Raw genomic sequence first — 263,909 nt, forward strand, 5'->3', positions numbered from 1 at the left:
TTTTTGAGTCAGTCTTAAGCTCGGCTGGTCCCTCCACCCTACCCACCTCTCCCCTTCCCTGGCTGACCTAGCATAAGGAAGCAGACACATGCCTTTAGCCGTTACACCACTAAGAGCTTGGGACTAACGCTATAAATATCCAGTATCCCAAACACTAGTGCTGAGCCGCTGGAAAATAAACTACCTTGACTGAAGAATGGGCTCATTAAGGTAACAAAGTGACAGTTTTGAGCAAGCTCCCTTTGCAGTTTCTAAATGCATCTGCTCTGATGGGATTAAAGATGCATTCCAACTGAGAGGAAAGAATGGCCTTAATGTCAGATCTGCCTCTGGCTACGTCATTAAGCAATAAGACATGACAGGCAGTACACTTCGAGGAGGTTTTTTTTTTTCCTTGTTTAGGTATGTAGTGAGGTATAATGGTCAAAGCCAAGCAGTCTTAGCCCCCAAGAGCTGTAATCATTGCACAGGTACTTATTATACACGTCTCCCAGCTGGCAAAACCCCTACGCATATCCAGTGCAATAAAGCTGGCAACCATTCAGAGAGCACCAGTTTTTACATCCTTAACCATTTGGGGTGAAATTCATCCCCAATGCTCCTAACCCAAGTAATCAGGCTTTAGATTAAACATGCGCAACTCTATTAAAAAGGATTTGCTAGAGATCAGCAGTTTAGAACTGCTAACAGACCAAATCCTGAAGAAGTTCCTGAACAAGTGCCACACCAAAACACTCGCAGAAGGACACAGAGCTAGCATTGATCCCACAGCTCTTCATGTTATAGAGAGTAACTGCAGCAAGGCAAGATGTATCCCCCTGTGCATTTAAAGAGCTGGAATGGTGGTATATGCATCAACTGCTGGCTCTACATCATCTACAGCCACCCTGGTGCTGTTTTGCTCACAGCTAACTCCTCTTCTTCATGGAAGGGTCCCACCCATCATGACTGAAGCAGATAAGGTGATACTAGGGCTGTTCACCTTCCTTCTACTGTCTGGTTAGATGGGAGAAACAGATTTTTTTATTTTTGACCATGCAGGAGGTAAAGGTGCAAGTCCCCCACCTAGTCACTCCCTAGGACAGTAAGCAATCCGCTATGGCCAGGGGAGATCTATGTCTGACAAAGTTGTGGTTGCCAAATAGTCTAAGATAGATCCTGACGGAAGATCCATCCCATCTTAAAAGAGTGTGGGGAGGTCTTGCCTCTCAGATCCTGAACAATGGTGGAAGCCTTAACGTAGCAGACTCCAACTATTATTGTTTCCAGTGCGTCTGTCCTTCTCCACATGCTCCATCTTGTGGCTCTCCTTACCTCTGGCCTCAAATTTCCCAAATTCACTACTGATTTCAGTTACCCAAGTTTACTTATCTCCTGTTGCCCAAATACATATTTTTAGAGCAGAAGTTCTTCAAAGAGCTCTAAAGTTGGACACTTAAAACAGAAGCTGAAAATGCCTTTGAGAGTATGATGCTTTTGGAAACTGACTGTCAGGAATGAAGAATACAGGCTGCCTATTTCATATCTCCTCCAACCAAAATGCAAATCTGTTACATATGCAGTTTGGATGTGCGATTTACACACAGTATGCAAGCAATTTAGGAAAGGAAGGCTACACAAAGAACAGTCAACTTGGAAAGTATTCCTTAGCTCACAAAAGGCTAATCGACTAAAGACATGGAAAGAGCCAGGTGCTCACAACTACTACTATAATCTATCCACAGTGAGCATTTTGCGTCTAGCAAGCATCCTCGCCTCAAGCTGTAAGGGTCTAAATCATCTCAAAGATGACAGGAGCTAAGTCAGGCAGATATTCACACTTACCAGAGTCAAAGACTTCATTCTGAAGTACTTGCACAGGATTTCTGACACAACAATATTAAAATGCTTTAATTCATCTATAAAATCATCCCTCCCCCCCACCCCACCCTTGTATAGTGTTCCTCAACCTACTGTGCTTCTCTGGTAAGGGTGAAACTCAAAAGATTAAATTCTGTTGTAGTCACCAAGGATCTACTCTGTAAAGCCAATGATATTTGTATTCACGCTTAGTCCAGCCATGTTCAGGACAATAGGAAGCAAAGTACTCCAGTGCTTTCCCAAATGGAAACCTTAACCAATACGTAGGACTACTTAAAGATCCACAAATAAACACTGAAATGCTAGTGGTGAGCTCTAAATTTGCACATCAGGGCCATGGAATGAAACAAAACTTCATTTAGTCTGGATACAGCATCGTTTAACCAATATAATAGACAGGGGAGAAGGATTTCAGAAAGCAATTATTTCTCCATCAGAACAGCAGCCTCAGCTTTGGGGAACAGCCTCCTCCTGAATCCTCCCGACTCCTGGGCTCTTGCTAACATCCTACAGAGACAACTCACTCCGAGAGCCACTCTGCAGGGAAATAAGAGGAAAGCCATGGACTATGTGGGGTTTTGCAGTTCTTACAAGTTAATGTCTCAGCAGGAATTTGACTGTATAAGTTGCTTAAATGAACTGTGCAGAGCGTGCATCATGCCTGGTTACTGGGAGCTTCACTGAAGTGTACTTATTTTGTCCCAGCAGGTTGATCTCCACATTTCCTCTGAGCACAGAGAGGGTCCCCCAGGTCTGGCGGCAGTGTTCAGCTTTAACCATCGAGCAGGCTGGGTCACCACATCTGCCTCTCCAGCTGCGACCCAGCAGTTCCCAGCATCCCAACCCAGGAGCATGGCCCTTCCCGAGCAACACAGCAGAGGCAGGACGGCAGCAGGGGCCATGGCTGGGGGTACAACACCAGGCCACTGCTCTTTCTGCAGCTCCTCTCTTGCCCTGGGAGTCCTGCGTGCTGGGCTCAGCCAGGCAGCACATCCAACCGCTGCATTCGGCACCAGGAGGCTGAGGAAACCTGCCAGTGATACCCAGGCTGCCGACTCTGTGGTGGGGACACAGGAGAGATTAGCGCAAAAGGAAGGGCGATTGAAACTGCCCTGAGGGGGTGGAGGAGCAATAGGCGGGAGGCCAGGAAAGAGGACAGGGGGAATAGTCAGTTATTGGGCTGGGACCAAAATCATCAGGAAACCTCAGAGTGCTCCTGCAGAAAGTGCCCAAAAAGACACTTTCCTCAGTAAATTCAGTAGCCCTTACAGTGGCAGGCACTGATTCCCTGTCAGTAAGGTATCACATAAAAGGGGAAAGAAAAAACGAATACATTTCATTAGTCCTTTTTTTTGAATGAAGCAAGAAAAAGGGGCTCGGATCTTTACCATCATCTCACTCCCATGTTTTGGGCAAGAGGTTTCTGTTTCTATCTTCTCACCTTGAAGGGACACTTCTAGCCATGCACTTCCAGCACATTATACACCTAGCAAGTCACCTCCCCTATCCCATTCTGCATGTTTTTATGAATTACCAGCATTGGTTTTCAAGCTCCTATCCAGCCTACTCCTCTGTAGTGCAGCCACAGCCTTGAGTTACAGCACGAAAATTTAAAGTCATTATGTTCTGCAATATTTACAAATCAATAAAAGTAATGCAACCAAATGGCAGTTGTCTAGGGCTGAGAAGGGTGGCCGAGCTAGAATGCTTTCCACTAGTAACTCCATTTGCATCTTTTATTTACAGGAATTTAAGAGTTCATTAATCATAGAACAATTCATATTTTAAGGCAGGTAAGAGCCAAACAACTGAACTGTACTATCTCCCCAGAAAACAGTATATGCTCACATGTTTTTGTGGGAAACGTGCCTGATGGAACATTTCAGACTAGAAACCCCCAGTGAATTAATTCACCAGCTCTACTGCAGATTGTCCCATCCAAGCTGTGGTACACCAGCCTCTGCAGATTGGAAAGTGACCTGCTATAGAGCCAGGAAATGGCCCTGCATAGAAATCTGCCCATCATCATCCTCCACTAAAAGGTCTGAGAATCCCTGTTCCACTACATATTTCCTGCTGGCCTGTTCCCAGCATGAGTACAGCCTGGAAAGGGAACCACCTTGCTAACTTTGTATCTGTCCAACATTTTCAAGCCAACGCAAGCATTGGATGATTTTACAACTTTAAATTGAGTTGGATTTAAAAAAAAGCTGTTTAAATTCTGTGCCACACAAACCCTTGTTGCACGTTTGCAGCAATGTTCCCAGAATTAGAAGGGCCACATTAAAATAATACTTCAATTTCTTTTATTCAGAGGTGGTTTGCTGTTATGGGTTCCTTCAGCAAGAAGTACCAGTAATATGCTGTGAGAGATTCTCTACCAAATGGACAGGGGCTTTCCATGGTAGCAAGCGCAACCTCTCGCATCATCATCCTTTCTGTAAATATGTACCCCTTAAGGAACCGGGTAATGGAGACAACCTGGCTCTTCCAACAAGCAGACAGCCTTCATGCAAGTTGCCTTAGTCTTCTGGACTTCAGTACCCTGTTACATAGGATAAAGTACTCTTTCAGGGAAGATGAAGAGGCTGATGAAGAGAGTTACCAAAAAAATCTAGATAAGTATGTTTGTCAATAGTATATGATTATTCTTAGATGAGGAACCTATTGTCCAAGGGTGTTCAGAAATAGGAAGCTGAGAAACATTCAGAGCTCTCCAAAGATGGGAAACAAGGGGATTCTTACCATTTGAAATGGATTGTTTTTAGCAGAGCATTTGTAAATGAAGCACATATAGACAAGGAAAACAATAGGAACTGAGGAAACCCCCACTTTGATTAACTTTCCTTATAGAGCCCCCAATGCCACTCTTTCACTTGTCTCTACATCCTTTCTTCCCCTGTGTTTGTCCCCCTTTTCTGAGCTGGGAGCTCTTCAGAACCATCTACCAGACACTGACATGTCTATGCAGCACGTAACACAATAGGGTCTTATTCTTCCTTGGTCCATAGAGTTACTGGAAGAAAACAAAAATACAGCATCCTCGTCAACCATATGAGTTATTCTTGCAGTTCTCAAAGATTTTCCCACTCTCGCATAAAACCATCAAGTTGGAATTGTTTTGTTTTAAAGGCTTCAGAAACATTTGTCTGCCAGCCTCAATCATAACTTCTTAAATGAGACTAAGTTTACTTTAATGACAGTTCCTTCCCCTCATCATCATCTTACAGGGTTTCAGAAGGATCATAAATTTGCTTTATTTCTATTCAAAGGCTTAATGAAGTTCTTTCTTTTCCTGGAGTCAGAAGTCCAGGTAAGCACAGTTAGCCTTCTGGAAACAGTCTCCTGAGATGGGCAAAATTCTCTTGGGTCACCTAAAGTCTGCAGAGAGGGGTGCAGGCACACTGTCCAACAAAATAAGAAATATTCTCCATCTATAGCCACTGGCATTTTAACCTGAACAGACGCCAAGCACTGTCCTCTGGCCGGAGCCCATAGCTGTTCTCTCCTCTTTCTGAAAAGATCTCCTAGCTTCCCAGGGAGTTGCCTTGAAGGCCCTGTAGATATGGCACAGAGCTGGCTGAAAACCCCTAAAAATAATAAATAATCACAGTACTGCAACAGTGTGTATAATCAGTCCTGCAACAAGGTTTATTCAGATAGGCCATAGATCCACACTAGGTTTAGGGAAAGAGTATTTTATAGGAGGAAATGCTGGAGTTATTCTAAGGATATTTGGCAGTGGTGATTAGAGCAGCAGTTCTGCAGGTCTCAAAGTTTTGTTATCATTGCCCATCCTGGACAGTGCTCTTAAAGACTTCCTGCCAGACTGCAATCTAGTTGTTGCATCTGATTTGAGTGGACACCCAAGCACACAGCTGCTTGTGACTGTCACTACCATTACATCAGGGAGGCATCAGTCTCCAGATCAAGCTGGAAGTTTCACAAGATCAGACTATTGAGAACCTTGCAATCTGTCTGGACTGTGCTAGAAGACAGCCTTCTCCCTTCACTCCCACATGTGCTGGTGGACTTCCACGTCCCTCTCTGGATTTTCTGCGGTCAGGAAAATTCAGGTTTTCTGCAGCTGGAGCTCAGTTGGCTACAGCCAAACCTGGTAGATGGAGACCACACAAAGAAAAGTTTGGGCCAGTGCCACTGTGCTTGAACTTGCCACCTCCAGAAAGAAAGCCAAATTCTGTCTGAAAGTCAGTACTCATGGGCACTCATATAAGCTTGCAATATGGAAGACTAGCAAATCTGGACTTGAAAACAGCTATGCTTAGTTAAAAATGGAGACATAATCCCGAGCCAAACAGAAGTGAAGGAGACATTTTTGTTGGATGTTTTATCCCTTTCTCCATGCTATCAATTGTAAAAAAAAATATCATCCTCTTTCCCTCATTTTACAATGAATTCTTCAATTCATTTACAAGACAGCAAATGAATGACTTTCTGTGAGGAGCTAAAATGTTTGCAGATCACTGTGAGTTCAAAGGATGCATCATGCAAATACTTTGGGGACAATCTCTATTTCTCATCAGCACAGTAATAACAAACCATCTGAAGGTTAGAAAATAATATTTGGAAGAAATTATTGCTTTTACATTTCTTTATAGTCTGACATGAAAGATCTGAAACTACTTCTGCACCTGACACAAACATGAAAAAATTTCATACTAACCACAACAAAAGAAAATGAAAAATTCTTGCCTTATCAAGAGGCAAATGCTTTGTGGCTAAATTACATTTTTGTTTTCAGCTCATTTGGCAAGCCACTATCCAGAGGAATGAGCATGTCTTAGGTGACCTTGACTTTGTCCCCATGACCTTATTGACTGTTACTCATGCATCAGAGATCTTAAGTAGTCAGGCAGTGCTAAGGGCTAATGATGAAAAACAGAAGATACAGGCATCTACAAAGACCTGTGGATACATGTGGGTATTCCCTATCCACAACACAGGTAATTCATCAGCAGACCTTTCACTGCTTAATCCAAGGGTCATGAAAATGGTCCTAGTTTGCCAGAAATTCTCACTATTTTGTCAATATGGGTGCTCCCATGGCAACTGAACCACCAATAAGATGAACAGCTTTTGTTTTGCCACCTGCATTATAACAGAGTGCCAAGAAATGAACTTACCTGGGAAGAGGAGTGAAAAAATTTCCCTCATATCAAGAATCTTGCACACAGTTCAGGTCCAAAATTCCATAATCACACACACATTAACTAGAATCCATCAAAAACTATTCTGGCACTCGCCTGAGCTTTGTACGCTTCCCATTTTAAGCACATGTAAGAGAGCCCTTCATTTTAAGATCAGGCCAGTCTCTTTGATCAGATAAACTCTCTGAGCACAGAAGTCCTCTTGGTGTTCAGTGTGTCTAGGAATTGAAACTCAGGCAACACAGAAAGACCTTGAAAAGCTCTATTTCACTGCCCAATCTCATGCTAAGCCTGGGGCCGCAAAGATGGGACAATTATCTGAGATGCTGAGCTGGAATCCAGGGACCTAAAGGACTGCATATCCAGCAAAATTGTTTTAGAATAGATTTAAGCCATGAGCCAGTATTTTCCCCAATCCTTACTCTTCAGCACATATTGCTTGCAACTGGTGCAGATTCCTCCCATTAGCAACTTCTCAGCCAAATGATGTAACTAAAGATACTAACTCCCACCACATTATGGGAGTGCAGCACAGTCTTGGGTACTAAGAGCTTTGAAGAAAATCCCCTAGGAGACGCCATAAAGTGAGTGAACCATGGATGAGAAAGGGAACTCCAAAGACATGCAGTGATAACAGACACACTTAAAAGCAGATATTTGTGTCCTCACAATCCATTTCCATACAGCTCTCCACTTTTCTCCCCATAGTATTAAGGACTGGATCATCTTTAATGAACAGAAGCTCCCAAGCTTCTGAGATGGGGAGGAGGAAAGGAAGAATAAACTGCATTTCCTGATTTTGCAGAGAAATCACTGAGACACCAAGGGCCTATCACCAACAGTATTACTGCATGATGTGAGAGGAACAGAGCTAGATTCAGAACAGCATATAGATACACCAGCACTATGTTATATTATTAGCAACAAATAAATGCCCTAGCTGACTTTTGCTGTTTGCAGGACCTCAATTACTTCCTTATCTGGCTCTGCTCTGCCACACAATTGTACCAGCTGGCTCCGAATTCACTGGGCTCTGCACACAGTGCTGCACCAAAGGATGAGACACCTCAAGTAACAGTCATAAAGCACATCTCAAGTACAAGGTCACAAAGCAGAATCACAGCTGTGAAAGTACAAAAGTTTCTTAGGCCCAGAAAAACAACAGCTGGACCATATCAACCAACCTAGTCATAGCAATAGATATTTGCTGCCCCTTTTCTCTAATCCACCTTCGCAAACCTCTTGTGCACATGGGCCCACAGAGGTCTAGGACAAGGTATGCAAGTCCCCCACTGGACAGCAGAGCAGTGCCTTCAAGGGCTCCACAGCTCCGCCCATCTTGACAAACTGCACAGCACAAGCACACATCAGGTTACAGCACAACATGTCTTGTCAGATGTGACAAAGCAGGGGGCAATCTAGTGCAAAACAACATAGCTCTCAGGATGAGCAGAAAGAGCAATTCTCATGTTAGGTTATCACACCAGCTTGTTGAAACAAGTCTTTAAGGAGGCTTTTGTTCTAATCAAGTGCTTAAGAGCCCCAACACCAGTAACCCATCTGGAGCGAGACCTGGATAAATGGAGGGGAGGAAAAAACAAAACAAACCAAAAAAACCACACCACTAACATGCTAACATTAAAAACGATACGCTGCGGTGAGTCACTCATTTTGCAACCTCTGTACAATGTTTAGTAGACAGGGAAGGGCTGCCCTATCTGGCCAGGGACTAACAGAAAAGAGCATAATATAGTAGCAATCAATCACAGAGGTGAATAAGCAGCAGCAGTTTTGTCCAGAGCTTGAGTAACATACATAGATAGCAGATAGCAACTACACATCAATATGATCCATGCTCCTGCTTCTTTCCACTTACTTAAATGAATACTACAGAGTCTAAGCCAATTGTATCATGCAGTGCCTTATCTAAAGGTTGGAGGTCACAGAGCAGAGAGCACATTTCAGTTGCTCCAGACACCTTTATTATTGCCAAATACCTATTGCATCTATTGTCTGGCTCCAGACAGCTCTTTAGAAGGTCGTGTGAAAGGAATCATACAAATTCTGCCTGAGCAGAGACCTGGACCTACTATGGGAAAGTCAGTACAATTTAATTTTAATCCAGGGGAGTAATCCCTATCATCTTCTGCAGAGACAGAACCTGTCCTTTCTCCTGCCCTTGGGTGTTTTTTCCCATCTCCATCCCAAAGTTCATCATTCCCTCACTTGTGAGGGAGCATGATGTTCACTGTGCAGAGACTTTTTCGGTTCAGGGATCCAGTTAGCACAGCTTGGGAGGGGAGGGAGGGAAGCTGGGCTCTACTAGGTTAACTGTGCAGCTGACAGCAGGGGCGAACAGGAGTTAGCTGCTAAAGATAAGAACTCCTAAAGCCAATCTTGCCACCACAGAAAAATCTATGTACCCTCCGCTGGGGAGGGACTCTGCTTTCACCTATTAAAGGCTGTTGCAAAGTGGATTTGAAAGATGCAATCAAAGGAGAAATTAGAGAGGTAGAATCCAGTAATTGTGGTTATTAGCAAGCATGGCAGGTGAAGCATAGTCAAGAAGTCAACACTGATGAACTCCCTGCAAAGGAAGCTGTTGTTCAGTCAAGGACGATAATAACACTAATTGTGTGTACTGAAGTAGCACACAGATATCAAGCATTATTGAAGGCTGGAAAAGTTAAAGCCATCATGCCTATCTGCATGCAAAGAGTTTGACTGGGGCCTTCTCCATCACACCTCCAGAGTCCCATTCCACCTTCCCTCTTTGACTGAAAGAGCTTGGAATGCCCAGAAGTTGTGCTCCTGGCTGCCCTGGTACCTGCTCTGCAGACAGCCTCCCCACCTTCCCGAGTCCTGTGGATGAGAAGCAGCAGGCAAGGAAGGCAGAATACAAGGGCAGAAGGTCCATTTCTCATATTGGTCTCATGTTCCCCCCCACACACACACATCTTCCAGGAACCACCACTCATTTCACCCACAGCACCCAGGTGATCTCCCAGAGGCAAGTCCTGAAGATGGCAGGAATTTCTTCCAGGCAAGGAGCAAGCCCTGCAGTTCTGAAAAGTACTAAAAAGAAATAGGCTTGATTCTAACATACAATGAATTTTCACTGCAGCAGTGCAAGAGGCATTCAAGGACATGAGACAGCCTGCTTCAGCTAACATCTGCTTACAGAGACTGCCTTCTGAGCAAGGGCCAAGCTCCTTTTCCTCAGCTACGCTGGCCTCAACCCCAGAAGCTCAAGAGAACAGAGGAGGAACACTGATAGACATGATAACCAGTGATCACCTGGCTAATCTGCATGTAGAATAGAGCCCACTAGTGTTTTTTCCATTCCTGCTAGCAGCTTCCTCAGATTTCATCAAGTCATTATGGACTCTAAGGACAGAGTGCCATGTCTCTGCATGTCCATATGTTAAGCATGTTTGAATTTCCAAATTTGGCAATGTTTTTAGTGTTCCTGGAATGGGTTTTCATGACTCTTCACTTAAACCTGCAACATGCCCAATAGATTTAATCCCAAATTACCAATTTGCATTTTTAGGCTGAACTTCATTTAAATACATTTTTCATTCCTGATTAAAGAAATAGTCTGTCATGTTTTTACCCAGTTTACTCATTCAAAAAAAAGAAAAAGGAGGAAGAACAGTGCAATACTTAAGGTTACTTTTTTCAAGGAAACTATTGCAATTACACAAACAATCTGCCTTGGTAGCTTAAGGCCCTGCACCCCAGGGCTCATTACGGTCCCCACACTGTAGCATACTGTCCAGTCACTTGGACAATCGGTACAACAGTTTGCAGGACTGTGCATTACTGACCCCACTAATCCTAAAGGCTGGAAATTACCTCAGAGGCAAACAGGTATAGTTTGTGCTTGAAGACGAGTGTGAGATCAACCAAGCCTGTTCAAAGACAGGCCAGACCAACAGCAGAGACCACAATGAGCCTGGGCAACCTGTTCCAGCATTTCAATACACTTACACACTGGGACAAGCTCTCCAGTGCTAATCCTCCCTTGCCATGGTTCAAATTTTAAGTTTTTCTTTTATGCACGAAGGCAAAAAAGAAAAAAAGCTGATTATTCCCCTCCCCTTTGCAGGCCTTCTCTTAAAAAGAATCCCAATTTGTTCCATCTTTCTTTGCAAACTATGCTTTCCAGGCCTCCAGTCATGCACAGTGCTTTCTGTTAGACCTCAGTCAACCCACACCTTTTTTAAACTGCAGTCCACACTTTACCAATGCCAGCTGAAGTGGAAGATTGCCCAGCATCTCAAAACAAGACACTGAAATCACTGCTTATAGTAACATTTCCAGGCATTGATTGCTAGAGTTTAAGTTTTATCTGCCAGGTGTCTGCTTTGGGCTTTGTTTTTTGTGGGAGAAGGGTAACTTTCAGACCTTTGCAAAAACAAGTCTGGAGGTGAAACATTATAAATGGCAAAACAATAATATATTTAGATAGATTTGTATCTGAAATCTCACAGCTTGTGCATGTATCAGCCCTGTTCAGACAATTAAGTGTATTTTAGTTCATGATCATCCAAGTAAGGGCCAGATTCTGCATGGTTATTACTTAATATTTTTGGCAGGGGAAAATAGAAGTTTAAGAACTGAGGGCAAGGAGGCCACCTCTTTGTGGATCTGCTGCTCATGCCCAAGCAGAAACCCTGCAGCTTTAACCCTCCCACTCATCAGACCAGGGGTAGGGGAGTAAAGATTCAGACAAAGAGCCCAAATAGACCAGGTCTGGACAGAAAAGTGGATGTCAAAACTTAAGGGGAAGGAAAAAGGCAAGCGTGAAGACACTTGTTAGGCAAATTGTAGACAATCGATTTGCACAGAGAGCAAAGCAAATGGGTCACACAGAGCCAGTTTTGGGAGCGTGCAGGCCAGGAAACATACTGAGAGGGCAAACAAGCAAAAAAAATAGGGTGGCCACACAACATGGGGAGATATCAAAAGGACACCAGCTTAGAGGGGATGCACAGAAGGGCTTGGGACCTCTTCCAAAACTCCCCTCCGTTGCCTGGAACACAGTCCTGAATTTCAGTCTCTCCTGTCCACAGTATTAGTGAGTATGAGGAAGCAGCTGACAAAGTGCAGCTCATCTCCCTCCAGCCCTTGCCCACAGCGAGAACTTGCTTCTGTTACCAGTTACTGCAACTCAAGAGCTGAGCAGCAACATAAACTTCAAAATAGCATGATCATGTGAGCAGGGAAGATAGAATTTTCTCACTAAGAGAGAGCACACCATCACACACGCTCCCCTTTTGCGGTGTTCTCAGCAGTCCTGAGCTGAGGAAGGCTGGTGGCTACTTGGGAAGAGCTTGGTTTGCTCAGCATTACACAGGAACTTACTGCACAAGCCAAGAGCCCGTGTCACCAAGGCACCCTCCAGCAGTGTCAAGCCATGAAATCATCCTCTTTCTCTTTTTGTCAAGAGCAGAAAGATACTGAGGCATATACCACATAACTGGAAAGGAGAGAGATGGCTGGGCAGGTGGACACTGCTTTGAGTAGATACAAGTTCCTTTTATAGTGCTTGCATACTCACATACTACCAGTGAGTAATGGCTCCATGCAATACAGGAAATCTCATCCAAGAAAGAGATATGGAGTCAGTGTAACACTACCCAATCTCTTTGTTCTGCTCTTACAGGAAAAGTCCGCATTCCATACCACAGGCTAGCAATATCTGAACAAAAAAATAAAGAAATAGAACTCGCAGCCAGCTTCTTTAGTTTTGAAAGTTTGACTGTACAGCCTTAGCAGCTTCCTTCTCCCTTTAAGACATGCAAATAAGGATAAAAATACCCTAATGATGCTTATAAAACCTTTACGATTCTTGTGTCTAGTGTGATCGCATTATTCATAGGTTAGGAAGCCTTAAGTGAATAGTGCAGCTCATTCTGTTGATTTCTTATTCAACTTTTATACAGCAGTACATAATGGCACAGTGTGTCATAAACCCTCTAGAATACTATTTTAACGTTCTCACAAAATATTTCTAACTTAGCATTACAACAGTCGCTTACAACTCGAGCCAAATTCATTGGAATGCATCAATCCAAACAGGCAGAACTCAAACAGCCACAAGATAGCCTAAGAAGCAAGAAAAAGTCTTTTTCACACTTAAAGACTTTATATTCATTCATAATTTCCAAGGATAATGATATTTTTCCCCCTTCAATAGAATACCAGGGCCAGATGCAGCTGCAGTGGTGGTGTAAACCAAAACTGCTTATGTTGGTATGGGATGTTCTGGTGAATACAGCTTGAGGTATCTTTTCCAGGTCCCCCTCCCCACCTCCTCAATCCATTCTGGAGACACAAGATAAGGGCTTATTAAGCTTTCTACCAATACTAGAGGCAAGGGAGAGTCTGTAAATCCCATTGCCATTAATTCAGAAGTATTGCTACATATAGCAGTGCATTAGCTTGGAAGTTAGCCCAAGCTCTTCCATTCCACATCAGTGCCTTCAATCTGTTGATTAGACAGGAAAATACCCTGACTACTCTCCTTTACCCAGGGAAGTTCTCACTTTGATAGATTCCTGAGCTAACTTTAAAGAGTTACACAAAAGGCTTCTCCAAATGAGCCTTTCTATATATCTCAAGAGCAATCCCCAGTATGTGCTCCAGACAATATCACACACAAAGAGGTAGACAAAAGGTTGAATTAATTCTGAGAGCTGCCATAACAACCTTCATGGTCCTACCTTTAACCTTCAAGAAACCCCACCGTGTGCATTACTTCTGCATTTTGACTCAAATCAGAAACCCAGCAGTTCCTTTCCAACCCAAACCTTAGACCTCCTGTCAGGGCAGTTTTGGGTTACAGCCTCACCCCCAAGGGTGCTATGGTCTACCTAGCAATGAGCTCACTTCAAGAGGCACTGGCTCAAGGGCAGCTTTCCTTCAACTGAATACAGAGGGAATTATGACTATAATACTACAACCTCTCCTGGGCCAGTTGTGCTGTAACCCAGATTATATCCAGTCTTTGAAGCAATGAAGTTATCTTCTGACTTTTGTCAACATAATGGAATCAAGCCCCAGAGATTTGCAGCAAAACAAAGTCTGAGGAACACCAGTCTTAAACTATTCAAACTGCATTGTGTCAGTTCTCACACAGTAGCAACACGCCAGCTTTTCTCCATTATAAAACACAAGAGTACTATTCAGTCAATTCTCTTTCAGGACGCTGAAGCAGGTAAAAACAAAAACAATACTCTGCAGAGATGTAAAGCACCCCCCTCCAATTCTTTCAGCTGGAAGCAAGAGTATTTGGATGCTGTATATCATTAATCTTGGTAGCAACAATCCCAAATGAAGTCAAAGGGAATATAATAATACTTAAAGTATTAGTCAGACCCATGAGATATCAGCTACTCATCCAGCATGAGGCTAAAGGTAAGTCTTTGTATCTTTAATGCTTTGGTTGTGTCAATTCTGCCTCCAAACAATCATTAAGTTACAAGCAAGAGCACAGGATACTCAGGCATAATGTTGCAGCCGGAATCTTTTCATCTCTTGCTGAACAGAGGCAACATAATCACCAAAATGCAGTGCCACTTCAAAAATTAGAAAAACCTTTCCAGAAAAACATTTTTGACCTCAGGACAAACATATACTATTTCTGAGAAAAGTTTTGATTCTTTTTTTTTTTTTTTTTTTTTTGCATAGCCAGTACCAAAGCTTTATAGCCACACCCACCAACTCTTCACCAGTCATTTAGGTTCAGATGTAACAGTGTACTTTTGTAATTCCTTTTTAAAGAAATGAGTAGAGAAAATAAAGTTCAAAGTATGAAAACTAGTCTATATATATTTTAGCAGTTAAGCACATTCTAAACCATGATCAAGTACCAAGAGAGGCCTATGAGTTCGCACATCTCAAAAATAACCTGGCCATTTACAGGCCATCCTTACCTTAGCCACAGACTTCAGGGGGCTTTTTGCATTCTCACCATATTCTGAGTTGTTGCTCTTTGCCCTTATTCATCAGTTTGGACAAGGTCTCTGGGTCACCTAATACAGAAAGAAAGGAAAATGTGAGTTTTAGCTGTCTGCAAATCTTACAGACATTTTCAGCTGGTTGTATTACCTCATAGCCTAAGCCACCTAATTGCTTTGACTCAATTGAACAATAATTGGATTGTTCCCTATAACCGTGGATCAACGCCACACCATTGTGCTATTGATAATACTGTAAAAGCCTATTAAATCCATGGCCTTGTTGTAAAGAACAGTACTTTTAAAACAGATATTTCCTTACAGTATGAGTATTAATGCTGGTTTTCTTCTTACATCATTGTAAAGGCATTAAAAATATTCAGCAAGCTGCAGCAGAGTGAAAGAAGAGAAACTGAGCAATTGTTTCTTTCCATTAGCAATTTTAGGAAGATGCTTTTCCAAAGTCTATCCACTGAACAGTTTCAAGGACATGTTTTAGATACCTTTCCCTCAAAACTACTATTTAAGGAATTCCAAACACTTCTTACCCAGCTCACTCATGGCAATTGACTTTGTACTCCCTGGTGCCAGTCAAGCATGGTCTGAGCATGCACCTCTAGAGCTGACCTTTGGAAAAGCCGGCCAGTTAAGCAGTGACCTACTAATGAAACTTCATCATATCACACTTACGCTTTACACCTGTTACAAGAACACAGCCTGAAGATCTCAAAACCCCCTGCCTGAGGTGATTAATTAGGTGATTATTCACACATGGAGCTTAATCCCAAACCCATGGAGACCTGTGGGACTTTACTTCTTAACAACCTACAAATTGCACCCATGGGCCTTCCCAAAGATTATTTATGTACCAGCTTCTTTGAAGATCTGCTCAAATTATAGGCCTGACTAACAATCCTGCTCAGTATTAAGCCCATCCAACAACTTCTATTCTCTAGTTTAATGTTAAGCATTTGTGCCAAAGTGTTTACATAGCTGCCTCAGGGTGCATTTTTTGAGAACATTTAAAGCCAGACAGGTTAGTGGCTTCCAAGAAGAAAAAAAAAACCAAAAAACAAAAAACATATGAGCTTGTTCTTTGGTGCTAGGTTTGGGAGAGAGGGACTTTTAATCTTTTCTTTGGAAGCCTCTAGCACATGCATGTCATCTCCCGCCACTTTACTCTTCAGTATGATACATAGGTGTGCAAAAGAGTTTGCTTCAACATTTGCCTTGTAGTCCCTTCTTTCAAGCTTTCTACTCAGAAAAGGGACACCAAGTTAAGCATGAGGCAGCAATGTGCCCTTGTGGCCAAGAAGGCCAATGGTATGCTGGGGTGCATCTGGAAGAGTGTTGCCAGCAGGTCGAGGGAGGTGATCCTCCCCCTCTACTCAGCCCTGGTGAGGCCACATCTGGAGTACTGCGTCCAGTTCTGGGCTCCCCAGTCCAAGAGGGATGTGGCACTACTGGAGCAAGTCCAGCAAAGGGCCACAAAGATGATTAGGGGACTGGAGCATCTCTCTTATGAGGAAAGGCTGAGAGAGCTGGGCCTGTTTAGCTTGGAGAAGAGAAGGCTGAGAGGAGATCTTATCAACGTGTACAAGTATCTGAAGGGAGGGTGTCGAGAGGATGGGACCAGACTCTTTTCAGTGGTGCCGAGCGACAGGACGCGAGGCAATGGGCACAAACTGAAACACAGACACTTCCATCTGAACATGAGGAAAAACTTTTTCACTGTGAGGGTGACAGAGCACTGGAACAGGTTGCCCCGAGAGGTGGTGGAGTCTCCTTCTCTGGAGATATTCAAAACGCGCCTGGATGCAATCCTGTGCAATGTGCTCTAGGTGACCCTGCTTGAGCAGGGGGGTTGGACTAGATGATCTCCAGAGGTCCCTTCCAACCTCAGCGATTCTGTGATTCTGTGATTCTGTGATCTACTGTCCCTTTCACCTGCAGAAGAACACGGAGGATCTTCAACAGAAGACAGACAAGCAATCCTTGTATCAGTATCCATGCACGACATAAGTAATGTCCTTCTGTCTGTATGGCTTGGCAAGAAAGGAAGGAAAATTACCTGTGGAGGCCAAGGTAACCCATTAGATCAATGTCGCCCTATGACCCCCAGCCATGGAAGGAAAGAAAGCCAGGGAGAAGGTCTGGAGTAATGAGCCTCTACTATACAAGTTAGCTTCTGGGTGCATAAGCCACTATCTGAGCCTTCACTAGAGAGCCTTTAAGGGAGTATAACTCTAGGCCCAGCTGCATCAATACACCAGGAACAGGACCAACACATTTGCTGGGTTGGGCAGTGCAGAATGGGTGCATGCTGCCCAGTGTGTTCTGCTTCAGGCTCTACTTGGCTTATGTCCGCACGTTGGTGCATTAAATACTTGCAGAGAGAGAACATTCCAAGCTATTGCAGCCATCCATTATACTGAAACTTGTAACCGAGTGTTGCCATGAGACTATTTGGAAAGGTATGATAGCATATCTAGAACAGAGCCTGTTTCAATGATAACGTGGATTACAGACTGTGTTGCAGTCATCTGTCACTTAGAAGTTATGAGTCTGCAGTAGGGAGCAGTCTGAAAAGCCAGACATATACGTCAGGGATTTCCCCAATAATAGGGTTACTCATCAAAACAGCACAAAGGAACTGAGCTGAATATCTTCTCACATACAGGAAAAAAGAAAAAGAGACAGAGAAGTAGTGAGCGTGCATAGGTGCAAAACTGTGGCTTCATCAAAGCTGCTCTTTCCAGTTTCAGTGGGATCTGGATTTAATCTGGCCTCTGCCACACTCTTTAACCACAGCCCTGACCTCTGAAGAGCTCCGGGAGGTGGGGGAGAAAATCCAGGAGAAAGACCAATGTCTCATTCCTGAATAAGCCATCATCCATCTATTGTGCAAGGCAGAGATAAAGCTTTCCTTATGGAAGGCCATTTATTCTGTGAACAGAATTTCTTAAGCAAATAAGCTGTATAGGACAGCCATATTGCCTCGTCTATGTCCCTTTTCTGCTGAACAGAGCCAACATCTTGCCAACGGCCCCAAAAGGCACAAGACAAAGTACTCACACGAATAAACAGACAATGTTATGTCTGTACAGAGCTGTGGTTATTCCTACCACTCACATCAGACGGAGCAGACAAATAAATATAAGGGCCCTAAAGCCTTCTGAACTTCTGCCTAGGTTGATCACTAGCTCCTTGGGTCAGGGAGGACTGTTTCCTAGGAGCACACTGCAGTGCAAGTCACTCAAGTGCTTTACATTTTCTGACATCTGTTTTTGACCTCTGTCAAGGGCAGGTTATGGGACTGGGCAGGCTGTCCTTCTGATCCAGTAACGCGATTCCTACACAGGCATCAAGTCAACAAATTAGAAACTGGTTCGGGGGTAAACTGGTTCTGTTGGATTGTCTTGCTGATAATTTCCCTGACTTCAAAGCTCACATCTGTCTTGTGAGGTGGGGGACAGTTTCTAACTTTAGTTGACCCAAATTACTTCCAGCCTTCCTCTGCAGCACACAGCAACACTGGATCTTTGTATCATGCCTTTGATCATTGAATCACTGAAATAAACTGGCCTGCATGTCTGTGCAAAGAGAGCTTTACAGGCAAACACGTTTAGATGAAGCCTGTTGTTGATTCAACTATTCTTAATGCAATTATTCCCTGATTTGGAGTGGCAGCAGGAGGGAGCTGAATACAAAACAGGCTTTATCTGCTAGGTGCTGAGCTTTTGTACACTCCTACCACATCTAAAAGCAATTCCTCACATAAGGGAAGACTCATGTACTGGTTACCCATAAGACGGTCATACAGCAGAAACAAGCTTGCCTAAAGTCTTAGTTAAGAAAAAAAAGATTCATGCAAATAACAAAAACTTCCCAGCACACTGTACAGCTAAACTTGCATTCTGTCCTCACACCATTGCGATTTAGAAACCCACTAAGCTTAATATGCCAGACTAAGACAAGAGGCTGGTCCGTATCAAAAGACAGTCTGCCCTAGCCCTCGACTAAGCAACCTTTAATTTCATCAGGGACGGGAGATTGGGCCATTCTTCCCTTCTATCCCCCAAATTCTTTCCCATCTCTGTTTCTCACGCCCAAAACACACATACACATTCCATAAATGTCAAATTAACATTAACTTATATGTGAAAAAGATGCTTAGAATTAGAACATTTATGTTTGGAGTTAGGATTTTAGTGACCGACATTGTTCTCTGAAATTAACTTCCAGTGTGTGCTGCGGATGTACTCCCATTGGGCAGAGCGAATGTAGTTTTTTGGCCTTCAGTACTGGGATGATTTTTGGTCATCTTCAATATGCAGAACTTCGCTGACTTAGCTGCAATGGTAGGAAAATAACTGCAAAATTCTCAGGGAGGTTTGGGACTTTCACTTCTGACATGTCAATAAAAAGTGAAACTCAAGCAAAAAAGTACAGCATCCCAGAAAAGAGTAGGCCATTTTTAACCACCACAAATTAGCAGAATATAGCAAAACTCAGGACTTTTTCTATTCAAAGATGTGATCCTTCTAAAAAGCAAGAAAAGGGAGAAGAGGTGGGGATTTTTTGTTAAAAAAAAACAAAACCCTTAAACAGCAGGATATTATGTACCTGCTATTAAACTCCATCTGGCACTAAGCCTGCAGGCAAGTAACAAGCCAAGACAACCATTTTTGGGAAAGGAAAAAAAAAGACTGATTTTAGCAGAAGCTTTAGAAGCAAAATTTGTTTGAACTGTTTCTGCCCATCTTTTCATCATTCACTTGCAATTTTAAAACTATTTTAAAACAGGGTGGTGAATGTGTTAAATAGGTCACCCTCTGTGTCCAGCACAAAGATAAGAGGCTGTTTATAACTCCAACTGCAGAACTTTGGCTCTTGAGCTCAACTGGTAACTGCTTACACGGCAGGTCCCCAGTGCTTGCCCAGAAGGCAAACGTTGCAGTCAGAGAAAGCAAATAAATCTGACTGCTCTCACGTTTAGCATTGCTCCGGCACACCAGTACTTCTATATATGGCAGCCCTGGAGCTCTGGTACACAGAGACCGCAGAGGAGTACATGATGAGTTGGAGAAGCAGTCCAAAAAAGTTAAAACAGAAGACTAGGAGGCAAACTGGGTGCTTTTGCAAGACTAACCTGGGAGGAAGTAAAAGAGTAGGTGGCATTTCTGCTGAAGAGGACTTCAGTCCTGCAGCCACTCACAGAAGTGCCACAGAGTGATATTATTTGACTCAGTTGACTTTTGCTGGACAGATGCTCCGCGGCTCTGTGAGGGATGGAGGGAAGTTCATGATGGGAGCTGCAGGGAGAAAGCCCAAAGCAGAGGGTCTGCACTTTTACTTGAAGTGCAGCTGTACAAATACATGGCCACCAGCACTTGGTGTGTCATGGTATGGGCAGAAGCCCTGGGGTGCAGAAAGTGGGTCCAGCTCTTCCCTAGATGTAGGTAGCAAGGGACTATTCACTGGTGGATCAGCCCCACCAGGTTCCAGAGAGCTAGAAGATAAAATGCAGGTCCCTTGACAAGCAGGCAGTGTGTCCAGTCTGATCTGTCCAGGCACCAGTACATCCCTACCAGCGTCCCTACAAGCAGCAGTGCCACCACAGAAGAGGCGACCAGAGCTTTAGGACCCTGCAGAGATACCAAAAAGTAGTGCTGGAGCTTCTCCAATGCAAGCAGCAATTCAATCCAACTAAGAGTAAATAAATGCCATTTAGCCTGTATTTTCCCCAGAGCAGGGGCTCTGTGTGAGCCAGAGAGAGCAAAAGAGGCCTTTCCAAGATCAGTGGCCAGCCTGCTTTGAAAAAGATTTTACAATTCCAGTTTCTGCAGTCTAGACAGGATAAGAAAAGATTGGGGGTGGGGACACCCTTCCAACATGTAAAAGATAATACACAAATAAAAGTAATAAAACTCTTCCTTTATATCTACTGAGAATAGACCAGTGCACTTAAAATGCAGTAAGGCCTAATTCAAATGTCTCTTAGGAACAGCTTTCAAATGCTGCAGGTAATGGAAGCACAGTAATAGACCACCTGGAGAAGGTTGTGGAGTCTCCATCTTCTGAAGAGCAGCATAGGCAATGAGTCAAATGTCATGGATCCCAAGGTAAGGAATTAGATTAGATACACAGAGTGCCACACAGCCCTTTCTTCTGCAAATTTCAGGCTCCATCCAACAGCCATATTCCACAACAACCAAGAGCCACATTTCAGCAGTGTTTATGATCCTGCATAAGTGCCTTTACATCTGATTGGGACCTCTCCTGTCACTAAGTTGTACTAAAGGTTCAGGAAGACTGTGACCCAGACCAAAAAAATTCTAAGTCCTGTAAAGATAGAGGATTACAAAACAAAGTCTCCACTTTCTCTTCCCTTGTGCCTCCCAGAGGCACTATTGAAAACCAGAGCCCTAAGCCAAAGTCTGGCCATGAAGAAGCCATGACTTGTGAAGCTTTGCAAATCTTTAGGACTATATCCACGTTTCTATCATTTTATAGTAGACCAGTATTGCATCAGCTGTTCTGCAAACTACATTGCGTCTTGTTGCCATTGAAGAGGTAATTCTTTGATAGGGAGTGTTGCAGAAGTAGTTTAAACATCTCTTTGATTGTACATGAAATGGTTAAGCTCCTACTGCCTTTGTGGGCTAGTTATTCTCAGTGAAAGGAAGAAGTCTGGAAATTTGTGTTGCATCAAAACTCTGAAAGCAACTAGGTGTCTGGTATAGAGAATTCTCTTTTTATGAATATAGGGCTCCAATGCTGTTAGGGATGTTGGAGTTGTCAGGGAGCATATGGAAACTGAAAAGTTGCAGCTGATGGCTAAAATGAATTTGCAAGACATTTTTTGGAGAAGCAGGGGACCAAGTGATAAAGTGACTAAGCAGGACCAAGGAATTAGATCAATAAATCCTCTTATCGCATACAGCCCTCCCCAGAATAAACATGTCACAAAAAATAAAACCAGGGCCTGTGGGTGGTGAATACTGTTCTTGGTCTTAACATTTCCTCTGTTCTTATGCCCTTTTGTTCCTGCTTTTGGGCACAGCAAGGGAAGCGCGGAAATAAAACAAGAATCAGTAGTATGCAGGAGGAGCAAAATCTCAGACAGCAGCTAACAGAAAGCAGAACATATGTTTACTGTCATCTTCCTCCCAACATTTGAAAAGCCACCTTATTTTCAAGGGAGAGCGAGAGAGAGAAAAAGCCTTTGCAAGGCTCTTGGAAGAGAGGAGAGCACCTAATCAGCTGGGCGCAGCCCTGATCTAGTTCAGCACTCAGCAGCTGCTCATTTTCTTTCAGCTGGGCGATACTTCCCAGTGCACTGATGGAGCCTGTGATTAATTCAGCTCTTTACTTGAGTTGAATGGTGTCCCACAGCCATTTTGTGGAAGTCGTTCTTCTCCAGTGGCAGAAAGTGTCGCATCTGCTCTGGTGGGCCCTGTGTATCGTTTCAGATTGATCGTTCGCATTGCCATCACACACGGGTACCTCCCTAAGCGGGTGCGAGGGACCCGCTGTCCTGGGGACGGGGCAGCTTCCCAAGGCCCAATCCACACCCCGCTGCCAAGCAAAGGTTATTCTGGTCCCCATCGTCTAGAATGGCCCCGGCTGGTGCAGGGAACGTGGGGGCAGCACAGGGCACCAAACCCAGACCCTGCGGACCAGAGCGCAGCTCAGAAATACAGAAGACAACCTGTACACAGCGGCATGGGGATAGAAAGGGGAGAGAAAAGAGGAATGAGGAAGAGAAGTAATGAATTTGGCATCTGACACCCTTATTTAAACACAAAAACAGACATATGATCTCATTATTCTAAGGTCAAATGTTCATCAGTATTTTTGGATTTAGTTCTCAAAAGACACTTTTCCTACCCAAATGTAGCTTGTACATCTAGTTCGTTCTCATAACCAGCTTGCTGGGAGACGGTAGGATTGTTCACATCTGCAGCTGGACCCTACTGGAATTCACTGCAGACGGCAGGGAAAGGAGGATTAAAACCGGAGCATGCATAAACTACAAGTAAATGACAAATTATAATTCTAGAGCTCCTGTGTACAGCACAGCATTAGGCACACATCCCAAAGCTAGGAGTACTTTTACGTACTTAATTCCTTCACCAAAAATATAATAAACAGACCCTGTAGGTTTCTACCACTTAATTCTCTGTTTTGTTTTGCTGCTTTTTTTCCAAAAAGCTCATTGTACTTGGCTCCAAGCCAAAGATATCTGTGGAATTTATTACCATAGTGGTTCCTCAGATCAGACAGCAGAGCTAAGAAACAGAACTGTAGAACCATAAAGTTCCCAAAATAGGTAAGTAGTAAACCAATAAAATAAATAAGGCTTGTAAAATTGCATGTTATGATGATGGTCACCCTATTTACTGTCACACACCAGACACCTTGGAGAGGAATTTACTCTTATGAATGACAGGAGAAGATCTTTTGCAAATATAACACACCTACATTTTCTCCAGTCTAGTCCAAACAGGATGAAGGTTTCACTTTTCACACAGACGTTTTCTATATAGTGTCCTGGATGTTGCTGGCTCCTGGACGGTCCCACCTAGCAGCTCCACAGCACGTGTACTGCCTCAGTCATGTGCATGTGTGATGATAGGAGAAAGTACCAGGAGCATTCGGCATCGTAAGGATGAAGTAAACTTTCACACCTGGAAATGTGCCACTGGTGATGATTTTGGTGGGAGCTGAGCAACCAGGCCATCCTTTCGCTGTCAGAGGAGGATTTCATGGGGCAACTTTCTGACACAGTTTTTTCTACAGGCTGAGACTGGACAGGTAGTAAAAAGATTCTCATAGACAGAGAGAATATAAAAATAAAAGAAAAAAAAAATCCTTGACCTGACAAACTAATGAGAATGTATGAGTGAGAAAGGAAAACAAACCTTAATGAGCTGTTAAGGGACGCTTTGTTTTGCCAAATAGGCATGGCCACATGCTGACTGTGACATGCCACAGCCAACACATTTGCTAGTTATGAATGTTTGACTTCGGTTGCTCACCAGGAAGATGTAAGACACTTTCATTAGAAGTGCAATTGCTAGGAAAGCAAAGCTTGCTAATTAATATAATTCACCAAAACAGATGATGGGTTAGTCGTGTAGGCAGTGATTTTTATACTTCTGTTTCTGAAGTGCCCTCTTTTGTGTTTATTTTTATGGTTTCCAGAAGAAACCTTTCTATTTTACTATCCATTTCAGAGAGATGAAGCATGCCTGACTTTATACTACTAAATTTACAAAGATATACTCTTCCTTACCCTTCTAAAAGTAATCACAGCAGCCAGATCTGCAGCTCTACTCTTGGCTTCATTTGTGGTGTTCATATTTCTGGGTCTTGTACTTCAGTCCTAGACTTCTCCTTAATTTGGACCTAAAAAAATAATTTGGCAACCTCAGATTTTGGCTGATGTTTTTTATCTCCCTCACCAGGAAAATTTAAGAGATTATCTTTTCTTTTTTTCAGTGGAAGGCAGGGGAGTTATGAGAAAAAAAGAGGATTTACCTGTTATATTCTTGCTGTAGTTGGTAAAAATCTTGTTTCTTTATTCTTACCTGCAGTATGTTTGATAAAAGATAAGCAGGAATATAAACCAATAACTAAATGGGATGGGAAATAAACTGCTGGTAATAACAGGGTATGTGACGTGGTTGCTTGCACTGTTTGATGTTGTCAGAGAGTATAACTAGACATAGAGCATGTAGCACTACTATTCTTACTGTACAGGCAATACTTTGGTTTTGCTTCCTCTCTGCATTTCTCCTTCAGCCCCAGAAATGAGTTGGCTAATAGCAAAGCTGTTTGCACAAACTCACTTGTGGAAGAATATCACCGTTAAACCAGTCTCTAGTCTTAACATATTCCTCCATTCCTGCCCTCCCAATCCCCATCCCCATCACTCTGCACACACTTTCAAAGCTGCATTGCAAGAGTGGAAACTTGCTTCAAAAGAAGGAGCCAAAAATGCCTTAATGGCCACTTGAAGTCATCTGAGTTTTACATGCAGGAGCTTCACAACGTGGGGATTTTCTAAGCCTGGTATGTTCTGGACAGTGTTAGCATAAACCAGGACACGGGGGCGTGCAGATCCAGCTCCTGTAACCAGGATCACACTAGATTTGACATATCAGCGTGAAGGCAGATTGTCTCCTCATCAGTTATATCACTATAAATATTAATCTAATGTTGATTTGCTTCTCCTGTTCTTGCTCTGCAGTAGCAGTTTCTGGCACTGAAGACAGAAACGCTTAGCATTTCTGAAGTTCCTATTACCCATATGGGGTAAGGTTTCCCTGGCTCAGGACTTCCTGATTAACATTGATCCTTAACGCTTTGGCTGCCTTGGGTGGAGGCAGCCTGTTTTCCCTTTTTTTTCTTTTTCTTTTTCTTTCTTTTTTTCTTTTTCTTTTAATACATAGTATTTTTTCATATTCTTGGGACAGGGGGAGAAACAGATGTCTTGCCTGTGGGGATTTCATGTCACTAACGCTGAAGAGTTCAGGATACTGTTTTCTTAGTACAGGTAAGGCAATGAGAAACTGCTATTATCCCCAGCAGAAAACCAATATAACCTTCTGTCTAATATCTTCTGCCCTATAGCTATCATATTGGCATGGGAAAGCATTAGGCTTTCCTGAGTTCAAAGCCAAACTCGCCGTCTTCCTGGCCCCTGCCAGCAGGCAAGTCTGTTTTCATTTTCCTCCCCCAATGTGACTTGAAATTAAAGGGAACCGTTAATATTCTGGTCTTGATGAAGAGCTCTGTGCCCCCAGCCCACACCCCTGTCTCCTGGCGTTGCAGGGCATTTCATCCAGAATCAAGCTTGCATTTTAGTAGCTAAGGCGCTGAAGCAAACACAAAAAGGCGAGAGGTAAGAGGTGGGATAAAAAAGACTTCACTCCACATTGGCCCAGAAATCCTTAATGCTCCATGCCATGCTTTAGAAAATCACTTTAGCCTAAGACTTACTTAGTGATTACAGTCCCATTTCAGAGCCAGGTACCCAAGCGAAGCTCTGATGGAAGGTTTAGAAAAGGCCTTTTAGCCGCAGACAGGGGGATCAGTCTGTTTAGTCTTGAAGGGGAGAGACTGGGAGGCAACTTGATTACACTGTCTTCGCATGGCGAAGATAACAGGCACTTAAAAGGGCTTCTTAATCCAGGAGAAAGGCTTAATGAAACGCTGGAGGATAGCAGCTGAATCCAGACCTGCTCCCATTAGAACTGAGGCACTTAGGAAAGTGAATTAAAGAAAAGCCACCCATCTGCATGGCTGTGACCACTAGGACAGACCACAAAGAAAGTGGCAGTCTGCATGCCAAGAACGGGTGCTTTCTGTGAGACGCCCTGCAGTCGGTCCTAACTGGGCCCAGGAGAGGGAAACCCAGCTGGAATTTACTAATCTTTCATCTCACAGTCCCTTCTGACTTAAGCTGAGCACCCAAAATAATTGCATTAAAAAAAATGAAATATCCCTCCTCAGCAATGATGTCTCAGTGTCATCATCTTGGTCCAGCTCCACCTGGGCTTTAGTAGAGTTTTTGCATTGAACCACCCTGGTAAAATCATCTTTGAGGGAGGAGGCCACCCAAAACAGGGTAATAGGGCAATAGAAGCTCTCATAAGCATAAGCCCAAAGTTGTTCAGCAGGAACCAATAGGGTTGTACAGCTTCACATCTCCACAAGCGTAATTGCAACCAAGACACAAGATATGTAATGCAATCAATTCCCTTTCTGCAAGGGGTTTCAAAGGTAACACTCTGCTTCAGGTCCCTTTAGTGATTCTGAGATATGACCCTGTTTGATTTATTTATCAAAGCTGATATTTTCAAAGGAGTTTAAAGGAAACGTGGTCATTTAAGCAGAGAGGAGGGCAGATGGAGAAGTGCAGCACAAAAGCTATGATTCTGAATGGCCATTTCAAAAATTTCAAGTTCCATGAAAGATTTCTTTAAGAAGTCCCCAAAACAATTACACACTCCCCTGCCCAATGCCTACCGAGGAACTCCGAATGCACAAGCACAGAGGGGTTTGAACACACATCCCACCCACTGCTAGTAATGCAGAAGAGCTTATGCATGGAGCGGCTGCCTGTGGTTTCGAGCTGGCAGTTGTCCCCTGCTCAGCACCTCTGTCTTTACAGAAGAGAGCACATACCCATGTGGGGAAAAAAAAAATCACTTTAAACATCACACCCTAGGCACATCTAGCCCGGAAAGAGATAAAGCACAATTTTCCATCCCAAGCAGTTTCTAACTGGCACATGAGTTAGCAAACATGCTTCTGTAGGAGTCTGCAGAGAAGAGCAGCTTGGGGCTAAACCAGCCACCAGAAATGAACCGTGCGGACCTGCCGGGTCTGCCCGCGCAGGCTGCCGCTCGCTTCTCGCACTGTAACACTATTCCTCGTCTCAGCCGCAGTGGACTTCTCCAGCGTAACTGCAGCTGCTAAAATTAGTGCTGGATAAGGTGCACTTTATTCTGAACGATTTGCTGCCCTCTGTAGTCCAAGCAGAACTCTCATTATTCAGTCTGTTGCAAGACAAGTGTTACTGTTTTTAGGCAAATCTCTCCATGGACCCTTATAAGTGTGAGCCCAAGAAGGCAGGAGAAAAAGGCAGTGATGACAGGCCCAACGGGGCAAGCGGCAAAGCCACCAGGCAAGCGCTTGTCATCACTGCCGAAGTCATCCTGCTGGTTTCCCATTACTGACGAAGTGCTTCCCGAGAGTCAATCAAAAAGATTCACAGGAAGCAAACTGCAGTTCAAAAGGGGACAAATATGGCCTGGGGCAATTTCCATAAGGTTGGCTTGGTTCTCATGCTGGTAGCAGATCTGCTATCTCTGCAGGCAGTAGAAATTCAAAGCTGGAACAGAAATTTGCAAAGTCTGCGCAAAGCGAAAACAACAACGGCCTGAATGAAGCCCCCCAGAGAGGCCCAACTCTTTAGCATACGTTAAAGCATCAGCAGATATGACATTTGCTTTGCCAAGCTTGATTTTCTCACCTGCCATTTCCCCCCCGCCCCGAGTTAACCAGAAAACAGGGCTCAGGCCACGGGACAGGCTCTGCGGGAACATCCAGGACCTGCGAGGGGCTGGGAGGGCTGGGGCACTTGTGCGAGAGGGGCTGAGCTGCAGCATCCCACCGTCAGCGTGGGCACGGGACGTAGACATGGGTCTGGCTGTCTGCTCAGGAGGTCCAGGAGCTGTTAGTCTCTGGTGGCACATGGCCCCAGTACTTTGGTTATTTGCGATAGCGGGAACACACCCCAAAATAAACTAAAGCTCCTGCTTTCATAGGCACAGTGTTACTGTGCTACAGCAATACCCCCCCCCCCATCCACCACTTTTATTAAACCTAGTTGGAAAGCTGCCAATTGGGAAAACTCTTTTACTGAGAAAAGACAACATTTACAGCCATTTTTTTCCTCCAAAGAAAACAGTTTCTGCTTTTGAAACCCTCCCCGATTACACTTGCACACACTTTCTCAAGGGCTCAGGTGCTCTGGGTTTAATGTAGCTTGTTTAAAGAGTCGGCAGTGGGATGCAGCCCTCCAGTGGTGAAAAAAAACACTAACAACCATGTATTTTTTGTGTACATAGCTAGAAGACAGAACCATCATAGTATGGGGCTATTCCCTCTGCATCGCTCTGTTGATGGCATCTGGGGACGCAAATGCTCAGAGGTCATTAAATCCATCCCATGCTCTGAGCGGGCACACGGCTCCGTCCCATGAGGACTACGGCTCGTAGATGCAGAGGACAGGCAGCAGTAAGCACAAGGATGAGCCACAGTAAATGTCTCTCTTTTGTGATCAGATGGCCAAGGTTTCTCCATGTACAGCCTCATTTGACCCAGCAGGATGTTCTTGCAAGGTGCCCCTCCAGCAAGAAGTCAGGTGCACCAAAACCTGGCAATTAGGGCACCTTCCCATCCTAATTCAGGCCAAATTCTGCCTGCTCAGCCTCTTGCAACCCAGCTAAACACGCAAACCACCAAGCTCTGGTTGGGTACTACCACTAAGCTGCTTCACGCCCAATCCCAATCCCCATCATTGCCATTTTGCACATCATAATTTTAGTCAGGCTCCCAACACCACTGCATTGACTTTTTCAGAGTCAGTATTGATACTCAAAATGTACATCAGCTGGGACCCAGCAGATCTTGGCCAGCCAGGAAATTTTCCCCAGTGCACAGACAAATTCACAGGCCCAGGAGAGAAAACTTCATTCACTCCCTTGTGGCTCTTGCCACCACCATTTTACACCGTGCTGGCAACCAGACAGAGCCTCAAAGCACAGCTGGGATATGTCCCCTCCACTCTCTTGCCACCAGAACATAGAGGGGTCTCAGTGGGAATAAGTCGGAGCATTTCCTTGCATTTTGTTGTGCTTGTGTCAGAGCCCCGCAGCATTCAACAACCAACACACACTGCACTACTTCTTAAGAGAGCAGAGGAGAAAGAGTGCACACCAGACTAGCTAGATTTGGACACTGTTTGGGGAAGCAAAAAAGTTTGAGTTTTTGCCAAGCAAAGGCTCGAAGTGAGGTTGCAAGACAGATCAGGAAGGAGCTTTCATCCAGAGCTTTGAGCTCTCATCTAGAGAGCACCTACCGCTCCACCAAGAAATAAGCCCTTCTCAAGACACCTCCAGACCTAGTTTTAAGCATAGCTCTCTTAGCAGCAATTTTCTAGCAGTCTTTTAATATAGCAGTGCCATCTTCAGGCAAAAAGCCTGCCCTGCACTCACGCCACTAAGGATAAGTACTTGCCTGGGAGCGTACGTCAAGGTGGATTGCAAGTGGACTCAAGTCCCCATAGGCAACAGTATTTACCTTAATATTTTCCTGCTTTAGCCACAACTTGCCTTCAGTTTTCAATTGATCTGCAGTCTTGCGAACTCCAAATGCCAGGTCGATGTAAGCTTTTTTTAGCCTCATGGAAAGGCTCCCTCCCAACACTCACAGCCTTGATTTCTTAGCCTAAATGGAAACAGAGCGGACACCGCTGAGCCAGTCTATCAGCCCCAGGTCACTGCTTTACTCGAGCCTGTTTCAGGCCCATGCCTCAAGACACAAGTTATCAGGTAAAACAATCACTTATTTAGAATAACTCCTCTGCTATGCATAGGGCTCAGCTCGCAGGGGCTTTGCTTTCAGCTCTTCGAGCCCAGGTCTTTTTCCTAATTCAGGCACTCTCACAAAAGCCTTTCCATTCCCTGTAGATTTTATTCAGCAGGCCACATGTCTGAGTGGTGGCCAGGGGCCAGACTCGGGCTCTCCTCCAGAGCTGACCTCTCTTCAGCTCACCTGTCTGCGTATGGACCTGTGTCCCGAAAGGGCACTGAAACACCCCCCAGCCTTAGTCCCACAATTTCCACAGTAAAGCAACCATTTACACTAATTCTGTAAATAATGGGCCATCTCATTGTGATTATTAATAATGGGCCTCTGATTTCATGATGCAAAAGCTGCAGATGTGGCTGAGTATCACCCTCTACAACTGGCCGTGCAGCACTTGTATTAATATATGGCAAAGCAATGCAGGACTCGTAAGTCCTTGTGGCACTGTCACGGTGGACATATTCTCACAAAGTCACACCCTGTTTTTCCATGCACTTACCAAGTCCTGAGGTTTTCCTGGATAACACCATCTCACACTTCCCATCTTCCTCCAAGCCACTCTTGCCTGCCGCAGCTCCCCAGGCAGCTCCCATGAGCAAAAACAAACCTGCAGGCCAAGAAAGCACTAGGACCACAGCAGATGAGGACTTGGAAGAATGGGAGTGAGAACATCCCTAAGCACAGTGCCACAAGGAAGGCCACCCCACCTCTGTGGGTTCTGGACGTTTTGCTGTCCCCATGCTGCCTCCACACTCGCACTCGGTGCCTGTGGCCCTCTGCCTGTCACGGGGTGATGCGTGGCCTTCCATTCGGCCACCCCCATGAACAGACAGATGCCACCCAGGCCAAGGACCTCCCTGAACACTTTAAACCTAAAAGCATGTGTTTCCCTCACCTCTTTTTGAGCAGGAGTCCACAGTCTGGCTGCAGCTGGGCCATCTCCCTCAGCGATCTCTGCGGCAGCATGACTGGGGCATGGATCTCACCCCAAACTGTTTCCACACATTTTCCACCTATACAGGGGTGTGCAGAGGCTTCCTGGGTGAAGCCTGTGGTGGTGAGGCTGTGACAGCACCCCGTTATCACCGAGTGACCTGCAAACCCTGCCTGCACTGCAGAGGTTTGGAAGAGCCACTGTCTACATGGGGCACAGCACACAGGACGGTTGTGCAAACCATGGTGCCCAGCCTCTGGGAATATACTCCAAGCCTCGCAGAATGGTACCTGTGGTCCCAGCGGTGCATAAGAACCTGCTGCAAAGCTCCTGTGGCTTCCCTCAGCATCCCAGCAAGTGCTGCTGGATCTCTGGATGGCCAGAGCACGCTGCAAGCATGAGGCATTTGGGTTGGAGGGCACCACACAGGACATTGTAGCAGGGCAGTTTCATCACGGTCTAAATGCTCCTGAAGGTCTTGGCTCCGAAGGATAACTGGGGAGAGCCAAAGCAGCTTCCCTGCTACAAGTAAGAGATCCTGGCATCTTACAGGGAGAAAGACTTTTATCTTCCAAGCCATTCTTCCTCTTCACTGCCATCATGTGTTAGACACAACCCTCCTTGCTGCAAAATGACAACAATTTCCACTAAGCAGTTTGTTTCAGAAAAAGTCACCTTCCCCTAGTAAGAGCTACAATTTGGCATCATTCAGCCCAGCTGGGGATAATTCACCATCACTGGCACATCAGCCTCCAGGCTCCCAGGCAGTGTAGACTGTCCCGCTGTGCTGTAGAAGATGGGAGGATGCAGCGCTCTGCAGCGTGCTTCAGCCAGAAGCTCAATGCACAGCCTCGCCTGGCAAATGGTGCTGCTTATCTTAGGGCCTGAATTAATTAAGCCCTGAAATGCACAGAGTGTGGGATGTAATGGTGAATTACAGCTTTCATCTGGATTCCCCTGATCCTGCAACAGCTGCTCCGCAAGTCTAGTCTCTCAATGCCAAGGCAGGGCAGCCCAGCAGCTGCTTTGATTCAAACTGGCTGTAAATGGCCATAAAGAGCAAAAAAAAAAAAAAATTACGGCCTAGAGCAATGTAAGCCCATGCTAGCTTGGCCATGATGTTTAACCTCTTCTTTCAGCAGCGGGGGAATTAGCATAGAGAAGGTCTGCATGGAGTCCGTAGCAGACCTCGCCTCGTGGTGAGACCTTCCTCGTGGCTTTGGAAGTATCCATGGCAGGAAAGTACTTGCATGGACTGGACAACTCAATGCAGTTGCACTCTTGGTGGGAAGCTACTTGACTTCAAGGTTTCTGATTCAGGAGGGTGAAATTTAGGTCTGAAATCCTGAGAGTGAAATCCTGAGGTCCTTGGCCCAGGCCGTTCACATGTCACACGGCAAGGGATGTAAATAGGACACTTCTGCAGCCAAGCAACCTACCTTTTCCAAGCAGCGCATTCGTCTAAGGAACTCGTGTACACACAGATGCCAAGATCCAGATATTGCTTTTTGGTTAAAAAGAGAAGTGGTTTAGCCATGGGTAAAGAAAAAGATGGTCTCAGGATTTGAGTGGGATTGAGTAAGCGGCTCTGCAATAACAGACTAAAAGGCGCCCGTCCTGTTGCTGCTTCATCCTGGCAGCATCTACCGTCTCTACACAGTTCAAACATGATATGTGGGGGACTCAGCATCAGTGTTTCCAGCGCCTCCCCCCAGATGGACAACACGTAGCTGTAGCTGTTGTCTCCTAATGCAGTGCCCGATTCACCGATGTGCCCTGGAAACAGGTGGATGGTGAACTGGGATGGATTCGCTCTGGGGTCCCTGCAGCGGTTTCAAGAGGCTCCGGCTCAGGGTGTGACTTCTGCCTGGCTTCTCTGGGCACCCATCAGCAATGCGACGGGGCCTTCGCATCCCAACCCTACATCACCTCGTGTTTGTCCCCCCCCCCCCCACAGCTTTTCTTTTTTCTTAAATCAGCCTTGAAACATTTGTTGGGGGGGGAAAGAATAAGTCCATGCTTTGTAAATATTTTACCTTTTCGATATTGCTAAAATGTTTCCAAGGTTTTGGCTACAGTTTCTTTAAGAAAAAAAAAAAATCTCAAAAGTCCTGAGCATGGGAAAGGGTTTCTTTCAATTCTTATCAGGAGTTTTGGTAGAAAAATCCCATTTTCCTGAGGTGCTCCAATAGCTACCTATTTTATCTTTGACCCTTCCGCAGTATCTGGAAGGTGCCCTGCAGAGCTTGCACCATCAGGAAAATGGCTCCTTGCACAGTTTTAAATACGATGACATAAATGAAGAAAAGAGAAGGGTTTCCCAAGCCCACAGGCAAGCTGGGATGCAAATGAGGGGACTGGGGAAGGTGAAGCAAATGCCAGGGTTGGCGCCGCACTGCAGAGGGGCGGCCCCAGCTCTGTGTCAGGTGGATCCAGGCTCACCCCTGGGATCCAGGTTCCTCACAGAATCTATGGTTTTTAAATTTTTCTGAGGACTGAGGGTGTTAGGAACCTCTCTTTAGTAACCTGACACGACAACTTGTAAACCAAGCAGTATATTTTCAATGAGAGGCCATTTGATTCAATAGAAATAGATCTTTATTAATAACATGCACATTATATATATATTTAAAATACATATACATTTTTCTACTATTCACTTTAGAAAACAATATCATAAAAACCTTTAATCAGGTCCCAAGTAATTTTAAACATTAAAAAGCCATTTTTTATTATAGAACCAGTAAGCATTATTCCAATTAAAAGTGGTGTATAATCACCATGTATTTAACATAACGCAGGCTCATGCATTTCAACAGAAATAGGTGTTCCCTCTTCTGCTTTGTTAATCACGTCAAATATATGATGATATACTTGACAACACCTGCCGCAGTTATTATACGCAATTGTGATTCCCTGCTGATAGCGCTGTACAGATGGGATCTGAAAGCTAGAGACAACTTTTTTACAACTTTCCAACCAAGTTCATGTGAGGGGCGTCTGACGTTGTAGGTGACGCAGCACCCACTGATGACAGGAACTGGAAAAAAAGCTTTTTCACGAACTGCGAAGAGAAAGCAAAGAAAAAAAAGAGCAGAGGGAATTGCCAACCCCCTCGGCGCTCGCTGCAGCCTGGGGGCAGGGTCCCGTTTCCCAAGGCCCGCTCGAGTATCGAGCTGGCTCCGTATGGAGTGCACAGAAGGATCAGCTGTATGCGGTTTGCGGTTTTCACAGAACATACACAAAGGCTCATATGATGATGGGACTTTAAGGCACAAGAGTCCATATATACTCAACACATTCATCGAAAACAAAAGTTCCATTGACAGTGCAATATAGACGTATTCAAGAACTCAAGCAGTAGCTCTATAGTCACTTCCACTGATAACTGGGCAATTTGGGAGTCCCCCTGCAGGACAGAGCAGCCCCAGGCCTGCGTACACCTGTGCACATGCTGAACACCGAGCACGGGAGGAGCCTCTCCGACTGCAGGGTACGTGGGAATAAACCTAGGCATAACTGAAGGGTTTGCAGGATCAGGACCCTAACATTTTTGCGATGTCTGCACCAAGTAATATAGGCAAAGATGATTGCCTGCTGAACGAGGCATGACGCTTATGGGTTGTCTCCCTGCCTGTCCGATGGTCGGGAATTGGGCGCCTGCGGAAGGTGACCGCTCCACGGAGCAGCGGTCCCACACTTGCAGCCCGTTAGGAAAAGTGGTGAAAAGAAATCTTAAATCATTTGAGCACTCATTACAGTCAAGTGTGCTGCTGTTCCAGGATGAAAATTAATTGTCTTAAGCCAGACGTTTTTCAAAATTATCAGCTATCATTACCAAGTCTGTTCTTGTTGCACATCTTGGCTATCTATATTTTCTCTGATGAATATACTATCTCCAAGGCAACTGGTTCTGAAGGGAAGCAAGGACTTTTCTTTACATCCAGTGCAAACATAGCCCATGTGTGGGAGTGCCTACTGCAGTCATAATAGAATATATATAAATATATATATATTTATCACTGAAATGTGACCACCTACAGATAGGTTCACACATTAGAAGCTAGAAGAACTGAATTGTCGCTACAAACCTGCAAAAGAAAAATCACTGTATGTAGCTGTGTCAAAATGCTGGTACCTGGTAACTCGATAACTAAATGTTAAAATCAGTACATAATTCAAAAAGTGTCAAATTAAATATTTTGGGACTAACTTGCAATGTTATTGCATCTTACTGATTATTTATCACTCTGCAAAACACATTTTTTTAAGCACTAAAGCAGAATGTTTCAGTCCCACTTTTCAACAGCACAAATCACTGTGCAAAGTGGAAGGCAGAAGAAACTTGAGCAGACTTAAAATACTTAGACTTCTGGGCCTTTGATTCAATTTCATATCAAAAAGTCAGCCATAAAAACAATCTATTTTCTAGAAAGAAATAATCATTTTTAACAGCTCCCAGAGCAAGCAGAAAAAAAAAACTGACAATTTTTTTTTTCATTCAAGAAAAAAACACATGAGAAGAACATTAGTAAAATATTGTCCTCTTTCTCAGGTAGCCCAAGGATACTCATACCTCCTGTCTTCAGAAATTTCAAACAGTTGTGTTACCTGAGGCCTCACCCAGATGTTTCTCTGTTATATCATCTGCTCAGTAAGGTGCACGGAGATGTAACACGTTATCGGAGAGGCTTTTAATGGGTGAGAAAGCATCTGCCTCCTTCACCAGGCAAAGAAGTTATTGTTCAAAGGTGATTCCAACAGGGGAATGGGGTTTTTTAGGAGAGGTTAAAGGCTTTAATCCTACCAGGCTTTTTCATTCCCAGTTATGGCAAAATAGAGGAAAGAACATTACTAATTTCATGTAAAAAGCTTTGCTTTTCAGTCCAGAGCTATCATATGAACAAAATAAAGTAGGTCAGTGAGTGAGAAAAAAAAAAGGGTTTTAGCACTTCGCGTCGTTGCCTGATCATTATGAATTCAGCCGAAAACGGACACAAAGAAAAAAAGTGCAAAAATCAGATCAATTTAGAGGAGAAAAAATTACATATTTTGAAAACTCAGAAGACAGAAGTAATTTTCCTTTAACACCTAGCTGTCTTCTAATGTCCCTGCCCGAGCCTCTCTGCGCGCAGTCAGCATGCAGCGTGCCGTCCGAGGTAAGAGCGCGCTTTTGGGGATAACGGCACCTCTCCCAACAGCGATCATACAATCAGCGCCCAGCCCGTACAGCGCACGTCTTCCACGACCAGTTTTACTTGCCGTATTAGGGCTGCAAGTTCGCCTTGCCCTTCCCAGCCTGCCCCGTTGCGATGGGCACGGTCACTTTTAGCCGCTGACTTTCCGAACTGCTCCAGCTTACCCCGTGCGAGCTAATCCTCAACTCGGCTTTTGGCTGGGGCAGCTGCAGCGGCAGTGGGACGAAACCCACAGCCAGACACTGGCGCTGAACCGCGCTGCCCGCGGGTGTAAAGGCCCCCTTGCCTGAGAGACAAGAAATATGCTTTGTCTCAAAATAAAAACGAAAACGGCTTCTCGCAGCCTGAGCATTCACAATGACTAATGGCACTTCCCAAACAGCGCTGCCCTGTTTTTCCAGCCTTCCCACAATATCTGTGCTGTTTATGTTCTCAGATTTGCAGGTTATCCCTTTTTTTGAACTAGACTGTTGCCTTTTTTTTTTTTTTAATTAAAACGTTACTGGATCTCACTCCGTTTCCTTCTGTCTCCTAAACTGGCTTCTAACTACTAACATATCAGTTAGCTTTGCTCTTTGCACTTCCCGCTCTTGCCTTTCTAGTTTTTTTCCCACACTGTCGGAAGGTGCCTGACAGCTGCGCTTATATGTGCAATACACAGGACTAAGACACTGCAAGCAGGGTTACGGGAGGAATCCTAGATTAAGCACATCCAGGTCAAGCAGGGGTATTTGTTCGTACTGTATAATGCTTCAGAAATAGCATCAGCCACTTCGGCACGAGAAAAGCCTTTCAAAACAAAAATTAGGTTCTTAGATACGTATCTGCCTCCAGCTGAGAGTGCATTATCATTTACTTCGCTTTAAAGTTGCGGTGGTGATAGCCAGCAATGCAAAGCCAATTCCTTCACCATAAGCCGACAGACCCGTAGGATTTTGGCCGGCTTTGGATCGGTTCGTGCATTTGTTCAGCAGTTCTGCGTTGCGAGTCACCCTCAAGTGAACAGCAGATGTATCGGTAGCTGATAGTTTACGGGCTCGTTAATCACATTTCCCCAGGTTCTAGTGCAATCTTTGCTTTTGACCCCATTGTTGGAGCGTCATCTTTTCCCTTATATTACTCTTTGGTATTTTCGTGACATAGCTTTGGCAGCTATAAAAAACTTGCCCGTTCTAGTCATCAATTTGCTGAACATCTCTCATGTCATAGTACGCACTCGTGAAATATATATTTACATAATCTAAGGGTAATTCCCAGATTGAAATGAGACATTTCACTTAACCTGAAACACTATTACTAACGCTGAGTATTGTCATCAAGAAAACCTCTGAGATTTTACTAGCATCTGTCAGATACATTCATTCTCTATCAATATGAGTTTTTGTTGTTTTTCTGCCTTTTTTATTCCACATAAAAAGAAATGACTGTCTATTCCCTAGCACCAATATGAACCTCTGGCCAAACAGTAAATTAGCATGCAAAAAGTATCAGGGAAACAACTAGGGAAAGAATCAAATGAAGCTAAGGAAACACTGGTGACTGGTTGCAGACACAGTCTTTCCTGTGAGTCATTCTGTTTTGCTCTAAAATAGCGAAGTAGATACCAGCTAAGAGATAAGTAAAAGGTGAATGCAATTACTTAAAAAAAAAACCCTACAAATCTCAGTAGAGTGTGTTTTGCAAGTAGCAAGTGAGCTAGTCTCTGAAAATCCTAAGCAAAAGGCTATTTCCTTTGGCACTGACTTCTTCATCTTCAAAGAAACTTTCTCCCTACACCTTTACAGCAAATAACGTGCTTTTTACTCCTCGTTGTTAGACTGCTCTGCTACTTTGGGGCTCCCCTTCCACCGGGGACGGCATAATTTAACTGCAAAGTGGCTTTGAATGTCTGTATCTACACACAGATAGCTTAAATGCAGCTTTGTTTCTACAAAACACATTGCACACAGTCTCTGCGTATGAGAACCTTTGTATTGCACCAGCTCTGTGTGTACGGCAACGCGCTTCATAACCAAGGGGTTAACACCGGTGACTGCAGAGCATTATTCAAAGTACCTTCCACTCATCTCTGTATGCATCCCAGCTTTGATCACAAGTATATCTGCAATTAGTGCCTCATCTTAACATCTCCATAAGCAGTTCAAGCATTCAGAAACAAACATCAGTGGGTCTAACAGCTACTTTTAATTCATTTTATAAATAAGCAATTGAGAATTTTGCTCCAAGTGGCTGCTTGTGTAGCCCATTCCATAAATGGCGTTCTCTGCAGAATAAGGCACAATATGATACGAATGCAGCTCTTCATAATAGAGTGACTGAGAACAGCATTCTTGTACCATAAACTTCAGCCGTTTTCGTGCATCAGAGTAAGTAGTCCTATAACATGGAGCCTCCTTAAAGTATTCATAGCTCTCCCTCTCTGTCTCTAGGTGAATCTTCCTCAACAGATTGTTAATTAATACAGACCTACGGAGATAGGCTTCAGGGTCTTCCAGGAATCGGAGTTTCTGGAGAGAAAGTTTTAGGATACAAGTCCGGTCCTCGGGTAGTATCAGGTGCTAAGGAGCAAAGAACAATCAAATAGGTCTTTAGTACTGAGGAATAAAACCAATGGAGGATGGAATCTGGAATGAGAAACCTACTCACTTTTGGACAATACTCATGGTAATCTTGATGTAAATGTTCTTCTTCTGCATATTTTCTCTTAAAGTAGGCTACTTTCGACGTCGTTGATGTATTTAGTAGGCCCCCGATCAGATCAGCTCTGCATAAAACAATAAGAAAAAAAGACTCGGTGATGCTTGCTGCCATGGTCACTGCAACGTCCCTGTCTTGGGCGCATAAAGGAAGGAGGCATCCCGATGTGGGATCCAGCCTGCAGTACGGCAGGCAGGACTGCTGCTGCGGGCACTGAGCCTGCGCTCACTGTCTGCGGTTCTCGTCCCCCCCACCCCAGAAAAGATTTGAGGTGCCTGCACAGGTGAAGATGTTACCAACCCACTGCCCCGAGGCTCATGAGCGCAGCAAGTCCTGCTCTGGAGAGGTGGCCACCAGCAGCAGAAACGTGCTGCTGGCAGGCAGCGCTGGGCTGGAGGGGTCCCAGGACTTGGGTCCTACAGAAGGAGCTGGGCCCCGGCGAGCCTCAGCTGCACTGACCAGGGCGAGGAAGCACTGGAGCTGGGAAGTCTCCATGTGACTGCAGGAGGGATCGGGAAGGGGCAGCCCCAGAACAAGAACAGAGGGATCCTCAGCCACGTCGAAGTGCATGTAGGTGAACTGGGGCAACAGATGGGTTTTTAATTTCTGCACACCCTCCACACACATATAGACACACAAGCGCACGCACGCACACGCGCGCACTTCTGTGGCTTCGCTGGCAAGCAAATACAGAGTATATTCACTAGATGGTAGTGTTGGCCCAGAGAAGCAGGAGCACTCTAGCTAGGTGTCAGCAGTGAAGGAGCTGGTTTGATCTCTGGTTGCTTCAGCTTTTAAGCAAGGGCACAGAAGATGGAGGCTCAGTTTTTGGAACGGAGAAGGGACTTCACTTCTGTCCTGTGATAAGACTTCAGCAGGGATTATAGATAGGAGGCGAAATGAAGCATTCCAGAGGAGCTGGGTTTGGGTGTTTGCTCACCCGGAGAGGAGCCCCGTAGAGGATCAGGACCCTCTGCACATCACCAGCTGGGAATGGCTTTCTCCTCTGAGCTCTTTCATCTCTACGGAGAGGTGATTCTGTGCTAATGCAGCATCTTAACAACATCCATAACTTTGGTAATATTCAGTCTCAAGAATGCCAGGCCCCTGTGAGAGCCCTGAGATGCTTGTACAGATGTGCCTTTGAGTTCTGACTCAAAAGACAGCAGGCAACGATACCAGCTGGGTCCCAGCAGCCGGTCTGCGCTGCATGATGCCCAGGGCCCAATCCAATATTGACTGCATGGGAGTGGAAGTCATGCTGTCAACATCAATGGGAACTGGAGGGACTAATCATACTGACCTAGACTACCCCTACCCCATGCTTGCCCAGAGTAAAGGAGAAACAGAAAGGGGGAAAGGTGGGTTTATGTTATCTTCATGTCTCCTCCATGCCAGAAGAATGAGGAACAGTCATAACTCGACCCCAGGAGTGGCTGCAGCTGCCAACATTATAAGCATAGGATTGTCACAGTCATACTCCAGGATGGCTTTTATGCAAGGGGTTCCCAGAAAGAGTGGGTCAGAGGCCTCTCCTATGGTAGGAGGGAGGAGGTTCAAAATTAAAAAAAATATATAGGACACACCCAGAATAGGATCACACTCTGTTTTTGCTTTACTACTCATTAGACATTACTGGGAGGTATGTGCATTCGCATGTGGCACAGTCATCTCCTAAACCCTCTCTGTTATAAGAATTTTATGTGGTTTGCTTTTAAATGTGCTATTTTTTAAAGCATACTACACTGACTTTTAAAGTGCAGCAAAAGTGCGTGCCTGGAGTCACTTTTTAGAACACCTCAAAGTCAGGTCTTACGAGATAAATTTTCTTCCCCAAAACTCAGGTCTCTGGACTGGGGCATTTAAAACTTAGACTTTCTGAGGAAACAAAGGAGTTGGCTCTTGACTGGTTCTCTACCACAATAGCAAAGCCAAAAAGCATTGCATAAGTAAAACACTAATTTCGTGCTACTGGAAGGATCCTGCCATGGGGTTAGGGGAGCTTCTTGAGTCTTAGCTGCAGGCTGGAGTGAAAAGATATTCGCACTGCTATTGCAAGGGCTGGTAGCAGCTCTCCTTCACTGAAAGGAAGGAATAAGGTGCTCCATTTTCCTTCCTCTGAATCAAAAACGTACAAGAAGTGGTCAAAGACGACCTTCAAAAGGGATTTTTCTTGTATTTTCTCCCTGAATTTTGAGTCGGTGAGGATGGAAAGTTCCCATAAAGGAAGTTACAAGCCTGACCAGAAAAGCCTTGACTGATGGACTAACAATGTATTTGGAGTGAAGTCCCACAGCTCTGCTCTGGGACCTGGCCCTTCAGTGATCATACAAAACAAGCACCATTTACCTGAGAGGGTCAGAGAGGAACCGTCACTCCTGCAAAGAGTCAACAAGGCATTTTAGTCAACCTGGACCACTGCACTCACCAGAGAGGCTCCCACCACCAACCTCAGCTCTCAGTGCAAATGGTATGGCTGTGGACTTCATGGCACCGTCAGTGCTGAATAGCTGCAAACACTGCTAAAAATTCATACAGAGCAACCTTCACTGCAAGCAGATTTTATCCTAATATTTAAATTAGAAGGGAGAATGGACAGCCTGAACATTTACCTATTCCTATGTTAGGTTCTCCTATGTTAAACTCCACTGCTGTGTCATCTGAGCACAATCACAAATGCATTTATCCTCCCAGTGCCTTGGGACAGGAGGAGAATGCTACAATTTTTCTCATACAGCTCTGAGGAGGGCAGAGGTACAGAAAGATGAAGTGACTTTCCCACAGCCGCACAAGCTGTCAGTGACGGGAAGGGAACCAAACCAAGTCTACAGGCTGATAAGCCAACCCTGGGACCATCCTTCCTCTTCAAACCAAGCCTTGAAATGCTAAAACTTGCTCACTGATAGTTTTCAGTGAAAAGGCTGGAAGCACAGAGCCAGCACTGCATGTGCGCATTTCAAGCAGAGAATTAGCCCCAGTACAAGGACAAGACAGAAAACCACAGCGTGCAGAGCACCGAGAGTCAGTTCATCGGCTCAACTGAGACAGCTCTGTGCAAACCTTTCCTTTGCTGCTCAGGGAGGCAGGAATTCCTCTCCCTGACCCAGAGGGTGACAGCTGGACATTCAGCGCCCCTCAAGCATGGGCGGTATTTTCCATATGTTTCTTGCCTTAGAATGAAGGTGCTGGAGAAATACCAGCAAACGTCTTGAAGGGGCCATGCCAACATGCAGACGGTCATATGAAGCTCCCTGGGACACAAACTCCTCCAAGCAGTATTGCCCTGCATCATTACAGCAGAGAATAACCTGTGGGTCTCCTGCCTAAGGATTTGGCTGCCAGGGGATCCAGAGAGCTCTGCTTCTCTGTGCCTGGATGCCCGGTGTAACTGGTGAGAAGAGATGGCAGCTGCCTTTAGAGACTCCAGACAGGGAAAGCAGCCGCTGGAGGGCTGACGCCTGGCTCCTGGAAGGGAGGGGTGAATTTTAGCACATGCCACAGGATGGAGGCTGCTTCTTGCCACCAGAAGCAGGTGGAAAGAACTGTATTTTGCAGATGGACATGTATGACCATCCTGGCAGTGGCTTCATTTAGCATCCAACTGGCACTGGCTCTCTGCCAGCTGAGTCTGTGGGGACACCACAGTCATTCTCACACAACAGCACCACCAGTCTGGGACATAACCCTCGGGTACTAAGTGGTCTGCTGTATTTCAAGTCCTAAAGAACCTCCCAGCATCAAAGTGGCAGTAATTTGATTCAATAATGAAGGGAAACAATCTGCAACTGAACACCTGAAGCACCTCTGGACTGTAAGGCTAATTTAAAAGTATGTGTGTTTCCACTTGTAGGTGGAAGGCTACATGCAAAGACTAACGTGAAGCAGCCACGAGCTGCTCCGCACCACACTAACTGTTTGCAAGTTCCCGCAATTCCAAATCTGCACGGCCTGGCACACCCACTTCCCAGCCCATCAACTTCCACCGCCTTGCTCCTGGGAGGGATGGGATGCTGGCTGCATGCCCAGAGGAATAGGACAAGAAAATGGACCTAAAGCAAACAAGTCCCTTTGCAGGACTGTTTCGTGGTAGTTCAAGGTTTGCTCTTGTGCTCAGTGCATCTGCCACAGCACCACCATCAGCATCACGGTCATCGTCATCTTTTGTGGCTACAGGTGATGTCCACACATCCCTCTGCAGGTGCAAGGGAATGAGTGCATGAACTGCATTCCTGCACTGTGTCCTGGACACCAGCACTGGTGAGAAAAGGGGGATGAATACCAGGGGACACCTGCACCTCCCAGAAATGAGACTGTAGCTGCCTTTGCCCAATGCTGGTGGAATATCAGCCCATGGGATGAGGTGGGTTGGGAACTGGCAATAGGGAATAACACAGAGTGAGCCTGCAGAAAGGATCACTGACTTATAGGAAAGGAAGTCCGGCTCAGAACGAAAGCGCCGTGGCCTGTTTCGGGGTGTGGGAGGTCTATGGCTCTTCTTGTTGTTTCCCTGCTTCAAAGTCAAGTAAAGGCAGAAGCAACCGAGGGTCACCGCCTGCCCTCCCATGGCCAGGTATCTGCCCAAAAAGAGCTGGTGTGCGCTTTTCCTAATGGGCAAGGATCCCGCTCCCCGAAACGATGACAATGTTAGCTAGGGATGACTTCTTGGGGGTGCCAAGACCACTCAGCGCCAAGACAGAAAGAAAACAGACACGAGGGGGCATGATCCCGCAGTGCCACCATGCTCAGGGGCATCAGCGCAGACAAAACACAGAGAGGGCACACTGGCGCTGCTACACCTGCCGGCATCCCTCATCCCTCGTCCCATCACGCAGCCTCTGCACTTACAAAGCCGAAGGGGACCACTTCTTCCTGCTGGAGGCTCGCAATATCCAAGCCTTTCTCTAATACTTACCTTGAATATCTGAGCTGGCTGGCTCTGTACTTGCCTCAGGGCTGCTTGGACGAGGTTACATGCATACAAAGCTGTAGTAATGCCACAGTGAATCAGACCCTCGGTGTTTTGTTTAAATATAAACATATTGAATCAGTGCTTTCTGTGTAGAGGCTATTCTTGCAAGCCAAGTGTTTTGACAGTTGCATCAAGGTGGTATGAGTCACTGCCTCTGCCTCAGTCAAGCGAAGAGACAGATATATCTTAATCACGTTACATTTCTTCAGCACTACACCATAATTCAAGGCACAGGGCCAAATTTCCCCCTGGGTCTAACAGGTGCAGGTCTGGGACCCGGAGTGCCGAGGTTTGCCGAGGACGAACCTCAGCAAAGTGCATGCAGCAAGCTGCCAGCCTTCAGTTTAAAGTCTCCTGCTATTCACCCAGGACTCGGGAGTTTGCAGCGGCACTGCCAGGTCTCGGGAGCAAAAGCTCAGCTGGCGGCGGCTCGCGCCGGCGCTGAGTTTACACCCAGCTGTGCATGCCTGCTCTGAATGCGCGGCACATAGGAGACCGCTGTCTCCAGCTGCCATTAACACTAATGGAAGTTTGCAACATAAATCCCTCAAATGTCAGCGAGAGACCGGGCGCCTCTGTCTCAAGCCTGGATCTTTCAAACGCAGCTTCGCAGGGTCTTTAATTGCATCTTCAGAAACGAAAAACGTGCCTCTTTCTATTCACTGCTCCAGTAACAATAATAGCATTATGTGGGGCGGTATCCACAGAGTTATTAGGCATGTTTGGTCAGAGGGTTATCTTATCTAAATTGGTTTGGAAATAGATTCATAACACGGCAACTTCGCGGTCTAATTGCAAGAAGTTCTCTTCATCTGGCCCCTGCGTGCCCAGCGTCACCCCAGCAACGGGGCACGCTCCTCGGCACGAATTAGTGCCGGGCAATGTCAACAGGGCTGCGAGTTAGATCAGACAGGAGGCAAGACGGGGTTTAATAAATGATTGAACCGCCCAGGAAAAAACAAAGCTTGTGCTTTTCCACGGAGGGCTCCGGAGAGGGCTCTGCAAGCCCCGGGGCTTTCTGCCGGCTCTGCCCCCCGACTTTGTACGTGAGACCGTGGGAGAGTTACTGCACCCGCCTGTCCCTCCAGCTCTCCCGCCCGGGTCCCTGCGCCGTGCTGCAGCAAGAGGGCTTGCACGAGCCGGGACTATCGGCTCGGGTCGTTGATGCGGGCATCTGCAGGTGGTAAACACAGAGGCTCGCGGAGCAAGTCAGCCCACCCGCCGCCGCGCGCGGAGGGCGCTCAGCGAAACGCGCCTCTGCCCTGCAGGGATTCCTATCGCAGGGCAAGGGAGGATGATCGGCATGCGTGCGAGTTAAAGATGGCTGAGACGGGGACCGCTTCTGAGCCTCTCTTGCATGCACAAATAGAAAACCTTCAGCTTCTAAACACACAGAAATTGGCATTTATTATCAGCCAGAGACGTGACTTTGTCATGGCAGAAAATATCATAACGTCCTTGTGACCGCTGTCAAACTGCAGTGATAAATTCCTCGGTCTGTAACCTTAGCAGCACTAGCAATTAAGGAGTGCCTGGCTGAAATCTTCCTCTGATCTCACACGCTATTCTGCCAAGTTTCCCTTCTTCCAGGGGCAGGAGAAGCAGCTGGTCCCCCTGTGGGATTCCCGTTGGATAATGCAAAGCTACCAAACCACAGGCAGACGAACATGTGGATCGGAAACACATGCCAACCCCAGCATTTCCCACCGCCTGGCCGTCGATTGCAGTCAGCATATACGGACAGACTTCCCATTCCTCGCTCGGGCAGGGAAAGCTCCCTTGACTTTGCCTGAGCAAAGGGAGGGAGCCCTAGCCATGCTGGCAGAGCTGGCTTTGCACTTGCAATCTGCCTTTCCTTCCATTTGCTAATTGCTTTGGAGACCTCCCTAACTCATCTCTGGGTACGTGTGTGTGCAAAAGCACCTGAATACCTCTCATGAGTGCACAAAGACACGGGGCACAACAACAAAATGACTTATTTCTGTCTTACTCCTTGCAGTCCCACTGCCTTCATTTTTCTGACTAACAGGATGGCTAGAGCTTGGACCACATACAGCAAAGAAATGGAAAAATATCCAGCTTCATCCCCTTTCAGCATTAATCCAAGTAATTTCCCTTACCCTGAAGGAGAGCCAATCAGCTGTAGTCTGCGAACGTGTTAGTTACCTGTGGAGGTTGAGTCAGTCTGCAAAGGGTCTTTCTGGGATAATTTCAGCAATTCCGGTAAGATTTCCTCCTTGCACGGGCTCAGCTCGCATTTCTGGCAGCACAGCACTGCTGAAGTGTTACCTGCCGTTGTGGATCAAGGAGAAACACACGTGGTTCAGGTGGGAAAGTCAGCACATGCACGGCAAGTAGTTAAGACTGCAGGAGAGGAGACTGATATTTCGGTAGACCCACAAAGCTTAATAATGGGAAAAAACAGACTTCTGAAGTCACATCCAGGTCTCTAACTTTGACCTGACTTCCTGGGCTCCCTTTCAAACATCAGAAAAGTAAAATACAGCATTAAGAAAAATCGTGTCAGTCTCTCAGTGGTATATCTGTAATCCCCTCAGAGCAAATGCTGCAAAAATACTGCTTGCTCCTCTAAATATCCAGAAGTTTCCTGAGCTAAAACACGATTACTGCACTGAACACCACCTTTTAAAACTGCACACTATTTTATCCATTAGTTCCTGTCAGCCTCTGAGGGAAGCTAAAGGGGTACAATTCAGATCACAGCGTTACTTCGAGTAGCAGCAATAATTTCCTGCGACGTGCGCACACAGACACCCACACTGCCTGCAGAGTAACACAGGTCTGGGGGGAGCCAGATTACCAATTCTGTTTAGTAGAATTATTGCCGCGTGCACATTCAATGTTTGCCTTATACACGGTACAGTTTCCAGGCTGCAAATAGATGCGGCGGTATCCAGCTCACGCCGGGCATGCTGCGGGGAGCGCGAGGGGAGTGTTTCGCGTGCTGTAGTAGGAATGCTTCTCACTCCGGGGGAAAAACCATAACAGATGCATGCGTGCATACCCAAACTCTGCGCTTGCATAGGGGCACACACAGACCCTCACACTTCTAATGTATATGAATGAAAAAAGCCAGGTCTAAAGCCTGCAAGAGAGAGAGGAAGAAGGAGACAGAGCGTGTGTGTGCGCGTGTGTGTCTCTCAGCTATAAGACATCTATATTTAGATAGTTGTCTCATCCCGGAGGATGATGCTTAGCTAACAGGCAGGAACCCATCGCAAGAGTAGCTACGGTGACTTTTCAGAGTTCGGCTTTGACCGTAAAAAAGCTGGCTCTGACTAAAGCGACCTTTCCGGGAGCATGATCCGGCCAGGCAGAGCAGCAGGCAGCCCTGTGCACAGCCCCCGTCGCCACGGGACGAGTTGCAAGCCTTCCCCTCGGCTCTTCGCCCTCGCTCGTGATGCAGCAAAGCCGCGGAGGCTGCCGCGGGGCTGCAAACGGCCGCGAAAAACTTCCTCCGCGCAAGCACGCGCCTGCCCAGGGAGACGCCCGCGAGCAGAGCCCCACGGCAGCTCGGCGCCGGGGAGATCCCCCGGCTCGCCGGCACGGCCCCGCCGGCTGCCGCTCCCCGCCGCGCGCCGCAGGGCACTCACCGAGCGAGGCGCCGCCGGGAGCGCCGGGGCCGCCGCCGGGAGTGCTCGGGTCGCCGCCGGGAGCGCTCGGGTCGCCGCCGGGAGTGCTCGGGTCGCCGCCGGGAGCGCCGGGGCCGCCGCCGGGAGCGCGGGCCGCCCGCTCCGCTCCCCTCCGCTGGCGCCGGCGTGCCGAGGCCGCCGTCCGCGGGCGCCGAAGCCGCCTGGAGCTCGTCGTCGCGGGCGGCGCGCGGGTGGCGGCTGCAGCTCCGGCAGGTGCCTGCGGCCACTGAGGATCTCATCACCTCGCGGCCGAGGAGAAGCCGGAGGAGGTGGGTGGCCAGATGTTCGCCGCCCCGATTGGTCCAGCGGGAGCAGATGTTGGCCGGTTGCTAGGCGGGTTGCTAGGAGGCGGTGACGCTCTCCCCGTCTCGGGAGCGGCTCGAGGGGAGGCTCCTTCCTGCCGGGAGGCTGCTGCGGAGGGCGGCGAAGCGGGGCCGGGCCGGGTGCTGCGGAGCCGCCCGGGCGCGGGGCCGGGCCGCGTCCCCTGCGCCGGCGACAGGGTCGCACGTCCTGGGGACAAGGCCACCAGGCAGGAGCATGGGCTGGACGGTGGAGAAGGTTTCAGAGCTGAGAAGGTGGCGAGGAGATGCCCGGGACATCCCGGCAGGGACGTGACGCGCCAAGAGCCGGGAGGGGACAGGACTGCCCTGAGCCCTGGAGAGGGGACAGAGGTCAGAAGGGGGATGGGGAAGAAGAGGGACGTAAAACCAGCCGTCGCCTTGGCGCGTTTAAGGAGGCACCGTGCCGCGGGCACAGGGGAAGAGCTGAGGGGTGCAGCCTGCTTGCTGAAGCACTGGGGAGATGGCGAGTTTCAGGGTTAGACCAGGAGAAACATAACCCGGTGTCCGGAAGGACCTGGGGGAGCTGCGGGTTGGATTTGGGACTACTGGCATTAAGAGCTGGAGTGAGGATCTTTTGCTGTCTCTCTGGGACATGCTTTTCTCATGCTTTTCTCCTTCCTCCCCTCCCAATTTACCTCACTCCCTCCTTCCCCAAACGCCCACCTGAACACACTGGCCATCCTCAGAGCCTCTGGGATGCTCCACCATGATGCCCTGGGTCTCTCCAGCTGTAGCACATACCCCTGTGACCCCTAAGAGGCACCACAGTGCTCTCAAATCCCACCAGGATGGGAGCAGATGGACAGCTAGGCTGGAGTCTCCATTGGAAAGTGAGTGGAAATAGGGGTTGCTGCAGAAATAGATGTCATCCAGCAAAACAGCCCAAAACTCCCCTTCTCCCAAACAGCAGCTCAGCATGGGGTGGGATGACCTGGTCATCTCAGCCTGGCGGAGGGATCCTACTGCTGAGCGCCTTTTGGCTATAGGTAGGATATCAAGCTCAGACCGCCCTCATCACCACAGGTCGAGCCAGCAAAGCTCAGAAAAAGTTTAAAAGGAGTAAGTAAAATCTTGCCTGCGTAAGGCAGCATGCACCAGGAAGGTGATTCCTTTCCCAAAGATCCTAACTCTGTAGGTAGATGGTGGCAGAGAGGAGATCACAAAAAAAGCAGAATGTTTTTAAACCAGCTTCTCTAGCCAGCCGTGTGTAGGGCTCTTCCCTGGAAGAAGTGTTCAACTCCCAGACTTTTAAAAAGGGGCCATACCAGATGCATCTTTCTGGCACGCCAGGGTCCGTGCCGTTGGCGACACTGGAGCTAATGGAGCAATACCGGTTAACCTCACCCCAGCACCGGCCTGGGCTCAGCTCAGCGCCTTTCTCTCAGAGAAAACCTGCTTAGACAACAATTTTTCTCCTGTGCCTCCCAGCTATGCCTATGTCCACACACACGCAGCAGCCATGGATGCCACAGATGCTCCCCACAGCTCCATGCTCACGCCATGGCCACCCTTGTCCCAGCAGCAGGTCACTCCATCCCATGCCCCATCCTACTACTGGAGGTGACTCAAAGGCTCAGCCAGTGCCAAAAATGAGGCAAGGTGCTAGGGGTTACATTCATTTCATCCACCAGCAAGCTGAAGCTCCTGGGCTCTCCCCTCTCTCCAGTGATCTGGATGATGGGTGCTCGGGGCATGTTGTATCTGGGCATGTCACTGCTGTCCCAGGAGGACACACAAATTTCTCCTCCCTCAGGTGGCTCCATGGTCTCCATGAGGGTCCTGCATAGCAGGGCACACCAGGCTTTTTTCTCCACTCTCTTACACAGTGGAAGCAGAGGCATACTTCATTAGACACTCACCTGATTGACACCTCATCCAAATATTAACAAATTGAGTCCAGCTCAAGCTGATAAAAATCAGCACAGCAGTCTCAAACCAGTCACTCTATTGACTCCAAGCATCTGGTTGTAGCTGGTACTAAGTATACACTGACATGCATGTGTGTACACACGTCTCCGCTGGTCTTTTTGGTTTGAGAAAAGATCAGACATGACCATATTCTTATTTTAAATTATTTCTGAAGCGCTGCTTCTTTTATTGAAAAGTCAAACTATCTCAAACTAATTTCAAATTTGAATTTTCTAGGACAATAGGAAGGCACTGGAATTTAATTGATTCTGATTACCTGCCTTATTATTATGCTGCTAGTAGCAATAGTTTAGGTTGGTGTAATTTTAAATTTACTGTGAGATGTATCTGACATTTCTCTGCTACTGAATAGAAGACTTCAGTGATTCTTCAGCTCTTCACAAAGATGACATAATTAATTCAGTAATATCACTTCTGCATTAGGAGATAGAAAAGGGAGACACAGAAGAACCTACTCTGCATCTGAGAGCTGAATGAACAACAGACTGAGTTATTCTAGTGTTCCTGAAATTGATTGTATTTTTTTTAAACATTCGATGTAATTTCTGCTGCAAAGACACATCTTCCCCTCTCGTGTCAGCACAGAAGCAAGACTTATTACCTGGCAGTAATTTACAGCCAAAAGGTCAGCTAATCTTTCCCCAGCTGGCTCCAAGAAGCATTTCCATCCCCTGCTCAGCCTGGAGCACATTTGACTGAAATCCAGGTCTAGCTGCTTCTCTTTGTCCCCTGTCTGAGGGGGCAGAGAAGGCAGCGAAACAGATCCCCTGCTATTATAAATCAGCATTACTTCGTTGGCTTAAAGGAACTCCACCAATTCGCATTAGCCACGCACGTGCCTATAGGAACCTGCAGCTTTTTGCCGCAGCCCGCTCGGACGGGCTGCAGCGGCAGGCAACGAGGGCCCGCTGCAATTGCTGGTGCCCGCGGGTCGGGCTCAACCCGGGCAGCCTTGGGCCACATTAACCTCTCTCTCTGCTCCATCGCGAAGGACCGTGCGCCCTACGGAGGGTGCCTTCGATGTCGAGGGCCGCCCAGGAGGAAAGGCACGGCACAGCGTGCCTCGGCAGGCACTTAAGCACATGGGAGCTGCTGGTGTGAACCCAGGCATCTCGCTTCCTACCCACCGGGTTAGAGTATAACCCTCAGCAGCGCTATGGCTTGTGTCGAATTCAGTGCTATCCAAACGCCTGAGATCACCTACCGGCTCGAGCTCCAGCTTCAGAGAAGCCGAGATGCTCCTTGCCCCCCTGCCAGCTTAGGGGAGCCCCAGCAGGAGCGGGATGCCTGAGCGGTGGCAGTGACGTGCATCTCGGAAGCTCATGGTCCAACACGGAGGCACCAGCAGGCTCTTAAAGCATTTGAATATTTTGTTCAGACCAGCACTATTTCCGTCTCTGGCAGTAAGTGATCTGAATACCTGGTCATGCTAACTCAGACTCAAGAAAGACACACGGCAGATGCCCCATCCCATCCCATCCCATCCCAATGCCATTATAACACATGCCCTGCTTCTCCCTCTTGCCATGGCAGCATGAGAGATCACCTCCCCTCCCGTCCCTGTGCGAAGAGGAGCTTCCCCCTCCGCCAGGGACCTCGGCGCTGGCAATCGCTGCCCAGCTGACGAGCACGTTGTTCCAGTGCGATGGAAATTAAACAGAACCCAGAACTGGGACCAAAGTCTCTATTGACAGTGATATTATTTGAAAAGATAAGACTTTAAAATGTATACTGCACAAGATAAAACCTAGATGGGCAGACAATAGAAGAGGAGCTATTTTTTTTTCAGTCTTTTGAAAGTAAGATTGCCTAGCGTAGTAAATGCAATAATAAATATATGTTTTTAAATGGTTTGGAGCTACTAGGATTATATAAAACCAGAAGATTAGCATTTACTTTAACTGCTTCACAGACTTAGAGAAAATCAGTTCCTTCATCTCTAAGCAGTTACGTCTCCTCAAACCAACTGTTAAAGAAAAATGAACTAAATTAATGTGCCCTTTTGAATGTAAGCACCAAACATGCAAAAGGTATATATATAAAAGCACCAGTACTCCCAGGCAACCGGCGTATGTGCAGTATTTCTAAACACAGCCGATGAAACCAATTGACATAAAGGCATAACCACCTGCAAAAAGTATTTTTGAAAGACAAAACATACCTGAAATGTTTAGCATTTGTACCTGAAATGCTGAGCAGTTTCAGGTATAGGGAGTTACATCCTGGACCAGTCTTTATCCCCGTTGCCGGCCAGCCCCGTTCAGGAGCCTCTGGCAGGCAGAAACCCTCGGAGGCTTTCCCAGGTGTCGGCTTGTCAACAGCAAATCGATCCGGTAACTCCAGTCTCGGCGCTCCTGTGCATGGCTCCTAACAGCTGGCCAAAACCCCAGAGGCACCAGGTTATTTGGGAGGCTAATCCTGCCTACATCTAAAATCCGGCATTTCATATCATGAAGGAGTAGACAGCGTAACGCACACCCTGAAAGACCAGCTCTGTCTCTTTTTGCTTCTTCTGTACTAGAACTCCCTTTTTCTGCAGAATTTCCCACTTCCTTGTGCAAGGAGATTTTGTATTCTTAAATTTTCATTAGTCTTTTTTGATCTGTTTACATTAAAAAAAAATCAGTAGTTAGACTTTAGAAGCAAACTGTTTTGGGAACAGCAAAATTAACGAACCCCTTTTTCCTATACATTTGTGCTGTTTTCACCCTATGCCCTTCCCACCACCAACCAAACTCCACCACATCCCTTTTGACATCTCCAGCTCAACAAGAGACAGCCCAAGAGCTCTATGCCATCATGATGGACTAGTTGACCTACCAGTAGTGGTCAAACATAGCTCTTTCTGCTTCTCCCTCACTGTAAATGTTCCTCTATGAGGTAACAAAATATATAAAAATATAATTGTCTTTGAGACATTTACCCTTCTTTCAAATGTGATTGAAATTGGCCAAACTGTTCAGAAATGATGAGGGTGGGGGAGAGACTGGCAAGGAGACAGATGGTAGACAGCTCAGTTTCTTCAGCCTAAACTGAACTGATTGAGAAGCGGGAACGCTTTCATCCTTTCACCCTCTCATGAAAAATTCTATCACTCCTTTGATGAAATCCAAAACTTAGCTTCCCGTTTGCAGAGGCATTAAAAGTGTGACTTTTCCAACAGCTCAAAATTAGGATGACATCAGGGATAATGTGGAAACAAAATACTGGTTGTTTTGCTTGGATTTCTAACTCTTTGAGGAAACAGTTTTGAACGAGGAATTAAAATGCAGCTGGAGAAAGGGCAGAATAATGGGAACAATAAAACAAAACACAGCGGAGCGCCCCCGGGGAGCCCGGCGAGACCCATGCTCGCACGCACTCAGCCGCAGGGAACGCAGCAGGAACAGCAGCGAGCGGGCTGCTGAGCCCCCTTCGCCGGCGCTATTGTATTTGGGAGGCAGCGCAGCCCACCGCCTGCCTACGGAGCCCAAGCGTTTCACCGCTGACTTACTTCATGGGTGGCCTTAGCCAAGGCACTTGGGCCCGGCTGCACAAATCCTGGTGCCAAGATACACGGCCCGCGCTCTGCTCCCGCAGGGTTCAATGCCAGCAGCTCCGCTTTGCCCCGTACCAAGCGGCCCCAGCGACGCACCCAGGTCTGCCCGGAGTAACGAAGCTGCGGCTAGCGCGACGCTGGCCATGCGGCCTTAGAAAATCCAGCCCACTGTGATAGTACCGCCAGCTCGCCTGTCACCGCGAGGAGGCTGAGGACATCCCCGCAAGGACACGGCGAGGGCTTTGGAACAGCGAAGCGAGCGCGGCGTTCCCAGCGGTGCCCCAGTCTCTTAAGTAACTGCTGCTATCCCTCAGCGTTTGATTTACACGGGAGAAATGACTTGCAGTTGAGTGGGGAATCGAGGAGGACGGGAGATGGGCTCTGGCACACGCTGCGGGCCGAGCAACTTTTAAATGGACTTCAGAAAAATGCACAGGGAATGACGACGTTATCAACAAGCTGGTCACATGCTGGCCTGTATTTCAGCTCTCTGGAATAAAAGGCCAGAGTGCAAGAGGGAAAAGTGTTCCTTGTTATTGACTCTGGACCCCGCCACCGCAGCACCCTGCCGTGGTCCCAAATCCAGGAACAACCCACAACCAGCGGCTGGTTTTGCACGTTTCCCCTTTGCTCTGTTGGTGCCAACATCCAGAGGAGCTTTCAGCTAGGGCTGGCTGCAACCTCGAGAAAATACGCAAGTTTTTCCTCTGCAGAAATCATTGCTGTTGATGTCTCATTTCATGCAAAATTTTGCCAGCGCTTTCTTTACCCCCTTCCCCTCTCATCCTGGGCCTGGAGCAAGTCATCTCACCCAACATTAGCCCCTAGCAAACACATTTTTCATCACAAATTTGCGCCAAGTAGGATAAGTTTTTCTGAACTCCCTCCTCCTTCGAGCCTCCCTGCGGTCTTTGCGACGAAGAGCTCAGAGCTGGATTGTGTTTAAATCCGTGCCTTGGGCTCATACTGACTGCTGTTGCTGAGGCTTCCAGAGCCTGAAACTACCAACTGCTGCCAGAAAAAGAAACTCTATTTCTAGGCTGGTCTTGGAAAGCCAGCCCTGCAGATTCAAGCAGGAATTCAGAAATCGTGATTTCTCATGGCTGTAAATCACCGACCTCTCAGATATGGTAGTGCTGTTCTGCAGGGAATAAATTACCCACAGTTCAAAATCTTGGTGAATTTGAATGTTTTAGCTTTTGTCTTTCACTATCTTAATGCTGGCATAGATTACACCGCCTACCTGACAGAAGTATGCTACACACATGTAAATATATCAAGATCAAAGGTACATGCAAGCATTAATGGCCCACGGGATAAAGTCAGGCTACTCAACAGTGCGATGTGAGCAGCATCGTGTCAGTCTAACTTCAGCTTTCCAGCCCAAACGACCAGGTATTCACTGACAGCCCAGGTAACTGGGAACAGCCCTCCTCGGAAAGCCAACAACGTTTCAGCTCCTACCTCTGTTTCCCAAGCAGGACACGTCAGCCGCAAAGCCCCACGGCCGCGCTGGTGGGTATCTGGGCACCTCTCAGCACCACACACGCATGTCCAGGACATGAACACCTACGCACGGAGCTGGTGTCTACCCACAGGAGATATAGCAGTGACAATTACACCCACACATAGCTGGTTGAAATGTGGTATCTTGTGGGGAGGAGGAACCTCTTCCTTCCCGTGGCGCACGGCCAGCAGCCTCTGCTGGGTTCAGCAGCGCGGACGGACAGGAGGACAAGGGGGGGAGGTGATGTTTCCCACTCCTCGCAGTTATGTATTATGCACCGGACACCTGCACCTTTGTTCTGAACAAAACACATCCGTATCTCCTAGATGCATATTCACTCGATTCTGCCACAATGGGAACAAAAATGAAGATACACTGTTTTTGCATGTCTGCATGAGCCACCTGCTTCCATTTTATTGATAAAAACCAGTAACAACATCATTCACCATAACAAAATAAGACTATTCTAAGGTGTGGATGGTTGTATGCACGTATGGATAATTTCTGCACAGAACTCTGCAGAAGCTGAGTTTAATGCTTTTTTTCCAGTCAGATATCATCTAGACATTAGTATTCCTAACACAGCCTATAATTAGCAAGAGGCAATATATTGTATGATCATGCACGTTAGCACTTAAGTAGAATAAAAATATTTCATTGTCAAGTACATGAAAGGCTAAGAATAAACCCATATCACTCTTCTTGTTGAATATCCAAACATCTTTTCATCGTATTTTTTATCACAGTTTTGCACTTCAGATATCTCTTTCAATCATGCACACAGCAAGTAAAATGATGGTCATACCATTCTAGTAGCCTTACCAGTCAATACCAGTCATTTATTAACTAGATAGAAGGTACAATTTTCAGTGCAATCTTTGAACTTTATAAAAGTGAAAAGGGTATCTGAATTTATTTCTTATAATATCCACAGTATGAACAATTTTCCTTTTGTAGACATGTTTATTGTAAAAATAATTCAGCAATAAATTCAAGCTCTACAAGACTTGTTTTTATATAGACAGAAGTTAGAGACCTGACGTTTATTAAGTTGTTTGCATTGTTATTATTTAAAGCAATCAATTTAAAGACATATTGTGTGCTTGTATAGCTCAGCTTGGGAAAGGAGTACCAAGATCTGTATTACTCTTGATGCATCCTTAGCCAAAGGTAGGTCTCCGAATTACTCAGAATGCCAATCAGCTTGCTACCTGCTTGCGGTCTGTGTTAAGGATATGATGGCAATGAAAGAAAACAAACTCTAAAGGCTCATTATTCTTCTAAACACCAGGACATGCCCGAAGAGGGCTTACAATGCTGTCCTGTAGAAACGCACACCACCAGCTAGGCGTGTTCGCCCACAAGCCGGTGGAGGTGAAGCCCTGTAACACACCCCAGAACGAGCCAAGCACTGCACAGAAGAAACACAGAGTGTACACACACACACACACACACATACACACACACACACACACCAGCCAGTGCATCTCCAGTGTCCAGCTGTAAATGCAACAGTGAGACAGTAAAAACCTACACCTGTCAAAAACAGTATATTGTACCAATATAGAAATAGGCCAATATGCCCTAAAAATAACTTACTATACACAGTATATTCAAACCAACAGTCAAATATACATTGAAATGTGCTTCATGCAAATGCCTGGGGGCACTCTACCATAAAAAAGATTTTCATATATACATATATAAATGCAACACAGTATTTAAATGCTAAGTCTACCAAATGATTACTTCTTCATGAGTTCTCTTCACGATGAATAGGAGACAAAATTTTCTACTGGGATGATTCCTCTAAGTCAATGAAGTTACAGTAGAGATTGCAGCCCAGCAAAAGAGACAGCAGTGACAGCAGAGGCTTACAGGAAGGATGTGGTACTGGTCTAATTGGAAAACTTGTGCTTGAGATGCCACATAGTGACAGCAAGAGATTGAAAAACAGGTTTTATCCTGAGCACCATGAACATAAAATATTGCTGCCAGGCACGGACCTGACTTGGAGCAGATCTCTACAGATATTAATGAAAGGATACGGGAGATGTGATGGTGGAGATAGTGTGAAGGAAAAGCACCTGGAAAGTGTTAACAAGACACAACTGGGATGAGGATAACTGGCAAAATTAAGTAATTTTTCCCTGCTGCTAATGAGGAGAGAAATTTGCAATATTCTCAGGAGCCTGAGAAATGGAATTATTTGGCACAATAAAACATCTTCACTGGAGTTCAAGGCTCATGCTAGTGGGATTCAGCAAAGATTCAGCTTTCTTTTTTTAGTTCATGGAAGCCAAGGGAGTAGGAAGTTTGGGTCTGTGTTGGTAACAACATAAAGTATTATATTTGTTCTAAGTTACGCGTAATGTTCCTCCACAAGCTCTTTTCAGGACATTAGAGTTCCCTTCTCTTTTGTTCTTTTTTGCCTCTGGATCTCCTCATGCGCTTAAGTACCAGGTCAAATTTGTCAGATTCAGGTCTTGGTAAAGTGTTCCAGGGGTGCCACGGTCTACTGCAAACTGCTGAAGAAAATCCCCAAAGAACTGTCTGGAGCAAGATCTTGACCACAATAGCAATTTGAAGCCAAATCTGTCCCTGGAGTCAGAGTCAAACCTCAGGGAAGACGGTGGAGTTGTACCTAATTTGCCATCCACCGCCAGGTCTGGTTTGGTAGCACTGAGAGGTGGTGTTTTTGTGTCTGAGTGGAGCCGCGCTCACACACCTCCATCCCAGGAGTCACGGACCCACAGGCCTGGCCTTTCAGTTATGGTCCGCAGAGGGCACTGTCCAGCTTTGAACACTGTCATGCAAAACCTACGGCCAAGAACAGGTCTTCATCTCTCATTACTCCACTAGATCAGCCCACATTGGATATGATGTGCCTCCAGAGTATCTGGTATCTGTTTGATGCTCATCTGCTACAAATGGGAGGAAATTCATGAGCCAGAATGCTACATCCTCACTTCTTAGCACCCTGCAGGTTCTCCAGGAGCTGTGATTTTTGTTAAACCGCACTTTTGTTAAGTAAGACCCAAGGCACTACTTACCAATTTTCCAAAGCAATGAGCAATTGGTAAGTTTGAATTGATCTTGTTTCTCTCTGGCTTTTGGCTCTCTGTCGCATTAAACTCAGCCGTCTGATCACTTACCGGATGCAATGGGGCAACTATTCAGTTCTTTGCTGTGCAAGATCATACTGGTTACCATAGCCTACCTGTCTCACTGCCATTTGGCACAATCATCTTCCTTCTTTTTTGTCAGTGGCAAACTGTAGGATTCAGGTTTTGCATGTCCTTGTTACAAGGCAAGTACCCAAATCTCCATGCAGGTTCCCAAATGAGGATCGAAAATATCTGAACACTGGGCTTTTATCTGCCCTATGCAAGCATTGGGTTTCCCCTGCTCGGTGTGCAAAAACCTCTCTAGTGACAGAGCGTTATTTAAGATGTTTGGCTCTGCAGCCAGATCTCAAAATTTATCCTCACATGAGAAACGTGGGGTGGGGGGTGGGGGGACAAATCACACCTTCAACCTTCTATTTTGGGGGGACCAGTAGACAGAGCACAGCCTGCAGCTCTCCTGTTTCACCCTCTTTTGTACTGTGTGGAGAAGAGAGGGATTGTAATACTAGAAGAGATGAATGGTATCTACGAACTTCTTTATCCAGGCTACAGTATTGACCTGTATCTGCTTCATAAAGGTGAAAAAACATGGATAACTGCGTGGGTTGAGCAGGAACATCTTCCTGCTGCCAGCTGGCAAACAGCTTGGGGATTACAGCATGAGGATTAATAGCCTTTGTCATTTGTAACTGCAGATGCTAACCTTACTCACATGACGGACCGATCTTCTTTGGATTCTGTGCCTGTTTGCTGTTCCAGAAAGATGACCTTGGGCTGCTGTGAGAGACAAAATATTTACACATTCATTTCTTCAGGCCTACAGCGTAGGCTGCAGAAAGACACAAGCTCACTCTGCATTGAAGAAGAAAAAAAGAAAAAAAGCTGTATGACTTCAGCGGATCTGGAGCTAGGAAATCATGCTGAGAAGCTGGATTTCAGCTCAGGCCCAATGCCACTGAAACCAGCTGTGCTCTTTTCTGGGGCACAGATAGAGCAAACTCGCAACTCCACAGCATCACAAATGCACCGAGCCAGCCCGGCCATCGCTTGTTGTTTTCATTTCTTGCACAAAAGCTTGTTAAATCTGCAGTAAATTCCAAATAAACACCCAAATCAGCTCTATTGAATTACCCTGTATGTCCTTCCAAGCTTTAAGATCTCTCAGCTTCTGGCTGCTTTTATCACTAAAGATCAGCCTGAAGACAGCATCACTGTCCGGGGTATGAGGAAGTACTTGCTGGGTAGTGCACGCTGAAAGGGAAAACCTGCCTCGTTCAAAGTGTGAGCTCTTCTACAAACCCCAACTTCTTTTTTTTTCTTTCTTTTCCCCTCAAACCATAGTTGTAAACATCACACTTAGCAAACTGGAAAGGAAATGCTCCTGCATATTAATTCCTGTTAATTCCTTTAGGCTCTGCAGTCCTTTTATAGAACATGGGACTTATGAAAAAGGAGCAAATACACAGCAGGATGTTTCCTCCATCGTAACTCTGTCCATATTGAGTTGAACGGGTGTCACTATTTTGTAAACAATCAAGTCTTACAGCCCACCACCAACACTCAAACTCTACAAGCAGACTAGAGAGCATGAAGGCAAGGTCTTGAAAGTGAGTATCAGACCTTTAAAATGACTCCACGAGGAGCCAGCTACGCTTGAGCACTGGGATAATGCAATATGGAAGGTCCTTGCCCAGCCTTTCTGTCCATCTTTTCTGCTGAAGAGCAGGAGGTAGCTGAGAGGCAGAGGGATGAAGTGCAGCAATCATACAGATTAAAGGTGATGATAAATATGGGAGTGGAAAGAAAACTCTGCAGGCACGCGAGCTCCAAGGTCATCACCGGCTTTAAATGAAGGAGAAAATGAATTGCCACCAGAGGAAACGCCTGCTCCTCTGCCAAGTGACACCTTAGGCTTTATGCTGGGGAAGCGATCGATAGCAGCTGGCAGCATTTGGTTCTTTGAGTTCAAGAACATCTGAAAACACTCCTGACTGAAGATCGGTCGATTATGTAAAGCACCAAGTTACTTCTCAGGATCTGCCGCTGCTGAAAACACCCGTGAGCATCGTGTGCCCACCCCGGAACCGCACAGCACGCCCACCACCAGGGAAGTGCCGACAACCCCCAACAAGAGGGGTGAGGCAGGCCACAGCAGGGTCCATGTAATTAAAGACACTAGTAGAAAGGAAACCCAAACAAATCAGACCATGATATCAGGCAGCCCAGAGGAAGCCTCTTCAAATGGATGGTTCAGTTAGCTATAGCTGTAGCTCAGTGGGCTAAAAGAGGTACTCGCTTCTGCGGGCATCACTTGAAAGTCAGCATCATTACGGAGAAAATAAATGTCATGAGATCATTCTGTTCTGTTGTCAATACACATTAAAAACAAAAAATAAAGCAACAGCAGAGTACTTAGCAGGACAGGGGTGTGTGGGCTGGAGAGAGACCATGGAAGGAACAGACTGCAACTAGCTAAAAGATGCTGTTCAAGATAGGGAGAAGTTTCCAGAGCACTTGCCCACAATATTCCGGCTGAGAAGACTGGGCCAGTGCAATTAGTTCCTTCCCACACAATAGTTTTCTGGGTTTGGGGGTTTTTCTTTTCCCCTCAAGAGAAGAAGATTCAAATAAGCCAAAAGGGGATCCCAGGCAGGGGTGTGAAAGGGGGATGAATTATCTTTGAGAACACGAGCGCATTAAGAAATCTGCACTTGCACGTGGCCGAGCACTCCCAGCCTTTGCCTTGTGGCTCACGGAGCATCCCACGCCTCTGCCCACGGCTCTTCCCCCACCTGGAGCACTGCAAAAGCGGGGATTGGTCATTGGCGTCCCCATGGATGGAGGCCAGCACAGCACAGGGACACGCGCCTACTGACTGCTCAAGAGCTAAGTGCTGGGTGGGAGTCACGATTCCCAAGGAATATTTCTGGAAATTCAGTCTTCTCGGCCCCTCCAAAAGAAACGAAGGGTTAAAGCAGTGACTGAAAGGGCAGTGGTATTTACATAATAAAGACCATAAGCACAAGCCCAGCCTGAATCAATGTTAGCAATGACTAATTCAATCCATCAATGGGAAGAATTATGGGAACTCTGGAATATGGGAGAGCCGCTGGAAAACCGTCTTCATTTCACAAATAGTCCAAACTGTGAAGAAAAATAAATCACAAAAGCAACAAAAATCCCAAAATACAGCCAGCAGGCACAAGCACCCCAATACTGTGTTCATGCCAGTACTCCTAAATTCCTCTGTGCTTCAGTAGGAACTTAATGAACCTCACAAACACATTGCTCAAGGCTCGGATGAGCTAACAGGTTTAACAGCAGCTCTGAAAGACCAACGCTTCTCTTGCCTCATCCCCTTTCCCTCCAAATTTCTCTCATAAAACACCAGGCCAAAATGTTGCTGCAATGATGCAGTAACCTGCTTCCATCTGGGAGCAAAGTTATAACATGTGCTCAGATACAAACTTAGTCTAAGTGAGCTATTTTCTCTTGCTTTCCTTTGACCTCCTATATTGTACACTGAAAATATATTTTAAAATTCAATTCCCTTTATCTTCAGAACAGATCTTGATATGAAAATGGTATGGAAGTTAAAAAACAGTTTACTTCATTGCTTTTTAAAATGATCTTTTCCAGGAATTTTTTTTTAAACCACACTATTATAAATTTGGGTTATCTCCAGCTCATTTCGGAAACACCCTATCAACTTATACTTCTCCTTTACAAAATCACAGAATCACAGTTAATCATTATATTAAGCACAAGCAACACTTTGCAGATGCAAGAAGTTATGAAGAGAATTTCAATTAGTTTATTATACATAGACATCTCATATAATAAAAATTACTTATAAACACTTGTATATACATTTTGTGAGGTTCAGGGAAATAGGATGCAGAGATTTGAAAACACAACTGAAATCAGCCAATGAACCTTTTGAATGTGGCAGTTTCTTCTGTTTTTTTTTCCTAGAAGAAAAGTACATGGTAAAGAAACACATAATCAGACCTATTCTGCTAGTTATGACCCAAGTGCTCATTTTCTCTCCTGTTGGTAATTCAGCAGCTTTAACAGTGCAGTCAAAAATGTATTTGTTTGCGCAGTTATATTTGGGTTAGATACTGCTTTGTGGTGCAAAGCTCCAGTAGTGCAAAGCAGATATTTTGCCAGCTTATCCAGGCAGTGGAGGACAACCCTCCTGCATAGGATCCCACCAGTCTCACTGCAACAAAAGATGCTGGATTCAGACAGGTAAGTGAAAAGAACAGCACTGTAGAAGGGAATGAGGATGTTGTGGTACAGTGGGAAGCAAAAATTGGTGCCTGATTTCAGTAAACAACAAAAATAAACCAAGAAACGGTCCAGTACGGAGAGAGCTTTTCAGCAAGATATTTCCTGTGCCTCGCTATCGTCGGTATGAATGAAGAAATGCCAGTCCACTCCTAGAGAACGTGGGGAATGGAAAACTGGGCAGCTAATAGTATTTGCAAATCTTGGCACCTTACTGCCTACATACAATCACTGCACTAGAAGATTCATGTCCTCTGCTGTGTCACATGCAGCTTCACAACAGCTAACAACTGCTATACTTCCAATAGTCAACCAGCAGACCACTTCTCCCCCTGTCCCTTGACTCCATGACTTCAATTCGCACAGACAGGAACAAAGATTAAAATGGAAAAAGGCATCATAGTCTGAAAAGTAACTATATAAAAATGTCATCACCTCATCCAGCAAGCTTGCTCCTTGCATTGTGTCCAGTTAAAGGCAGGAAGGGCACTACCCTTCTCTCATGTTAGCTCAACAGAGCCAGCCCCTCTAGGAGATGGTCCCCTGGATCCTACTCCTTGCCTGTAGAAGAGCTCGCCCCAAAGATACGGTAACACAGCCTGGCACTCTTTACTGCTCAGTGCCAAAAATGCTCTCTTTTCAGATCCTCAAAAGATTTTACAGGATAGGACATTCAAAGAAAAGCCCTCAGCAAACTGAGGTGTGCTTAACTGAATCACTGAGAAACAATATTTAAAACCTCTCTGTGTCAAACTCGCAGAAATGCTTTTCTGAATGAACTTAACTTTTACTAAACAAGATAATGCATGGTCAGAACAATGATGCAGAAAAGAGCGATTTAGGCACAAAGGTGGATGTGCAGCTTGTTCTGGTCTTTTTTTGGTATTCATGACGACAGAAGCCATGAACTTCAAGTAAGCAACTAAACATGCACTGTATAATCACAATACAAAATTAATACTAGCTATCTCTCATGCAAACCTATGGCAATACAGGCTAACAAGTGCACAGGATACCTAACTAAAAATACTGGTAGTGTTTAGTCCTAATGAATAATATCAATTGCTAGTATAGGAGAACAGTAGCAATGTCTAGGCACTTAAAAGTTGACAGAGAATTCTGTAGTGCTTTCCCATGCTGCCTGAAAAATATATTATCCGGTCTGCAGTGGTATCAAATGTTTATTTCTAGGACTTAGAAACACAATAGTAAAGGAGAAGTGTGATCTGCATGCAGGCTAGACTAATGAGCTATCTGCGTGTCAAGAATATTTGCAAACATCATTAATAAGAATATGAGGAGAGAGGCAAGAGGAGAATTTATTCCAGAAGAAAATAGCATCAGTCTGTGATGACTGAGCCTATGACAAAATGAGCGAGACAATGACCAGAGAGAGGATTTTGTAGATTTTTCCATTGCTTTTCCCAATGGTTAATTATTGGGATGTGGAAAATGCAGGACAACCTGGAAAGACAAGAACTAAACATGCCTCCCAGGCCTTGCCACCTATAATCACCATGACAGCTGAGGCTGAAAAGTCAGGTTAAAGCATACATGACCTGTTGGAGCTCAGCGGTTGCCACAGGGTAACTGTTTCCAGCTGGCTGAGAAGGAGGGAAGAGCAGCCCACAGTCCCAGGACCTATGGGGTGCCCTGGTAATCATTAGGATTCTAGTAGCATGTGCCACCTGCAGACCTGCATCCCCTTTGTTTCCTTCATTTCTTGCCAATGACTTTGTTCTTCTTCTCCACTGCTGTTCTGACCCATAGAAATCCAGCCAATCATCTCTTTGCGCTTCATGCTGCGTCTGTTGTATATGGAAATCATGAGAGTGACATCGGAGAGCTGGAAGAGGGCAACCTGGAAAATGAAAGTTTCCTTGTAGACAGGGTTGGGCTGCCCTCGACGGATGGAGGTCTTGCAACGAGACATCTCCTGGCCCACTGAGTTGAGCAGACAGAGCTTTCCGTAGGTGTCTAGGACAAAACATGGACAAAACAGAGGAAGTAAAATTTCTGGCATTGGTGATGGACTAAATGAAAGCACCAAGCAGTCAAAAAACAACCCAAAAAACTCCAAGCAGAACAGCTTTGTCTGCATAAGCACTAAACGACGGATGAGAACAGGACTGGACTGTTCTCCTTGGTAAAATCCATGGGATGAGGAGCAGCAGGTGAAACACCTCTTGGATTTCCTCTTATTGTGAGGAAGAAGAAAGGAAGGAAACTGAGATACGTGATTTGCCCCTACTCTCTTGTAAAAAAAAAAAAAAAAAAGCTGGAAATCTGGCTCCCAAACCCAGCAAATCTGTTGAAGACTGGTCGAAACTATGAGCATCTCTGTGGATTCTGCACATCAAATGGCATATCTGCACCTTCTCCTCCTCTTCCTCACAACATAGCTTCATGGGAGCTGTCTTACAAGGGCTTCCCTTGGCTGCACTTACCTCTCATCACTTTCCTTTGGAAGGAAGCCTTTCTGACCTACTGTTTGGAACAGCAAACAAAAAGGGGCCTGAAAAAGACGGAGAGGAAACCCGCATACACAGCAAAATGATTTTATCTCACACTAAGGTTTCAGGGCCTACTCCAAATTCTCATCTTACTTTTTTGTTGGACTCAAGGTCAATTATATTCACAATTCAAGCCAATGCAAGGAGTAGCAGTGATTAGGCTACACAAGGGAGGGATGGTCCATTTCAGACTTCCAGTAAATCCAGCCTTGAAACTCTTGCTGCTTCCTGTATTAACTACCTACCTTCACCACTAATAGAGCATTTGCAGGCAAAGCCTTGTGGTACCACTGCTCCACAGGCTCAGCTCAGTGCAAGTTTTCAGCCTCGCTCTGTGCACGGTGGTGGCAGATGACTTGGTTCGAGAAGTCCCATTCTAACCCTTCGTAAATCTGCACCCGAGTTTCTGAGAGTGATTACTATTTCAGAGCGTGCTGAAGATAGGAAATAAATAACAAGCCACCGCCTCTTGTCTACAGCATGTCTATCCTTTTCTGTTCCCGATTGATGTGCTATTTTACGCACTTATCTGCTGAGCAACACAAGGTGTGAAATTACACTTCAGGTGTGAAAACACTTCTGTGTCTCAAAAGCAGGGCTCTCCGCTCCTCAAACTGTTCCACTGAAAAAGCTGTCAGGAGACTGACAATCGAGGAGCAAATTGTGAGTCTGCACAGCTGTACAGCTATCGAGTTACTGCGGAGAAAGTTCAGTCCAATCATTAGCTAGTGGTGCCAATTTGGCACCCAACGTAACATTGGAGATGAAGTAAATCTTGCCAACAAAGACCTACTCGTTAGACGGAAAAGCAGAGCAATTTCAGGCTTCACTCTGACACGAAATAGTTTGCTGACTATAGCTGAGAAGGAAAGAACCACTTTGAACCCAGACAAAGCAGAGTTCAGGCTCTAGGTACTTTACCAAGAGGTGGACCTAGCTCCCACAGTAATATTCAATTTTGGTGACACTGAGGGATTGAATTCTATTACAACTTCAGACCCATCAGAAATGAAAAACTCAAAAGATGACTCTCCTAGCTCAACTGAATGTCAAACCAAGCAAGATAACTAACAGATGCAATTTCCTGCAATACTTGTAGAGATGATACTTTGCACTGACAAACCATAAGGTGCATTAGAAGTATTCCTCATGCGGTGGTTTTGGTCAGAGGCCACTGGGAACTCCCTGGAATTAAAATTAAGTGAGGAATAGGAAGTTTGTGGATTTTTAATGTATTCAGCCTTTTTGTGAGGATGGGACTTCAAATTACTGAAAAATTTCAGCCAGGTTGATTTTGAAACACAATCAGCTAAATTAGGACAATTCCCCATTTAAATTTCACAGCTTGTTTCTTTCAAATTGAAATCTCACATTTTCTACATAATTTGAATACATTTTCCAAACCATTTGCAGGCAGAAAGCTGAAAGGGTTTGTTTCTGCTGGCACGCAAAAGAGCCAGGTTCTGGGACACGGGAATTCATGGAGAGGAGATCCTCTCTATTTGCTTCTGGCCCAATACCTCAGCTATTCTCTAGATACATTCTTGGTCTCTTTTCTCTTTCCCCACCACCCTCCGAGAACTGCTTTGCCGAGTGTGAGGCCTGAATGGGTATTTTGTTGGGATCAGAGGAGGAAATGGTGCTGGGAAGAGTTAATAAGGGCAGAGCTGGGCACGGAGCAGCGGTGGTAAGGCTCTGCCCTGGGCAGGAAGGGGCAGAGGGAAGCCACAGGTACCAGGAGCCCTGAACCCCTCCGCAGCTCCGAGCAGGGCATCCCCAGCTTTGCCAGGGCAGCGGATGGGCAGAGCAAAGAACTGGCATGCAGCCAGGAACTGCTAGCATACGCTCTCACTGCCATCCCATCTGAGCACGGGAATTAGCAACTTGACTAACAGCAGATGAAGTACTTCTTTAGCTCATCTTCCCATCCCACTTGAGGGATCGGTCACCCACGCACGCCTCTATCTGTTTTTCTGAGAAGATGTGGAGAACACTGAAGTCTAAACTTTCCTCTCAGTAAACCCTGCTATCATCCCTCCCTCCTACTGCTGCCAACATTGAGAGCTCTGGTGGGGTTCATCACACCTAACCGCAGGCGCATACATTTGAGCAGTCCCCCTATAGAGTGAACCAAAACACAGCCAATACCACCAATGAAGTATATGGCATAATTCAGCAGTGATCTAGTAAACCAGGCTACCATTTCAGATGGTTTAGGTTTTAACATTAAAGCAAGCACCACAGCTCAAACCTCATAGGATACTACTTCAGGATGGCCCCATCAACTTTCCAGGTGATGAACAGACTGGTTTCTTGCAGTCATAAAGTCTAGAATGTCACATCCCTGACTGAGGCTTCAACTTTAGCAAGTGAGGAGTAGCATAGCTAGCTTTAAAGAAATCCAAGGATTGCACAGATGATGATTTAAACCAATAGAGATTAAAATCAGAAATTATGTTTTTTTCTTTAACATACAACAGAATCTGTTACGTAATTCTGTGTCAAGGCCCTGTTTGCAAAGCACCAAGGTCAGTAGGAGTTATGCAACTATCATCTGGATAAGGTGAGAACATGCATGCTGGAAGGAGACTAAGCTCAGCACAGAGCCGGTACCAGGAGACTTGGTCACCCCTGTGTAAACACAGACACAAAGCTGGTGGAGGTTACAACAGAATCAGGCTCCTATTCTTCTCAAATATATTCCACTGGGTGTATTTTACCAGCCAAAAGAATCAAGCTTGCCTGAACAGAAATAAAAGAGTAGGTGTGGGTAATATATTTAGCAGCTGAAATTTACTTTGCAGAGCTGGTGCGTATGAGGCAGAGCTGTTTTTCTGCTTCACTAACTGCATTTTAAGATTGTGGCTCACCCATTGCACTCCTGCAGCATCTTTTGAGGTGTCTCACTGGAAAATGCTTCCTAGCTCACCTTGTGGTCCACCTTGGTCCTCTGAGACAGAACATTCTCCCCTCTGGTTGGCTTTGCCAAACAAAACCCATCCTTGGATACGTGGTAAGATTGGTGGAACGACAGCAGGGATGAACTTGCCTATCTGCTGAGGAATGTATGTGTAAGAGCATCTACTCATTATGAAAGCAAACATTTTCCATTTAATTACATGCTCAGATTCAGTAATGGCCTCATTACTGTGGCATCTCAGCACTTTACACTCTTCAGAGTATTTACTTTCATGCCACCTCCGTCAAGTACAAAAGAAGTGAGACTAAGGCTTATATTTTTTAAAGTAAGTGCTCACCCTCCAGTTAGGCACCTATCTTGCTGACACAAAAAAGAGTCAGACCTCTAAATATCTGGGAGTGTTTGAGACTATGAAACTTGCCCACGGTTACACAAAAGTTTGCAAAGCAGCAGGAACAAAATCTAATTTTGCCAAGACCAATTTTAGCACCACTTCCTCTGAGTTCTCCCTTTCTAGACAGACTTTGGAACAGAAGTTCTTGTTACAGATCATTTTTGCTTTAAACCCATCTTTCATCTCTGGGACAAGTGGCCAGATGAAAGTTCATGTATACATAAAATATCAACACCTCTGCATTTAATACCAGAGCGAAAAGTAGTAAATCAAGGAACGTTGCAAGAAGCCAGACACATTTTGGGCTGGCGCTGCATAATCTTACTCCAGAGGTTTGGCCAAACATCTTCTCAGGCAGACTGCTTTGTCTCCATCAACACTGCCCCAACCATAAAACATCTCTTGAGAGCTCATCTGCAAAGGCAATCAGTTTATCTGCGATTCTTCTAATGACCCATTTCAGTTTTCATCCTTCTAAGGGAACTAACTCATAATGACAACTCAGGGGAATAATCAACTATAATTTATGTGTTCCTGTTTTTGGAGCAAGGAGCAAAGTGTGAGTTCTGCTTTCATTTACCCTGAGCTCCACAGTTATCAATAAAGCTGACCTGTGAATAAAAACATTGTAATACAAAAGTGTCCAATCCTATGCTTGATTTTATATTTAGAAAGGAAATAAACAACCAAAGACTCTTGACCTCTTGGTGTGTGGACTGCAGGGTATAATGCAGTGCTGTATGGACTTCCCTGCTCTCGCTCTAGGCAAGCTAGCTCATTTCCAAAAGCAGTATAACCATGTCAGCATGTTGCAATCCAGACTAATAAGACCTGCAATAAAACACAGCCTTGGGCCTACAGCTTAATTTCACCCAGCTGGCAAGCCCACATTCGTAGCCTATATAATAAATAGCAGCATGGTTTGGCAAACCAGGCCCAGATCTAGACTCTGTTTTATTCTATATGGCACAATTCAATGTCAGGTAGAGAGATACCTTAGCTACTCTGACCTGAGACCCAGAAGACTGTTGCTCCATTCATGCATGGCTTTACTTGCCCAGTTAAACCTGCAGTGGGGCAAAACTACTTTGAACTTGATTAACTGCAGCCATAGACGTGCATCAAGAAAAAAGTGCAAAGGAAAATTAGACTCAAAATTTTGTCTTCAACCCCACATTGTGAAAATTTGGATTAAGCCAGAGGCAGCTTGTGGCCTACTCTATTTACTATTTAAGAGCTGGGAGCTGCCTACCACCTCCCTGCAGAGCCAACTTTTTTCCCCCATTCCACCGAGTCTCTTCCACCCAGGTCTCCTCTCCATTGGCTGGCAGCTCTCGTGGAAGGGAGAGGCTGGGATCTGGCAGTCTTCACAATGTGTGAGCTACAGGAGAACAGATCAGCAGTGCCTTTACTTTCAAATGCAGCAGAAAGGAGCACATTGCTCCCTGGAAGCACCGTTTGGACTCAGGGGAGTAAACTGCCAGCATACGTGATCCGTTTTATGCAAGGTAACAGCCTGCAGGACTGTCCGGGAGGAAGGCCTAGGTCTGGCGGCCAAGTGAGGTAGCTTCTGGAGAGCCTCCCAGTTCAGCTCTTCAATGATCCTCCTACTGCTACAATGCCTTGTGTCCACTAAATTTTATAGCAACAACCCTCATCTGACTTCACCTGGGACGTGCATCAGGCTGCGGAGCCAGCTGTCCACAGCATGCTTCCCTCGCCACACTCTCCAGCCCCGAGGACACGTAACACTATTTTCAGTCTGCACTTATGCAGCTAAAGCATAATACAGATACCTCTCCAAATGTACAAGGTGTCTGTCCTCTAACGAGGGCAAACCATTTGCAGCACTTCATACAAAGCATAGTGAGCTTTTTGCTTAGCTGCTGGCCTCAGAGATGGGTGGGAACAATAACTGAGAGCATATCAAAAAGCATTAATGCACGGCTTCTCAGCAACAGGAACAGAAACACCGCTGCACATAATGTAAAGGGTGCTCAAGCCTAGCCCTCCTCACCTACAGCAATGGTGCCCACAGGCATGGCTTTATTACACAGCCTGTCATCAGGTCTCCTGCAAACGCCGCTCTTCAGAGCCATTGCAGATTTGCATTAAACATTCAGCTCTGACTGAAATTTGGAATTAGCAGAGTTCTACCCTGGGAGCATTTGCTTTGTTTTCGACTTATTTGGCGGGGGAGATTCTTGTTTACTGCTACGGGAGTGGGGGAGGCATCACCGTACACTCTGCTTCAAATGCACTCCTTTGATTCAGGAATATTTTCACTTTATACACTGCAAATATACACTTTTCATAGACTTCCAGAAACACAATACTATTGCAAAATTTACTGGAAAATTGCAAGCTATCGTTGGATGTACAATTACCACAGAACATCCCCCACAAAAATCTCACAATTGCTTCCTAAAAGCCCATTGTTCTGTGGCTTGGTTTTCTGAGCCTAATCAATCTCAGGTCTTGCATACGATGGGAAGAGCTGGAGCAAGTCAGTCCAGCCAGCCCAACAGCAGCCAACACCAGATGCCTTAGTAAGTCTGCACAAATAAGGCATATACCGATTCTCTCCAAAAATACTCTCCCAGTGACCTAACTCACGAACTTCCTCAGCCAGAGGCAGTGTCTCTGTATTTAATAGCCCTCAATGGATTTTTCTTCACAAATTGTCCAGTGCTGTACTGAACTCAAGTAGACTTTTAACATCCCCCGTGTTCTGCAGCGAGGACCTTGACAGCTTAAGTATGTGCTGTGTGAAGAGCTGTCTCCTTCTCTTCCAAACCTGCTACCTCCTAGTTTCATTTTATGCCCCTTTGTTTTTGTATCAGGGAGACAATGAATAATCGTTCCTGATTCACTTTCTCAATGACACTTAGGATTTCACAGACCTCTGTGAAATCCTCCCCCACCTCTCTTTGTCATAGCATTGTAGGAGGCACAATCTATTCAGTTGTTGCTTGCATGGAAGCTGATCCCATGCCCCCGATTGTCACTCTTCACTGTATTTTTCCAGTTCTGCCATATTTCTTTTGAATGGAGGAAGCCAGAACTGTATACAGTATTCATTATGCAGGTGCATAGACATTTATAGTGACACAATGGTATTTTTCATTTTGTTCTCTGTCCATCCCTAACATTTGATTTGCTTTTTTCACTATTGCTGCTGATCCTTGGGTGGACATTTTCCTGAAGGTATCTACTATAAGCCCAGTATCTCACTCCTGACAGGCTCAGAGTCCATCCACATTAAGGTTTAATTCCATCCTCGCCTCCACACAATACCTTACATTTATCCACACTTCATCTTCCATTTCATTGCCCAGCTGCTCATTACTGTGACATCCCTTGCAGCTGGCCTCATCTTTACTATCCTGAACAAAACCTTTTCAGCTTATCTTATTGTAAGTTTATTCAAGGCATACTCAAGGATGGGGAATAAAAAGATACAGAAGGAGAAGTGGTCCTGTACAAGCTCACTGTGACACACTGGTAATTACTCAGCAGTGAGTAATTGCCCCAGCATCTCCACTGCTCTGTCAACCAAGCTCTCTCAACTGAATCCATCCCAGCTCATCCTGGTACTGGTCCCCCTTTTATAACTGATGAGATGAGAGCATAAATTAAAAAGCTTTAGGAGCTCAAGCAAGCTCCCTGTTCAGTGCCAGCTATGCTGGTTAAAAGTTATTTTTTTATTCAGCTTCCTGGTCTGAGTGCGGGCAATTACAGAAATTAACCTGTGCCTTAATTCTCCGGGTATGAAACAAGAATAATAAAACTTTCCTTCCCCCACAAACATGTTGACAAGATAAAATCCACTAATGACTTTCAAGCACTCTGATACCAGAAGAACGAATACCACATAAGTACCCCAATTTTTCTATATGAGCATCTTCTGTGCTTCTTGGCCTTGCTATCGGTGGCTCAGGTAGTTGTTTGTTTTCAGATAAGTCTTTACTTCAAGAATTTCTCCTGTTCCCAACAGCAATTCTGATAGCTTGTTCTCTCCCTCCTGTCTTTTCCAGCGTTAATGCTATTGTATTTGTTTAATGGGGTTAATATGCTGCTGGTATAATAATGATCATGTACGGATGTAATTATTATGTGCGATTAATTCTGCAACTGCTGAAAAGCTTGGAGGATTTTTCTTAGATGAGGGAATATCTTTACAATAGTCCTTCTCAAATTGCATTACACACAGACATAACCCCCAAAAGAAATGTGAAAGGGGAAAGAATGAAGACTGTGAATCAGAGGACAGAGCGCTGCACCCAGCAGAGCAGCAGATGAAGGTTAAACACCCTCAGGGCAGAGACCATCTCTCTGTTGTGTGTTTATACACTGACTAGCACAAATGATTCCTGGTCCATAACTACAGTCCCAAGGTACTACCAACATGCAAATAGTACGTAATTGGTTATAAATTTTTAAAGATATATCTGCCAGTGTTGTAGGCTTCTCTTGTTACCTTCTTTAAAGTAAACATCTTTTAAATGAACACACTGGCTTTTGTTCTTCTAAGAAGATACAATATCACACACCAGAATATGAACCCTTATGAAATCTGAACACAGGTTCATGATTTTTACAAGAACTGAAGAGAATTAAGTGCACAGAATGCAAGTCATTAGCACCAAAATAACTACGGTGTCCTCATTTAACAAAACTGTAGATGTTTTTCTGCATGAAGCTTTTTGGCATATACTGATAATTTACGGTCTGATGCTGCAGCCATACTTTTGAGTGCTCTTAAGTACTTTGAGTGATAATGGATCTATTTGTGTGATCAGGGATTGCAGACTCAGGCCTATAATGCAGCATTTTCCCCAGACAACTCCTGGACACCTGTCTTTGACCAAACTATCCTTAAATCCCACATACATGACCTGAAGAGAAGACACTGCCTGAAAGACTCAAGTCTCTGCAAACTGCCCGGTTGTTTCCTAACCCTCCTGTTAAACAAGTAATCATTGATAACCTTGATATTTCACTGACTCAGTTCAACACTCTGCATCCCATTTAAAAGCTGAAGTGAAGTATGTGTCCAGGGAAGACTGAGACACATGCACAATCCCCCCACCTCCAATCTTTCTTCTCCAGAAAAGCATGTGTTTAACCTCTGCGGTCTCTACCACATTAAATCACCAATGTCCAAGTCCGGCTCCTGCTTCTGCACACAATACAATCCCTGTGCAATGATGCAGGGGCTGAGGAGGGAGCCTGCACGGTGCAGGAGATGTTGAGCTCTCCTGCCCGGGACCCCATGGGGCAGGGAATGGGGCAAGGTAGGAACAACACCACGGGGCTGCAATAGGACCACAGAAAGGTACCCTGCAGGCTGTGTGTGAGTGTAGGGTGGGAAGGGGACAAATTCTGCCCATTGCTCTCCCTCAAGTGTCTGCCCAGTGCCACTTCACCAAAAATACTGCACTCTCCGGTCAATGGGGACAGAGCTGAATGGGCCCTGGACAAGGCAAAGAGTGTAAAGCAAAAATCCCAGTCTTCTGCCACCTGACTCCTCTCAGTCTTTCCATAAATGACTGCTCTGAGTAGCAGTTTGGGCTTGGCATTTAAGTGTCCCAAAGCACTATTATGCCTGAAATTCCCATGATACTTTTAAAGAAATAAATCATTCCCCTCAGAGCCTCAAACAACAGAACCTGAGGTAGGAAGTATTAGCGGAAACACAAGAGCTATTTTCTCGCCCTCCAGAAAGGGAGATAGCAGTTTTAGTTTTCACCTAGCGACAGACTCTTATTGAACATCTCATTCAGCCACCAGCATGTTTCAGACAGTAACAGCCGGACCTCACAGCACCCCTCCGCAGTGCCTGCAGGACTTACCAGCGAAATTGTCCCCCAGCATCTGAGACAAGTGCTGTTTGTTTGTTTTTTTTCTTCTTTTTAACTTCTTTCAGTTTCTGCTTCACTGGGTTTTCTTCTGCTCACTACACTACTGGGAATTTTACAGGTTCATAAGAATAATGTAGAAAGCAGGAAAAAACAAGGTGACTGAGTAAGAGAAGCAGGTTGTGACAGATTGAGAACTTCCCTGTAATAATTTATGAATTCCCGTGTTTCACCTAATAATTGGTCTAACACAGACATACTGGTTTAGCAGCACAGAAGTTGGTCTGGATACAGAAGGATAGGAAGGAATAACTCAAAATAGCCTTAGCAGTGGAGAACTGTTATGAAGCAATGTCAGGACTACTAGTTTGGGTGGCCGACACAGACTTTGTCTCGCCTACCGAACTGATTTAACTAGGTTTATCTGAAACCCCACAAACACAGAAAACAGAAAATTCAGGCAGGATTTAAAATGGAAACTCTCTCAAATGCCTCCTTTTCTCATATATTGTTTCTCCTCTCTTCTCATCAATAAACATACAAAATGCTCAGCAGGTTGAAAGATGCTTTCAACCAAGCTACTGCACCTCCTGTGCACCCATCAGCTATAAAAGTTGAATGAGACGTATAATCAAGGCAGCTAAACCTTCCCATGTTGAAAGCTAACCTGTGCGCACGAGGTTGATCTGCCAAACCCTATCGTCACCACAGGCCCAGGACAGATACAATTCTCCACGATTCACTGATGAAGACTTACAGGGTTGCTCATCTTACTGCAACACACAGAACTAAACAACATGCCCCCGGAAGGTCTTAAGAGACACTCATCAGGAGAACACCAATAAATTCCAGTAATTCGATCGTGACATTGAAGGCACTGTTTGCATCCTGGATGGGGCTAAGCAGGAGGTCAACTATTTGAGTTCTCTGCAATGAAGCCATTTCGTTTCTGGGGTAAGAGTGGCAACGCTACTGATGCTGGACCCAGTCAGTTACCAGAAGAGTTGTGCAGGGCCTGATTTAAGAATGAAAGAGCTGCATAATCTTGACCTTTAGGCAGAAGAAAGACAAAACTCCAAGACCACAGGTAGATATGTGAAAATACACCAGAAAAACTTCAGCAAATTACCTAGGATGTATATCCCGCCTATTTTCATTTAATTTCTGAGAATAAAACCTTAGAATATGTCTACTCTGCAGTATATATAAACATATTAAGCTTGCTTGTTAGAGCGTGCGGTAAGACCCTAGACTTGGCCTACCTTTACTTTAAATTGACCAATAAGGTCTCAGCTTGAAACCTTTTAACAGAATACATAAATGCAAGGAAGAACAAGTCTTTAAGTAACCCACATGGAGACCTAAGTTGCTATGGCTAATACCAGACTAGCTACGGCTACACTGACTTTGGTCCTGTCTTTGACTGTTATGCAGACTTGCCCTTAATTCTTGAGGGACTGGCTGACTACACAGATTATTTCTGTAGTACACTGAAGTAATTCAACATAAATTTAAGTTTTCATATCCATATACTGAAATATTGTTATATCTAGGCCAAAGAGCACAGCATCTGGCAAAAGCCATTATACCGCTTGGCAAGCTGTAGATATGAGGTCAAATCTAGCAAATGCAAGGAGCTGTCAAAGGCTGTTACCTCTGACAGACAGCAACAACATCACAAAAAATAAACACACCAACAGGCAAAAAAATGTTATTTCACATTTCCATGTGCTGCTGATTTCAGCCAGCAGGCAAAAAGACAAGACAACATGAATACAGAGCTGCCATTCCACCCTGAATGAGGCACCCCAGCAACAAAGCACTACGGGTGCATGACTCCATCTATACCCATGGTCATTAGGACCATCCATCCACCACCCTTCCCAAGGATTAACTGCAACTCAAACATTAAATGCACCTACTGCATGGCAATTCCTTTTTTCTTTTTTTTCTTTTTTTTTAATTCAACTTTTGGAGGAAGAGGACTCAACTACTAGGACCCAGGAGAACTACTTTCAAACCTTTTTTCTCCAAAAGTTCTTCCCGTGTGACTCTGGGGAACTCACAGCTGCAAGATCCCCAAAGGGCCCAAAGCACTAGGTCAATGCTCAGCAGGAGAGCAAGTGGGAATAAAGCAAGTATAGCCCAGGGAAACATTTATGGCACTAGGCAGGGCCTCTGCAGGTCACATGGTAACATACAAGCATTTGAAAAGTGTTTCTTTCTTCTTATGAATCTGCTGTGAATTTCTCTTGTGCTTTGGGTATACACCTATAAAAGGGAAGTGTACTAGCACTCTTCCCCCTCATCAGATGTTTTAGAGGTAAATGCAATAAAGAAGGCATTCAGATATTACTGTCCTGTTGGATGTCCTTGCATGATTTCCTCCATTTACACTGTAAGATTTACCAACACACATGTTTGAAATAATGCTTTTAATTTTCAACCAGATACTCTGCAAGGAAACCAAAATCAGAAATGTTGTTATTAGATGTCTCGAGGAAGAAAATAAAAAAAACAAATTTTGACTCAATGGTATTATTTAATAGCAGTGGAAGTACTTACCAGGTGGCCTATTAATTGCAAGGTTTCGGAAATGGCTGCCTTTGATCATCTCCACTGACAGCCGCCCTGTAGTGGCATTGTACGACAATCCCACGAGCAGCTCTGGCACCCCTCCATGCGACAGGGACTGTGTTGAAGAAGCGCTATCACTGTGAGAAATTGCTGACAGACTAAGCTGAGAGTCTCCACTCTGCAGGGAAAGAGCACTGAAAGTCTCATCAGGACATTCACTACCACCCTCCCTTTAATTTATATCTTGTAGCCTAGTTTAGTAAAGATCTCCCTTAAGAGATGACAATGACTAAAAATCATCTGCATGAATTATGATGGGGCACAAAAAAAATCGGAGCATCACTTTACAAAAACACATCTCTGAACTCTCTCTTTAAAGATGAGGAACTCTGCCTAATGTGTTATTACTAGTGTAAATCAAAGCCTCCGAGATAAGCATATATCCCAGTATGTTAAATGCAGAGTAAATCTCCTTGAAAATGATTTTTGGGTGGAATGCATTTAGCACAATTTTTTTTTCTCGGTCACACACTGTGTATTTTTTTTTTTTGCTTTCTTTTCTTGCTACCATGATGTTCTCTTCACCCCCTACTCACCCAGAGTATGATGTTTTATTCATTTTGCATGCAAAAACTCACACTGAGATTCTTATAGACAGTGAATAATCTCAGAGCTTGTCTACACAAATTGATTGGCATAGCCAGAGCTGGATGCAACTGTGATGTGGATGGAAGGCTATGAGGCAGCACAGTCACTTCCTCATCACATGATCAACCTCTCCACTTCAATCTTCCATGAAAAGTAACATCACTGAATATCTCTGGTAAGATGGAAACTGAGCCCTGAAGATACTCCACTGCACGAAGCAGAGATCCACAAGCTGGTGCCAAACAAGACAGCTCTTGAACTGGAAGTAGTACAGCTCCACCAACATAATGGTGCACAGGAACTACTGTCCTTGTCGAAATGAAGAACTAATTGAAGGTTCTGGGATCCAAGCTACTAATTCTGCCTGCCACAGCATGAGCTGTGTAGATTTACAAGCTTACTAGCTAAGCCACCATTAACAAGGCACAGCTTTGCGTAGGGTAGATACAATCTGTGCTTCCTCTTACTTCAGCTAACTTTTGTGATAGCAGGTGAGATACATGAGTTGCAGCCTAACAGCCCCAAATGAAACATTATCAGACACAGTTGGTCCCCGTTCACCAAGCACACAACTTTAAGGACTCCAAATTTCTTTCAGTAGACTTACACTCAGATTACTCCTTGGCTCCAAGACCAATGTCACCTTCACTTCCCCTTCCTGGCTGATGTTGCTCAGGTAGAACAACTGCTCTCCCATCATCTTCTCGCCAATCATCTTGTGCACCGCATAGAGGCGGAAACGGATAGCATGGCCGCTTAGCTCCTCTGGCTCCAGCTTACTAAAGGTAATTTTATCCTTGAACATGGGGATGGGTCCTCTCTGAACACTTGTCTTTCCCCTCTGTTTCTTGCTGGGCATCAGTACTGTGTGCACTTGCCAGGTGTTCACACCACTGCGGTCTTTGTCTGGGATATCCCTGGCCTCCAGGATAGTAACTACCAGCTTTTGACTTGAGGCCTTATAATCGAAGATGACATCTAAATCACCACATTTACAGATGGGCTCATGAGCGCTGTGACGAACCGGTATGCTGTTCATTTCATCATGTTCCTGTGAGGAGAAGGAAGAAATAAAACCTCCACTGGAGTTCAGCTGCCCTTTGTGATCCCAGCTCTGTTAAAAAAACATTGTTCTCACTTGTACTTGCAAGCGTAGGTAGCTGCTCTGCAAAACAAGGATTCCACTGTTTCTTGAAAGGCTAATGCTAGGTAATTGCCTGATTTTGTGTAATGTTTCCTATACAATCTACTAAGCAACAGCACTTGTTGAAATGTTTCTAACAAAAAGTTTCACCAACCTTTAAATGTTTTGCAGGAGATTGCTAATTTGGCAAAAATTCTACATAGGGAAAAACTGAAACAAAATTATCTTATTTTTTACTTAACTTCATTAATGTCAGTTTTGAGGGATTAATAAAAACTTTTTTCATCTTGTTACAAAAACTGACTTATGCTATTACTGGAATTTTTTCAAAACTGAACTATTTACATTATTGAAACCAAACTATTTAGTCAAACCTAGTAACTCTTTGGATATCTTGTTTCGTAGGGCACTGGAAAATTTCTGCACTATGTTCAGTTTGATGAGGGGCGGAAATCACAATGTCAGAATTTCTTGCAGAATGGAAATTCCATTTCTAAATGCTGCCCTACAATTCAATATTTTTCCCACAGTTAAAGCAATAATAATAGAGAAAAACAGTCTGATCAAATACATATTGATTCCTTTTTCCCTTTGTAAATCTCCCAAGAGAAGCATCTGTTCCTTCTGCTTAGTTTGGATACTAATAGATTCAGAATAAAAATTCAAAATATACAATCAAAACATATGCAAACCTATTCACACACAATCTTTTATCTACTTTTTAAAAAAAATCTTGATAAAACAAAATAAAAACCATGGATGCTCACCTTACCTTTTGATGAGTGGGCGTGTGCATTTCTGCTCAAAAGTGCTTTTTATCTCAGAGCAAGAATGTGCTTCATGTGATAAAGAGGTTGCTATAGTGATCAATGATTTGTATTTAAACATGAGTATACACTGTACTAGGGAAAGATTTTCGGTTAATAGCCAGAAGGTGAATTAAGGCCTGTCACTAGCAGTCTGAGTCACCCTCCTCCTCAAACATTTATCTTCTTTTGCATTTCAAGTAACACATCTTTTCAACATAGGAATCTTATTGTTCAGAGCATAGATGATGGGACATAATAAGGATTCTGATATAGTTCCCCTGAGAAGTATCTAGGGTGGTCTATGTCTCAAAGACGTTGGACAAGCCTTAAAATCTGTATCTACCTCCTGTTGATCTATTTTTCAATTGTTCATATTCATCTACCTTAAGTGCAAAGCTCCAGCTTTTCACATTTACATGAGTATTTATGGGATTTGTGCATGCGAATACAAAAGTCAGCGTGCACACATTATGCAGAACTTCTGTCGTACATCTTGCAGAAGTAATGTCAAAGAGAGAAGAATCACCTCTATCGGACAGCACACAAAATGACTTGGTTGCCCATAAAAATGTCTTTCTGTATGAACACCAGGCTTCAAAGACAAAAATGCAAGGCAGGCCAGGCTGCCTGGAGAGAGCGTGAAGTTATGCAAATGTAAGTGATGCTGTGTAGCTGTCAAGTTATTTTTGTCTGGTTGCTGAAATAATATTTAAGAAGGAAATGTAATGGGATTACACTTGATTCATGTTTCCCTCCACATGTTCATCCCTCCCCACTTTCATCTGTGCATTTGCTCTTGAGGAGATGGAATCAAGGCACGTTGGAGAATTGCTACTGAAGCATGGAGAAAACTGCTCACAGCATAACTTTGCTTTCATCTACACGCCTGAGCTGGAGAACGAGAACTCTTGTGCGTCATCATAAACCCACAGGTAAAAAATGGCCGAGAGGCATTTTCGTGTCCCAACGAAGCTGAGTGTCTCCTCTTCTAGCAGAGTGTAGAGCAGACTGAAGGCGCCAGGTCTTTGACGTGACAGCTAGAAAGGATCTGGATTTCAGGAAATCTCAAGTTGTACTACTATAGCTATGGACATATCCACTGCAGAGAAAACTGCACATACTGGAAAAAGGGAGCAAAAGAGAAATGCTGAACTCCATGGCAGTGACCTTTCCTTGGGCAGTCAGATGCCCTGGGTTGGCCCTTTCAGAGAGAACTGTGCTATCTGGGATTCACCGCTGCACAGGTTTGCAGCACACGACACTTACAGACGCTCAATCTTCTCTCTATTGAAATCATCGCCAGAATTCCCATTGTCTTTCCGAGCTCAGCTGGGGCTGTAAATGCTTTGTGAATGTACTAGCTATACAAACAAACTCGTATGCAAGCGAAGTGTGGGGTTTAGATACTTCCATTTGATTTTATTTCCTTCCCTCTTCCCAGCAGTGTTGTTGTTATGTCAAGCCAAATATACTGATTGATACTGTACGTCTAACCCAGTCATTCAGGACAGAGCCAATATCCATTTCACAAGGTAAAATGAGTCCATTTCTGCCAGAGAAACCTGAGAAAGCAGCTAATTATGGACTAGGCTTGAAATGGTACTTGCAGTTCCACTGCAGGGGCATAAAATTACCATTTTTGTCTCTAAAGAGAGGCCCTTTGAATGGAGCATAATAGCGCATGGACATTTCTGGCATGTCAGAACATTTAGTTCCCGCAATAAAAAGTCTTTCATTAATCCACACAATACCTTTGGATGAGAAGCTACTTGTAGTAGATAAACTGGGACTTGGGCATATCTGCCCCCTTACGCAATAACCATTGTTCGCATTTTTAAAATGCACATACCAGGAGCAAAATGAGGGACATATTCCAAAGACGTACAAGGGGAGGACACCTGAGATTTTGCAGCAGACGTGTACCATGGCAATGTCCATCGAATGCAGAGAAGGAGAAAGGAGCCTCAAGTAGGTCAACAAATAGCGTGTCAGAGGCACACAGCAAAGAGGGGTGAGGACTGCCACCGCACAGCGTTTCAATGTGTTATGGAGTATCTTTTGGGATTGGTTTGTACAGCAAGCCAAAATGCTGCTCAAAACACCCCTTAGGGCTGGCGCATACACACTAAGGAGTTGCTTTCCATCTCTTTACTCAGCTCAGGGCAACATGCTCTGAGGAAAGGAGCATTTCCATCAAAGCCTTGTTGCTCAGAGAATGGAGGTATTCATTTCTACAGCAGATGAGCGGTCTCTTGTGACTCAGGAAGATGCGACCTTTGTGCTGTTCTTTTAATATATCTGATGCAGGCTGGTATTTTTTTCAGAAATTAAATCTTGTGGTAAAATAATAATGAAATTGAACATATCACACAGAAAGAATATGACGGAAAAGGGGGATGCTAAGTCATCAGATGCTTACGGTATCTTAAAATCTGTAATGGTTTCCTGAGGCTTTGAAACGAAAGCACAGCACTAACTAATGGAGGGCAGAGGTGCTTCAACCTCAGACCCCATCTATCTTTAAAAAATGCCTCATGTCAAAGGAGACCAGAGTGATGGCCACTTGGCTAAGTCATAGACACCCCCGCCAGTTGCCTCCAGCTTTCCAGATGCTTCTCGGTGTCTGAGCCATAGAAACCACCTGGAAAACGAGGCACGGATCTGACCCAGTGATCCCACACCACCTCCCTAGACACACAGTGTGCACATGCAGCCCTGTTGCCACTGCAGCGCATCCCAGGACGTTTGTTGTTAATTGACAGCGAATGCTGTCAGGCATTCAGATCAAAGACTGCCGTCAGAAATCAGAGGATAAAACAGCTTCTCTGAATGAGTCTCAGTAATAAGAGGTAAAACATAAGGAAAAGAGGAAACAGAGGTGTGTGCACTCATGCACACAGAAGTACCATTATCTTGCGCTGCGCAGATCATTTTTTCACTTCATTTCTCCCCTAACATTTTGAGCATCAGTGTTGCCTTCCCCCTTACTCTTCCCCCAAAATCCTTCAAGAACAGAGCTACTGTGTGCAATAAAGAACAATTCACTGTACCTCAGGACTCCAAGCTGATGAGCTGTCAGTAGCATCATTTCCTTCAAATCCTTGGTTGGTAAATGCCGTCTCGGTTTCCAAGCGTGCTTCCGCAGCTTGCTGGCTAACGTTATCAGCAATGCTGGACTCCATCCTAAGCCCTCTATGCTGCCTAGAACCCCTATGCTCAGTCGCTGTTCTTGAATCAGCAGATGTATGGTCATCTTCGCGATATGACAGGTTGTCTTGGTAACTCAGTTGGCTTAGTCCATCCAGATCTAATAATTTGCAGCAAGAAAATAATTTCAGAAGGATTAGAAGTAATTCTTTCTCTCCTCCCTCCCCAAATGTGTCTTTTTCTCTTCCTTTTCTTCTTTTTACCCTCATATACAGCATATGGCTGGCAGAGAGTTTCTACTTATGAGCGCTCCAGCACTGGACTTGTGAAATAACACATCTTGTATTAACCAACATTTGAATGGAGTGGACTTGGCTGTTCCTCACTCTCCACATCCTGAACAGTGAAACTGGCTGCCTTTGCTTGAAAAAGTTACCCACCAAATGCAATTATCAAAGGAGTGTTTGGGATGTTCAAAGTGCCTTGGAGCTACTTTGTGGTCCCAAATCAATCACTTCCATGAAAGCACAGATCAGAAAAATTAATGAAAAGCATAGCATATATAAGCCTGATGTCTTCCTTTTATCCAGGAGGAGGAGGAAAGGACAGGAGTATTCTGCAAACACTTTAGGAATAAAACGAGAGACCTCCTGACATCTAATGATTTTGATGACAGGTGTTGCTTTAGGTACAGAAAGAACCAGATTCTGCCTCCAGCACTTTCAAGCAAGCAAGGAGCGGTTACAGTGAAATAAAACAAGTTGTGCTTCCAGACAGCTGGCGAAAGTAATGAAATCAGAATGGTTTCCTTCATTTGGGGGTTGAAAAGTTTGCTCTCAAGAAGGACATTATTATAAAACAATCAATTCTTAAAGTTTGGCTTCCAGTTCAAAATTAAAAAAAATAAAAAGCTGGGTTTAATAGAAAACAATTAGTTTGTTAAGCAAACACGCTGTTTCTGATTCATATCTGCTCAATAAAAATAATGCAAGGGGAAAGGGGGTTATACTTGGGCACCATTTCACAAAGGTAGGCAGAAGTCTCTGCCTCTCTCCCTGGCTGCTTTTTTTTTTTAAAAAAAAAAAAAAAACAACAACAACAAAAAAAACAAAAACAGTTCAGTGATTAGGAGAACCACCAGCAGTCTGTCTCCTTCCTCCTCCCAAGAAGGGTCTCACCTCCCAGTAAAATGCCTCAAGCACAGGCACGTCAACATAAAAATCTGAGACACCTCATAGCATTGTAATTCTGGCACTCTTCTGAGACATGGGAGATGGTCCTTCAAGAAAAGAGGGATCCGAACTCAGATCTCTCAAATTCTAGGTGAGTGCTCTTCTCAGTTCTAAAATGCAAAAAAACACCTCTTCTCCTCTTCTGCCTCCCACTTGGTAGACCTAGCTCTGAAACTAAGAGCCCTCATTCCCCCCCTCTGCCCTGAGCTGAAACTCTTGAGTGAGGGTAGAAAGTCATTTGATTTTTGCTGTTGCTCCCTATTGAGCAACTCTACAGAGTCAGAAAACAGAAACAAGTAAACATAAGAATGCAAGCAAGAAATAAAATAACAGAATATCCACATATACAAATTTACTGAGACTGAATGGGTACAGGCTCTCCTTAAGGCATTTAATTAGCAAGGCAATGTCTAATACACATTTTAAACAGTGGGTCATCCATCAAAGCACACACCACACAGCAGGCTTTCAGAATAAAAAGCTACTGTAGTAAGAAATTATCCTCACACAATTGTCTTGTGGTTTTGACTCCTGCTGGGATAATATCTAGATCAATAAGAGAGGAATTTTCAAAAACTACATTAAAGCCATAAAGGGCTATTCATAACGGGAAAACTCCAGAAATATATTAACAGAGCAAGCCATTTCCCTAAGACTGAAACACAAAATGAATGTGTTAGGAAAGCAAATATGATATATAGGGAAAGGAAAGGAAAAGGTGATTCACCAAAACCATTTAGTGAAACAGTCTGGCTTTTTCTTTAAATTTAAGGTAGTTTGGTAAGTGATAATCACTTAAAAATGCACATATAAGAGGATCATTGCAGGTAATGGCCCAACTATAAAGACAAGGACAACTATACCTCTCCAATTATATCCATTCTAACACTACATTCACAAAAAACAGTCAAAACAGAAGTGTTTCATGTAAGGGAAAAGGTCATAGCAGTAAAAAGCCTATAATTTACCTGAGAGAACTTTAAGGAAGAAAATGTCAACTGTCTTATGAATAACTGATGTGAATAAACAGCACAGTATCAGGCATATGTTGAAACAGCATTATCTAAATATCTGAACTGTAATTAGCCAAGAGCCCCCACAGAGCAATAGCAGCCAATTCTAGACTTAAGGACAGAGAGCATCGCAGACTAAAAGAGTGTTTTTTCAATCCTGCCCCTCAAATTTTTTTTGTTAAGTCCCATGCGTATACAAGCCAGGAAGCAGGCAATGGGAATACTGGGGAATGTAAATCATCAATAAATCAGGAAAGCCTGTTTTCAAGATTGAAGAATTGCTATGAAGAAACTAGGAATTCTGTAAGATGAAAGGATGAACCCCACCTGCAACATCAGGGAACAGAATTCTTGCAGGTACTGGGCTATGGAAGCATTTCTCCAAAGATACGGGGAAAGTTTCAGCACATCAAATATTGAAAATTAGGCTGGAAAATACTGTGAAGACCCCTCTCACATTGGCAGGTAAATGGCCTGGTTAACCCAAAGTATCTTGCTTCCTCTTTTTCAGTGGTAAACAATCTCTGACTTCTTTAAAGCATTACTATGTGCTAAAGAAACAAATACTGAGAGGCCTCATCAATTCTTACGAGGCATCACCCAAGTTCAAAGATGAAGCCTGGTAGATCTAGCTACATTAACACCGCACAGTCCACTGAGTAGCAAGAAACACTCAGATGAAGAGTTTAATGTGTGCCTGTTCCCTGCACTGACCAGGGGGATGTTTGCTCTGAGGACTGCAGCGAATCACCGTGCTTTTGCAAGAAAAAGAATGTCTTGTCTTTGTGATTTTCCAAAATGAAAGAAATCTGATCCTGGCTTCCAGGCTGTACATAAACATGCTGAAAGTTAAGAGCTTGTTTAAATACCGTCCAGAGGAGGAAAGGATTTCAGTATGGATGTGGGTACTTCTTGACTTGAAATCCTACTAGCTTCTAGCAGTGATTTTCAAGCCCCTCTTCCTCAAAGCCAGGAACAGCAGTAGAGACATGGGTTAGTGGAACTGAGGGATGTTAGCCCTCATATAGCGGTAATTCTCTTTCCTTGCCCATGCTACAGCTCCAGTTTCAAATCACTCCTCAGTACCCTGGCACCAGGTGCTCATTGACACATAATCAAACAAGTCAACCACAGGGAAGTTGAGCAGTGTTCCTGATCCTGGTTATTTTGAGATTAGCCAACAAAAAGTGCTAAAAAACTTCCCAGAAGAGCCTTTTAGGAGCAGAATCATTATCTAATTACAATAAATCTAAACAAAAATGGCTTGTAAATTTTAGGGGTTAAAGAGAAAAAGGATCTTAAATTTTAAGTGACATTATGCAATCAGGCCAAGATTGTTTAATTTACCACATGCTGTGTAATAGCATGAGAAGACTCCATGTTTCCAGAACTAAAATAGGCTCTTTATTAACAGGGTGATTTGCAGATAGGCTGTGGGTAGCTGGCATCCTAGCCATACAGCTCCCTGGAGCATCCTCCAAACACTTCCTTCCTGCGATGTGCACTCCTCTTTCCAACATCTATTCAGGTTACTACAAAGATTTTTTCATGGGTGAAAAGTTAAAGCTGAATGAATCCAAAGTGCAGAGTGCCATGACATTGATACCAGAAACAGAGGGTCAAGAAAAATCTTGTGTAGGATGATGATGTGAGGAGACTTCGCAGTATGTCAGGGCTGAATGAGAAAGAAGCTATTAAGGGCCCTCTGAGATGCTCAGTTTGATGTATCCCTAAGTTTGTTGTAGATCTCTTATTCTGTAAAAGAAAAAAACCTACCAGCTATATGAGTAAAATGTCTGTTAAGAGAGGACAAGTCCTTAAGAGCTCAGGCAGAGTCTAAAGTTGGTTTGAAAGTGCCATGAGCTCAGTCTGGACTCAGTACTTTCAAAAGATCCTTTAACCTCCCACCCAGAAGTCCAGAGGGATCTGCTCAGGTGAAACAGTGTTTGATACACTCTCAGGGGATCAGTGACAGCTTTACACCCACAAACCTTTCTCCTTTGCTGATCATTGCACCAGCTAGGGAGTGGAATGAATTCTCACATACATGAAGTTCTCTGACCAGCATCTGGGGGTTAGCAAGATGTGGGGGTTATTTGGGAATTACCCCGACCACTCAGCTTTTTGTACAAACACACATCTCGTACCAGGAGTTGTGAGTGGGTGTAACTATCATGGTACACCTGGTAATGGTGGCTCTACACCCTTCAGAGATCCCTCTGAGTTTGAAGGACACCTGACATACCTATGGATATTGCTTTTATAGACATGTTTGCAATGAAGGGTCTAATCTTGAGCCCAATGAGGAATGGTGCAGAGAATCAAGTGTCTTCAATGAAACGAGGCTTCAGCTTCTGGTTTCATCTAGTTCCTGAATAGCTATTGAAATAATATCAGTTACCTCTGAAATGAAAAGTAAGAGCAACTCTGTGCCACGCTGAGACAGAAGAACAGTTCAACAGAGAGCCATAACTCAAAATGATCACATTAATAAAAGGATGCATTAAAATCAAACAACTGTATTTCAAAATTAAAACATTTTATGGAACTAAAAACAGAGGGCACTTTCATGATTCTTCTCTCCAATGAATTTCTCCAGATTTTAGAATCTGTTCAGGCCAATTTTCTAAGTAGCTACATTTTTAAAAGCATTTCGTCTTTGTTTGTATAAAAGAGTCATTACATTAGTCTATAGAAGATCATAAAATTCTTCCCTTCTGTGCCATAAATTTTTAGTTTCTGTCATTGCCTGACATTTGGCATATGTGCTGGTAAATGATACAGCATAATTCATTCACTGTTCACCTTGTGTTTGCAAAGCTGCTATAAAAGGAGACATTCAGCTTCTGCTAAAAGGCTTGCTAAAGAAATGAATTAAGTAATACAGTTTAAAATTATCAGAACCAAGTCCTGCAGTCTTTACTCTGGCAAAATTGTCAATAAAATCCATGAAAATCCCTGTGGATTAGAAGCCAAAATTTGAAATCAATGTACAGTTAATGGAAAGATCTCCATAGACTTCAGCAGAGCTTGGATCTAGACTCTCCCTCCATAAGTATTTTAGAAATTAGCTGCAGGTAATGACTTAGGAAACCAAATTTAGCAAGAGATAAAACAAGATTCAGGACTTGTTCTCCACAACAGAAGAATCCTTTCCAAGTTGAGGGCTACCAAACTTAATGAAGCAAACTTCTTTAATCTTATTATATGTAAGCAATACCTTCGCATTCAGATGCCTCTGTACTGTACTCCTCATGGCTGGAGAGCAAGCGGCTGAATTTGGGTCTATGTTCCAAACCCGCTTGTGTTGCTTTTTCAGATACTCCCGATCGAAAACTTTGTGAGCGTGACACAGAGATCTCAAACTGCTTAATCACCTCATCACCGCTGTCTGAAGATGTTGTCAATTCTTCATCCTCCCCGTAACTGTTTACTGGGAGAAAAACACAACTCAGGCTTTAGACAGTCTGTGGGCCTTGGTCCAGAAACCAGGTAACATGACACCCTTCCAAGCTCTCAGAGGGACCTTCTGGGGAGAAAAAGGGGAGTACGTGTTCGGGGCGGACTGGAGAATGAAGCTGAGCAGCACCTGCTTCTTCAAACCTCTGGAAGGCCTGTGCATGTCATATTGTACCAGCAACAGCTACTTATGATCAAACCTTGCCCGATTCTGCACATCACCTTTTTTTTTTTTTAAAAGCAGATTTTCAGAAAGCAGAAAACCACGGAATGAGACAAAACATACATAGAGAACCACTTATAAAATGATTACCATATGCAAAGACCAAGCAAAGCAAAGGACTTAAAAACTTTCTCATACTTCCTTTCCCCTTCAGCTCCTGCTAAGGCAGAGAGGAAACTTTCTTCCGTACAGAAAAAACAACAGAAATGTAACCTGCTCTGAGCAATGCCACCAACACATAGTTACAACAGCACACGGCTAACAGGCACCGCTGCCTCCATCTGCCAGTCAGCAGGGGCACTCAGGAGAAAAATGTAAACTTTAACCTTTAAAAGTGAAGATGCACACTGGAGCACTTCACCGTGAGTGCCCTTCCCCTCCTGCCACCAATGCATGCTTTGAACAGGAGATCATTGCACCCTCATGACTGCGTGAACATCCATCAGATGGGGCAAGAAGGATTCAAGACATACAACATATACTTGGCCGTGCTTTGTCAAGATGCAAACGCAGTGCCATTTTGCTCGTTGCCCAGCCATTGGCACCAAGGAGGTGGAACGGCAGGACATTTTAATTCACAAATGTGCCCAGAGGAAGGGGCAGTGGGGCAACGGGCAGTTGGCGTGCGTGTGCACATCTGTGTATGCGCAAACCAGCCAGCTGCCCAGCGTGGCCCATTTGCTGCTGGCTCTTGAGCATGAAGCCTACGGGAACGGTTGCCAAGACTTGCTCTGATAATTGCCATGGCAAACCCCAGCAGCTGAACAAATCAACGATGCAGGTGAAGGCGAGGAAGACAGTTTTCTCGGTGACACTCACTGATTTTGGAGGGAAAACACCTTCTTTTCCGCCCCAAATCTCACTTATACCAACCACATGGCTACGGGTAGGGAAACAGGATCCTGTTTCACACATGGCGTTAGGTCTATTAAAAATCTGCAGTATAAACCTAGTGGCAGCTGCTGTCACTGCTCCATGAATTTAGCTGCTGCCCCAGGGGCTGCTGCGCAGAGGACGGCGCTCGTTTCCTCGGGCAGAAGGAACAGAGCAAGGAGGTTGTCAGGACCTAAGGAAATTGTTCCCACCAACAGCTCAGCAGAAGGTGACCTCTTCTGTGTAGCCATGCTGGCGGACCTGACCCTCTGGTCTGGTTTGGCACAATTTGACAATAAGCCTGCTGTTCCTTCTCGAAAAATGATCTCAGCTGGAGGAAAAAGATAAATGCCTCTACACTGATAAAAAAGACAAAGATTTTTAGACATCAGTTTGTAATGGTCAGTGACCAGCTACCATAAAAATTGATTATTTTTATACAAGCTATTAAAAAAAAGGTTTAAAATTATTTTAAATAAAAATTATTTCAGGCTATAACAACCCAATGGCCTAAATGTGCTCCAATCTATTCAAATAATCAAAACACATAAAACTAAACAGTCCTTTTCAGCCAACTGTGTTGTCAATTCACTACCTGCAGCTCCTGCAACATCTACAGAATTAATTTGAACAGTCAGCAAATGCTGATCAGGTTTATTTATATGTATATATATTCTGGGTATGTAAGATCAAAAATAAGAATTATTCCAGTTTATACAAAAGTCCACTTTTCACTCCAACAGCTTGCCAAAAATCCTGAGTAAAACATCATCTTTAGTAAATAAGACATGTCTTTCACCATTTTCTAAAAAACCCTGTAACATTAATATCCTGCATCCAGGTACATGAGGCTGTATATTTAAATAAATGTGCATTAACACAGTGTGGAAATCTGGTTATGAAAAGAAATATCACAAGGGCCCTGTGGATCCAGCCTTGCGGGAATGCTTGTGGATGAACGCTCCCTGGGGTGACCCGCACGAAATTCACTGCAAAACAGAGCGGAGCCCTTTTTCTGGGACAGTCAATATGGCAGGCCTATTTCAGAAATGCTAAAAATTCAGACCAAAATTAAAAGTTAGAGGAGCTGTTTGGAAAAATTCCAGCCAATTCGCTATCTTCTGGGAAGCAGGGGTTCATTTGGAGCTTTTTTAGCTTTGCAGCCATGTGGAAAGCAGACACTAGAGCAACTTTGGAGCTGTACAGCTGCTCCTGAGATGCACCAAGTTGAACATACACCAAGAATGAATCAAGGATCTCCTTGGATAAGAGTGTGAGGAAAAAGGCCAAGCACTGCAGTTCCTAAGGTAACGCTATACCAAACCCACATGCTCTGCAGCACATGGATGGAGCAGGACATGCAACCTGTACTCCCCAAGCATTAGCCTCCCTTTGAATCTCTGAGCGTATTTGAAAATCTCAACAGTTTTTTGGATACCTCACTGAGAAATACTTCATTAGACTCATTTAAAAGTAAGTGGTGCAGGAGAGAAGACAGATACCAATGCTAGTTTTGTTTGCAACACTACTGTGGGGATTCTTTTGTAAATTAAACGTAGCAAAAATCTAAAATTAGTAACTCAATTACAGCCTTTAACCGTGATGGGGTTACTGCTGCTTTGTTGTCCGTTTCCGAGGCACTTGGAAACATTTTCATATGCAAGATTACATTGAATCAAACTGTAAGTCAAGTTACATCTCTGTCCCATCTGTTGAATTCATCTACTGAATCCTGCTCGGGTGAAGGGGAAGAGCATGGCCCAGTTTGATATATAACTGGCCTCTTGACTTTGACTCCAACTTTACAAATCCCCAAAGCATGACCACATCACTTGTTATGACACTGGATGCTACTTCCTACTTGCATTTGGAAACACACAGGCTAATTAAACAGCGGCACTGGGGAATCTGCAGCAAATGCTTGATAGGCCTGCTGCCGAATCTCTGTCTAAGGAGCAGACAGCTCCGTGTCAAGTTAATATCTCTGTATTAATACAACTAACTTTACCCAGGGGAGAGAAAAACATTCACCATTCAAATATACAAGTGTCCTGATTAGAAAAGGACAAGAGGGAAACATTTTCTACATCACCATGGAAACTTAAATAAAGGACCCATAATTACAATCTAAATTCTGGAAAGATAATGAATACATCTTGAGATCTGCAGATGTTGTGTAGAATATACATATTTCTAGCAACTTCAACTCAATTACTTATACGCAGCATCTGTTTTACAAATCAACTTCCTACCAATCATAGAGGCACACGGGATTTTTTTTTCTTCCCCCAGGGAAAAAAGAAGGATGACCTCGTTTTTTGGCAAGGTATTTCAAACTACCACTATTTATAAGGAAGTTTCAAACACCAGATCAGTGGGTTAGTTTGCAGGCATCCAAATACACTGAGCTAAAACATATGAAATAAATAATTCAAAAATTCGTTTCAGCATTACTAACTATATGGAATAAATTATTATTTACTCAAAGCTTATCCAAAAAAAAATTATCTAATACAATACATAGTGTGCAGTGTAATATACAGAGATGTATTGCATGCATCCTGTCTGCCGCATGTTAAAAAAATGGTCATTTTGGCTCAGCAACGAAAAGCTAGCAAATGGCAAACTTCTGCTTTCCTATATAACTAATTCTGCCCTTGTGTGCCCACTTTCTTGCTAAAGATTTTGATTCTGCTCTACTTAAGTCAGTGAGAGGTTCCTCATCGGTTTCAATGGGAGCAGGATCAAGCTCTGAAGGAAGCAGAAGTATTACACACACACAAAAAACTGTATTTGATGATATAACTAAAGACAATATCAGTACATCTATGCATAATGCACGTACTTGGAGGATCCCAGGAGCTCTCCGTGCAGTGCTCTTTGCTATTACGGAAGGAGCTGCGGAGGCCTGGCCTGAACATTTTTGTGTTCAGAACGACAGGAGAGAAGCAGTGATCTGCAACGGCTTCCAGCTCAGCAAAACCCAGAACTGTGCATGCACCAAAGAAGGGGGCTTTTCTTTTGGAAAATTGGAAAGGCCTGCTGCAAACAATGGAAGTGTTAAAGCGTCTCAGAAAGAAGGAACGTTTTACAAAGGGAACATAAGGCGACACATGTGGAGTTGCTGCTATCAATTCCTATGTAACTACAGCTCTGATTTGCACAGGGTCTTCAATCTGGAGTCGTCTTCTCACACTTGCTATCAATCATCTGAACCAGGAGTTCAAACGAAAGCACAAAGTAACCCAGCTACCTGATTTATGGGTTCGACTAGGGAAGAGAGCGCCCTGTGCCTTTATGCTCAAAACTATTTGGAGATACAAACTGATCACCAAAAAGCCTTCTTTTTATAACAAAGAAACAAAATCCAAACCATCCACCTAGATCTCAAGCGTACTGAATATGCATGGAGAATGCCTTGCGATATAGTAAACCTATGATGTTTCTGCATATGTCGTTATGGCTAAAGAGATCGTGCAAAGTGAGTGACTAACCACGGACTACGTTGACTGGTCACTTACTACCTAACAGAAGGCAGTCCTCTTTTTGCAACACACTGTTCTCTACCTTTTTGTCTGTCCTTGCCCTTTGCCCTGTCATGAGCCAAACCCGACTGGAAGGACATTTGCATGGGATGCAGGCAGAGAGATCACAGCTTGGCAGTTTTCATTTCAGGGGAAATTTCCAACAAAAAAGAAAAAAAAGCAAACAAAAGAAGTCAAAGAGGAATCAGAAACAAGACTGACTGCATTATTTGGCTCTAACTATCAAGAACCTCCGTAGCTGAATAATACAGTGGTCAGAGAAATAAACTCCAATTCTGCAGGCTGCTGTGCAAAGAAATAGGGAACTGCGCACAGAAAACAGCATGAAAATTAACATCTTTTCCTGTTGCTCTTTTCCTACTCCTGAATTTGGATTTTAAAAATAGGAACATAGGATTCAGGTTCAAATTGACTTTCACTTTCCTACCAGTGGTTCTTCCGTAGCTAAAGGAGATGGCAGCCAATAAGTTTTGCAGAAGCAAAATCCTCTCTGATTTTCCCCATCATGTACATTTTGCCTGTGGATTAAGCATGAGTCAGGCATCATTTATGCTATTGGGTTATATTAGCAGAGGTTCAAGGCAGGCAGGGAAGGGGAAGAAAAAGAGATTACACTGTAGGAGACACTGTTAAGCCAGGAAAATCCCTGGTGTGGATGCAGTTACATTTGTGAGTCAGACTACAGCCCTTCGTCAGCCTAGGTTAGGTTGCTTGAAGAAACTATGCAGCTGCACAGGCAGAAAAGCACCTTCTGGCAGCAGATACCGTGTCTAAACTGGGGGGTCTGCAGGGCACAGGCATCGCTGTACATGCTCGGGGGTGCAGGAGTGCAAATGCTCACGGACCAGGAGACTGCATAGATTGCCGGATCCCCATGGCCACTTCTTGCAACCCTGTCTTTCCCCCTAACGAAAAATAACTTTCACTTTATAAGCATTATTTTCATCACATTTTTTCTGGTAGACTTTATACCATGATGGGTTGAATTCCTTCAGGTTCCCCATCAGTCACCTCTTTTACTTGTTTGCTTGGTTTAGATACTCATCTCTCCTCCTAACGCAACAGTCGCTTTGTAAACTCTCTTTCCCAAAGTTCATCCAGCCCCACTGCCTAACTGCACCCCTGCTCTCTCCAACACACGTAAGGAAGTTTCTCTGAACTGGCATCAGCTTCTCCCAGAAAATGACTTCCCTCCCAGCAGCATTCAGGCTGGCAAAGGAAGCGCCCAGGAAACCCAGGACATTCGCTCCTGCGCCTCCTTAAAGCGCAGTTCCCCTATGAGCAGCCAGCTCCAGCATATGCATGCTGATTACATACCACTGGTAACACTCAATCCTGTAACCATTAGCTTCACACCCACAAGTCTTTGTTTGCTGATTAACAGGGTGGGAATCAACTCCCTCGCAAAGATATTTGTTTGGGGTTGCTACGGATAACTACTGCACTGCAACAAGACATATTTATATTCCCACTGATTTTTCCAATTGAAACTTTCTGTTTGCTGCCATGGGATTGATTCACCGCAGCCTCCCTTTACCAATGCACTGCTGTAACACCGCTGTTTTCATGGCACACTTGGGAAAATCATAGACTTCAGCAGTGGCAAGCGAGGCTGTGGTGCAGCAAGGTTCACACACATCCAGAACCATGCTGCCACGAAAAGGGGCAGTCCTGCCCTCCTTTCCCTCCTTGCTTCCCCTTGTCCCAGTTTTAGCAATCATGTGGCCAACTCAGGTGATCAAAAAGTAATAGGGAAGGGGCTGGTAACACCCAGCCAAAGAAATGAGTGGATGCATTTCTCCACGTGGTTGCACACTTGTTAGGCCTGGCAGGGAAAGGAGCCCAACTCTGTCACTGGGGCAGGACAACCTATTTCAGCTGCAAGGCAGTTTTAGATCAGCTACTGACAACTGCAAAACTGCACCCTCAGGCCCAATAGTTTTATGGCTACATTATTTATGATAATAGGTCCAGACCCCAAAGCTGACCATGTGACACAGACCTTGAGCAAACCTCTGCTCTCTCATTAATCCAAATGCAGGGCTTTCCTTCCAGCACCACAGCTCTCACACTATTTGCTGGGAAATGCTCCCACACAGATTATGCTGCCACAGTCTTCTAGAATGGAAGATATGGGCTTGCACCTCTTTCAACACGAGGAACGAACTGAATTCAAGCTCCCAGCTTTCGTTGCACTCACGGTCAGTGCAGCGGGGACCTCCAGGGACACTTCAGCTCACATCTCAGTGCCGAGCTCTCTAGACATGGGCGCACTTGTCTGAATGTCAGGAACCTTTTAGCTCATGAGAGCATGAGCCATTTGCACAATCATAAAACAGGATCTACAGATTTTGCTGTGGACTGGTTTGAGATTCAACCTTTCTAAATCATCCATCGTTAGACTACAAATGGCCATTAATGATGTCTCTCTAACTCGATCCAAGGGAACTGCTTCAGAATCATGCAAACAGCATCTGCAGAGGTACAGCCCAAACACACCTTCCTCATTACCTAAAAAATCCACGCAGCACAACACTGCCAATCTCCATGCATAAAACTGCACATTTTTTCCTCCTTGAGTGTAAGTTTCCTCTCCTCTTTCATCTCAGTCTTTCCCCTTAGTTTCTACAACTGTGTTTCATGAGTCTATGAGGCAACTCAAAATGAAGGCAGCTACCAAAAGGTCATTATAATAGCCAGAAATGATCTGGGCACAAGAAAGCCATATCCACACCCCTATTCTGGCAAGAGGTGAGGACCAACATCAGCTCACCTTTTGGCACGGTGATCTCACCTCATATAAACACACACTAGCGCTTTTTGTGCATTTGTGCATTAAGCAATGCAAGGAGGCTAGGAAGAAACAAAGGACTGTCCACACCTCCAACAGTCCTAAGGATCATTCCCTCCTGCAAGCATTTGCCTGCTCTCATGGGTTTGCATGAGTGGTCTGCTACAAAGTGGGCCGAGCTAGCAACGACTGCAACTGCAAAAATAAGGAGACAAAAAGGACTGTAGTTTGTATCAGCACACAAATACTATGACCCAGCTCTGCAGCGAGTGCTGCTAGTATGTGTGCATGTAAGCTCCACCACGACGCAATGAGATCATTCACACCTGCCTCGCCTGTAGTAGGAGATGGAGGGTGAGGGGGCAGGGTTTCTAGGAGAGATGCAGCACTTCCCAGATGCTGCCAAGATACTGTTTATTGGTAAATGAAGCCTCTCGAGTCCTAAACAATCTTCCCAGAGGAAGACAAGAGTCGCAACTGCCATATGGGGAGTGGGAAGAGGATGCCACTTAGCAAAAGTGGATCAGAAAATACATGCACAAACACACACACGCTCACACACACAATTTGTTCTGTAACTGTGCTGAATAGTAACATCCATTTCTTCCTCTTAAATAAATCTTCCTCTAGATTTTCTCCATATAGCTTATGCAACCTTCTAGATAGCAAGCACAGATGACAAACGCTCCCAAACAGAATATCCTTCCTCACGCCCCTTAGAGAGCTGGGCAAGGAGCTTGATGATAACCCAGGCCGCTCTGATCCACTGGGGGCTTACAAAGACACCGTGTCTAAAATCACAGACTTTCCTAGTGGCAGTGAGGATGAACAGCAACGCTCTTAGTCAGGCCTAAGGTGAAGCTACCTTAATGGTAGCACCTTTGAAAACTTTTGTCCTGACCCACTGCTTGCCTTCATTCCCCTAGCTGTGAAGGTGACATACTGCAACTCACCCTCCTCCCAGGGCCATCGCATACTCTCACCACTGCTTAATTTTGGCATTCTGGATGACAATACCTTGTAACATGAAACTCTGAAAAGACAGAAGTGCAAAGGAGAATTTTAAATGTAAAAAGTAAAAAGAAATACGGTGCCACACTCACAAGGCCAAAAGTGTACGCACAAACACATGCTGGGTGGCTCTGAAATTTCCCAGAAAGAGAGCAAGTGTTCAGTGCAGACTCACGTCTGTGCTTCGTGTCAGGAAGCTGTGGGCTCTTACCGCATTCTTCAGAGACCAGATGCATATCCCCAGTCACGTCAGTGCTTTCTCCCACTTGAGCAGCCAGGAATGTATTCTGTGAGGTTGCTTTTGTCCATGTCTTTCTTTGCTTTCCTTCACTCAGTCCTAGTGGTGCTACTGATTCAGTGTAGCCTCTTTAAATGTCCTGAGTAACGAGTACAGGCACTGGTCCTTATCGGGCTCCCGAACATACATTCTAGCTAGAGCACTGGCTGACTCCTTAACCAGACAGGTGATAAAAGTCACCAACACTTAGGATCTTTAAGTGGAAACTGGCCATCCATTTATTTTAGTCTCAAGTTCAAGCAGAAATTTGATTTATCACGCATGCAATGTCTTTTCATTATACGTGCATTTTGCTATAAAGGTTTGCAGGACTTAATGAAAACTCACTTCTCACCTAAGGATTCCTGGCTGTATGAATGATTATTTCCTGAGGTCAGCAGTGCTCACATAGAGCAGAAAGAATAATTCCCTCTACTACAGCAATTATTGGCAAAATTCAGTGACCCCTGTTAAGCTGGAGGCCAAAGTAAGTAAATGCAATAGTGCTTTCTCGTTTTAAACACTCCCAGAGCCTCCATGTGCCTCCCCTTGCACATGTATTGAGGATAACTATCTAACCATCCAGAGAAGATTCCTATTAGGAATCTTCAAATTCCTATTAGTCAAACTTACTGGTATTCCAAGGTCTAAAAAATTATTTTAGTGTGATCAAAATGCAATCTTTAGCTAGCACTGAGATTGTCTAACTGAAAAATCTCCAAAGACTTTGTGCAATTGAAGTACAGGGCTCACCTATATACTACACCAGTGCTATGAGCATGGTGTCAGACAGCTCGGGAGACTCTTCAATCACAGAACATGCTGTGCAAAAATACTTCAGTTCTGATCTAAAAGATTCAGCTCTGCTGGTGTTTCTGTCTCCACACCTTTTCTGTGTTTGCTGAAACTGCTAACTCAATGGTCACTTTGACTTTTTATTTTCAAAGGACATGGGCCTTGAGGAAGAAGTGGGCTAAGACTGCTGCATTCTTTATACAATTATTGCTGCTCTTCACCTTTTTGTTATTACTTATTTTCTCAATGGAGTCATGGGGGGAAACAGACGGACTGGCCAGCTCTTCTCCTCTGCTGACAGTGCACTATTTTTAGAAGTGGCTTATTGCTCCACTGCTTTTTTTCAACTTTTAAGCCAAATGTACAATGATAGGTTTGGCAGCCACACTCTCAGCAGCCACCACCAGTCAGCTGATCAGCAGCATCTCAGCCGCTGAGGGAGGCAAAGGCTCCTCTCTACCCATTCCTGCTAAGGCAGGAGACTTGCTCTTTCAGAAACATTGAGATGAGACGATGAAGGAGGGTCTCAAGGAAGCTGCAGGAGCAAGTTCATCTGCATTTGCAAAATTTACAATTACACGATTTGCAAATGGTGGCAAGGAGCTGCATGTAAGAAGAGGTTTGCATTCCTGTCACTAATCTCTCAAACCAATCAGCCAGCATTGCAATATTTGCTGCTGAACTACCTCCTCGCTTTTAAACTGTGGATCAGAAGCATCTGAGGTGAAGAACTTTTCCCTGCATTTGTTTGAAAACTTGGCACTATATTACTAGCATCTTTTAAGTACAGACTAGGTCTCAGCAGCAGCCAAACCTGCACCCTGCTGATTAGCATGCCTTGGACTACCTAACAGACATTTGACTTAGGAACCCAAGAATTTCATTGCTCAAACACTTTATTAGATCCTTACGCCTAAAAATGGTTTTCAGTAACACGTGTGCTGCTTTAGCGCCTCAGAAAAGGTACTCTGGGAGCTACGAAACATTTCCTAAGAGGCAAAAATATGATCAAAAATATATTTGATAAAAAGGAGAAGGAGTAATGATGGTTCTTAACTTCAATTCTATTTTCTTTCATTACAGACACTTGCTGTAAGTTTAAGAATGGGGGATGACAACCGGATTTTGTGCCTTTAAAAAAAAAAAGCTTCTCATCTGTTTTTTTTTTTTTTTTGCCTAAACCCAATAAACTGTATATTGGAATGACCTTGTAACAGGTTTCTGTGGCTCTTTAATCACCAGTGGCTGCTAAATGAAGCATGTCTATTTTCTCTGTTACATTACTATTGGCAACCAGGTCTTCAGTAAGTGCCCAGAAATATTTCCATGGCAACAAAAAGCATTCAGCATTGCTACTGTTTTGTGCCAATTTAGCTTTAAAACATTCTATTGTGAAGAGAAATACAGTACATTAAGTGAAATAAAGTCAAGATGCAATGTTCTGAAAAGAATATAAGGATAAACAGGAAACATGTATTTTGCAGAAATGGGAAAAGAATGCCAAATGCAAGGAAAAAAATTTTTTTCAAAGCTAATATTGATGCTACTGAACGCCTTTGCTGAATGTCAGCAAGTCCATATGCTCTTTTATATTGTCACTTTGGGTTAGGTAACAAAGCTAACAGAAATAAGGATACCTCAAACATCTTCTCTTGATCATTTTAATCCACGACTGAAATTTTAAGTTGTCAGGGTATTACAACCTCTCTGCGTCTAGGTTATCATCAGAACAGTTCATACTCTTGATGTTAGAGAATGAATCTAAAGGAGTCAGAGGAAATAGAGAGTTGAAAAATGAAAGAGAGAGAGCATGCATGTGTTTTGGAAGTGAAGGAGCACTTGTAAGAGCAAAACGTGTTCTTCCACATCAAAGTTCTCATGGAAGACGTTTTCAAACCATAGTTCAGTGCTTTCCTCTGTTTTATATAACTCAGTTCCGAGAAAAAAGGAATCAGGTCTCAGCCCTCTGTCCCTCAAGCAGGCAACTTCGTGACTATCAAGTCTCGAGAGCACTGGATGGCCCTTTCTGCAGTGCGTTGCAGAGAGAAAAAAATAAAAGACCATTTGAAAGCATTTGGAATGACATTCCCTCTGGTGTAAAAAATGGCACGATGCCTCTAAAGCTCCTCGTGCGGAAGCAGAAAGCTCCCAGCACAAGTGATGTAGGTGCGGGGAAGCTCCGCAAGGGCAGCCTTTCAGTCCTTGGTGCCTCCAGACAGGCTAGCGCGAAGGAAACCTAATAATAAGAGGGAGCCCAGCAGCAACATCGACAGATGCTCAGCTCTGCCGTGTCCACGTGCATTCTGGACACTTGATCCATGCACACATGGCAAATCCAACCCTTCAGCTTTGTCTCAGTGCCTGTGAACAGATCCTGGGGTCAGGATACCGCACAGGCAGGGCATAGGGAAGGGGCCTGCGGGTACCAAAAGGTAGAGGAGCCATGCAGACAAAAGGTTGGGCTTTCTGCTCTAACAGATACAGCTCTGGGGTGCTTAACCAGAGAATCAGCACTTGTTCATTTGGGATATGACATGAGCAGCCCCAATTTGGAAGACAGAACAGCTAGACCAAAAGCTCTCCCTAATTATTTATTCCCTGGCCATAATGATGTGAGGAACAGTAATAAAGAAAGGAGCTAATTTTAACATTCATCATAGAATGCCATCAAGGTTTATATCACCTCAGTCTGGTATTCCTATTAAATACAAAAACAAATAGGCTGATTTTCTGCTGGCTGCACAGCAAGGCAAGGTACACAAAACTTCCCCAGAAGTCAAAAGCGATGAAAAACTCCTTGTCATTTTAAGGCAAACATTTTCAAGAGCACCTACCTCCTATTTCAAAAAATAATGTAGATATTTGAAACCAAGCTCTGAAGATCTTTAGTGAGTCTCAAGGTTTTTATCAGCTTCATATCTAGACCCCCTCCCCTTCCTCCTTTATTCCCCTCCTTTCTCAGAAAGGAAGTTGTTCCTAAAGAGTGGCTTTAGTCCACCACAACCCAAAGATGGGGTCAGCAGGGGATTCCAGCTTTCCTGCATGCTATTGAGACATGCACCTTCATCAGTCCTCTGTGACCTGGGGAACCTCAAGCCACACTTACAGCGATATCTGGTGAGTAGGAGTCAGGTGGCTGAGATTCAGTCCTGAACACAATTGCCTGAGAAGCCGTTCATGTCACTTAATGATCCTAAGTTGTAGTTAGGTTATTTAAAACTAAAAATATCAAATTTGGTTCTCCTTCCCATAGTCTCCTGCCTACTGTCCTCTTCAGACTTATTTGAAAAGCTGTGGGGGAGGTGGGAGGGGAGGAAAGCAATTTGGGAACCTTTTATCCACAAAATCATGAGATACGGCTAGCTTTTTAGTACAGCATTTCACAGCACATGGCACAGTAACATCTTGAGATTCCTGGCACAAAGAAACAAGGTTTGAGATTATATATATCTTTAATAGCAATGACGCAAAGGCAGATGGTTCTCAAAGCAAAGGCTTAAGGCTAAACACTCCCTTTGAAGGGTCCTGATACCTGAAGCAAAACATGGGGGGAACAGACTACTCTCTGCTGCAGCAATAGTGCCTGATTGCCTTTTAAACACATGGAGTTTCACCCTGGAGATTTCCATTTATTTCACTGAGATTAGTTTCAGAAAAGAGAGGAAATCAGAAACACAACAGGGAAGAGTTGGATTTTTCTTTGGGGTTTTTGTTGGTGTTTTACTTTAGCTGTGAGAAACAGAGATGACAGAGAACAAAATAAGCAGATTAGCAACCAAATCAAATTAATGCCAGAGAAGAGAGGCCTGGATAATACTGTCAGGACGCTTGCTAGCTGCTTACCTGCTAAGCTTGCCTTGCCATTATTACTTTTTAAGGAGTCACCCAAGCTGATGTTGTGCTCATGGTCTCTCATCTTCGTGCAGGCCTCGCCTTCTTCCTCAGCAATGGCAGGAAGCCGATCAAGCGGCTGAAGATCTTCATTAGTCCAGTAGGATCCGTTGGCTGCCAAAGACCTGGTGCTTTCAGCACACTGCTCTGGTAAGCTGGTGGCATTTTTAACCTGTTTTTGCCTCTGCAGACCCACGTCAGAGCCACAAGGGAGGGCTTGCGAAGCAAGACCAGGACCTGTTAGTGGAACATGACCATCTACTCTAGGATGCAAGTATTCCTCATCCCACAGGTCCAGGTGCCTTTCATCTTCTGATTCCTCAGAATAATGCTCATAAACTCCTCCATTATCCTCCAAGTCCCGGTTTCTCTCTTCCTCTGACTTACGACCTGCTCCACTCAAGCTCAGCAGCGATGCAGATATAGAGTCTCCTGCTTGTTGGATAGCTTCATATATTTGAGACATCCAAGACGACAGTGGCTGAAGGAAATTTTGAGCAGCCTCAGAAGCCATGTTTAACACTACGCCAGTATCTGATGATCAGTTGTTCAGTTTTGCCAGCATGTCACTTATAATTCAGGGAGCTATAGAATAAGCATCATAAGAGATTACTGTAAATTGCTTGTCCATCAACACTATGTCGACACACTATGTACTTAAGATGTCTAGATCAGAGAGGAGAAATGGAAAAAAAAGACTTCTACCCATTTCAGAATTTCACTAGAAATCCAGAAATGATGGACAAATTACATATATATTCTAGCAGAGCTCTGGAAGGCTCTCATTCACTTGCTACCACCTTATGTAAAAATGTAAACATAGAGCATCTGAGCAAAAGTACGTCTCCTAAGCACATGCATACTGGCTACAGCTGTCAACAGAGCTGGTACAAAAATACAAAACAACCTGCAGCCAAAAATCAAAAGAATTTCCTGGCCCTGACTTCCACCACACCCTTATCATTATCACATCCAGATGGGGAGCGTGGAGAATTTGGAGAGAATTAGGTTTAGCTTGATCAAAGTGACAGGCCTAAAGCTTGCAGAATGAGCCCATGGCAGACAACTATCTCAAATGCCACACTCCAGAAAGGATCTAAAGAAGCCCTCTCTGTCTACAGAGTAAAACAACCCAAATTTCTTTTCCCCTTCACAGAAGTCAACAAAACACAGGAGCTGGAATATTATAGATATGAAATTACTGGGAACAGAAGAGTTAACGAAAGCCTTGATATGATGTCCATATACTCATTATACACCCATTATAACCCTCAGTGGCTGGAATAAGCTATATCTTCACTATGGAAGTGGACATAGCCCAGATCTTTATAGCACTTCTTAAGTGCAGAGCAATTGTAAGGCAATTATAAAAGGTGGTATATTTTAATTGTTATTAAAGTAGTGTTATATCTGGAATAATCACATATTTGTAGAATTGTAAGTATTAACCTTTTGGACTGAGATAAACCGTGAGATATGACTTTTCTGAAGTTGGGGATGGAGACAGACTGATCATATCTTGTTTTCTTAAAACTCATCTGATCCTAAATAAGAATACAGGTATTTTTGTTTTCATAACTTGCAGAAAATTAATTTTTATCTAATATATACCTTCCCACATGAGATCCCTCACAATGATATCAGAACTTCTTTGATGAACTTACAGAAGGAGGAAAAACCTAGAAATAGGATGATGGGTTTAGGAGGAAGGAATTAAATAGCAGGAGATTTGGGGCTAAGAGGCAACTTAAAAGAAAAAAATATAAGCTTTAAATAGTTAATACCAGCATTAATCTGCGTCTTGCTGAATTTAGAGGTTTCTACAACGTCAGTGTTTCACTCCCCAAGAAACGACTATTTAGCATGATGGCAAAAGCTTAGCTAGGAATAATCAAAGTATAAAAGGGAAAATACAGTATAAGCAGCAAGAAAATAATCTCAGCAGCAATGTATATTACCTTGTGAAATGGTTTCCAGAGAAAGGTAGCGGAAACCTCACTGTTTTGGATATTTAAATGAGCACGGACTAAGGAGATCCCACCTTCTGGAGGGAGCAGCTTTTTAGAGATGAGATCAGTGACTTAGAAGGTCTCTTCCTTTTGAACCACCTGCACTGAATAATTTTGCTCGGTGATGTTGATCTTGTTACGCTCTATTCTGTAGGCACTTTCAAGAAGGTTATTATCAGTTCCAACACATATTTAAAATTACAGTCCTAACAAAGGCAATAAATAAATTTAGGTGATTAAAGCCATTTTAAAAGCTGATGACTGTTACAAACTTCTGGCTCAGGGCACATGTTGTTCCAGTCTCCATCCGTCAACCACTGGCTGCTGGCTCAGCCCTAGGACCTGGGTAATGTCCCCTGCTATGCATTAAATCTTTGGCAAAGAACAATGTCATGACATAACCTCCCAGGTGAGCTGTTCCCTTCATTGGCCTGCCTCTTTCCAGTCCTGCCCTTGTCCAAGCCTCTCTGCTTTGCGTAATATGGTTATTTTCTCACAGACCTAAACTCATTACACACTCCAAATGATACATTTTCAGGACAGTGCAGATTTGCTATTCATAAGTCACCAGCACCGTAGAAGTTACTGGGAGGAGATGATACTTTGAACAGTGAGATTCCCCCAGGCATGGAAGGAGGTAACTTTGGGTGAGTAAGTACTGGATACAGGATGCATTTTTAACTTCTCACTTATATACAGGCAACAGCAAAGGGATCTTGGAGCTCTGATGAAGAGAGGACTTCTTAACCTTCTGCCTCTATCTCAGCAGCAAGGTATATGACAGCAGTAACCCTTGGAGGGATGCAAGCATGCAGGAGCGATAGCTAACCAATGTAGATATAACATAAGGGTGCTAAAATGAAGCACTGATCTTTTTAAAAAACAAAAAACAAAAACAGAACATAGGCTTGTGATCTTTTTCACAGGGAATAATTAGCTCACCTTGTTATTAGATTTCAGAGTAACACTCATCTGGTTCAACAGAACCATGCCCACTTCCTTCAGGTGCTGTGGCTGGCTGCCTGAAGGCTCAGGCAAATATCACAGTGCTGCACAATAGACTCCATGATCGGGAGGTTGTTGTCCCAACCACAAAGACTGAGAGAGTTTTTCAAAGTGAGATTTCAGTTTAGTCACAGAATTAATGCAGTGATTTAATATCACCTGTAGGGCTGGGATGTGGTCACCCAGTCATCTCAATAAGATGAGAGTTGAACTTGCATCTTTCATGTATCAGGTGAATGTCCTGAATATCTTGCTATCAGTAGGTTGGGGGCAAAAATGACACATACACACATCCATAATTCTAACCAAGACCTGAGAAACTTGTCTGGATTAAAGCCGGACATCCAAAACAAATGTTTGATTTCAATGGATAGGTAACGGGCAGACATTGAAGTGTATATCATCGGAAGAATCTGAATCTTTTCATCATTATACCTGCACAACACGCAACCCAGCCGCTGACTACACAACCCTTACCAGCAGAAGTAACACAGTTTCCAGGATGCCTGACTCTGCTGAGTCTTTGCTTTGTTTTTCCTCCTGTAATCTCTCTCTTACTAAGGATGCTGTACTCAGTGATATGCTGAACAACTGGAGTTCAATCAAACTATAAATTGCTTATTTCTGGTCTTGCAGCAGATGGATAAAATGTGTAACAAGCTGCAGACAAGTTTAGGGGGGCAACGGTTTTACAAACTCTACAGAGGATCAAAGGGGGTTGATCTGTGTTATAGGCTTGCTGTTTCCCAGGAGCTCTCTCCCTTAATTAGCAGGCACTGTTTTAACGGGGTGTGTATGATACACTTCACAACACAGCCTTTTCAACATTACAGATTTTTAGTTTTAAATACTCTACAATTTCAGCTTGCATTAGGGGGGAAAAAAAAAAGAACTGAGAAAAGCATTTGAAATGTGTGGGGAAAAAAAATCCATTTCTTTTTAAAAGCATTCATCTAAAAAGAGAGCGAAAAAAAAACAATTTAGTGGATTCACTTCAAATTCCATCTTCTAAAACTAACCACAAGAATTTTCTCACAGAATAGCCTGCTTAACTCAGAGTTGTTTTTTCTCCTCTTGGAAAATCAGATAGCTAAAAGGATCAATGTTAGGCCTCTCACAGAAACCATCACAACCTTTCCTATAGGCCATCTACAATCTATACTCCCTTGTCTTGATAGAATCATTATTCCTCGAGTAGCATTCCCATTGAGAGGTGCAATTACAGCATAGCTAAAAAAGACGACTATGAGCAGAATTTCAAGAACTACCAGAAGGCACAGGTTTCTAATATTAGCAAAATGTTTCAATCTTCTTGATATGCAGGCCCCTAAAAAATGCCATTAAATGTGCAGTCCCTACAGAGATTTCCCTTATTCAGCCTACTGTATGGTATAGGCATGAAATTCCGCTTTTTAAGTACCCTTATGTGTGCCATACTTGTCCCAGGCCCTCTAAGACTTGTAGACCACAGGTTGAAAACAGTGTCCAAGTATATAGTAACTGAAAATTTTTCAAGTAAAATCTTTTTTTCCTGAAACACTAAATGAGGAAGAATTCCACAGCCTCACCTCCCTGCCTGGAAACGTACTGTCCAGCATAGAAATACAAGGAGCTCCCAGCTTCTGAAGATCAGAAGACATCTTTGTCATATCACCATTTTAGAAAGACACACCCCCTTTGCCACTGCCAAAAAAATTGTACCAAAAAGACCAAAAAGCTTTAACAGTTTGGGAATTTTGCTGAATCCAGCTTCCCACAACTGAAACTCAACTGGTGCTGGGTCACCAGTTTAGACACAACATACAACCAGGAGAATGATTCCTGCCTTCCACACTTCTCAAATTTTAATTAAGCCACTGATAATTATTTACCTTTATTTCCTGATTTCATAAAGAGAGCACCCAGCCCTCCATACCCACCTGGAATGCCACTGATCCATGCACAGGAGCTTTATTTGCGGGGGCACCTAGGAAATGCTGTATTACAGACACGCCATAAAGCCTGGCTCTAAGCCTAGGAGTAAAGACCTAAAATGAAGCCTGAGTCCAAGCTGTTGCCTAGAACATCAAGGGTCAGTGCACACGTAAGCCCATGAAAGGAGGAAGAGGAGAGGACTTGGAAGGGTATGATGATTAAGAGCTCTTTTTAAGCTACTGAAAATCACCATGAGCTTGATTCTCCTTTCAGACTGGAGTCCAATTAGCACACGTGCAAAATAGACAGATTTGAAACAGCCTCCACTGAAGGCGGGCAGTGGGGGCATTGGGCTGAGGAATCCTCTATCCTGATTCTGGGAAGACTCTCAACTCTGCTCCTCCTGCGGCTGCCAGAGTCATGTTTAACAAGATGCTAATAAAGCTCTTCATTTCGCACAGCGAAGGATAAGCATGGATTGCTATGCTGAAACTGTATTTCCAGTTAAAATTGTCACAGTGCCAAATCCAGCCTGTGCACTCGAAGCTGTTCTGTTAATCTGAGGCTCTTACAGAGGTGTTATCAGGAAAGTTCACCGAGGGTGCTCCAGGTTCACGTCAGCTACGAGCTTCGCTGCTGACCCAGTTTCCCTAAGGTAAAACAAAACAAAAATACAGAACATCTTGGTACTTTTCTGGCCTACATGCTATAAAAATACTACTTATGCAGCCTAATTAAAAACAAAAAAGAGAACAGAGAGGCACTTTCCAAGCGATCATGTGTTTTGTCATAATAGTTTGCAGCTGGTGATCCAAAAACTCCAGGGGATTCGAGGAAGACCTAATGGTTTATGTCAATAAATTATACACATCTCATTGGAAAATGTTCATGGGTTACAAATCGAAGGGTTATAAACCCACTGCTGCAAAGCACTGGTCCTGCATCCCCTGAAAGGGTGAAGTAAAAACAAAGATCAGATCAGACAGCAATGCACCCTGCTTAACAGGGTTTAGCCTAAGCAGGGGAAGCCTGCAGACTTACTCCTTATTCCCTAATCACCTCATGTCTTTGCAGGCAGCTCACTATTACTGATGCTGTGCCAAATTAGTTGTAAAAACTGATTTCCAAATGAAAGTGGTTTTGGTCAGGATATTTAACCCCATGCTGTTTTCTCTGTTCTTCCCAGTCCTTTGTTGCACGCTCTCCTTTTGCTACAAAAATAGCAACAATTAATTACTGACCCCCACAATTTTAGGGGAGTGGGGAGAAGCGGAAAGGGACGGCAGCAAAATTTATTATGCACATTTGACACTAACTGTTCAAAACTGCTGAGCCTGTTTCAAAAAATCCAGGTCTGTCCACAATGTAGAGGAACGGTGAAAAATTTAGGCGGGAAAAAAAAGTGCTCCCAGAAGTCCAGCATCCAAATATGTTTTATGCTCAGAAATAGCACCAGCAATAGGGCTGACGCACCGATGGTGATTTCTCATTCTGATCACTGGGCACCTTCCCCTTTATTTGGATTGTAAGAACTCTTGAATTTGGAAGTGTGTTTCCTTCACACTCATCTAGAGCTTACAAAACCGGGAACCTGCGACTGCATGCAGAGATGCTGTTGCCGCTCTCAGTTCCCACCTTGAGTGAATCTTCAGGAAGGAGAAAATGGAAACTCCTTCCTTGAGCATAATATTTAGCCTAGATATATCAGAGAGCTAGATTCTGTCTTGACACTGGTGAACTCCAGAGTCACTCAACTGAAGCCAGTTAAGTCCTCCAAATCAAAATAAGGTCTTTCGCATTTAAATAGGCACATGTCACAATAGGCTCACAAAAACACAGTTCTGGGCTGAGTGGTGGCACAATGAACCACCAATGAATAACTTTTATTATTTGTATTTGCATTTCTCAAACTGAGGATTACAAAGAGGGCATAAAGAAACTCACAGACCGTTGGAGTATTAGAAAAGTGGTGTTAGTAGTGGCAACTGAGTTCTCTGAAGGCAGAGGAGTGAAAAACATCTGTAATTATTGGATTAGGGGAATGAATGTATAAACCTGCAGTCAGAAATTACAGCACATTCTGTAATTGAGCTGCTGTCATTCACTGGCTTGCATGAAGACAAAGGAGCCAAAAGGAAATCACAAGTTCAAAAGGCTGGAGAAACACCAATTTACACCACCACTCAAACCCACCCACCGGTGCTGTCAAGCTGTTCTCATAGAGCAGACCCAATAGACTGAGGCCCCACTCCTCCTGCAATCACGCTACCTCGTTTGCAGTAACTAAGCAAGCCAGGGTCAATCGGAGCAATTACTTGCATGGAAATTAACAGTGGGGGAGCACATCTAGCTGCTTAACGCAATGAAGTTATTTTAGAAACATTTTGAGGAGTCACCCAGTTACTGCTACTCCTTCTTCCCACACACACTCCACCCCTATGGAGTCTGCACAAATTGCTCTGCATGGACCCCCAGTAAGCGGTGCAGTGTGCGCTGTTTGGGAACCACAGTCCTGAGTGGCAAATGCAAGAAAACCATCCCCTCCTTTTTACCCTCTGTGGTAATGGCAATAATGTGGTAATGATGCAGTAGTGATATCTACATTGTGGCCAGGCCTGGATACCCTTGTTATCTTTGCGTACATGCATGGGTAAGTCCATACTTCCCATCTCCTTTCACTTCTGCAAGGTCAATCACCAGTTCAGCTGGTCGTGCTGAGAGACTGAGGGGTCACTGGTAAAGCTAGACCTAGTTTCAAATGGTTTAAAAGAATTCAGAGCCATAGAACAGGTCCAGCAGTTCTTCTTACCAACTTAGCAACTGTTCCCACAGCTCCTCTTAACTTTCATTTAATTCATTCTACCTCGTTTCAAACTAGACTCTCTGATGTCTAGGGCAGGCATCAACGGCAACATTCACATGGTCCCATATCCATGACCCACTCTTCCTAAGAGCCTCCATAAAAGCAATAGAGAGAGAAGGCAATTTAGAAGAGCAGCTTCATTTGGCACTTGGAAACTTCCATTTCAAGAGCTCATCTCCCTCCCTCCATGGACTGCTCAGGGAGTCTAACACCCTGGCTAAGCTACCTGCCCCAGCTAGGTGACATGAATAACCCAGACTCATTTTCAATCTGCACCTTGGCAAGGACAACAAAGCCCAATACTACAGGATACTCGGTGTCAGTGTTAGAAAGATCAACTACAACTGTATGCCTTTGGAAGAGCACATTCTTGTCTTTCTGACTTACCATGCTGTTGGAGGAAGCCAGTTTACCATACATACCAGATTGTTACTGTCACACTGCACCCCCATTACTTGTCTTTTCTCTACCTTGTGCCTGAACAAACATCAAACTAAGCCTACTGCTAACATATGATGGTCTCAGACTCTGCATATGACAGGTTCCCAGTGCCTGGCTTGGCCCAGAAGGCTATACTGCAAAGAAAGGGCAACATCCAGGCAGTGCTGCTAGCATTCTTGGCTTTGTTGAATTTTATAGGTGTTGATGCTTTCCCTACAGCCTCAGCTACAAGAGATGAGTGCTTTATGTAAGAAGTGCATCTCCATTTATTTATTTTAAGTACACTGCTAGCCCTGGAGGCTAGAACAGTGGTTGTGTAGAACAGCTTGAGAACATGAACTAAAAGAATTCTCAAGGTTGATAAGACAGAAGAGAAAAATGGAAAAATGTTTCTTCAAATCTCATGATGTTTAAGCTGATTTCACGTATCGTCATGGCAAATGTTCAAGGCAAGGTACAACTGGAATCTTTTTGTATGAAGCAGAGTCAGAAACCATTTTTTTTTCTTTATAATGATATGACCTAAGGCCCAGGGGAAAAAAGATTAAGGTATAGAACAAAGTGTGTGGTTTTCTTTTCTGAATCACAGCACTGAAGCGCAGCTCCTTAAACAAGGGTTTGCCCAGTGTTGTCACATGTTTCTGTAAACAAGTTCATTTCAGACATGAACTTTTGAAACAAAGGGCTCAGCAAAACTACAAATACCATAAGTAAGAACACTATCACCACCTCTTGATCATGAAATTCACACTTCAGGAAGGGACGCCAAACCATCACAGCATCCAAAGAGGTCTCACATGAGACTCCAGTGACATCTGTCAGGCCTTTGAGGGAAGCCCCCCTTCCTTGCACTGGGAGATGATCCAAGGGGAAATTCCCCTCCCTGTCCACCTGAAAGATCACCAACTCTGTGAGGAACCACTCCAGTGGACTCTAATATGACCAAGAGAAAAATGTGGTGTTTAATCTTTCTCTTACTAAGGAATTGTGCACATGAACTACATTGAGGCTCTAGGTTGCTCCAGTCATCTCAGGACTCCTCCATGCTGCTGTCACTTCTCTTCTGCACATGCTGCAAGCATGACCAAGCAAGCTTGATATGTATGAAGTTAACTCTGTGCTACCCTACTCTTGGCAAAGTATTTACCAGCTTCTTTGTCAAGCTTTGCAGCCTGCTCTAAGCTCTCTCTAGCAGTGCTAAATCTATCCCAAATAGACTAAGACTGACTATGTCCAGATGAGCTCCAGCTCTTGCAGTGAATGGATTCCTGCAGCTGAGTGAGAAGCAATCAGTAGCAGCACATCCAAGCTCAAGACATGGGCTCATCCCTAAGGTCAATGAGGCAGTCAAGAATACAAACCACAGAAACCTCAAGTATCAGAAACATTAGCCATTGCGTCCCAGTAATTAAGAGGCTTTGTCCTGGAGTCTCCTGAAAGCTTCTCAATTAATTCTTCATTTTCACAAAGATCTTTCCCTTATCATGTTCCTTTCATAAGGACACAAACTATGCAACTATAATCAAATTCGGAACCAGACGACCAGGTGTATCCTAGAGCCATGATGATAGAAACATCTATTTTGTTCTGTCACACCGTCCATTCCAAAGTCAGACTGTATATAGTAAGGCAAAGACAACAAAAAAGACTTTGCACAGATACCTGACACTTTACAGCACACTTACTGAATGCCACCCTGTGCACCTGCAAAGTGCAAAGCAGACAGGATTACTTATGTTCCTATAATAGCTCTCTCTCTATTGATATGTAAGTCAATGCTCAACTAGATCCAAGGATAGGAGAAAAACAGTTCATGCATCAAATCCAGATGCACCTTCTCAGGCTATAGTCTTAATTTGTATTTGCTGTTGCAAATTCAGGTTTATCCTACTGTAGAATCAGGACCTCCTTGCAATAAACACCGCTCATCAGAACAAAGAAGCTGAGACCAAAAAAGTGAACCTTATCAAATACGTTACATGCTATAAACACTCTCCCATCCTGCTCTTTTCTACCCAGCAAAAGCCAGATTCTGGATTATGAGACAAAATTCTTGCTTGTCAACATTGCCCTTGGGAGGACAACCTCATTAGGCAATTATGGCAATCAAACAGGCTGCCACTATCACAAACTGCAACTGCTAGCCTGGAAACAGGCTTTCCTGACTTCCCAGCCACAGTTCAGGTTCCAGGTTTCTATATTTGCCAGATGACATGCTGTCTTCGCCCTGAGTTTCATCTACTCTCTCATGCTGCTGTCCTCTGCAAGCATTAGCATTTCCTACACACATATTCTATATTGGCCTTACAAGCATTGAAAAGCTATGGCAAAATTTAGCCTAAATATAGAGACTTGATATTTTTAAATAGCTCTTAGCTCCAACTCACCAATCTGATTTTGTTTGAACGGAAAAAACAGTCTCCAGTTTTAAGTCTCCGTTTTAATTAATGATTACAGCACATTCCTCTACCGTATCAGATTTAGCACCTCATTAATGTGTTTGGTATTTTGCTTGTACGGCACAGCTGTAGTTAAAGTTGAATTAGTGTTTCCATTATAAACCCATGTTTTCAAAGGTTTATTACTCAGACACATAAAATTTACTCTGAAATGAAAATTGCCATCGAGTATATCAGCTGGGAAGCAGTTTTTTGTCCTTCAAAATTTGGAAGGAACAAAATAACAAAAAAAGCAAGCCACTCTGTTTATTAATAATTCACATTTTAAAAGGCACTGCAAATGCATGTTTACATGATAGCCTGTGACAGCTCCATAGAATGTCAACACCCACACATTCCTGGGAGATGTGTCATCTTAAAAACTGAAATAAAAGCCACAGTCTTATACTACTTCATGGGAGGGACAGAGAAGGGAAGGAAGACTTAAAAAATAATAATGATGAAGGAAATTTAGTGAAAAAACAATAATCTTTGCTTAGAAACATTTAATTTAGGACTTTTAAAAGGGAGGGGAAAATCTTTAGTGCCATCCGCATTTTCAACTTCTTAGTGCCATCAGCCTGGTCGTGGCTTACTAAAGCATTTAGCAAGAAGTTCAGTCTGACTGACCTCCTATGGCACGCAGCATCCAAGCCTTCGCTCGTTCCCAAGTCCTGGACTGCTGGGGTATGGCCAGATTGTGAACTTTCCAATAGCCATGCTGAACTCGGTGAACAAGGCAAAATGTGCATCAAAAAGCCTCCAGGAGGTCCAGGCTTTGTGACAGTGCCCTTTTACAATTAGCTTTAAGACTGAACCACTAAAAAGAAGCAGACCTTTTTATTGGGAGGTTTCTGAGGCAACTAACTGGCTGATTATTTGGATGATTATACTTATGACATGCATATTTACAAACAAATGCATGATGAAACTACCAAATTCTCACTTACCACCATTACCAAAATGGATGAATTTTTGATGGCTGACAAGCATTAAAACACTATTTTTGTGACATAGCAAAATTCCCTGATGAACTCTCTCACTGTTCTTTTGACTCCAGGACTCATGGGTTTACCCAAAATATAATGTTTCCAGACTAGAACTAACACATGAAAGAGCCTGTAACAGCTACTGCAAGAGAACAAAGACAGACATATCCTTCAGTGACAGAAAGGCAGTGCCGTTACTCAGAATTGCTCACATTTTCACTGGATTAACAAAATACTCCCATAACAGACAGAGAGAGCAAGGAGTGTGCTTTCTCCCAGTGTTGCTCCCCATTTCTCAAGAGATTACTCCAGACAACAAAGAAAACGGGAGCCTGGTAAGAACTTGCTTATCTATTTGATCCAGTTTTGGAGGTTACTATAGTCTATCCAAAACCCTACTGTTTTCCCCACAAATAACCCTAGCCAACACATAGCTCTATCCTTGCAGTAAACAAAGCCTCAAGAAGATTCTGTACATCAGAGGAGGTGCAATACTGTGATACTTACCAAGGCCCTCGTGATCTCTAGACTTTTCCTTGTAGTGTTTTCGTCTCCATTGTTCCTCCAGGCACAGGAGCCCACCTATCTTTTCAAAACAGAGCTTCTTGTTGATGAAGAGAAAGAGGACTGCAAGGAGGATAATGAAGACTCCAACAGCAGACAAAAACCCAATAGCCTCTGGAGTAACTACAACAAAAATTCGGAAAGAAAAATATCAGTGCAACCGGGAAGAACTGCCTCAGAGAAAGACATGGTTTAATGACATCTGTATCTGTGGCCCTGCTTTCTCTTCCTCTCCCCAGAAGAACTAGAAATGAAATTCAGCAGAACTTGGACTTGTGTTAAATGGATGCAACATTCATATTGGGCCAATCTACGGAGGATATCAACCAGAGGGTACATTACCGACCAAACCTGATTCTGATCAAGGTCTTCATTTCTGTCACACGTTTCTGTTCTGAGGAACTCCATCAACACAGAGGCTCTTACTAACTCTTACAAGCCTTCATAACAGTGAAAAATCCACTGGCTTCAGGAGAGGCACTCACAATTTGGCAAAAAGGACTCAGCCAAGATAGGGCAGTTTGTCATGAACCACTTCTACACAGCCTGCAGTAAATTCTCACGGGGTGGCTGAGGTGAGGACTCGCTGAAGGGAGTGAAGGGTTCAATACCTTTTGGGAAACTTGCATATTTTCTCTAAAATCATCAGACTACAGCTCTGATACTCAGAAAACTTCATCACATTTACTAAGAACCAGGTTAATGTCTAGCCTATGAACCTCGTTAAACTGTTACTTTACCCTTAAGTAAGGGGTAAATTACTGTACTACATAATTACCACTCTTGGTTGCAAAGAACCAGTCTCCAACCGAGGTAATTCAGTTTAGTTCCTTTAGGTTTGGCCACATGTAACTAGACACAGTGGATCTGCACCAGCTGACAACCTAATCCTGTAAGTCAACATCACTGTGCCAAATTCTACAGGAATAGTCTTATTTCCATTTATCACATGCTGCCTGTACCACTGGGTCTGCAACAAACCACAGGCGCCAGCAGAAAAGCTTTTAAAGCCATTTCACCTCTCTCACACTTATCAAAATGCCAAAACAAGGGACAAACACTACATAGATCATTGGGTGCAAACAGCAAGGGCACAAGCGTCAAAAACTGTAAGTGTCATCTGCAAAAAAAATTTGGCTTGTTATTGTGGTAATTACTTCACCAGGAAGGGGTGAAGTTCAGCTGTCCAGTTCAAGTCAAAGACCCCATAAGAGTGGAACATCAGGGGCACACCAGGAATGACGACGGCTTGCAAAGCTACAGCTCACAGATGAGATAAGCAGGAGGAAAGTATGTAAACAGAGCCAGCCCTGCCTGTGACACATCCCACTGGGAGTTTACAAGACTTGACTCAGCGAAAGACTCAGTCTAGAAGAGCTGAACTGTCTCCACTTACAACCCTGATAGCACAAGCTAGGATCATGATGCAGGGAATTAAAAAAAAAAAAAAAAAAAAAAAACCCACACAGGTAATATAGGCCAACGTGGCTCGATTGGAAACAAAAATCACAAATGCACAGGAGCAGCCCACATGCGAAACACACAAGCGTTTGGGACCGAATCCAGAGGAGTATGGGTTACACAAACTCTGGAGCTGGCTCGGACCTTGCTCACTGTAGCCTGAAGAAATAAGAGTAAAGTGCTCTGAATTACGGCAGCTTAAACAACAACAAGATGAAGTCTACATTTTCCTTCTCTGGCGACTGCTTCTACGTCCCTCTTGTGCCACACCAGCACCGAAAGGGGACTGTGAGGAGAGCGGGTCTCGCTGTCAGGACTGGCACTTGGTGCCATGGCTTCCCTGGATGATTTGGCAAGCAGGTACCAGTCCTATCTCCTCCTTCACACCTCAACCCAGGGAGCAGGGCTGGGGATGTGAGAGTGGCTGGAGCCACATTCGCTCTAGCTATTTTCAGCTGCTGAAATCACCAATAAGGGGCTGCTAGAGCCAAAAATAAATCAAAGGCGGCAAGTATAAATCAAAGAAGGCATAATCCCAGAATATATGAGACAGCTTGGCTGGGTCCCATCACTGACTCCTTCCTTTCCTGAGCATAGCATAGGCAGGAAGAAAGATTTGGTCTCTATCCCACATATAAATTCCTTGGATCTCCACATATCTGCATACGAGAGAGTGTGTGTGGGGGGGGAGGGGTTAGTTTAAAATCTGCAGGTTTTGAGCAGGTATGGAGCAAACTGAGCCTTCAAAACATTACTGTCAGCGTGAGTGATTTCATTGCAGAGGGCATGACGTAGAGGGGTTGCAAGGACGACTTATTATTTATTAAGCCCTGTTATAAAACTAAGCTCTGAGGCCAAGGAGATGTCAATGTCCACAGATTTCCCCTTCTCAGAGATGACACAAGCAAGCCACCAATATTTTTAAACACTGACTGGCCTACACATGCTCTGATGTGCTACAAGACCCCCCTGCCACAGAAACCCCCAAAATACCCATTTTCCACCAGGTGTGCACAGTACCTTGCAGAACACCAGAGGAAAAAGCAGCTAAAGAATCAATCCGTGAGAGACCAGGCATCCTGAGGGAAAGCGTGGAGACCTATTATGAGCTACTACCCACTCAAACTAGAGGATCTCAGACTGGCATGAGAGCATTACTGCCCATTGCTCCATTTTGAGAGCATAGAGGAGAAGGGATGGCGTGGACCCATCGCCATACATCCTGAACAGCAAAGGTTATCAGCCCTCTATCACCTGGGATAAGATCCCTGCACCATCCCGCCCTTCACAATAGGCACCATGGAAAAAGGAAAGGTGCCCCTGCAGCAGGACCACCACAGTTCACGCAAGATGTTCTACCTATGTGCACAGATTGGTCCTGCAGCAAAGCACAGAGCCCACCTCCTAAGGGGGGGTGGGGGGGGGTCTGTTGGACTGCAAGGAAGCAGCTGGATCCTGTCCCACGACTTTAAGCAGAAGTTTCCTCTTCTCTCCCCCACATTATCCATGCTAGATACTACAGGTTTGTGCCGCAGCGTCTCAGAGGGAGGGCTGTGAGTTTGCACCTGAACGCTGTCTCACGTACGTGGGTAGAAACGTTACAATCTGTGCACCTGGCTTCTGCTGGAATTGCATATCCCTCGGTGATGGGAGCCACGCTGGGTCGCTGCGCCTCCGTCAGCAGGGAGCAAACACACTGCACCTGCATACGGTCCTGACCACATGGGCCATCTCTCCTCTCAACCCTTAACTGAACGGCTTTCTTTGCAAACAGGAAATTCTAGGCTAAGACTATGCCTGAGAAACTACTTGAAAACTGACTGAGGCCAGAGCTCCGTTCTGGTCTGGGGCCTGGAAGGGTGCTGAGGAGGTACAGCAGCAGCAATGCACAGACATCGCTTGTGTTACAGCATCTCTGGGGCACATCTGAGTTTCTCACATACGTAAAAGGAAAAACCTCCAGCCACAAACAGGCTAGTCTTCTCAAACCAGAGATCCCAACTTCAGTGACTGGCAGACACCAGCACAGACCTCAAGATAAAAAGTTGGGCTCTCCCTTGGATCCTGCTGTGGGTCATCCCTTCCTTCAGGGATCAGATCAGGAAACTGATCCAGTTCAAAGGGAAAAAAGCTAACTAAAGAGAAAGGTTGTGTTAACTCAGCCCAGTTCCCAGCCCTGTTCATGGCGCAGCTGGCACCAGAGAAAGGAGCAAGCAGGAGCAGCGAGGCAAGCAACGAGAGGGGAAGTCGGCTCTGGTCCTGGAGGCAGTAATGTCAGCCCCGAGGTTTTGTGTGACCACAGCCTTGCAAGGATGACAAGACCGTGCCTGAGGGCACGAAGAGGAGAAGCAGCGTGGCCTGTGGTTGAGGCACATGTGTGAGATTCTTGACGTTTACCTTCAACTCTTCGTTCAAACCTTGCATACCCCAGGCCAGGGAAGGAGCTGGCTACTATGTGCTTCGTGACATGAACAGTCCATTTAACCAGGACTCTTTCTCACTCAGTTATTCATTTTTAACCTAAGAAATTAATGCCATAGACGCCTTTGTGCAATGCCATACTGGATCCACACATTCTGTAACCCCGGATGAGAGTGCAAGCCGAGAAACCACATTTACATTCCTAGCAGGTTGAGGACATGTGTAATTGCATGTGCTCCTTTGCATACACTGTTTAAAAACAGAGATGCAATCTGAAAGGCCCCAAGGTAGAAAAGGGGAGATCAGAGATGGATGGGAGATGAACAGGAGACATCTGATAGAGGATGTAGAAAGCATAAGATATTACCATGGTATTCCCACTTCAGTCTCTCTCTCAAAACCACCTGCACACTACAAGGTGACTGCAGAGTAGAGACTGTCTGGAAGAGCACAAGGAAAACATCGGCCACACCATTATATTCATTGAATCCATTTGGGTATTTGGTTTGTGACAAGTGTCACAGCAACTCCACTAGCACGCTGGGCCCCTCCAGGCAGACCAGGAAAATAAAGTGTCACAGTAGTTTCACTTGGAGATTCTACAATTAGAAAATCTTAATCCATTCAGCTTTGCAAAGGTTAAATTTTGGACAAAATCCTATTCCAAACAATAGCTTTTTAATTCCATTTGATATCAAGCTTCCTGCAAAAGGAATGTTTACTGATACTTTTTAATTACAAAAAAAACATAAATTGTCTGTTTTACTGTCTGTGCTAATTACATTTCATTATATATTTGGAGTAAGCTATGATTTTCCTGCTGGTTCCCATGACATTTTTCATTATCAACCACTAATTGTCTAGCATGCACACAGCATTGTGAACCAAGTAGGCTGATGCGTGGGCAGAAGTTCTAGCGAAAGCTGCAGGCAAAAGTAGTGTGTATTATTATTATTAATATTATGGTGTATTAGAAAGTTTCCACCTACTTGCATACCTACATACCGTCATCCCTGTCAACAGTGTCACAGTGCGGCGAAGCATGGGAGGCCACCTGTAATAAGCCTTGCACTTGGCAATAATCAGCAACTACTGAAGGGAAAATATGTGGGGCCAAATGATGACACACTGGAAGTACAAGTTCTTGCTGGGTGCAATGGGAACACAATGACAGTTTCTGTCACTTCCTTTATTCTTTGCCCAAAGCACATGGGTGTCAGGATCTAGAATGGAGTCACCTTGCCCATCCACAAGCTGAGGTCAGGGTCATAAAGGAAAATAGTGTCATATGTGGATTCCTGAAGGGATAGGATAGCTAATAGGAAATTCCTGAGAGAGCAAGACAGAAAAAGGCTAAAGGGTTTTTTTCATCAGCCAGTGTTTCTGTAATAGCAAGTGTTTCCGTAATAGCAAAGCCCCTAACAAATCCATCTCTATGCAAGCTCAGAAAGTGCTACAAAGGGTAACGCAAGTCATTGCATGCAGCATTTCACAAATCCAGATCAAGGCAGAGTTGTAGGAGCTGATTCTTCATACAGCAAACTGCCAGAACGAGGAGCGCATGACCACTGCTCCCCGGACCATCGTTATCAGCATCGGACAGGTGGCAATTCTATTCATGTGCACCACACACAGAGTACACAAACACTTCAGAAATAAATGTGTGTTTTCACAGGATTGCAGTTCTCTCCTGATATCTATTTCAAATGAGACAAAGCCCGACCTTCCTAACAGCACTGTGAGGGAACAGTTGTATAACTCCTCCTCTTCTCCTCAAGGTGATCCACAAATACATTATCAGAAATGCAATCAGACTAGATTCAGCACTTAAGCAGAAGGGTGAAATTTCCACCCAAGACAGGGGACTTGCCCTGCAACCAGGCTCAGTTTCACACGCTTTATTTTTATGTGCTGATTTATACACCAGACAGCAAGAATGAGGAAGTTCTCCAGCCCTTTTAAGAATATGAAGAACTAAAAGATACACTGAGCCTGATGGTATTTCTATTAAATTTGACTGCAAAATTTGATTGATCAAAGGGTAGAAAAATGGGTCCATTCATAGTTGTTATTGATGTGTTTGTAGGTCACCTTTAAAGATTTAAGCTGCCCTTATGGCATATGACGTGGGCATGCAATTTCTAAGGTCTCGGGGACAGCAGAGCAACTTCATTTCCCTTTCTTCTACAATCTACAAAACCACAGTATTCAAACACCTTGCAGTCTTCAATGTGCTTATCCTCCCAGCAACTCTGTAAAGCAGGGAAATGCTAACAGAAGAGTTCCACGGAAAGGTAGCCAAGGCACAGAGGGGCAGAAAATAGTGGAAATCAGGCCCAAGAGAACAAGGTAGAAGAGTCCCATCCATCTGCACAGGTACCTCAGCGTCTACAAATACCTTACTTTTCACCCCAAGACTGAGGCCCCCGTAGTAGAACAACCACTGCACTTTCCTACAAATGACAGCACATTGGTAGATGTGGGCCTCTAGGCATCTCCTCAGACACCTCGAGTTGCTTGAAAGCCACAGAACTGGCACTTCTTCCCTTCAAACCTGATTCTTCTAAGAGACACAATCCAGTACACATGCTCAGATGACACTTGACAGTTCCTGACAACACCGGGTTTAAGGGAAGGCACATCAGAGGACATGGAGGTAATGGCAGTAAGTTAAGGAATTCACCTAAGAAATGGAAGGTCTGAGATAAGTTCCCCATAAACCCACATTTTTCTTTTTCCAGCACTGTGCTCTAACCATAAGACTACACAAAAGCACCCTCTACTTTCTTGCCAAACCTGGGTCACTACACAACCAGTTTCTAGACCAGCAGTAGAGCCAGCATTAGTATGCCTAAGCTTTCAACCTGTTTACTGGGGTTCTTGATCAAAAAGGGCAGACCCAGGCTCACGTTCTCAGGACTCAGTCTGGACTTACCAAGTATCTGCTGAAAGATAAATCACCAGAAAACAAATACTGGGAGGGGAGACCTCAAAGCAGCCAGCAGCTTAGCTGTGAGAGCCACAAGCCAGTGGGTGAGAGCCCCAAGTTCAAGAAGGTTTTCCTTGAGATTGGGTCTCCAGAGGGCATATTTCACTATATATGACTCTGTGGTGGCACTGATATGCCTTCAGTAGAAGTTCCACTCTAGTCTTGAGCAATGCTCCTAACAATGTTTTTAAGCAGGCAGATACAGTTTTGTGAAATATTCTGCCTTCAACAAAAGGCATTTTCTAATTAGAAAAGATGAAGTATTAGTTTTGCTAGATATCTTTCAAACAACTCTGGAGCACTAGTTCAAGTCAACAGCAAATACAAAGCATTTGCAAATTATTATGCCTGATGTTCTGCATCTAGAAGAGTACTGGCTCTCACCCCATTTCTCTGCACATAAGCACACACACCACAAATACAAAGGAAAAAAGGAAACAAAAGCGTGTCATATTGGACAAGGGAGTATTCACTCTGTCTAACAGAAGTGATTCAAGTTACAATCTAGGCCTCTAAAGGGTGATTCAGAGACTAATTTTCAATCTTATTAATAATCTCAGAAAAAGGCCGCGATTCAGCAAGGTATTTAAAATTCACTGAAGTTAACAGGGCCAGGGAGACTGAGAATTTGAGCAGCACAGCACTTGAATTGCCATTCACATATTCAAAACAGGTCCCCTCCAAGTCAGAGCTGAAGAGGTTTAACAGGGGCAGCATGAGGAACCTCAGGTTACCATCCAGCCCACGGCCCGTCTGTGTCACCACTGGTCCCAGCCTAGCTCGTCAATGCTTCCAAGCTAACGTGGGATTATCACCACTTCCAGCTGCGCACACAGACCGAGTCTCCCTCCCTGGGACACAGGGAGCACTTAACTCTCCCTGACCCCAAAACCATCCTCCTGAGCAGCCCCTCGCGTGTACAAATCCTTCCCCAAAACTCTACTTCAGCTGCGGGAACTTGAGGCAAACAGTGGTGGAAAAGCACGGCACAAACCTTTAGCAATAAACAGTCTTACTGTGCTCAAGAATCAGAGACGAAAGCAACCATAATACCCAGATAATTCCTCCTCTCATTTACATTTCCACGAGTCCAATATTCATGACAATTTCAGGCTGGGCAGAGCAGCCTGAATCCTTCTGTGAGTCCCACTGCGCACAGCAGTGGTCGCACTCCCTACCTCCCCTGGAAAAGCAGTCTTAAACTCTCTTTTCTCTGTGGTCTGCTCCACTAAGATGCTCCATCCCCTTTCTTCCTGTCACTTCTGCCCCAAATGCAAAATTTTGATAAAGAAAAAACAGACCTTCTCAGAGTTGGGCCAACAACTGAGATAATCAAAAACTGCTAGCCTTCACAACTGTTAGTCTCAGTCCATCTCCAGACCTGGAAAGAAAAATTAGAACTGGGCAGAAAATCATTTTCCTATTCCACAAGCATCTCTGAGATCTCCTGTTCAGCACTGGGACAAAACTAAGGTTTTCAGAATATTATAAATGAATGACACAAGACACACAGAGGCACCAACACATACAGCCCGAGGCAGCTCAGAGATGGACGAGAAGAACATTCCAGGGATCTGAATTTCAGTGTCTTGGTAACTGTCCTCATCATCAACCCACTGGGACTGGTAACACTATCTCCAGCTAGAATTATCTAAAGAGAGACTGAATCTACATGCCCAGTGAGTACTCTGTCTTCTAAGAAAAAAAAAAAACTTAAATCTTTGCCCTGTCATTTCCTCTCTATCTCAATACTCATCCCAACCTCCGAGCTATGCTCAAATTCTCAATTTTGGTTGCTGGAATGATTTTCTGTTGTATAAATAACCACAAGGCAGGGCAGTGAGGAGACTAACTTGGTGGTCAAAGCTTTCACCTAAGATGTAGGAAAGCAAGAAAAAAAGCCTTTGCTGTAGGGATGACTATTTATACAGTCTGGATTAAATCAAATGAGAAAAAGAAGCTAATCCGTAAAAGACAATCTCCTGCTGCCTAAGGCTCTCCAGTTAGAGATGACAGACCTGTATTTAAACACTAAGTCTGAACCAAGCAGGGCCAAGTCTTGAACTTCCACCTTCTGCGTATCCTTTGACTGACTTATCTCCAGACACCTACTGCTGCGGCAAAGGACAGCTGGTTTCTGTTGCCTTCACCATATTGTTCCCCAGTGAGGAATTCCGTCCTGAATAAGGACAAAACTTGGGTTTAGGAAAGGTTTTTAAAGATGAGGTATTTCTTAGAAAATTTGTAATTCCAACAGAACTATGTTGTCTGACAAGAAGCCGTTTCCTCAGAAGATTCCCAGCTAGCTCTTACCATAGTAAGTTTGTCTTTGATCATGTCCGAGGCTTGTTTTCAGTCATAGTACAACACAGAGTTCATAGACAGATACATTTTGTCAGAGCTGACATCACCACTGCTTTACGGGTAGAAAGGAAAGACTAGGGCTGTCAGTCTGCCACCTTTCTTGAACACTGAAGTCGCACTTCCCCCCCCCCCCCTTTAAAGACAACTTCTTTGTTGCCATGGTATCACTAATGCAGTATTTTGAGACAGGGAAAGAAGATAACTGTGCATCATCAGTGACACATCTATCAACTGGCATCCACTCAAAAAAGGGTAAATAAACAAGGATGCTAATGTAGACTTTTAAAGGCTTCTCCACCCTTTTTAATTTCTCTCTCTCACATACACAAACTGCAATTGCTGTCTACAAAGGGCACAAGTTGGTTTTTATGACAGAGAAGGTCAGAATTTGTCTCTCAACAAATAATTCCTAGTGATTTTTTTTATTCCTTCTCTTCTCCCCATGTTACATGATACCAGCTGAAGAACACACTCATAAGAAAAAAACAGAGCACCTGTACATTCAGAAAATGCCTGCCTGGCTCCGCACATTAAATCATGTAGTGATTGCTTCATAATTCTCACTTGCCCACTGATTTCCTCCTGAACCAGCAAGGTATCTACTGCTGAGCACAACCCACATTTATCTCAACCGTAAGAGAAACCAAAAGGGCATGCTGATGATGCCTCCTATATACTATCTTCAACTGACCAGGTGTGGTCTTGTTAGCCTTGTAGCATGTTTTCTATCATCCTCAGAACTACCTTAAGGGAACCTTTATTAACTTAGCAAATCAAGGCCCTATACTCAGCATGATGGCATTTCTCTCCTAGACTGTGTGTACGGGAACATTGCACCAAGTCCCTGCCAAAATTTCAGAGGAAGCTCTACACACCACTGGGCCAACCCTACTATCTTGTAAAACCAAAGAACAGTCAAAGTGAGAAATGCATGTGTCCCAGCATACTCCAGGACTTTGAGTGTACAGTGAAGTCCAGATCAATGAACAGGTAATGGCAGACAGGAGCAACTTTCAGCACAAAACCATTGCTTCACACGCACCTCAGCCCTGCTGCACTGTCTCAGTGGAGTTCACAGTGGTGACAAGCTGAACATTTCATCTCCCAGGTGGTGCAAAAGGCTAGAAAATGTAATGAAATGAAAAATTTTATAAGCCAAATTTATCAAGGCTTCTGCAACAGAGGAGGGAATGGAGAGCAGCAAGCAAAGCACTGATGAAAAGTCAAACTGGAAGGATCCCCTGGTATTGGCCAAGAATTCAACAGTGAGCACAGAGTCCTCTAGTAAACAAAAATAAACATTTTACGTTAGGGAAGGAGAAAGATGAAATGAAGATGGAGAAGAAAGAAGGATCTCAGTTGCTGCTTCTCTCTTATTTTGGGGGCTAACAAAGAATAAGTTGTCTCCACTCAAAAATGAAGTGCTCTCTCATCTTCAGAGAAGAATCTGATTGGGATCTTTATGCTCTCACATAGTTATTTTTCTCATCCACAAAACCCTGTTCTTATTTCCACCGATTTGACCCAAGGCAGAATGACTCATCACAGTAAAAGGCTGGACAGCAGCTTTTTTTCAAAGACCTAAATAAACCCTACTCCATCAATTGACCAAGGACGATGTAGCAGTAAACCTCTTGCTGAAGGCTGCGCGTGTTGCCTTGGCAACCTGTCTGATCTCCATTGCTCCAGGGATGGGAAATGTGCTGCCAACAGGAGATTTCAGCTAATCAGACCAAATCTCTTAATAGTTAGACGATTTCCCATCTGTGGAGAGCAGGCCACGGGCCCACAGAAAGCAGAGCATCCTCCAAATACAGCCCTGGCCCTTCTTCGACCTGTTATTTGTCAGCTCTCTGTCGGCCATGGACATCTCCCAATAGTTACATAAGGAGGGGAGGGGGGTGACAAGGGGCCACGATGTCCTCTGAAATCTGCAGGCGAGCTCCACATCCCACTTTCCAGGCACCAGCCATCCCAGAATGGGATTATGCGACAGGGATTGCCTGCCATAGCACGAGAGTGGGGCCCTTCTAGTCTTGTGTACCCATCCACACGCTGCACGAAAAAAAACATTTTCGAGAGTGGTAACACACACTCCCTACTTGCTCTAAGTGCAGCCTTCCCACTGCGCTCCGTCCCTTTTTGAGCACCCATTGAACACAGCCAAGTAACAACAGCAGTGACGATCTGCTGAGAGAAGGGTGACAATCGTGTATCACTGGTGGCTAATTTTGCCTTGAAAACACAATCAGCAATTGATTTCTTTTTTAAAATAGGAACAAGACCATCCTTTCTCCCACTCCTCTAAAGGTTTCCATCCCCTGAATTGAAGCACAGTCACAAAGACAGGCGATGAGTCTTGCTTTTTGCACAGCCAAGGGGCCGCAAGCAGAGGCCCGAACAGCAGATGGGAGAGGATTTCCTACACTCTGCTGCTGAGACAGGAGTTGGTGGAGAAGAGATTCATGTCTGCAAAAAGCCACCAATTACCACTTAACATCCCTCAGCATTACCTCACCTAAGGGGCTAGCATGGCCCTGACTATGACCTTTCCGCACCATTGCAAAAGGAAGTTTGGGAGTCTGTAACCCAGCCCAAACAGCACAGCCCAGTCAGGGCTTTTGGGCTCTCCCTCCCCTTCCAGGGCATGCTTTATCGTACCTCAGAAGACATTAACCCATTGCTCTCTGAACCTAGAAACCACAGGCCCTACACTGAATTTTATTCCACACTTGGTGCTTGCTGCCACAATTGTCAGGAAAGTGTGAGGGACCCTTAGGTCATTTATGCACCAGTACGAAGGGCATCTCCATAGTGAAGCTGCCTCCCATGCAGCTCCCTGGGACGTGGGCTAGCTCCCGACCGCAAGATACGGCTCTTGAGGAACAGGATGGAGGAACTGCTGTTTAGAAAGCTTGGCATTTACACAGGAATCCTGAAGCGGAAGAAAGCTGCTCATAAAAGAGGGTGTGTTTTCAAAGAAAGAACATATCGTGGAAGGTTTCTAGGCCGCTGGTATCGACCAACTGACCTACGCCCTGGGAAAATATGTTCTAACAATAATGAAAGCCATTAAAACAAATGCTTGGGGGGAAGACGCCTGCGGTTTCTAGATTCACTTATTTGACAGTGAAGAGCTTAGCGAGTACTGCTGCCTTCTACCATGTCACTGGGAGCTTTTCTCTAGCCGCATTAGTATAACATTAGCATAACAAACCAGCTAACTTGCTGCCAGAGCTGCAAGGGGAAGGGCAGGGACTGAGATCATCATTCAGCTAGCCAAGGACACTGTGACAGGGGAAAGAAAATGAAGTCCCGGGGATATAAGGAAGTGGGAACCAAAGCTAGCTTTAATGGTTGGGAAAATGACTGGGTGCCTATACCTACTTTCCCACCTTATTCTGTTTTAAATCAGGCCTTCTGTCTATTACCGGCTCTCTTCAGTCTTGCTTAATCTCATCTGAGCCAAAAAGAATGAAAGATGGATCCTGGGGGTCTCATGCCCAAAATATCTCTCTCTACAGGGCAAGGGTGGAGAGCCATGGAAATCAAAAGGACAGTTGTCACTGATCTAGTGGGGAGCAGGAATGAACTCAGAGAAACAAATGCTGGTGATGCAAGACTGCCTCCACAATTCCTTTGAAAAAGCAGAGAGCAGGATCCCAGCACTATTAAAGCGGTGAGAACGGCCCCCTCCAGATGAAAGCGACCACAGCTCTGCCTCAGATGATTCATTTACATTAACAAGTTTCAAAAGCATCTGCGAGCAGTTTCTTTCAAGCAAAAACTGTGACACTGGACCATTCTCAGGGTTAAAATGGAGAGCCACATCACTTAAAAGCCAGAAGAACAGTGAGAAGGGGGGAGGCAAAAAAAGGAGACCGTTAGCCACAGCAGATGCAATGAAGACACATTAAAACAGATTCCACATATTTCAAGGGCTTTTGCAGTTCTGAAACGTCAGTCTAGCTGCTGCGAACAAACATCTCCACACACGTTCTGCAAAACTTGACATAAAGGACCACAAAAATAAAGAGCAGTATGTTCCTTGGATGTTTTCAGACCCAGGGAATCAAGTTATGGGCTCTACTTACTATTTTATTTTCATCTCTTCAGCTATTCTCTCCCACAACCATCATGCTATATTTAGGCCCTTTTCTTAACCATCTTCAGTTGCACATGCCTGTAAGTATCCATGGCTTCCCTTGTACGGTGATCAGATGTGCCCTCTGCTTAATGGCAATGCAGACGCTCTGCACTTGTTATACACGATGGGTCTAGCATTATGGTCTTGCTATTACTTTACAGTAAAATCTTAAATGACAGCAGGAAATAACATAATATCAAAGCAGAAAACGGAAGAAACAGCTAAGTTCTGTTTCATTATTTGCAGTCTCCAGGATCTTTGTATTACCCACTTTAAGAAAGCCAATAAAACATGCAAATCCAAAGTAACAAGCATTCATAACACAGGATTTGTTACAGAAGTTACAAAAGGCAAAAGTTACCTTCTCACCAAGAAATAGCCACAAATCCTTCAAAACACCAGACTTACCTAATTGACCTTACATAAAACAGCAAAACAAGTCAAACAAGCCATGAAATTTCCCAAGAACACGCTTCTCACAAATAACACATTTCAAAGCTTTCATCCTGGGACAGGTTGCTAAATCCTCTGGTTCTGCGGAGTTCACACAAGCTGGGCAAAGCTGAACAGAAGCACAATCCTGAGCTCTGAAACCAGGAGTGGTGCTCTTGCTCTTTTTCTGTACGTACTTGTTGATTTACCACCCCAAAGAACAAGGAAGGCTGCTGGCTGGTAAACATGTGACAACCACCAAAGGAATGCTAGCCAAAGTAGTAAGAGATAAAACAGCCTAAGCCACTTCCAAAGGTGTTTGTTTAAAAACTGCTGCTCACCTGTAGCTTTCCTGACTGCCCCGCACCTGTGTGATTACTGCCTCTTTACCTGAACAATTATCCTGCTGACAAATTTGCCTAACAAAGGAGCAAACTGCCATTCATTTATTATGAAAGTAATGTGTGCAGCCCAGCACTGATCCTAATGCATACTAGATGATATACCTATTACACACCCACTGTACATACAAATAGCTGGGGATTTTATCTTGGAGAGTCTTTCTTATAAAGCCATGCTCCACTGCAAAAAAGTCATAGAATACACTTGCCTGATCTGCTTGGTTTTTTTAAGCTTAACATGTTTTAAGGAAGGCCTCTGGCCCTGTGATACTTCCTGTGGGAGCAAATCCTGTTTTCACTGTCCATGCACCCGCTGCTTTGGATGTAGATTTTGGATGCGGATTTTAATTTTCAGTGGAAAAAAGGGTTGTTTTTCCCATGCGTTCAGGGCAAATTAATCCCCACTGTCTCTGCCTGCAAAAGGTCTGTCGGCAGTGAAACTGGAGCTGTTCCCAGCAATTTATTAATTAGTGCAAATTTCTTTTTCTGGCTTTTATAATATCTAATGCTCCTCAAAAAGAGCATGGAAAGGCTGTCAAAATCACACATCTGAACCCAGCTACTGACAGTGCTCAAACAGGAGCGTGTGTGGGAAAGGTGGACAAAAAATGGGGGCAGGAGGGGAGTACACTCCGCGCTCGCAGGGGCTTACAGCCTGCTGCTCAGAAACGAGGACAGCTTCTGGCCCCGCTGCCGGTGGGACCTCGCAAGCTAGCTGTGATCTGCAGATCGGCAGGATCTTGCCTCTCCAAGGTAAACAGCTCCCTGAAGCAATTTTCTGCAGGTGTTCCTAACACCACACCTTGTCCCTCCGCCCCCCCAAAAAAAGGCATTCTGGTGATCTTACTTATAAAACTGCTGCCTGGCAGATCACTGTAGACTAGTCCACACCGGAATTTTCAAAATAATATCAACTTAGAGCCCAAAAGGGGAAAAAAGTCCTTGCTGCACAGACATAAGACCCCTTGATGCATTTGAGTCTTGCCACACAAGATTCCCCCACGCACTGGGTGACCGAAGTGGGCATCTGGTGCACTGGGCTACGTGACGACTGCAGGAGACGGAGACGGGGTGCAGGATGGGCAAGTGCTGGTGAAAGACCACTCCTGGGGCCACATGGCTTTTAGCAGGGCTCTTTGCAGACCCACAGCCTCTCCCCAGCCTCCGGGACGCCAGCAGCAGGCACGGCTGACCGGCAATGCTGGGCAGGCACCACGGCCGCCCTGGGTCTCCAGGCAGGAGGCGGCGGCCGTGGCACTGAGTTCAAAACATGCAAGGGCACAGCCAAGCAACAAGGGCAACAGAGAGTCCAGTTTTGCCACCAGCTGAATGACTGACTGTCATACGCTGGCCGTGACGCTTGGCTTGCCTGTTAAGCCAGTGGGAAATCTCCCAATAACTTTGAAGAGAGCACCAGTCCCTTTGAAGATTTGCAGAGGTGGGCTTCCAGGCATGGGCCGGGTCACTTAAGCATGCAGGTCAGTGGTTCCCCCAGCCCCCATACACACTCTGCATGATTAAAAAACAACATGCTAGCAGCAGATCTGGAAGGGAGGCAGTGAAAACGACTTGTCAAAGGGAGAGGAAGGTCTCAGGCTCGAGGTAGCTTACCTGGCCCCTGGGAAAACCAGGCTCCATCCATGACGCTGCTCCAGAGCTGGAGTTATCCCAGACAAGTCACTTTACCAAACTTCTTCCCACTGATTCCTCTGCCATTCCCTCACTTCTGAATTCTCTACCCTGCAACTCTCACTGGGGACACTAACATCTTTTCTGTGGTAATAGTATATTTATTCACTTACGTTTTTCTCCAGAACTCATTAGAACTGTCATATTTACCAAGGAAAATAGGAGATTTAAGTCTTCCATTCCAACTCCCTTGAACTTGGCTGCTTTCTTTGCTCTCTCACATTAAGTTTTTACTCTAAACTTAATCTTGAATTCATCATTTATAAAGTTCCAGTTGGAAATGCAATACAGAAATCTTGCTACAATAAGCTTAGGAGAATAAAACCCTCATCCTTGTCTGCTCAACACTTCCCTTTTTCATCCCACTCTGTTTTTTCCAAACTGTTGTGCTAAAAGAGCTAGAGCTGAATTGGTAGAAATCCAAACACCTTTTCAAAGGGACCCAGTTTTTATTATTATTTGTCAACCATCAGCCAAACTGTAGAAATATTCCTTTTATGCCCTTCTAAATGTCAAGCTGTTATTTTTAAAACCTGGACAATGTCTTTCACATAAACCTTTACACCATTATTTTAAAGATCAAACATCCTTTCACCTGGGAATCATGGAGCGGCCAGTTTCCCTGGTAACATAATTTGCTTCCAGTTCAATGGAACAGCGAGATCCTTTTCAGGAGTTCACCAAACGCAGCAGCAAATCAGTGCTCAGGCAGGCCAAAATTCGCTTTCAAAGCTCTATAAAAAGTCTGTTGCCAAGGTGTCTTTGTGATGTTTAAATGAACCCCTCATAAATTGATTTTTAATTCTTCCTTTTAAAGGTGCACTACGCTTACATCTCTCCGAGAGAGGAAAAAAAAAATAGGGTATTTCACATGAGCCTTCTCAATTATCTGAATTTGCTTTTTTAATTTAAAGCTAAGCAAACTTCTTGGCATAGTCTCACACCACAATTTTCCTCCTCAGACAGCAAGCAGCTCACTGCACTGAGCTGAATTCAAAAGAATATCATTTAGATCCCCTTTGCCCTGATGTTGATAAAAAGGCACATCACCACATAAAGAACCTGGAGTGAAACTAGGCCAACATGTTTCCAGCAGTCATTTCCCAGACAGGGAACGTCATCTCTTTAATTATTTAATTAAATAGACTCGCTATGGACAAAATCACCCCATAGGTCTAAACCGGCACCGACTCAGACGCATGAAGCACTGAGGGAAGGGGAGAAGAGAAGGATTTGCAAACACTTGGAGAGGGAAGAGGGGATGCCTTAGCCATGGGACATCACAAGATCCCAGAGAAAAAGGTGTCCAGGTACCAGAAGCCCCAGCTTCTGCACCAGCTGTCCCTGCTGCACCACAGCCTTTCTGCCCACCCCTGGGCTCCTTCTTCCCCAAATACTATCCAAGCAAGACAGAGCAAAGCAGGAGTGACTCCAGGGTGTAAAGCTGACTTCATCACAGGAGTCTTCCCCAGAGAGTACTGCCATTTGTCTTGCACCACCTGACCCCTCTTCTTCTCAGGCATACCGAATCAAATGAAGTGAACCCGACAAGCTCCCCTCCTTTACGGTCCCGATCCTTTGGCATCCCGCCGCGCAGGGCAGAACGCGCCAGCACAAAGAACACAATGCATAGGCTTCCTTCATGGTTTGAGGGGGAGCAGCTAAGGTTTGAATCTGATGGGTAACTTAAAGCAAATCTATCGCAATGGGAATACTCTTTAATACATTAGACTTAGGGAAACAGGCAGCTAAGTGAAAGACAGAATCCACTAGAGTTGTTAGGGGAAACACTTTGGTGCACGCACACCCTTTGCAGGATACCAAAGAATTCATGGAGGCAAAAACAGTACAAATGACCCAGACATGGACAGGAGATCAAATCACTACACACAAAACCACCTGAGATCAGCACTCATGAGCTCTCGCAGACAGTTATTAACAAAGGGGGGAAAGAGGAAACATCACATTTGTATCATCCCAGCACAACCTACCCACACTATGAAAAAGACTCATTAAACTGGTGCAACTTATTTCGTTTCTTCATAGAGTAGCAACAATATTCCTCTGTATTGCACAAGATCTGCCCCATAACATACACAAACGGCCAACAGTGTTACAACAAGAAACCACAAGAGGAATTCCCGTATTCACAGAGTCAGAGCAGGGCCTCCATGCCCATCCCCAACCCTCACTAGACGCAACTGGTTGTATTTCAGAAGGTAGCGATGCTCTCCTTCCAGTACATTTTGATATTACCATTATCTTTTAAATACCAATCATCATTAATGCCTGTTGTTCACACTTGATACACATAGATCTACTACGAACCTGGTAAGATGGCAACTGTGTTACTGGTTGGCATGTCTTCTTTTCAACTTATTTTTAAGTGCCCAAAACTTTTTTTTTAAAGTTTCTTTTTGAACCAAATATCACTGAACACAGCACTTGCTGGAGGTAAACGTGGCTGAATAAAGCCATTACTGTAATGAGAAAGCAGGATCACAGATATACCTATACACAAGCAGCAATGTCACACGTTTTCACACTGTTCCCTGCATTAAACCTTCCCTCAAAGACTTATCAAAAGCAAAAATGTCTCCTATTGTTTTGGGCTCAGGGGAAAATTACTCTTCCCCCTCTACCTCATTCCAGAAGAAATATAAGACAAAAGAGAAAATTGTGTAGAATGCAGTCAGGCCTCTGAGTGTGAGCCAAGGGATGAGGAGCCAGAGAGCCACAAACTGGAAAACCTGGTGAAGTGAACTTCCAGTCGGTGTAACTCGCAGGCGTTTTACCAAGGTGTAAGCACATCGGTGAGAAATCCCAGGTCTGCCTCGCTGAACCAGCCCAGCGTCCGCCCAGTACTCCATTCCTCTAGGCCAACAGAGAACGTAAGAGCAAGCTATGCTGGAAGATGCCTGTGCTTAGTTAAGTGTGCAGTCAGAAATATTTGTACAATGTATTTCCATCAAAGTCATAGTCACTTGCTGCTTGCTCACAGGGATATATGGCAATATCCCAAACTCAAGAAGAGGAAACTTTTTGTCCTAGCAGAAACAGTGTATAAATTAAACACACAGCCAGGACTCCATTGCATTTCCTCCCAAAATTTCTAAGAAGTGAAACAGACCAAATACGCAACCTCGTTGACCTAAAACCACATTTGAAAACCAACGGAAATGAGATCATAAGTCATTACACATGGACAAAAGATTAGTTTCTCCTATAATCCAAAATACTAACAAAATCCTTGTGCCCACTAAGCCTATAGTAGGGAAATCTGACCTGGTTTGCAGAAGTATGCAAAGAAAGAAGTTGTGTCTGTTCAGATTATTAAATCAGCAGTTACTTGATCAAACAGTTTCCCTGTGATTACTCCAGCATGTGCTGTCTCATCGCTGGCTCACTACATGTTCTGGGTACCTGCACCCTTCACAGAAGGCTTTTATGATCCAATCCTGTCCTCTACCCCAATCTTAGACTCCAGGGTTCACTTATTCCAGTGAAAGACTTTCCCACTAATTTAATAACATTTGAAGTTAGCTGTGCAGTTCACAGACTTTTGCAGAAGTTTCAGGGGGTGACCCAAGGATTTCTGTTCTCCATTGCAATCCACATTTCTCAGTCTCCGGTGACAGTGGAGATGAGAGGGAGGAAAGCTGGGAGCAGCACTGAGTCTAGTGGGACACCAGGCTTGTCCCAGTGGGACAAGCAGGCAGACAAATCAACCCCTAAAAACAGAGCAAGCAGAGAGGCCAAATCAAACTCCACAGAAGGTGGATTTCCAGAAAAAAAGTCTATACGCACAAGAGTGGAAGACAGGATCAAGTCCATTTAGAGACCTCAAAATCAAGGGTGGGGATTTTTGGTTTTTAGTTAAGGGTGGAGTTGTTTTATAAATCTCCAGGAAGAGGATGAGCACTGAAGGAGACTGTTGCCAGAAATAACAAGCAAAGATATTACAACTGCAGGGGAAGGGAGGCTAGGATTCCCCAGAAAAGCATCAGCTTTTAACCAGAAATCAATTAAGAGATGATCAGTGTTCTTCACCTTACAACTGAGTCCACATACTGCTTTGGAAACATCAAGATACTTAGAGTGTTTGTGGGTTATGAGCCCAGCTTGCAAGCAAGAGTATGGAGAAGAGCAGATCTAAACCTACAAAAAATGCTAGCAGAAAGCCATGGACAACTGAACTGTCCAGGGAAAGAACCAAAACAGTAAGAACACAAACACTAAACAAGCACATAGGCTCCTACTAAAGCAACCCAGCAGAGTAGACTGGGCCAAACTGACTCAGAATTTGGGCAGTATAAAACAGTGCGTGCACTATGGAAAGTGATACAGAAAGCCGAGAGGAAACAGAACCAAATACCCCAGGAAGAAAAAAAAAAACAAAAAAAACCCACAACACCAAACAAACAGCAACACGTGCAGTGACTGAGAATACTATCAAAGAAGAGCAAGATGTCTGCAGAGCGGCTTTAGCTAATTCAAACACTTGGCATGTACAAACACTGCAATCTAATCCCGGCAACACTGATAAGCAGCAATATTGGACTGGAGGAAAGTAACCAGCTGTTCGTGATACACAGTAAAGGATGAGATGCATGTGCAAATGCAGGCAGCCAATAAGGAGCCCAAAACACCAGGATTATCATCACAAAAGCTTCACAGCACTTGACGCAGATGCGCACCGTCCTCAGTCCATGCTCTGTGTATGTGAATGAAAGCCAGGGATCTGCCTGCTGTGCATCACCGCAGTAAGGGGAAAGGAGAAATCCAGGGCCCTGCTGCCAACTCAGCCCAATTCCAGAAGTGCTCTGAATCAAAGATTTGTCTGAATGTAGAATAGAGGGGGGAAAAAATGGAATACTTCAACAACGGATAGTTGCGATCCTCAGAAACTTTCAGTAACTCCAGAGAGAAACTGAAATGTTTTAAGAAAATTCCCAAGCCCCAGAACGGGGAGGGAATCCCACACTTTGAACAGATCAACTACGTTTCTGGACTCTGTGCCAGTCCACTTGAACATAACATAGTTGCCTACCAGCAATGCAAAGTGGGAACAGCCAGAGACTGAACATGAAACATCTTCCTCTGGGTGGGTACTAACCAATGAAAAGAAAATTAAACAGTGAAAAGATAGCCATGAGACTAACCGTGCAGGCAGAACGCATTGGTTGGGGTCCCTTATCCATAAAACAACTGAGGTAAGGGTAGTCCAGCACAGGACTTGACTGGAGGGCAAACAAAGACTGTGCTTTCAGTGGCAAGGAGCATCCTTTAAGTCAAAGAAGGAATGACAAAAAGGACACAGAAGTTAATAAGAGAAAGCTAAGCGAAGCAGGCAATGTCTACAACACAGGCACCAGGGACCATAAACCACATAGCACAGATGAATATGTCTGGGATCCACTCATCAGTCAGTCATGGGAACCTATGGAAAAAGTTAGTGGTTTATAGGTAACATGGATGACCTCCAGGGTTCAGGATTGTGAGAAGATGAACCACAAGAAATTTGTGGAGTATTAACGGACAGACTACATAGCGAGAGAGAGTAACCACTTTGAGAGGCTTACACCATGCTTCAGATACCCAGGAAACTCAAAAGAAACGAGGTATCTGAGCAATACAGGGGTGACCAGAAGTTGCAGTGCAGACAACGTCATGAGGGAGAACTGAGGTTGTTGAGGTAGCTCCAGAATTTGCAATTACGATCCAAAAAAACCAACCAGACATCATACCCAACTTTCATCCTACCCAGCTCCAGAAACTACTTACCCTTCTCTCTCATTCACCTTCTAAGAGCTGACAGTCCTTCTCTTCCCAGCTCCAGCCCAGCCCTTCCTTCTCGTCCTGCAGAACAGATCAGAGGCTGGGACCTTAAAGCTCCCTGAGGTCATGCTTACTGCTATACATCACTCTCCACCCCACAGTGTTTACTCACCTCTTTGCCCTCCTTATTTTTCAAGTCTCCTTGAGGGAAAGACTGTGCCCCATTTGCAGATGCACTTGACTGGTTTAATAAATTTTAAATTGATCATCATTAGTTAAAACAATACTTAAAGAAAAAAATATGGTTAATAATTGGCTAGTAGCCCTATTGGTAGCAAACAAAGTGAGGGAGGATGGTTCCAAGGCCAGCACGCTTGTCAGTGCGGTAAAGATAATATGTCTCTGGTGAGTTGTGTGCTAGGAAACTCTGGCCCTCCTAAGCGAAGAAAAGGTTGCTTTAAAAAGACATATTCCCAAAGGGCATAGTTCAGAGGGGGCAAGAGGAATCAGTCAACACACACATCCTGACTGCCAGCACAGTTGTAGCATTTCCATAAAGAACTCTCTTAATGAAGCTAGTTAGTTTTCAGATGCTTGATGTTAGCTCAGAAAATTATCTAAACTGTGCTACATGAGTTACTGGGTCTGCTCCAAGGCACACAGAAGTGGACAACTTGGAAGAACCCTGGTTCTGGCCTGTGGCAAGTAAGTTTTCTTAATGAAGTGTATTTACTCTGGTAAATCTGAGAACTGAACATTTGTTACTAGGAAGAAAATGTATTTGATTCTCTGAACTGTCACAGCAAAGCTCAGCAGTGACAAACCAACCAAAGCACAGTTCACTTACCCCTCCCTACAGAAAAAGGAAGTCAGAATGGGGCTCAGAGGACTACCTGGGAGCCCACACACTGCTCACGTCATCCTTGACGAGGATGGCAACAGTCGCTTGCTCCCAACGGGGCCCTCAGGACATTGCTACAGCCTCCAGCGGGATCCTCTCGGTGCCCTTTGCTTTGGCAAGCAAAGGGAGCCCTGGCACAGGCTGCACTGACTTAAATGAGTTTGGCTGATGGAGAAGGGTAAGTGTTTCTATACACTGTGCTTTGTCTAATTTTATCTTATTTCAGAGTGTGTCTCCAACTTAAAATTCCTAATAGACTGCAGCTATAGATTGCAGCTGAAATCATAGATTAACTATTAAATCCTGAAGCTCAATAAATGAGAATCTTAGTTTAAAAGTCAATCTATAGATTTCAGCAGTGTCAGAACATAATTTAGAAAGCTATCTGGATGAATATTAAGACCTTTGAGTAAAACTGTTAAACGCTGAAGAATAAGCTTAAATTCTAGTGTTCAGCCAGTCAGTCTTCAAGGTATTTAATTTTAAGGACAGATAATAGATTTCAGCTAAATTTTAAAAGTGTGGTAAAGCTACTGTGTGTGGCTATTTAAAACATCTACAGAACTCAGTTTTTAAAATCCCACTTAAGTTATCTAAGGGAAGTAACTTTTATTACATTTCAGAAGTTATAATAGTTAAAGTTTACAGTAAATCCACAGAATTCAGTAGGATTAACTGACTGTAAATCTTATAGCATAAAACTAGTTTGTGGAGGTACCACATAAGTGATTCTCAGTTTTTCTGCACTGTGCCAGCCATAGGGAGAGCTGATTAGTCAGTCTTTGATTAATTGCCTGCTGTGTAGGAGCCAGGGTCAATCTACTCAATTAGGTGAAGGTCTGGTGGAGAACAGAGATGTAAATCAAAACCTACTGCAAAGCTTCAGCGCAAGATGAGGACATAACAACAGCCATACTTCCCTCCAAGGATCCCTCTCCCCACAGTAGCCTGCTCTCCAACAGTAGCCACAAGTGGATGCCTAGGAAAGAGCATGAGCAGGAAAACCATGCGTGACGACTTCTCCTGAGTAGCGCTACAACTTCCAACCATCTTCATCTCTTAGGATTTCTTAAGTCTGACATTGTTCATCTCTGCAGAAACCCCCATAAATCCTTCTTCCAAGTACTTGTCCAACCTCCTATTGAACCCATGTCAACTTTTTGCACCCACTACATCCTTTGGCGGGGATCTCTGCAGATCTATAGCCACTGCATAAAGATCCACCTCATTTGGTTTGTTCTGAACCTGGCTCCTGCTCACTCGCTCCCTTTGCTAACCCTTAGATCTTGTGAGGCAGTGAACTCCTACCCACCCCACCATTACTGTTCACGTAAACCTGTAGAACTCTGTCAGATCTCCCAAAGTTTTTCTCTTTTCCCAGTTTATGAATCTTAGTCAATGAGTCATGCCCAGTATGGGGGATGTCAATACCTTTGACCTGCCTAGCTGCCTATTCTGGACTTTTTCCAGTCCTAATACATCCTTTTAGAAATGAGGGTGGCCAAAACTGCACACAGTACTCAAGGTAAATTCTGAGTTTACACAGTAGCACAGTTATGTTTTCTAAGGTAGAAGACTTTGCTTACAAGTGGATTTCAGCTGAAGGATTCTGTATCCCTAACACTTGAAAACATATGTATATAAGAGCAATAAATAACTTCAAATATCTTACAAGTAAAACAGAAGTGTGGAAAGAAAGGGCAGCTTCCATGATTATACACCAGTTTCACATGTGGGCAGCACAGAAATCATGGGTGCAGGCAATTCCTGATCTTCAGAGACAAAAGGCACCATATCCAGAGGGCAAGGCAGCCGAACTGCGGAGATCAGAGACACAGACTAGACTTGCAGAGATCTCGCAGACAGTTACACCTCCAGTCTGGCAACCCCCAAACTGCTGAGGGAGAGGAGAGACTCGCAGAAGGGAGACATCAAGTTAAGGCTCGAAGGAAGATAAAAATCAGTAGGAAACTGTAAAACCCAGAATGTGAAAAGTATCAGAACAGCACAGCAAGTGAGGCCAGTGGAGAAATGCTGTGATACATTAAAGAAAGCACAGATTAAGTTTAGCAGATCCAACCAGATTGCGACAGTGTCCACAGGACTAAGGGAAATTAGATATGTAGACAGAAAACAGTAATAATTTGAAACTACAGTTACACCACACAGACTGGGAAAATATCTTGACAGGGTGTTAAAAACACTGTGTTTTTAGACATTATAAATAACTAGTTTAAAAACCCCTAATAGCTAATCAATGATTCCTAAGTGACGCACAGGAATGGCTATTCTTCAACAACCCTGCAGAAGAGAAAAATCCCACAGAAAATCTCAGCCATAAACCGATTTGAAAATGGAGAACTACACAAAAATCAATGTAGCAGTAAAAAGAAATAGCTAAAAAGGTGAAAATACTTCCAGGAAACTATGTGAAGGTACCATAGTAAAGCATCAGGATACTTATATCCTCAATTAAAAATACTCTAAAAGGACAAAAAAAATCAATTTTTTTGTTTGTGGCTAAACAGCATATTAAGAAAGCTGCTGGCTGTAAAGAAAAAAAAGGGGGAAAAGAATATCCTTCAGAACGTGAATGTCACGTTCAAAGGAGGAAAAGAAAAAAGAACATGAACTTCTGACAAGTTAAATGAAGAATTGTAAGAGGGCAGACCAAAAAAACAACTGTGGTAAGCAATTTTCTAAAGGCATAAAAATTTAATTACAATTCTTTTTCAAGCATTGCAGAAATAGGAAGCCTTCCAGAGAGCTGGTGGGGTCAAAGATGATGGAGGTGTATAAGGTGCACTCACTGATGATAGGCCTAGAGCAGGAAAGCCACATTTTGTATCAGCGTTACCTGCAGAGCAGCAGAATGCCCTTATTCAGCTATTTTCACTCAAAAAAGAGATCTCAGTGACTCTCCAAATAGTTCCTTGAAAACAGCTCAGTGTTCAGTAACAAGGCAAATAAAAAATTATGAAAAATTATGCAAAATGGTGAATAAAACTGAAACAGTATTGCCACTATAAATCCATGTTGCACCCGCTTTCTTCAATACATTGCAGCTGCATTGAACAGGACATAATAGAGCCAGACCGAGAAGGGCAGCATGGATAGTCAGAGGTCTGGAAGAGCTTCCACTCAATAAAGGAACTTCACCTTTTCAGCTAGAGAAAGAGGCAATTAGGGGTTTGAGGCTGGGGAGGTAATAAGATGGTATGGGGGTGACGAATAAAGAATAACTTGATACTACTCTTTTCTAGAAAAGAGCTAGAGGGCACACAATAAAGTGCATGGGTATCAGGTATAAAATGCAGTACACAAAAATAAGGTTTCATGTAACACACAAGACTATGGAACTCACTGCTGCAGGCTAGAAGCATACATGGATTCAAAGAGCAAATAGATAAATGGAGCATGGGTTCATCATGGGCTATCAAACATAAAAGTCATGCTGAAACCTCTGGCTCATAAAGTCCCTAAATTGCTGATTGTCAGAAGCTGGGAACACATAGCCAAAAAATTTTCTGTTTCTTAAACTCATTCCCCAAGTACTTGCTACCAGCAAGTATCAGGGATCTTTGCTTTGATGCAGTTTAGCCTTTCTTCTGGCAGTGCACCATGGATTGCTTAAAAAAACAAAAAAACAAAAAACCCACAACTTTAAAAAATATTTTTTAAATTTAAAAATAGAAATCTAAATCCATAAGACAGTAAGCCATAACAGAAGGTAAAAAATAACCCCATGGTTTGCAGCTCTCACTAAGCAGATCAAACAAACAACCTGCTCCAGTAGCTTTATCTGTCAAATAAACCTTTCCGACCATTTGCTTTAAGCGGAGGGGTAGCAGGCCCAGCAAAAATGATATCTCAAAGCTAGTTCATACTACTAATCACCTGGCAACTAATTGTGCGCTATTCCAGCCCAACCTGTGTGTTATGCGCACACAGGTCAACACCACTCCCCAGGTCCTGCAACTCAATTGTACAAAAGTATGGTGACTATTGCATAATCCAAACTCTCACCTAAACTAGGGCAAAGTATTAATCTGGAGTCTTATCTTTATTCATGCTTGTTTTACTCAGGTAAGGAGTCAATTCATGCCAAGGAGCACAGGGAAAGGTCACTGCTCTGGTAATGAATCCTCTACCAGGCTAGGATCTCCTACAGCCTGGGGTCTCCTCTTCCATAAGGATAAACACTAACAAGCCGTAGTCTCTCTGCCAGGTAACATCACTCTAGAAGTGGCAGAACATCATCCTTCTTTCAGCCTCAGGCACATGCATATAATCAGTGGGATATTCAAGATACACAGATAGTTTCACAGATGGGGTTTGCTCTCTGATGGGAGGTCTTGGGAACCAGTGCTCAGAGCACCAGCACACAACCCAGCTCTGCCCCACAGGCTGCCTCAGATGGGCAAGGAAAGCAGAGAAGCCTTGGCTCACCTGAGGCAGAAACCATCCAAAAATAACCATTACATTTTGGGGAAGGGAGCTAAAAATACATCCAATTATTTTTTGAATGAAAACCATTTGACTTGGGGAGGAATTCTTCACATCAGTTTAGATTCTCTTGACCTTTCTGGCAATTTTTAAACAGTCAAACAGGGGAAAAAAAGAAATAGGGAGGAGGAATGAAGATGGAAGGAAGAAGGAGGGAGAAAAGGTGAAACAGAAAAGGAAAAAAGCAATAGGAAAGGTCTTCCCTCCCCTAGCCAGATGACAAAATAGTTCAGATTCCAGCTTTGAAAATGAGAATTTTTCCCTGCAAAATAAGAGTAAGCTGACAGAAAAATAAGTGTTGAATAAAAGTGTTTTGACCAGCTTTGCCTGAAACACTCAATTAGTGGTGAGGGGCAGAGTGAAAATGGGGAAGAAGAAAGAGGCCGGCAGAAGGGCAGCACATAAAGCAGATCTGAGAGAGAGAAGCTGGCAGCACCCAGGCCAGCAAGCTGCTGACAAATCTGTGTTCAAGCTGATGTGTCTGGTCCTTTATCTCCAGCCGTTAGGGCTCATGCTCTAATGGTCCAGATGTACCACACCATCTTCCCCAGGGAACCCCACCAGACCGACTAGAAGATTCACCCATGGGTCCCTCGTACTCTGCCACAACCCCACCTGCAACGTCTGCAGGGATTTTAGGATGCGTAGATCTACAGATGTGAACTGCGTGTGCTGCAAATGAATCGGGAGGCTCTTTAGGAACCAATCAGCACACAATGACAATCACCAAGCTGGGTTAACACGACTCCAACCACGCTTCATGCACTCGAGTAACTTCTCAAATAGAGCTGGTAAGTGAGTCTCCTCTCAGAGATCAGACTCACGTTCTTCCTTTCCTTTCCTATTCTCTCTTTTATTAATATTGTGCTTCTCTCTGGTGCCTCTTTAACTTAATGTTCCATTTGCTGGCTGGCTGACAGGTCTCAAAAAAGCATGTCTTTCTACTGCCAGTGCGATTCTGCTTAATCTTGTACGGAGACAGTGCATCACCTAGGTAACTTTTTCTCCCCCTCCCTTACAGAAAAAGGAAAGAAGTCTGAAAGTGTTTTAACCTAAACAGGAGCTATTTGCATGTAAATCTGGTTTTGCAGGTGCCATGGAAAGTGTGGGGGCCCTGTCAGTCAGCAGGAGAAGAATAAAAAGGAGTGTGAGTTTGTTGGACACAAACACCTCCCAGGAAGTGATGAACCCACAGCTTGTAGATTCTTTCCTAGGATGAAGTATGCTGGAGAGAGTCTCTTCTGTACTAGCTAAACCTTTATTTTCATTCTCACTAACACTATCATGGTCAATGTAAAAGAAGAACCTGTTTCTTCTTTTATTCAAACTCCTTCTCAAAATCCCTTGCATGCAAGTCCTACAAATAGAGTCAATACCGGAGCAGATGCAGCTGGGTGTAAACCCAACTGGGAAGTGGTTTCCTTACTGAACTTCATGTGAAAATGAGTTATATAATCAAAGTAGCCCCAGGCAGTAGAGGAAGAGAGCCATAAGACTAAAAAGCACCCAAACATTATCACCAATGTATCACTGTATCCCCCAGAAGTTAGCAGAAGCCCAACTGGGGTGTTAAAAACTGCTGAGAACAGAGGAGCTGCTAGCACCTCGAGATAAGCAGTAATCTGTCACGAACATTTCAGCTCAACCAGTTCTTCCCAATGGCATTTCTCCCAAAAGTTAGCACTGGCTACATATAAAAAAAAAACTTTTGGCTCCAGAACTGATACGCCTTGTCATAAGTAGGGTTATTTGCACTTCTTGGAAAAAAAAACTTCAGACAATGAGTACCGCAGGCACCTATGTTCTTTTGACAACACCGAAGTGATTTTCTGGGGAGGCTGAAGGCACAGAGTCCTGTGGCAGGAGATGTCACAGCACTCCAAGCTCAGGACCCCTCTGAACTCCACAGAGAAGCAATGCAGCCAAATCCACAGCACTCTGAAGCACAGACAGGTAATATTTTGAAGTGAGCCTCAACATCCAATTGACCAGTTTTATCTCATATTTGAAAATGCAGAGAGCGCAACTAGAATAAAAACCTTGCCTTTCCCTTCCCGTGGATTCTGTAAAGCAGACTGCCATATTAGAAAAGAGGCTTCGGCAAGGAGATTAGCAAGTAAACTACAACTGTCGTTTACTAACACAAACAAGCAACTGGTCTTGGAAAATCTGTACCAAGCACAAGTTTTGCAAGTATTTGCTTTTCTACTTTCTACTTAGACATTCCCAGTATGCTAGTACAAGTTACCACGACTGTTCTTACAGAAGTGTTACACCCTTTCTAAAATAAAACTGGGCTATGCGACAGATCTAAAACAGTGAAATGCATCAAAGCAATTAGCAGTTCTGCTGCTTTTATGGTTCTGATTGGAATTCTGATCTAAAGCAAAAAACTGGTTCTGCAACAAGAAAACACAGTGGCTCTGCATAAGGGCTCCATCTGCCGGCACACCAGATCTCCCTGCTCTGTTCAATATATAGTAAACTGAAACAAAACCTGCACAGCCATCAATTACATTTTTCTTCTTGCAGTCTATGAATTTCAATAAATACACCATCTGTTCATCTTCTGTGTGGGAGTTCAGTCATCTTCTTGGCAGCAATATTATTCTAGAGCAATTACCTGTGTCTTTATCACCTATCATTGTGCTTCATCATCTTTTCATCATGTGTAAAAACCAACCACTTTATTACTACAATTTCTGTAGGCAGCCCGGTCCTGTTCGTTACCACGGAGATGATCTGTCAAAAGAAGTCTACATTTAAAGAAGTAAAAGCTGGAAAAAGGAGGAGGAGAGAAGCACAAAGAGCCTGAAATGAACTTGTTTCTCTAAGTCAGAGTTTAAACACAAAAGACACATCTTAGGCAGCAACACCGAGATGCCACTAACAACCTAGTTAGGAATCCATCAACCTGCCAATACAGAGGATGAGTCAATGACTCACAAGCATTACAATGCGCTCGGAGGTCAGAGACTCAGCTTTAATCCCCCAGCTGAGTCTCATGATCTGCTCTTAGGAAGGACAATTTCTTATTACTATAAATCAAAAGATAAAATAGGGGGAGGGAGGAGAGACTGCAAAGGCAGGCAGACAGGCAGCAGCAATTTTCCCCTCCCTGGTGGTCACTAGCAAGATAGTGAATTTTAGATCAACTGCACTGTAGTTTATGCCCACTCCAGAAGACCTCTTCACATTCATCTCTTTCTTCCTCAACTTTACTCTGTTTTTGTTTCATTTCCTCTCACCCCTTCCATAGATTCCTGTCTAGCTCTGCTCTTTTGCTCCTTTCTTCACAGTCTGCATGCAGTTCCCCTTCTCCTCCCATGAAACATATACACACTTGCAGGTGTTTTACATGCATCTTTCCAAATTCCTATATATTTCTAAGGCAGCTGCTAGTGCCAGCCATTTATAGATGCTTGCTTCCCCACCCACCCACATACACCCCTCCTTTCACTTCACGGAATCCTCTTCTCCTCTTAGAATTGTTTCATCTCCTCCAGCCTTCCAGCTCCCATCCTTCCAAGCCGTAATTGCTCTCATGTTACTGCAGGAAAACTATTAGCAAGGTACAAAGGACTTGCTGATGCTCTGCATTTCTAGGATGCGTCATTAGCAGCCTTGAGCTGAAACATGCCGAGCTGCAAACCGCTTTGGTTCAATTCATCCTTGTATCCCTGGAAGAAATAAGCAATCTCAGAGCTATCCAATTTGTTTAATATCAAGCACACATGCACTGTGTTTTAATGATGCGGGCTGATGCTTTGACTTGCAAGGCTACAAAAAATGACCACTTATGAACAGTAAAACTAATTTACCATCTTCACAACAAATCATGAAACCATATTTGGGGAGGGAGGGTACATTTTCTAAAAGTTCTCTAGACTTTTAAGCACTTTAATTTATGTCAGTCTACCTGGAGACACAAGCACTCAATTTTCAGACATGCTGAGTGCCCATATGTTCCATGGATCTCTGCCCGCAAAATACCTTAGGAAACTGGGTCCAAAGGACATCAAAATTAGATTCTGCAAATGAGACAGAAGTCTGGGAATCTGGGGCTAAGCAACTAGTCCAGACTATTAAAAAAGAAGGCACAGTAGCAGAAATAATGCTTAAGTTCAGCAGTGAGAAATTCCACTGCTTAACTTCTGAAGGAGAAAAGGAGGGGACATAAAATAGCAGGGGGGATTATGAAAAAGCAGTGAGCAGAAGGAAGAGGGAATGATGGGGAAAAAAAAAAATAACCCTCAAGAATATATCAGGGATGCAGTGTCATCAGAGTTAAAAGCAGAAATGTCATTGATATAAACAAAAGCATCACACATATGGAAAATTCAGCATCTGCTGAGAAAATAGGAACTAAAAAAATAATCACATTCCGACTCCAAATCTAATCTTCCCCAGAGTTTATTATGGAGCAAAAGTTCTTCCCAACTGTCTCCTTAGCAGAAGTGCTATTGAGGAGAGACCAAGTTTGATCAGACAATGCAACAGCTTCAGCTGCTGAGGAAATGGCACCCACACACCCTCCTTATCTGAAAAAAATGTGGGCCCCGAGTTTTCTCTCTCTCTTCGATAGCTTACACAGGCAGGCTGTGCCATCAACTTCCATATGGTGCTTTAACTTCTGCAAGACATCAAGCTAGAGGCAGGCCCAGGGAAAGACATGTCTCTGCTCTTTAGCAGAACTGAATGCTGCACATATTGAATGTAGATGGATACGTGCCCAGGCTAAAAAATACCTTCCACTGTCCTGGGCTGACTTAAGCTGCCACTTGGTAGGCATGCTGTGGAAACTTCTGCTTCTGCTAAACTCCCTTCCTCCATCCAGGCTGAGCGGATGCTAACTCCCTGCACAGCACCTCCATGCCAAGGAGACTTCCAAAGCAGCTGGCCCCAGCCAGCAGGGTCCGTGCTGCCTCTGCTTGCGGTTCGTGCTAGCAGCCAGCCTCTTCCACCCGCCGTGGATGGGTTTGCAATGAGAACCTGCTGCTGGGAGAGCCGGCCCCAGCAGGGAACGCCACTCACCCTGCACAGTGCTGCTGAGGCTGCTCTGCCTGGGGCAGCAACGGCCAGCTACCAGACACCTCCAATGCCTACAAAGTCCACCACTGAGACTTGGACAGCGAGATTCTCCTCCGGCACCCCCATTCTCCCAAACCCTCAGCAGCTTTTCAAAAATCACTATTTCTGCTTATTCTTCAGTTTGAACAGATGTTCCCTGTCCCTGCTGTGTGCTTGCACAGCGATGCTCCTCTCTAGGACTCGTACAAGGCATGCAGGAGAGGGAGAAGGAAAAGCACTATGGGGCTTGTGGTTTGCCCTAGCCTGGCCACCCACAGCTTGCAAAAGATGGGAGGAGAGAGCAGAAGGGGATAAATAGGCAAGAATAAAAATGGAGTACAGAATAGAGGATTTCTTCTTTACAGAGGAAATCAAATACATACAAACCAAACCAACACACACATTCCATAAAACAGCCAAAGCATCCACAGGGAAGGGGCCTTCCAGCTCTCTTGGGCAGAGGAGGGGAACCAGTAAGTCACCTCCCTCTCCCTGTCAGAGGGCCAAAAACACACTCCCCCACTAGCACCCAGGAGCTGCTGCAGCAGTGACACCCTGGATTACTGGTCAGATCGTGCACGCATTGCTCCTCGAGCCAGGCAGCACGACGCAGGCAGGCGTGCCAAGGGCAAACAGTGGCACACGCAGCAACACCGCCAATGTCAGCAGGCCCTGTACAAGGGGTCAGCAGGCCTGTCTGCACGGCTCCAGCAGCCGAGAATCATGGAGGCATGCGGACATCCTTCACCTTCCCAGAGCTGCCTGCACTGAAGCAGCCACAGCAACCTGCCAGAGCCCGAAGCACAGCAGAGCCCGAGCTCTTCCTCCTGCTGCAGGTCTGTGCTTGGCCAGGGGCAGAAGGCAGCGTCTGCTCATCCCTTGGCAGTATCCCATATCTACAACTTTCCTAACTGCCAACATAACCTTCCAGCTGTGTGCATAGCCACCACCTTCAGATCTTCAACTGCCTGGGATGGGAGTGGAGACAGTCTGGGATTGCCGCTTTCAGGTAACGCCTGCAACCCTGTCTCCTCCACGGACGTGCATTCTCACCCCTTGCAATGACAAGTAACATGTGGACGCAGCACAGCTATTCAGGGGCTGGCAGGGCTGGCATTTGGCAAGCCAAGTGGAAGGCAAGCAAAGGCTAGATGCAGAGGGAAGGGATAATGCAGCACAAGCCAAAGGCTCATACTAGCACGTCACTGGTGCCTGATTTCAATTCACCAGTGGCAACCGTTCATAGTCTGACTACCTAAACTGTGCTACAAACTGTCACAAATTATTCCAACAGGTGATCCAGCATCACCCCTCTTCAGACCACAGCCTGAGGAGGGCAATGGAAAAGGCACAGAAAGAGGAGCATCACTAAGGAGGGAGAAAGGTATATTTAATCACTCAACAAAAGGTGTCATCAGCTCTTTGTTTGGAACTGCTTTTTGCCAAATAACCAAGCAAAAGACGATTTTGCATCTCTCATGGTTTTGCAGGTGTAAACAAGTCAGCACAACTAATCCAGTCATCCTGTCTGCAGGAGTAATAGAGAAAGCCAGAGCGCGCACAACAGCGCACACAGACCTTTGAGAAACACGTAGCCCAAAAGCCACGGCTCCTTGCAGGCACCGAGCAGGCAGCCCTCCTTCTTGCTGGCAGGCCCTCTTCATTTATTTGGAATTCTGTGATGGCTGAATGTGTATACTTTAATAAGCACAATTTTGATAAATTGATGCTTGCATTACATTAGCACTTTAAAGTTGTCAACCAAGATTGTGCCACTGCAGTTTAATGTACTACAGAGACACTCTGTAAAACAGCCTGTGCCCTGCAGAGCTTACAGGCACAAGAGAGAAGAGGTGAAACACATGCACAGAGAGGTGAAGCAACTTGCCCCAGATCATATAGCAGATTAGTGGCAGGGATAGAAACAGGACCTAATCCCCAAAACGCCAGTCTAGGGGATTAGGTTAATAAAGAAACATCATTAACACCTTTCACTCTCTCCTGTAAACTTTGTAATGCTTATTTATATTGCTATACCTAAAGCAATCCATATTTCTGTGATCAAAGCAGTGTTAATTATTTCAGTTCACAGCACGTTTCTATCCTCAGTTCAGCAGTAGCCTTGGCTTGTTCTATAAAAGCTTAACAATAAAAATATTCCTGGCTTCACCCTAGGGCAGCAGTTTACTGGCAGTGCTAGATAAGTGTACAGTCAGCACCACCCACACCAGTCTGCCTGGCAGAGGAGCTGGGTTGGACTGGATTCAAAGGTAGCTTGTGGCTTGAGAGATAGTGAAACAGAAATCATCGATTCTGACAATGGGCATGGGAAAAAAAATGGGAGTTTCCTCAGAGCTTTTGGGGAAAAAGATTGAATGATCTTAGAAGAACACATACTCATTGCTCTCACATCATTTTAGGAATGCATGCTTTTTTTTTTTTCCTCATACGTATTATTGACTTACCGGTTGCTCCACAGGCTTTTTATGGCTTTTTCATTAAATAGCAATTAAAGCAAGCAGCCAAAGTGAAACCAGAGCTGTGTGGTGATAAGACAGAAAGCCTTGAGAAAACAGTTTTTCCTTACCCAGTGTAGATACAAGGAAGACAAAAAGAGGCACTAGATCTATGTGATGATATTTTACCTTGTGTCTGCAGGTAGCAGGATGCAATCATGGTACCAATTCTTGAAAATATCACTGGCAATTCCCTTCAGGGGATTTCCTGGCCTTGTTACTTACAAATATTCCAAGGACAGAGTAAAGTCTTATGCTGCCATTTACTAGTATTGATACCCAATGCCAGCAGAGTACCCTAGGGACATCCTGCTTTGGACCCCTCACATGAAGGCAAGCACATAACATCTGACTTTCAGCTAAACAGACCAGCAAACCTCCTGCATACTTCATTTGCATTACAGTCATATGGACTTCTGCTCCTTCACCAATCAGATCTGGCATCCTTGATCTCTAAGTTGTCATTCTTTCTTCTACTTTAAAATCCAAAAATCGAGTTGAGTTTCTCAGACTGTGGGTTGCAAGTCCTTAGGAAGTTCAGAGTATTTATCTTCTTCAGGGAACTGTACATCTAGTTGCTGCCAGCAATGACATGCAGTTAGCATTTTTCCTGATTAATACAAAAATAATATATAAATACTTGCAGCAAAAACTATTACAGTTGCTTCTCATTTTCCAGCCCTGGAGGAAATAAACTCTCTCATATGAAAAGGCGGCAGGAAGTGAAACAATTGCACAAGAAAAAATGAGCCCCAAGATGACCATACTTGCAAAAAGTTTGGGAAACTCTTGTGTAAAGTGAACACAACGGTCTTGGGGCAGTAATGGGAACAAAACGCCCTTCTTAGCAGAAGGCTTCAGCTGCAGCACTGCTCTGACAAGGCACCGCTGGCCCGACATGGGACAGTCTCTGCAGAAGGGGATAAAGAGACTGGCTTGCTGTCTGCCTGCTTTGTACATTGCACTGCATTAGATGATGCAGCAGAGATTTCAGCTGGCTTCAAGCTAACTCAGACAAGTACTGGAGACAGTCTGGCCATGACAGAAATCCACAGACTAATTAATCCTGCCAAGGATTAATCCTGCCAAGGATTAATTAGCAGGATAGACGCAGTCTGTAAGCTTCTCTGGGACCAAGCCTGTTCACCTGTAGAGAGTCCTGTACATCTACAGTGAGCTTTCAACCAAGAGACATCAGTTCCATGTTCAGCTGACACCACTAGAGGTTGCACATTCCCTCTCCTCCAATGAGCTGAAATTTTACGCTGGGGTATCCCCCGTGGTTGCCATTGCATTCATGAGTACGGAGCTGCGAGCATTCCTCCGTGAGGATTGCCTGAGGAGCAATCCTTCTTTCCTCTGCACCACTCCACAATGCATCTAGAGTCTGGTAGCAAACTGGGGAGAAAAACGGACCAATTTAAATGCCCAGGAAAAAAATACAAAAAAGGAAGGTCATGGAAGACATGACATACAAGCAGAGGATAAACAAATGGGGACCATTTAGGCTGAAGAGAAGAAGGTTAGAGGAAGGGAAGAAAACAAAAAAATTGCTGCAAATCAAAGGGGAATTAATCTGTTCCTCATATCTGTTAGGTAGAGAGCTTAAATTGCAGCAAAAAAATCTGTCAGGAGTGATTTAGATGCCGTTCTTCTGGACATGGGGCAAGGGAATGGACCCGGGGTCCTTTCCAGCTTTATTTTTTACAGTTATCTGTGCTGGGGTAACTCCCCAAAATCCAGGGGTCAAGAAACCCTTTTTTGTTGGTAAGCATACAAAGCAAGTCAAAACAGAATTTGGCTCCCATTTCATGAAAGCTAGAACATTTACACACAAAACAATAAAGTCTCCGTTTAGCCTCAGGTCCTAAACATCAGAACAAGAAAGACAGAGTAAAAAATAACCAAAACCAAACAATGAAAATGAAAATAATCCTACAAAAGCAAAGCCAGTATTAAAATCCATTATGCAGAGAAACACAGACTCTATTAAATTTATTGTCTGGTTTCAGGACTTGGGAAGAGTCTCTTCATTTCCTGTATGTCTTGAGTATTTAGTATGTCCCCTATGAGCTAAGTCTTCCAGAGTCTTTTTAATGTCATGTTCTAAGCATTTCTGCATTGTAAATCATCGATTTTTATCTCCTTCTTCCAATCAATGCAAAGATATTTATGCTGAACACATAAAAGCTCTTGACACTATAGAAAAACCAATTACACCCTTGAAGACGTTTGCTTTTGGTAGTTGACATCATGGAATTATCCATTACACTTTGCACATGCCTGCCATTTACAGGAAAGCAGTGTGACCTTGCTTGCTTGGAGCCCACATCTGTGCAACTTTGCAAAGCAACGTCACAGGAACCTGCAGCAAACATAACCACGTCTGGCTCAGGGTGCAACTCATGACAGCGGCAACTCATGAGAGCTGGGAGAGTGTTTTGGGGAAGCAGCCCTCTGGGTCTGTCCTGCTCCTGTGCTCCTCCCAGGCATCGCTTGCTGTTGGAGCTGGGATGCTGGCCAGACGGCTCTTTGCTCTCACCGCTGCAGTCATTCTTCTCTTCACAGCCTCTAAAGACTGCAAAACTCCAATTCATTACCTCTCCTTGTTCGCCAGGGCTTCAAGAATGGGCTCTGCATCCACCCTCAGCCAGTGGGCCAGCCTGGTCCTTCCATCTCTTCCCGCTCCTATGCAGTGGGCTAGCATAGCCTATATTTAAACTCCAGGGCAGGCACAAACAAAAGTACCATACAACTTCCTGTCATTGTAATTATCTAGAGCACACAGTGATCCCTCCTGGCTTGGCCACCCAAGTTTCCTTCTCTTGGATGATGCTTGGACCCAAGTCCTTTCTGGACGCAATCAGGATACACGGGACAAAAGCAGAGAGCACACGCGGATGGCTCCCCCCACTCCATGCTACTGGCAACACAGGTACACAGGATGAGCCAGGAACCAGCCCTTCTGTCTTGGCAGAACTGCAACCCACTTGTCAAGTCTCTGAGTGGTTTCTATCATGACTCGCCCACCAGCCCCCTGTCTTGCACTTTCTTCTTCTAGCAGCAGCAATTCACACCTTCCTAGCAAAGCACTGTGGCTTGTTTCCCGTTTCAGCACCCAAACAACATCAAGGATTGCGGGTGCTGGAAGCAAGACGAGGCTGTGCTCCCTGGAGAGGGCTCGCCCTCAAAGGACCCCCTTGGAGGGGCAGCCTCCCCAGCCTCAGCATCATGCTCTGGCTCTCACATGTCACCAGCTTAGCAAGGAAGAGGAGATTTTCTGCCGCAACGTGACTGACACATGGATGTGCCCTGGCTGTCACAGGACTCGATGCTTATTTTTTCATATTAGGTAGAAAAATGTTTCATCCAGGATTCAAACAGGCAGTGGTATTTGAGGGAGGGCATACTGAACAAGAACACAGAGGAGACAGGTGTACCTTCCCCAGCACTGCCGATGGGCTTATCCTTTTAATTTCTGGTGATTGTTCAGACTTTATCTGAAGTGACCACAGGTCTGCAGCCCCAGCAGGTGAGGAACAGCCTTTGCTACCAGCTAAACAGAAATGCATTTCATTTTTAAAAACCTGGTCAGATCTTTTTCCAATGTAAAAGACTAATTTCACTGAAGTGAGGGAGCTGTGATGATTACATCTGATCCAGCCCTGCAGGTCATAAACACACCTTTAACAGAGAGAAAATATTAAAAATCCAACGGTCATCATTCTCTCTGCCGGTTGCAAGAGAGAGAATTAGAAAGGCAGAAACATTAGTGTAAGCATTAGAGCCCAGATTCATCCTACTTAATTCTCTAAGGTCCCAGCAGACCCAGCTGAGCAAAACGGAGGAATCTGTCATTAGCAGAACAATTAACTTTTTTGTGTATCCGTGGATATAAGTTCCAAGCACTGCAGCAGAGATTTATTCATTCAGCCAAACCATTCAAATTGAAATGATTTTTAAGTTGCTGAACTTTTTAGAGGGAGTTGGTGGGTTTGGTTTTTGGGTGTTTTTTTTTTTGGGGGGGGGGTGGTCAAAACAATTTTGGCAAGCATAAAGTTCCCCAAAACCCTTTAAAGAACTCAGCCAAGTTCACTGCGTGGTGGCTGATCTGCCCCCATTAATGGGAGATCAAATCACTTAGGAAAAAATAACAACACCCAGCTCAACTGTTTTTAAAAAACGACAACTTGATTTCGACTCTCAAATTGCAGGGGAAATTTGACTTTTTCCCCTCTGTTATTCATCAGTTTCTGAATACCTGGCAGGCTGGGAGTAGAGGAAAGGTCCATTTCTTTAACAGCACTGACAGAGACGCATGCACAAGAGAAAAGCTGGAGACAAGAACTTGCAGCAGATCAGTTCAATGGCATTAAGCACTTTTGCTACCTCTCTTCCTCAAAAATCAAAGCAGTCTTAAAAGAGTATAAAATTAAGCTGATTTCATACCCTTTAATCTAAATCAAATAAAATAGCACATGTGCCTTAATTTTCAACTATAGAGAAATAACAACCTTCATAAGGGGAATGCATAGAACGATGCCAAATCTTTATGTGTTAATCCACTTTAAAGTCACACCTTAGTTAATTCAAAAATGCACAGGGAAATTAATTGGTACAAACACAAATTGTGATCTCTATGCAATATCTATGCAGTATTCACACAGTAGTCAAACAGATTCAAAAAGACTCTTTCTGATCTGTCTCATACTTGATCACACCATATTTCAGTATATGAAGAACAGGGCAGTCTGACAGCCAGCCTGATAATTCATCTGGCCTACTGAACAAACCCAACGCCACTGCCAGCCCTGAAAAACTCTCCACACTTTCTGGGGGGAAATCAGACAGATACATACCTGTTTTAATGCAATACTTGCCCCTGACTTCAGACTCTGGCAGACCTGGAATTTGAAAGATGTAAATCTAATGGGGAAAGTCCGCTGGGCTCAGAGAAGGCAACAGACATCATCTCAGGAGAAGAAAATGAAAGACAGCAGTGAGTTTGCAATGGTCTAGAAAAGACTATCAAACAGAAAAGCAACCATGCCACTTGAGAGGGGTATGCTGACAAGAACCTAGCATAGATGCCCAACTAGCTGAGACTGTAGGAGGCTCTTGCCCCTAGAGCTCCATGCTGCTGCAGCTAGGCTGCTTCCAGTATCTAGGCAAGCTCATACAAGGATCTGCTCTAAAAGTATAAGCAAAGGTACCTTCATAGTGCCCTCTGCAGCACAAAGCACATCCTTGGTCCTGCTGTGCAGTTCAGTTGGCAGCCTGCAGCCAGCCAGCCTGCAGGACACATCCTTCCTAACAACTGCATTTTCCCTAGCAGAGATAGGGCAGGACAAAGAGCCCTGGGAATTGAGTGTCTCCTCCTGTACTCTGCAGGGCCAGGAGCTGAGGGCCTGAGCCACATTACATAGGTGGCTGGAGGCATGTCCTCCGCACTGGCTCCTCTAGCTCTTTGCACTGCATGGCCATCTGGAGGGCTGAGGAACAGGACAGGCCTCTTAAAGAGTCCGTGATCCCTCCACTGTAGCAGCATCCTTTTGCAACAAGATGTTGCCTCCAGCCTCAGACTGCTAGCAGCTTCCAAAGGCAGGAGTGAGGACTAAAAGGCAGAGGTGCAACAAGACAAATAGGTAATAGATAAATAGAGAATAGAATATCAAGATAAATAAGACATGACAGAAGTGTGGCATTTACAGGTCTCATATAGCTTTTTTTTTTTTAATAAAAGAACTGAAGAAAATCAAGAAACTGTATAAAACAGAGGGAGCAAACTGTACTTTTTAATTCTGGAAGTAGGTATAAGCAATTTCCCTTTACTTGGATTTAAATAAGAGATCATGCTGTTTCTTATTTCTCAGCTCAGTCATGTAAAGTCCTGTTTCTGTGATCCACAGCTCTCCTTTTTTCATCTTACCTCTAATTTGCACAGAAGGACAGGCTACACTGTACTTAGAAAACAAACACACACTTATTTCAAAAGTATCAAAGAGAATTAAAACTGCTTTGCACAGAGACATGTGCTATGTAATTTGCATAATATATATAAGGTAGTAGCTGTATTTCATGCTACTAATGGAAGAAAGAGTCCTTAAGCAAAACAAAAAAAAATGTATAGCCAAGGTGAGTCAGTCATTTAAGGCTGAGTTCACACACAGGGATTTTTGCATGGACCCACAGCAACTATTTGGGATGATTCTGTTTTTCTCACTGTGAAAAGAAGTCAATTTTAATTTGAAAGAAGCACTGCTACTGTGAAAATTAATAGAAATCCATCATCCGCTGACTTTCAGAACCATGTTGGTAGCATGCTCCTTTCTCAAGCACCTGCTTGTTGGATTTCGGTACAGAGACTTCAGCACCTACCACTGTCTGTGCCTGGAACGTGTAGGAAGCCCTAACTGCGCGTGTCCCCAGCACATGCAGTCGTGTGAGCAGCATGCGTGTGCGGCCCAAGTGTGCAATACTTCCCCTGACCGAGTGAAAGGCAGCTTACGGCATCTCAAGAAGGACAGTCAACACCTAAAGCCACAACCCTGGCTGATGGCTATAAACAAGCAGGCATTACAGGACCACAGTGCGCCTGTTACCTGCTTCAGAACTACCAGGGCAAGAGGGACACAAGTGCCACACGTGCCTCCAGAAAACATCCTTCGAGATGACTGTGTGCCTGCAAACACACACACCCCTTCCAAAGAGAACAGGAGGCATCCGAGTGCAATTCCCTCACTTGAACTTACAGCAAGCAAATGCCGAGCAGATGACAGGCTCCATAAGCCGAGCATGGTGAGAGATCTGGATTTCAGTTCACTTTGCAGAGAAATGTAAGGTCACGGGCTAGAGCTGTGAATTCTCACATAAAGCAAAAATCCATGTCAAACGCTCATTAGGTAATTGCCAGCCACAAACACAAATTGTTTATTGGATAGTAATGAGCTGTCCAGGTTGTGGCGAAATATCCTTAAGAGCAGCCTGACATACTGAATCCGCACCCTGTCATTCTGAATGCAGCCTTGTAATACTATCTGTAGATGTGTGTGCATGGCACATCCAAGCTCCCACCTAAAATTAATTCTAAACCTTCTAGTACAGGGAAATTGCACTTTAAGCTGTGTTCTGTTGACAGTATGATTTATCAATTTATCTCGACACAGGGAAAACACACGGCTCCTCCAGACAAAGGATATGCTACATTAGACTGTCCTAGAGCAGGAGGAAAGCAATGCGGAAACAAATAGTGATTTTGTAGACTCTGCTAGACTGAGCTTAGGTTTGTTTGTTTGCTTAAACCACACACAAATATCCTACAAGTGTTTTTAAGAAATTAAATCTTCTTTAAAACTGGAACAGCCAGTTTAATGTTCCAAGTGCTTCTAAAAAAAAGAGAGGGACAAATCCTCTTGGTACAGAAATTTTCATTAATCAAAACTTTCTGCAAAGTAACAAAACATTAGGTCATTCTAAATTATTCTTACCTATTTTGAGCGATCATCCTAAAGGATAAGATTGTTATGAAAAAAACCTGGAGCTCCTCAGATGGCAAGGATGTTGCACTGCCCTCTAGAGTCTTTGCCAGTTTATCGTTCCAGCACCTAGATGCAGAGATTCTTACAAAGCTGGCTCTAAAGACATCGCAGAGGGGAGTACTGTCGACAGCTATGAAGCAGAGCAAATAATTAAGATGAGAGTTCAAATTCAGACTCCTCAAATGGTTCTCAGCATTATTTTGGGCAATATCTCCCCCCTCCCCCATTTAAGAGAGCACCTCCATAAAATACAGTATAACAATTTACAAAGGAGCTTCAACATCATTCTTTAGATCCTGCAGAAATAAAAATGCTAACAAGGTAAAAGCATATTTTACATTTTTTCTTACTTGCTCCCTTCACAAAATATGCCTGTGAGGAAAGCAGAAACTGAGGGTAAAAGACATGAAATTATTTCTGTGACCCAGACTAAAGGCTCAGAAGCTGCCCACAGCCACTCCTGTAAATCAGATCACAGCATGGAGGATCTAGCTGGCTCCTCCCGAGACAGGTAATTGCTGCAATCAGATCTGCTGCGTTCAAACTCTGCGTGCTGCTGAGCAAGACCCCAAGCTGCAGAAAGAGGAATATCATGCCCACTAGTGCTTTGTTTTAAGTGAGTTTCAGTTCCCAAATTCATAGACGAACGATTCCCCAACACAGCCCTATCGTATGTATCCATTTTTATGGCTCCAACCACCACGGTCTTTTTCCAAACGTAAGCCAGCAGGAGGAGGACAAAACTTACCTTAACCATATCAAATATCTTCCACTGATACCGCATCCTAACGGCCATGAACCCACCCAGATTCCCACTGCCCCTGTGGCAGGGAGTGGTCTGGCTACTCTCTGTCCTTCTGCATTGGGACTGACCGAGCACCCTCAACACATCATTTTAGGCTTCTCGCTTCACGCCTGTTAGTTATGCTCATATATTGCCCCAACAGCTTAAGTCTGCCTTGCCGGTTTGGAATACACAAATATATTATTTGTACTTGAATGGTACTTGAAGGCTGTAGCTCACTGCAGAATTCCCTGAGAAATGCCCCATAAGAGATGGCTTACATCCTAAAAATCAGTTGGAGCCTCAGGAGGGAACAAAATGAAGATGAAATAAGGACAGAAAATATTTTGTTTGAAGCCCCCCGTCCACATCAAATTGCACAAATGTTGTGGGAGACAACTTCAACCATATAATAGACACACATGCCCGAATGTAGAAAGTACCCTTGGAAGGACAGAGCAACATGGCTGATCCAGCCTCCACCTGTCAGCTGGCCCATTTCTTCTCACCAACACAGCAATAATGGTGAGTTAGGCTCCAGGACAGAAAAAGGTCTCAGCCTCATGAGCCCTCCAGATGGGGAGGAGGGAGCAGAAGGAAGAAGTTCTGCAAAAAGCATGAAAGACTGGCCAGTTGCTGAAAGACCTGCTGCAAAAGACAAAAACAGGATTTCCAGGACCCTTCTCAAATACCTTGCAGTTTATATGAAGCCATGGGAAATCACATTTTGCCAAAAAGACGAACCTGACACTGTCCATACCAACTGCTGGGCAGCAGCGAGAACATCAGGGGGTGCATTTTGTGGGTGCCAGGTCTAGGCACAGAGAACAGGGGCACAGCTTTTAGGAAGAGTTTCTCTGACTGGAGGAGGACTGAGGTCTCCAGAAGACATTATGATCCCTTAGTCTCCAGCGCACATCAGAAAACAGTGAAGAGGACGGTTTTTCAGCTTGTTCCCTGAAGTTTGCCTGCTTCCCAAATCTCCACATCAGCTCTGCTTTACCCTATCCCATGAGGCCTGAGCTTGCTTTTGAGCTCCTGGCCTGGCCATGGAAATTACAGCATAGTAAGCACACTTCGTGGCCTAACTAAAGCACCTTGTACGACAACTGAGCCTGCCCTAGGGATCTTCAGGCATTACAAGAAAAGGTGATAGAAAAGATGATTTGTCTGCTACAAGGCACAGTATAGCGGACATGACAAACACAGACAAAGCCTTCAGCTCAGCAAGGCTCTGTTTAACAAACAATCTGTTCAGTCTCATGCCTGAGGGACTTCCCTGATGCAGACCTACTCCATAGTTTACTCTCTCTGCCTCTCTTTTCCAGACTGGGTCCCTGTGACAGTCTTTAGCGCTCTCTTGGCTTGGGTTTGAACTCAGCGGCTTCTTCTGAAGCCTACTCAGAGGGAAACCGGAGCAGTTTGCTCTTCGGTACTGATGGCAAACAGCTGGAGTCCCTCACTGTCTCTCAGCAACAAGGTGTGAATGGACAGACATGTTCTGCATTTTAAATGTTTTCCAAGCTTTCCGAAAGCATTCTTTTGGCTTATCTGTCTTCATGTGGACCCTCTTTCCCATCCCTCTCTTCTCAGGGATATCTGGACACATTGAATTTTGTCCTTTCCAAAAGCAGCTTCTTGGAGTTGGTGTCCTCTGAGATGAGGAACTCCAGACATGCAGCTGCCATGCAAGTGTGACAGCAAGGGTGAGCCCAAGTGCAAACTTAAGACACCAAAACCCAGTCATCTACAGGTGGGTGTGCACTAGGCATCTGAATTCCCATTACAGCCAGTGGCTATACACTCAGCACTGCCTGTGGAGCTTAGAGGGCCATTCAGCTGAGCAATCGCTATGTGTCTATTATAAAGTGAGCTGAATCACTCTCCAGGCTTCATGGACTGTACTGACTAGATCTCCATTAACTGTAATGGGAGCTTAGATACCTACCACTTCAGGATATTTTAATCTCACACTGAATCTCTTTGTTCTCAGATCCATCCCAATGACATACATGTTCTTTGGGAAGCTACGCACCTTGCTTAAAATTTTATGTATGCTAAATTAATGTAATTAAACCAGTGTAAGTTTTATGTCTGGACATGACTTAAATATACATATTTTACAAAAATGTATATTACCTTGCTAATTCTGTAGTGTCCTCTCAGTGTTTCATTACTACTTACGAAATGTTTTTAGGAACTACTGAACACTATTGCGAACACTGAGATACTGTTATCTCTGTCCAAGACAAAGTTGGAAAGCTTTTAAGTTGCCCAAATGTACATCACATTGAATCACACTCAATTAACCTAATCAAGTATTTCTCTAATGAAAACATACTTCTCTGTGATGACAGTTTCTGACTCAACCACAATTCATTCAATGTTAAGGGAAAACCATTAGAAAAACCATCTGTTCTCTTTAAATAGAGAAGCTATTTTTACCTTCATGATGAGTCCAAGTAATTATAAAACAAGCAGAGTGGGTTTCAAAACGAAAAAGAAAGAGAGAGGGTGAGACAGTTGCTACCTTGCGATCATCACATTACAAACATGCTACTAAGCATGTGTGTTTTAGGGCTTACACTCCTCACCCTGCTATGCATCATGTAACCTAGTGTCATCGCATTAGCTGAAGCTATAAAGTGTATGCTACAGGGAGGCGTGCGGGTTAGAGCACAAAAGAAGAGAGTTTCGCTGAATGAATCTTTACATATTAGAACTGAATGCCAACAGAATCCCAAAGTCAAAGGTATCAAAAGGGTTGATTCTCAAAGGAAATCAGGGGCAAAGTCCCACTCATTTCCTATGTTAGGCGCCAAATTCAAAACTACAGTCCTCAGAACTGTCAGTCAGTTGACACCTAATCCCAGGCGATCCAACACTTTCTGCATTAACATTCCCCAAGCACCTGCTTGCTCACAGAAGCCTTAACAGCGTTAACCACATCAGCAGCACTCTCTCATACGTAATCCTTCCTGTAAGCCACAGTGCTGAAACATTTGCCCACATTTCCTGATGAGTTTTTTTTATTACCAAAGAGATTAAGCACTGTACAAGACACAAGCAAGATCAAAGCACCTTCTATCCAGCAGTTTAGTGGCTAAAGCTACGAGCTAGGACAGCCCTGACCTGAAGTCCTTGGTTTGCCTAGAAGGAGCTGGACCCCCAGCACCACATTCCCCTAGCCTATTGGGTTTTCCTGGAGGAGAAGAGCTCTCAGTATGTGCCACTGAAACTATTCTACTTAAATGCTTGGTGGGCCAAAGAGACAAATGTCAAAGGAGCACGACTCCAAAGCGCAATAGTTAGAGGGCTTACCTGACACAAGGCAATCCTAACTCCTAGCTCATGCTCCCAGGGGCTGCTGATGCAAACCTCTGAGAACCTGAGCAAAGGCTCAGGAGCCTGCAGGCTGCTCCCTTCAGTCTCAGAGAGGGGCATATCTCCAGGCTTTTCTGCTCAGCATTTCATATCGACTGCCTTAAAATGACTGACATTCAGGCTGCTGGCTGTAGGGCATCCCATAGAGACACCTGATTGACCATAGGATCTATGGGGCTATTGTGTTTATGGTCTGAAAAGAAAGAGTTCATCAAGGATCTTGGTGCAGTGCCCAGGAGAGAAATATTCCTCCAATGTCTCCAACTTGTGAGTATCTCAAGTACAACTCTTAATTTTCCATTGCTCCCACTCTGGAACCATCTAGTCATGGATTTAATGCTCCAAATGAACTCGAGAAGTCCCAGACTGCCTATGACTCATATACTGGTTTCAGCAAGGGACACTCATAAATGGTGCTCAGTGACTTCAGGCAGGCAAAGGCTGCTATACGACACCGTATGAGCAAGTGTTCCCTCTCCATCCCAAGGGGCCAACTCTACATGACTCTTCTTTTCCTGGTCTAAAGGGAGAACAAAACAGAAAACAAGGTAACAGCAGAAGCTCTGATTGCATCCCTCTACCAGATGAGAGTTCAGAGGAGAATAACTGAACGAGGAAGAGGAAAGAAAGCAACAGGAAAGTAAATGGGGATAAGAAGAATAGTTCTGGAGGTCTGTCCTTGCACCTTCAGCAAGGCAAAAATGCCTTCATGTCCTGCGCAGTTCTTATTGAGGAAGCTCTAAAACAAGTGTGCTGACGAGGATTTTTCTCTCCTGTGAGACTGCCTATTAGGAGGCTTTTAATCCACTCCTTTCCCCCCAAAAGGGGCACCCTGCAGCTCTGTTATCAGAGCGACTATGAGATTTTAGTTATTTGGTGTTTTTCTTATATCTGTAACTCTAGGAACCTTGTAATTACAAAAAAGAAACTCAACTTCATTTTGTTTCTGGTTTTCAGGTTTGCAGAAGAAATATGTGAAAATCTGAAAATCAGAGGTATGAATACTAAAGGCCCAAGAGTCAGTGAGAATGTATAGGGTTTTTTGTTTGCTTGGGTGGTTTTTTTTTGTTTTTTTTGTTTTTTTGAGTCTTTTGAACTTTCACATTACAGGTTTGGGAGGCCTCGTTCATGGATTTTGAGTATGTAGCAACACTGTCACCCTGACCTCCTCACAGGGCCTAGGCAGTATCATTCAGACACACCAAAGTGAGTAATAGATTTTCAGAAAGCACATTATCAGTCCCAGGGAACAACATGTCTCCTCACTGCCTCCTCTGCCTCTTCTGATCATCACAGCACGTACTACAGCAAGACCCAGTGATAAAGAGAAAATTCACGAGCATCGTCAAATTAGGACACATTGAGTTGTATCAGTATAGTCAGTGCATCCAACAATTTGAGGACTCCTTCCTCAAGTTAGCACTTTCCACTTGGATTTACTAAATTACTAAGTTAGTCCTAACTCCTTTGTGATCTTGGAGCATTTCAGAGTGGGTCATGTGGCCAGCCAGGGAGCTCCTGGGTAAGCAAAGCTGGGACCCAGCTGGGAGCTTGCCAGCATTGGCAAATATAGTATATGATATCAATGAGAATTTCATCAGGTACAAACAGTCATGACTAACTGAGCAGTGGAATCTCACAGAAATCACTATTTTCCTGTTCATGAACTGTCCCTGGCTCTCCGTGACATTAGATGTGCATCATATGGTTCTCGCTCACATGAAAATGGTGGCATGCAGCTCTTGGAGTCAGGCAGGTTGACCAGCCTAGATATACAGCATCACAAATAGCACAAAACAGAGAGAAAAGCCTGCAAACTGTCAAATCCCTCATCAGGGACTGCCCTTAAAAAATATAGCAGAACTTTCCAACATGAATTCTGACAATAGCATTATAACTTAATTTGATTACAGGCTCTCTTCCGACGACTTCAACATTATGAAATGTACTCTACTGACAACGAAAAGTCTGTGATGCATCATGTACAACCATATAAAATCCAAATGAAGGGAGGAAATGCTTATTTATTCCATACATAAATGTAGGTAACAAATCAAATACTGAAAACTGTGGAACAAAAAAAGCAAAGAGCTGCTGCAAAATGCTATGAGCATTTTGTGTATCTCATCTAACTAAAGTGAAACCTTAGCAAACATTTATCTTGGAAGTACAACAACAGAACCCCCAAACTCATTTCACAGCATGGCTCCCTGCACAGTTCTATTACCCACAACACAAGGGACAAATACAATTATAGGGTCAAAGGTAGAGAACTTTTAAAGCCATTTTTGCAACTGGAAAATAAAATAACTTGTAACTACACCCTAGCTTCAGGGAGCATATACATTTATTTAAAAGACTGTTTAATGCAGCTGTCATAACTTCACCAACTAAAACGTAAGTCTTCACTGAACAATAACAGGTATTTTACCTAAACATGTAAATCCCAAAGCAAATGATGAGGTGAGAAACTCAGCTGTTACAACAAATAACTTTCTAGTCCTTGTGGCTATGAAAAAAAATACCCTCTTCCCTTTCACCTGCTCCTCTGAAAAGCAACTCACAGGACTTCAACTGCTGCAAAACAAGAAAATGGACAAAAAATCTCCCACACATTAAACATTTTGTGAATGCAGAACAAGAGAGAAGACAAAAACCTCCTACATATTAAACATTTTGTGCATGATTTTTATGGCGATTGCATTACTCTGGTGTTGACTCAAGGCTTCTGACCACAAAGCATAACCGTAACGTTATGCAAAACAGACTTCAAAAAGTAAAGCTTCTCAGGTATATTTCAACAAAAGGTTTTGATAGAAAATGCCAACTCCAAAGATCCCCTAGGAAACAAAAAAGAGGGTAGAAAGATCAACTGTAGTCAGTGTTTCAACCCCCACTCTCACTGTCTGATAAAAAGTTTTAGTCTCATTTTATGCAGTACAAAAGAGGCCAGAATTTAAACCTCAGTGCGTAACTTCCTTATGCACTGCAAAGCACACTTCATCTAAACATGTCAGGCACAGTCATCAATTTATACCAATGGCTATGAGCAACTGCACGTAGCTCACTGTTAGCTCTCAAGAGAGGAGAAACACAACACTAACCAAATAATTTCAGAGACAATGCACCACAAATCCACTAAAGCAACTGCGGTCTTCAAGACACAGGTGCTAAGAAAGGAGTCATATCACACCCACAGCCAACACACAGACACCACAGCACAAGAGATATCTTAATTATGCTTCTGACTCTTAAAAAGACCATTAAAATGCAGGTCACTATATCTTAGCAAAACGTAGACCCTTCAAAGCTCCAGAAGACACTGCATCAGGAACTGCAATCCCACCTGATACTGCAAAACATAGAGGCAAAGAGCACACATTGCAAAATCCCTTTGGATGCTGCAACCTCTTCTTTCAGCCAGCCACGTGACTGCGCAGCACAGCAGGACACGGCCCCCTTTCTGCTTCCCAGGTGAGGGACAGGGAGCCTCTGCCTTCCCCTGCTCACGGAGAGGACAAGCAAGCTTGGGAGAGGCTGAGGCACACCTGTCTGGTGCACAGCTACCTGAGGTATATGTGCATCTGCCTAGGAACCAGGGCTGCATGTTAATTTTGTCCCTTTAGCAGTTTAAACAGCACACAACTGAACAGTCTGCAGTAAGCAAACCAGGCAAAGACTGCTGAAAGGGATGCACAAGTCTGTTGCAGACCTTTGTCTAACAGGCCAAGGAGCTGCCATCTCCTCCTAGGCAGGTATTTGTTGGCAGGACTGGTGGGCTCCATTAGAAACTCCTAAAATTTACTCTTTGCTGCAAGCCTCACTTGCTTGTCTCTCACAGAGCAAAATTAAATACTGAAAAAGAGAAAAATCTATTATAAATTGTTTGCTGTAGATGACAGTCACAAGATCCTCATAATCAACTTTTAAAAAGTGGCTCAACTGCTTATCTTCTGATCAAATTAACAGACATACCAGCAGGAATTAGCAGTGTGCAGATGCCCTCTATCTGCAGAATCCCAACTTGAAGTGACTTGAAGAGTGATTTTATGGGAGCTAATGGTTAGGAAAAGAGAAAGTGTCACATTAAAGAGTAATAAATTATTTTAGAAAGCTCTTTTCTTTCAGTTACAGCCAGACACTGTGAAGGGCTGAGCAGATCCATGTGAAAATTACTCTGTTTTGGTTCAGTCACCAAACATAATATCCTTTGGTATCCACTGCACAAACTTTTGGTTTTCAGGAGGAGGTGGTGGAAGACGTTTGGGTCTTTTTTTCTTTTTAGTTCATATACATTATATTACAGGCATACCTCGGAGATATTGCGGGTTCAGTTCCAAACCACCACAATAAAGAAAATATCGCAATAAAGCGAGTCACATGAATTTTTTTGTTTCCCAGTGCATATAAAAGTTATGTTTATGCTATACTGTAGTCTATTAAGTGTGCAATAGCATTATGTCTGAAAAAACAATGTACATACCTTAATTAAAAAATACTTTATTGCTAAAAAATGTTAACCATCATCTGAGCTTTCAGCGAGTCGTAATCTTTTTGTTGATGGAGAGTCTTGCCTCGATGTTGATGGCTGCTGACTGATCAGGGTGGTGACTGCGGAAGGCAGGGGTGGCTGTGGCAATTTCTCAAGATAAGACAGCAGTGAAGTCTGACGCATCGATTGACTCTTCCTTTCATGAAGGATTTCTCTGTAGCATGCAATGCTGTTTGATAGCATTTTACCCAAAATAGAACTTTCAAAATTGGAGTCAACCTTCTCAAACCCTGCTGTTGCTTTATCAACTAAGTTTATGTAATATTCTAAATCCTTTGTTGTCATTTCAACAATGTTCACAGCATCTTCACCAGGAGTAGATTGCATCTCAAGAAATCACTTTCTTTGCTCATCCATAAGAAGCAACTCCTCATCTGTTAAAGTTTTACCATGAGATTGCAGCAACTCAGTCACATCTTCAGGCTCCACTTCTAATTCTAGTTCTCTTGCTATTTCCACCACATCTGCAGTTACTTCCTCCACTGGAGGAAGTCCCCTCTCCTCAAAGTCATCCATGAGGGTTGGAATCAAATTCTTCCAAACTCCTTTGAATGTTGATATTTTGATCTCCTCCCATGAATCACGAATGTTCTTAATGGCATCTAGAACGGTGAATCCTTTCCAGAAGGTTTTCAATTTACTTTGCCCAGATCCATCAGAGGAATCACTATCTAGGGCAGCTATAGCCTTAAGAAATGTATTTCTTAAATAATAAGACTTGAAAGTCAAAATTACTCCTTGATCCATGAGCTGCAGAATGGATGTTGTGTTAGCAGGCATGAAAACAACATTAATCCTGTTGTACATCTCCATCAGAGCTCTTGGGTGACCAGGTACACTGTCAATGAGTCGTAATATTTTGAAAAGAATCTTTTTTTCTGAGCAGGAGGTCTCAACAGTGGGCTTAAAATATTCAGTAAACCATGTTGTAAACAGATGTCCTGTCATCCAGGCTTTGTTGTTCCATTTACAGAGCACAGGCACAGTAGATTTAGCATAATTCTTAAGGGCCCTAGGATTTTTGGACTGGTAAATGAGCACTGGCTTCCACTTAAAGTCACCAGCTGCATTAGCCCCTAACAAGAGAGTCAGCCTGTCTTTTGAAGTCAGGCATTGACTTCTCTCTAGCCATGAAAGTCCTAGATGGCATCTTCTTCCAATAGAAGGCTGTTTCATCTACACTGAAAATCTGTTGTTTAGTGTGGCCACCTTCCTCAATTATCTTAGCTAGATCTTCTGGATAACTTGCTGCTTCACCTTGTACTTTTCTGTTATGGAGACAGCTTTTTTCCTTAAACCTCATGAACCAACCTCTGCTAGCTTCAAACTTCTCTTCTGCAGCCTCCTCACCTCTCTCAGCCTTCATAGAATTGAAGAGAGTCAGGGCCTTGCTCTGGATTAGGTTTTGGCTTAAGGGTTGGATCTTCTATCCAGACCACTAAAACTTTCTCCATATCAGCAATAAGGCTGTTTCTCTTTCTTATCATTTGTGTGCTCACTGGAGTAGCACTTTGAATTTCCTTCAAGAACTTTTCCTTTGCATTCACAGCTTGGCTAACTGTTTGGCACAAGAAGCCTCGCTTTTGGCCTATCTCAGCTTTTGACATGCCTTCCTCACTAAGCTTCATCATTTCTAGCTTTTGATTTCAAGTGAGAGACGTGCGACTTTTCCTTTCACTTGAACACTTAGAGGCCACTGTAGGGTTATTAATTGCCCTGATTTCAATATTGTTGTGTCTCAGGGAATAGGGAGGCCCAAGGAGAGGGAGAGAGATGGGGGAACAGCTGGTCGGTGGAGCAGTCAGAACACACACAACATTTAACGATTAAGTTCGCTGTCCTATATGGGCGCGGTTCGTGGCGCCCCAAAACAGTTATAATAGTAACATCAAAGATCACTGATCACAGATCACCATAACAGATATAATAATAATGAAAAAGTTTGAAACATTGCAAGAATTACCAAAATGTGACACAGAGACATGAAGTGAGCACATGCTGTTGGAAAAATCGCACCAACGGACTTGCTCAACACAGGGTTGCCACAAACCTTCAATTTGTAAAAAACACAATATCTGCAAAGCGCAATAAAGCGAAGCAATAAAACAAGGTATGCCTGTATCCGGATGTGGAAGTCTACTTCTTGGAGGCACCCAATATCTTAAACATCTGGGCCCCAAAAGATTAAAATAATACCTGGCTCAAATATAACACATTTCATGCCAGAGTACTACAGAACCAGCATCACATAGGGAAACAACTGCGGGGGGGGGGACACACAAAATGCCAAGGTCTCCCAACAGGCCAGCAGCAGAACAAGGACTATTGCCCAAGCATGAGTCTCAGCCATGCACTCTGCATGGGCCAAGAGAGAGGTCAAAAGCGTTTGTGAAATGCAGTGGCCAGAATGGTGAAAGGCACTCTGGGGAATTCTTCATGCAGCTGTAAGAGTTGACTCAGGTACCATAAAAAATAAAGCCAAATAAACCAGCCCTGTTCCATCTTCAGCTTTCTCCAGTGCAGCTTGGACTCCCTGCACTCCTCTCACAAGGAGTTTTCACGAAGGAGAGTCAAACAACATATTCCAATCAAAAATCAGAACTGTGTTAATGAAAAGATGTCACCCAGCTGTTGCACGCATGCACGCAATCCAACTGATCCCCATAAGCAGAGGAAGGAACAAGTTTGAGTTTGTGTTCATGTGTGGAGAGGGGCTCTGTGATACTCTTCCCATACCATTTCCTCAGCCAACACTCTGTTTTCATCCTTCTTGACCTGTCAGTTGCCTCTGATGCAATCAACCACTTTCTTCTTGGAAATCTTGTCCTCTCTTGTCCCTCTTGATTTAAAGCTCTTTCACATCTTCAGTGGTTCCTTTGTATGATCTTCCCATCCTCCTCTACATCCTCCCCATTACCCCAAGTTTCCCTGGGGAACTATTCTTTCTTTTTTGCCTTTCCACCTCATTTAAAATCTCAGCCTCTATTTTTCATTCACGATTTATAGCTCTGCCTTCATTCCAGGCTTAGCCTTTCTGTCCACACTAGATCTTGGCTCATCTTTCCAATATTCTTTCTGTACATCTCGTAACTCAGCTCAAACTTCAAAATGCCTAAAAACACAGCTCCTAATCTTGGGCCTCTCTGACACCAGCACAATGCTACATACCACTCTGGCCAAAAATCAGGTCATCTTCTTGCCTCAGAAGTTGCTCTCACTCACAGGAAGCATCAAGCTCTGGTACAACATCTCTTTGTACATCTGTGCTCTTTGCAATTCACCCATACTCCACCCATACAGTTTAAATGCTCTTCCCAGTCTTCCATTTTGGTTACCATGAGCTGCTCTTCTCTGGACTTCACAAATGTTGTCTTGTCCTCCTCATGCCCATTCAGAAAGCTGCTAGAAAGGTCACTCTCTCAATCGATTGGTTTAACTAAGTCCTGCCACCAGCCATACTGTGGTCAGATAGCCTTGCTCTTGGTAGTACTAGTGCTGCCGGTGGATCCTCAGCCTACAGAAGGGACCTACTGCCCTCTGTTTGCAATAGGCAACTTGAACCTCAGCAAAAACAGAACACCACAGAATAACTGCTGGTTTTAAAGTCAATATTTTGTCTAGATGTTCTGATGAAGAGCCTGCTTGATAAATTTTATGAAACCTCAAAAAAATTCATTAGCTTCAGACCTAAGAATTTGAGAACAGCTGGTCAGGAGCAACCTGATTTCCGTTGCATTCACTGACATTAGTCTGTGCACACTTTCTTTGGGTACATTGTACTAGCCACCCACAATTGTAACCAACTGTCTACCCACCATTTAACCCTTCTACGCCATATTCATCTGTCTTACCCCTAAAAAGGCAAAAGATAGCACAGCTAACACAATATCCATGACTGATTAAAACATGCCTAACTGGATTTGTTTACAGCCACTGTAGTAGGTTGAGTACATACATATCAGATAAATACTTAATAACTATATCCTCCTCTGAGTGGGAATTCATCTCCTGAAAAAACATGGGAAACTGTCAGTGCAAAGACTGTGTGCCTAAATAGCAAGCCACAGAAAAACAGTTTGCAGAGTCTTCCCATCCCCCTGACAGATTAGACTCAAGCCCTTGCTCGATAATTGATCAAACTCTCTCAGTGCACAGGAGCAATAAGCAATACATCATACAAACGGAAAACGAACACAAGGTCTCCTAAATGACTACTTAATCTCACCGATCATGACGTCAGCCTGTCTGAGGCATATAAGAGGTTGCTTTTGAAAATAAAGCTGCCTCATGTTTTTAGATAACCTCCCCTGCTAATTATGACTACTCCTGTTTACATAGGAGGCATCTCTAATGTTGAGCAACATCATGGAAGGACTTAACCAGGCCAGACGGTACACACTTGTTCTCCATGCGAACTGGAATCAAAAGAAGCCTTCCAGAAAGTTATATGCAATAACCGTTACAGACTATTGCAGATGGGTCCCTAAGGAAATGCTGGCATCACTGCTCTGAGCATAGAAAAACCACAGAACTTCATTTTACAAACCTTTATACAACTAGCAGTTCTCTTGTTGCCACAGGGCTCACAGCACGAGGCCCCTACGCAACCAGAGATTCACCACCAGGCTCACAGCAATTCTTCCTTAATTACCCATCTCCACTGAAAGGGACCCGTTTCACAGTGACCTAAGCATACTAAATTAGTGAGGCAGCCATTATCAGTCTGATAATTATCCAGGGCCAGATCTGATATAAGGTATCTCACATGCCCAAGGATACCGCTTTGGTTTCTCACACCCCTGCAAGTGCACCCCCATTCTTCAGCTGAATCACTCCCCACCCTCTCCTAGAGCATAGAAAATTGCCTATCTTTGTGAATAATAATGCCCAAAACAAACTCTCCTCAGAGAACACCCTCCACTTGAATGCTTATCAAAACAGGAAGGAGATGCATTTAAAATCTTCTCCGATTTATTTTGCAAGCCATTTTGAAGTCTGACTAAGTAATTTTCTTTGAATGTTTTCTCAAGGGGACACTGTGTAAGCACAAATACAAACTCTTTTTAAAATTAACTGCGTTTCGAGTATTTAGAAAAGAACATACAATTGCAATCAATATTTTCCACAAAGCAGGCATTTTTCAAGATATGCTTTCCACGCAACCAGATGTGATGCAGGTCTGTTATTAGCAAGAACATAAACAACACAATGTCAAAATGAAGCAAAAGTAGTAACACAATAAAAATCAAAATATCTAACAGCTCTGGTTACTTTCAAATAGAAGGTTTTTCATACGTGCCAGTGTGGCACCACTCAACAAAGCCTTCCACAGTCACACGCTATTTTACAGTAAGACGCCAGGCATACAGGCGCAGGGGTGGCTCCAGGCATACACAAAGGAGATGGTTACCTGGGGCAGCAGACTCATGAAGGCAGTAAAGTCGTGGTCTGAGGCGAGAGACCCAGACCACCCTTGCTTAGTGGCAGAACAACTCTTTGAGGCAGGCACCAACTCTTCGAGCAACCCAGGACTTGGAAACCAAGCCAGCTTCCCCAGCGATGAGATCACACAGACCACAGGCTGCCCAAATGATGGAGGAGAAGCTGAAGGCCAGGCTATCGCCTTCACCTCTCCCCCCGCAGCAGCAAGGCCTGAATGACCCGGTGGGGACGAGCGCTTGCCCACTGCAGAGCTCGACCAGGCAGGCCAACAAGGCCACGCATTACAGGAGACAGGAGCTCACTCTGCTACGATGCCCTGAACTCCTGAGGGAAAACAGTACTGAAGGATCACCCTGCCACAAAACCTGAGAAATGCTGAGCTGCAATAGGTACATGTCTTCCCAGACAGCACTTCAGGCACCCTAATTCCAAAAAACACCATAAAGATCCATGTCTTCAGGCCATCCAGAGAGACAAGGCAAGTTAATCAGCAAGACTCCCAATTGTTGTTGTCAGTTTATTCACTTATTTTTTGAAGAAGCATCTACCAGTCTTGTCTGTATTTTCTAAGCATATTAACAAAGATCTTAATAGCCAAGAGAACAAGACTGTCTTCCTCTAGGGCACTATACCAGACAGACATCCCCTTCCTAGTATCTTCTTTAAAGACAACAATTCACTCAAGATTCAGTTACTCTACTTGGGATCTTATTACTGCAGTAACCACTGCCACTTTACTGCACTGTGATACCCATGTACATGAAGTGATACAAAAACATAGGTACAGACTGCTTAATTAAAAGCTAGTTCAAATGACCAACAGCCCTTTAAAAGAGCAAAGCTGCCTTTGGGTGGAATAGAGTGAACACACTCTTCTATGCAATGAATAGGGGAGCTGAGGTGAAATGGTGTTAAGCCCTGATACCAGAGACCCAGCTGGACTGAACGTGGACATCCCTATAACACTACCAATTTCTCTACATCTCAGAAGTTCCTAAGTCAGGAAAACCAAAACTGAGCTACAGTGAAATGAATTTTCATATGAAAATTAATATATTTTCTAGTATTTGAAGACTACTCTGAACAGTCACATGTCTCCCTCTAAGTACTCTTTTCCATATATCCTCTTGGAAGATTTTCACTTAAAAAGGTCTGGAACATATTTAATACCATGAGGATTATTAGAAGTGCATTCAAATGATCCAGAGCTTTTTGTTCTCATTAGCACTGATCTGAACTGCGTCCAAGCTGCACTCATTTCAAATTGGGTTGAAGCCAAAGCTACTGGAGACCAAACTTCCCTCACTTCTGATCCTTCAGCCAGCAGGAACAATGAATTATTTAACAATAAAAATCAGAGCAGACTACTCTAACACGTATCTCTGATCACCTCAAATCATCACCACCAACTATTCTGGCAGCCCAGAATCACAGAGGAATAAAGACAACCTGGCAATCCTTCCTTTCTCTGAGGAACAGCTCTAATACAAGATAGAAGTGATACTACCTGAGCTACTGGGATGACCCTGCTCATCCCCAAGTTCCCCAAGGCAGCTAGTTCTGCTGTTGCTGCTACTGCTCCATGCAAATACAAGCAGGGCTGGCATCTGCTAAGGTGCCTGTTGGATATAAAGCTAAACAGAACAAATAAGATTTGCCACTGGAACTAATACGATAGTCTATGTCTGAACAGAATTTAATATATATACATCATCTTACCAAGTCCAAGGAACATCAGCTTATTCATTCTAATATTAGGCTTCTCTCAGATCCTTTTTTACTTCAAGTATTATTTCTCAATCAAAACATTTAGTCATTTTCAGCCAGTTGAGGAATTAAATGATAGGTGTGCTAATCAAAATTATACACAAACCATCTAGGAACATAATGAACACAAAGCACACAGGTAGCCTTGAAAGCAGTACAGCTCCAAGCAAATAGCTCAGAAGACAAGGTCACAGCTGAGATACAGAGCAGAGAGGAAAAAAAGGAAGTTCTGCCAGATCTGGACTGGCAGTGAAGGAGGCAGTGGCAGCCCTAGAACAGCAAAATGGAGAAGAAACTACAAGGAACAGCATACAGGGTAGCACAAACGTTTCCAACTTCCTCAAGCAAGGCTCAGCTCCGAGCAGGTTGAGAAATGCTGATCACGCCAGAGCTTCAGCAACTAAGCCGTAAGACAATGCAAATGGCTCTAGGCTGCCTCACTGCACTTACAACAACGTAGTAGCACTTCAACATTCCCAATCCCCTGATCATACTTTATAGCGAACCCCACCCCTGGTATGGGTTATGCTTATGAGGAGCTAATTTACAGCACCATAAGTAATTGCTTTAATTTGCTGTTTGCTGCTGTCTTAGTTCAATCTCCTTGCACTTATAAAAAGAGAAGAAAAGATAATAATGTGACTAAGTTAAAATACTAGAAAAAGACTCCCTGAATTCCCCTTCACTAGAAAGAATGCAGATCTTCTAGGGCACCAGGTCTGATCTTACAGTTATAACCTATGAAATGAAATCTCACTCTCCACCCTCTCAGCCCTGCTAACCCTAGGCTAGGGAGAGTCTGTCCACATGGCTGATCCAAGCGCCCCGTGCCACCCCTGAAGCTGACAGCATGGGATGGGATGGTGGGAGCTCAGCCATCCCCACTCCTTAACCATGTAACCTCAGAGGAAAAAAAAAGACTATCCACACAGCTCGCCGAAACATCCAGCGAAGCTTTATGAGCTCAGAAGCTTCTTTTATAGGGTTATCCTGTTCTGAAGCTCCACTCACGGTCCTGAGTTTTACACTCTCTTCTCAGGGAAATGCCCAACTCCCGTTTCTATCACACCTCTGCCAAAGGGACACTAAGCCACACGCACTCGGAGTTTCTTTCTCATCTTCGCACAAACTGAAAGACGGCAGCTATGTTTCCGCCATCCTTTTCTTACAAGACATTTCTGTGGACAATTTCAGTGATTTTACTTTTTCTATTATCCCAGGCTGTGCTCTAGAATTCTCCTCCTTTCTAAAGTAATTACTTTAATAGTTCAAAATTAAGGACAAGCGAGGTGCTAACAACTTTCAAAGGTTCTTCTCCTTCTGAAACTGGAAAATGAAGTGAACTGGCATGCACAAGAAAAACAATGAAAGAGAAATCAGCAGTTTTCTTTATAACTGTTATTATTTTAGTGGCTATAACTTGTCATCTCCATGACCTTTCATTACACTTTCTCTTAGAGCTTACTGTAGAACAAGAGACATTGTAAAAGGAGGAAAAAGTCATACCTCTCTCTTTATGTGGAAGATATATTTAGCTTGAGAGTTTTGTATAATTTTTAAATTTGAGATGAAAAAATACAATAGACTTCTCTGGGATAATCAAAGTTTGACCTACAAAGCCCTCATCTTACTATAGATCACACAAGAAGGTTTAAATGATCAGGTATCTTCTAAAACTTGACCAATGCGCACAGGACAAAATGCCTCACTAGGTAGACTAAGTCAGTGTTTGTTTTGCATGACAATCGTCAAGAAGATGGTAAATAAGGGAGAGGAAGAACCTGTTCCTTTGATATAAAAATCACAGGAAACCCTTCTCCCACTGACTAACTCAGCCTAAGGACTGAGTCTAAAGAGCCTGATCCTATCACCAGGGAAAGAGCCGCAATAAACAAATGATTGCTCCTGTAAGGATTTGGGGGGAGAGGTGGTGTTTAAGGAACAAAGCCATAACTCTACTGCCTTTTGAGTCAGAAGGACTTCTAATTAATTAAATATTTTATAATTACCCATTTCATATTTGTGCAGCACATATAGTGGTGAGCAGCCAACACTGTATTTTTTATTAATTTGTAAAACGTTATAAAATATAAACTGATGATAATTATGTACTTAGCCTTACTGCCTTTGGATCTCTGCTCTGAGGATCTAATGAAAGGACAGATTTTGCTAGGTAAAGTTATACAATTATTTTGAACAAATCGGGTAAATTTGTAGTTCTCCAAAGGCCTCCATAAAAGTACTGAATGACTTGCGTGTCATTTCAATCTGGGTCTTGCCCAAGATCATCTTTCCTTAGGGACACACTCTTGAAAGAAAACAAGGAAAAGCAAACACAAGTGAATATCTCTAAGTGACAAATGGGAGAAATTAGATTCCCCATTGAATTAAATCTTTTTGAAAAGCTCAAGCCTATAATTTTGCTCTGGACTACTTCGAAATTGTTATATATCATCTTCATATCTGTTAAAGGCTCCCACGATTATTTTCTCCCAGTCAGGCTCCAGGGTATAGAACAATCAACTGAGAAATCTTCAATAAGTATTGACGTCTGTGCAATAAATGAGGAGGAAAATACTGGGACCTCAACCCTAGAGGCTAACAGTACCAATTCAGGTTTTAACTCATCACTGCTATGACCTGAATCAATTAACAGAAATATCTGCCCTCCATACAGCTGTACCACTACTGCAGCCAAGACTTAAACCAGGGCAGTATGTGTCATTATGCAACAACATAATCAAATCAATCAACAAAGGGAAGATGATTAAGATTATTTGCATCATGGTGTGGTCAGAAGATCCAACAACTCAGAGTCCCATTGAGTCAAAAGTTTACAGACATACAGTGAGAAGCAGACTTGTCTCTCATAATTACAAGATTATCTGTTCTTTGTTAGTATCTTGTAAAATCCAGACTATGAAAAACAAGGTTAGGAAGGGGGCACCCTCCAAACAATGCACCTCACATGTCAGGAGAGCCCGCTACAGCACACCTCAACACCTCAGCCAGGCCTCCTGCTGGATGAGGAGAAGGAAGAACAAAACCAGACATCCCTGTTTTCACGCCCGCCCACCCGGATGCATTTTCCGGCCCCCGCCGCACTGCTCTTGACGCCTGCCAAGGCAGAGCCGGCCGAGAGCTGGGCGCCTGGTGGATGCCTCCTCCCCGGCCCAGGTGGGACCACACGGGTGGGCTTGCCCCACACTCAGGAGGACCTGCCCCACACCTAACCAGCACAGCTGGGCCTGCCCCACACACAGGACCACATGGGTGGGCCTGCCCCACACTTGACCAGTGAAGTTGGGCCTGCCCCCTGCATGGGAGGACCTGCCCCACACCTATCCAGCACAGCTGGGCCTGCCCCACACACAGGACCACATGGGTGGGCCTGCCCCACACCTAAGCAGCACAGCTGGGCCTGCCCCACACACAGGACCACATGGGTGGGCCTGCCCCACACCTAAGCAGCACAGCTGGGCCTGCCCCCCGCATGGGACCACAGAGGTGGGTCTGCCCCCTGCACAGGAGAACCTGCCCCACACCTAAGCAGCACAGCTGGGCCTGCCCCACGCATGGGACCACAGATGTGGCCCTGTCCCCTGAACAGGTCCATGCAGGTGGGCCTGCCCCAAGAACAGGACTGTGCAGGTGAGCCTGCCCCACAGACAGGGCCATGCAGGTGGGCCCACCCCACGCACAGGACCACACAGGTGGGCCCGCCCTATACAGGCGGGCCTGCCCCACAGACAGGGCCATGCAGGTGGGCCCGCCCCACGCATGGGACCACACAGGTGGGCCTGCCCTATACAGGTGGGCCTGCCCCACAGACAGGGCCGTGCAGGTGGGCCTGCCCCACGGCCCGAGGAGCTGGGGGTCCCCGGCCTGGCAGTGGTGGCAGGGCCGGCGGGGAGGGCCGAGGTGGCTCCGCTCCCGCCCGCCCCCCAAGCGCCCCCCAAGGCCCCGCCGGGTCCCGAAACGCCCCCCATCCCCCCCGCACGAAGGGCCCCGCGGGCACGGGCGGGCTCAGCCCCGGACCCCGGGCGGGCCCAGCGCCACGGCCCGGCCGCGGGGAGCGGGGCCCGGGGCCCAGCGCCCGCCCCGCCACGGCGGAGCGGCGCCGCGGGCAGGTGCCGGCGCCCGGCACGGCCGCACCGAGCCGCCCCCCGCCCGCACTTACTGTCCGCGGCGGCCATGGCGGCGGCGGCGGCGGGGCCGCCCGCGCTCCCCCGCCCGATGGCGGCGGCGGAGCCCCGCGGCCGCGGCGAGGCGGGGAGCCGGCCCGGGCCGCCGCCGCCGCCGGCGGGGAGGGAAAGCAGGGGAAGGAGGGGAAGGAGGGGAGGGGGCGCGCTGACCCGCGTGGCGCCTCCCCGCCTCGGCGAGCCCGGCCCCCTCCTGCCCCCGGCGCCGCCATCGGGCGAGGGGAGCCGGGCCCGGCCTTGGCCCCTCGGCGCCAGGGAGCCCTGCCCGGGGCACAGCCCCCCCGCCCCCCCCCCCCCAAAAACCCACATCTGCGCACCCCCGCCGCCCGCTCGCCGCCCCCGCGCCCCCCGGCCTCACCCGCGCCCCCGCCTTCCTCGCAGCACGCGACTGGGGAGGGTGGTCGGCTTGGACCCATCATCGCGAGGCCTTCCAAAATTCTGGGCGCTTTCAAAAAAATCTCTTTTCGCACGCAAGTCCCTCAGGACTTTCTTGACCTGTCAGTAGCAACATAAAGTATGGTCTCCCTACAGCCAACTGCACCGGCGCTTGGATGGAGTTTCTCAGCACTCCTGTGCCAAGCAGCAGCCTGCACGCAGCAGAGGCTGTGCTGAGCCTGCACCTAAGGCTAAAGATCAACGGCTACCTCACTTTCCCTCGCATGCACAAAGCTCTTTTGTAGAGGAACGTGTTAACCCCCCCTCTCAGATAATCTCCCACATCCAGGTTTACATTTCTATGACTAAAGGGGAAGCAGTTTGGGGTCTGTTACAGAAAGCTCAAGCTGTCGCAAAATACATTTGCTTTGTGTACGTTTCTACTGCACTCTAACTACCACCTAGCATGGACAAGCTGACCCAAGCCCTGAAACGCCACAAAGAGGATGGAGTTTTAGCACCCTTCTCTACCCCTCGTAGCTGGTGGAGCTGCTGCAGTTCCACATCCGAGTGTCCGGTTTCACACAGCTGCAGGAGGGAAGCACTCAGCTAACAGGCCTCACCTGGTGCCTAAATAGGAGGCAAAAGCTGAAAGCGGGGCGAGGAAGCCAGATCCATTTAGGAGGACCCCTCAAGCACAGATACATCCACACTGATGTTAAATAGTTATCTATAATTAACAACTACTCCCAGGGTGACAATGAGATCACTTCCCAGAACTGCTCACTCCAGCCCCAGGGCAAAGGCAACAAAGCTTTCCACAAACCAGCAGCTGACTTGAGCGATGGTTTTACCTTTGAAGACAGCAATATCCACAGTGGCGATTCAGCTCCTGGCTTACCAGTAGCTCAGCTGCCAATGCACAGTGCACAAGCCAGAAAAGCTGAGGGCAGCAGCCCTCATCAGTTGTCCCAAGCTACATATGATCGGTCATAAGGTAGTGGTTAGCAGACCAGTTGGAGCAGCACAGAGTTTAGAGCAGCAAAGTACCTGAGAACTGGGCCAAGAGCACCACTCACTCAAGCTATCTAGACTGTCCATCTCCACCACATTGCAACCAGGACCGTATCTTACTACCAGTAACCAGCATAGAAACTGCCACTCCCTTTCTTTTTCCCCCTCTCTCGCTCCAGAAGTAAGCTGCTGAGAAATGTTTCCCAATTCCACAACAGGCTGCTGCAAGTCTCCAGCTGAAGTGCACTACAGTAGTGATGCAGAGCTCTGAACTTTTATTTAGTCCAAGCAAAGAATTCCAAAATATCCAGAAAACAAAGTAGCCTGCATATAATACTAGACATTGCAATAGCTATCTGTGGGTCTATGTTTGCTCACAGTCTCAAAGTTAAGGGGAAGGAAACAGCACACAAAATTTAGAAGATCAGTCAAAAATAACTGTAAAAAACTTATTTGGTTGCTTACCTTTTTTCCTCCCCTCAGACACAATTGTTCTTGTATCCCAAAATTTCCCACATATGGTGCAATGACCTATGAATCACCCCTATCATTTGTAGACAGCAGAAGCAGTAAGCACTTAATTCAGCCAAGGAAAAGATTTTTTGCAGTGAACACTGATGCTCCTCCATCTATGCTGGCAGCTCATGCGGGTTCCACAAAACTCTTCAGAAAACTGAGCTGACTGATGGAAGGCAGCAAGCTTTGTAAAACATGAATGGACAATTCCAGAGGTAGGATGAATTTCAAAATGAAACGTACCAGAAAAGTCAGAAAAGAGCTGCATCATTTGTAGAACATTATTACTATGTATGTGTGATGAGAGAATATAAATTGTCTGTACAGGGTACTGTTATGTGAAGCATTTAAATATAGGACTAGAAGGAACCTCCAGGTGTGCTCTAGTCCATGTCCCTTTTCCAAGGCAGAACCAGGTCTACCACAGAAAACCATGACTTTTTTTAAACCTTGTCTTGAACTCATACAGTGAAAGTGATTCCTGTGTTAGTTACTGGACCTACCTATCTTCATAAAATAATAAAGAGTATTTTTTTTAGTTAAGTAGCTTTGTACTGCTGCAAATTGATTACTGGTAGCTCTACCTCTGTGGACATGGAGAACAATTAATCACCATTTGTATAAACACATTTTATATAACTGTGCAAATCGTCACTGGAAAGACTTTTACACTGATTCCTCAAACCTTTTCTTTTCCAGACTAAATTCCACAATGTCTGTTTTCTTTTTGTTGCCCTTTTCAGGATTCTCCGATTCTTCCAGAGGTGAGGCCTACCTGCTCCCCAAACTGTACACCATATACATCACCACTGCCTGTAATGGCATTTGGGATATTTCAAACCGCCCCCACATTGCTAGCCCACCTTAAGTCTGAGGGCTGCAAAAGCCTCCAGGATCCTTATCTGCAAAACAGCTGCTTAGTCAAGCATTCCCTAGCTGGTATCCGTCCTTGCCAAGTGCAGCCTTTTGTATTTGCCTTTACTTAGTTAGACATTGTTATTTATCCAGTTATTAGAATAAAAATAACACTGAAAACATCTTCCATGTAAACTGCTCCTAAATTGATGTCACCTGTGTTGTAAGTGTATTCTGCTCTTCATCACCCACATTGTACTTGTAAACATTGCGTAGCACTCATTCAAGCCTCTACTCGGGAGTATCTTTTAGCTTTGCCAAGGAATAGTGATTACTGTCCTATGAATAGGATTCTTCAGTCAGTCATACATCCATCTTAGAGAAGTTTCAGCTGAAACTTCTCTATCTAGTTTATTTATGAAGTGAAAAAGACAAAAGAAGCAGCCATCAACATCATATTCCTTTTAGCATAGGACTCCAAGCACTGATTATTCGCCATAACACCCATACCCACAAACACCCCCAACTGAACCAACAATCTTAGGACCTGGAAGAGCAGTAGAAGGGTGAACACTACACCAGGAAAAAGGGGTAGAAAAACTGTCATACAGACACTTCATAGTTAACTGCATTGTTAGTACTATTGAGATTTTCTTCTGTATAGAGGTAGTCTTCCTTTTCTGTGATAATTAGATCTGGTCTAATAATGACTCTTGGGTTAGACTGTTAAGACTTCCATTATTTGAACAATAAATTTCTAGCTTTATAGTAAGGTGCATTTCCTCTTTGCCCATAAACAAGACTGAATGTAACACTAGTGTTTATTAGGGTTTTTCCAACGTCTAATCTAATTCCATTTGTCATTTAAGCGTATTCCTCCTTACCCTATCCAACAAATTTCACTCAGTCCAGGCCCCTTTTATATTCAAAGTCCTTTGTATATTTCCACCTGGCATTTCTTCTTCTAGATAACAGCACTTCAATTCTTTTGGCCTTTCTTGATAGTCATACTACCGAACTAATTCACTCAATTTAGGCCCTTTTTATATTCAAAACCTTTCATATTTCCATTTTGTACTTCTCCTAGATGAGGACACGTCAGTTCCTTTGGCCTTTCTTGATAGGTCATACTTTTTACAACTCTGATCAACTAGAGAAAATATCAAGGAGAATAATTATCAACATTCTTCTTGAATTATCAGGGTTAGAAGGAGCTATTTGAGTCTACAGCCTTACAGGGCTGAATGACAATGTCTAAATCCAACAGTTGCTATTGTTTACAGAAAATACTCCAACTTGTGATTCTCAGTCTATTTGCTGCTTCTGTTATTGTTGCCTAGCAATCACTTCCCCATCCTGTATCTGTGAAGTTCTCAGTACTGATCTTCATGTTTATTTACACACCCAGTTCTCCCACATCACCTTTGCAATCTGTAAAGATCACTCCGAATTCTAGTCCTACCTTCAAACAGCTTGGTGTCATCTGCAGAATAAATGCATGTTATATTTCTTCATTCACATATACAACGATACCAGACCCACCGGAGACAGAGTACAATAAAAAGGCTTATCACAAAGTCTGATCTGCATATCCCACACCTGCGAGATCTAAGAGTGATAAATATTGCTGAAGTTGCACACCATGAAAGGGAGCAGTAAACTCTGTGAAAAATAATTTATTGCACTAGTCTTAAACAGTCAGTAACCATAATTTTATGTTCAGAGATAAAAGATTCCAAACATGTTTTATATCAGTAAATATTTTGTGAGCAGTTCTTTTACCAGCCTTTGCTAAAAACATCATTGCAAGTCAACCCGAGTTCTAAATGATTACTCATATTGTACAAGCTCAATAAAAGGAGCAACCATCTTCTCTCTCCTTCCATCTCAAACGGGCACAGCAACTTTGTCTCCCACAAGAAGCACTGCCTTTCCTCAAAGCAATCAGGTGCTTTTACCACTAGACAACTAAGGTATACCAGTCACTATCAGTATTCCAGTGTCACCTGTAGTTCTGGTCCCAGCCATTTCTTGTGCACACATTCAAAGGTATCCAAAACAAGCACTTTGTTATTTCTGGCATTTACATTTTGTCACTGAAATTCACATTAGTGCTTCTCCAACTGGATCCTCTAACGCTTTTTTTTCCTCTTGGTGAGAGGTACTTCTGAAAGGAAATAAAGAGATTTTTCTGACAAGCTTTTCAATCCATTTTGCCTCATGGGAATGATTAAAATAGAATTAATTCTACTCAGTAAAGGAAATGAATTAGATGAGCCCTTGAGAACCCCTTCTAACCCCTCTCCCCATCGCTTTTAATATGAAAAAAATCTTTCCAGATTCTATAGCATATGATTTCATTCAAAATATCAATAAAAATTCCATTGATGAACAAAATACTGCACTTCAAAGCTTATTTAAATAAGCACCTTTCTGCTTCCCATGAACTCCTTTAAGATTTCACTGTGAATTTCACACATGAAATACTCACAAACACTCGATACCCAAAGAGATGGCCTAGGAGTATTGTAAATGCTTCAGAATTTGCTAGGGTAGTTATTCAATGAAACTGAGAACATCCCTGATTTAGAGAGAAACTGTTTTTGTCCACAACAATTTGAAGAAAGCGTAAGCAATTCAAGTACAGTATTAAATGCACTATTATGCTTTCAACCTGACCATCTGAAACTCGAACGCTTTCAAACTGTCTACAATTGACTAAGGTGATCAGAGGATGTAACCTCGTTTCAGTACTACAAGATGCCCTCATGCTTTTGAAAAGAGCAAACAAATGTGCTACCTCACTATAAAGCTAGTTTAACAGTTCTTATCATGCTACCTTATATGAAGCATCCTTCCTTTACATGCAATTTGGGATAGAAAGTCATTTCCAAAAGATATATTCCTCACATGTCTATGGCATTAAAGCTTTTCAGGAGTTGTACTTAACCCTTTGGTCTCCTTCAGGTAACCTAATAAAATACTATTCTTTCAAGCTAAGAACCAGTCTCTTTGGTCTATCAAGTCTGCTTTCCACTACATAAGCAAGACACATCAGTCTTAGACTAGCTAGGAATTGCCAAGGGAAATCATGCCTTTAGCTGGCCAGCTCCTGTCTGAGGAACACTATCAGTATAGAAGGAGACATGGCTGCAAAGCAGAGCCCCAGCCTCTGCCCAGAGCACTGCTGAATGAGGTATCTCAAGATAAAAGATGCGTAACATTCTCTGGACAGTGTCTGTTCCATGGTGTTCTGTTCTCAGTGTATGTTCTCCTCAAGCAATACTGAAAAAAATCCCACCCATCTATAGCTTCTGAGCTGCAGATCAGTTCAAGCTCAACTAACATCTCAATTTTTACTAAATGCATTGGTGGCTTCCATAGAGTAACTCCATCATCAGCTTTAAGAAGCCTGCTTGCAACTACTTCCAAACAAAAATTACATTCTTTTCAGTAACATACAAGTGATAGCAAAGTCATCACTCTTCTGTTTCAATTCCCAGAATTCTACAACTATGTCAGACAACTTCTAATATAGACAAGGAAGTTATTACTGTACATATACTAGTTTGGAACTTAAACCTGGAAGCTTTGCCCAGCTGAACCTAAGGCTAGAGGGAAAACTTCTACGCTCCCTCATTCCCATGAAGGTGAAGGCAGCAAGGGCTACTTTGACCTCAAGTGCAGGTTACAGAAGTTTCAGAGCTACTATCAACAGGCATCTTCAGCAGGTGGGAGAGCAACTGAAAGTAACTTTCCCAAATATTATATATTGGAACTCTTTAAGACAGATTTATGTTATAGAAGAGTAAGTCTCCTTTTAACTGGACCAGTTTTAACTCTGAACGTACTATAGTGAAGTTTATGTAGAAAAAGCATATGACTTGCAGTATTGCGTCATCACTTGTGTGCTTGTAAAAAAGCCTCAGGGCAAAGCTTCAATTTTCATGCAATTCTACCACTATACAAGCTAAAAAAACAAACCTAGCCTTGGCAAAACATGGTCCAAAGCATCAGCTTTCATTGCAGAAATATACAGAACAGTAGAGAGTTATTAAAAACAACTCTCCAGTTTGTTAGAATTTCAAACGTACCTTCTTCATCTGAGGTATCTTCTTCTGTGATTACAGGCATCCCAACATGCCTAGTAACAGTTTCCTTCATTGTCCGCATCTCACCTGCTGATAGATTGATAGGAAAAAAACCTATCATCTACTTTTGCTTCTACACCAAAAATTTCCATGTTAAAATTTTGCAGTCTTTTTCTGACTGCATTAAGCAAGGGCCTTCATTGACCGCATACAGAGTCATCTCGGTGCTTTTCTTATATTGATACAGATAACTTGGAAATATACAGAGCACAAGCAGTTAAAAGTCTTTTCTTCCAGGGTACATTTTCAAAATGAGAAAAAAAGGGCCCAAATATTGGAATTAGGATCCTGTACCTGTTTTTAAAAGTTTGCTTCTTAAAATTGCTTTTATTTTATTCCTAGCTAAAATGATAAAGTACTTTTCAGGAGAAAGAAAATAAAATTACAGAACAGAGTCAGAAACAGTGAGTCACAGGACTATAAAAAACTTTTGTCAAGAAGGACAAAGTTAAGTCTAGTTGTAAACTAATCAAAAGTTTGAACAACTAGGATGTAATAATTGCAGTATTAAGAAAACAATTAGAAAAGAGTTTTGAAATTGCATCAATTGTCAACATCAGACAGGTTTCAATTCACTTGGAAGTATTAAAAGCTTCAGTAACAAAAGACAGAATAAATAACGAGTGTCAGATGTAAAGGGAATGACTGATGTAATAGTGCAACTACTGGTCTTAAAAAGCACTGTCATTAAGACATCAATATTATTTTCTCTTCAAAAATATTAACTGATATTCCTTCAAGAGCCCACCAGGAACAGACATGAGACAAGTGGGTTTTACTTTGCATTCCACCAGGATGTATTAACTACAAAATTGTCAGCCTGCTTCTACTCTTATGAAGACCAGCCTGTCTGTCAACAGGAGAAACAGTTAGATGCATGTCTTAATCACCGCTAAGTTTCTTGTATGGCAACACGAAGAATTAAAACACTGCTACACTGCTAGCAAAGTAGCTAAGTTGCTTTTCCAAAGAAAAATTCTGAAGATTACGTATAAGATTTCAGATTAACTATAAACTGCATGCACTCTCTCTCTACCCAGCCAGACTGTGAAAAACAGACAGGCAGGTTCAATTATGACAGGGGCATCACAAACAGTTTCTTTAATCTTCTACCTCCGTGGATGGACAGCAAAATTTAACCAAGCTACCTTAGAGGGCAAAGCAGCAGACAAACTTTTGCAGTATCTTCAGATTCACCAAGACAATGAAGACATACCTCGGATTTTCGCAGAATCTCTATTCCTGGACGCCTGTGATCTTTTACTGTTTTTTTTACTTCTGCTTTGAGATTTCCCATAATCTGATCCTGAATCAGAAGAATCTAGTTTTACTTGACGGTGTCTTCTGGATTTAGAGGCCTAAAACCCAAACAAATTTATAAGCGATAAGAAAAGCTGAACTGCTACAGCCACACATTACTGCGTGTCACCCAGTTTACAAGTCAGCAAGGACTAAAGCGTCAACTTCTTCAGATGTCAGGGAGTGGGGGGATTCTTACTGGTTACGGTGCTTCAGCCTAACAGGACAATGCCCTCCTACGGTTTAATAGTGTATTGTTTAAATTCAGATATTGAAACATTCATTTATTTTCAAACCACTGCCTATTCTCATCATTCTACATCTTCATGTTGCGGATCACTGTGCGCAACCAAAAGGAAGACTTCCAAGAACTACTGCGTCATAAGGCCTCTTTCCTTTATTACCATATTTTGCTTAATACCTAGGGAACAGTATCACCCCCCATTTTCAAGGCTGGACTGCTGTACGTTCCCAAGCTGTTTCATTTAACAATGTATATTCAAATGAGATTTTAATAACTAAAAAAGACGTAACATTTACCATAGGTCCACTATTGAAAAGACAATTCAACAGCATTTCTAAACTAGCAGTATTGAAACAATGTTTTCAAGAACTGCCAAGTGAATTTAAACCCCCAAGAGTCTTCAGAGCCTCCAATATCTGAGCTTCAAGGTCAATGGGATTTAAGCAAACACACACTTCAAATATTTTCCTAAATTTTTTATTCCATCTACTTAAAAAATGGTGCATTGACATTAAAAAAAAAAAAAAAAAGCTTTGTAAACAAAAATTCCCCAAGTGGAGACAATTTCAGACTTAAAACAAAAATCTGCTTATTCATACCTAACTGCACTGTTTCCATAAATCTAACATAAAAAAAATAAAAGCTCTGTGGTTTCCCAATGTGTTCAGCAGGGAAACTAGAGCATTCAAAAGTTGAATTCAAGTGCAATTTTAACTCATTCTTTTTTGATCCATTGTATGTTAAGCTGGTACTTACAACTATTAAAAAAAAACAAAAACACATCCCTATAATCTAATCTTATACCTTACCTCAACAACTGCAGAATAGGATCTGTACTTGATCTTAGCCAATGCATTTGCTCTTTCAGAACCCTGCAAAGAAACAAAGAAATCTCTTAGAAAAAGTTTTCACAATCTATGATAGCAATATTAAAAGGCAATATCAAATTAGGAAATTAGTTGAGCAATATCTTACTGAAGCTGTAATTTTATAACAAATGCTGCAGAATTGATGCTTCATTTAAAGAAAAGAAGTAATCCAAATTTCATAAAAAAAGGCAAAGCATAATTTTGATGGCCTTCATCAGCGCAGGAGAAAAACTGAAATTTGAAATTTCACATCTTACTTGAATTCAAGGTTGAAATAAGCAGGTATTTAAAGAGAAGACAGTACAACATTAGAGAATTTTGTGGCATAACTAGTGAATACTGCACTTAGTTCAAAATGCAGGAGGAACCATAAAGGAGTTTGGCCAAGAAGATACAGCTACTTCCCCTCCTTACCTGAAAGGGACCATAGCTTTTTATTATAAGCATCTAAGAGCCATGTTAGTAGTGAATACTAATATGAGAACAACCCAATTAAAAAATAAAAATAGAAACAAAAAAGCCCAACCCAACTCCACTACTACTATAACTTGCTTTGATACTATCAAGTCCTGAGGTTGAGAAACTAACAGATTTTTGTCTGCAGAGTGTGGTAAACTAGATAATTTTTCTTACTTCTGATGCTACAGAGGTCCCTTCTTCCTTTCCGTTTGGTATTTCATCAGCCTCTTTAGCATTTAAGAATAATTTCTGGGAAAAAAAAGATGATTTTTTTTAAATCTCTATCATACACAAGGCGGTTAAAAAAAAATCCAAGAACTGTGCAAAACAAAACAAATATTAAAGTAACCACATACCTCTGTTTTCTTCATACCTCATGCTACAGTACCATGGCCCTTGCTTGACCCCAGAATAAGTGCAACAGAGGTACTTAATGCACTCATTCCAATATTGCCCATAAGCCACTTCTACCAGGCTTACGTTTCAGTACATATTTACTTTATTAGAGAGACAGTATCACATACACGATACCCAGAACACTCCCATATGTCTGTCTAATGTTTTACTTATTCCATGTCTTCAGTGTTACAATTTTTTACTTAAGTCTCAGATTTACAAAGTACACTTGGATGTCATCAAGCTAAATCAGCCAGCTCTTACAAGTTCACGTAAAGTGTTAAGTTGTCACAGCATAATGGTCAATATAACCTACCATTCTCTTCTGCTGCCATTCCTGATGTTCCAAAGTTATATCTTTAAGATTAACCACAAATTCATCTTTTATCAAGCTCAGGGCCTTGTCTGGCTGCGATTTGTCAGCTGAGATGACACACTTCATTTTCTGATAGTGGTCATGAATATTCATCAGTTCCTAAAAGAAAAACAACCACCACCACAAAACAAACAGAAAAAGCTTTTCAGGAAAAAAGGTTACAGCAGAAAACCAAAATTAGTCCGCAGTGAAGAAAAACAGCATTAAACTACTGAACAAGCAGGAGTGTTATGAATGGAGCCCCTTAGTATCAACTGTTCAGTTTCAGCTAGTAATATTGCTACCTAGCACTGTCCTATCAGTCCACCAAAACAAAGGAAAACAGAGTTTGTTTCATTATTTAAACTAAGAAGGAAGCCTCAGTGACACTGATGATTAGTGCTCACAGAGGTTCCATTCTCATACTGGTATCTGTTCTCATCTTTCTGGAGGAGAGATTTTGCATCTCTCACCCCATCATTTCACAGATTACTGATTTTTGTACCATTCTGTACTCATCTGTACTGACAATTTATCTTTGCAAGCAGGAAAAAAAAATGGAAGTAAAGATCTACAACCAGCTTATAATGATCAACATAAAAAGCTATATCCTGCTTAAAATACTACTTTTTAAAAAAATGTATTATATACTAAACTCAAGTTTGAAAAGGAGAAATAAAGGTTAGAGAAGGTGACAACCTTGCAGATAACTAATTTTTATTACCATAAGCATCTAGTCTCCAGCTGCAAATTGCAGATGTATCACAACAAACATGCTCTCTGCCTCCCCCCAACCCATTTTCCATTTTTCTCTGCTTAAGTGACAGTTGATCATTTGTCCCTTTCCCTTTTAGACCATATTAAGGTGCCTACAAAACACTAACGCACATTTTGGTGCTGAAAAAGTACAACAGGTCTTCTAAAATAAATGCCATGTTTCTAAGATGCTAAGTAAATTTGCTGGCACAGATTACCCTAATATGCATACCATAAGGAAAACTTACAGAAGACTTGATTGGGACAATTAACTCCTGGACAACAGAGAAAAACACAATGATTGATCAGTAGTTTAAAAGTTACTATACCTCCAGTACATCATTAGTGATGAGGCTGTTTACTCGGTTACTTGGATCCTTAAACTCTTCTTTAAATTCATTTTCCTGGATCTTCTTCTTAGTTCTGTAGTTTAACTAAAGCAAGAAGAGACAATGCTTCGTAACTTAAATAGTAAAATTAAAGTTGCATCTCCTCTTGAAAATTCTCACTGCATATCCAGCAGTCAATAGATGCTGGAAGGCATATGCTTATCCCATCGACAATAATACATAACTTTATTATCAAGTGCTCAGAGTCAGCACTTTCAAAATTAACATTTTTGTATTCTCTAGTCAAGAATTTAATCAAGCACTCAGACTCAAGAGTTTGAAATTCCCACAGATTAAGAGGTACCTCAAACCTAAACATATTTTTTCAACAGCAAATATTTTTATTAAGTGAAGGGTACGGTACTTTCAAACGCCCTCTAGGTTTTGTTTTATATACCTAGTTACATAAAGGAAGATGTAGCATTTTTCAACACAGTGTCCAAGATGAACTAAATGAATCAGTGTTGCTGAACTCTGTCAGCAATAGAAAACTGAAGATATCCTTTTAAATACAGTAAGTCATTAATGCAACAACTCACTAGCTTTGGCATTGCTGTGAAATGGAATGCTCTGGCAACGCGCAGTTTCCTAAAGATGTATGCTGCATCATAATGCTGGGACTCTATCAGATCCTGTTGAAACCTCTCGACTTCAGGCCAATCCTTGAGTGCAATTCTGATCTGCAACAGAAGAATTGTATATTGTTATATCAAAATGCGTATTTCAAACCTGCTTAGGAATTCAACTTCCCTTTCAGTCTCTATGAGGCATAAAAAAGACCAAAAGCTTCCCTCTCAAGGGGATATATTACGCATCCTTCCATTTCTCCTGGTCTACTCCACTGGGCACAGCTTAACAAACACAAACATGCTCCTGAAACTTATCCTGACTTTCTGCACTAAGCAAGAAGCATGCATTTATGACAGTTCTCTCCACACTCCATGTTTAAGTCATGTTATTTAATGTACACCTGTGGAACCTTGCTCTGCTGAAAACAACAGCTTTCACGGGTAGCTATAGTTAAAAATCTAGCTTCACTGCAAGATATGGTTCTAGTCAATAAGAACTGGCACTAATTTAGTCAGTTTTCATTCTGCTGAAATTCTAAGGAATAACTGGGGATGTAGCAGAGGTTTCCCCACAGCTGATGAGCACGTTCCCAGTTCCCATTTTCAAAGCTAAAGTCTTGTTCACTTTTGAAGAATGGAGAGCTTCATATTTGGTGAGGCTTCTGAGAACACCACAGTAAAATTTTAGGAGATATAAACAATACATTAGTCACCATGTAAGTTCTCAGACCCAAAGGTGTTTGCAAGGTTAGCTTTTCCAAATGGACTGTTTTGTTCAAAATGGTTTTATTTTAAGAAAGCAAGGAGAGAGGAGATACAGTATCAGTTTGTGAAGACAAAGCAGATTAGAAGTATACCATACACCTTGCATCTAGTATTTTCCAAGAAAAAAACCTCGAGAACAATTACCTTTTGCTTTGGCTGGCAAAGCTGCGTAGAATAGAGCCCGTACAAAAGATACAGAGCACCAACTCGAATCTGGAAAGCGTAAGGAGGCAAAAAGTACTGCTGCGCCAGTTCCAAAGCCTTCTTTGCAAACTTATTCCTCTCCAAAGCTCTTATTCTACCACTAGAGGAAACACAAAGGAAGTACATTAGGGTCAGTGACTATAAAGCATGTTATGGTTTTAGAAAGTCTGTAACACAGAAATAGTATAAACATTAGATATTTTGGAACATGTTGATCTAAGGTTCAGGTTCTGGCAAGTCTTCAAAGGCGGCCAGGCCTTAAGCTCTCTGGCAGTGCTGGATACCGTTCCCTGGATTAGATGGGATCTAGAGTGAAAAACGCAGTGCCCTACAACCACGTGTTTTAAATCTCACATCCCGAGAACGGCACCAAGCTCCCCGAGGGCGGCACTGAAGAAGGCATCACTAATACACGAAATAAAAGCAACTCCTGACCCCCCCCCCCCCGCGCCACACAGGCGCCAGCTGCTTCACCGCCAGCGACCTGCCCAGACCCTTCCCAGAAGCCGCGCCAGAAGGACCCGACGCCCCGCAGCGGGGCGCGGTGGGGGGGAGCCGGGGCCCCGGCGGTAACGGCCGCGCGGGCCAGGGCCGAGGAGGCGGCCGCTCGCTCACTAGAAGATGGCGTGGAAGCGGCGCTCCCGCCACAGCTCGGCGAAGCGCTCGAAGCGGACCGTGTCGGCCTCCTGGAAGGCGCCCAGCAGCGCCTCGCAGTCCGCCTGCAGCCCCGGCACCGAGCACATCCCGCCGCCGCCACTGAGCACGGTGCCGCGCCGCACCGCACCGCACACAGCCGCGCATGCGCGGCGGCCTCCCCCCCCCCCCCGCCCGCGCATGCGCACTGCTCCGCCTCGGCCCGTTAACGGCTGCGGGGAGCGGGGAGGGGGAAGGGCCGTGCGGGCGCCTCCGTGAGGCGGAGGGCGGCGCGGCGGTGACCTTCCGCGAGGCCTCACCCGCCCCCTCGCCCCCCCCGGAAGGGCGCGTCCGGCCCGCTGAGGGGGCGATGGTGACAGGAGCTCGCTGCGTCCGCCCCTGGGCCCCCGGGAGGCGCCGCGTCAGGCTGCGCCAGCATGGCGGGAGCGGGGAGCGGGGCCGCCCCTGCCCCGCATGCACGGCCACACGTAGGCGGCGGCGGCGGCGGGCGGGGGGGGGGAGCCGGGGCTGCGGCGCCGCACGTAGCGCGGCTGGGCGCGGCCTCGCCGCCCGGGCCGGGCCGGGCCGGGCCGGGCCCGGGGCGCTGCTTCCCCTCTTTCCCCGCTAGTCAGAGGTAGCGGCAGCCCCGGGAGAGCCCGCCCGTCGGAGAGCCCGTACGGCCGGTAAGTGTGCAGCTGCCTCACGGGGCGGCGGGAGCGCGCCTGGTGTTGCTGCGGTGCAGGGGAGGAACGGGGCTGCGGGCTCCGCTTGCGGGAGATTCCCCCCGTGCCGAGGGGGTCCTGGCAGAAGGAAGACAGAGGTGTAGAGAAGGTATCGAATAGCTGCTATGGATGGAATGATGCATTAGGTGATGACTTTAAGTGAGTGGATGTTCAAAACTGCAAGGCTTTCTTCCACTGATGGAACAATTCACGTGAGTTGCTTTCTTAAATAACCATGTACGGCATAATGAATTTTACACGTTGCTGGATCTAGTGCTGTGATAGCCTCCAAACCAGTTCACCGTTAGCATCAACTAATTGATTCAGAGGTCACTCTTTGAAGCTAGGCACTCAAACTGTCAGCTGCTACAAAGTTATTAAGTTCCACAATGTGTCAGGCACAAAAACATCTTTCAATCTTTATTTCCAAAAAGGTTGCTAGAATCACAACCCTTAGTTGCCTTTATAGATGAGGAGGAAATGAATGGCCATGTCAGCTAAACAGCTGTTGCCTTCAAGCACTGCTGATTGCCACTTTCATTGATTATAGGAATAGAAGCATTAGCAGAGCTGTTCCATATGAACTGGACAGGTTTTAGCAGCTGCTGGGAAGAGCTGCACCTGCTGAGTTTTTATTTTTATTTTTAATTTTTTGAAAAGACATTTTTGTCTCTCATTTGGATTAATGTTTAGAGACATTGGACTGTGACCACATTCATCCAGTGTGTGACCCTGTCTTCAATAGATTGCACTGATTTTGAAACAGAAGGGCAACACTGTTGGGAAAACAGTTATAATGTACTTTTCCCCTCTCTGTCATCCCTAATGGATTTACAGATTCAAAGCACAAGTTAGTTAATAATTGACACATATGCAGTACATTCTTCTTTACCTAGAGACCAAGCCCAGCTCTACTTAGTTATAGGAGTTATCCCATAATTTAAAAAGAGTCATTTGGTACTTGAGTGATGCATAATTTGGAAAGCTTGAGTGTGTTTTCTAAATTCTGTATTCTAAGCATGCAGTGAGTGTAGTGATTTCTCAGGCTGTTTCAAGAAAAGCTAGATGGGAATTTCTTTTCTTTTCCTAAGGTAGATGGGGCTGAATGTCATAACACTTTCACTGTGCAAGATGAACCTTTGTAGCAAGGATGGGGCTGTTGTGCCTATATATTAATGTGTGCTAGTCTTTCCTTGCAGAAAGTTTGGCTATAATGTAAAGAATGAAGATGCAAAGGAGGAAAAAGGAAAAAAAAAAAAAGGGCTTTTCTGCAGCATTTCCTTTCTGTTGTGTATAGTATGAAATACAGTGTTCATTTTTGGGCTAACAAATGTACCGCTTACTTTCCTTGATAAATTGTGTTTTCATCCCATACTCCATGTATTTTTCATTAGTAAATTGTAATTGTTAATAGACTGTCTTCCAAACTAAAAAAAAAAAAGTAGATAATGTAAGGAAGAATAAGGTGGTTACTGTAATTTATTTGTATTCTTATTTAACTCCTAAACAAAAGGATGAAGTCCTGTTTGTCCTGTTAATTCCTACTGTGTAAGTTGCAACTCATTTATCCCACATAAATACAAATAGCTATAAATAATGAGGGTTTATCCAGTTGCATGTGGTACAAGACAACACTCTCTTGTTTTGCAATACCCGATTTAATTGTATCAGAACACCTTTTCAAAATGAAAACATGATGAAAATTGCAATAGGACTTAAATAATAGCAGCATTGAATGGTAAATCTCTGAAAAGGTAAATTCTGGAAATATTTTATTAAACAGCATATTCAAACTTCCATCTGTACAAACCTATCACTAATACCAAGTAATGGTATGACATTCTCCTGTTCCAGCACTCATATGTGCCTTCTGCTTTTGAACTTCTTCTCAACAAAGAAAAAGTATTGCAATAGACTTTTAATCTGTTGAATTGGAAATGGCATTGATTTAACAAGACAGATTTCCAAGTTCTTGTCAAGTTATTTGCATGTACTGAGAGCAACTGAAATCAACTGGAGAAGTCATCTTGGACTTGAAATACTTTGTTTTGTTACTAAGGGTGTTCTCGACTTGACTACTCAAGGACATTTCATAAAACTTCTTTGTCCCTCTGGCTCCACCTCTGTTGATCTCCTCACACTTTAGGAGCTGCTTTGTCTGTCTTGGGGAAAGCAAGACCTGATAAGTTGTAGTGCTAAACCTCTTCTAATTGTGGAGGCAGTCTACTTAATTTAGGTAGGAAAACCACCGTGACTAAGGTGAACAGGATTTGGCTGTAAATACAAGGTAGAATTTATAAATGCTCTTAGAATATGGACTGTATGTTGCCTAGTGTCAAATTTCTGTTGACTTTGATGGTAGGTAAGTCAGGCCTCAACTGTGCAAGGAGTTTTAGCTATGCAGCATAGTATTTAGTTCACTTACAAAAGTGGTTTTATCATTTACCATCTTCACCTTTTTAGAGCTGGGGTAACTGCTGAAGAGAAAGATCAGAGATGTCCCAAATTAGAAACAAACCCTCTTTTTATTGAACTTTATACTGTTACACAATCAAAAAGAAATACAATCACAAATATGTCAAAATGTTTCAAGAGAAATATCAATTGCAATATGTTGTACTTGGTTCCAAAAAGAATTCCATTAAAATATACCACTTCTTCATGAGAGAATACTGCTATTATTCACAAAATCTACCATACTGTATAAATCCAGTAGCAAACTAACTTTTTGGTAACTTGGCAAGCCTTGCTCAAGGTAAACAGGGAAGCAGAAGAAAAATGACAACCCATTTCTAGAGTTTAGATCAAAATCACAGTTCTCCTCCAGAATGGAGCTCTCCAGGGAGGCAAGTGCCTGATAGTTAATGCTATTTTTAATGAAAGCTGGATACCCAACTCATTTAAATTCCTATGAAAATATTGGCCTTCCTACAAAGCACTCTTAGGCTGTGAAATGTTCATTTTCATGCTGGACTGTTGCAGTTCAAATAATCTGAATCATGTAGTGACATCTGAATGAACTTTGTGTTCTGATCAGTAGCAGCTAATCAAAGATCATGGGGGAACAAATGGTTGACCTCAGGCATATTCATCCATAGACTGATTCATATTGGTAGAATACTCATGATTTCCAGATTCAAGAGCACCGTTCAAAGGAAATGATTCATTCAGCAATGTAACAATGGGGAAAAGCCTGCCAACAGATACTAGTGAAACAGCCCCCATTTGTGCATCGTTTAGCTTCCATTCTTCAGCTGTTAATTAAACAACTTCTTAAAATAATGAAAAATGACTATATTAAATATGCAATGGTTTAACCTGTAATAATCAGAATTTTTGATTCCTACTATTTTATTTCAATAGATGCCTAATTGATAAATTCATTCAAAGCAAGTTTTTAGTCTTGAAATGGTCACCAGTGCTATAAGTAAGGTTTTAATTGTCCTTTCTGGCCTCAATCTGTGATTCTTTGAAGTAATTCATTATTACTGGGGGAAGGTTTGATGTGTGGACACAGACACAACCAACATGGAAACTGCTAAAGCTAAATTGATTTAGTTTTACCCAAAAGCTTGTCAACATCAACATACAGTCCCAAGCCTACCTTCCTACCATGGGAGGATGGTGGGGTAGTAAGTGTGCACTTTAGATTCCAAGCTACCTTAATTTACACTGTGTATTACACCTAAAATCAAGTCACTGGACAGTGGACTTAAATTTGACTTCATGGGAGCTACACATCCATTTAATTATGACTTTTTCAGCTCAAGGAATATTTTAAGTGCTGGCTTAAATATATAAATTTCTTTCACTTTTAACAAAACCAGCTAATCAGAGTGTTGGTGAGAAAGACATAGGCAACTAGTCTGTGATTTTTTTCAAAGTCAAGGTTATAAAATAATTACAGATGTGGGGGATAAAGGCAGAGGAAATTAACAATGTAACTGCACTACATACAAGGACAAAGTGTAATGGCTGGTTCATTTGCATGCAAGTATATTAGCAAAATGCAGTTCCTAAAGCCAGACATCCTAATAATTTGACAGTAATCAGGTTGGTAAGTCTGTACACAGCAGACAGGGAATAAGTGAGGGCCTGCAGAATAACAGAAATTCATATCACAGTCTGGCCTGAAATAGTGGAAGAAACTGAATTCTTGAACAGTGATGAGCAAGAAACTAGAAGCGCAATCAATTCGAATCTGTGCAGGAAAAAAAAAAGTAAAAAGCTAAGATGACATAGCTTGACTACTGTGGCAGTTGTGATAACCTTCTGAAAGCTAACTTTGTTATCCTCTTCAGTTTGTGTGGCAATGATAATCTTAAATAAAGTCCAGAGTAACAGAACTACTATCAAATCAGAGGATATAAATATTCTATTGAGAGATGAAAAGGGTAACCCAAGAGGCCAGCTCAAGAGCTTGCTGGAGGAGTAAGAAAAGCTGAACCCACTCCTCTGTTTAATGCATCTATAAGGCTCTCCTCACTGTCTCATGGAAGCATCACCTTAATCAACACAGAGTTAAGCATAAAAGGGTTTCCCCTACCAACTGGTGTTTTTCCTCAAGCCTTTAAGAACTTCATTACTAAAAGTTCCTCTACTGAAGATAGAGAAAAAGAATCCATGAAAAGCATGCCATCCAAAGGTCCTCACATAGAGCTACTGCATACCTGCTGTTGCTTTCATCCAGAGAAATTTATAAGCTTTGAACACTTAAAGGTTGTGCATTACAAGTCTTTAATACTCAGTAGCAGCTGTGTATATTCAAAACATGTTCTCTGCACAAAGCTTGAATTCCAGCTTGGTGCACCTGCATGCCTTCCCCTCTCTTAATGCAAGTTCTACTCCAACTATAAGAAGTAAACCACCATATTCTGCTACCCATGCCTTACCTCCATTAAATAAGGCATTTTAGTGGGCAGTTAATAGTCTCTATTTAATTTCATTAATTGTCTCAGTTTGAAAATCATTCCTCTTAGTGAACAGTAAAGGTTATTTAAAAAAAAGGGTTAAACTTATGTAACATTATATTGATTTCAAAAGTCTCAAAGAATCTAATGAAACAAATTCCCATTTTCAGATATGGATATGTCAGTGCTTAAATTTTAGAAAAATTAAGACGTATTAATGTCTTAAATTGTTACAGCACATGATTTTCAGGAAGGAATTTAACCATGGCCAAAATAAATCCTGCAGTAAGACACTTCACATTTGATTTCTCTTGCACTGAAATATTTCTTAAAATAGTCTGAAGAGTGCACAGAGTATCTTGACCGTATTTACACATTACAAGGTTGTATCAGTAGCACCGCGTTCTAAGACAGCCAAATGAGAAAAGTCAACTAGTCAAAGTTACTGACCCAACAGCATAAGGATGTTGAGAGCAAGCTTCCTTTATCATTGAGTACCAGCTTCATTTTTCATCATGCAGTTTTTGTGACAAAAGCAAAAAACAAAAGCCAAAAAACCCCACTATCTTTATTTGATCAGTCTTGGGAATTTTTAGTTTTCCTGCTTTCCAGTGTTACCTTGATAGTGCTTCCAGAGACAAGCCTTTAAGCTGTTCATAAGAAAGAATCTTTCCACTCTAAAAGAACACAAGTACGCTGTCTTCTCACTTTGAAGTATACCAATGGGTGTAATAACTGGTTTAAAAATTTAATGTCTTTGGCCAGCTGTAGTACAACACTGTCTAGGAGACTTTAGTACTAAATAGGCTCAAATAATTAACTTGGAGATGGTTAAGGTCAAAGTAAGGAAGCAATGATTCCCAAACAACTCTAAGTTAAAAAGGGAACACTGATGAACAATAACCACTAACAAAAATATAAATTATCTCATTTCTCTCAGATAACACACTCCCCAAGGGGGCCTGGTCCACATATAGTTTATTGATGTAAGAAAACAATACAGTTAGTGTTAGATCCAACCACAAAGAGCAAAAGAATGAGTGAATGAAGGTTTTGTACAGTACATATAGGAAAATAAGATGTTTGTGCCAACTATATACTTCTAAATAAAAAGGCTTCTAAGTATATTCAAGTTATTGAAATCTACATGAAAACATGGATGTTAATAGCAACAAGGTGCATAAAACCAAAACATCAAAATATCGAGCAACTCAATGATGTACTAGATAAAACTTTGCTAACAATGCATGATGTTTTACAATCTGCTTGAAATATCACCTATACCACACAGGGTAAGCTGAACATTTAGATTTAAGATCATACACAATATTAGCATTAACTTCAACAACTACAGGCAGGGAATTTTTTTTTTTTTAAGCTGGCAAAGTGACTACTTTAAGAACATCAAACTCTCTCTCTAAATTGAGAATGTTTCCAAATAAAATGCTGCTAGCCCTTTCCAGATAAAGCCTTTCCCTTTGACTAATCACACTCATTTAAGTCAAAAGCATAAGACAGCATTTAAGAACAATTTATATTACAACATGACTAAAATAATGACATAATCCAGGTTTAAACATGATTTCATAGGCAAACAAAAAAAAAAATTCTTCTTAAAAACTAGTTTTTATAAATGCAGAATATATTGCATGAGGAACTGCTGGTATTTTTTTAAGAAAATATATTGTGCGATTGTGGCTACAATGCACTGCTGCAAAGCATTGTTGTTTCTTATAAAAATTATTAAAATAAAAACTTATTTGAACATAAAGAGTAAGAGAGCACAAGTCTTCCAACTACTTACGAAGGGCAGGATGGAAGTATTGCCAGTTTTTCTTGTGTTGACATTTTACTAATGATAAGTTTTGGTGACCAACTCCCCAGCCAAAAAATAAATATTTTTTAGAATCAGGTGCATATTTCAAAGCTGCTATTGCAAGTGTGTTTTAAATGTAATGGACTTAAAGTGTATGTACCAAAGAATTATAAAAATGCACTATAGGTTGAGTTATTGTTACATAAAGAACATATTAAAAAGACTGTCAAAATAAGTAGAAAGGGGATCAAAACTGAACTAACTGAATTAGTGCAGTACTGTAGCCAGGCTTCTAAAATCAGATATAGAAAATATAAATAGACTGCTTTAGGTGATGATTCACCAGTGTCCAAAAAAGGAGCAAGTATTGTGAAGGCTCAGTTAACTTGATCCAGAGCTCTGAGCAGTTCTTCACCCTGTAGCAGGTTTCTGTTGCCTTGTATAGGAGCATTTACTTCACAGTCGTAACTCGTGAGTTGGGGTAGTCCACTCTCATCCATCGACTGCCCTAGAAGTTTACTTGCTATGTCTAGAGGGAGGGGGGGGAAAAGCGCACTTTATTCACCATGTTTCACCTTTCTTCCCAAATTGTTCATAAAGGAGGCAAGTTGGGATACTTTAAAGGCACTCAGTTTTCTCTTTCACACACACAACCACCTACGTATTAAAAAAAAAAAAATACTAACCAGTTGATAGTAGAATGATTGTCTTTTGCTCCATTCCATTATGACCATTTGTTTTGCATCCCTTTACACGTTTCCAAGCAAGTGATGCATTTGCTCCACGATCACTTGTCTGCTGCAATAAAGACCCCTAGAAAGAAGTAAAATAAACTTCTTTATTGAATGCTATATCCTTCTATGTTCCTCTTCCAAACTAACAGTACCTATCACTAATTACTAATGTAGGCATTGCTACAATTTAAAGTGGACTTCCTTCAGACCTTTGGGAAAATATATTTCTATGTACACTGGTCTTAAACTATTTAAAAGAAAGTGAAATCAGATTTCAAGACATTGCCTCGCTTACAGAAAACAACTACTAAATCCTGGTTATCCTCAGCTACCATGCTCAAGATTAGCATGTACATGTACACATACACACCCATTTAATCATCACTGCTCTTGCCTGAGTAAGCATCAGGTTTTCACTGAAGTCTCTAATGGTTTTCCACAATGAAGTTATTAGTGTGCACAGGAGATTCAGGAACCTTGGTAGGTTGATTCTGTCTAGATTTAAGTAGTAAAACTCTACTTGCACTCCAATTATTGCAACCAAACCGTTTGATTTAAATCCTGTGGGGAATGCAGCCCTGATCCATTCTAATACAGATATGGCTCCTTAACATCTTGTTTTGACAGCAGCATACAAGATATGGAGATCCAAAGGCTTTTAAAAGAAGCTCCATTTAACTTAGAAAAAATTGCCACTGAATCAGAAAAATGGGATGGAAGGAAAAACCCCCAACTTAATAGCAAGTTTGCTAGCAGCAGTAGTTGAATTTGCAAAGTTTTGTTTTGTTAGTAGTACAGGCAGTTGCACAAGGAAGAAAAAGTAACTCAGGATGGTGCCATTATCCTAGACACTTGAAATATTCAAGGACATATGTTTTCAGGTTATGAAACATCCATGCAACTCAAAGAAAATTGTATAATAGAAGTTACAGAGTTAAACAGCTCAGAAGCTGCATTTTGTAGTAAGGTCAGTCACCTACATTGTTGCTGGTTTATTTTTTATTGTGAATGCAATACAGTACTTAATATTAAGAAAGATGTAGCTTGTATTTTACTCTGTAATGATTTGGATCATTATTTCATAATCTTACTGTAACACAGCATGCCCTTGCCATATTCTCCTGGTTTTGTAGAAAACTAAAGTAGTATTTTACTTTGTCTTCATTTAATTTCACTGTTTTTGCAAAATAAGTTCCCCCCTTCCATACAGTTAGGAAGTCATGAAAGCTATTTGCACAATCCCAGAATACTATGTAATATAAACCTGCATTTAATGTCATTTTTCTTGTGTGCACGTGCAAGGCCTAGTTCACACACTCAGAAATCTATTCTAGAGAAAGAAGCCAAATGATACAAAAGTTTGCTTGAAATAATGTCAGTAAGACCCAGCTACATTAAAAATTCAACCTCTGATGGTGCAGAAACAGTCAAAATATTCACAATATTTTTGTCAGATACAGGAAAAAAAAGGTGTAGCAAAGGATGAAATATGAACCTATAAGCATTAAAAAGGCACTAAATATAGAGGTCCAAACACTTATCATAGCAGTTAATACATAAGCATTTATGTTCTGTCACATATGCTATTTTGCATATTTTATCAGCAACATTGTATGACACCAGAAGCACTGTTACATAAGAAAGAGGCAACAAAAGGCAATAAAACTTGTAGAGCTGTGAATTCTTACAAAACTACTGGAAGGTACAGAACAACATGCATGAAAGTGCAAAGCATTAGGGAATGAAAACACTGAAATATTATGGACGGTTTTTTGTTTGGTTGTTTTTTTTTTTAAGAGTAAAATCTGCTAACCTCATACAAAAAGCCTGGATGTATAAATGCTTTTCCCAGCTGTCATAGGGAAGATCAATGATAAGACAGTATAGAGTGATTACTGTCATCCCCAGAAGCTGAATGCTAATACAGGCATAGTTCATAATTCATGAACTATGAATTATACCCCTGTGTGTGTGTATATATATATATATTTATATATATATGTATATAAAATACCCCTGTGCTGTAAGACATACTGGATGACTGTATCTAGGAAATGGACCACAAGAGAAACAAAGACTCTCAAGGGCTATGTTGCAGTAGAGGAACTAAGAATTAACTGTAAAAACTTTTAAGAGAAGTAGGAATTTGCAATGAAGGCAAGAAGAGAGATACAGTATTGTAACAGCAAAGCCCAAGACTCCAAAATACTAAGGACTGATGGTGAAAGACAAAGCTCAGGGAGACAAAATACCCGTGCAGAAGGTAACAAGCTGGATACCCCAAATAAGTGTGGGGGGGAGAGGGGAACACACACACACACACACACACACACACACACACACACACACAGAGTACATAAAAGGTTGCTTTTGAATAGCTAAGACAAATGATGATGAGCTACTTGCATGCACCAGTACTGGAAAGAGAGTGCATGAAAAGAAAGTAGTAGTAATACAGGTTTGCTAGGTTGTATGAATTCTATTCACTTATGTTCAGTTGGTATTTGTTATCTGTCTCAGACTCAGAAAAAAAAAAAATGAAGTAATAGAAAGAAGCATAAGGAACACCATCCCCAGTACTGACAAATATGACAATAAAGTTTGAAACAAAAGTGAAATAAATATGTTAATTTTAAATGTGATGTCTTACATTTTTGAACATTCTACTGAAGGAGAATGCCTCTTTGCATGCATGTTCACAGAAGAATATCTTCTACCTAATCAAGAAATGTGCTTAGGTATAGAGCACACTTTTGAAACACCTGACAGTAAAAGAGAACTAAAATCAATATCTAATATAGGAGGGAATTTTACTACCAAATAATCATCTTTAATCCCAAGATTCCACTGCATACTGATAGCTAAACTCAGGATTCTGCACTGATGCCTAATTTCAGAAATTTCAAGTTTAAAAGTGAATATTTTAAAATGGTAAAACAAAACTCACAATTCCAACTGCCTGAAAAAGTGAACCATCATGTTCCATTTTTCGTTTTCTCTGAGCATTATGCAAAGCTAGCATCTTTGGATTTAGTTCTTCATCCATTGCAGTAGATCTAAGAAAAATTGATTCAGTCTGTTAAGAAGTTTATACTATCCTCAAGCCATTCTTCTTTTGTGGATACTTCATATATAATATGACAGAACTGAATTTATGTACTATACTACTTGTCTTTGGCAAGTGACTCATTTCAACAGTTACTGACTATGAGCATAGCAAATGTTAGCTTTAAGTCTTGTTGTAAGACTCAATGACTTATAACAATTTTAAAAGGCTTTTTTCTAGAAAAAACACAAGCATAAAGGTTCAGCAATTCACTGTCTTTCTACAGAAAGGAGGGAGGGAAGGGTGAGGAAAAGGAGTCTGCTTCTATTTTGAATATTTGCATGTACAGATAAAGCTTCTGTGTATCAAAGATCTGGTGTTCTGATTTTGTAGAGTTTTCTATCATGATAAATATCTGATACGTATGCAGATATTATGACATATCCATTATTATGAAATATGGCTTGTTTTAGAGACTGTAGCTATCTCTTGCATCATAATGAATTGGACAAGAAAAGCATCAGAAATATTGTATCATTATAACTACTTGTAAATTGCCTACTGTATTCTTTTAAAAAGGCTGCAAGTCAGGTACAGGAGCAGAACAAAATTATGAACGCAGTTTGCTTATAGTAGCTGCCTGCTTATGTAAGACATCTATGTAAAAGCTACCGCAAAAAAGCTGCTGAGAAGTTAATTTAGGGAAACTTACTATACCAAAAATATCTTGTTTGAAATGTCTAGATTTAAATGTATCAATTCCTACACTGCAGTAGAATGCTGAAGACAGCAATACAGTTGCACTATTTCAAAGTGTATTACATCTAACTTCTGGAACAGATACTAGGGCTTAAGCTTAACTTTTAAAATACCTTTTATTCAGAGTGACTGTTAGCAAACTGGGTGCTCCCGGACAGGATTTCTCTGTCTGATCCAAAGTTCCTTTTCCTGCTCTGATTGGAGATGCAGTTCGACTCCTGTTCCCACCATATGGCGATGCTGGGGCACTACTCGTTTCGCTGATTATGTGGACAGGAGATGAAGGAACAATTAGTGTCTTCACGTCATCCGCACGTTCTGTCACTGGTTTTATTTCATCAGCAGTAGTTGATGGCGTCTGAGTCTGCTGAAATATGGTAATGGCGGCTGCATTCTGAGAGCTGGAAGAACTGCTTTCCAGTGGAGATAGCTGATCAAAGGAGCGTAACTGAAAGTCATCATCCATTGGGATATAAGGAGCCAACATCTCCAAATCTAAATCAGTTTCCTGGAAAACATATAAGGTAAAACTTGTAATACATCAGAATATCTCAGCTATGACTTCATGGCCCCATTAAGGCTCTTCCTCTTACCAAATATTTAGAATAATTTTCTGCAATCTCTCTTCCTTTATTTTAATAAAAGTCTGATTACATAAGAGGAGGGAGGTTCCTGAAAACATTCAAAGAAAGAGAAACAGAAAACAAGAGAAGCACATTGTGAATGTAAGAATTAAGATATTCAGCAGTTGAAATGAGTGTACATTACCTGAGTAGAGAACGGATTTTTTGCTTCTGTATCTATCGCAAAGAGTTTCTCCACTAATTCCAGTTTGAATTCGTTAGCCATATCATTATCCACATCAAAGCAATAGTCATTGGGACTACTGGGCTGTAAAAATATTTCAAATGCACTTTTAAAGTTTCTATAATTATATTATTTTGCATTATTTCTACGGAATCTGAAAAAAGTACTAATGTAAAAAAATTAATTCCAAGCTGTAGCTGCACAAAACTAAAATAGGAGAGGAAAACATTTACACCTTTTCTGCAATACATTCAAATTTACCTCTTTTGGGAAGCACATGACTAGCTGGAACTTTGAAGGAGCACCTACAGTAATTTATTGCAGCTATTTTGCTATTTACAGTAGTTGTCTCCAAATCATCCTTTTCTGTAAAGACCAATCCCAAACTGTTCCTACTTCTATCACATGTACTATTGGATGCACTTCTTTAATGAAAAGAATTTTCAGTATGAAAATTTTATCTTTTTTTCCCCTCAGATCATGGTATAAGCTTAACTAAGCCACAACTTGTAAATAATTTTAAATTCCCGTCTTAGCTGTATCTTTAATCTTGCCCCATAAGCCCCACCAGAACATACATTTTAATGACAGTGTATCCAAACTACATAACTAACCTCAGGTGAACTTTGACTGGTACTTGCATCTGAAGGACTGGTTGGTTGCTCTTGCACCTGAGGCATGGTGAAAGAAAGTTCTAGTGGCTCTGTGTTTGGCTCCAGCTTTGATACAACTTCTCTATTGAGTGCAGGATCAGCATTGCTACGAAGTGGCTTTGTAGTTTCAGAGGCAGGCAGTGGGGACATTGCCATATTTATATTCTGCAATTTCTCACTGGATGAGGGGAGCATTACATCATTATACAAAGGAACTTCATCACATTGTTGTTCATCAGACTCTATAAAAATTAAAAGAAACCATCAACCTAAGTACAAGTACTGAGTGTGTGTATGGACCTCATTAAATTTAAACAGTGGCTGAAATATCATTAGGCAAGTGACAGTGGAGGTTATTTTCCAAAGTGTACTGTCAAACACTAACTTTACTAATAAGCATGCTCTGTAATTGAAGCACACACCCACCATTGCTGCTGAAATCTAAAGAGATAATTGTGTCTCCAGCAGCTGGGGCCAGCACAGTTAAAGCATCTGGTTCCTGTTTAAGTTTTTCAAAGAGGCTGTTGGTATCATCCAGTTCAGCTTTGCTGAATATTTTGGTCATTTTCATATCAGGAGACTCCACTGGTTTCAGCATACACTCGGTTTGTCCAAGGGAAAAAATCAAGTCTTTCTGAACAATTCCACTGTCAGACAGAAAGGAAGATTGTTATTAAGAACAGCTAAAAGGAATAATTCCAGCATTAACAGTTTTATAAGTTGCAAGTCGTGAAAAGAAAATTACCAGGACAGAAGTTTTAAGAATTCTTTTTTTCTTATTCATTCCTTCCTCAAATGTTATATACAAAGCAAGTGCTAGTTGTGGTGCCATAAAAAAAAAAAAAAATAAGTAGACATGCTTTCTTGAAAGCATCAAGAAAGCAAGGGGGGAAAAAAAGAAAAGTTAGGGATTTCCCTAAATGGTCCTTTTTTTAAAATGAATGTACTATATTAGTAGATTGGTATTGTTACATTCAGTACAGTTTTGAAAACTAAAAATTTAAGATTATTGTGTAGCTGCACAAAATTATTTAACAAATCTGCCTTAAGTTGAAGCTTTAAACTAAAAAAGGAATTTTGATGAAAAAAGATAGGTGGGGTTAGGAAAGACATCAGTACTGATGCTCTGGTTCAATGACTAAAAATCATCAGTAAAATAAACAGCTTCAGACTGTGGACAAAGATTAAATAGATGTCTAGGATGCAGATATACTCTCACATGCTTCCATTGTAATGGTCCAGAAGAGCCTGCCCTACTCATTTGCTTGCAGAGATCTCCCTACTGCTATCACTAGATTAAAAAAAAAGTGTGGGTGTGTGTTTTTTTTGTTTTGTTTTAAACACAACTCCTAGTTCTACAATGGGCAGTATTTAAGCAAAAAATTCATTGGTAAGAAAAATAGTAATATCACAACATATTCAACAGGGGACCAGATACTCAGCAGGTTGAAGAAAAATAATAATAATGCCATCAGAATCTGACTCCATCTTCAATAAAAGTCAGAAAGAAGAAAAAGGATAGTGATGTCCACCCAACTTACCTCAACACATAGTTTACGCATACTATGCACTGTGGCTGAGAATTCTTAGTGTTGTATATAACAGTTGCTTGAGTTTCAACCCAGACATAGCCACCTTGTTTAGCAAGCATTCTGTACTGTCCTGTTGTCACCTGCCCTTTTGTGAACACTAAAAGCAAAAAGGACATCAGCTTTAATTACAGGCAGGAAAAACAAACACGGTTTTCAAGAAAAGTATTCACTGCAGATTCATATCTGCAATTAAAAGAAAACCCTCTTTATTCTGCTGCTTTCCCCAGTGCTGAATCTCATCTCTAGTAGCTGGAGAGTTTTAAATACATCTTTTCACTTACTATCATGGTGTGTTTTGGTCAGATGATCAGAATCCAGTGCGTGATAGTACTCATAAATTGAACGACCCAAGAGTTCCTCTGGCTCATACCCCATCAACTCTGTAATTCTTTAAAAAGAAGGGGAAAAAATGCTAAGTAAAAGCAGACATGGAATAGCACTAATACTCATTTTGGATGCTTGCAAATCTAGAGAGATCTTTGAGTCACTTCCATACACATTAGCAGCAATGTTGATTCACTGTTAAGTTTTCATTTTGAAGTAAATTGCCTTTTTTCTTCTTCTTCTTCAAAAGAGAAGTTTCGGCAGGCACAGGATTTTACTTCTCATTAGAATATTTATAAACCTGTGCACTGCAGGACAGGATTTAAGTAAATCCCTGCTTTCTAGGCTTTTTTGCTTAAAGTTAAGACTACCTTCTTATAGACTAGAATATCAACTTACAGTAATACAAAAATGTAATAAAATAAATACATATTTCAACAGCTTTAAACATGCAACTAAAAGAAACAGGAATCATTTATTTTTCCACCATCAACAATTGTCAGCTTTTAAAGAAAACAGTATTTTCCTCAGCCCCTAGAGGGCAGTGCTAACTAGGAGGAAGCATTTATTTGCTATTTGTCCTACTCCACATGCAGAATTTGACCAAATATGTATGTTTTTATGCAAGAGCGTAAGTCCTAGAAAGGTAAAGTCATAGCAGAAGGCAGAAAATAACCTGCACCTTCTGCAACAACTAGTAAAAAAATTACTTTCTGTTATAAAGAAAATGAAACTCATAGCAGCCACTGACAAATAATACCCAATTAAAAAAAAAAAAAAAAAAAAACTCAGGGCAATGAGTTCCTTCACTTCCATTTTTCAAACTTGTCAAGCTCAAGTTTCCAGAGCATAGAAAGAGCATTCTTATGTATTCCACTGCATCCAAGATTTGTACTGGAATGCAACAATCTCATTTTAAACAGCAGATGTACTGCATCAAAAGTACAGCTGAACTTTTTTTTTTTCTTTTTTTGAGAACACACACTGATCTCCTGAAGAAAAGGAGGGAGAAGGGGAGGCAGCAGTAAAATGTATCTCACGAGTATCCTAAATACAAGCACTCTTTTCAGTCACTGAAAGTTTCCACCATCTATGACAACCCTAAAAATCCTTCCTGTTCTTCAGTATCCAAAAGAATCTTATTTCAGTTTAGTTTTACTGTTGTCACTATGCTAAGAACCAGTTTGAATAGGTATTTAACTGCAGGCAAACAAATTATTTAGGAATAGTAACCCTCCACCTTCCTTAGTTTTAAAAATTTGGCTTTTATGCAAGACATCCTGACCAATTAATAAAAGCCAAAGCATCACATTGAAGACTGTTTTGCAGGTGAATGAAGTTAAGGATTAAGACTATCTAAAGGTATAATGCCTACATTAGCAAACACATACAAACCTTGCAAATCCTTCAAATTAATTAATCTGTTAAGCACAAAACATATTTTACCTTTCATCACAATAGGAAAATTTCATATCAAGACTGTGACGACTGAGGAACGTTTTACTGTCCAAGGGGACCTCAATGTTTGATGGATGAGGAATAGGTTCACAGATCAACACCAAACATGTCATGGGAGGCTTTTTGTAGCCACAATGAGTCTGATTACTGCATGTGTCATACACACGAATATGTCCAGTGCAGTGGAGTACCTAGGGGAGAATTAGATTTTTAAAAGAGACCACGTTCTTTTCTGGCAGACAACACAGAGCTTATTTCCATTAGTACACTTCCAGTAAAGTTCTTCCCCCACCCCATGTCTCTTTATTCTGTTATTGATATCAGCAAAAACAATGCAATAAAGCTTTCAAACCAATTTGAGAAGAGAAAAAAAGAAAAAAAAGGGGGGGGGGGAGTCAGTTCTCCTCCTCATGCTACACAGCCTGTGATTACTACACTGGCAGCTGGCTGCCACCTCTTTCCTCCCTGATGTTCACTGAAACAATGCTAGAAGGTTCTGCGCTTCTCTCAAATTTGAGTTACCTGAATGATGACATTGATTTGCAATTGCATCGCTAAAAGATATTTTACTTTTTCAGTTTGAAAGTTACAGAAAGAGTAGCAGTCTCCATTTTAGATCTTTTACAGGAATGATGTTGCAAGGAGAAATCAAGTAGGTTCTTTAAAAGATAAGAAGTTTGGCATTTTCTCACCCCCCCCCCCAAGCATTCCAAAATAGAAATAGCTCATATACAGCAGAAAAGAAGAAAGAAGCTGTGTGATCAAGAATAACTAAATTAAAGTTATAAAAAAAAGTTTTGATTAGGATTACCACTTGATATAGTAAAAGGTTGTATTTTGCCCAAAGAAGAAAATGCATTCATTTCAGAAAGTTATCAAACTAGGCTCTTTTTATTCTAATTATTAAAAATGGGATAGCCAGCAACTTCAGAAAGAGCAATATTCAAGTCCTTCAGAGAGATCTCAACCATCACATTTACAATCAAATTAAAATCAGTTATCAGCATAATCTAGTGTCAGGTAACTTTTTCCTCAGAGAAGGCTTTACACAAACATATTTAGGAATTATAATTTCTAATAAGTAAATAACCTCTGATTTAAAATGGAGAGTTCATTAAGACTTTTGAAAAATAATTTTAAAACATTGTTTCAGTTACCTCCCTGGTGTATTCAGCATTAAAATTCAGCATATTTAAGCACAGTCATTAAGTACTTAGTGAAACTCAAGCTCAAGTGACATTAACTAGAAATGTTGAAATACAGTAAGTTATGACATCTGAAAAGCCAGCTGCCAAGCTGCATAAATATTCCTTTGCATTAGTTACCTTCCATGTAGCAGACTTAATATTCACTGTTCTTCCCCTGCTAGTCAGTGTACACTTCATTCTGAGAAAAAAGCTGCGCTCCGTGTTCTGCTCTTTGCCCTTTTTCACAGGACCTAACAAAAGCAAATAGTAAACCAGTTCTTAAGCTCTTGGATCATCTTCCCCGGATGTAAAAAACGTGTTACAGAACTACCTCTAAGACTAGGAGAAGCCAAAAAAAGTTAGCTTGAAAAAAGTCAAGAAATCCTAATGCAAATTAATACTAATGGTACTAATTTTTTTAGTTTTACTTGCTAACAGTAACCTTTAAGTTTGCCTTTATAGAGGAGAACCTTTCCAAGTCAGTTACTAGCTAGGCTATTTAAAAACAGCCAGCCTAATTTGGGTAGAGAAAATGCAAACTGATCCTACCAGAGATCACTGAGAATTGAAAAGGAAATAAAGTACGTAGGATAAGGAGAGGTGGGAAAGAGTGAGTTTGCAGAGGGGTGCTAATGAGTTAGAACTAAGTTATGGTACAGCATGGAAGTTTAGAACACATGAGCTTACTTATAAGATTATATAATATTTTGTTCATCTTCCAAAGACAATAGTTACTATGAAATTCTTCACGGTAGCTTACAGTGCAGCTACCAGCTTGAGAAAATTCATTAGAAAACAGTAAAGCCACTACACTGCCTTGTCATTGTAGCTATGCTGATAGCAGAGACAGAGACTGATGTGGACAAGCCTACTCTGTGCTGCAAGGGAATATCCTCAGTAAAAGAGAAAAAAATGCGAAGTTCAGAGAAACAACTACAACCTATTTAATTCAGTTTTTAAAACTGTGCTTTTTAAAGAGTTAAACCATTTCAGAAATTCATAGTTGAAGATCACTCAATAATGTTATTGCTACTAACTCCTGATGCTTAAGGATGTGCTCTGAACAGCGGCTGTAAAAGATGGAGCAGCTTTCACAAGTCTGATTCAGACATTATTTTAAAAATTGCCAGCTTCGAAAGTTTCAAAAGCAACCTGTAAAACCAGAATGCAGTTCAGAGTTTCTGCCAATCATATTTATATTCATTTGCACCTGTACAATCCCAAAGAGCAGTATTTAATCCTCAAATCCAAACCAAAGTAATTCCACTGATGTAAAATCTGCAGTAGAATGTAACCTGGGAATTCTAATAAATATAAAAATGTATTATTATTACTGTAATTTAGGGGTTTTGTCTGCCAATTTCATTTGCAAAAAAGATTTGTTAATAATGCTTTCCAGACATCTTACTCTAGTCTAGTCAATTTAGACATGCTAGAGTTACTTCTCATGACACTCATTAACACCCTGTTTTTTAAGAATATATTTTCATAACAAAACAGGTGTTTACCCTGCTTTAGTGAAGATTTTTTTTTGCAGGTGGAATATTGTATTCCAAGTGGGGGGGTGGGGGGAGTCTAATCTAGCCCTGGATACATACTTCAATAATAAGGGCAGAGAAATTTAGAAAGAGCTTACCAAAAAAAAAAAAAAAAAAAATCAAAGTCAGGGCCCTTAATACTATACCTTATCTGGTCTCCTCCACTGAACTAAATGGAATCACACTTCTGATTTAGTGATACAAGAAAGCAAAAGTGGGTCTTAAGTGATTTTCCCTTTAAGCTGTCCTGAGAAGACATGCTTAGACCAAGACAAACGTACCAAAATTTAACTTCTCTATATTATTCTATAGCAATCACTTAAAATCATTCTCATTCAGCCTGCCTCTAACTACTGTTTTTCCTGTAGGCATGCTAATTCTTTCAACCTTCAACAATTCTGTTTGAGTCATTAATTTTGTTTTAGATTAAAGAGTACTAATGAGTCTCATCTCTCCTACAATTAGAATACTTCCAAAACATCCTGGCTATTTCTGTAGTTAGTGTCTCCGAACAAGATGTGAGATCTAAAAAATAAAATATAATATTTTGTTCTCTCTTAACTCCATTATCTAGCAGATAACCAAACATGCTAATGACAACAGGAACTGTCCTTAACTAAATTAAATAGATTTCTTTCTTCTCACCATTTCTGTGTGTAAGCATTTCTCTCAGCTCTTCGTGGTCACATGGATGAGTGAAATCGAACACACTGTGCCCCGTCAACTCAAACTGTAAAAGTAAGTGGTACAATGAGTCTAACGTTTTATATTCAAATCTGTAAAAAGTTGATACATTTTTGTAAATCTTAGGAAGTGTCAATATTTCACCTGAGTAAGTCCCATACACTTGTTCACGTTTTCAGACATGTAAATCATGTCCCCATCTTCAGAGAGAACCATGACAAATCCGTCAAGAGCTTTTAAGTAAAAACAGTTCAGCTCCTTCTCCATTTTGGCTTCTGTCTCCAGCTCACCTACAAGAACCCACATACTTTTGTGAGTAAACATCAGTCATTCTTCACTTACCATCAGGAATGATGTCTGGCACCAGTCTGTAAGGAGTCAATCTAGCAGGACTGTTCAAACATACTGTAATTCACTTATCTCAGATAAGTGACCAATTAAATTCTTCAAGGTCTGGCAATGATACCATGAATTACAAAGTAAGAGTGAGGTTAAACCTACTACTTCCTACATACAGCAGTAAACCTTCACCTTGAGGAAAAGCATAAATACCACCACCTATCTCAAAAAGGCATTACAAACTTTTCTCAAGGACTTCCTTTTAAGAGTATGTCTATGATACGCAGGAGTAATTTTGATGTAGGCAGGCACACATGACTACCAATAAGTAGTACAGCATCCATGGCATGCTAAACAAATACTGGTTCATAAGCTAGCTCAGATACACCTATCCATACAACTGCAGGAATGACTGCAACAAGGCAGACATTGCCTCGGTAAACTTCACCTTCAGTGGAGTACAAATTATAAAAAATCCCCTGCAGGTTAACAAGAAACACCCACAGTTAGCTAGGCCAGCTTTGCACCTACCATCTACAGTTTAGTAAAGCACAGTTTTAACCTAATTCTCTAGGAGAAAGAAAGCTTACATAAAAGAAACCTAACTTTGGGAAAGGGGTCACAAAGCTGAGACTCTTAAAATGGCATTGTGGCTCAGCTTACTCTGACGAGGCAACTAGTATCATCAGACCAGAAAGGGGAAAAACAAAGTCCATTAAACTGTGGCCATGTTTTTCCTGTGCCTTCACTAATAGCTTCTTTCTAGTGGAAAGTCTCCAACCATTAATTTCAGTATTTTTTAAATTGCTCATAGGCTTTAAAAATAGCAGTATACATGCAGCCCCCTTCCCCGATTCTGTTGATAAGTTATTCACTTACCAGCATCTAGCAGCTTCCTCATTCGCAGGTAGCTGATGGTCAGTCTCATAATAGAGGCCTTGTCAAGGTGTGCACTCACGGTGTGCGGGAGAGGCAGCTGATGAGCAAGTTCATAGAACACTTCAGATTCCTTGCTTCTTCGGCATCTGGCTGCATCTCTTGATTTTTCCTTTCTGCGTTCTGAACTAATCCTATATGAATAAAATTTGGGGTTAATATAAAAAGCAAGAGTAGGAGTCCTTAATGTAAGTCAAACTTGAAACTATATAAGCTGCCCAGTAGCCAATACATTTGCTATTGAAATTGAATAATTTAAAACTTCATTTTTAAATTTAATTCCATCCCTATCCTGTATTTGCACACACATTTCTGCAGCTATTGGGCTTTGCCAGAATTAGACTCCAAAACACAAAGTCTTCCAACAATAAAAATCAGTTCTTAAAAACAGATATCTACATACACTGAATGTTCTTAAAGTCCCTGTCATCTCATACCTTGACTGCTGCTCTCTAGCCTCCAAATCCTGTTTCCTTCCTCTTTCCTACCAACCCCTAAAATCCATTCAAAATACTACAGCTTAAGTCATTTCCCATATGATGCTTCAGTAATATCATGTACACCCTCCAAATTCCTCCATTAACCATCTCATTCCTCACAGGCTAAACTTGTCATCCTTACAAAACCCACCTAGCAAGTCAGGTATGTAAGGATGTTGAGTTAACATAAGGTGTCTAGCTTTTCCAGTATCCCAAAAATTACATTTCCTATTTCTTTTTCCTGTATAGCCCCTTCCATAGGCTCTCCTATGCTAGGAAACTCCCCACTGTAAAGAAGTTACCTCATTCTCCCTCCATTGCCTCTATTAAACTCATCTCCCCCCAAAATGCATGAAATAAATTGCAGCTTGCTAACAGCAAGCATGGAATCAACTGTGATTTTCCTCTAGTCAGTAATCCTGATATTTATGCATTTATTATCCCTCTCCCCTGTACCCACACCAGTTCATGTTTGTCTCATGCATCCATCACATTCTTTTTAAACTAAGCATTTTGAGACAGGAACTCTAAATTTTTCTTATGTTTGAACACAAAGAGCTCAATGCTGCTATGGTCCCTGGGGAAGATTAGGCCACTTCAGTTAAATGTGCTTTTATTTTAAAATGAACAGTGCAAAAACATAAGGTATTAGTTTCAGGTTTTCTTTCTATACATGTATGTCTTCTGAAGGCATGCTACCTTCATTTTACACTTAATTAAGATACAAAAGACAGTTGTAGTAATCTGTAGGATTACCTTTTTCCATTTTTCCATTTACTTCCATGAAAATTGTAAGATAAATATATGCCTATAAACACTGCTTCAAAGTTGCATGTCTTTTAATGTTATCATAAAGAGATTAAGTATCACTAGTTGAAGAAGAAAACAATCCTGCATTACACTGCATTATAGTTACTACCAACAAACAGTTTAAGAATAACTTTTAAAAGTCTAGTCAGTTTAGAAGGAGGCCAGGCATTATCACTGCCAAATTTTCTTTTCTAAGCCTGGAGATCTGGGCAAAAGATATTATATATAACTTTGTTTAGCACATATCCTGTGACAGTACCACAAATGACAGAAGAAAGTGACTCACTAGCTGATTTTACCTGGGAAATAGTGAATCTGACTACATGGAAGCAGTGAAATACAGACACAGAGAAACACATTTTTTAGTCCTTTATCTGCCGTGTTATTCACAGTTATAACAGCCAAAAAACCTGCTTAGCTTGTGCAACAATATGCCAGTGATAATACTATTAACACTGATGGCAGAAGCAAGAATGCCTTAAAACATGAAAGTAGTTTAAGAAGTTGCTATAAGGACAAAGTAAATTGACAAAATTTCTTCCAAAATTACCTTTTTTTTTTTCCAACTTCATGAAATTTTAAGGCATCCCCATCCATTCCTAGCTGCTATCATCCATTCCTTCTACCCCTCCATCACCGCCAACAAAAGTAAGCTTTAGCAGCTTAATTTTTAGAATCATAAGTTTCTTAAGAAATAAGAACATGATCACGTTTTCTCCTTTGCATGGCAAAAATCAGACTACTATATTTCTATGTAATGAGACTATATCAACATAATAGTAAAGGAGGTCTTTGGAAAACTAACAGATATCAAATCAGTTAAAAAAATAATAATAATTACTGACATAAAATAGTCTTATCAGTTTCTCCAAATGCAGCTTGTATTCCTTAAAAGGAAAGTATAAAATAACTGATGATATTTTCCTATCTTGCAGATTTCTTCACATTCAGTCTCAACGTGAAGACAGATGTTACTGCTCTAGTAATAGCGATCATGATCCGAGAAGCTTGAGGCTTCCCAATATACAAGTATATCCTGAAACAGTCATTACTTTCAAAAATCTGACCTTTAAAAACATTGAAAAAATATTTTAGCTCTGTAACCTGATGGATTTAACGTTTCTTTCTGAAGTCAGGCCTCAAATATCTTTTCCCTTAGTGGAAAACTAAGGGTGCAGGTGAACATACCATTCCTGAATCTCTTAGTCCTCTTTCTTGGACTAACGATATCTCTCAACATGGATAAAACAAGAAATTACGCTGCCTTAGATTCACCTTTACATCTGATTTTTCTTTCCTAGATGCTCATTCAAGATCCCTTCTGAGAAAAGTTCCTCCTAGTATAGAAACTCAGGAGATTAATACTTGAAGTGATTGTTTTCCATCTGACTAGATGCCTACAGTTTTATCATGGCTTCCTTTTCAACAGGAGACTGTTAGCACTTTTAATTAAAAAACAAAAAAACCCACAACACACAAACAGGCTTTGGCAATAATGCTGTGCATGTCAAGACTACAAGTTTGTCGGGCTTAAAAATAACAAATACATGCGGAGAAGGACAATTCAAGAGATGGAAATAGATACTAGCCTCACGGGTTGGAATTTCAGCCCTTTCTCTTACATTTTCTTTATGAAGGCTTTATATTCTCAAAAATATTCCAGACATTTTCTAGATTTTACCTACTTTCAGCACACCTAGCAGCAGACTTCAACACAGTCAAAATTTCTCACAGCCACTGAATTATGAATTACTGAGTGAAATACTGCTAAAATCAAGCTTGTAACATTTCTGTTAAAATTCAATTCCAAAACAAGAGAATCAAGTGCTGCCTACTGGATTTTTTTCTGATTTTACAACAGGCAAAATTCAAGTAACAACTGAAATATTAGTACCAAACGCTGATGTTTAAGTGACAGATTCTAGTCTCCCTATTACTTATTATGTATTTCCTTTCTAGAAAGACTACCTACTATATACAGATAAATATTTAAACATTAAATATTTAAATAAATAGTAGCACAGCAGTTTGCTACTTTTTTGTTTAAAATTATGCTGTAACCAATCTGAGTAAAAACTAACAATTTAACTAGGAAGATCAACTACCAGCTTCAAAGTGTTTCTTTAATGGATCAAATTAATGGGGAAAAAAGGTCTTTCACAAACGAGGTTTGTTTAATGACCAAGTGAAGTCAGAGTTGCCTCAATGTGGGATGTCACCAAATGAGAGAAAAAAAAAAATCCTTTAGTGTTGCAGCTACTCTAACCTTTGTTGCTTCCAGTTAAAACAAAGTAAATGAAAAAGCTATGCCTCCACTGGGTGGGGGAGCACTTAAGGAAGAGGACTTAAAACAGCAAGATGTGAAAACTAGCACTGGCATAAAGTCAGTTTAAGTCATATAGTTTAGAGGTATTTTCTTAAGTTGCACCTATGTAAAAAAAACCTCATGGTCTTCACTACAGAAATATCATTCCGTGAAGATAGCAAGAACACAAGTTCCACTTAAAATAAATCCAGAACTTAAGATCTTTAATACAACCTTCTGCTATCTTTTTCACATGAAAAAAAAACTAAATATTCTAAAGAAAATCTCAGTTGAAGAGTGGATTATATGTTCATCGAAAATATCATAAATGCTCATGCTAGACAGGAAATTGCATGCATTTTCAGGTATGATGTTTCCTGTGCAATTGCAGCGCCAGACATTCGTTTCCATTTTGTATTTTTACCACAAGAATAGAGAAGCAGAGAAGCAATCTAAAGCGGGATATGCACTACAGCTCACAGAAAGCAGTGATTCCGTGAAAATTTTAAATCCCATGTCTGGCACATTCTTATATATGTAAAAGATGTTCATGTATAATAGCTGAATAAACATCTGCGTTCCAAAAGAGATCAGAGTTAGATACCCAAAGCAAAAACATATTTAACCACCAGGATCCACTACAGCTGGACTGAGAGCTAGGCTAAAGGATATTACCCAGGCTCACTGCCCAAAACGAAAAAGGTTTTTAAATGTGGCAAGATGAATATAAATAAAGCTTCACAGCAGGTTTTTGAAGCAAGTAAAAATTGGCCCAATAGCCTTCAGGACAAAGCGTGCCAGCAGCAGTCATACCCATGCCAGTTACAGATGTAACATAGCCTTTGTACTTGAATGTGTAATTCCTGTAATTGTGATCACATGGGCCATTCCGGCCAGAACTTCACCCTTCAACAATATATTGTCCACCATATCATCCCAAAGACCCCAAAAATCACATATTTCTACAAGCAATTCCCCAGTCTTCTAAATATATAGCCTGCTGTTTTCATTTTCTCAAGTACAAAACTAATCAAGGACCATATTTAAAGCTAACTTGTTCCTCCTTATTCGCCACTACTAACTTAAACCAAATAGGAACTCTGGAAAATACCATTAGTAACCAATAAATTTCAGCTTTAAATTACTAGCTAGAATAAAAATGAGTCAGTGGACAGACCTTAAAACAGGCAGCACATTAACTTTGTCTCCTTCTAGTTTCTTAAACCATCATGCACTGTTGAAAATTTTTACAGATGTGTACACAGTATTACATTAACACAATGTGTCATTTTACTACTGTGATCAATTTTCTATCTTTCCTAGCTGCACATTTTTTCATACTAACTTACTCTCTCTAATCAGATTTTTCCCTTTAGGTATTTTAGGTATTTTCAATTCCCATGTAAAATAGCTATTGCATGTGTATTAATCCAGCCTCTTGTATATTGATTCAGGTTTTGAGAACATTCTAAAAAAGTGATTATAAACGTCTTCCAACAGTCATTCACATTTTTCTCTTTAGAAGTCTTTTCTAAAATTGAGAAGCCTTAATATCAAGACATCTGTTTTTAAACAGTTTCTTAAAGGTATTTATCTTTTGAATACAGAAACAGAATATAATCCAAATCAGTGGGTTTCAAGCCAAGTAACAACATCTCAATATTGAACTTTAACTAGTTTTCAGTTCTGAAATTAATTTCATTCATTTGCCAATACAAAATTTCATAAGGAATACTTTCATGTTAGATGCAACCTATTCTGAGGTAGGAAAACTAGTACTGGAAAAATCAGACTTCCAAACTGAGTCACAAAGACTGTGTCCTCTCTGTAACAACACAGCTTTAACTTTTTCTTTTTTTCTTTTTTTTTTTTTCATTAAAGAAGAAAAGAGGCAGCTATTACAGTAAGATAGTATATTAACAATTTATGCCATCATTGCTGGTCTTTGATCTTACAAAATAAATCTGTAAGTGGCCTTGTATTTAGCTTGTAAAGTTGAATTCATCCCTGCAGCTGGTACAAGACATGGTTGTCTTTTTATGCCTAGCCTAAAAGAAATGCTTCTGCCAGCATAGCTGTATGGGTCAGAGGTGCAACTCCCGATTCACCGTAGTACTGCAGCGGAGTACCTCAACACAGATACTTACTCCTGCGTAAGGGACACAGTCCCTGACAGCTCTTACCTGCTACCGCACAATAATAGACCTTTGCTAATAAAACACAGCCTAGATACAACCTTACTTAAAAGTACAGACTCCCCAAAAGTCTATTACAACAGAACTTTACTCTCTGAACAGTACTGAATATGCAGTCATTCAATTTTCTTTACTCTTTGTTAGATGTTTATTTTGTCCAGAACTCTGGACAAAGAACCTCCAGATAGGCCCAGTGCCTACCACAGAGAAACTAAACCAGCGTAATTCCACTTCCCTGAAGAAGATTTCACATTAAAAGGGGGGTTATAATGTAAGCAGAGTACATTACCCAAATCCAGATATCTAAGCATACAGGGATTTAATGATACAAATATTCTTATTAAAAACAAAAAAACAAAAACAAAAAACAAAACCCCACACACATCTTACACCTGGCTCAGGGAAAAAAAGTCACATACAGAGCATATGCCTGTTAGTCCCCTTCTCCCCTTAAAAAGAATTTTTGATTAAAATTGGTCAGCTTCAACCAGAAGCAACAGAGCAGTAATCTCTAAAAACTATCCAGTTCTGCGACAGGCCTGCACAAAGCATTCCCCAGGGCCGCATGCGCTCCTGAAAGTCCCATTCCCTCTCGCCTCTACACCTCCCAACTAAACAGTAACTTATTTGTTTGGCCAGATCACCAGCCCAGATGCAGCAGCCCATTCGCCAGTCGGCATAGACAGGCATGAGGATTAGCCACAGCACAGACTTTCTCGCTCAGCCGACAACCTATAAAATAGGTTCAGACTTACGAGCGGGGGAACTGGGTGCATTACAGTCAGTCTTATGAGGGAGCCGCAACTTTTGTGGTTTAAGCACAAGAGAAAAGGGGGGACAGGGGACCAACTTCATCAGGTCTGCTTGCTTCCAGGACTACATGTTTCATAGTGCCAGAACACTCTTTCTGATAACGGGGGAGAGGCATTTCAGACCCTGCTTTTGAGCACTTATTAAAAATCTGGATTTTCAGTTCAGGAAGTCTTCAAGGGACAGACTTCCCAGGAGCTGCAACATATACACATATCCTCCAGAACAGCTAGTTTTGCTATGCCTTTCCACAAAATGTGTTAAAATTAACTCCTAGAAAACAGAAATTTTAGCTTTCCCAAGTTGGTTAGGAAAGCTGCCCTTTCCTTCTATATCTGCGTTACAGAATTAGCATAATCTTCCAGTTAACAGCTCATGATGGGCTCTGGGTTACAGCTTCATCATTTCTTGCTTTGACATGATTTTCTTTTGAAACATTATTGTCTTCTCCAATACAGTGAATTTTATTTACCAGTTCTGCTTACTTTATAATCTCTGTAGAGAATTCTTTTGAGAGAAAAGAATCCTAATCTTGTGTGTAATCACGAGCATATTGCTCATTATGAATTAATGAACATTATGGCCCAGTAATCTAACATAGAAAAATAAATCAGAAATCCATTAAACAGAATAAAAAGGATTAAAAGAGCTGCTAAATGCAGAAACTAGCATAATAGTCAAGCACAGAGACAAACAACATTTCCATATGTAAACTATTAGTTAAATTTTGTTTGTACATTTCCTTCCGACAAAGCAGTTAAAACTATTTTCTTTACATTACAGCAGTTATGAGTGTTTACCGTAATTTGAACACCACCAAAAAAAAAAAAACAACCCACTAACTGGAATAAAAACCCCAATAAATTAAAAAAGGAAGCAATTCAAACTATGCATTAGCTACAGCACCACAAACTCTCTGCATAAGCAGTGCCTTTGAAACATGTAGCTCCTTGCAAAACGATAGTGGAGAGAGGCTCCCAAATGAGACAAGAGTCCACCCTGTTACATGTTAAACAACCTGTGCAGTAAGAGGCCTTACTATCTAGAACATGAAGTCTGTATAAACAGCCATTTTACAAATAGGTAAATTATGGCATAGAACAGTAAGCCTATGGTAACATAAGAGCCAGCAGCAAAGCCTGGAACTCCTAAACTTTGTGCCAGACCATATTTCAAAATTATCTTCCATCTGTATTAGGCTTTGAACAGACCTGAAAGATGCAGACTCTTGATAAAGTAATTTTAGTCTAAATCATGACTTAAAATAAAAGATTTGTTTTATAAGTCATTGCGTTCAACCTTTTCAGATTGGAGGCTGAACACCTTTTCTCAGTGCTTCAGCACAAGTTGTTAGCCTCGTCACTTCACCTTTGCTAATTGCTAAGTGCGTTTAACTAACAGCATATTTCAAGATCAAAGTTTTAAGAACTAATTGAAAAACAAAATAGAAATATAAAAATACAAAATTTTATTCTTCTATATGTATAAAGAACAAAAAGATCCACTAAGCAGTCAAAAAAAGCTTACATCAATAGCTAGGATAAAAAGCCTGCAGCGATTTCAGTGGGACATGCAGCAGATGCAACAGTGTGAGATAAGAAAACAATCCTTTCCAAAGAATTGAGCACTGAATACCCCAGTCATCAGCTAAATCACTTCCATTTAGGTCCTCCTGCTTCTTTAGCTTAGTTAGGGACTGAAGCTGTAGACTTTATATTTGACATGGATTGCTTTAAAAGTCTTCTATTGCTTGGAATATATTCTTATCCATTCAAAGGGATATAAGTATGTAAATGTGAAGAGGTAAGTCTATAATAATTCCCTTTTCAGGATACCAGTCCATTTATTATTCTCAGTTGTGAGCAGCATGAAATAATTTCACAAGAACAGGAGTCCTGGCCTCAAAATTCTTTTGCTTCTTGAAATGTAAAAGTTTTTACGAAAAGAACACCAATCTGGTTTTGGTTCAAGGTGATAGTAAAATGATATATTCTGGAAAAAAAAAATGCATCATCTTTTTCAGATAACACTTCCATGACAAAGACATTCAAATTTAGTTAAAAGGAATATTAAATAAGTTACTTAGTAAAAAGTTTCACTGTTGTAAATAGAGCAGTTTGACACATGTAAGCACCGTGATTCAGTTTCCTCAATTCTTCATTTGAACTTCAGGCTCCATTTTAATTTGATGCAAGTTACAAGTTCTGAAGTAACATTTTTCCTTAAAATGCTTAACAAGTGTTCATTTTATACCATGCTGAATTAAATAGAAGTTTCACAATTTCTCTCATCAGTCTGCAATACACGAAGTTTATTGTAGTAAATATTTTTAAGGAACTACTAACGGATCTTCCTGAAACATCAGTTCTTCAGTATCAGCAGAGCCATTTCGAATGCTTGGGACTCCTACAGCTCAACATTTTACAACACTGCATTTCTGTACAAGTCTCAGTATTATCAGGCTTCAACAGAAGGAAGTGACAGATTATGCATACAGTGAAACTCATCTTTATCAACGCATTTGTTCTGAGCAAATATCTTGGACCAGATCCTCAGGCTGGTATGAACAGGCATAGCTTCAATGAACCTATGCTAATTTACATCAACTGAGGCTCTGGCTCCACATCAAAGAACCCTAAAGTGTTCGTCACCTACATAAACTGTATTTAATAATAATAATAAAAAAAAGGCATGAATTCACTTGATTTTATGTTCATGCTTCTAATCATTTCAGAACTTACTTTTTATAAGGACTTTTTTTCTAAGCTAAATAAAAGATCTCAGCAGAGGAAAACCTTAATAACCTTCATATCACAATGTTTAATTCGAAAACCTGCATCTTCCCTGAATTTTCTGTAATTAATTAAGGTACAGAGGCACCCCTTCTCTCCTGGGCCATTTCTGCAGTCCCCTAGGTTGTAAAATCCCCAGACTTCTGCCATTTTGGCACAGTATTCAATGAACTGTTCATCGGATGCTCCTGCACACTTTTCTACCGCTCTAACAACAGGGACGGCTCTTGAAAGAGGCTCTAGGACTGCTCAAACTTTCCGGAATTCAAAGGGGAAAAGGCTGTTAGATCTTAGGCATCTTCTCATGTTGAAATTTCTTTCCATATATTACCTAGGTTTGAGGCATGTAGACACTTGCACATAGATCTTTGTATGGCAAGATAAAAATAGTATTTGAGCTGCTGACTTGTGATCTAGAACATTCCTTTCTTTTGGACATTAGCTAGTAATACAAGATGTGGGAAAATGATTGCTGTGCCTTCTTGCTAAGGTTCATGCAAGATTTGTTTTTGTTTTGAAGGGCTTGTTTGTTTGTTTTTTTTAAAGAAAATGTATAGTAATCTGATCTTTATTTGCATCTCCTTAGAACAGCAGTATAATCAGGAAAATCTAGATGCTCTAACACCCCCCTGCAGGACCATGCAGTACCTCCTACCTGGGTTTACTTAAATATGCATGCTCCACAATCATATAAGAATTACTTTGTTGGCATTTCATATCACCAAGCCCTTCAAGAATAAATTGAGATAAGACCGTCAAATGCTTTTTTGACATACACAAAACTGCATAAATTCTCAAAATCAGGGTTTTCTGTGATTCAGTGCCCCCTTTAATGCTGAAAATCTCATGTGATCTTATTTGAAATAAATTAGCATATAATTAGCATTGTACAACATGAACACATTCAAGAATTTAATCCATTTTGCTATGTTTGCAAATAGAAAGAGACTCAATAGGAGTCTTGAAGGCTTTTAGATCAAAAAACACACCGAAATGAACTCATGCATTCTTGAGAGCCTCAAAAAGGTTTGGGCTCACACAGCAACACAGCTGACATTCGCTATTGGTTATTAATATTTATTTTTATTGATTTTTTGTTGCCACTTCGCCATCAGAAATCAGAGTGCTGGAAACAGTCTTACGAACTCCATACCACAGTTCAAGGATTTGGAGGAACAAAGGTCTATAAAGCTGCATTCACAACACGCAGGGAGGAAGCAAGCACCTATATGTAAATGCATGCTGTTACTTTACTGACTAAAGTTTTCCACATGATAACAGAATGGATTTCTCTTTCCCCTCTTTTAGCAGCAGCAGGAACAGAGCCTGAAACCATGTTCTCAGGTGGCCATGCAGCTTCTCAAGGCTTATAAAGGTTATGTTTTAACACAATCTTAGCCTAATCTAAACAACCCTTTGCTAGACATTTCTCAGAAAAGCCAATCAGAAAATGGGGATCGCAACTCAAAGAGGGAATAAGACACATTATGCACTCGAAGAGACCTACTATAAAACCAACAGCTGACTAATTCCCCAGACTGAAGTTGCTGAGGAGATCAGTACGCAGCCATGTCCCCCTCTGCCCCAAGGAAGTCCAGAATATGCCTCCTAACAAGACAGAAGCCAGAAAAGAACAGCATTTATACAGAGGGCAGTTTTGATAAAACGCTTTGAAACACTTGAAGTAAAAGCCTCTTACCATCCCGTCCATCTGTTATGAACCACCTTACAAGTTGGACCATCTGACCACATCTACACTAGACCTCACTGCACTTTAATAACAACAACAACAACAACAAACGGAAAATCATCCTGCTGCTTCCATCAATGTACTACCAATTATAAATACTCCAGCCTTCTTTGATAAAAGCAAACCAAAGTACCAACAGCACAACATTTTAAGAAAAATATCTGCAGTAGACAAATCTTCCACAGCTATCTTTCCCTGATTTTCAGCACCTCGACAGCAAGAAGAAACACTGTAGCGCTGCTTCTGTTGCTTACATCTTTAGGGGGCATTCAGCGAAAAGTAAATTCTGATCACTTTTACTGAAGGAATTCAAAACGTTTTCAAGTTTGAGGAAATGACAAAAAAACAGGCACTAAAAGAAAACCTAAGGCAAGCCAAACAATCCAGAAAAATCCAGAAGCCAGTCGAGACAAAGTTCTGTAAGCCATAAACCACTCTGCCTCCCTCGGCTGGCAGGTAGATTCCTCCAAAGAGTTAGAAAGATTTCTCCTCTCCTTACACCACCTAGAAAAAGGCACAGCTATAGTATATACAAAGGGTTTTGTACTAGCTTTCAACTCTATTAATGGTGGCTCAGTTCCACCACTGTTGAAAGCAATTGGCAAACAAAAAGCAATGGCATGTACAATTCTAGAGACCTCACAAAGGTTTAAGAAAGAACAGCAGTAGTTCATTGCCTCTTTCATAACCTGCGGCACAGGACCTAGGCTTCTCAGTCAGATTTTGCTGCTGGACCTCAGTGGCAGAGATCAGCAGCAAAACCCTGGTCTTTCAAATTATCCTCTTGGGTACTAGATGTTAAGCTTCAGGTCCCAAATACTAGAAACAGAAGAGCTGAAGTTTTTATGAAAGACATTAAAGTCAGTATGTTAAGTTATACCAGCTCTTGCGACCCAGACTGAGCACTCAAGAAATTACTTTTTTAAATCCTGTTTACCATTTTTATTCAGCACTCAGATCATAAGGTATAAGGAATAATATGTATCATTCTACAAGTAAAGAATTAAAACAACCCCAAGATTTATTTTTCTAGTGCATCTACTTATCAGCTGCAAGCAGCTACCAAAGTAACTAGTAACCCTAAATGGCTCCTTTACTTAAAACAGTGCAAGAATCACTCCACTAACAGCTAATAGTCATACCACCTGAAGGGGAGAAAACTTTTCATAGGACAAGTCATTTCTGCACTAAAATTTATTAAAAGAATAAGGAGAAAATCATCATATGTCTAATCAAAAGCCTTAAATTTGAATGAAATGAAATTTAGTAAGCAAAGCTCTCAACAAGGTTGTTTTACCCGCTCTATACACCGAGATGAACTCACTGCTTGCAACACGTGGGGGGAAAAAAAAGCCAGGAGCATATGAAAATGATGCAACTACCAAAGCAAAATGGATAAAACCCAAATAGCTGTGAATACCTAATCATGTTGCAAAAATACACAGTGCTTAAGATTCCATAAGAAATCAAGTTAGAGCTACAGAAGTTTGGGACTACATGAAAGAATGGTTTCAATAAACCAGTAAACCAATCCACACTTCCAGTTGCCATTATGACTAAATTTCACTTATTAATTACATAAAAGACAGATTTGGTCAAATTCCATAATTTCTATATCTCACAGCACATAATTAGCAAGTAAAAAAACTTCACCTCTCTAACTATCAATAGCTGAACATTACCCAAATACACACACAGACTTTGGGAAAAGGAATTAAGTGATCTTAACACATGCTGAAAGTTAAGGTGCACCACATCTACAATCAGCCAAAATTTTATCATCGAAAACAGGACTGGAAGTTTCTAAAGATACTCTCTTTAAAGGTTTTCTTCACATGGACACAGTCAAAACTAAACCCTTCTAAAACAAGTCAGGCTCATTGAGAATCTCAAGCATTGCTCAAAAGTTCTCTGATGAGCTCATATCCTTCCTTTTTTGCTTAGCCATCTTTGCTCTACTGCACATTCACAGCCCCAAGATGAGCGTACCACAGATACAATGTTGTATTTTCAATTAAAGGACACTCTACAACAGAAGTAGTCGGAATACTCCTTGCTACTTTATAAGAAACATTCCCAACCTTTAACTCTGTCTTCAGGATGCAGAAAACAACAAATTCTCTTTCTTAAGCTCTGCCTTTAGGAAGGAAGGAATAAGCTATGCATACTGATTCTTACATTCTAAAGAAAGCAGATTACATCCAGGATAAGGAAATTGCAAAAAAGTACCCAAGTGGGACAGAATGGTAAGTAAAAAAAAATAACAAATACTCAAGAACAAAAAACAGGAACAGAGAAAAATCTAAGTCTCCAAATCCCTTTCTAGACCTGCCACAAAATAGGCCAGCAGAGCAAAGAATAGAACAATCATTTCTGTTGCAACATTTTCTCTAAGGCTTCTCAATAGTTATTAGCTTTCAGTTGAAAAAACAAAGGCTACAGAATTGGTACCACCCCAGGTGCCCCACAGTATATATTTCATTAGACTGAAAGCTTCTTCTCCTCCACCCCCCCCACCACTGTAATAATTTGAAATTATCATTAAGATGATACAGTCCTAGAGGTAAAGCCTAGAGGTAAAGCGTGCTGTATTCACAAGCCCAACACTCTGTATTCACAGTTCTAGCTCAGCACAAAGCTAAACATCCATTTTAGAAGCCAGTTACTCAGTCTCATAGTCAACACAATTTATATACTTTACTAATTTAACCTACTCAGATGACCCTTTGATACAAGGGCAGAGATAACCAATCTCAGAAAAATGGTATCAATATCAACATAAACAAACACTGTCTTCTGCAGATGGAGATTACAGCAATTAATCCCTCCACAAAGCGCATTGGTGGAACATCCAGTCTAAAAATCTGATCACCTAAATACTCCAACTCCATAACTTTGCTATGTAACAAAAGCTTTTAAGGCTTTTATTTTCCCCTCTTTCTAATTTGAGCTAACAATCCTTGGTGAATTATTCATACTTCTCAACTTACATTGTTCAGCAGCCCTCCTCCCCCCTCACCCTTTTTTTTTCAAGCTTAAGCTTTCAAGACTCTAAAAATCTTCCCTTTCTGAAGAAAACCAGAACATAATACCAAATCAAAGATTCGGTGGCCACCTTAAAAAAAAAAAAATCCTAACAACTTATTTTTAGGAACAAATACAGCAACCCATAGTTGTTTTCGGCAAATGACCATTTAAAAACACATTCAGAGTTCTCACAGCATTTGATCCAAATAGATAAATCTTCCTTTTGCCAATCTGGCCTTTCCCGACATTAAACACACACACACACTTTTTTTTTTTTTTTTTTTTAAGAATGCTTATAATTACTCACACAGACACGTTTTATTCACCGTCGTACCGATACAAGACGGACCAGAATAACGCAGGGTTATTCTGGACGCGTTCGTTGCGGAACCGCCGAGGGCCCTCGGGCACCGCCGCTACCAGCCCCGGGGCCGGAGCGCGCCCCTGCCCCCGGCGGCGCCGTGCCCGCGGCGGAGCCCACGCCGGGCGGGCCGCGGCGGCAGCGAGGCGGCATGTCGCGCCGGGCCGCCGCGGGGCGAGGAGCCGCACACAATACGCGTGATCGCCGCTCGGCCCGGCCCGGCTCGGGGCGGCCGCCGAGCAGCGGCTCCAGGCGCCGAGCTGCGGAGCGCGCCGAGGCCCGGCCGGCGACCCGAGGGGAAAGTTACGCGACCAACACCCCCCCCCACCCCCGAAAAAAAAAAAGCCGCCCGCGGCCCCGGGGCCGCCGCCCGCGCCTCTCCCCCGGCTCCCCCCGCCGACAAAATGGCGACGTGGACAGCGGGGAGGAGGAGGAATGAAAGAGCGAAGCGCTCTCCGGAGAGACGGGCTGAAGAAGGGGGAGACACAGAGAGACAAGGGGAAGAAGAGGGGAAGCGGGGGCCGAGGCGGCGACAGCAACGCGGCGAGGCGGCGGGCGGGGGGGATGCCCCGGGGGGCAGAAGAAAGGGGATGGCGTCGCCACCCGGAGGGGAGGCTGGAGAGCGGCGAGGGGAGGCGGCCCGCGGGAAGGATGGCGAGAGGGGGACGGGAGGCCGGGCCGGGCCCCGGAGCCGCGGCCGGGAGGGGATGGATGGGATGGGAGGGGAGGGGAGGGGGTGGCGGCGGCGGCCGCCGGTACCTTTTCTTGTCGCTGACGCCGCCGGGGCTCTCCATGGCGGCCGCCGGGCTGCTCGTCCCGCTCGCGCGCGCGCGGCCCGGTGCGGGCGGCTCCAATGGCCGCCGAGCGGCGCGGAGATGGCGGCGCAGCCGGGAAGGGGCCGGGTCTGGGGCCGCGCGGGCTCAGAGCATCGGGGCAGGCGCCGGGGCCTGCGGCGGGCGGGCGGGCACGGAGGTGCGGCCGGCGCGGAGCGCAGCGGCGGCTGAGGGAAGGAGGCGGGCGGCGCGGCGCTCGCCGAGGCTGTGCGCGGCGGCGGCAGCGGCGGGGGCCGGGGGCGGGCTCGGCCGGGCCGGGCCCGGCGCTGCGCCAGTGAGGAGCCGCGGCGGAGCCCGGCCCCCTCGGCCGGCGGGGTCAGCTGAGCAAACAGCTGGGAGGGGGCCGCGCTTCACGTGGGGCCGCGCCGCGCCGCCCTCCCCTCCACCATGCCGCCCCTTCCCGCCGGCCCCCGCGGGCGGGGGGGGGAAATGCCGCCACCGCGGCGCGGCCCTCGGGACCCCCCTCGCCGCCTCTTCCCAGCGCGCCCCTGGGCCCCCTTCCGCCGACAGCCGCCCCCGGCCCGCCCCGAGCGGCCTCGGGCCCCGCGCTGCCGTCGCCGGGAGGGCCGGGGGCGTCCCGCGGGCCTCGGCGGCGCGGCCTGGCCTGCCCGGGCCTGGCGGAAAAGGTGCCCCGCGGGCCGCCCCCGGCCCCAGGGTGGTCCCCGCCAGCCGCTTTGGCAGGATCACGGCGTTTCCAGCGCCATTCTGGCTGAGGCCCCGCGGCTCCCACGCGTGCTGACCCCCCAGGAAACCCCCCAACCGGCCGTCCCCCTCATGCCCCCATACCGGCACGCTCATGCCAGCTGCAAACTACTGGTGTTTCACTTAAGTCAGGCCTGTATTTTTTCCTCTGTGTTTCGTACGCACCAGGAGTCACTGATATGACTCATTAATGCACGCTGTAACACACACAAAATCCCCCCAAACCAAACCAGCGCACTAATATCCCTGTGATTTTACTGTCACGGTGGCACATTTATTGGCATATCACATATTTGTATCAAGCAGCTTTTCCAGTTCTTAACTCCTTCCCATTTCCCGAAGGTTTTTCTAGCAATAAAACCAGGATGTTTCAAGCTAACGAGTCCAAAGACTCAGATCAACTAAAGAGAATAAATATATCATCAGGTGAGCCAGAGGGACAAACAGGCAAATTTTCAAGCAAGCTTTACAACTTAAATTAAAAAAAAAAAATGCAAAGGAGCCTTTCCAGCTCAAAGGCTGAACAAGCCACATGGAGCACCGTGGGGGCAGCAGGCTCCCCGCGCTTCTGCTTTCTCCGCGCACCCGGGCGCAGCGAGGCAGAGGGAGCCCCAAACCAGGACTTCCCCCCCCTCCATGGCAGTCCCGCAAACCATGGCCTGATCCCGAAGGCTCCTAATTAAGCGCTGTGCAAACGCCTCCTTCGGAGCAGGGCCGGGTAATCAGTGTTAGGTTACTCAGCACTGGCTTGCAGGGATGGGTCCTATGGGAAGCCGGTCCTACCCCCCACCTCCCCTTGACCTCAGAGGAGGCAGGACTGCTGCGGACACGGTACAGGATAAATAAGATCTCAATCAGGATGCAATTTTCAGGCTGCCACACCAGTATTCCTGCTCTTACTCTGCTTATATGCTACACCGTTTTGTGGAGACATCACGGAAACGTCGCGTTTGGCACATTTCTTCAATATTGCACAATCACCTGGTTCATGTTGGATCTCAAAATCCTGTATACCTCTGTCTGAAGCTGAGAAAGGACATGCTACTTCAACGGGCACCAAAAGGGATGCAGTGGCTTGTTTTTGTTTTTGTTTAAGGGGCTCATAAGCAAAGTGAGACAAACACAGAAGCTCCGGCCCAAATACATGCTGCAGCTTTGCTGTCAGAGAGATTAACATGGGAAAGGCTTCGTGCAGGAGCCTTACATAAACAGCGATACAGACACTCACAAGTAACCTCTGGGACAGACCGAGGCAGCACACCACCGAGCCACAGCTGTGGAGGCACAGAGGAAGGAAATTTATGGCCAGAGTCCACGCATTTAAAATTAAAGGCTCCACGGCAACATTAGCTACATTCCCTTAGTCATATCCATTCTGTGAAGCAGGTAAAGGTGCAATTCAAAGTGAAGGGACTCTAGAGCTTAGACATTACCCCATGTCTTGCAGGCTTCCTCCTACAAGAAGTTAAGTGATCATAAAGAGCTGGACCATATGACACTTCAGTTCATAGCACAAAGGTAATGATACCTTTTAAAAATAAGCTTTGACAGGCGTATGTAACATCCCTGCACTGCTGTATGCATTTGTAATGTTGCAAGAAACACCTGCAGGGCAAAACAATGTCATTTCAGTACTGCATCTTGCTAACATTTCTACAGTGGGGTCTGAACTTTCACATAACGAACAATCATTTTTGCATACAACTGTGGGGGTTTTTTATAATTTCTTTTGAAGAAAAAGCAATGACCGTGACATTTAATAGAAATCGCAGGGAGTTTCTATATGAAATGAATTGCTGCTGCCTGCCGCAACCTGATACACAGAAGAGACACGTGCTACAGACTCCTTTTATCCCTTTAAGGCTTCTCATGCAAATGCTGACAAAGGCCATCTTTGCTTAGCTTATGAGAAGTGACACCACGACAGCCCATGGCAAGGTGGCTGTGCACTACTGATATTTTTGTTGTTCTGCTCAGCGGAGCCTCAAGAAGAGAAATAATCAGAGCGAGACTCAAACTCAGGTCTCCTGCACAAATACCGAGAAGCCCCGCGCAAGCGCTCGCGGACACATCATCTTTCAAAATGAAGTATAGTCGGGTCAAACGCAGGGACAAATCCGCTCGCACGCAGCACCCTCGCACTGTTGTAGCATGGTTGCAGGGTCACTGTGACGGCCCCTGAGGAATTCCCCCCGGGGAAATGGGGGGATCTCCTGGCAGGTGCCGGTGTCATGTCCAGCCTGGTGCCACCTCCCCCTGCAGAGCCCCTGCCCTGGGGACGTGGTGGGGGATTTCTGGCAGCAAAGTGCTGCCGACGGCGGTACTTCCCGCGCCGTGGAGGGGGCTGGTGCAGCCGGCAGGTTACGCTGAGCAGCCTTTGCAGCATCTCTAACCCAGGCGCGAGGACGAAGGGGTCCGCACCCGGGAGCGAAAGCCTCCGTTGCACTTCCACTGCAGTCCCTCCACTAATCCCTTCTCCCCTGACCTTCTAAAGGGAGCCGAGCGTGAGCACCAATGTGATGCCAGGCCAGGCCAGCCCAGCGGTAAAGCTACAGACCTCAACTTATCCTACCCCATGGGCTCTCATGTTCAATCCTGCAGCAATCGCTCCTTTTAGTAACAATTAATTTTGATGCCTGTAAGCAGTGACTTCTTACGATTCACTCGTACATCTTTACTACCGTTATCTAAATTTGCATACTGTGCAATACACTGAAACAGTTCCTCATTGAACAGCTTCACACTAGATTCTGATCATTTTAAATAATACCAGCGCAAAGGCTCTGGATGTGTTAGCAATCCCCAAGTAAAAGACACTGCAGAAAAATCTCAGTATACAAATTTCTAAACATTGCTCAAGTTAATTGTTCAAAGATGTCAAGCTTCCCAGCATGAACCAGCTGCGGAGCTGTAAGTAAGCATTGTGGTCTCCTTACTAGGCACATTTCTCTCATGCCAAACATGGTTACCCCAACCCCGTAATAAAGAATTCTACATCAAAACCCGGTGGTGTTTCAGGAGGATGTTAGTGGGAACTCGTTCAGCAATTAGACGTTTCGTCCTGTAATAGCTCTAGAGAGATATTAAGCAAAAGTTCTTCCCCTCACACTCCCCTTACTGAACTTTTGAGTCACCCCCCCTAATATTCTGCATATGTTTTCTTTCCCACCTTGCCAGTGCCTGATAAGAGAAACTTATTACAGTATATAATGCCTTAGTCACTTTGCTCAACCTTTATTGGTGTGCTAAGTTCATACTCTAACTTACGTTAAGACAACTTCCTGAATAAAATAGCGTTCGCATATGACTAATTGGGACAAATTCACAGCCGGCAAGACGATGAATCAGCAAAAGGCTTGGCAAGGACAGCGGCAGGAATCCAGCAGCAGCACAAATCCAGGCGGAGATGAGAGATACGCTTCTGCCCATGGCTTCACACCTATCTGCCCATGGGTCAAACATCGCCAGGATGGGCACGGTAGGTAGGAACTGTGTTGGGACCCATTCGCAGCCCCATTGAAATTCAGGGGCAAAACTTCTGCTGACTTCAGTGGGAATAAGACCGGGACCTGAGTTTTCTCAAGCATTTTCTCTACAAAGAACACTTCAAGTTTCAGAGCATGGACTGACCAGATGGAGGATTTTAGCAAGAAATAAGGACTCCCTCCATTTAAGTCACTTGATTTGGTAACTCTCATCACAAGGCATGCTTCTGAAACAACCCCCTGCAGCGCTGGCTTCCCTGGGCTTTTATTTGGCAATACACCCTTACGATTAGGGAATTAATATTTATTGATTCAGTAAATAAGCACAGTTCTATAGGGAAGGGCACAAACCAATCTAACGATATTTGACCACAAAACGTGCCCTACCCACAGCACCCCTGTGGGAGCATTTACTTGAAAGAAAAGTGCCCTAGCATCTCTACGGCGGTGCAGACCCTTGGCTCTTCTACCAACTGTCAATAATCTAATTGTAGTTACTGCAACTTACTATTTTTAACAATGCAAGAACCTGAGATCCCTGATTGTCGGCTCATTCCACAACAGAAAGGTGGTTTATCATTCTATCCATCATTATTTATTGAATTCAACCCAAAATGTTTGGTTTGAACCAAACCAGTGGTCACCAAACCAGTGAAAGGTGAATGCTGCTATTTCTCAAATGTGAAATACTGTCTGAAACAGGAGCACGTGGTGAGAGAAAATCTCTTTTTGGCAACTGTGACTTCCACTGGTCTTTTCTGACTTTAGAGCTTCTCCTCTTCTTCTTGGGCCAGGATCTTGTTTCTTCTTCTTTCCCCATTTGCACAATCAAAATCATTCTTTTAAACTATGAGCACCTCTTCAAGCCTGTTTGACAGAGTGCATTTGGGGGGGGGGGTGGCTGAAGCCCTGAATGAAGGCTTGGGGGTCCTCAGCTGTTAATGCTAGCCTGCAACAAGGCACAGTGATGGGACTTGGAAAGTGGAGCCAAAATTTGGCAGGTAAAACACTTTTCTGGAGGTCGGAGATGTTTGTTCAATCTCTGTCCAGCTCAGACCAGGGTTTGGTACCCACCTGGATGAAGCCTCCCTTCTTCTCTCCCTTTGCACCTCTTTCCTTTTAGCCCAATAACTGCTATTTATAGAGCTTAGAGGTTTAAAACCCTGCTCCAAATCAGAGAAAATGGAGCCTGGGGGACAGCTGTCCCCGCTGGGGGCCACAGGCCACCCGTTCCACGGCGACTTTGCCCGCTGGGACACCCTGGGCTGCAGCTGAGCAGCATCTGGAGGGCGCAGGGTGCCCGAACAGCCGGTTTGGTGCTCCGCAGCTCGCTCCTGGGTACATCTGAATACACCAAGTGCTGCTTTCACAGCCATCTGCTCTCCTCCGCAAAACGGCGGCACAAACACTTCCTTTTCCTCGTTTTTGCCTCAGCTCCGGCTCTCTTGGCACAGACTTTCTCATATGGCTGCTGTCGCGCAAGGAAACTGGGCACTGGCTGGTTTTCCCTGGGACCAACCAAGTGCTTTTAACCCACATCCGCGGAGCCGGTGAGACACTCCCAATACGCCGATCACCCCAGAACGCCTCATACCTACCTACCCAGCTAGTTTTACTTTCTTCTTTGCCCAGCTTCCCTTTTGAAGGTACTATAAGCACAAGTGAAACGCTTTGAGAAGACGTAAGGGGAACCGGACCGGCCCCGCACTGAGGCACCGTGAACGGCGTTTGCATAAGTTATAACCCAGCGCAGGGGAAAGCGCCTTGCTCAAAAGGAGAAGTGGTTTCTATTTCATGCAGCCATCTGACTCCTACAGCTAGTTATGATCAACAGGAAAGTTTTGAAAGTGGTTCTTTTTCCTTTTTTTTTCTTTTTTAATCTTTTCCTCCCTTGTTAGTTTGCAGCCTGGACCACAACTTTCTCGCATGAACCCAAAAACCCCCACTCTGAAATAAATTAAAAAATGAACATGAATGGGCTCTATTTGTAATTAAAATGCAAACTACTTCACCCGATCAAACATTGAGAACTGCTTCAAAGTCTGTTTTCTTCCTGTTTTGGCATTAAAATTGGCTTTCCAATGAAACAGTGTGTTTCTACTTAACATTTCCCCAACTTGGATCTAGCTGAAACACAAAGGACTTGAGGTTTTGTTTGTTTGTTTGTTTGTTTTCCCACAGCACATCAGAAAATGCAGCGCAAGCTTTAATGGGCATGGCTGTTGTAACACGCCTTTTGGAGGACTGCAGGCATTTATGGGGGAATGAGGTAATTAATGTATTACTTCAGCGTGCAAAGACAAGTTAGAAGCAGCTGTCTTTCTTCTCTTGATATGGCAACACAATCATTAAAACAATGACTTCTTATATCTTTTTCTCCCCCCGCCCCCCGTGTTCACAGACCACTCAAGTCACTTGTAGGTTGTAAGCCGAAGCTTTAAGAGATCGCTGTATTTACAGGACCGGTAATTTCTCTCTCAGATACGCTGGTCTCGTATTATTTATTTGAGGTGGCAAAATGAAAATCATTGTAGTGATCCCTTTAAGGAAAAGCTGGCATTAAAGTGAACTCACGAGTTTCCAAATCCTAAACTCAGCCCTTAAAAAATGATTTTTTTTTTTTAATCCATTGCTCTGCCAGCCTCAGGTTTTCCAGCATTGAAGCTAGAATTACAGCCTTCACGGAGGCGGCGAGCAGTGAGCTGGGCCGGTCCAGCCAGCTGCGGGAGGTGTCGGGTACCCAGAGCCTGGACCCCACCGGTCCTGGTGAACCAGGCTGCCTGGAGGAGGCATCCGGTATCGCCGCTTCCAGCCTGGCCCAGACCAGGCGGGGAGGCGACGGCGGGGTGAATAAACCAGTGTTTGTAACTCGCAGGGTCAAGGAGCACATCGCTGCTCCGGGCAGAGCTACGCGCTTTGCCAGCTCGATAACAACGGGGCCGAGACCCAGCAGGTTACAGTTCCTTTTGTTTTCTTCCAGTTAATTAAATGATCAATTGCAGTATTGGCTCCGCGCCACGGCGGTGCCAGCTAAAACGAGCTCCCCAGGTTGCCAGAGGATAATCAATAGCCGCCACTTCCAGCGGCGGGGCAGGTTTTATTTCAGTACCAATCAGCAAACCGTAGAAGCAGGACACCGCTGTTGTTCACAGCAAGTGGAGATCTCCGCCTGCCCACAGAAAAATCCTGATGAAGGCAAGGAGTCAGAGCTTTAGCCTGGGATATGGTTTCACTTCTCTACCGTAGACTTCCCACATGACCACAGACTAAACACTTAGGTCCAGATCTGCAGGGAGATTCAGACATCTGAGATAAAAATCAGTTGGACTTAGGTACATAGTCTGTGCATCTGGGCCTTGAAGAGCAAGACGCAGTTCCCATTTGTTAATGGTATTATAGGTACTTTCCAGTGCCGCAGCAGAACAGCAGCAACTCAGTTACGGAAGGCAAAGTCCACGGGAGAGCCGAGGAAAGGCAGGGAATGAACATCCGGCGCCATCCGACCACAAAGCAGCAGTCTGAGCACCGTGTCTGGAGTCTTGTCCCGAGGGCTATCCGCCTCCAGCCAGCAACAGCAGAGACCGAATTCCCCGTTGCTCGCTTCCAGATGGTCTTTGGTTCAAACTCTCTGTACCCAGGGACTTTAGCTGGAGACACTATGAAGTGCGGGAAAGGTGAGGCACGGACAGGTGACACATGGGCCACCAGTGCTGGGTGGCTGGTGCACTTTGGTAGGTGGGAAAACTAAAGAAAAACTAGTTAAAGCATAGAATGGGCTGGGGGCATTCCTATATAGTTTATGAAGACTTCAGCAGTGCTGGCAGGTTATGGTCGGCGCTCATAGGTACAGCACTGCAGAGAACAGCAAAACCCTGAGTTCATACGTCAAAAGATATCAACACAGGTTGGAAAGAGTTTGCCAAGGAACTGAGTAAGCAAAATTCAGAACCATAATGACAAAGTTGGTGCATCAAACCTCTCTTTGCTATCTGAGATCAAATATTAAGTAATGAAACTGTTTATCAATAAGAGGCAACTGATGAGCGTGGGAAACAAAGATCTCATAGGAACTGGATCTAGATAAGAATGACCACAGACCTCACCATTTTCGGAGCCAAATAAAATTTGTTTATGCTGCCAGCTTTTGCTCAATACAGCTCTTTAGTACATATAGGTATTCATGCACCAGTAGGGCAGGGAGAGAGAGATGCACACAAATCAAGTTTGTTTTTTTCCTATTGTCTTGAAAGGGAGAAAAAACATTTATTCATGTTCATGGATGTGATTTTCGCTTTTAGGTATTTGAAAAGCACTCAATAAAAAGTAAAGGAATGTTTGCCCTGCATCGCTGAACTCAGGTCTAGATACTTGGCTAGAACTAGATGCAGGAAGCATGACCAGAACTAAGCTGGTAAACTAATAAATGCTTGTAGCTAAAACACCAAAAGTACAGATAGCAAAACAAGAGGCAAGTCTTCCGGTTTATCATGAGCAAAATTACCTCACCGAAAAACTGAACAGCAAGGTCGGAAATCAATTAAGTTCCATCACTATTTTATGGCTTCTGCCATTATAAAACAAACTTCAGAAGGAGCATGCCGATAGCATCCATACCACTCATCTCCGTTACTAGAACTGCTACACAAAACTGCGAGACAGCAGTAGTGCCAGCAAGCTTCTCCCGGTGCAAGCAAGCGGAGGCCTGCACACAGCAGCTCGTGAACTGCTGATAGGATGAGCAGTCGAGCATTAAACCGTCTTCCCCCAAAGCAACAATGCAAGAAGATCTAATTGGCAGAGAAGAACATGGTTTCTGGAGGAGGAACCCATTCTGATGTTATAACTGCAACAGTTTTGCAGGCTTCGGAATTAATTTAAACTTGAAAACAACAATAAAAAAAATTAGGTACCAAGATGCTCAATTCATATCAATAATCTCACCTATGCAAGGAGAGCAGACACGAGGTGCCCCCAGCTCTGCATCGGGCAGAGCGCCGAGAACCGTGCCGCTCCAGCTGTGCGGCTTCACCAGGGAAAACTGGAAACGTGGCCACAAAAATAAAACCCAGCAGAAACCTCCCTCATCCCCCTGAAATACAAACAAGCAGGCTGAGCTCATCCAAGAGGTCAGCTGGTTGCCATGCCTTTGACTTCTTTGAGATCACATATACCTCCAGTGAAATTCCCAGGGACAGAGCCCAACTTTCCAAATTCATGGACCTGAGCAATAACCAATAGCCCTCCTGGAAGGGATTTTTACAAGTAAAAAGTCCCTCACATATATTTTGTTTTCCCCCCAGTCAAGAAAAGATAAGCAGTTTGCACAATATAACTTCATCTCCTTTTCCTATAAAGCAAACGCGTTTTAAAAAAATGGGCTGAAAAAGAGTTAAATGAGTTGAAAGCTACCAAGGAGCCGTGCTTATTTTGGAAAACACAGGATCTCATGTCCAACAGCCCTCATCCATTTGAAAAGTCTCCACACGACCTCAGCATTTCTGTAGCATCTGCGAGCACCCTCCAGCATCTGCTGCTGTGGATGGTGAGGAAATTGCTCCCGTGGAAAGAGCCACGAGGTTCTGCCTATCCCATCTGCGACGGCACAACCAGGCAACTTTTTCCAAAATAAACCAGAAGAGTGCACATCTCGGTGCAATATTTAATTTGCACAGAGGCACACTCGCCTAGAGGGCTATGGCCCGTGCCAGACGCAGGAGTGCTTCCCGCGCCTGGATGCGGCCGGCGTTGCAAAGCCGCGTGCCAGGGGAGCAGGGCGAAGTTCTCGCAGTCTCGTCGGAGGTGTATGAGGAAAGCATAATTTCCTGGAGTTAGGCACCACACCTGACCAGAGAAAGTCGGTCTTATCGATTAGCATCTCTCCTGCTGGCCCTCCCTGATCTCTCCTGCCTGGGAGACTCCTCCCGGGTGCCTGGTGCTGCTAAACAGCAATTACAGCCTAAACACCGCCCTAAGTCTGTGTTGTAAAACGGCTTGCGAGCTGCCCAGCACTGCAAAGTCTGGCTGGGGCAGTGGGATGCTGCCTCTGTGCTGGCACGTTGCCAGCTCTGGGAACGTCCGTCCGTCCTTCCAAAACCTACGGCAGAGTTCGCGCCCTGCTCTAGCGCAATTCTGGTCTTTTCCGAGGGAGACTGTAATTTCTGCTGAGCGTGTTGTGTTTAACAAGCCCGGTGTTCACATGACTGTATTTTCTTGAGGGCAATTATGCGCGGTTACCCTTCCGGGCTGGATGTGTCCACGTCTCCCAGGCAACTCCAGCACCAACAGCCTTTTTCTTCTCTGCTCAGCAAGGCCAAAAGTTCTCCTTATTCCTTTCAGATGACAGCCCGGCTGGAAACATTCGTAATCTGTCATGTGGCCAATGGCATATTGCAAATCTCTTGGGTTAGTACTCTGGTGAGTGGCTTCCCCTCTGATTTTCAATTTATCTCCAAGCCTAGGAACTAGGGCCCAGCTATGAAAAGCTGTATCTCCATTTCCCTCGGTGCCAGCTCCCCTGGGCAGTTTAGCACGAGGTTTTGGTGAAGCTGAGGCACAGGGATTTTGATGGGAAACCATGGTCTACAGCACACGGTGGGGTCCCGGTGCGACCACGTCTGCGGCCCACCACGCGCGCAGCCGGCAGCCCTGGCGGCCCCGCGGTGGCACCGAGAGGAGGCTGCCTTGCTGCCAGCCCGAGCGGATGTGAGGGCAGAAGAAAAGGAGGAAGGGCACCAGGCAGGAGCAGGTTTTGTAACCCCTCCCTTTCACAAAAATCCCTAGTGCAGTGAGCAAACTCCCCGACGTTTGGCTGCAGCAGGTTATGAGCAGCAGTTCCTCAGTTACAAGAACAGGACACTTCTCAAAAATTGTTTTGTCTCTAAATAGGTTGGCTGATGCTGCTGAGGGCACTAACTTCTAGACGAGCCCTTTCCCCTTTGCAACGCCATTCTTCTTCCCAACTGCATGGGCATGGCCGTCCCCCCCATGGTAAAAGGAGCAGATGAAAGGTTATATTAAAGTCAAGAGGACTTCCATGAGAGCAGGGTGAAGGTCTGGCCTCCTTGCTTGGTTGCAGACCGTTTTGGGGGGAAAGAGAAGAGGTGAGCGTGGGAACAGAGGGGCTTTCCCTGGGCATCACAGCGGGCTCTCCCTGCAGAGGTCCCTGAGGTCCTGAGCAGCCAGGGGGACTGGCAGAAGGACAGAGGCGGCAGGAGAGCACAGGGATCGTAAACATCTGACTTGGGGATGAAGCAGTTTCAGGAGAGGGACGGCAGGGCACAAGAGGTAAAATGGGAGCTACCAACACAGCGTTTCCTGCTAAGCATGTCCCGCACTTGCTCAGCTTTCCAGGGAGAAAACAGCGGGAGGGAGAGCGAGGAGGGATCTGATGAGGAGCCATGGCAAGGTCTCCACCAAAATGTTACCCCAGGTGTAGAAGATGAGATTTTTTTTGTCTCTGAGGGACGTGACATGCGGTAACAGCCTGCTTGCAGAAACATTCGGTTGTCTGTCTTCAGAAATAGGCTGAACAGGGAGTTTTTCTCCTGATCTAAACCAAAAAAAATAGTGAGCCAGAGAAAAGCAAACTTCAAAACCCGAGCGCTTTCGCAGAGCGCAGACGCAGCGCTGCTCTCAGCTGCCGGGAGAAAACTTTTTCCCTAGGCGCACACGGCATGATCCACTGCTGTGATCTACTCCCGAAGCACCTCGTGGTAGCGGTTCAGGCTGCTTCTGCTTGTTTGAACTGCTGAAATATACTTTATGCTCTCCAGTGCATGGTCTGGCACTTATGTAAAGCCACTGGATAATTAAAAAAAGGCACTGGGCTTTAAAACGCAGAACTGCAACATATTAATATCAGCACTGATTTTTACATGACTTAACATACATAGAAAATACAGCTGACTGTATTTCCTAAACGTTTAAAGGACGAGTGATACTGAGTTGCAAAGTACTGCTCTCTATGACAGGCATTGAGGGAGCATCTGGGTGTGAAGGGAGTCAATGATGTCATAAATTCTGTCATCTTGTGTATTTTGGAACATGATTTATTTGTATGCATTGAAATGACAGCTTTTCTGGTAATTTCGCCCTTTCCCAGCAAAGAAGCCTTAACATCCTTGCTGGAAATTGTACTATTTATGCAGTAAATCCTGCTTCTAAAATTGCTTCAGATCACAAGTTATGTAACCTAAACAGATGGAGTTTTTGAACAATTTTTTGTATGTCAATTCATATTATAATCTACACAGGCTGCAATCATTTATCAGCTCATTTGCAGTGCAGAGAAAATTGACTGAGGATTTAAAATAAGCACTTAAGATACACTTCCCTAGGGACGCTTACGCCAGTGACAAGACTGTCACTAAATAATAGTAATAATCATGCTTATTAGGGACTTTCCTCATTCTTACAAAGAACTCCGTGTGATATACATAATAATATGCACATTATATTTTGACCAGCATCCCGCAAAGCCATGGTTATATTTACACACCGAACGGTCACAGAAATCGATGTGGTTACCTGCAGCCCTGCCATCGAGTTGGATGTGTGAGAGTATTTGTGAGATCAAACGGGTGAACAGGCAGGAAGGAGGAACTTAAAAAGAGCTGGAGAGAAAACAGGCAAGGAAAGGTAATCAGTATGAACAGCCCTGACTTCAACTGCTCAGCAATACTAAGCCTTATAGTTACGAAGTGTCCGCCCAGCCTCCAGCTGATGATGCACGTACACTTTAAAAGCCAATAACTATTTTTAAAATTCCCATTAGTTTAATAGTCCTCGTGCTAACACTCACAATCAGGCAGAGAAAAATCCTAAAAGGCTCAAATACACTTGCGCAGATTTTACCCTTGTTCGCTACTAATGTGGCTGTTCTTATTTGATATGAGTTTAAGATAAAAAGTGAATTGAGAGCACAAGGAACTAGACAGAGAAAGAGGATGAAAAGGGATGGGAGAGAAAGGTAGGAAGCAAAAGTTATTCCAAAATAAAATAAATGTAAATGGGTTATCTAGGTGCTCTTAAAACTGAAGGAGACTTGATCAGATGAGTTTGGGGGGAGAAGAGAAAGGAAGAATTTGAGCCAAAATCTAGTTTGCTATCAAGCCAAAGTTCAGCCTAGGCTGAAAAAGCCCACCACATTTAAATATCATCTTAGTCCAACCACATTATATACTTTTGTCCCATTCTGTGGGAATTCCGCATGTGACATCCTTGCATATTTGGGACCAAACTGTAATCTAAGGCTGAAACCACGGCAAGAAGCTGTGCCGCAGGAGAGCTTTCAAGAAAGCCTCAGAAAGCCAAAGCAGAGCTCCTGGAAGGCTGTAGTGCTTTCTGCAACAGCAAAAGCAAAAGGAAGGCACGATCCAGCAGCCGCGCTGGGTGCTGGGCGCAGGGCGCAGAGCTCGAGCTGCGTGGCTCTGACGGCCACCTGAGGATACCTGCTCTTACACCACCCCGCGGCTTCGTTGCAGCACGGGGCTTTGCTGAGCTGGATTTCGTTGGCTGGTGGCGTAAGATGCCTGGCGCGGGCTTTGGTCCAAGCTACCCAACGCCTTCGGGCTGGGGCTCGCCGCCGTGCTGCAATTTCGCCGCACGGTCGTGCTCCGGCTGGGGACGGAGGGAGCATCGCAGGACCTGCTGCAGAGCAAAACCTTCTGGTTTGTTCCGATCTTTCACTTTCCTAAAGCCAAAACACCTCCTTTGGCTAACGTTTTCAGAGGACTAACCTAGAAAATTTACCCAGAGCGCTGGAAAGCCCTACGCTCATGCTGGGGAGATCTGCACAAAAAAGCACAAGGCGCGAGGAAGATGAGGAATCTGCGGCTGCCCGCAGCCAAGGGCAGCACCGTCAGCCCTTTTCTCTTCCCACCTTTGACAACAAACCTTCCAGTAAATGTTTCTGAACAGGACAGTAAAAAACAAAGTCAACAAAAGTGTTTGAATCCACATGTGGTTACAGTCCCTAAATTCCCCTTAAACTTTAATTTTTTTCCTCTTATAATGTCTTTAAAACTGGCGAGAGCAACAGATTTGAATGGCGCATCAAGTGATGGAGGTGATCTGACGGTAGAAGGAATGCAATATTTCAAAGCCAGCCCCAGTTTTAGCCAGAAAGTTGCCATTTCATTGTATATAATGCTATGTAACACCTTGAGCTCCTTCGCTTCCAGACTGGGGGCTCTACATACCGGGTACTACTAATGGGAGAAAAATTATAATGGGATTCTAATTGATCCAGGATCTAGGCCAGTGACTAATTTAGTCAGGGGCGCTTTTTTTATTAGATAAAACTTCAAAGATCTCTTTATTTTTCACAAAGAAAGAAATGAGCTTCTGCTGCTGCTTGTAAATATATGTAAATGTTCAGCTGCACAGATTTTTGCTCAGGCTTAAAAAGCGTGCTTGCTTTTAGGATAGCTCATCCCTGGATGATGTAATTTACTTGACTGGGTATTTTCTGCTCTTGCGCAACTGTGTTAGTCAGTCTAAGCAGATTAACCTAAGCACCAGCCCGGCTCTCCGTTCGCCAAACAGTTATTCAGTGCGCTGCAAAAAAAAAGGACTGTTGTTTTGGGGAGGCAAAAGGATCGCTTCTCTATGCCCGAGATGACTTTCAGCCGGGTGGAAGTCTGTTTGTGTGTAAATAGGTCTAAAAGCCCCGAGGACTAACTGACCGGCCTGAGCTGGATGCTGTGTTTGCACTTACGTAACAGGAGCAGCACGAAGAGGAGAGCAAATGCTGGGTTTCCCCCTGGCTACAAGCGACTAGCCAGAATCGAGAACAAATGCTGGTTTTCCCCCTGGTTACAAGCGACTATCCAGAATTTAGCCCAGTTCGGAGCAGGGATGGTTTTAAAAGGAGCATCCGCATCACTGGGTGTGCCGACAAGTCCCTTCCCCAAAATTCAAGCCCCCAAAGCTCTTGATTTTAGAGTCTGGATTTGTTCCTTTTGGGGGAGGTGGGATGAAAAAAAGGGAGGAGAGGAGAAAAAAAGGTTTACTTTTTACTGGAAGTGATTCTCAGGCAGGGAAAGGTGATAGAGGGATAACTCTGGGGAAAAATACGTTGTTCAGACCTAAAGCACCAACTGTGGTAAGCAGATCCAAGTCATCTCTGTAACACGCTCCAAAATGCTTTGACATTGCTCCATCGGATTGCCCTTAAGGGTAAGATAGTTAAGGCTGTACTGTCTGAGTCATTGTTTTTTTGGTTCACTGATCAAAAACTTACTTTAAATCATCTTGGAAGGAAAATTCCACTCCTCATTTTGTTGGGGTTTTGGGGAAGTCGACATTTCCCCCCCCACACTCAGAATTATTATTTTTTAAACCTTCTTAATCCATGTTAGTCAAATGCAGACAATTTTAAAGAAAAAACATTTTTTTTATTAGGCCTAAGGATATTTTAGAAAAAAAAAAAAAATCAACATGAACAATTTGCCATTGCAAAACTACTTCCTGAATTCAACTCAGCGAGTCGGCCGCTCCGAAACTGCAGGCTTCAGCAGTGAAATTTCTCCCCGCACTTCTAATGACCTCTGAATTAATATTCAATTCCTTGATATTTCTGCTTATTAAAGACATGGATTTGGTACGTCCAATCACATCTCCCTCTTGTGGCTAGTTCCAAGGACTAAAACAACCTGCTATTTACTCACCATTATATAAGACCTTGGTTGCTCCTTTTGCTCCCATTTAATTTTCCCCACGCTGGACCCTGTCGATGACAGTAAGTGGGTGTTCGAGAGGCTACAACATAAATTTGTTGCACTGTGGGTCCCAACAAGATGTCACCAACTGCACCGGGAATACGCGTCCTCCAAATACCCAGCCGGAAAACACCAACTCCCTTAGCACGGGCTGCCGCGGCCTTTGGGTGGCTGGGACTTGGGGCACGATTTCAGACTGCGCGGCAAAACCGGGGCGTCCCGAAAGCCCCGCTGCCACCAAGCCAGGGCATGCTTCGGACGAGCCAAGAGATAGGACTTCTACACCTGCCTGGTCCATCTGCAGACACGGTCAACTGGGGAAAAAAAAATAGTGAATAGACAATCTTGATGAAGCTTGGTCTTTGTAAGTATTGCTCTCCAGAGCTCTGGCAGAGATTCCCCCCCCCCCCCCCAATAATAGCCCTGTGCTGCAAATCAGTGTTCCCCATTTGGCTCTTACAAATAGCTGCTTTTATAACTGCATTTATCCTCCTGCTAATGGTTTCACAGCAAATGGTATTTCATTTTGATGAGAAAGCTTTTGAGCGGAAGTCACATTGCTCCAGGCGAAGCAGATTTTGTTTTCCTACAGTTTAATCAGTAGGAAATTAAGAGGCCAATATTGTGCCACCACAGACGCCAAGTCGAGCAGCCGCCTTTGCGCAGATGACTTTTGCCTTTCCCTCACTCCCTGCGCTCCGTTTTGTGACGTAACCGGGAGCCAAAAGTCCTGTGGTCTAACGTAAATCCGGCAGCCCCAGCGCTCAGCCCAGGTAAATCAGTGCCGCTCCACTGGGTTAACTGCGGCGCTGCTCATCTACAGCCAGCATCAATCGATCGGCTGCGACGATACAGCGTCGGTCACAAAGCAGCCCATGAGCAGCCGACCTCCCTGATTTGTTAAGAAGTCGCTTCTAACTTTTAAGAGGAAATCGAGGACATAATTCAAATTCCTGTTTGTGAACTTGCCTCAAGAGGAGGCAGCTCCTACGGGGCTTCTGGCACCCGTTCAGATGGTACGAAATGCCACTGAAGATATATATGTATATATATGTTTTTTATAGCGTTGCTGTCTGCAAGGGTCAAGGCTGGCTGCCGGGAGGGAAGGTGTTTCTAGACAAACATTGCTGTGACACTCCGTTTGCAAGAGGTGACTCAGTTACGGAAACAGCTGCCTGTTATCGCACATTTTTAACTCTGCAAAAAAGGGGTTCTGTGGACCACAGTTTGCTTATCCTGCAGTGGAATTCAGCTCCAGTTCTCAGTCTGGAAAAATGTCATCTCACAGGAAACAAAGCACTACCTAAGGTCAACTTAGATGATAGACTAAATGCTTTCTGGTGGGAGGGGGTATGCACTTCATGTGCTGGAATGCAATACCTGTATTTCTTCAGAAAGGACCCAGCATCATTAATTAGACCGTGGTCTTACATGTCTAAAAGAAAACAAGAGACCTGCAAATATTCCTGACCACACAACCTCACTCGCCATAGCAGAGCTTGTGCACTAAGACACACACATCCCTCCTGGCACGCGTGCTCCCGCGGAGGGGCCGCGTGGATGCCACGGGATGGGGATCGCAGCGCCTGATCCGCACGAAGCGCGTCCTCGGCTTGTCCCCCGCCCCGTGCAAACCGAGCCCGCGACCGTTCAGCTCGACGCCACCGACCGCCGCCTTGCAGCGCCTCCGGGCTAAGCGCTGGTTTTCGCCGCCCTGGGGCGCGTTCGCTTCCCGGATGGGACCCTGAGAAGGTCCCTGCAGTAAACGCAGTCACGCATAGACGTTTCCTTGCAAACGCCATGAAACCCCTGCCGAGGAGCTCAAGAGCATCCGCGCCCTCCCGGGACACCCGAGCGGCCCCTGCCTTAGCGGGAAGAGCCCGAGCGGATCGACGCAGCCGGCGGGGAAGGAGCATCTCCCGGCACGGGGCACTTTTCCCAGGAAGGCGGCCGCCAGCGGCTGTCCATGCGGCACGGACCAGGGCAGGGGCTCAGCCTCAACCCCCCCGTCACCTCTCTCTAGGTTTGCTCGTTCCCGGAGTCAGCATTTTGTTATCATATCGCTGTTGGAAACCGTTCAAAGCCTCCTTAATTAGCCTGTGGTCGGGGGCAGTTCCTGTGCTGGCTGCTCGACGGGGCCGGGTGAGACCACACGCTGCATTTTGGCAGATGGAAAAACAGGTTTCTTGCAAACCACGGCAAAACTGGGGGGCTGGCGGCGGGGGGCAGCGGAGCAGGAGGCAGGGGCTGCCGCTTGGGATCGGATTTGCCAGCGCAGCGGCGTCCCGCTGGGAAGGGGCAGGCGATGCACGAGCCGGTCTCAAGGAGTGTCACCTCGAAAGCGCTTCCCCGTGCCCGACTCCCGGGGACTTGTGCCCTGCTGGTGCGAGGAAGATGGGAATTGCATCTCGGAGGAAGGCTGCCCAGCGCCTGAAACAATCCTAACGGGTTTTTCCTACCCCATCCTGCCACATAACTCACCGCCGTGTTAACACTGGGATTTTATTTTATTTTTTTTCAGCCTGCAGTTTCACGAAAGCCCTTTTTGCAGAAGGCCTCCCCGAGCCTTTCCTCGGGGCACCCACCACCGTGGCAGAGCCAGCAGGACCTCTTCTCTCTCTCTTGCTCGTGACAGTGGCTGAATTAAAGTTTTAAATCAGTTGTTCACTTGGTTTGAACGCTGCTTTTCAGGCGGGGAAAAAACCTACCTTATCTTATTTCCTTGGGGGTCAAGCCCCAAGGAAATAAAAGTCAATGTTCCCGAGCTCGAAGGGGGTCAGAAACTGGAGGCTTGGGCCATTTCCCCGCAGCACGCCGCCTCCGGGACGTGCCCCTGTTCAAAACCTCTTCCCCTCTTCCCGGCGTCTGTTGCTCAGATAACGGAGCAGGGACGCTCTCGCAGCTCGCCGAGCCTCGCTGTAGCAGGGCTCCCGTCACCTCCGTGTTTCCCTCGGTCACCCCCAGCACACCTCCCTTCCGCCCCCCAAAATCCTGCGTGAGTACCTATTACACCGCTTGGGCTTTTTTTTGGTTTTTGCCCGAAGGGGCACCGCTGCATGCACACGTGCACACCTGCACACGCTCTTATACGTGAATTAACGGCTGTGTTGAAGCGTGTGCCCACACGCGAATGTGGTCGTCTCTCACGGGCAGACGCAGAAGCGTTTCTCTCAGGAGCGTCCAGCGAGCAGCGATCCGTGACCTCTTGCGGCTGATTTTTCTCCTCTTCCCTCCCACACGCGCGGCAGAGACTGTCACGGGCAATAGCAGCTGCAAATAGATTTCTGAAGAAGCTGAAATCAAGAGCGTTTTCCTCTGCTTTGGCTGGCGTTCGACACCGCAGCTCTTAAACGCACTTTATTGCTCTCACGTTTAACGCTCGTGAAGGATTACGGCTCGGCTTCGCTGCGAGGCTGGCAGGCTTCGGGGAGCAGCGCCTGCTTAGCGTTTTACAGGCGCCCGGCGCTAACGCAGCCCTGGGCACGACGCCTTTCCCACGGCTGCAAAACGCCCCGGGGCCCTTCTCCGCGGGCCGTAGAGCTCCAGGATTTGCGTGTTAAATACTATTTGCAACATTCACATTGCAAATACTAGTTCACAGTGGAGTCGTTCATCGTTATCTCTCTCTTCCTGGGCGAAGAGAAAGCCAGTGACTGACTACGCTCCCCGTGGTACCCCTGTGGACGAGTGCGGGGGGGTTACAGGATCTCGGGGTTCCTGCGGGCCCCAAATTCGGGATTTGTTGTGCTAAATCCTCCTTAGGGCAGGACGGGAGCGCCAGGACGGGGTGCACCGGGCTGTCTCTGCGCTCGGACACACCTCAGCGCGGTGCGCAGGCTCACCCCGGGCCCTCAGAGGCACCTGCCTCTTTCAAAAAGGATCCTCCGCTTCTCAGAAGAGGCTGAAACCCAATATCGTTTGCGCTAATTAATGGCCTCTCCAGCTCAGGCACACCAGCCTCAGGCGAATCCACCCGAAAAATCCCCTGGAATAAACGCCGCCGCTTTGATGATACCGTGTGAGGTGACTTGCGCCGGGGCGCAGCGCAGCGCCGGGTGGGAAGAGCAAGGCAGCCACGCCACCGCGCCGCTCGGGGAGCTGCCGGCGTGCGCCGGGACCGCGGGCGCTGCCGCCTGCGAGCCGGACCCGGGGCCCGGTGGGCTGCGTGTGCCCGGACGCACCCGTACGGGTATGCAGCAGGGCGGGAGGCAAACCAGCTTGGTAGACACCTCTTGATAGACATCTACATCCACACGGAGAAGATTTACCGATCTGCAGCAAGATGTGGTGTCCAGGAAACCCCAGAAAGCTCATTATCGACTTCAAAGGGAAAAGAAGAGATTAGAGAACAGAAACTGTTGTAAGAGTTGCCTTTCAAACTCCGGCAGCAGATTTAAATATAATCTCCTGTTAGTTTTCACCTTTGCAGTTAAACTCAAATTCCTCCTAACTGTTTCCTTTACATCAAAGACGCAGAAACTTGAAAAAAAGAAAACAAGGCAGCAAACAAATCATACAGTAAGAAGGACTTCTTAAAGCAGTCGGCGAGCCAGGTGTCTGTCCATTTGCCTGAGGAGAGCCCAAAGACAGATGTGTAGCTGCTTTCAAAAAGATCAGGTCCCACGTGAAGGCTGTTTGCTAAATCCTCCGCCCCCAAATCCACCGCTCGGCTCAGGCAAACGTATCTGAAGGCAGCGTTTCAAAACTGAGATGCTTGGTGTGTCGGTGAGGTATTGCCCACCAGCCCCCCGACCTCGGTGGGGCTGCTAAGGGCATCGGATGCCTCCGTGCAGACGCCCAGCGGCAGAGCCTGACCCTTAATTACCCGGCCCCAATTAGCCGGAAGTGAAACAGATGATTCCTCATGAACAGCCTCAAAACACCGCTCCTGACTCCAGGCGGTCGCTGTATCTCAGCTCCAGTCTGAATAATCAGCTCAAAACAAGATAACAGGGTTGGCCAAGAATAAATCATTCTGGCTTCGCCCGGGATTCGTCGCCATCGGATGCCGACGCGACGGGGGGGGACCCACGGGTCTCCAACATGGGGCAAAGCCAATTTTTCACAGATGGCCTGGCTGCAAAGTGGATGTAGGAATTACGCTCAGAACGCATCGGTAATTCATTATCCAGCCTGCAGTGGTAAACGCTGTGCGGTTTATACTCTCCGAATACAAGACCGATTGCTCTGGCAGCGAACGGTGCACTCCCGGGACGTTTCCTTTGCATTAAGTGCTCTTGACACTAATGCTGGTGCCTAAGCAAACACATTAGGATGAATAAAACTGCAGGGCTGCGAGGAAGCACGGCGTCCGCGCGCTGCAAAGGCAGCAGGAGCGTGTTTCACCAGGACTGCACGGCCGACCCAGAACGCGGGAAAGGCAACGTGCCTTGGGTTTTGAGGAGGAGCTGGGGAGGAGGCCAGAGCCCCGTTCTGCTGCTCTCTTGCCTCTGCAAGGTGTTAAATTTGCTTTTATAAGACACCTACTGGAAGAGCAGATACTTCCTAGTGACACTTCAGGTACCGTGCTATTTAAGAAGCAGGCCTAGATATTCTGCATTAAAAAGTCGTGTGCAGGCAGATTATGTTCAGGTGACAAATAACTGGTTTTGATTGTGCTCTTCACAGATACGGGAAGTGAACCTACACTTTGAGATCAGTGGAATTACAGTGTTGCAAGAACAAGTGAAATGGGAAGAAATTCTGGCTGATTGCTCATTTTGCATGGAGTTGCTGTACAGCACTAAATATATGCCCAGATCTGCAGCCCAGATAGTCCCATTTGGAAGAACCCTAGATTCAGGGGATTATACAGGATGAGTGGGAGTGTTAGGCACTTCTCCATGCTGAAGATGGAAAAGACTCTAATGGAAATACTTAATGGCCTTAGAAACAAGAATAAAGCACGCAGGATATTTTTAGAACGCCGCCTGCACTTGCCAACACCTGCATCTGCTGATGGCAGAGTCTCCTGAATATCGACACACAGCCTCTCGCATTGCCACACCGCTCTGGAGATGCATACGAGATTATCTGCCACAGCCCTAGGAAAGGGGGAGTGTGGGACGCACACGCTGGGCTGAAGCAGGGGGCCTGCCATGATGAAAGCATCGCTAGGAGTGTCAAAAAAAGCGCCCCTGAAAAGCTTTGAGGACCGCAGTTCTCCTTCTGGCTTCTCTAGCTGGAAACCAAGAACATGACTGTGCTACAGAGATGTCCCTCTGGATCACTGGAGGTTGCCTGGTGGGAATATCTCATAGTGCATGAGAAGAAGGATTGAGATGGGACTTGCTTGGTGAGACTTTGGCAGCTTCCTGCTTTGTCTGGCCATTCGCTTGGCTAAGGGTATATTATCTCCAACTAGGTCATCCGTTTTGGACTTCTTTCTGGAAAGTAAAATGGTGGCTGCCATCCAAAGACACCAGCCCTAGTCAGTTATGGAAATGTTGAAGTGATATGAGTTAAAATTTCTTTGGAACTTGCACTTCAAAGCAGGATAAAATTACTGAAAGGGTCAATGTTTTGCATGTTTACCTACCATTCCAAAGAATGGTTAGAAGCAGGTTGTTAGGTGGGTTTTTATAACTAACCAGTGTGTTTTTCCTTTCACCCCATTTGCTGTCAGTTTCCTTAAAAATACACATACACACTGGAACGAAGTATTTTCCCATGTAAGACTACCAATGCCAGATTGTGTAAGCTCTTAGGAAATTACTTGTTACTACTTGTTTGGTTTTTTGATATTTAAAATTTTTAGTGTCTGAATTTTCCAGCAAGAGAAACTTAACCTTGTTCAATTGTTGTTTAAGAATTATCCCAGGCCAGGAATAACATTTCTGAAGGAATCAGTCATGGAAAAAATGTTTCTCAGAACTGTTCTCAGAAGAAGAAATTTCTTAGGAAAATCTAAAAAAACCCAAAGTGGTAACCAAGGGACTAGGAATAGTGCTGGAACTACAGAGCAGGAGTGGGTATATGGGAATTTAATGTGTTGCTGCTGCTACTAACTGGATTTTTCTCCTTCATGGGGATGGTTAGCTGCCGTGCCTTAGATTACAAGGAACCACCTCACATAGGAGCAAAAACAGTAAAACTATCAGTTTGTATGAGTTGTGCCATATAAATCCACATAGGTCCATCACCCCTTGGGCTTGGCATAAAAGCCCAGGGTGGTTTTCTCTTTACATGGTCTCCCTGCCAGTCCTGACCAGGCTTGGGGTTGAAAGACACCCTGGGCATTACAACCGCTTCCATCCCCGACGGCTTCTGCTCTCACCTGGGACGGGGAAAGCTGGTCTGTCACCAGCCAACGTTGCAGGTACCTCTGCAGAAAGCTAAAGGGCTCTTGTGCCTCCAGGCATCTCCCCTTCATTGCTAGGCCTAGCTTCAGCAAAAGGCTCTTTTCTTAGCCAGAACCTTATACGGAAAATATTTTGCTGACAGTGTCAATTCTCCTATGAAAAGAGGAGGCTTGAGGTTTGTCTCTGCTAAGGCTCGTACTGCAAGCCTATCAAGCTTGTTAGCAGAAGCACCAAGGAAACAAGCTGGCAAAAAACAACCAAACATTAACAGATCCCATCTATCATCTCACAGCTTGGTGCATTGCCTGCTTGAGCTGATAGCGTTCAGCTAGCACAGGGTTGGGGAACCGCTAGGCAGAGGGGGAAAGGAGACAGGTTGTCCTCCAGCTCTCTTCTGGTTTCCCCTTTGCTGCTGCTGGAAGCCATCTGCGGTCTTGCCATGGTTTGTATCTGCTGGCCTCGTTTTCTGAGGTGCGTGCTCACTCCGATTTGGAAGATCCAGAGAAAGTTTGAAAGAAGCCAAGACAGGGAGGGGAAAAAAAAAAGGGGGGGGGTGTTTCAGCCCTACTGAGGACCATAAGTAGCACTGACTTGATAAATGGTATTCACCAGTAGCACTAATGATTTGTTGGGGAAGTGGATTAATTTGGAGCCAGTCTTCCCCAGATCTTCTTTTTTTTCCCCCTGTATTTATTTTCAGTGCTGTGTCTTTCACTGTGATCTGAGGGCACATTGCAGAGCTAAGCATTGCAATGCACACGATGCACTTGGAATAGTCACTTACTGTGCCAGCAGGTAGGATCTCTGCAGCAGGAGGCCAAGGGCAATTCCCATCCCATTCTGAAAACCTGCATTTCATTCAGGCATCCTTTGAGGATCAGAGTTTCTCCATCATCTGAAGCTACTGCCTTAATCTAATTGTTAGTTCAAATTGCTTTCCATGAATTTAGAACTTAAAGAGATTAGGGCAAAAAAAGCCCTAATTTTCCTTCTGACCTTTTAAAAACTTCAAATGAAAACTGGGAAATCAGCAAAGGAATGTTTTTAAGGCAATAATGGTTTTGTAGTGACTATGTGTTTATGAGCCAAACACTGTCCCGGCCCTAATCGTCTCTCCATGTATGGAACAAAGTTGGTCTGCTGTAGTCTTTTGGTTTTGGCTTTACATTGGCCTCATCAACAGGACAGAACTTGCAAATAAGGCAAGAGAGCAGCAATCCAAATAAAAAAAGCACAGAATTGAGGCTGTTCTGCTAGAGTCCTAGCAAGCTCTGCAAATGGGCTCTTGCTGAAATCCTGACCTTGTTTGCTCTTGGGCTGCCTAAACTGCTGCCTACCCTCTAGCCAAGATTAATTAATTCTCGTATTGATGTGTCAAGCAACTGCCTTGAAATCATAAAACAAGCAGAAAGCTGTCAGCATCCCATAAAATTTTAGGAGGAGATGAGGAACCAGCATGCAGGGATTCACAGTGCAGTGTACAGAGCTAGCACAGTTATAATTTCAGATCATGTTGTCTAAAAAGAGGCAGACCAAGTATTTCATTCTCTGAATTACCCTGGGCAGAAGTTGATGGAATTACATGGAAATAAGGCATATGTAAATGAAAGGAGAATAACCAAGAAGGCCAGATCCTTGGTCCTTTGAAGTTTCATCACTTACACCAGGTAAGGAGGCAGACTATGAAGTCTGGTTTTTGCAGACAGGTTTAGTTAGAGTGTTGAGTAATAGGTTTAGATTTCATTCTGGCCCTCAAAGCTCATCTTTGTCTCCTTCCCAGTCATGCGTTGGCTCCCCTCTCTGTCGTTTCGGGGAGAAGCTAACCGTGCTCAGCTCCTTCAGGTCTGTGCAAGCACAGAGCCAGCCCATAAGAGAGCATCACGCAGTCTAGTCTACCAAGTGAATTTCTGCACTAGACATCCTGGAACAGGCCCTATGGTGCTTTGAACAGTTATGGTGGTGCTGCTGAGGTAGAAAATCTATTTCAGAGGTGTTTTGTGCTCACTGGGGTGGTGGAGGGGAAATCTAAGCTGTTTTGCAAGCACCCTGTCTCCTAACTCTGTCTCCAGGGCCGTTTCCTGCGGTCCCCAAAGGGCTGGGTTTTTGCAGTCCTCCACATGAGGATGGGAAGACGGCACAAGGGAAAGAAATAGGGAGGTTTCCACACTAGAGCTGATCATTGCTCAGAGCGGGATTTGAAGAGGAACATAACAGGACAGCCGGGAATGGGCCTCACTGCCTCCAATGCCCTCCCGGGGGAGCGAAATCCCATCCCGATTTCCTGGAGGGGACCTGCCCGAGGACAGGCTGCCAGGCTCCTGTGTTGGCCCCATCCTGGGCATCTCCAGCTGCTGGGACGTGTTGGCATGACCGAAAAATAGCGCCATGAGGGGAACAGGCTGGGTTGTGCCCTGCTGGCAAGCACACACTGCACGCTTCCCCGCTACCCCGTTCTGCGAACAGGAGCCAGCTTTTAGGGGTTGCGAGAAATGGAGAAGCTGAAAGGAGAGCTGGGAAGACCCACGGCAGGAGCCCCTCTCATTACCATCCCCTCTAAAGAGAAGACCCTCAGTTTGCTTGGGCTGCACACAGCAGCGATGGGGCATTTGGGGAGCAGGAGAGACATCTCAGACTTTCACAACATAAGGAGATGCAATGGGTTTACAGGGTGGAACGGAGGCCCAGATCTGGACAACTCTGTTTTGCAACAGACTGCAAATAGAGCTAACTCAATCTTTTTTCTTTCTGCTTTTGCAGGTCTTTTCTCTTTAGATGATGACTCCTTGTGAGGGCACCATCTCTTGCCACATCTGTGTATTTTCTAGCACAATGAGACCCTGTCAGGAGCCTAAATTTAATCCAATACCAAAGTACAAGGGAACCACAAACAAGAACTGTACTGTTGCAACACCATTACACTGTCACAAGCCATCTCAGATAAAAATAAACTGCCAGAATAAAAGGCAGTTTAAACAAGCTTTAGACTTTCTTTTACCACATGCCTTAAGGAAGACGCCCAACAAGAGCACTGATTCAGAAAGGGCACAAATATCTTCAAGTACTAAGACCGGTTTCATTTTTTGCCTCTCTTCTCAGTGCAGTTTCCCCCCATCCTTCTCCTGCTCTTCTGTCCCAGGCAAGAAGCCTAGAGCCCATGGGGTTTCTCCAGAAGCTTTTCAAGTTGAAGATTTCTTTCCCCTCTGATCACTTGAAGGTATTCCATGTAGGCACTGGATGGGTAAATTCCCCTGCAGAGAAAGGACCTATTGACACCTCTGCTCTAAACTGGGTTCAAGTGACCTTGTGAGTCTTAGCCTGAGCCTTCATGTTTGGCCTTGGTATGAAAGTTTTGCACAGCTTTATGCAGAGAGTGGAAAAACTAGCCTTGCGGAAAGCCACCGGCAGGCAGACAAAGGCCAGGAACAAGGACCGGCGAGCTGTTTTGTCCAAGCCAGGACCATTCTGTCTCTGGCTTTCATTGCGACTGGCAGCAGTCAAGAGTCATGCCAGTTTTCTCAGCTGATAATGCTTTAGTCTTACCAAGTTCTCTGAAGTTCAGGCTCCCAGCCACACTCATGTAGCCCCATTAACCGGCAGCACGTTAACAAATTTCTCTTTCTTCTATCCATCATGCCAGATTCACTAATTAAGGTTGGAGCCTTGCTGTGTCCCCCAGCAGGCAGGAACACGTTAATGAAATCATTATTGCACACACTGAAACTCCATGTCCCCACTTTTAGTCACCCTCCTAACTCCCAGGCCATGACATTACCTTCAGCAGAGGACTCAGCTATGAGCAAAACCACCCAAGACCAATGTGCTGCTGCTCGAGGACTATAGATGACAACAGGACATGAGTTCACCAGACTAGAGTTAGCCACAAGGAGCTGAACACAGTGTGGTATCTACACTGAATCACAGCTGTGCCTGGCTTCCCACATATGGTCTTGTTGTGTGGAAAGAGCCATGCTAGGATGGGTTTCTATCAGTGCCTCTTCTTTTCAGAGAAGCTAGGGAGAGTAATGAGTCCATCCTGTAATATCCGGAGGACACTTGTGCTAACTTGCCCCGCATGCATCAGACTCGGTTCTGCTTCAGTCAGCAGGGAGAAAGAACAGAGATTTAGTCAGGACTAAAGGGAAGCACCATCAGGGACGTGCTGAGACCCTTCCCATGGAGTTTACCACAAGACCAAGATGACAGACCTCAGATTTTGAAGCCAGACCAAGGCCACTCCATGTCTTTCATTTATATGAGGTTTTCTTTCCCTCTCTTCACACTTCCATTTCAGTGTTTTTCTGCTTTGCGAGAAAGCTGAAGAGGCTGGAAGCAAAAAACTTGATGTCTTGCACTCCCTCTCCCCCAAATGCAATGGCAGGGTGAAGCCTCACTGCAGTCAGAAAGAGACCCACAGGCCTCTCCACAAGACTGCCACCAAGCTTAGCAAGAAGCCTGCAACCTGCCTTCGGTACTTCGTCAGTCCTGATGCCCTACAGATCTGTGTAAGATACTAAGATTTGATCCGGAAAGCAACTGGATTTCACACCAGAAGCTTCCCCAGAGGCTCAGTGGACATGTCTGACACATGCCACCCCACAGGCCAGCTCCATCTCTGCTCTTCTGGAGTTAGCCCTGTTAATCTTGGCAGAGACATCCCCGATCTGCCTCACTGGGAGAAAAGTCCTGGTCCCAGACATATGTGGCAGTTTCACAGAAAGGAGCCACGACCAATGCAGTAAGTCAGCAGTGCTCCCTGCGGAGACCAGCATCCCAGGATTACACGTGCATCTACTTGCAAGCCAGCCTGGAGGGGGAAGAGTTCCTGTGGGGATGAAATCAAGCATGAAAGCTGGACCATCCCGGCTGGCTCTGGACGCTTCCACCTTGACATCCTGTACAGACAGGTCCAACGCAGCACTTGGCAACCATTTCCTCACTTTCTCCATCAGTCCTTGATGTCCGTGGCAGGTGAGATGTGCTGCACTTGGCAAACCCTTCTGCCACCACTACTCACTCTCCTCATTTGCTGTTTGTCCAAAATAGCCGCAATTACTGGCTCAGAGCATGGCTGCCACCAGCCTCGCGGAGTCGTGCCCAGGAGGAAATCCCCCAGCCTTTAGACTCTTGCTTTGTCTTCTGTCCTTTTAAAAAGACTTGGAACAAGTCAGGCGACAGGATGCTGGCAAGTGTAGATAAGAGCAGGCTACAGGTGGCAAAGGACAATACTTTTTTCCTCTAATATAACATAGGCATGGAGACAGCGAGGCAAGGTGGGCAGATCCTCCCCCAGTCCTCCGCTGCCTGCATGGACACAGGGAGTCCTGCTCCTCAGGAGAGGTGACCTTTCATCCCCGCCCAGAGCAGGAATTTCACTTCGTTCCCTGGCCTGGTCCCATGGTGAGCACTACCTACACCGTGTTCTCAAGGCCGTCTGCAAAATTATGCTCTAGCTCTTAATGATATGCCCTTGGAAAGCTGAAAGATAAAATGCACACTGGCTCTTCATCTGCCATAGTTCCAGATGTCTCTCTTATTGGCTCAGGGAATCTGTGGGAAATGTCCATACCTCAACATGGATTTTCAGTTGTTATTAAAATCTACTCAAGTTGAAAACATGCCCAATTTTAACACTTCAATGCTTTCAAGTTAAAGCAGATGTGTCTTTGATGCTCCCTAGTCCAAGGGCTGAATTTTAGCTTGGCTCAGCATGGCACCGCAGTCAGACACCGTTGAACAATCCCCGGGTGCTTTTTGGTGCATACATCCCTTTTCTGCAGGGCTTTGGCTCTGTAGCTTGTGCCATTTGCATCTTTGCTGAAACTGTTCATCACCGGAGTTCCTTCTCAGGGATGCTTCCCAGGAGGTGCCGTCAGGCTGGGAGCAATAGTGTGCAGCAGATAGGGCCAGACCTCGTCCAAAGCACAGTTCCCACCAGAACCGCCACCGCAATCAGAGCGGGCACAGACATGAGTTGATCCAACAGGAACCAGAAAGAAGTTATTTTTGACTGGGGCCAAATGAAAGGCAAGGGGGGGATTCTCCTTAGATCTTTGTGACAAGACGTTTCAGCATTAACCCTGCAGAAAGCTTTGATTTTGCAGAAATTCCTGAAGAAACAAGATGCACAAATTCATGGGCAGCTCCATCTCTGACCAGCGTGCTTGGAGCCTCATTTCTTTAAGTTATTAAAAGATGCAACAAGAATACAAAAAATACCTCAGTCTTACGAAAGATTTGGGTGTGAGCCCAGGCCCTGCACAGATCAGACCCCGAGAGACGCAGAGGAGGCCGGCATGCGGGAGCAGACCCCCAAGCCTCTCCATGCGCGGCTGCAAGCGGCAGCCAGGCTGAAAGCGAAGCGGAAGACTACAAAGCACCGGGCGGCTGTTTATGCCTTTCAGCTGTCTTAGTTTGCTGATTGCAAGGCCAAGCAGGAGGGAGGCAGATGGTGCAATTAAACTACAGCTGAAGGTTGTTGTCAGAGGTGCAAAGCATGTTACAGTTGCCTGATTCAGCCCTGATGCACGGATCCTAGCTCTCTTTTCCCGGCCTCCCCACTGGCCTGTTCTGCCCAGGTCCTTAGAGACACCTGGGGACACGGTGCCCACCAAAACCCATGTTTTTTCACCGTGGCATTAAGTGGAGAGCTGTCACCACGCTCGCCCAGCCTCCTCCAGCCACGTCCAGGCCAGGTGTCCTCACCCATCCCTCCCGCCGGCGTCCACCCCGCTCAGCTCCCAGCCCGGGGGACGCGTTCAGCCGGCAGCGCCTCGGTAAGGCGCGGAAGGAGGAAGGGTCCCATCCTGCAGGCAAAACTGCTTCAGCGAGGGGGAGTGAAATACGTTCCTGTTTAAGTGGAGCTCAGCGCTTCATCACACTGCTTACAGAAACAGCGCAATGCTTTAAATGCTACTTTTTTTTTTTCGTATTTTGTCAATCAGCAAACAGTTCAGCCGGAATTTTCTTTTTTTCTGCATACCTGCTTAAAAGTCCCCTGAAACGGCCTTTAAAAATGTTCCATTTAAAATACAATCTGGAGGTTAAAAGAACAAAAAAAAGTACTGCCCTGAGCTCTTTGTACCCTAGACAGACAGTGTTGGCTGACTTTCTATAGGATTTATGCTGCATCATTGTTATATTTGGCTCTTCCTAATGGCAATATCTACTGCGCTGTTAATGCTGCATTAAAAAGAAAAAAGAAAGAAACCAGACAAGGACAGTTCAGGCCAAACTTTGGTGATTGTTATATTCGTCAAATATAAAAAGTAGCTCCTTCAAAGCCCAGATCAATATTTTCACGTCAGTGTCTCACACCATACACAAACCAGAGCAACTGGGGAGTTTTAGACAGAATTTTATTTGGAAACTTCTGGCTCCGCTCAAACGACTTTGGAGGCTGAGCTGGACGGGAATCAAGTCTGAAGGAAGTGTTTACATGAGTTCTTGTGAAGTGAAACTTCCAAGTATTATACAACTTTGCAGCTGTATGGGCCAAAGAGGAATTTGCTCTGCTACAAACTATTTTCCACTGGATCCGCTGGGAGTTATCTGCTACCCTTTGGGATAAATTTGGTCCTGCAATGACTTGAATTTCCTCGCATGAAGAAAAACATTTCCCTGCTATTCCATGTGTCCTAAAATATACAGAGTAGAGGAAAGTCAAGCCAGAAGGTACAAAATATCCCCAACGCTTGCGTTGTGTATTATCCTGCCAGCTGACGGCACCTCTGAATAAATGGTGCTCCCCAGACGATAAGTTGCTACGCTGCTACTTGACGAGTACGTTACTACTTTGTGAGCAAAAGCAACCAGGTTGGTTCATTAGATCTGACTTGTTTCTGTGAGGAAGGAAAAACTAATGCCAAGGAACTTCTCTCCACAAAAGCAAAATTTGTAAAATAATTCCTGCCAGCAAGTTATTACATTTCTGACCAAAGCAAGTTTTGAGATTAATGGAGAATCTCTCCATATACAACAAGTATATGCACATGAATACCATGTCTATGTTAATGCCTGTCTCAACTGCTCTCTAGCTCCAGGAGATAGGAAGGTGGGGCAGCAGTAAGAAAATCTGGATTCATCCAGATGGAAGCCAGGATGACACACAGACATCTGCCTTCGGATGAGAAAAGAAAATAAAATTTAAAATAAAAACCATGACTGAAAAGAAAGGAAAGCCCTGAGATGTGAGAGGGGCACTTGATGGCCTAATGAAGGTTTGGCTTCACCTGTCCTTGTTCAAGAGCATTTTTTATTAGTTTGCTATTACAACTTGATGAAAATTCCTTTGGAAAAAAAACGGAGTGAAATCTTTAAGAACAAATCCCACCTGGCCACAGGTTTCAGGGTCCAGTCCTGGGTGGCTACACCAGGAGGGCCACGCTCCCAGGGAGCTTCAAGCCTCCTTGCTGAGGGAGGGAGGAAACCAATTGCTAAGTCAAGTACTGGAAAAATCTCTCAAATTTGGTTCCTGCCGCCATGAACTGCAACGGGAAACCACCGTCTCACAACGGTGACTCCGTTTGGGTAGGAGGCAGTGCGAGAAAGGCAGAAGTGAGCCCCAAAACACACCATCGGCCGCTCTTGGCTGAAGCAGGTCAGCTCCTCTCCTAAGCCTGAGACACCCCGGCACCTCCTGTTTACGTGCGCTGCGCTCCCTGGTTGACTTGCTCTGCGCTTCAATCAGCTGCAGCAAAGATATACAGGCCCCGCAAATAAACGCCGGCGGAGAGCCAGCCCCAGCGAGCTCCCGAGGCTGCCGGGGAAAAGCTACTGCTGGAAAAAGCCAAACTCCCCCGCTCCCCTCTCCTGCGGGGTCCAGCCGCCGAGCCTCGCCGGCCGCGGGGCACGGAGGCGAGGGCGGCAGGGACAGCGGGAAACGCCTCGGGCCGTTTCGCCTGCGTTGGGGATGCACCTGAAACTCAGTCGCCCTCCTGCTGGGACGGCCCCTTGGCCAGCTGAGGTCCTCCACCGCGGTGGGCAGCCGTGAAACATGCCCCTAAGGATCACGCTCGACAACCAGAAGAGCAAGAAGTGTTCGAAGTGCCCAAAAGCGTGGTGTTTGGGCCCGTTCTGTGCTATGAAACACTCTCCCCTCACATCTCAGGTGGACGCATTTTGTTCGGGGGCACCCAGAGTGCTTGGCCAGCGAGGCTCCCGGGCCGTAACACTAATGCAAATCAAAATCAGTGGCATTTTGCACTAACAACCCTGAAGTGCAAACTGCAGGAGATGAGCAGCAGATGTTTGGCGTGGGCCCGGCAGGAGAGGCACTGCCAGCAGAGAGGGCAGGAAGGCAGCAGCCGGGAACCGTAGGGTGCTGCAGCTAACTTCCCCCGTGACAGTGAGCCAGAGCCCTTAGTCAGATCTGACAAGCACCTTGGAAAGGTGGGAGGAGCGCTGAGCCGGCTGCGCTAGCCGAGCAGCGACGAAAAACCCGAGAGTTTGCACACAGAGCTGGGGAACGCCCAGCGGGTCAGCAGATGAGCCACGATGGGCCAGGACTGGCAGAAGCAAACAGGCAAAGGAGTATAAAGCTCCGATAAGAAGTGACCTGTAATCAGAACAAATATTGAGTAATTCAGCAGCAATTTCTCAAGGAAGGAGCAAAGTAAACTTCTCGTGATGTTTGACTCGCCAGCTGTGAGGGAGCAACAGCCTCAGACGATCCAGCTGCAACCTCTGCTGTCGCTCGCAGGGCCGCTGCAAAGCAAACAGGCGCCTTTGCTCGTTCCCGCTGCACCTGCTGCAGAAAAGCCGGAGTCCTGTCTGCCTTTAAGGGAAAATCAGGCAGGGAGGGAGAGAGGCATCTCGCCGCGGAGGGGATGCAGTTCTCCATCGGGGGGACGGATGCTGGCACGAGCGCTTGGCACTGGCCTTGGGGCAGGAGGCCAGGACAAACAGCGCGTGTTGACCTCTGTATATCACGGCAGAATAAAACCAGCGGCAACCCGCATTACTTCATCGGAGGATGCTGCAAGAAACACAATCCCCTTTTAGCAAAGCCGTGTTAAAAAGGGGCAAAAGGCCAAGCAGCAGGCAAACATCCCGACAGCCTACGCTGACGGTTCACAGAGGGCAGGCCTGCCTTTAATCCTCGTTTGACAGCGCCGGGGTTCGCTGTCGCTGCAATACGCGCATTGCTCAGCCCTCGGCGGCGGGTTGAGCGGCAGCCGGGCAGGCAGCCGGCGGGGCCGGAGGGATGACGACGCCTCCGGGGTGTCCTTGAGCAAGCGGCCCAGCCGCAGCACGGGCGAGCTCGGCCGCGGTGGCCCGGAGCTGAGGAGCCGCGGTACGGGGTGACCCGCGCTTGGGGGTGCCCGGGACCGCAGGAGCGCCCCGGGCCTGGTACCGCCCCGGCCACGAAATGTCAGCCGAAAGTTTAGAAATGGGAAAGCTGCTTTCGCCCAGCAAAAAGGACTTTGCAAGCAGCACATGCGAACGGCACGGAGATCCTCCCTCTTCCCTAGGGAGGCACGGGGAACCGTCAGGTAATGCCATAGGTGCTCCCAATACAGCTTTGTCGGGGCTCAGATTTTGCAGAACGGTTGTAGACTGACTTTCCACCAGCATCATCAGGACTCCAAGCTTTGTGCACAGGTTAGGCACCTTGCCTTTAAAAATGCAAACCTCTGAAAGACACCGAGAGCTGCAACCTGGACAAAAAAAAGAGCAAGCAATCAAACAGGAAAAAACCCCAGCACCTCCCAAAAATATAACCCAAAGTTTACTTCTGAAAATCTGCACTCTCACCCCACATATAAAATATACACACTTCCTGCTAGCTCCACCCTCTCGGATGGACTCGATTTCACAACACCCGTTTGGCAAAGAAATCTCCGCTTTCCCAGGAAAGATGCAAGCTGGGATTTTCACACCTGCCACCTGGGCAGCCCTAAGCAGAGCACCCCAGGCACCAGCGCCGTTCCTGCTTCGCTTTTACAGCTGTGGCGACGGGCAGGGACTTGGAAGAAGGCTCTCCCGCGGCTATGGAAAATCAGCATATTTCACGGGGGAGAACAACCAAACCAAAGAAATGATGATGGATTTACGGAGGCAGTATGGAGATTAAGGAAGTTGCTTGATTGCATCTCAAAACACTCATAGTTTCCAAGCCTGGGCAGATGTGCATCTCCCCTCGCCTCTCCCCCCCCTCTCCCCCAGCACCGAGCCTTTGGGAGCTTCGCAGCAGCTCACCGCGCTGCATCGCCCTTTCCACGGTCCCCGCGTCCTTCCTACCCAACGTGCAAAGGCGCTCGCAGCCGCTGACGGCCCGCAGAAGAGGGGCCGTCGCGGGGATCAAGTTGCACAGACAACAGAGCTGAAAACCGCTCCGCAGAAGCAACACTGAGACGAGGGGGAACAACCTCCAGCGCTGAGAGCAGCCCGAGCAACGGGCTCCGAGACCGATCTCGTTTCACGGGAAAAGGCGAACGTCTCCGGCACTGCAAAGCCGCTGAGTGAGGTGCGGCTCCCGGACCCTCCGCCGGCAGCGCAGGGGCTCCCGGCCACGTTGCATGGAAAAGCTGAGATTTCAGAACTGTGGCAATGCTCTGCTCATGCAACACGGGCGTGGGGCCGGATCCGTGGTGGGCGCACGCTCGCACATCGCGGCCAAGCCCAGCAGAGCTGTGCTTATCCGCCCCAGCTCCCAGTCCTGGTTGAGCGTAGGAGCAGCTTTGCAAGGAAATGAACAAAAAGCCCCCACAGTCACAAATAGCGATAAAATCAACTTTTTAGAAATCTAATGTATTTTTTAAAACTTTCTCTTTGGTGCAACGCTCTGTTCCTCCCCGAATGGAGAGCCAAAACGACCCTGGAGAATCACGGACAGACAAAAACACGGAAGGAGAGGGAGGAGGATAACCGAGACAATAAGAAGTTCACGCAGCTACTGAGCGAGGCATGTCTACATGCCAACATTACTTAACACGGATTTGCAAAGACCTGTCCAGCGACTGACCAACCTACGAGCAATGAGATGCAGCTAAACACGAACTGCTAACCAGCTTAACAGGAGAAGGAAAGTCCCTCTAAGACCTGCAGTCGCTATCCGTCCATCAAAGGAACAAGGAAAAAAATCAAGTAGGGAGTCTGGTGCTCCCTTGCCAAAACACAGCTGCAAGCACGGTTGGCAGAATGAAAATGCATGGTCCCACCATTGCCCAACCGCTTGAGCCTCCCCATCAGCTGAAGTCAAATATCATTTGGGTTACGGCAGCCACCGCAGCGTCACTCAGCACAAACGGGGCCGGGAGGGAGGCATCCCAGATCAGCAGCACCGTACGCTTGCGGGAAGCACCCTGCCACGCAGCCCACGCGCAGCCAGCAGTGACGCTCCAGAGCACGGCTGTGCTCGACGTGTTCAGGGATGTGTCAGCCAACCCCGTGGTCAGCATGCGGGGAAAACACGACATGTCTGTCACAGGCTTTTTGCCACAGGCACTTGCTGCTAACTCAATTCTGTACCTAGATTTCGTGCTCAGTCTGCAGCGTGGCTTCGAGGCGTGTAAGTTTAGGAATACACTTTGAAAGGTGCCTAGAAGACCAACTGCAGTTGTTACAAGGAAGCACGCACACTTACACTGCACAGACACACTGGGCTCAGCTCGAGGATCGCTTTCACTCCTTCCATCCACTTATCCATGGGAAAACAGGTAGATAAACATTGGGGATCTGCCAAGAAAGCAAATAGCTCTGGCAACGGTCCCAGAGCCCAAGAGACCAGCGAAGAGCTCCTGCCTCGCTATACACGGCCCCAGAACGGCTCGGCGCCTGCTCCGGGCACCACGGCCACCTTCCCTGCCCAGCGCTGCCTGCTCCCCGGCCTGAACCGGCCGGCTCGGGCTCCTCCGCAGCGCAAGAACCGCGGCCCATTGCATCATCTGCGCTCCACCTCCCCCGGGGCAGGTTTTCATTAGCCCCAAATCTGGCAGCTTCCAGTAGTGGAATTTCGCCAACGGGCCCCACCCGGCAGAGCGGAGAAGGGGAAATGCTTCCTCCGTGTGCTGGGAACAACCTGACGCTTCAAATCGTTTCCTGTTTCCAAAGCAGAGACCTTTCCCATTCCCTGTAAGCAATGAGAGAGAAAAAGAGAGCGTACTCCTTGGAGATCGCCACTGGAAGTCTTACCTGTTTGCAAAGGCTTTTCCTGGATGGGATGAGGCTCCTAGATTTTCAGGTGCCTGAAAGGGACTGTTATGGGCACGTACTCAGATTTCTCATTACAAGCCAGAGGATTTTACCTAACAGTTCTTCCTCCAAGACTGGAAACTACAGTTGAAATGAAGCAAGTAGCATATGATGAAGGAATTGAGAGGTTAGATTTTAAGGGCAGGGTGGTTGTTTCTCAGCAAAGTGGGGCCCTGATCCTGTCTGTAATTTCTCAGTATTATTGCAAGAGAGAACCTGATCATAAAAGGAGATCACCTAGGGCTGGAGAGCACTTGGAGACATTCCACCTCCTTGTCCATGGTCATGCTCAGGCTTTTTCTGGGTTGGAAGACTTTTAAAGAAATCCATTTGCCTTTCAAAGGATCCTTGGGAATTTGAAGGGGAGCTGTTTGTGGATCTGCCATCAGGACAACACAGAAGAATTTTAAGAACAGGAGCAAACCTGCCCATATAAAAATAAAGTTATCAAGAACTTCTGGCCTGATGGGGCCCATGAAATCCTCCGGATAAATGGGTTGGTACCAGGGTCAGCTGAGGATCGTTGGGCTGCCCCCGTCCCCCGCCAAAATGTCACACTAGACATGAGTTTCAGTACAAAGAACAAAGGTATATGCATGGGCACGTGTCCTTCTCCTCTGGGAGATGAGAGGCCAAGCTCACCAGTGAGCAGGACACGAGATGAGCCAGGGGTGCTGCTTGGGCTGAAACCTGCTCTGAACTCCACCTTAAGTGCCTTTCCCCCAGCTACAGTCTCTGGTTACCCACCAGCGTT

General features: G+C 44.1%; 3 protein-coding genes and 1 long non-coding RNA gene across 10 annotated transcripts; 1 reads left to right on the top strand and 3 right to left on the bottom strand.

The window, feature by feature from the left end:
• Positions 1-63,651: 63,651 nt before the first annotated feature.
• On the bottom strand, positions 63,652-176,075 carry SYT16 (synaptotagmin 16). 6 transcript variants are annotated; one of them, XM_013940853.2, is made up of 8 exons: positions 104,425-104,714; positions 103,432-103,639; positions 101,426-102,058; positions 87,829-88,041; positions 82,267-82,523; positions 77,871-78,314; positions 76,604-76,793; positions 63,652-64,327 (listed from the first exon to the last, which is right to left on the bottom strand). In XM_013940853.2, the coding sequence occupies exons 3-8, from the start codon at positions 101,985-101,987 to the stop codon at positions 64,014-64,016; spliced, it is 1,980 nt and encodes a 659-aa protein (XP_013796307.2). In that variant the 5' UTR covers positions 101,988-102,058; positions 103,432-103,639; positions 104,425-104,714; the 3' UTR covers positions 63,652-64,013. The 6 variants fall into 6 exon arrangements, with proteins under 6 accessions (XP_013796307.2, XP_013796308.2, XP_013796312.2 ...); XM_013940854.2 differs by lacking the exons at positions 103,432-103,639; positions 104,425-104,714 and adding an exon at positions 106,652-106,753; XM_013940858.2 differs by lacking the exon at positions 87,829-88,041.
• Positions 176,076-180,460: 4,385 nt separating this feature from the next.
• Positions 180,461-190,037, bottom strand: SNAPC1 (small nuclear RNA activating complex polypeptide 1). 2 transcript variants are annotated; one of them, XM_067295091.1, is made up of 10 exons: positions 189,872-190,037; positions 189,197-189,356; positions 188,258-188,398; positions 187,659-187,763; positions 186,535-186,693; positions 185,997-186,071; positions 185,304-185,366; positions 184,168-184,309; positions 182,895-182,978; positions 180,461-180,967 (listed from the first exon to the last, which is right to left on the bottom strand). In XM_067295091.1, the coding sequence occupies exons 1-10, from the start codon at positions 189,997-189,999 to the stop codon at positions 180,933-180,935; spliced, it is 1,092 nt and encodes a 363-aa protein (XP_067151192.1). In that variant the 5' UTR covers positions 190,000-190,037; the 3' UTR covers positions 180,461-180,932. The 2 variants fall into 2 exon arrangements, with proteins under 2 accessions (XP_067151192.1, XP_067151191.1); XM_067295090.1 differs by having other exon boundaries at positions 182,895-182,981.
• A 3,080-nt stretch (positions 190,038-193,117) lies between these two features.
• On the bottom strand, positions 193,118-226,843 carry HIF1A (hypoxia inducible factor 1 subunit alpha). Its single transcript, XM_067295092.1, has 15 exons — positions 226,683-226,843; positions 211,338-211,528; positions 210,264-210,409; positions 210,081-210,165; positions 208,036-208,148; positions 206,699-206,901; positions 205,210-205,316; positions 204,878-205,025; positions 203,763-203,983; positions 203,298-203,578; positions 202,645-202,767; positions 201,990-202,384; positions 201,019-201,127; positions 198,024-198,150; positions 193,118-197,866 (listed from the first exon to the last, which is right to left on the bottom strand). The coding sequence occupies exons 1-15, from the start codon at positions 226,715-226,717 to the stop codon at positions 197,715-197,717; spliced, it is 2,436 nt and encodes an 811-aa protein (XP_067151193.1). The 5' UTR covers positions 226,718-226,843; the 3' UTR covers positions 193,118-197,714.
• On the top strand, positions 202,342-220,698 carry LOC136991769 (uncharacterized). The gene is made up of 3 exons (XR_010883973.1): positions 202,342-202,400; positions 210,097-210,173; positions 220,328-220,698. It is a non-coding gene; the product is annotated as an uncharacterized lncRNA (long non-coding RNA).
• Positions 226,844-263,909: the final 37,066 nt, after the last annotated feature.

The sequence above is a fragment of the Apteryx mantelli genome, chromosome 4 (assembly GCF_036417845.1).
Source record: "Apteryx mantelli isolate bAptMan1 chromosome 4, bAptMan1.hap1, whole genome shotgun sequence".
Classification (NCBI taxonomy): Eukaryota; Metazoa; Chordata; class Aves; order Apterygiformes; family Apterygidae; genus Apteryx; species Apteryx mantelli.

Coding starts and splice junctions, on each gene's coding strand:
- SYT16 (XM_013940854.2), bottom strand. CDS start 101,987: ATGGCTTCTGAGGCTGCTCAAAATTTCCTTCAGCCACTGTCGTCTTGG. Junction 78,315..82,266: donor CATCAGCTTGGAGTCCTGAG/GTACAGTGAATT, acceptor TTCTCCTCACAG/GAACATGATGAAATGAACAG. Junction 64,328..76,603: donor TGCAATTAATAGGCCACCTG/GTAAGTACTTCC, acceptor GTTTTGTCCTAG/ACACCTACGGAAAGCTCTGT.
- SNAPC1 (XM_067295090.1), bottom strand. CDS start 189,999: ATGTGCTCGGTGCCGGGGCTGCAGGCGGACTGCGAGGCGCTGCTGGGC. Junction 187,764..188,257: donor TCACAGCAATGCCAAAGCTA/GTGAGTTGTTGC, acceptor TTCTTGCTTTAG/TTAAACTACAGAACTAAGAA. Junction 184,310..185,303: donor CCTATTCTGCAGTTGTTGAG/GTAAGGTATAAG, acceptor TTTGGGTTTTAG/GCCTCTAAATCCAGAAGACA.
- HIF1A (XM_067295092.1), bottom strand. CDS start 226,717: ATGGAGAGCCCCGGCGGCGTCAGCGACAAGAAAAG. Junction 203,984..204,877: donor TGCGTAAACTATGTGTTGAG/GTAAGTTGGGTG, acceptor TCTGTCTGACAG/TGGAATTGTTCAGAAAGACT. Junction 198,151..201,018: donor TTTTTCAGGCAGTTGGAATT/GTGAGTTTTGTT, acceptor ACTTCTTTCTAG/GGGTCTTTATTGCAGCAGAC.